The sequence below is a fragment of the Pogona vitticeps genome, chromosome 4 (assembly GCF_051106095.1).
Source record: "Pogona vitticeps strain Pit_001003342236 chromosome 4, PviZW2.1, whole genome shotgun sequence".
NCBI lineage: Eukaryota > Metazoa > Chordata > Lepidosauria > Squamata > Agamidae > Pogona > Pogona vitticeps.
Window position 1 is genome coordinate 156,240,400 of NC_135786.1, and position 234,803 is coordinate 156,475,202.

Here is a 234,803-nt window from a genome sequence, read left to right on the forward strand (position 1 = left end):
AATCACTAGAGCAGACCAATTTGCCCCAGAGCAGGTGCAACAAAACTCTTGGCTGTTTTTGCTGCAACAGATTAACATGGCTACCTTGGGAGGGTGGGGAACCTGATAACCAGGAAATTGTTGTACACCGTGTTTCATGGGAGTGAGTCCTAAGCGAATGCAGTGGAATTTACATCCTAGTCAATGTGCAAAATGAAATGGGAGAACCTTCAGACTGGTGAGCAAACAGGGTGTGTTCAATTGAAGTAATAAATCCTTGCAGTGGGATCTTGTTGTTCCCACTACTTGTTCAACAGGAAGGGGAGACAAAGAGCAAGAAATAAAAGTTGTAAGTAAGAGGCATGTGCAAGCAAGCAAGAGTGTCCTAAAGAAGAAAAAAGAGCTGTATGGAACATGAAAGGGCCACAAAAAAGTATATGTGCATACATTTATTCTGTGTCATATACTGCAATTTACTACCAGTCCTCACTTGGTCTGATGTTGCAAATAATTTTTGCCCCATTCCATAAAAGATTGTGGGTGGGGAGAGAGTGAGAAATCCTATGACAGATGATGGAACAGAGAGATTTGATTCACGGAGTGGACCTGATTTGTACATCCTAGGTGTACATAAGCCACTTGACTCCAATGGAACATAAATCCAAGGAAGCACACATAGAGTGTGATGTTTCTCTTTCAGCCTGTCTCACTCATGTCAACTCCCAGATACAGCTTCAGAAAAGAGGGAAGGTGGGCGCTCCGTGCAGGCTGCCAACTGGCTCACTACGTCTCTGCTTGAAGAATGGCAAAGACCAACAAAGGGTAGGTGGTAATGGCAACAAGAGGCAGTGCAGGGAGTATCGTGCTTGCCCAAGGCCCATGCTTCATTCTGCCTAATGACCTGCCAGCCCTGGGATCTTGTGGCCCCAGGCCTGGCATGGGTGGCTTCCGTCCTGGGCTTTGAAACAGTTTGTTTCCACCTGAAACAATGTCAATAAGCAATAAATCAAATTATGGATAATGTTTGTTTGAAATAGCCAGAAGCAGGATTCAGCTCTGAACCATACCAAATATGTTCATAGTTTGAAAGAAAGATAAAAATAAAAAATACAAGCAAATGATCAACAACAACTAGAGACAAAATACTTTCAGGCAAGCAGTGGAGAGTGCTGCTCAAGAGCAGAGCCCGGAAAAACTACATTTTTTTTGGATTACAAGAATCCTCTAGTCCACATGGCTAGTGACCTTTGATCCCAAAAGCTATTTTTTCCAAACTCTGCTCTGGAAGATGCTGAATTGCAACACCCACCTTTTCTCATTTTGGCTGGAGCCAAAATGAAGGATAATCTAATAATATCTTGCGGTCTGCCTATTACCCAGGCTTGATAGAAAAGTCAAATTAGTAGTTTGACAGTTGAGTCTGAGGAACTGTGTTGTTATTAGTTGGCACTTGAGCTCCATCTACTGCCCACTACTGGAAATTAAATAAAATCTCAACCCATGCTTTTTAAAAAGAGCAGTCAACGTGGTCTTAGTATAGGGCTGCTTAGTGAAATACATGTGGTGTGCCTCTTTCTAATCGTTATAGTGCTAGGGGGTTGCATACAGGAGGGAACTTTGAAAGAACTGCAAGATTTACTTCGACACACTGTGTACTGTACTGTGTTATCAAATCCTCCAAGTCTCTTGCTTTTGAAACAGTAGGCTGTGCTTGGGGAGGGAAGCAGCCTTGTTTCAACTAAAAGGAAGCACAGGAAATTCTAAGAGCCAAGCATTCAAGGGGGAATTATGTATGTGAAATCAGCCAATCCGCCTCTTTCTTGGTAGGCGTTCAGGCAGGCCTTCCCCACTTCCATTTCTTAGTTTTCATGTTTTACCAACTTGCACTTTCTCTGTCTCTCTGTTGTTGATATTGTTGTTTTAATTTTTGTTATATACTCAGACTATAAGCCGCCCAGAGTAGATTCACTGAATATAAATGGGTGGGGTAAAAGTCAGAAAAAATAAATAAATAAAACAAACAGGCTCTTTAATTTCTTTCTCCTCTTAGGTTTCTTTCAAAATTTCACATTCTGTAACTTCTTGTTGAGGGCGCACCTAGTTAATGCCTTTTACAAGCATGTCACCTTGCTCCACCCCACCCAAACTAGATGGTTAAACTCAGCTTTTTGATATATAAACAGCAAGCAGGCTTAGTAGCTTGGACTCCTTGACCCAGAGACATTGCTAATCTCCATTTATTTATGTGCCTGCCTGAACTTATTCCGCGCTGCGCCTATGGGACACAGTGAGACATGACTCATCCTGCCATGTCCATGGATTCTTGTGATGACCTTTTGAAGCTAGAAGTGATGCCAGCTAATGTAACAGCCACCTTTTGGTGATAAGACAGCAGAATGCTGAACTGCTATGGCACACCTGCCATTTGCTCTCAGAGCCGGGCCGAGGCCTACAAGTTGGTAGACAGAGGTGGGTGCTGCCTGCGATAGATTTTGTTCCATGAAAAGGTAGCAAAGACTTATTTAATGTATTACTCTTGAATGACTTTCTGAATTCTGTGCCAACATAACTTGATGGGCTTTTGCTATCATCTGGCTGGGCATGATTTACTTCTCTGCTTGGAAGTCCAATGTTTTTTTTGCCAAACTTCCTCATAGCCAGGGATGTCACCAGCTGCAACTCTTCCATCACTTTCTCATCAGTGGGTTCTTCTACTTTACAACTATCAAGACATTCTGTAAGCAGCCAGAAAAACCTTCGTCATGCGAGTTTTACTATACTGCTCTGCTTCTATGAATGAATGTGCAGACCAGAGGTTGGACAAGTTCCTTATTTTGGACCACAACTCATAGAATGCCATTAAGTAAGGAATGCTGGCCATTGCGGTCCTAAAATAGCTTTTCTAGGAGCTGGCATAGTCAAGGTGGTGGTGTAGCAGGTGACTCTCACAGATAAAACTCAACTTTCTAATTGTGTCCTTGTCCAAACAAAAATGTTCCATAGTTTGTCCATGAGCACAGATGGCTCTGCTTGGCATTTGAGTTACTAATGGAACAACAATCTACAAGTGATGAGACAAATGTACTGCCTGTGGGCACAAAACATACTTAAAAGCAAGAAGATTTAGGTCTCCTCTTCTGCCTCCCATTTTTATTCACGTCAGCCAATCCGACATTTGTTTTCTTCCAAAAGCTGAAAGTATCTTTGGAGGAATTCAGAAGGGCTAAAAATGAGGTGATGCAAGGTCAGATTACTAACAGCAGAACACTACATACCTGTGTTAAGCCACAGAGCATGCTCAGTGTGCATGCAATGTTTTCTAGATGCTTAATAGTGCAGGCATGCTGAGCAGGGTGCCTATGAAATTTAGTTTACTCTGCTATTAAACACAATGCTGCCCTCTGGGTGGTTATCAAAGAGCACACTTCTTCCAGAATAAAAGTGCAGCCTAAAGGAAAACACTCATATTCATATGTAGTTTCTGTTTATAAAAGATTGGAAGATAGGATTTTGTAGCTGAAATATATTCTAGATATACTTATTTAAATGTTTCAACATAAACTTTAGGAACAATTGTTAAATGTTTTTAATCACTGCCCTCCCCCTTCTTGGGTGGTGTGTTTAGAACTTCCATAGAAGTTTGTCTTTTTGTTCCTCACTGAAGGTTTAGAGCAATGACACATAACTTGTGAATATCTGGATGTTGGTGCATTATAGCCCCCGTGATCCATCAGTATCGACTATGATGGCTAGACCTAATGGTAGCTCCAATACAACATATTGGTGGCTGCAACTTACCCAGAGCTGCAGAATATATGAAATAAAACGAATTAGGAAGGATATAGTTTCTTTTGCATCATTTTAAAATGCTGTTCTTATCTACTTAGCCAACATTTGAAGGTGAATTTGAATGGAAATCAGCACTTTGCTGGAACTGTACAATGGCCCAGTGAGAAATGCTTTCTCTTTGTCCTGCCCAAAGCAATGTAAACTGTGAGTTGACTGGCAGATTTCAGCTGAAATCCCTAGAGGTATTTCCAAATCACAAGATGTGGCAAAAACAGATGCACTCGTTTTCTCTAAAACTTTGCTTTCTACCTGTCCAGAAAGTAGTCTTACGTTTGTGTCTACAAATGGAGAACAGACAAGGAGAAGGCAACTCAGTAACAAATATGGGAGTAAAGAATGTAATTTAACTTGACAAGATGCTTCCAGATTCTTGACTGTCAGCTCTTGGTTGGAGTCCATCCACTGGAATTTATCCCAAGTCGCCTTCTCTTCATTTGATGCCAACCTCCTCCAGCATACAACTCTGGATTTCTCAAATTTCTTTCTCTATATGAACAAAAGTAAGGTACCTTGACATTTTTTAAAAATAAATACCCCATGGATGTTTCCAGATATGAAAAGACAGTCTGAAGAGCTCTTAAAGATCTAGACATCACTTCCGCCTCTCAAAGCCCTCCTTATTTTCCAAGGTCAAAGAAATATTGATTAAAATATCTTGTAATCTGGGAAACGCCTCTAAGAGCTCCGGCTGTAATCAACCAGTCAGATCACTTCTTTACATAGTTTTGGGCAGACACAAAGAAAAAGAATGATTAAACTATTTAATAAAATTCTTTCTGCTCCTTATTTCTATCTTTGAAGGAAACACTAAGACAGTTGACAGAAGTCATAAATACTACAACAGTACTAAACTGCTGTAGTATTTATGACTCGTAATCTCAAAATTAGACCACTGTAATGCGCTAAACTCGTAATCTCGAGATTAGACCACTGTAATGCACTCTATGTGGGGCTACCTTTGAGGCTGCTGCGGAAACTACAGGTGGTGCAGAATGCAGCAACCAGATTACTTAGTGGAGTGAAAAAATACCAACATATCTCACCCACTCTGGCCGCATTGCATTGGGTGCCCATCCGATTCCGCATCGACTTCAAAGTGCTGATGCTTACGTATAAAGCCCTAAACGGTTTAGGGCCTCGATACTTGGCGGAACGCCTATTCCCACCAAGTTCTACCCGTATCACTCGTGCGAGCCAGGAGGTGAGGCTGAGGAGCCTAACGCCGAGGGAGGCCCAGAAGGAAAAGACAAGAAATCGGGCATTCTTGGTGGTGGCTCCTTGCCTCTGGAATAATCTACCTCCTGAGATTCGCAGGGCTCCCTCACTGGGTATCTTTAAGAATCAATTAAAGACATGGCTGTTTCGGCAGGCCTTCCCATCAGATAATTCATGACGCCCCCTCTTTCCTCTCTTATTGTGTCTTCTTTTCTGTGAAATGCTTTTGTTAGTTGAATTGTTATATATTTTATTGTCTCATTTTATGATTGTTAGCCGCCTAGAGTGGTCCTGACCCAACCAGATAGGCAGGATATAAATTATATATAATATAATATAATATAATATAATATAATATAATATAATATAAAATAAACACACACCATGTCTAAGTTCTTGTTTCTGTATAGTTCACTATTCCAAACATGACCCCTAAATGGAAGAAGGTGAGTGCAGAGGACCAATTTCTACAGAAGTACAATGGCTCTTCAGAAGACAGATTATTCCAAGCCATCAAGATTTGGTAGATCAATCAATGCCACCTAACAGCTCCCTACCCAACAAGGGCAGACTAAAAAGAAGCAATGAATCATAGGGAGAACAAAAGAGTTCAGGTAGGTATATTTTGCAGGTGGGTGCTCTGGGTTCCCAAGAGCTTGGAAAAAACTATACTTTTTGGACCAAAGCCAGAACAGCTCAGCCAGCATGGCCAGCGGCTACACTCGCTGGTGGATTCAGGAGTAGTCGTCCAAAAAATGTGACTTGTCCTAGTGCTACATTTGGGTATTACTGGTATAAAGGAAAAAAACCACAGTGCAGCAACCCCACACAACTAGATGAAGAGTCTGCAAAAGCCACCAAATTTCGAAGGAGTTCCTGAACTGCCAACTGGCAGAAAAATGAATTTTCACCAACGACAACTTTAACTATCACTGAAACACCACATTGGCATTTGCAGGATCAAAGATCCAAACATGGGAAGCAGGAAAATATTGAAAACACTGCCACAACCAAACTTCTTTGAACAAAACACACATATTTTTAAAACTAATTTTATTCATGAAATTTCACAATATCAAAAATTATATGACAATATTGTTTTCCATCTTAAGGTGCAAATGAAGTATAATTTTCATTTCTGAGTAGATTGTATTAAAATATTTAACAGCATGCACAAACCATTGAAAATTAGGCACTTTTGATTCCCACTGATTACACTTGGAGCATTAAGTGCATGTCTAATTCAATCTCATTAAAAGGGCCTAGTTCTGTCATATTATGCCTGTTGTATTTCACTTTTAAAATAACATCTACTACCTAAAATATTCCTGCCTGACTGTGGCAGAATTTCTTTTATAACATAATGATGTCTGATGTATTTTCCTCTCTAGGACAATATGTTTTAACTTCTGCCAACAGACAGACTCTCACCATTTATGAATCATCAGTATATTGGACAAACATGCTGCTATAAGCCAAATAATTGAAAATCATCAGGTCAGAAAACACAATGGCCTTAAACCAGAACTGAACTTACAATAACGTATTATAGAATTAATACTAGATTGCAAATAGTGAGGGGGAGGGGGGAGGAAAAAGACAGTCTCATGCGTTGGGTCATCACATTCTTTCATAGGTAAAAAAATTGACCCCTTTCAACTCTTCAGGTAGGTAGTCCTGTTCTACCGGTTCCTTATACATAGGATTGTATTTATAACCTTTCGCATAGCCAATGTCCTTCATGAGCTTGGTTGGCGCATTCCTTAAGTGCAAGGGAACAGGTGGAAGCGGACCTTGATGGTTTCTGAGGCATGCCTTGACGTTGCTATAAGCGTTGTACACTTCTATAGATTTCGGCGCTCTGGCAAGATAGATGACACACTGGGCTAGTAAGACCTGTACAAGAAAAGAAATAATCTGGAGGTCCCTTGGAAGTCTTACTATTGGCATGTCCATATATCACATTAATGTATCCCTGTATAATTCATTACACAACCAATAAATCAATGTATATAATTAATATATCAAATTAATAAATCACTGTGCCAACCTGACAATGGCTAGACTTGATCCATAGGGTCCCTTCCAGCTCTGCAGTTCTCTCTCTCATTCTCTCTCTCTCTCTGTGCCACGTGACAGAGTGAGAGAGGGGAGGGGAAGAGAACAAACTATCCCTTTTCAGGCTTTTGCTGCCTGACAATTACTGCAAAGTTGCCCTGAACAGCTGACCACCATTTCAAACTGTGACAGTGAAGTTAAAGAGAAATCACATTTGGGTATCTCCCACTTACTTTATCTATAACTATACATAACCGCCAACAGACAGACACACTAGTCTTCAAGGCCCTCCCCTTGAAACACATACATGTGTTCTTTGGGAAAGAATTTTAACATTATAACAGATAGCCTGAAATGGCACAATTCAACAAAAATTCCACCATCCGATGGGTTTGACCAATGATTCACATCTCCATTTGCAATGCAGCAGCAGCTTTTGAGATGATATACTGTAATCATTAGCTGTGATGGTCAATCCCCCTTCAGTTCATTATTGGGCTCTGCTGATCACTCGTCCATTACCCTAATTAGGAAACTGTTCATTTTATTTTGATCCCAGCTGCTTTGAGTCTCCAAACACAAGCCCTGAACATGGTAGTGGCGATTCTACAAAGGCCAGCAGGGGACATCTTCTCCCCTCTTCCCTCTGCTATCACCACAGCAGCTGAGAGGTTTGTGGGAGGGTGACAAATGCTACATTCTACAACTGGGATTAAAAACTGAACATAATTCTTGACATGTGTTTGAACTAAGCGTTATATGTCACTTAAGCATATATACTGAGCAAAGTTCTAACTTCAACAAGTATCTTTAATTATGAAAATTTTAAAACTACCTTTATTAAGATTATGCAAAAAAACCCAAAAACCCACCTCATGTTGAATTAATTCTGACCCTATTGCTAAAGTACTAAAGGTTAACAGTAGGGTTAGAACTGTAGTTACTGTTAGGATTGGCCTTACATATATATTTCTTGTATTTCCTGAATCCACTGATAATTCCACTGCTCATCCACCTCACATCGGTCAACCTCCTAAAAGCCAGAGTACATAACTTCTGCATTTTGGAATCATAGCTCACCAAAAGACAGCATAAGAATGTTCTCTGGGTGGTTCTGTTTGTTTGTTGTCCAAAACATTTTATTGGCTAGAGCAAAAAGCAGATTTGCTAGGACCATTTTTGTCTGGCCATTTTTTGATCATGCAAGTAACAAACTCCCCAAACCTGAAGTTATACTGTGTGTTTATAGCTCTCTAGGGGACATATACTGTTGCTCTAGTTTTTTGTGCAATCTGCAACAGAATGTGCCTCTGGGCGATTGAAATGTCCACTCCTGTTCATGAGGATTAAGAAGGAAAGATAATGAATCAACAGGGAAAAATGGTTTCACTCAGACAGACAGTGTGTGTATGTGTATGTGTTTGGGGGGAATGGTGACAAACACTATGGAAAATAATTCATAAATTACCTCGCACTCTGGCATTCCAATGAAGTGGCAGCCTTGATAAGCAGACACAGCTTGAGTTAACGCCAAGGGATCTGCTAGTCCTAGAAACAAAGAATAACATCACCACCATCATCATCAGGTCCATTATAGTCAGGGGTCAGTATTACTGGGCAGTGTCCAAGGCCCACCTCTCACAAGGAGGCCCACTGGAAACTTCTGTCCTTGCTGCTGCTCCTCCTCCTCCTCTCTGATGCTCCCTTTCCCTTGTGAGAAATTGAACACTGACAGGAGCAAAGTGAACAACAAACCTTTGCTCGCCTTTGCTCTGCACGGTTTGAAGCCAATGTGGAACGTCAAGCAAAAAGGTAACAGCAGTGAATAGGCTAACCAACCGTCTCTTGTGAAGTGTTTCCAAAACCTGGAGTCAGCATTGTTCAACATCATTTAGGTTGGGGTAAACAACGTGCAAATCATAGGTCACATACAGCCCCTGGGAGACCCAAGAGTGGCCCCAGCTTCTTATTCAGAATGGCCACTTGCTTCCTCTAGAAGCACAAGTGGAAAATTCAGCTAGGTTCCTGCAACACCAGCAATTTCTGGCCTCATAGGAGGGTGTTTTCACAGCCAGAAAGGAAATGGGAAGTTTTTTTTTTTAAAAAATACAAAATATATACCAATTCAGGAATTATTTTATCTCTTTAAATTCTTTACATTATTTAAAATTTTTAATATTGTTCTAGTGTTTTAAATTGTTAAGTCCAGGAAGGCCTTTAGTGCACAACTTTATTCTGATATCAATTTTGTTTTTCCTGCTCCAGTTTTGTGCTCCATGCTGAGTAGCAGCAATGTACAACTTTGGGACTGGGGGTGGAGGGGAATGTGTAGGAGGGCCCCCCAATCCTTCAGGGGGCCGCACTGTTCATCCATTAACATTGTTGTTGAAATTGCTGAGCTGGGCTGGCTGTGGCAATTCTGTGGTGCACAGATCAGAGCACAGCCTTTCTCATGATCCTATGCGGGATTATGGTCTGTCACCTTCCTGCACTATCAAGCCAATGGTGTCTAACAGTAAAGCCAGTCATGGTGGTTTGGCTTCCTGCAGTGGCCAATTCAGCAACAGCTTGGGGAGCAGGGTTCAAAAGCAGGGTCCAGGAGGTAATTTCCACCCTGCTATAGAAAGATGTTTAAACATTTAACATTAAACATCTTAAACATTTGCTATAACAAAACCAAAAATCAACAAAGGCTATCAAGGTTTTAAAAATAAGCACATAAATATTTAGCAAGTAAATAGGGAACATTTTCTCACTAAAGATTTGTACTTAGCAAGGGAGGGGGGGTCTTTAAAACTGATCCACTCCCTTATCAAAAAGCCAGAGAAAAAGGGAAAGAAGTTCTCTTGGGTTTACTCGCCTACATCTTCGCTGGCAAATCTCACCAACCGCCTTGCCACATACAATGGATCCTCACCACCTTCAAGCATTCGGGCAAGCCAGTAAAGAGAAGCATTTTCATCAGAGCCCCGCATAGATTTATGGAGTGCCGAGATGCAGTTGTAGTGCTCTTCACCTGTTTAGAAAGAGACAAAAGGCCAAAAGTGATGCTGAGTCTTCTAGAGCAACTCACCAGCGCTGCCTTCAGAGGAGACACTCTTTCTCATTGCTTGCTCACAGACTGACTGCTGGACATGGGCAGGGATACCTCCAAGGCATAAACTACTACTCCCATCACAGCTCACCACTGGTGAGCCTAGGTGCAGCTTTTAGGACTTAAAGTACAAAAACATCTGGAGAAGCCACAGATTCCCTAGGATGAGGTAAGGGAGGTCCAGCAAAGGAATTCATGCTGGTTTATAAACCTAAACATGTTTTGTGGGCAGTGTGCTTTGTAACGTGGGAAGTCATAATGCACCCAAGTGTTACGCCCTATAAGTAACATATAACAGTAGCTATAGGTCTAAGTCTTTCTGATTCCAAATTTAATTTGCGATTTATTTATTTATTTGCTTGTGAAGGTGTAAATCATGCATCCCTCTTAAACAGGATTTCCTGGGAGGTGATCCATCCCTCTCTCACAAGGGTGGTCTCTTCTAAGACACAGAAGGCCACCAGACAGCTATTTTTAATACCGCTTCACACAAAGAGCCCATTGGTATGCCATGCCATCAGCGTCAGGCCAATATAAACAGCATATCTGTGCTCTGTCACAGCACTCAGGCTTTCAACTTGAGCCGACTGCAATAAACCAGGCAGCTGGGAGTCTCGTCATACTCTTGGGAATGGCGTCGCCCGGTCTCTTAAAACCAAGATGGCCTTTAAATGTTGAAAAAGGCAAGTGTAGCCTCCCTTTTCCAGCTGGCATTCTTTTGTGCAGTGACTAGACTTGCTGGAGTTATTCACAGAGTATTTAATGGAGGTGGGGGGAGTAGAAAAACATAGCAGTAATGGTAATCACTGCAGAACACAAACATGTGCATGCATGCCTGCACATGGGCAGAAAGATGGTCCTGTATGGAGAGATCTGTTGATACAGATCTGTTGGAACTCTGGTTGAACACATCCTCATAACTCTTTTCATATGGTCAACATTTTAAAGTTCTGGATTATACATTTGAAGAAGAAAGTTGGAGCTCAAAACAGTTTATTTTAACATTTTAAGAATCTTTTGAAGAGTTTCCACAAGAGCCAGTGTTTCTCCTTCTATCACCAAAGGGTGGATATTGTGTTTAACTTAGACTCCATCCCACTGTAATTTATACAGCACTTGGATGTCACATTTTCAAATTTAGGGAACTCACCTAATGAGAGATGGTGGAAATTAAAGCCGGAACCTTTGCCAAAGCATGAATCTTTTTGAAGTCAACAAATATTTTTCAGATTTTGAATCCAGGAATGCTGATTATTTGAGAGATCTTAGACAACTATTAAAAGCAAGGCTTCTTAGAAGTTATGAATTCACAGAGATGTCGAAAGTTATAAGCAACTTGGTGACACCTAACAACAAAGACTTCAAACTACATGAAAGGGATAACCTGAATATTTTAAATGACAAGAAGTTACTGACCTTAATGTGTTTCCTATTCAGTAACATACAGTAGGAAGAAGTGTATACAGTACATTGTACTCATAAACCTGACACAAGAACTCAAAGGTACCAACATAAGGAACAAGGCTTCAATTTGCTTCCAGTCCCTTAGCATTCTCTGTTCGCTACATTTCAAAGCAACCACTAGTGCTGTTTTTTAAAAGAAGCCAGTATATGTTATGAAGATACCCTGCAGCTGTTGATAGACCGCAACTCCCATTATTCCTTCAGTGCTGGCTGCAGTTGATGAATGGTGAATTCCAGTAAGATCTGGAGGACCACACTTTCTTCATTTCTGGTTTATACAGAATCGCTAACCAATATTACATGCCGTCAAGTCAATTCTTACTTCTAGAGATGCCTTGGGACTGTACAGTTTGCCTTAGGCCGCACAGGCCAGCTATTTCTAGAGACACAATGGGGAATCAAATTTCCAGTGTGTGGCTTGGGAGCCAGACACCTAATTCACTGGACTACCCAAGCAGCTACGGAAACACTAATTACCCTTTAATGAAGACTAACATTTCATATTGTACTGTGCCTTCACACAAAGGAAAAATAACTTCTTCACAAACATTTTTAATGATCTCGTATCCGCTCATGGAGCTGGCAGAATAATAACATGGCTGCTTTCCGTGTGTAATGTATGCTAGAGCAGTGGTTCTTAACGTGGGCAATAATGCCCCCCAGGGGGCGATTTCATTTTTCAGGGGGGCGGTAGAACGAAAAGGGGCGGTGTGGGGGCGAAACAACAGAAGAGGGGCGGTAGGGGGGTACTGGAGCGAGCCAAACCTGTGAAGGCAACTGCAGCCGCAGTGCTGGCAGTAGATCCGGTGCTGCTGCTGCCGCCAGATGATCCAGCTCTTTCTACCTGCCACGTCTCACCTTTCTCCTTTAGGGGAGCACGGAGTGTGGATCGGGTAGAAGGAAAGAGCCTCTTGGGTTCTCATCCTCGCCCCGTGAAGCGCTGCCTCGCACCCGGGTGGGGAGGGAGACTAGGTAGGTAGGCAGGCAGGCAGGCAGGCAGGCAGGTAAGATATCATCACCTCAGGCAGGGGGGCGATGATAACTTCCTCAATGGCTCAAGGGGGCGTTTCTTTCAAAAAGGTTAAGAACCACTGTGCTAGAGCAAACAGCTCTGCCTCCTATTGGCAGTCCTTCAAGTAGATTTTAAAATTCTAAAGCAACACTTACAAATTCAAAAGGCCAGAACATCTCTTCATGCCAAGGGATTACAATTAATTATTTGCAATTTGGAAAAGAGACCTAACATCGCATCTTTGTATCTGGTTCAGAGCACTGTTGGAGGGCAAGGCAAACCTCTGGCTAAATTCTGTGAAGCTGCATTTCACCACTGATGAAATACAGAAATTGAGATAATAATCAGTACAATTAACAATTAAGATTTTGTACCAATGTGTTTGGGAAGAGCAGGGAGGGGCTCTGTAGTTTTGATGTGACTCTTCTGCTTTTCATTACTAACATAGCTATATTTTATACAAAGAGTTTTTTAAAAAAGCATACACATCTCTTATCACAGGGCTTACTCTGTGTCAATGGAGATAATCTGACAAAATTTCCCTATCAAGTGGATAAGAAAAGCTACTCCTGGAAAAAGAATAAAGCTTGGTGTGACAAAATGTGCAGTACATTTGTCCAGAAGCCAATTAAATACAAGCCCATAGCTAAGGGTAGGGAGACAAGTCTAATCCCCAAACCAAAATCTCCAGTTCTGATCTCCGCCAAAAAGACAGACAGAAATGGTTCACGTTTGGGACACACAACGATGCCAAGTCACGAATTTAGCAAGAGCTGGTATCAAATTAGGAATCCTTGTATGCAGTTGTACTCAAGTAGTCTGACCTAAGCAAATTGCGAAATTCATTTCCTTAAAAAGGGATGCCAAAAATAAAAGGGATCCTTGAAAGTTTCAACAAAGTATTGACATCAGAGGCAGTAGGGGAAATTCTGTACTAGATAGGACTCTAATTACAACACATACCATTTTTCAGCAAGGAAGTACTGTATGCAATGTGACTGAGATTTTAGTGATTGCATCTATAAACAATTCATGGTGGAAGTTTTCTATGAACCATGCTAGAGAAAGATTTATCAGGGAATCCTGTAGATCTCTAGATCCTGTAGTGCTTTTGAATAATTCAAAGGTTAATTCTTAATCATGTCTAAAATACATATATACCTCAAGAAAATCAATTTCAAAATTTAACATCCATGTCTTGCTTCAAATTTATTCCTGCTTTTCCCAGAAAATGATGGAACATATTAGACCTATTTCAGTTGAATTTTATTTGTGGAGAAACTATAGGGCTTTGGTATGCCAGCTCTGCAATGCCAAACCTTGCCATGACAATCAAGAAGGTGTGGATGGGGATTGTTATCATGTCCATCTAAATGCAGCTACTGTCCTCAAGACAGCTGGAAATTCTGATAGTACAAGATTACTAAAGGAAGAACAGAGACCATATTCAGTCAGATTTACTTACAGTTGCCACTGAGACCTTCCTATCCAGCACAAGAAGACAGGGAACAAGAAGGCACCTTTGGCACACAAGTTCCTGCAGTCTTGTATTTAAAATGAGGTTGTATTTTTCGCCCCGGTGGACAAAAAAGTGTAAGCACAGCTCATTCACAGGTACAATTTGAACATTTATTTAAATCACAGCAGATAAACCTTTCTTTATTCCCAGAAAGTAAATCAACCCTTTGTCCTACCACATGATGTTAAGTTATTGGCATTTATCAGCATACACACTGGCCCTGGAACCGCTCAAAGTATCCAGCTTTGTAGCCTGTCCACACTGTTCCACTCTCTTCCAGCTCAGCCAAAGTTATGTTGCTACAATAAATCATATATATACACAGAGCTATATATATAATTTTTGACCCATTCCATTATGGTAAAGTCCAGGCTGGGAGAAATCCTCAGCCCTTTTTGCCAAGAGGAAATAGCCAATCGTGCTCTGTACGGAACAAACCAAAGACTCCCTTAATGTCATTCTGTAGCCAGGCAATTCCACAGGTTGGTAGTTCATGCCATAGGCCATATATCTGTGGGCCAGTCCAACCCACATGTCCACACACCTTCGGTCCAGCTTAAAACAGGATCTGATTAACACGCTTTTATCAGCAAGACTAGGCAACATGTCCTATAAATGTTACTGTACTACAGCTCCCTGCAGTTGCTGCCAGTATTGTCAACGGTGGTAGTGGTGTTGGAAGAGGACAGTTGGAGTCCACACTTGATGAGCCACAAGTTGCCCAACCCATTCTATACAAATACAAATCAGAACGCATGAATAAGGTTATGATGATAACTGAAAACTAGTGTGGTAAACACCATGACCTTAAAATCTTCAGGCTCCATTTTCACCAGTTGAAACTAGTCCTGCCAAAGCTGATCTCAAGACTGTACAGAGAACCTGTAAGTCTGCACTCAATATATTAAAAATGACAATGTTGCTTCATCAGTCGGAGGTACATGGCTGTGGGGGTCAGAGGGGAAGGGTTGCATGCTTGGATGTGCCCCAAACACGCCTTTCAGAGCCTTAAGGTAAAGGTAAAGTTTCCCCTTGACAATTTTTGTCCAGTTGTGTTCGACTCTAGGGGGCGGTGCTCATCCCCGTTTCCAAGCCATAGAGCCAGAGTTTGTCCAAAGACAATCTTCTGTGGTCACATGGCCAGTGCGACATAGACACGGAACGCTGTTACCTTCCCATCAAAGTGGTCCCTATTTATCTACTTGCATTTGCATGCTTTCAAACCGCTAGGTTGGCGGGAGCTGGGACAAGCGATGGGCACTCACTCCGTCGCATGGATTTGATCTTACGACTGCTTGGTCTTCTGACCCTGCAGCACAGGCTTCTGTGGTTTAGCCCGCAGTGCCACCACGTCCCTTGCTTTCAGAGCCTTACCCTGGACTAATTTTGCTCATGATCACCTATATTCCATGAAGTCTGGAATAATCATCTCTGTTTTGCTGCCATCGATTATACTTTTGTATTTCATATACAGTATATATACGAAATGCACATGCACACGCACACACACGCACACGTTTTAGTTGTTTGAGATTTAGAAATTGAGTTTTCCTTGTATGAAGTTTTATCAGATTACTACTGCAGTTACAGTACATGTTATGTTATGCTATTGTAAGCCATTGAGAGTAGTGGCCTAGCCACTAGATAAGCAGAATAGAAATCTACATTAAAAAAGTAACACAAGGCAGAAAAAATGAGGCTGACACCCAATGCTTGATATACCAGTTTTCTTGATGCAGAGATTTCCTCCCTCTATATACAAGGTTTAGGTATCTGGCTGTGGAGCCAGAGGCTGGGAGTTCAATTCCCCACTGTGCCTCCCCAACAGGGGCTGGGCTCGATGATCCATAGAGCCCCTTCCAGCTCTGTAGTTCTAAGATTACATACTTCCACTGCTATCCACACGGCTGTAGCTTGAAGTGATCCAGCTCATCAAAACCCTTGGCATTTGTTTCTCCTGACTGTAGAAATTGTCTCTTAGACAGTTACCAGAATAGAACATAACCAAAACGGAAGTGCACACAGTTCCTCTTTGCATTATTATACATTTTTTCCATTATTATATAATTATGAGGATTCAACTCCTCGTAATACATTGCTGAAAATGGTCTTGGGCCAACACACAAAATGCCATAAGCTATTCTTAGCTATGAACAAAGCCCTTTTATTCAACTGTCCCACTGTCCCTCAAGAATACTGGTATGCGTTATCCTATCCTGTTAAAAGTTCTCCCCTTTGAGACAATAGTATGGTGTTCACAATATGTTCCCTGCCAATCTCCTCTCGTTAGTTTCATCTCCTCCAGCAGCACAGCTTCCTCACATTCTTCACACCTATCATTAGAACAGGTGCAGGGGCCAATGGGGAGATGTTCAGGGGGAGGCAACCCTGGTTAGGGTCTCCAAAAGCAACCACTGTTTTGTTGGCCAAGTCCTTTGCACACAGGAAGATTCTGAGGTCACTGGAGAGTGAAAGAGGTGGATCTTGTCTCTATTTTCAGAATTTGGCTTTGCCATTTGCAACAAATATTGGGGCATTTTCTTGATGGCACATCAATACATTGTCAAAAAATAAGCATTCCTGGTGAAATTTTTGTTTCCTGGTTGATTTTTCATTAACTGCAAAACCAGTAAAAGAAATAGGTATGGAAATTGCTTCAAACAAACTATGATAGGCCCAGACAACACAATAAATCTTGATTACCCAAAAAGGATTTAAAAGCTTCTGATTGTCTCTTTGTCAGAGCACTGGAATGCACAAATGGGGGGGGGGGGAGGAGAGAAGTCTCATTCCCATCATGATAAATCAATTGTTTACAGTGGACCTTAGTCTTACGGAATTAATCCGTATTGGGACGGTGGCCGCAGGTTGAAAAGTCCATAGGTCGAGGATCCATTTCCCACAGGAATGCATTGAAAACCCACTAATCCGTAACCGCCGAAGAAAAAATCCCTCCACCAAAAAGAAAAAAGAAAAAAAATAAATGCAAAAAGCAGCACCTTGCTCGGACTCCTGGGCATGTTTGGACTCCTGGACTTCCCCCACCGCCGCCGCCACTGCTGGGAGCCGCGCCGCGCTCAGCAGCGGTTGTGGGGGAAGTCCAGGAGTCCGAGCATGGCCGGGATTGCCCAGCGCAGCTTGGCTCCCAGCAGTGGCGGCGACAACAGGGGGCCTCTGGATGCCTTCCAGGGCTTCTCTGCCGCCATGGAAGGCATCTCAGAGGTTCCCCCCCCCCCCGCCGCTGATTGTGCCTCCGAATCAAGATCGGTGGTGGTGGGGACCTCCGAGATGCCTCCCATGGCAGCAGAGAAGCCCTGGAAGGCATCCGAAGGCATGATCAGTGGCCTATAGACTGGAAGGGAATTTGAATTTGGTGCTTTCCCCGCCTCTCCTTTCCAGTCCGTAGGTCGATCCTCCAGCCGCAAGTTGAAGTGAAATTTTGCGGCCGGAGAAGGCCGTAACTCGAAAAGTACGCAAATGGAGCCATCCGTAAGTCGAGGGTCCACTGTATTAAGATTTCCACATGCAAACACAGGGTAACTATGAACACATTCTTCTGAAAGTCTGGAAATAATGCTAAATTTTATTTGAGTGTTACAGGAATGGACCTTAAACTCATTAGTTCCACACGCCCTGCTATCTCCTCTTTTGCAGCTCCAAGGAAATTGAAAGAATGTGCCTTATGTTTTTAAACTAACAGTAATTAACTGTTATGTCTAAAAAGAACAGACTGTGATTAGTAACTCTGTTTTACTGAAACAAGCCAAGATCAAACGACTTGTTTTGATAAACTTTAATATAAATTAAACAGAGCTCCTCATTCAGATGTCAAAATAAATTCTAATCAGTTTAACTGAAGAAATATGTAGCTTTGCTGGTATAGAAGTGGGCTGAAGACAGCATGTGAACTTGACTCTTTCTGTTTCTCATTCACATTATGGTAAAATGAGGTTTAGTATTTGCCAAAACCAGAGCTTGGAAACACCACTTTTTAAAGATTACAATTTTCAAAATATTTCAGCCAAATGTTCACATAATACGGTTTGGTGTCATGTCCAAATTAAGGTTCAGAAAACCTATTTGTTTGGGGCCACAAAATCCAGAATCCCCCATTACCAAGCATACTGGTGAGGGATTCTGGGAGTTGTAGTAAAAAAAAAGGTCTCTTTGCTCTGGTCCAAATCAAGTCATATAGCTTTCTCATATCCACCTTCAAGAGGATGCTAAAAAGTATGCTATCTGAAGAAGCCTTTAGGGATTAAATATCTGTATAAATGTTCACCATTGACTTGCAGTTGTTTAGGTCTACTTAGTTTTCACACAATCATATTGTTACTTCTTGTTCTTATTGTTTTGCTTTTATTTGATTGTCATCTCTGTCTGTCAGTTACAAAATATTTATATCTATTGTTTTTATGTAAACTGCCTGGCGTAGTGTCCAGCACTAATTGGGTGGCATATACGTTTATGAAAATAAATAAATTCTCCCTCTCAAAGACAGATATATATATATATATATTTAAAAAACAAAACTATTTCATACAACAAAGACTCAGAAAGCAACTTAAAACAACACATGCGGTAGGACACCCATATCTGCAAGCAATCCATTCCACAATGTTCTACGAACGCTTGAAACCACAGATAGCGCTGAACTCTATATAGAACATACGAGGAGGCAGGACAAAGACCACCCAAAGGGTTGGGCAATGCGCTATATACAGTATATAGGACTGTGGTAAATCATGGATAACTGAAATAATTTATACCAATCCTGCAGATACAGGGGTCCTACTGTACAGTTATCTCTTCATTTCTCTTGAGAGAGAATGATTCCCCCAATAAAGGAAACATTATCAAGATTCCTATGGTAAAGAAAACATGCAAAATTAATTGCAGAAATGTTTATAGCTATCCTGGTTTTCTGGGATCAGTTTCAGGACTGACCAATCAGTTTTTAAAAATTAGCCACTCACCAGCTCGATCATATAGAATGTGAGACCGTTGGAGGCCTTCTTTCACATGATCTTCTGTGATGGTCACCTCTTTAGCAGAAAAGCCATCAATATTACTGGGATGGGCCAGTTTCGGTAACCTGGCCTGAATAGCCATCTGGAGTCCATTCAACCCAGTTCTTGCATCACCATCACAGAGATAGGCAAGAGTGCTGATAGCTGTTTTACTGATGTATATACTTGGTCTGAAATATAAAAAACAAAACAAAATTGCATGGCTTCAGAATGGGATGTGACATCTGCGTTCGTTATGTTTTGTTTACAAGGCCACATTTCTTTGCACTGACCACTGAGAGCCAATTGGATTTAAGTGGCATCTTTAGGAAATACCATAGGAGATACAGTAAATGTTATGAGGGTTTCTCTAGACAGTATGTAACCAATGCACAAGACTCAAGCATCACAACTTGTTAAAAAATTGCTGAAGGCACTTGAACCATCAACCCAAAGATATAGTAGAATTTAGTTTGCTTGATGTTTTTAATATGCACAAACTGTGGTTATCTATAGTTTTGTTCAGGTTCAGCCAGCACAAAAAGTTGCAGTTTGTTTATTTCTTTTTTTCATGGAAGGAAAATGTTTCAGAACCCCCCCCCCCTATAGTTACACCAGAGAATGAGGTGGGGAGCATACGATGCAGGCCCTTGTTGCATCTGGACATAATGTACAACTACACTTCATCATATACAATTTTTCTTTGCTTATTTCAACTCCTGTAGATGAGATCAAACAATTTCGGAAAGTTCCCTCCTCACTAGGTGAGATCACAAAAGCTTTCTTTTTCTTTTCTTTTTTTTGTGCATTCTTCACATGCAAGCATTAAAAAAAAACCTCATGTGTGGCTCACTAGATGAAGTGGGTGATTTGTTGGACTGCATAACTACTGGCCCCTTCAAGTGTTGCTAGACTATCAGTCCTAGCTAGCGCAGACAATTGTGAAGGACTTGGGATAACTGCAGTCAGGCCATTTCTGGAGGCCAAAATGTTGCCTACCTGGTAGCATGTTTAAAATGACCATAAAAGCTATTTTAAAAACACTGGAAGAAACAAATAAGGGGGGGGGGGGTAGGGAGAGGTGAGACAGGTGTACGATCAAATACATAACCAATAGCAATATCAGAATTAAATGTAGTCTGCAGTTGATTTAGAAGTACACATTACCCTTTTATTTTCACAACAGCCCTGTGGGGGCAGCAGGTAAGTCAGGTTGAGGGTCACACGACCCTGTGGCTAAACTGTGGCTAAAAAGGAGTTTGAAGTCTGAGTCTCCTTCTTCCTGAGCACCAAATCCCATTTTACTAATTGAGAAATATAGCCGACTTATTTTTAAGGGCAGAAGTTAATCACACTCAGCAATCTGGCATGTGCAAGCCCTTTGCAACCTATGCTGTCTCCAGTTCTTGCCTCACTGCCTTTATCCAACAGGGATTAGTGCAGGGAGACTGGAATAAGCAGCAATTCTTTACAGAGTATGCTGGCACTCCAAATAAATCCAGGATCATTATGAATTCTGCACTTCATTCACTGAAGGATTTATGACCATTTCCCCTGTATGAGCACAAACTCCTTGAGGAGTCAACGGACTAATTCTGAATTGATGGCATCACACTTCTTACCTGCATACTTGTCATCTAACCACCACCACCACCCTTTCAGATAGACTTGTTCTCACCACGAGGTGCTGAGAGAGTATTACAACACAACACATGGCTCATTGTTTGTTGGGCCTAAAAAGTAGCTGTACTGCAGCTCTGCACAATTTCAGAAAAAGTACAATAATTTCCATTCCAAAAAAAAAAACAAAAAAACCCGCAACAGACTTTCTCCTAAGTGGACATTCTTATTTCCTACATGTCACTTCTATAGAACAGTTGTTTGCTCTGTTTCTAGGTCTTGGAGATGCCACTATGCTTGTAAATGAGGTGAAGCTGACTAAAAGGTTATTTTAAAAGCAAACTGAGCTGTGCAAATACATATCGGGTCACAGTACTTGCATAAAATTAAGACCAGGTTTTAAAAACAAACTAGATCAGTTAAAGATGATGAACTGAAAAGCTTGCACAAAAATGAATAAAAGCAACAAAGATTTCCTGGTCTCTTGTCTGAATACAGACTGTATGAATCTAGTGCCGACAGTTCTGGTTCAAAAAGCAATTCTTCAAGTCCCAGTACATTCCCTTAAACAGAAGTCTTGTCCAGACCATGAGACCAGCTGCAACAGAATATTCTATCTCATGTATTTGAACATAATAAGTTAGAGATTTAAAGGAATCCTGGTTTATTAACCATAAGTAGCAAATTAGTGTACACCGCTTGAGTGCTATTGCTCTCAGATGGAGTAGGTAGTTGTTACTCCAAATGCCAGCATCAGCTTGTGCTCTGGCTTGTTTCCCTCCCAACAATTCAAATAAATAAATAAATAAATAAATAAATAAATAAATAAATAAATAAATAAATAAATAAATAAATAAATAAATAAATAAATAAATAAATAAATAAATAAATAAATAGGTAGGTAGGTAGGTAGGTAGGTAGGTAGGTAGGTAGGTAGGTAGGTAGGTAGGTAGGTAGGTAGGTAGGTAGGTAGGTAGGTAGATAGATAGATAGATAGATAGATAGATAGATAGATAGATAGATAGATAGATAGATAGATAGATAGATAGATAGATAGATAAATAAATAAATAAATAAATAAAGTCAGAGATCTCTCCTACCCTTCCTGACTGGTCTACTTGGTTTCTGTATTAGCTGGAAAGGAAGCAGTCTCTTCCCCTATGACAAACAGAAACCAAGCAAGATAGCCAGGATAGGTTTTGGAGATCTCTACTGGGATTTAAAACTCAGCCTGCTTAAAGTCTGGTAGCCTGTGTTTCCATGATGGGAAAGAGAATGTCCACTAATATTTATCTCTAAGGTGAATGAAACGATACTCTGTGCATCAGCATACACTGCCTTAAGATATGAAGTACAACTTCTACAAAGTTACTGAATCCTTAGGTCAGTCAACAATATGGTGGCCCATCAATGCTGTTTGAAATCCCAGGTTCTATAGATGAATTCTGATCTGGGTGAATTCTATCCCCAGGTTTCAGTATGATATATATTCAGGTTAAAACTAGAGAAATCCTCAGCAAATACTGCACAGGAGGATAACAAATGATTTCCTGTTCTTTTCTTTCAGTTCATTTCACAATGGGGTCTGAATACAAAGATACCAAACTATGAATTAAGAATGTTATGTGAAGCAACAAATAGCATACAAAAGATGTAACGTTTAGTATATGCTTTGGGCAATTTTGTCTTTGACGTTTTAAGACATAACATAGTACATCACGGTACTCCCACTGTCCCTTATTCCCCTTCCTTTTTTACGAGTCCATTTATTTAACCACCCCAGCACCTTCCTTCCTTAAGCTTCTCAGGAGTTGAAGAGGCATTCTCTTGCATTAGACTGTAATCAACAACAACTTCTGTTAAGCTTCTGTTATCAATAACATTGCTGTGGTGATCAAGAACTCTTCTGCTGCCTTCTCCCTACTCCTCAAGGTTTGTTGTTTTTTCGTACCCCCATTTAAAAAAAAGATGTTCTCAGGAAGACTTACAGCCACCAAAATAAACAAAGTTTGGGATGAATGTAATCAATCCAATTAAGAATAAAACCCAAACTAAATAAAATCCAACCACTTTGTCTCTAGTGCAAGGTACAGAAAGCCAAAGTCGTTTTTACAGGCAATAATGGTACCTGGGAAGGAGTGAGAGATATTATACATACCGTATTTTTCGCTCCATAAGACGCACCTTTCCATAAGACACATCAATTTTTTAGGAGAAGAAAACAGGAAAATATAATTTTGTGGGGAAAAAGTGCATCTTATGGTGCGAAAAATACGGTATGTTATATGCAAACACAAAAGCAGATCAACTCTGCCTGTTTACACTGGAACCTTGGTGGGTTTCAGAAGATTTCTTGTGCATGTTTAGTATGCACCCTTGGTGTATGCAGGCCCAAAAGACCCTGTTGTTAGCTTGTGTAAACTCAGTGTTGTCACTATGTTCCATCAAGTTGTACATAACATAACTCAACCCTATGAATTAATGGTTGCATGACAAGGAATATTAACTTGCATGACAAGCTGTCTTTTAGAGAATATTCCTGCTGCATGATAGGGAATCAGTCTGTAAGTTCATCTTGCGTTATGCTGTTACTCTGGCTAAAAGCAACTCTCTAGCATGTCAACCAGCGGTTGTTCTCATCCCTAATATTTGAGATGCTTTTAAATTAGAGATTCCAGAGACTGGCCCAGGAATCCTCGTCAGACAAAGTTTGTGCTCAGACACTGATTAATGGTTCTCTCCCTGTGGTTGCCACAGCCAATCAACCCTTGATAAGCGCCTAGGAAATTCATGACTACAAAACTATTATACTATGACAGAATAATAATGACGGTAGAATAATAATGGGCTCTAATATAATTTCTTACAAAAAGTACCTGAGTATTTTAGTGTCCACCTGAGCCCAGGAAGGATATAGGGCAAAACAATCCAAACGGAAATACTAATTGTTCAGTACAACTCCATTCTGTAGATTTTAATCACTGTAATTGTTTGTTTCATGTTTACTGAATGGAAAGCCTAGTGTGATCCCAAAGCTCTCACTTTTGGGGCAAACAGCTGATCATTATCTGCATATGCAATCAAAATATTTGTACCTTTCAACATGCCCATTCTCCAGCATAGCAATCAAGTTAAAAACAAATGGAACCCCAAGTCATGGAGAGGTTTCAATACAAATGAGCCTACTAAAAGATAATTTTTCCAGTAATTACAAAGCATCAGCTTAATTCAACACAATGGTTTCTTTCCCATATAGCTGAAGTTCCACCTTCTTTTTGTCTTGGTTCCTGTTCTAGAGCTGTTTCTATAACCAACATGAATAACAACTGCAAAGCAGGAGAAAAAATCTAACCTACTTTTCAACCTCTCAAGACATCTATACTCTCATCTTACACTTACGTTACTTCGTAATTTTGCCAGTCTCCAAAATTAAACACAGGACACACTGGACACCAAGCCTTGATGTTTGTGCCTTGTAACCAGTGATACTTAGAGACAAAAATATAAACAAACAGGCGGGGAGGACACCCCAGGATCTGGCACTGGCTGACCTTAGGATGGTATGTCAACTCAAAGGTAAAGGAAAAGTACAGCTAGTACACAAGTAATGATCAAAACTCAAGAGGGACTTAAGCCAGCATTAGCCTAACTGAGCGCTTCTCTCGATGAAGATGGTTGAGACATGTCAAGGCCCCCCATGAAAGCAATGGCTGCACATTCCTCTCTTGACAGAGAACACTCAAAGAATGTAAGGTAAGGTCTCCAGTCCAGTGCTTAATAGTAAGTCATTGAACGTGATAGCTTCCAATGACAGTGGGTCTCCAAAATGAAAGACTATGCACTTACAAGTCACTTTGTCCCTACCAAAGTGTTTGTACCATATTATCCTCCTTCTCCATGGAGTTCAGAGCAGCATAAAAAGGGAGTAAGAATGCTATGTACTGTATTATTACATGCCATTCTGACATATTACTACATACCATTCTAACACGATGTATTGTTCTTTTAATTTATTTATATCCTATTTCCCCCCCCCATACTTGTATCCAAAGCTGCTCAAAACACTATTAAAAACAAAAACAGCTGAAACCATGATAAAATAGAATAGTAAAATACTGTACAAATAAATAGATGACATGAAAATTAAAATCAAGTCAAGCCATTAAACAACAAGCGAATTTAAAACCCATCAAGGGCAAAAATGAGGTGATATAAGGATCTACATCATTAGACAGGTACAGAGCACATACTGTATAGGCAATGAATTTCTAAAGATTATACAACCAACCAGAGTACAGAATGTTTTCTTCTGACGTAATCAATGGAGCATCCACAGGGCAAAGAAAGCAGGGTAAATCCAGCTTGCCACTGTATATACAGAGACCTGTGCTTTAATATCAACTGCTTTTTGTGCTCTTCCAAACACACTCCAGTTCAATACTGTATCTTGGCCAGTTTTATAATTCTGGGTAGCAGTACTAGGTGGCAGCCAATGCTGAAGAGTCATTTATGTCACTGAATCAGCTTTTCATCCTTCACTGCCTACTTCCTGGCACAACATGATGGAAATACTGAGGTGCAGAAATCCTGTAATGTTTGATGGCAGAAATTTTAAAACTGTGTGCACAGAGGATTTGGCTGCAACACAAAGGATATGGTGCTGACTTGTAATTGTGTTTCTTTGTGTGGCCACCTGGGAACTCACACCAATGGGCTGTTCTGCACATGCTCAGAACATCTTGGAACCTTCTAGAGCTGAGCTGCAACATTTTGGTGGGGGCTCCGTCCCCTCATTAAGAGTGCAGTCCACTCTCTCTGTCTTGTTAATCTCAGTTTCAGTCTACCATAAAGAAAATGACATACAAGAGGGGAGGCGAGGGGTTTTTTGCCAGTTCAAATATGACCCCTCTGTGCTGGAAAGTAATGATCCAGCCGGAGACCCCTCCAGTACTGGCAGTAAATCCTTCACTTTCTCCTTACACCTCTTCCTTTTACGGTCTGAATCAGGGGTGCGGTGCGGTAATTTTCCCCCCATTTCAGTGGAATTTATTTTATCATTACAGTGGTGCCTCGCTTAACGGGTGCCCCGTTTAACGACAAATCTGTATAGCAATGAAGATTTGATGTTCCCTATGGGGAAAATCGCTTTGCGATGATCGCTTCCGTGCGATAATCACAAACGGCCCATTTTCGCCCAGCTGATCGGCAGGGCTTCGGGATGATCGAGCGGAAGTGCTTCCCCCATCATCCCGAAGCCCCGCCGATCAGCTGTGCGAAAACGGGGCGTTTGCGATGATCGCACGGAAGCGATCATCGCAAACGCCCCGTTTTCGCACAGCTGATCGCGGTTCGAAAATGGCCACTGGAAAAATAAAATGGCGACCGCTGTTTTGCCTCGCTTTAGAGGCACCAAAAATGGCCACCCCTATGGAGGATCTTTGCATAAGGTCAGTTTTTAAGCCCATAGGAATGCATTAAACACGTTTTAATGCGTTTCTATGGGCTTTTAAAAATCGCTTAGCGATGAAATCCCTTAACGACGTTTTTCCTGGAACGGATTAACGTCACTAAGCGAGGCACCACTGTATTTTATTTATGTAAATTGCATATCTCCCATCTAGCCTAAGGCCACTCTGGGCAAGGGCAAGAGATGAGGGAAATGGGTGTTGCTAGCGTTGGTACCAAAGTGGCTCAAGTTGGAGGTGTTGGTTGCGATACCAGTGTCAAAGAAGATACCATAGCAGTCTTCTTAGGAGTAATCAGTATGGACTGAAGCGGATGTCTGCTTAAGGAATCCAAGGCAATGACCAACTTATTCCTTAGGATTTTGCAAAGACTCGTTTTTTGATGTTTTTTTCTTCCTGGGCAGTAAAGGTCTTGCAATGCTTGAAGGTCTGGGTGTTGTGTGCCTCCCTTAGACAAAGAACGCACTTAGACTGTGTTCAGATAGAGATTTTAGAGGAACAGGAGACACATTTCTTACAAGGCTGTGGTGACATGCATCATCAAGGGGGTGGCATTACCGGCCTCGAGGCAGGTGCCTGGTTGAAGGGTAGGGGTTGACGGTAACTTCTGTTTTGTGTGGGTTTTTGAAGCAAAAGGTGTTAACTATTTACAAATATTTTTTACAAAGGGCAAATTGTCTATGCAGGAAGCTCAGTGAGATAAGGAGGAAAAAGACAAACAGTGGACGAAAAGAAACTGAGATCAATGAGGGGCCAGAGCACCCACCAAAATACTATAGTTCAGCTTTAGAAGGTTCTGAGATACTCTGTGCATGCACAGAATAGCTTTATACCACCAAAACTTTAAACAGAACAGAAACATACACAATTTTGGTACCCTTGCTGCCACTGACAATTTCATCAATATAGTTTTCACACACAAAATCCAGAAATACAGATCTATATAGGTATACAAACCATAAACGAGAGATATTATACCCATATTTTTGAAAAGAACAGGTTCCTTAATCATAAAATACTGCATTATGATCTACCTTGTGTATTTACACAGTGACTCTGCAGACTGTGGAATGCACACAACTGATAATGCCACATTACATCTATCAGTATAGCTTTATCGTGTGCATTCCACAACCTGCACATTCACCATGCAAACGTACAAACCAGTGTCCTGAGCTTTTAAAACTACAGAAAGCACTACCTGCAATAAACTGGTACTTTGACAAAGTCTTCTACCAAGTTATCCTTATGTTTTTTCTCTCTTCTTCTGTTAGATGAATCTGCACACTACAATGAATTCTCATCAATTTGAATTGTTCCCCACCACCACCACTCTTGTGCATCACAGTATCAATGCTTTCACTTAGCTGAAACTATGACTTCTGGAAACATGTCAAATCTTGCAATATAAATATATCTATGCAGATTTACTTTATCTGCATAAAATATTCCCATCAGTCAACTGGGATTGCCTCAAATAAAACATGTACATTTTTTCTTGAGGAATGGGGGAAATTATACTTATTTTCAAATCTTTACCAACAGGTAGCAAGAATGCTTGAAGGAAAAACTGTTTCAATAGCTTTCTAATGGTAGTTTAGGGAAATTTCCCCCTACCTCCAAAAAAACATTTTGATGGAATGACCAAACAAGGATGTTCACCATTACATTACAAAATTCAGCTACCATTATGGCATTGCTGTGAAGTACAGATTGCTATTATTAAATACTGTTTCCCCCTGAAAATAAGACAAGGTCTTATATTAATTTCTGCTCCAAAAACGCATTAGGGCTTATTTTCAGGGGATGTTTTATTTTATAGTCATGTCATCTTCTGGTTGCTGCACAATGGTGGAGGGTGGGGTTTCACTTAACTAGGGCTTATTTTTGGGGTAGGGCTTATATTATGAGCATCCTGAAAAATCCCACTAGGGCTTATTTTCAGGTTAGGTCTTATTTTCGGGGAAACAGGGTATAAGAGTTCTCAACAGCTTTCTGTCACTTTATATCATACGCTGCTGTAATATTTGGGGCACTTGCAAAGATCCTTTCATGTAACCCATGACCTACCAAATGGGTAGGAGACTTCACCCAAGCTATGCCAAAATTTTAAAATCAATGGGAATATTGTGGGATGAAATCACTGCAAGCAGGCTCTATGTCACTGTTCCAAGAAGTCTAGTGATTTCTCAGTTTTATTTTTTACGGATTATGTGACCTCGAGCAGCCCTGTTAACTTTTATGGTTACACACAGTTGCAGAGTTGAGAAGACTGAATATAAAATCACATTTAGCAGTCTGATTTCCCTAGTCTAGCAGTACTATGCAACAACGTAAGAAACTTATTTCTCATAAAATAAGGAGGAAAACATGTGGCGCTGCAGGACAAACCGCTGAAGCCTCTGTGCTGCAAGGTCAGAAGACCTGCAGTCGTAAGATCGAATCCACGCGACGGAGTGAGCCCCCGTCGCTTGTCCCAGCTCCTGCCAACCTAGCAGTTTGAAAGCATGCAAAATGCAAAAATGCAAGTAGATAAATAGGTACCACCTTGGTGGGAAGGTAAACGATGTTTCATGTCTAGTCACGCTGGCCACATGACCAAGGAGGATTGTCTGCAGGCAAACGCTAGCTCTATGGGTTGGAAACGGAGATGAGCACACGACTGGACAAATTGTCAAGGGGAACCTTTATGGTTGGTGGACCTTTGGGTTCCACTAAAACAATGAAGTAAACCATAAAAACCTAAACTCTGGCTACTGATGTAATTGTTATTTTCTTAATGGATGCCAGGAACACAAAAAGACTATCATGAAATGTAAAACCTCAGACAACGGGAGGCAGAATGGTTCCTTTTGCCTACATTCCATCCAGAAACAAAAGCCCACAAAACTCTGCCAAGAAGTCACCGTAAACACAGCTGTGACTTTATATTAAGCCTGTCAAGCTGTGTTGCTTCTGTCTGACCCCTCCACCCTATTCTGCTGCAACATGAACAGACACAACATCCTAAATGGGAAAGCTAGATTCCTACTTTTCTTTTTCTATCACATGTCATTTAGTTACAAACTCACACAGCTCCTTTTATACATGGTTCTAAAGGGAAAGTTCACATTAAAACTAGAGGAAGGGCACCCTGACAAGCAATATATACCTTGAGGTTTGACTCCTGTAAGTGATTTATTAAAATGACATAAAGCCATTCCAGATCCAGCATTTTTTCTCCAAAATGTACATGTTCTATTAATCACCAGTATTCTTCCTGAGGAATGTAACACATGCTGGAGGACACTCTTGAGAGTCCCCTGGACTACAAGGAGAACAAACCTATCCATTCTGAAGGAAATCAACCCTGAGTGCTCACTGGAAGGACAGATCCTGAAGCTGTGGCTCCAGTACTTTGGCCATCTCATGAGAAGAGAAGACTCCCTGGGAAAGACCCTGATGTTGGGAAAGTGTGAAGGCAAGGAGAAGGGGAAGACAGAGGACGAGATGGATGGACAATGTCATTGAAGCTACCAACATGATTTTGACCAAACTCCAGGAGGCAGTGGAAGACAGGAGGGCCTAGCATGCTCTGGTCCATGAGGTCACGAAGAGTCAGACATGTCTTAACGACTAAACAACATTCTTCCTTCCATCCAAATGACATAAAGCTTCTCTTGGTATGTCCCAGTACAAAATCAGCTCAAATCCATGCTTTTCTGTGCCTTCCTAAAGTCTGGTTTGTTTTTGTTGTATTTGTCATATTTGTATGTGTATATGTATGTGTGTGTGTGCAATTCAGCACTATGGTATGTTCCTCCTGATCATTTTGGCAGTCTCAGCCTCCTTGTTGGAACTTTCACTTTGCAGCTAAAATCCAACTGGTGTTCACATAAGAACTGTGTTATTTCTCAAGGCTAATTGCAACTAACTGATGAAGTGTTAGGGTATGTCTTGATCGTGTGCCTGCTCATGTGGCTTATTGTGTCACTGAGATGTGTCCCAATACCTTGTCCATTAGCAATATTTAGCTGAATCAAGTTGTGCAAACCTTATGCAAACTCCTATAGGATTTCTTTCAGTTAGGTAAAGGTAAAAAGGTTACCCTTGACATTTAGTTGAGTCGTATCCGACTCTAGGTCACGGTGCTCATCCCCGTCTCCAAGCCGCAGAGTCAGCATTTGTCCATAGATGTGGCCAGTGCGACAAGACATGGAATGCCGTTACCTTCCCACCGAGGTGGTACCTATTTATTTACTTGCATTTACATGCTTTCAAACTGCTAGGTTGGTGAGGAGCTGGGACAAAGCGACAGGAGCTCAGTCCATCACGTGGATTCGATCTTACGACTGCTGGTCTTCTGACCCTGCAGCACAGGCTTCTGCGGTTTAACCCGCAGCGCCACCACATCCCTTATTCCTTTCAGTTAGTACCAGTTAAAAAAGGTTTGAGAAGAAAAAAAATGGGGAAATGGTTATTTTTGCACATTTATTAAAGGACTTGAAGATTTACCTACAAACAAGCAGTTTTCTGTGGAGCTGCTTTTGTCAAGCGAGGTTTGAATGCAAACCCCAGCATGTCCCATGGTCACCCACAAAAAGCCAGAAGAAAAGAAAGTGAAAACATTCCCCCATCTGGAAGAACCCTTAAAAAAACAAATGGCTACTCTTTAACATCCTTTGAAACCACTGTGATTTAATTTGCTCACAATTCTCACTGATTTCAAGGGTGTTATTCACCAATAAAGATCTATGGATTGGACGCTAAATCGGCTAATTGACATTTGATACAACATGCAGGGATTTTTTTACTACTTTTTGTTGTGCAAAGCAAATATACACCTGCTAAATTTTATTTGGAACAAGAGGAATGTAACACATGCTCCATATATGATCCAAAATCTGTGTATTTGACCCCTTAATGTTTGACTTCAACAATTTCTTGAGTGAGGTGCAGGAAAAAAACAAGATCCAGGTTTTATATTTTTTTATATGAAACCCTTTTAAACTACCTCTTCATATTTCTGTGAAGTGTTTTTGTGGCATCATAAAATGGCCACACTGTACCTTTAAATCAGACATAGTCAACCTATGGTGGTGTAGTAGCAATGACCATCCCTTAAATGCATGAGGGCCTGCACCTGTTGCTACCAAAATTCAGTATGAAGTGGCAAAAAAAATCAGTTTTCAGTTAAAACGTTTGCCATCATAATCAGTGAAGTCAATCTCACAGCAGCAGAACCAAAACAAAAAGGAAAAAAAGAACACTAGTTTCATTTCAAAACAAAGTATGTACAGGGAAAACATGCCTGGTTTTAGCACCAAACTGAACATCTGTGGGCATAACACAGCTTTAAAACAAGGCTTGTGCTCCCAATGCATTTCATTTTAATGTGTGGCTTTTTTGGTGCTGTTACCCTGCCAAAATTCAGCTAAACAGTGGCAAATCTGCCACTCATGGAATACTGTCATATATGGATAATAATTCTTACTTTCACACTTCACTCCCACTAAAGAATTATGGACGTCTGGCTAAAACATTGTTCAAATACAATGAATCTGGAACCAACTAACATGAATTACTTTATACAAACAAGATAGAAACTGAAAGAAAATCTCCAGCTGCACTGTGAATATAAACATCCTGTTGAATGGGCAAACCAGAAGTTACAATAACAAAAACCAGTGTCTCCTTATTATCTGAAGTGAAAGACTTCAAAAAAGCAAAGATGGAAGGCTTCTCATTATTTTCTCTTTCACAACTTACATCCAACACACTTAACTCAACTTTTTTTTTCTTTTACTGCTCAAGACGTTCCATGTTTTCCCACCCCCTTTTCTCACTTCTGCCCTGGCAGTCAGTCAGTAGATTCTTTGAGTGTGTTAAAATGCTGCAATCTGTGAAGTATACTTACTCAGAGCTCTTGCTGTCGCTGCCATTCACAGAGCTAGTGTGTTGCTCGCTTAGAATCTGGATCCCTAAGGACCTGACAGCTCGCACTAGAATAGCTTCCACTGCCTCGACGGAGAGCTTCTCAAGAACAATAACACGACAGCGGCTCAGAAGAGCAGAATTAACTTGGAAAGAAGGGTTTTCAGTGGTTGCTCCAATCAGAGTCACAGTTCCACACTCGACGTGAGGAAGAAAAGTATCCTGGCCATGGGAGGAAAACAGAAAAAATTGGTCCCAATCAATGACAACTTCATGCATCCCATGTGAGTGAACGACAATCTTTTTGTTTTTTTTCATGGCGTCTCTTGGTTTGGATGTTCAGCTAACATGGTGTTAAGATATTTTGCTGACCACCTATCCTTCATTCATTTCATATCTCATGTGCATGCTTGCAGGGACTGGCTCAGCTATCCTTGTCACCAATACTGAACTATACTACCAAGTGAGTTCTGAAGGTGTAACTTGCTTTGGCAATTCATGCCTTATCATTTGGAAATCATTAACTAGGCAAATCTAAATTATGCAAAATGGCTGTGTTAACAAATAGACATCTTTGGAAGTTCTCCCACTTCCCATAAGGATTGCTTAGAGAAACTATAAACTACCATGTGTGTATCTGAATGTGTGTGTGTGTGCTCACACACACACACGTTATATGCCATCAAAGTATGTAAGATATTTAAGGAGTGGTTTGCCAATGCACACGCATGCACCATGGGTTTCCAGGGCCAAGGTGGGATTTGAACCCTGGTCTCCTGAGTCCTAGTGCATCACTATATCCACTACATCATAGCGGCTCTCACACAGTGCAAAGTACAATTCTGATACTTGAAAGTTGTTTTCACTTTGAAAGGTTCATTATACACTTTTAGAATATTACTATAACTCTTTCCTTATTCATGAACAATCATTTAATGCATGTTTTGTCAATATGAACATCTGTTTCTGCCCAAAGTTCTCATATGCCACTCCAGCTGCAAAACTGAAATGATAGAAAAGGAAATGTAAGGCAAATTGGAAAAGAACCAAGTAATGATCTCTTTAAAACTTTGCCTCACCCTCACCATCCATGCTTGGAAAAGATGCTTTTGGCATTTGTTAGTGGAGAAAGTGAGTATTTTAAAATGTTGGAGTGCTTGCCAAATTCCTAATCCCAAGGCCTTAAAGTAGAGTGCTGCGTTCTTACTACTGCAAAACAAACTTTAAGGCAGTAAGCAAAGAGAGGATCAAAACCACATTTCCAACTCAGCTTAAAGCAAGTATAGTTTCTAGTCTTAAAACATACTGTATCTAAATGTGTAGTATCACAGGTCAGCCTTCAGTCTCTACATGTGCTCAGTTACAGCACCCATTATCACCATGCAGCAATGCACCATTGACTGTGTTGTCTGGAGATGATGGAACCTATAATCCAACACATCTGATGGACAACAAGTTAGAGAAAGAGGTATAGTGGACCAAGGATAGGGCTTGGACCAGGAAGACCTGCATTTAAATCCCTGATTACCTGGTGACATTGGGCCAGTTACTCTCTTTGAGCCTATCCTACCTTACAACACTGAAATGGGTAGCTACCATATACATTGTCTATTAGTCCTCAGAGAAAAGGTGGACAACAATTGAAATTAACAGATGCCAACAGAAGCATCAGATTGATTTCAAAGCATATCATACAAGAACCAGGGGAAACTGTACTTGGGCCAGCCTGTACCTGCTGTGACTTGTTGAAACGGTGGATCTCGTCAATAAAGAGGATGGTCTTCCTCTTGCAGAGTCTCTTTTCATTTTGAGCTTGGGAAATGACATCTCGCACATCAGCGGTTTTGGCACTTGTAGCTGACAATGTCACAAAGCGTGTGCCATTCTTCTTGCTGTTATTTGCAATGATATGTGCCAAAGTTGTCTGAAATTTTAAAAAGGAGAATATATGTAGATTGTGCTTTTAGCATACAAAATGTTTGATCAAAAGTCATGGAGGAGCAGAAAACCATCTGGGAATATTAAAAGTCAAAACAGTTGTGTTTGCCTCACAGAAAAGAACATGCCAAGATTTTTTTTTCACTTTAGTCTTGGGAACAGAGATGTCATTTTGATGTATTTGAATACAGTGGTGCCCCGCTAGACACTTACCCCGCATGACGTCGAAATCGCTGTACGATGCCTTTTTGATACCGCTATTGTGATCGCAAAACGATGGTTCCTATGGGGTATTTTCAGTTTACGATTAGGAGCCTGCTTCGCGAACCATTTATTTGCTATACAATGCTTTTTCCGGGTCCGCAAAATGGCTTCCCTCTGCAAAATGGCTTCCCTCCCTTCGCAAAATGGCTGCTTTCCAGACCTCTGCTTCGCAAGACAGGGATTTTAAACAGCTGATCGGCGGTTCTCTATGGGCAATCCTCACTAGACAATGAGGTATTTCCCCATTGGGACGCATTGACCGGTTTTCAATGCATTCCAATGGGGATTTTTTTTTCGCTGGACAATGTTTTCGCTCAACAGCGATTTCAGCAAAATGAATTATCATTGTGGTGTGGGGCACCACTGTAATTTAAAAGGTATTGTCATCCTGGCTGGGGACGTGGGTCGGGAAAAAGAAATTCAGATCGTCCATCCTTAGCTGGGATCTTAAAAAACTATTTTAGCTCTTGAAAAATCAGTGAGATTTTTAGACGGCCCTTCCATTTAAACAGCTGGCTGGATAGCTCCATGAGTTATGCATCTGGCTGCGGAGCCAGAGGTTGGGAAGCTCAATTTCTTACTGTGCCTCCTGGGCCAGCCTGTGTGGCTTTGGGCAAACTGCACTGTCCCCGGGTACGCACAGGGGAAAGGAATGGTAAAGCACTTATCTGAGTACTTTATACCTAGAAAACCCTGAAAACAGTTGCCATAAATCAGAACTTACTTGACGAGACACAGTATTTCCACTTAAACTGGCTGGAGGAGCATAAACCCAACACCCATTGATGGAGAACTACTGCAACCATCTGGTAAAGGGAATTATTACCTCAAAGAGAGTAGTGTTCTACCCTTTTTTTACCAGGAAGGTAATTACTAGCCTAAATCACACAGCTTTAAAGACTGATGACATAATATACATGGCAGTCTTTTGAGCACTAAATGAAGCATACCATAGTATTCCTCTTCTGCTTAATACAGTTTATTTCAATAAACTTGCTAATCCAAAGGTTGTGTGTGTTGCCTTAGGCTATTTCCTTGTTAACTAACTCCTGGCTTCTACAAATGAAATATAGTAAGTGCCCTTCACTGGCAGCCAGACAAACAGTTGATTTATCTTAAAGGTTGCGCCTTTTGCCCTCCTGTCTTTGCCTTCTTGAAAGGGCACGTTATTACCATATGAAAGAGATTATTCATGGGGTACCACGGGGCTCCACCATTTCAGACTCACCACGGTGAAAGCAGTCACTGCCCTTGTGTTGCATTTTTTAAAGTTAATTTACAGCTCGTCCTATTTTTGCCAACTGCAGCCAGCAATTGGAATAAAGAGTTCTGGTGGTCTTCCAGGTGGACTGGCATACCTGGTTGCTTCACTGATCTTAATATGGTGGGTTACATGCCATATACGCATGATTACTATCTTACAACTAAATCTTTTTAGACGGCTTGGGTGTTCATTCTGCAATAAAATATAAGATACCATGTAATAGAGAAAAGATGTGACCAATTAAGATTTTCTGGCAGTAAAACAGAAAACAAACTCCACATTTAAAATTCACACAGCACCACCACTATGCCCTGCATTGTGTAAATTATGAAATCTTGTTCATGACAATGGTATCTTTTTAGTGAACTAAAAGAAGTGGGGGGGGGGGGACAATGCTAATCAGTGTTAGCCAGTTCTCCCAATGGTGAGAGACTCTGGGGTTTGTGGTCCAACAAAATCTGGAAGGGTACAAGATGTCCACTCCTGATCTAGAAGCACCCATCCTTCTGGGAGCACCTGTTACCCAGTGCAGCAAGATTAGTCTTTTGCAGAACACTGTAAGAATATTTGCATTGCCCTTTGAAGTGTTCAATGCATACTACATGAATTAATTAGTCATGATCCCTACAGCAACACTGCTAAGATATTATTATCCCCTGTAGCAGAAGATGGAAGCTCAGGCAGAAATTCACAGCAGAGGTGAGATTCAAATTTGAAACTTTTTTGAATGGCTGGGTCTCTTTAAGCACTAAAGTTCTCCACCTCTCATCTCCTACCACAATCTTGTTCCTCTCCTCTTCCGTAACACTCCCAATACAGTTCTTGCATTTGTAAGAATGTTCTACAGGGGAAATATTGCCAACATTTGTGCCTAAAATGCCAGCTTTAGTACTAATCTGATTGCCTATTCTAGTACAAAACTTACTGCCTGTTTTGGTGCAGAACTGCACAAATCACGACTGTACTAAGTGCCCACAACCAGACTGACTGCTGCTTTATTTAACCATTTAAAGCACCAGATGGGTTGTCTGTATCTTTCTCAATACTAGTCAGTCTTCCCATGCTTGCTGTTCGTGCATGTTTCACTTCTCAGTGGGAGAGGACACTAGAGACGTTGGATGCAAATTGCAGAAACCTTAAGGGTTGTGGGGGCGGGTGGGAGCTCTTTGCCTTGTTCTTGGCTGGAGGCAAGAAATCGCACAACCTTTAAAATGCCTTGTTGAGATTTCCTATCCTGTTAAAACACCCTAAGTAGATACGAAAATAAGGGTTTTTGAAAATACTCTTTCCATCTTTCATCAGGAGTGGGCAACCTGTGGCCCTCCAGATGATGCTGGACCACAACACTCACCGTCCTGCATCAATGACTACCAGCCAGATCTCACAGGAATAACGGTCCATTGATACTTGAAAGTCTACAAGTTCTCTGTGCTGGTTTACACTGATTAGTAGTGGCTTTTCCACTTACCTTAAGACTTTGGACATGCAAAACATGTCTTCTTCCAATGGCAGGGGGTGTGGCAAAAGGAAGTAGAAACTAAGCAGAAGGACAAAGAGACAGCCCCAGAAAGCCATCTTGCCTCTCAGCTCTTCCACTAATTCAGTGCAACCTTCTAAAAGCAGTCATTTCCCCATTTTTTTACTCCTTGCCCTCTCCACAATTTCCTGAATTCTCCTTCCATTTTTAACTGATAGGGAGTGTGGGGGATGTCTTCATAATAGCACACCTTTTCTTTAGAAAAAAAATTTTTTTAAAAAAAATGCTGGTCAAGCTTTTCTCTCATAGCAAGGGCATACAAGGAGACAAGCAGCAAAGCACATAAGGCATGTAGATCACTGGCAGACACCCCCCCCCCCATGATTTGCATGCAGGAAGTCACAGGTTCAATCCCCAGCATCTCCATCTTAGGCTGGGAAATACCTCTGTGTAGAACCTTGCACAGTGCAGACAATAGTGAGCCTGAGGGAGCAGTAGTCTGACTCAGTGGAAGGCTGCTTTCTATGTTCCACTGCCATCAGCTTTGTGTCAGATAGATAGATAAGACATACAGCTTCTAGAATCGACAGGGGTTCTAAGTTGTAATCCCCAAAAGTGATGTTTTCCGAGTACTGTATTAGCACATTTTAAAAAAGTCTCCAAATCAAGTGAGATAATAGGTCACACACAAAGCTTCCACACTACAATACGTTAAAAGTTACATACTTTCTACACACGACAATGGCATTGTCTGCTTATACGCCACCCCATGGCGTTTAAAGCACTCTCTGGGTGGTTTACAAGTTAATCATGCAGTCTACACATTGCTCCCCTAGCATGCTGGGTACTCTAGAACAGTGGTCCCCAACCTTGGGCCTCCAGGTGTTCTTGGACTTCAACTCCCAGAAATCCTGGCCAGCAGAGGTGCTGGTGAAGGCTTCTGGGAGTTGTAGTCCAAGAACATCTGGAGGCCCAAGGTTGGGGACCACTGCTCTAGAAGGCTGAGTCAACCTTAAGCTGGGATTGAATCCCGATCACTAGCGCAGTTTTGGCTGCAGTACAGCAGTTTAACGACTGCACCACAAGGCTTTTATCAACAACAGGGGGAAAGGATATACAATGATGTCTGGTAATCACTGTCTGAATTTCCTGGAATGGACAAATGTTGGCAATCAAGGAAGAAACTTTCAGCGTGGGAGTACCTATTAGTTAATTCTTCATCTGTTAGGCAGATACATTGTAGTAAGACTAGGAAGAGGACACTCCTCAACTGAGCCACAAGCATTTTCATTGGAACAGGTGTAAGGAAGCAAATATCTGGACAGGAAATACTTGAGAATTTTTTATAGAGCTAATAAGAGAGCCTTTGAGAATGTGGCAAGATATTGGAGAGAAGGAGCACAATTCCCATATTTTGTTTTTATGACTTTGCTGTGTAATTTGGTCAGGATAGAGGCAAAAAGATGTAGACCTGATGAATATAGGCTTATACCCCATTTTCAACTGAGTTGCATCAACCATATGGTGTGATCAGATGGCAATATAGGACCCTGTTTGATCACATTGGAAAGGGTCATTATGCTGGCATGGTCTTCCCAAAAATGAACCTTCCGTGCACACAAGAATCACTCCAGCCCAGTTTCAAAACAAGAGTAGCCCTACTACTAGAACAAAAAAGTCTGGATTGGGCATGGCTCAGGGTAGGGATGGTTTGCAATTTCCTGTATGTCATCTGGGCACCCGAAAAAAGCTCACATTATACCATGTCACAAGCCATCCAAAACACAAGCTACACTACCATCTGATCACAACCACAGATTCAGCTGAGTAGCCTAAGTGAAGTTACACTGAGATAGTTACATCAGATGAAATATGATGTAGTGTTAGAATGTAACTTGCAAGACAAAGATTCAATTCTTCACCATGTCATAACATTCATGGGGCGACCTCGGGCCAGCCACATACTGTCAGTTTGGCAGTGTTGTGGATAAGATGAAGCAGAAAAGAAAAGAACTGTGGGTGCCACTTTGAACTCACTGGGTAAAAGGTTGGATATAGAGGCAACTAAATAATAAACGCAGTAATAAAAATAATAAACATGTTATGATATAAAAAGATTCAAATAGGGCAGCAGGCTTCATCAATTAAACTAACATGTGGATCAACTAAAATTGATATTTCTATATTTGCTATTTTAAAAACCTGCTTAAATGTGGGTTTTCTTTCCACTTCTATTTAGTCTTAACAAACATTTGGATTTGACTGTTGTGGATTTCCTTTTAATGATATAAGCCAGACAGGCAATGGCTATCAATACTAAGCATTTCAATAATTCCAGAGATCTCCATTTTTAAAAAAGCAGATCTTGCACAACAGTAATAAAATATAAACTTGCTTGCCTCATGAAGCCCTTTTGGCTTTGAGTGCCTAAGAAGGAAATCCAGATTCCAGATTCCGTAGCACTTGTAGAGTGAGGAACAAAACAAGAAAATAGTAAAAGGATTTTTTCTACTCCAGCAATGATGTGTACAACTTCATGGAAACCCGTTTATTATACTCCAGTAGATATCTACTGACTTTTTTTTTTTGTAATATGCTGATTTCAAATGAGATCTGTAAAAACATAGGTTGGTCAACTAAACATCTTTTTTATCAGTTGAAAGTCCTTGGAAAAATGTGATTCCATTCAGGCTAGACTCACAGCAGTTCCCAACTTTGGGTCCCCAGATGGTTCTTGGACTAAAACTCCCAGAAGTCTTTCAGATTAGCCGAGCTGGCTAGGATTTCTAGGAGTTCTAGTCCAAGAACATCCAGGGACTCAAGGTTGGGAATCACTGGACTAGAGCAACCATTCACCCATCCATCTGCAGTGGCGAAAACGTGCCTTCAGGCCAATGCATGTGGAAGACCCATACCTTTCAGGTTCTATATGTGTGATCTTCAGGAAGGGACAGCAAAAACTACAGTCTGTCAGTCAGTGCTACCAATACTGAACATGTGGACCATCGGTCTGATTCAATATAAGGCAGTTTGCTATGGGTTAAATCCAGTGCTATGTTAGAGATATCCCCTAGCACAATGGGCCTTCCTTCTCCCACCCTACAGAAATTCCTCTACACCACCCACGGATCTGCTCCAGATGGTTTCCCAGCCTCCGGAAAGATATACGTTGGGCTTTAATTAACTCAGGCATGTATGTCTGTTTCTCCACTGCCTTCTCACTTTCCAAGTGCCAGCTATGGTTTTCATAAACACTTAAATTAAAAATAGTCAGCATTTTGAAATAAAAATGGTGCATTGTTCAGTTAACAGAAACTCCCTTTTTAGCCAATTTGTAAGGTTTAATTGACTGATGCAGACAACAAACCAAGTAACTGTTGCACTACCAATCCCGGTAGACAGAAGGGCAGGCTTTTCAAACACTGCCACAAATATTTTATGGAACACAACTGCATTCTGAGGGAGAGCAAGAGCATGAAAGCTTTGCTTACTTAAAGAACTGCAACACAGCTATAAAGAAGTGCACACATACAGAAAGTCCAAAGTAGAACTCTTTTTTTTTCCAAGAGCCACTCTGACCCAGAAGGCTGAATGGAAAAGATCCTCAGCAGCTGGTGCAAGCAGGTGGTGACAAGCCTAAACACTCCTCAAAAAGATATGCCAAAGATCAAGATTACTGCAGCAGGTGTTCTGAATCTGATCCTCTAAAGCACAGAGCTTCTGAGTCAGAATTTTATCTCTTGGGGTCTCAGAGCAAATAGCAGGGCACTCCATTTGGTTCCTTCCCCACAATCTCTTCTTCCTTTCATCTGCTGTTTACTTTCCTTAGCCTTTTTGGCAGCTCCAAGGAAGACCTAGCCTGAACTAGGGAAGCTTAGATCAAAAGGAAAAAACAGGACCAGTCTGAAACTTTCTCACGTGAAGAACAAGATGGCGCTCCCTCCTGAGCCATATCTAAAAATCAAGTGGACTGGCAACTAAATCATTCAACTCTAGTAATGGGGCAGCATCCTCTGTTGTACCCAAAGGTGGCAGGCTAGTTAGATGTTGCTAAGTATGGCTCACAAATTTGCTCTCTAGCATGGCATGCAAACACCTCACCATGATTTACTATTTCCACCTTGCTCTTCTATCTTGGCTAGTTAAACCACAGTTTCTTATTATGGCTGCAGCTGGAAAGTGAGGTTGAAGTTGCTTCTGAACAGCATATGAAACCATCACTGCACCTCAATCACTGCACCTGAGACAATGGACGTCTGCATAATTCTGGAATTCCATTTTAAAGTTTCTATTTTGCATCCTCATACATAGTTACAATCAGTTCCAGCCAGTTTTAACAACCTCTGATATAATGTATGAATTCTTGCTCTCTTCCACAGTTTCCCAGAACAACAGTTTGCTATGATGTCCATACGTGGACTAACTGTGGAACTAACCAAGAAAATCAAGACTGAAGTGGTTCCAAACATTGAATCCCCAGATGTTCTTGGACTACAACTCCCAGAAATCTTGGCCTGCACAGCTAGTGGTAAAAGCTTCTGGGATTTTCAGTTCAAGGACCTCTGGGGACCCAAGGTTGGGAAGTGCTGTTCTAAAGCATGGTAAGCCTCGGTTAGGTCTAAAAATAGCAAACTACAATTTCGATGTCATAACAATCTCTGATGATAACAAACCATGATTTGAAGTCAAGAAAATGTGACATCTGAATTGAACAGCAGAAGGCACACACATGGACAAACACGAAATAGGGATCTGATAGCAGGAGATAACTCTGGCTCTTTGATTTCATTGCCACATGATAATTTGGCACTCAAACAACAGGAAAAGCTAAACCCCAACTGCTGAAGCAGAAACCCAAGCAGCATTTCACAAAATACGCTATCAGCAAACCCTGGAAAACACTTCCCTGCTTTCCATCAGTCATATAACACCCTACTGAATTGTAGCTCTTGAAATGATGACAGATTTCTTTTAAATCCACTGAGCAACTGGACTTTTTCAACATTTCCTAATACCTCCACAGCTGAGAATGGCTAGAGCTAACACGGCATTTCATGGAAACCAATATTGTTGGAGCCAAGAGCCACAGAGGTTACAGAACTTGCAGCTGATGTTTATTTCCTTTTAAAATTTTGCTAAGTTTATCTCAGGAATGCAATAATTGTCAAAACATTATATTTCTTAAAATGTCTAGATTTGGCTATTTGATTTCATTCTCTCAAAAGAGAAAAGTTATTCCAAGCTGTAGAATTCTGAGTTTTATTTTTTGTTTGTGAAGTCAAAGCTAACTTTGCACATGTATCTGAGCAGTAGTCAAAAACATAATCAGGGCCAAGAATACAGAAGCCTCTTAAATACAGTAACTAGATGAGAAAGTGTTTTGCAGCAGGGGTCCCCAACTCCTGGTCTGTGGCCCTGTGCTGGCCCATGGCCTTGGCAGGATTGGGCCGTGGAGACAGATCTCCACACCCCCACATGCACTTTCCCCACACGCCCACAGGCACAGCCCCTTCGCATATGCACATGTGTGTGCGCATGCCATGTGAGTGCCCCGTCCTTTGTGCATGCGCACAAGTGTGTGTGCATGCCATGCAAGTGCCCCGCCCATCACGCATACGCACAAGCATCCTGCCCCTTCATGCATATGCATGAGTGCCTGCGTGCTCACACGGCACCCCTTCGCGCAAGCCTGGGGTGCCCCACCCCCCCAACCAACAGACCCTGTCACACACACCCCAAACCGGTCCGCAGTGTCAAAAAGGTTGAGGACCACTGTTTTACAGTATTCAGCAGGATATGATATTGTATCTTAGAAAACCACTTAGAAAAACCCTCTGTCCCCAATTATACAGTACTGTTAATAGAACCAAATGCGACCACTCTATGGCCAAAATGTCACAAAATGATGAGCAAAATGTTCAAGCATCAACAAAACGAACATGACGCTAATTTTTTTCTAAGAACAAGTAGAAGATATTTCTATTGCATATTCTGTAAAGTTGATTATGCAGTAAGCTCTCATAATTCTAGTTCAGACAAAATTAAAATAAACAAGTAAGATTTTCCCTGTTTTGCAAACTTGCCGACTGATCTTACTGCATGCTTAATCACATGTGTGTCCCACTGTGTATTGGATTGCAGCCTTAAGTACAAGCAACAGGTGTAAGACCTAAGAATACTGGATTTTTTTAAAAAAAACTAGATACATAAATAGATTACAAATGGAAAGGATTTCTTTTACACTATACTATATGACAGCTAGTAGTCTTAATTCTGTCACAAAATCCTTCCTAGAAATAACATTTTGGACTTGGGTACTTTTGTGCCATTTTCAGTTTTTATTTTGCAAAACATTTTTGCCACATTTCTTTTAATAGCTGAAAGTAGTCTGCAAAGGAAAAATATTAGAAAGCTCCCTTCTAAGTAATCAGGCATAGGAAATTGTGTAGTTGAAACCTTAGCACCTAGCCATACCTAACTTTAACCATACCTTCAGTCTATGCATGCTTGTTTGTGTTATGAGTGGGAAATGGGTGGATAAAAATCAATGATTTTTTTAAATCAAATTGATTTAAATCATAAATTAAACTGCAATTTAAATCAAAAACATCAATTTATTTATTTAAATCATCAAAAAAAATCCATTTTAAAAATGTAAATCATGATTTAAATCATGATTTTATCCACACTGGTGCAAAACAGTATACCAGAGTATAAAAATATAGGGGGAGGGAGTGTATTTCTGGTATTATTTGGAATTCAAAGGTTCTTTGGAAGATACAGACCAGAAATAAATTCCTTTGTTTTCATATTATATTAGTAGCAGCTATTTCTAATAAAAAGGTATAACTACATGAAACACTATACAGAAGACCGAAATCATACCCAGTTTTAAATGAGCAACTTATCTAATTCTCAGTCATCATCACCATAATCTTATAACTGAAGAGCTGGAAGGGACCTATGGATCAATGACTCCAGCCTCTATCGAGGAGGCACAGTGGGGAAAGAAACTCCGAATCTCTGGCTCTATGCCTAAACCACTGAACAATCCAACAACAATTCCTTTAGAAAGATAGCAATAACCAAGAATTTGGTAACAGTGATATCAACATCCCCTTTCTGTGCTATTGCAGTGGTGCTGCAATCCACAGCTGCTTCATGCTGTTAGCCCTGCTGGTGAACCTCTCAGGGGGTAAGTGGGGATTTACATTTATGACAAGAGGCTTGTTGCCAGTTGGGAGAAGGCAGGGCTGAACAGCCAAGATCTTACCGCCACAATATTTTCACCAGCCTCACTGCCAACATTTCCATGAGACTCTCTGTGAAATCAATTGTGCAGAATGAAGGTTTACAAAACCAAGGGACCCGGGCACTAAACATGACACTTCTCACTCTCTTGCATTCCCCATCCAAAAGAGTTACAGTAATCATTAGTTACTAAAGATAATTAATTAACCATCATTTGCTAAGCAAACAATAATTAGAGGACAGCAGTTGCGATTAACACAGAACACTATATAGTGGTGCCTCGCTTAACGACGTTAATTCGTTCCAGCGAAATCGCTGTAGAGCAAAAACGTCGTATGCTAAGCAAGGATATTTGTACAGATACAGTAGTGTACATGCAGGGCAGTTCAAAGAGCCTGCAAGTCATGCCTGGGTCTGCTTAGGGTGTCCCTTACAAATCACTGAAATTTTGCAGTGTTTGGGGGTTTAACAAAGAGTACAGTGGGGGTGAGGAAATATATTCTGAACTATCTGATCAAAACTTGCACAAGAGAGTCAGTCACCCGTCCAAGATTATCCTAAATACAGTGAAGCTCAGTGTAACTACCTAAAATAAAAGCGATTTTAATGGAATGCATTATCATCGTCAAGCGAGGCACCATTGTACTGGTGTTTGCAATGCATGTGAATCGTTCCTGATCACATTTATACCAGCAAACTGCTTTCTAGGAAGGAAGTAGGAAGCTTCTCAGTGACCATGCAAGGGACAAAGGGCTGAAATGAAACCAACTAGGAGAAAATTACATGTTGATTATGGTGGAAGCAGCTACAAACATGGGCTTATTTATGTATTCAGTATACTATAAGCTGAACAGCAGCAACCAGAGTGGAAGCCCATTCTATTTCATACCAAAAATGCCAATAAAATTTTGGGCTAGGGCAGACAAAGCACGTGGTGAAAAGGAGAGGGTTCTGATAATTTTCTGATGAATAAACAGTTCAAGAAGAGAAAGATTGTGTAGAAAGTACTCAAGACCCATAGTGTTGTCAAAATAGTGAAAGATCAAGCATGTTAAAGTGAAAGGTAAAGTATGGCAAATACATCCCAAGCTTGAGTCACAAATACTTTTGCCTTGTCATGATGAGGTTTGGAATAAAACATAAAGATAGCTAAAAGATATAAATAAGTCCAAGGAAACTTAATACCAGCTGTAAAGACAGTGTCTTGCTTTGAAGTTAACACATTCTCGTCATCATTCTTATACCCTTATATTACCTAGGTGTGATTGAAGACAAGAAGAATTAATTTGTAGCCATCACAGGCAATTTATTTCTAATTCTTTTCCATGTGTTACTTAAATACGATGTGCCCTCCATAAATATCAAACTTTTGGTATGATAGCTCCCAGGTTCATTTGCTACACTCAAGTTGTTTCGCACTTGGGTTACAGCCATAGATGTTCCCCTGCTATCTCTCTCAACTAAAATTGGTTCTTCCATGGCAGACAAGCAAAAATCTAAATCTCGCCCATTAAAGTGTCATAAATCACAGCACAGCTTACTCAGATTGCAAGCTCAAGTTGAGAGCAGCTGGACCATTAGGGAGACTCTACGAAGACTTAATTTTTTAAAAAAAACTGCACTCCGAGGAGATTGATGCCCACTGGGTCATACTGCTTGTCCTTGGACTTTCAATGTTAGTCTTAAAGTTCAATTGTAGTTGAATCAGTCAAATTAGGCTGACAGTCATCATGGGTTTTTGAGTCCCTACATCTGGGTTCCCAGAATGACTGGGGCCATACTTAAAAGGAAACACTTTCTGTATTCTTACTTGTGTTACCAAACTTGGGGACGCTACTTTTTTTAAAACTAAAACTTTCAGAGCTCCTAACTTTAAGGTGCCACAATATTTTTGTCTTCTTTATTTTTCTTTTCTTCTGGCCTGACATGCTAGCCCAGACTATGACTCCCTCGTCTAAAGCTTACCCTTATGAAGTCACCCTCATCATTCAGCTGCAAATCATAACAGAATTTCTGGGGGAACTGCAGCTGTTGATAACATCCTGAGGCTTAGGAGGAGGAAAAAACCATGTAGAAATCTAAGCAAAAGACAAGCGTAAGAGAGACTGCCTGAAAACGCAACTGAAAGCACTGCATATTTAGTCTGTTACACAACTGTCATCGTTTTAAAATATCCCTGTTTACTTTCCATTCCAACACTGGAAGATAAGAAGTGTTCTTGTACAGTTCTGCATTATTTTGATTAATTCCCATTAATGCTCTTCTCTTTAATTCCCTACCAACATTGGGTGATAACAATTTTCTGAGCTTCTACAAAAGGAATATATATTTAATGTATTCTCAAAGCGGGATCTGAAGGCCATAGGAATAGACCTCAACAGATGGGAAAACGATGCTCAGCCTGGAGGCAGGTGGTGCATCACAGCCTCTCCCAATTTGAAGAGACCCTTGTCCAGCAGGCCATGGAAGGGATTGTCACTCTCAAATTGGCCTTCTCAGCCACACTAGACACTGTTCCAAGTCCTCTATACAGAGCACGTTACCATAGTCTCTCGAGACTGAAGGATGCCTAATCTAACCTATCTCAAAGGCTTTCATGGTCAGAATCCGATGGTTGTTGTAAGTTTTTCAGGCTGTCTGGCCATGTTCTTCAGGTTTTTCTTTCTAACGTTTTGCCAGTCTCTGTGGCTGGCATCTTCAGAGGACAGGAGTCAGAACTCTGTGCTCTGGTGCAGTTTTGTGGGATAGTGGAATATTTATAGCTGTGGGATCAGCTTTTTGTCCTTTTCAGGAGATTGGGTGATTATGGTGATCAGCGTGTTTTTTGTTGCGGGTGTATTGTTGTAATAAGGGGGAGAGATGACCTGTCACTGTGACTGATGGGTGTCATTAGCTGGTCTTTTATGTGCAGTGATCACTGGTCCTTGTGGCTGCGTAGAGTTCGTTGACTTTTTGCAGGCTGTGTTTTTCAGTGCTAGGAGCCAGTCTTTGTTGAGTTTTAGATTTTCTTCTTTTTTGTTGAAGCTCTGCTGGTGTTTGTGGATTTCAAAGGCTTCCCTGTGCAGTCTAACATAATGGTGTTTTCCAGTACTTCTGTGTCTTGAAATAGTATTTCATGTCCAGCTTGTTTCAGGGCATGTTCAGCTACTGCTGAATTTTCTGGTTGTTTTAGTCTGCAGTGTCTCTCATGTTCTTTGATTCTAGTGTGAATGCTGCGTTTTGTGGTTCCAATATATACCTGTCCACAACTGCAAGGTATCCGGTATACTCCTGCAGTGGTGAGGGGGTCCCTTTTGTCCTTTGCTGACCGTAACATTTTTTGTATTTTTGTGTGCGCCTAAATATTGTTTGTAGGTTGTGTTTTTTCAAAAGTTTCCCCAGGCGGTCCGTGACCCCTTTGATGTATGGCAGAAATATTTTACAGTGGTGGCCCGCATAGCGACGATAATCCGTGCAGCAAAAATTGCTGCAAAGCGATTTCGTCGCTATGTGAGTTTAAAAAGCCCATAGAAATGCATTGAAACCCCTTCAATGTGTTCCTATGGGCTTAAAATTCACCTTAATGCAAAAATCCTCCATACGGCCGGCATTTTCGCTGCCCGGTAAGCGAGGAATCGGTGTGAAAACATAGCGGGCGGCCATTTTTTTACCCAGCAGCTATTTTGGAACCGCCAATCCGCTGTTAAAAAATCATCGCTTTGCAATGATTGGTAAGCGAAACAGGGTACCGATCATTGCAAAGCGATTCTTCCCCATAGGGAACATCGCAATGCGAACGCAAAAAACCATCGCTATGCGGTTTCATTGTTAAATGGGACACCCGTTAAGCGAGACACCACTGTATTTGTAGGTGGCTGTTTTCCATCTTCAGTTTGGTGTTGTTTTCTTGGTTTGATGGCCCTTGTGATTTCATTCTTGGAATAGCCATTTGCCTGTAGGTCCCAATTCAGATGGTTGAGTTAAGTGCTGAGAAATTGAGCTTCACTGTTCTGATTTGCATGGTCTACCAGTGTTTTGAATATGTCTCTTTTTGTCGTGGGTGGTGGTTGAAATTTTTGTGTAGGTACTGGTCTGTATGGGTGGGTTTTCTGTAGACAATGTGTACCAATAGGATGTCAGGTTTGTGTATGACCATGACATCTAATAAAGGGAGTTGGCCCTCTATTTCTTTTTCCATGGTGAACTGTATATTTGGGTGGGTGCTACTGAGATGGTTTAGAAATTCTTCCAGTTTTTCTTCACCGTGGTTCCAAACTCCTAAGGTATCATCCATGTATCGGAACCAGACTGTAGGTGCAAAGGGTGACGAGGCCAGGGCCTGTTTTTTGAAATGTTCCATGTAGAAGTTTGCTATAACTGGGCTAAGGGGGCTCATTATCCCACTGAAAGTAGCTGGTCGCTAGGCAGTGTTGGAAAAGGGCCTTGATGTCTTCTGGAAAGATCTGCTGGAGTGCCCTTTATTGCTACCTTGGTGAATAGGGATACTACGTCAAAGCTGATTAGTCTGCCCCTGGGGTTGAGTTTTAGAGTGCTGATCTTGTTTATGAAATGTCCTAAGTCTCTGGTATAGGATTGTCCAATGTGGGTCTGTAGGAGGGTGACTAGGTATTTTGCTAATGAAAGTCTAAAACGCAACAAAGATTGGCTCCCAGCACTGAAAAACATAGCCTGCAAAATGTCAACGAACTCTACCAACCACAAGGACCAGTGATCACTGCACACAAAAGACCAGCTAACGACACCCATCAATCACAGTGACAGATCATCTTTCCCCCTTATCTCAACAATACACCACAACAAAAAACACACTGATCACCATAATCACCCAATCTCCTGAAAAGGACAAAAAGCTGATCCCACAGCTATAAATACTCAATTATCCCACAAAACTGCACCAGAGCACACACAGAGTTCTGACTCTTGTCCTCTGGAGATGCCGGCCACAGAGACTAGCAAAACGTTAGAAAGAAAAACCTGAAGAACATGGCCAGACAGCCCAAAAAACCTACAACCAATATATATTTAATTTGTCCAAATCTCTCTCTTTCCCCCCCTCTCAAACCAAGCTTGAAAAACAATTACAGAAATATTTTTGAAGAGGAAAGATTTGGATGAGATTTCATATATACCATAAATACCAGTGTCTCGTGAAAATAAATTATTTATAAACTTGTGAGTACATGGTATGTCGCACCAGTTTGGCTACACGAGTTCATGGTATGTTACTTCTGCAGGAAAGGGAATGGTATGTGCTGGCAAAAGTATGAAGGGAAAGACCATATGAAAGACCAGCAAATGCATTCAACATTTTCAAACACAATCATTAAAGAAAACGGATCGTGCAACTGTATTTATAGTGCAATCCTATGCTAGGTACTTCTATGTGCACAATTATGACTTATGGTGACACTTTTCAGAGCTTTCTAGGCAGATAGTACTCAGAAGTGGTTTGCCATTCTATTCTTCTGGGGACACCCTAGGACTGTGCTGGTAGCCCAAGGCAATGCAATGTGGCTCTTCTGGGATGCATAGTGGGGAAACAAACTCCCAACCTCTGGCTCCATAGCTAGATGCCTAATTTATTGAGTTATTCATTCAAACCAGGTACACCTGGTACATCCACTGAGTTCAAACAGGACATACTTTCAGACAAGTGTGCATAAAACTACATTCTTAATCCATGCTTAATAGTGTCAAATGAAGATTCTGTATGAGCAGCACATGGTATATTTAGGTAGCAGTCAAGAATCCAGTGCAATAATTAGTCCTTTTTCAATGTCCTCTTACTTAAGGTAAGCCGCTATGAAGTAGCACAAGGCAGCTGACAATCTTCATAAAAGAATAAAAAAGTAAATCCTAATTTTAACCATAAATTCAAGTAAAAACCAATAAAATCAACTAAGTATAAAGTTCAAAAAAGCAACACTGTAGGGCAGGTTAAAATATAACATCTTAATATGTATGGGTAGGATCAGACTACAGTATAAAGCTCAGGACCCATCCCATGTATTAGAGGAAGTGTCTCCAAACTTTTCAGCATGAGGTCCACATCATCTATTTTACACATTTTTATAGACAAAGGAACACACATGCGCATATGCACACAAGCATGTGTGCACGTGCGCACACACAGGCTGAAAGGAATGAACCTGAGCCTGCGGCATTCACCAGGCCAGATAAAAAGGCAAGGGAGGCCAGATGTGGCCCGTGGGCTGTCGTTTGAAGACCTCTGTATTACAGCATAGGTTCTTAACCTGTGGTCCATGGATCCGCAGACTCTCACATGGGGTCCACAAAGGCTTGAAGAAATGTTATTACCCTTGGCAGTTAAAATAGAAAGAATGGATGGATGGATGGATGGATGGATGGATGGATGGATGGATGGATGGATGGATGGATGGATGGATGGATGGATGGATGGATGGATGAAAGAATGAAAGCAGGAAAGAAAAGGAAACATAGAATAAAGTCTTAATTTCCTTTGCTCGTTTGTGTAAAACTTAACTTTTCTTAACCTACTGCCTCCATTAAAAACAAACAAAAGTAAAAATTACTTTTGAAAATAACTTCTATTTCTGCACATGGTGAGAACATGCAAGTGAATGATAAGGCTTTCAAGGTAAGTGAGATATTCCCCAATGAGTTTCCATGGCCAAGCAGGAAATTTGAACCCTGGTCTCCAGAATATAATAGTGTCAAGGAATTATCAAACATTTGGTTTGATAATTCAGATTAAGATAGTAAAATTAGTTACAATGGGTAACCTTGGCTAAATAGCCTTGAGCAATATAATTATTCTTATATCTGATATCTAGAATGTGAGTTCGAACAGTCTACCTCAAAAGAAATACTATGATGAAAAACAAGATTACATACAACATTTTATTATGCACTCAGTTAATGCTACAGTATATGCAAACATGTAAAAGAATGTCGTACTGAAGTCAATGGTTTTACTTCTCAGTAAATGCATACATTACTGAAGAAAAAAATACTGATAGGTGTTTTCCATTTCACTTTTAGAGAAACTGAAGCAAATTTATTTCTACCAGCACTTGGATGGTTAGATGACTAATTTTGACTATTAAGTTTTACAAGCATGATCTGTGATTGAGTTCCTAAGAACAGGAGTGGGCAGGTACGATGCTCCACATCTTTTGCTTCTCCTAGCTAGCCCAGCCAATCACAAGGCGTTACAGAAGTAGCATTCACATTTGGAGCTCTGGACAAAACAGGACAAGCTATGTTAATAAAGTCTTGGATTTCTCCATGGCTTTCTATGGACATTCCATAAATCCTTAATGAATTGCTGGATAGCTGAGAGGTTTAGGTCTCTGGCTGCAGAGCCAGAGATTGGGAGTTTAATTCCCTACTGAGCCTCATTGACAGGGGCTGAAGTCAATAGGGTACCTTTCAGCTCTGCAGTTCTAAGGTGCTGATGATGATGGTCATAGATTCTAGAAGCTCACAGGGTTATTTGTTTTTTAAAAAATCTTAAGCTGCATTTGCAGACATAGATTTGTGCATTTCCAGAGTCTCCTCTGAAAATGGAGAAATCACTACACTATTTTTGAATTTTTGCTTACAAACAGGAATGTAACAGACCATGTTTGCTATTAGAGGGGATGATTTTACTTCTCTGCAACGAGACATTGCTACTCAACTGTTAATCTATCATTTTATAATGTAATTCTAAACTGGAAATGTTCTGAACAGTAGACATAGATTACTCTTCTGCACATTCTCCAAGGATCATCCAACAAATTATTCAATGCTTCCTTTACTGCACAAGATTAACACCCTTTATTTAGACTTTTTAGTCAGTGTTACACCACTGGGAGAGCCTATAATTGTTTGTATATAAGCTAATAAGCTAATTTGTATATAAGCCACTTACATAAAACTCCATAAAACTGTAATATGTTCCAAAAACTGAAGTTTATTCTATATCAGCTTGGTGTTCTATATATTTAACAAGTATTATACCATAGATTTATTGAAAGGCTACAGGTTTATGTTTCTTCATTACTACACAAAATACTGCAAAAAAAAATTCTGACAGTTGGCAGATACTAGAAAAATGTTGTGCACCCAGCTTATGCATGACTGCCACAAGTACACAAGCATTTGTTTCTTTTTCCCATGTGTGGAATAACGTCTCCACTTAAGAGTCCCATCCCACTCACATATGCCCTTAACTTCTACTGGGTTTCAATGGCCTTATTTCTACAGTGCATAGGACCGTAAGTTTAAACTCTTGCTAAGTCTCCAGGAGAAAAGATTTCTATAAATACCAGGCAGGCACACAAAAAAGGGGATTTCCACTTGCTTCCTTATGGGGATTTGATGCTGATCCTAATCATCTAGAGCACTGGTTCTTAACCTTGGGTTACTCAGGAATTTTGGACTGCAACTCCCAGAAGCCTTCACCACCAACTGTGCTGGCTGGGGTTTCTGGGTGTTGCAGTTCAAAAACATCAGAGTAACAAAGGTTAAGAACCACTGGTCTAGAGCTGAGTAATAGCTCAATGGCAGTGCATGTGATTTGCATACAAATGTCCTAGGAACAAACCCTGAGACCTCTATTTGCTATAAGCAGAGGCCTGGGAAATATGTAGGAGGTGATGGAGAAGACTTGGTTGGAAACTCTGGAAAACAATGAGACTGGGCAATACTGTATTTGCCTGGCGATTGATATGGTATGATATAAGGTAGCTTCTTTACTGTAGGGTGGGGCAGGCAAGGTGATTCCTTCCAGATGTGGTTGGGAATACAGCTGCCATCAGTCCTACCTATCTTAGTCAATTGTGAGGAATGATAGCAAGTGTAATTTAAATACCTGGAAGACCATGAACTTCCTACCTTTGTTTTAAGTGGACAAATCCAAGGAAAGTCAACTCTTGCAATCTTTCAATTAATGTCAAAGGTGGGAATTATTACACCTTTTAAAGATAATTTGTAAGCCTATTTCTTCTTTATTTCCTTCTGCCCAAAATACAAAGTAGTATCTGGTTTATGCTACTGGGCCAGTGAGTATTTATAATGCCAAGTTTACATGATGGTCTCGATCCCCTTTCACCCTCTGTCACACAAGATGTGTCACCTATGATGCAAACATACAGGAATGACACCTAAGTTGTACACCTCTTTCCTGAAAGGGGGAGGGAATGAATGCATTAGGCATCCATATGGAGCACATGAAGTTATTTGTGTGATGAAAAGAGAAAACAGATGTTCCAAATACTGTACATGAAAGGAGCCAGTGTGAAGTAGCGCTTCAGTTGCTGGGACATGGGAGGTCCAGTCCACACTGACCCACAGAACTGGGTGATCTTGGGTTCCTCACTGTCTCTCAGCATAACCTACCCCACGGGGCTGCTATGGAGACAAAGTGAGGAAGACTCATGTATAGGGAAGCAAAGGGGGGTAGAAATGTAATGAACAGACAGACAATACAACCTGTCTATGTGAATGTATGAAGAAGCTTTAAGAATCTGAAAAGGGGCTTGTTAAACAAAACGTGTCTGTATACACCACACATACTGCCTCTTTACTAGGAAAGCGAAAAAGGCCTCAGTAAGAGGTACAGAATGAAGTATTTCTGGTTTAGGGCAGAAACCAGGAGCCATTAAGAGCCTGTATCACCGCTTCTGTGGCTACAACAATTACAGTGGACCCTTGACTTACAGACGGCTTGACTTACAGACTTTTTGAGTTACAGGCTTCTCTGGCCGCAAAATTTAGGTTTGACTTGCAGACTGAGATTTGACTTACAGACCAGAAAAAAACCAAAATGGAACAAAAACGGCCTGTTACGGGATTAATCGGTTTTCAATGCACTGTAGGTCAATGGAGACTTGACTTACAGACTTTTTGACTTGAGAACTGCCTTCCAATACGGATTAAGTTCTCAAGTCAAGACCCCACTGTATGGGCCTTTTTCAGTTCAGTTGAGTCCATGTAAACAATGACTATCCTGTGCTCTAGGAGTTTTAATGGTGCATGTTAAGTACCTCTCTGTACTGTATTGCTTCCCATATTCCAATGGATCAACACAGAAAGGAAGCAGTATATGGGATGGGCTTTAAGTGGGGGGGAAAGGTGCAACTATTGTTTTAATTGTTTTAATTTCAAGAGGAGATAACCTGAAAACCATACTATTCCACCTTCTTAACTGTGAAATTGTGGGATGTGATTACTTGGAGAAGCTCTAAAGTTTAGAGCCTAAAGGAGAGGTGTACTTTTACACATGCCCAGAGGCACTCCATCACACAATTACTTTGGATTGTATAGGACCCGGTTCTGGTACGTACTGAAAAAAAAAACTGATTCCGGGTTTCTGATCTTTGGTTCACCTGGAGTCTATCCCAGAGAGGGGGAGGGAGAAACAAAGAAGGTAAACAGTTGCCATGGCAGCCTCAGGGCCCCACTCACCTTGCCGCAGCCTGGTGGCCCCCAGAGGATGAGGGAGGGGATTTCATGGGCTTCCAGCAGGGACCGCAAGAGAGTCTGCTCCCCCAGCACTTGATTCTGCCCCATATAATCTCCCAGGTGGGTCGGACGAAGCTTATCTGCCAAGGGTTTCCCTTCTAACTTTTGGGCCAGACTCTCCCCGCTCAGCTCAGGCACCGACGCATCCGCTCCTACCGCTACCTTTTCCCCATCCAGTTGTTTCTCTCCCCCCTTTCTGTGGGTCGGAGACGCCGCTGCGCCCTTAGGAATTTCGGGCTTCCCTCCTCCAGAGCTCCTTCTTTTGTGGAAAAGGGAAAACACCGGTGCCGAGCTGGGGCTGCTTCCAGGCTCCTCTTCTTTCTTGTTCCTCTCTGGAGATTTGGAGAGGCGCATTTTCTTATAGTATGGCTGGGACGGGCCCATTCCCGCAGCATCTGGGCTGTTGCGGTTACTACTAATACTACTACACCCACTCTCTGGGATCTGAGCCTCTCCCGCTTCGCCCTGCTGTTGCTGCAGACATCTGTCCAGATGTACATTAATACGAGCAACTGGGAGCTCCAGTGAGCAAACCGGGCAACTCACTGGAGGCTCTTCCGGCGCTCCGGCGCCTTCCATTTCCTTTGGAACAAAAACGAGAGAGGGCGATTCCTAATCAATTAATTTCTCCGTCCCGTGCTTCTCAATGGGTAGAAGAGCACAAAATAAAAACACGGTTTTTGCAACAAGCCCAAGCAGCCCTGAACATGCCCGAGCGGGAAACCAGCCTACGCTTCCTATTGGGAAGGGCTTGCCAGCGAGTGGGCTGCCGGGAGTTGTAGTTCCTCTGCTGTGCAGGAACCATCGCGCTATGTAAGAATCCGCGGGGAAAATAAGAGAATTTCCGACATCTCCCATTTTTATTCTCATTTCCCGACCGTTACTTCTGGTTCGGGCAACAGGAGAACTTCGTGTTCTGTTTATTGTGCATCGCGGAAATTTGAATCGAGCAGGAGCCACGTGTGTTCACGCAATAAGGGCTCGTTCACATGATGGGAAGTTCTGCGATGTGGTGTTTCCCCCGCTCTTTCCGGAGTTTGTTTTTGTTGTTGTGCCTGCTTTTGCAGATTTGACTAGACTATCCCACTGCTGGTGTCCACACATCGGGAGCACATTTGTTGCTGGATATACTGGGTCGTTGTGACACTGCCCGAACACAGGAATCCGGCCGTGTTCCCTGCCCTCCTTTTTCCCCACTTAACTCTTTTCTTCGTTTCCTTCCTTTATTTTCCTATCCGCCATTCTTAAATCAGTTTTCGCTGCCGTGCTTTCTAATTTTAATTGGTTTGTGTGTGTTCACATTTGTGTTATAAGACTGGAAGATTTCAAATATTTAAAAACGGGAAGAGCTGACATCTGCTTTCCTTCTCCCTGCCTACTTCACGCTGAACTTCCTTCTCTACATGTTTTACCCACCCGTTATCCTCAAACCCTCCCATCTTGCTCACTAACCTTTCTAGGTTTTATTTTTAATTTTTAGGTTCTAATTTTGTGATAGGGAGCAAAAGTTACAACATTTAAAAAAAGTAGGTACAGCTCTCAGCCTACCTACCCCCAGTGTATAAATTAATACACATCAACTAGTTGCTAAGGTTTACACAAGCAGGTTATGCAATGGGGCAAATTGGAGCAAAGCAAAACACCAGTGGGACTTGGTGTAATACACAGACACATTGAAAGCAGGTTTTGTCCAGCTTTGACTTTGTTGTTACTAGTTACAGCCATATAAATTCAAGTTCTGGGAATCAGGAACAGTATGGTGCAAGGAAAGTTGAAGTAAGGCTTTATGTAGATGGACCCTTTGTCTCAGGGAGTTCAAAAGAATTCATTCCAAGTTAAAGAGCCCGAAAACTACAGCATTAAAAAAAGCATGCTGCTTATATACCGCCCCATAGTGCTTCAAGCACTCTGGTCGGTTTACAAGTTAATTATGCAGGCTACACATTGCCCCCCCCCCCAAGGCAACACCGCAGAAGCATAGAGGCTGAGTCAACCTTGAGCCTGCTACCTGGGATTGAACCCCAGGTCATCGGCACAGTTTTGGCTGCAATACAGTTGTTTAACCACTGCGCCACGAGGCTGCACCATAAGATCAAGTACGGAGAGAATGCCACCTTCCAGAGATTGCTGAGCTGCAACTGCCATCGCTATTAACTGCACTGCACACTGTTGCTGAGACTTGACATCAAATGGATGAAGGATTACATATTCCTTACCCTTTATTAGAACAAACTGAGGCACCATAAAGCAGTCCATCTTTATAACTAGAACTTGTACAACCTGATCGTAACCACAGATTGTAACAGTTTTTCACTTACAAAATCATAAAATATATTTATATTTAAAGTACGATTTACATAATTTAAATATGCACTCATCAAGCCCCAAACCACCCATGTTCTTTGTTGCAAGAGGTAGAAAGCCCCATAAATAACCTCCCTGCATTTATGGAAGTGCAATTGCAATAAATAACAATCTGCTTTCCTTGCATAACACCCCAGCTCTGCTGCCTGAGGAAGCCACTTTACTCCCTTTAGCAGTAGGGCTTATCCTGTTCTCTGCTCAGGATCCAGCACAGTTGTTGTGCTATTCAAGCTGTTTCTGTCAGGAATGGGGAGTTGACTAGACATGTGTTGTAGCTGTGGTGAAAATGTATTTTCTTTTGGGGGTGGTGGTGGTGGAAGGGGACAAAAAAAGAAATGTTGAGAGAGACTACAATATATGCAATGTTCTTTTCATATCGAACCTAAAGTTAGTTACTGCTCTAGCAACATAAAATATTGCACCCAAAGCATTTGGAATTGTGTTCCTTGATATATTTTTTCTGAAGTTTAAACATTTGAATTTCATAGTTTTGTAGAAGCAAAATTGGGAATATAAACTATAGTAAAGAGAGTATATAAAAAGAGTGGTATATTGCTGCACTCTATAGCCAGAATGCTATTGATTATTTATGCTGGCATAAATCCAATAGCATAAATTCCAATGGCAAACTAGAGTCAATGCCTGTATTCATAATTGCATACCAGCTATATGAGTTAGAACGTGATGAAAAATACAGTGGTGCCTCGCATAGCGAGGTTAATCCGTTCTGGATTAACCTTCGCTATGCTGAAGCATCGCTGAACGGGGCAGGGATTTCCAAATGGGCCAAATACTCACCGTTCAGCGAAGCTTCAGGATGGCCAGCAGCCATTTTCGCCCCCTCGCCTCGCTTAACGAGGGCGCGAAAACGCTGCACGCGGCCATTTTGGGCCATTTCCCGGCTTCCGGCGGCCATTTTGGCCACCGAACAGCTGATCGTCGGGGTTCGTTTTGCGAAGATCGGTAAGCGAAACGCTTACCGGTCTTCGCAAAGCGAATTTTTCCCCATTAAAAAAACGTTGAGCGATCGCATTAGCGATCTGAAAAAATGGATCGCTATGCGATTTCATTGTTATACGGTGCGCTCGTTAAGCGAGGCACCACTGTACAAGCCGATACTCATTAATTGGTGAGAATTCACCATTGCAATTTACACCATTGCACTTATGCCAGGGGAAATCATTGATAGGTGTCTGCCCTGTGCTCTGCAATCCACCAGCCATGACTGCTGCACTGCTCCTTTCCTGAAGATGACACTCTCCGTGGGTGCAAAAATGTACTGTTGGACACAGGTGTCATATATTGTACATCTTCAGTACCTACAGGCATTATTGTTCTCTAATTCTGCTTGATGAACAAATCTTCTTGCCACACAGGTCTTGATATTCTGAGGGAAAACATCTTAAAAAGCATCCCGCTCATTCTGAAAGAGAAAATGGGAAATTATATTGCTAGAGTGTTTTTCTAGGTTGCACAACATTCAAGGTTTTCCACTGGAAAAACCTAAACATTTGTCAGAGAATAGAAGAAAAACTGGTTTCTGCACCCCCACATTCTCATTCCCTGTAATTTTGTATTGTATCGTACTTATAAATATGCCATTCTGGAAATTCATTTGTCCAGGACTTCCGTACTTGTCACTGGCAGCAAGTGTTTTAGTTGTTTTCCACAATACCTTCAACAAAGAGCAAAATGTATTACAGTATTTGAAAAGTGGAAACATTTCCAAGGTTTATGTATATAGAATAGAATAACACTTTATTGTCATTGCATGTGCAACAAAATCACCAGAGTGGTATCCAGACAGTGCATCACTCTTTCAGCTAAAACTCCATGTAAACTCCTTACAAAATTCCAACATAATACAACAGCAACAAAATATATTCACATGCAACCCTACAATAAAGTCAGATTAAATCGTAACTGAATTTAGCAAAGTCATCGTCCTTAGATAAAAACTGTTTTAAAATCTATTTGTCCTTGTTTTAATAGATCTATATCATCTTCCTGATGGCAGTGGTTCAAGCAAAGAGTGTCCGGGGGGGGGGGGGAAGGTGTCCTTTATGATATTTTGTGCTTTTTAAAAAGACAGTGGGACCTGTACAGTAAGGAAGACGATATAGATCTATTAAAACAAGGACAAATAGATTTAAAAACAGTTTTTATCCAAGGGCGACGACTTTGCTAAATTCAGTTAAGATTTAATCTGACTATATCCACTGAAAAGGATGACACACTGGTGGCCAGTGGCCAGTGTCCTATCACTAGTCCCAACTCAAGTAGGCCCACTGTTTCAGTGGAATTTAGTGTTGACTTACTATTCAACAATTGATTCAATATGTCTGTTCTCTAGTTGAGATTAAACAATAGGATACTAGCCACTGTCATTAAAAACCTGGGAAAGGCAACTTGTTGCCCCTCAGATGTTGTTGATCAATACCCTTTCGTGCTAGCCAGCCAGCATTGCTGTGGGATCATGGATGCTGCAGTCCTGTGACATCTGGAGGGCCACAAATTGCCCACCAGTGCCCCAGCATATTAATTCTATTAATCTCAAATGCATTTACTAGGAAATACTGTACTTTCTATCTATTTGGCAGGAAATAAGCCCCATTAAACTCAAGTGGGATTTACATCTTAGTATACATAAACAGAAGTGCAGTGATCATCTGGATGAGGATAGACAGCTCTTAGAGCCCCACACAACCATCTCTTAACCTTGGAAGGCACACCTGCTCCCACAAAAATCTTTAAACGAAAAGCCCCTTTGCACCCTCTAGTGGCCAAGACTTTTAAAACAAATTACAAAAGTGGGGATGCTAGGGGCACCAAAACATGGAAGAATTGCCCCTATGACCCCTAGGGGGCACAAGGGGACATCTTTGTGTCGGCTTTTGTTTCCTTTTTTTTCAAAATTTGTTTCAGGTATGGAGAGTATGGGTTACATTTGAGATTCTGGGAAGCCAGATGTGGCCACCAGGCTTAGTTAACCGTGATCTACATTTATACCCCACTTTTCATCTGGTGAGCTGGCTGGATAGCTCAGTGGTTTTTGGTATTTAGTTGGGAGTTTGATTCCCCACTGTGCCTCCTGGGAGAAAAGCCATCCTGTGTGGCCTTGGGCAAGCTGCACAGTTCCAGGGGGCCCCCAGAAGGCAGCAATGGCAAACCACTTCTTTGTATTCTCTACCAAGAAAACCTTGGAAATGACCACTATAAGTTGGAATTGTTTGATGGTACGCAAATATTATTGTTGTTTCCCCCAGTGAGTTTGCATTGCTGTACACCACACTTCTCCTCCCCAGTTTATCCTCACAACAACTGTGCGAGGTAGATCAGACTGAGGAAGAAAGTGTTTCACACCTCTATGGAAATTGAAACCTGAATCTTCAAAATCCCAGTTCTGCAGTCTAACCACTTTATCACATGGGACTTTCTTCTCAGTCAACATGTATAGGATTGCATTGGAAATATCACTGAAACCAATGGGATTTATTTCTCAGTGGATTTACTTGTACAGTATAGAGTTTATTTATTTATTTATTTACAATATTTTTTAGCCGCACCATTGCCAGTGGCTTCTGGTTGCACTGCGTATGTCCTGAAACCTTGGTAGTTAAGCAGTATGCTTAACAACATGATGTGTGAGTTACATTAATGGATCTGAATGTCGTTCTGTCTTATATCTATCTCTCTTCTCCAATTTATTTATTTAGTATTAATTACTCATGGTTAGGCAACTGCTTGTAAACCAGCCTGATATTTTGGTGTCATGACGCATTATGCTAAGTTTTGCTGCTCTGTAGGGGCATTGCTTTGCTTCAGACACCATCAGTTGCTAGCTTGTTATCTCTAGGAGGTTGTAGAAGGTCACAGATTAGCTAAGAGAGCCAGTAAAGTTCACAGTTAATGTTAAACTAGGGGAAATCCAAATCCCCAATCATCCATGAAGATCACTGGGTGATCTTGGATCAGTCACAGTCTCTTTGTATGATCTGTTTCAGAGGGCAGCTGTGACAAGAAACAGTTGTGTAGGGGACAGTGAGCTAAGCCTGGTTGTGCAAAGCATGGCCCTCCTGATGTTGCTGGACCGCTACTTCCATTAGCTCAAGCCAGCATGGCCAATGGTGAGGAGCGTTGGGAGCTGCAGTACCGTAACATCTGGAGGGCCACAGTTGGCCTGGTCCTGAGATAAAAATGTATTGTTAATCCTGTCTAGCCATTAAATGAATAAATAATAATAAGAGTCTGACTTACGGCAACCTTTTCTGGGGTTTTCCATGTAGAGAATACTCAAAAATGGTTTACCATTCCCTTCTTCTGGTGGGGGCGGGTACACTGGGACTGTGTAGTTTGCTCAAGCTGGCTCTAAGGAGGCGCAGTAGGAAATTGGCTCCACAATCAGATATCTAACTCATTGTGCTATCCAGCCAGCTATTAAATGAATACAATTTGGTAAAGCACCATGAATGTAAGTCTCCTTGATTCACTCTAGCTGGTGTTTACAGTTGAATTTAACCCAGTATTTATTGCCTTGAGATCCTTGGAGAAAAGGATAAGAAATATATGTTTAGAATGATTTGTGTTCCTGTGGTCTTCAAAATTAAGATTGTGCACTGCATGGGTGATAAACATCAAAGAGAGGTTACAGAATTTAAAAAAATATATATTTACCTTATAAATAAGTAAGGTTTTAATCTGGAAACATTGAAAACCCATGTATCACATTCCCACTTCCGTTCCATGGGGGCTTATTGTCCCAACTCACTTGTCCAACTCATTGCCTTGTTTCTATTTCATTCCCTTCTCTTTGCCTTCATCAGTGAAACATCCTCCTCCCTCATTTGTGCTGCTCTTGATTTGTTGGCAGTCCATACACACAGAGATCAGTAAGGGAACACTGCAGGGAAGCACCAGCTTCAGATCACACTGCCAACAAGCAAACAATTTCTCTGCTTCAAGGCAGTATTGCATGTTACCACAGGGAACTTACGCAGCCCTTGCTTTCAAGGATTTGGTGGTCTGAGCACTTTCATAGGGACCACCGTTCTCAGCCAATGATCCAAGGCAAAAGCGTGAACTATACTGGGCAGGCTTGTTAAGATAGTGCTATAAGGCAATATAAATAGAATCTGTGGCTTAAATCCAGCCTATTACTAGGTTCATTTCTGTCTTTTCTTGGTATTACATTCTTTATATTAATCTTTTCAAATTTCTTCTTCTTCTTCAGACAACAAACAAGAGAAATCGGGAGCCACACCTATTCGATGATTTGTGGCAGCACAAAGAGTACACGTGTAGTTGAATTCCATTCCAGATTCTGTAAGCTCAACCGGATTGATGAAATGAATATGCGATATTACAATCGTAGGGAAAACAGGATGGATTTCTTCCCTAGCTTAGAAACAGTGCAGACTTTCACAACTGATGAAGAGGTACGTGAGGGGTACACTGTATTCTCATATCTATCTATCTATCTATCTATCTATCTATCTATCTATCTATCTATCTATCTATCTATCTATCTATCTATCTATCTATCTATCTATCTATCTATCGTCTGTCTGTCTGTCTGTCTGTCTGTCTGTCTGTCTGTCCACCCACTCATATTATACTGGAACATAGATATTGCATAACGTGTTGCTATTGATCACTTATTTCTGAGATCCTCTTAAATGGCTGTTGCGCTGCAAATGTTCATGAATGTTCTAATTGTTAAAAGAGATAAAATAGATGGGTTATTTTTCTGTAAAGTGATCCTCCAATGGGTTATAAGAATACAGACATTCTCCATCCACCCCAACCTCATACCCAGAGTCATAAATCAGTGCTTGGTGTGTTGGCTGAAAGGTGGTGGCAGGGCATGCTTCCTTTTTATTCTGCAATGTTAGGACAGCTCATAGTTCCAGCTAAAGGTCAAATTAGAAATACATTTATCACGGGGGGTGGGGAGTTGGAGGGGGATATGTTTGTTTTCTTTTTTGCAGAGGTGTTCTCTCAACATCAGTCTATCATCACAAATTATTTTCTTCATCAGTGTAGCTTGTGTTCGGAATGCTTTGTTTTGTGATCTCTCCTTGGAAAGTAAACATGAGTTTAATTTACAAATCTGAATAAGGAGGCACCTTTTTCTGAGAAAGTTCTTTTCTGGGCAGGGGATGGGGGCAAATAGACTGATCTTATAAAAGAAACCCATCATCTAACTTTATTCCAAGGATTCTTTGATGCAGGAGGACAAATGTGAGTACTGTACGCTCTTTGAGGCTCCTACTGATGAGATACCTTCCCTGTAGCTCCATAATGTTCCTCTAGGTGGCACTTTCCTCCATGGTGAATATTCCATGAAACAGGGCTCTGTCCATTCAGCATGCATTACAATATAGGAAGTCAAGGAGGCGGGGGACAGTCTTTGATTAAATAGAAACAATACCACAGCAAATGAACATAGGTACGCACGGCTGTCCCAAAGATGTCTGGGCCTTGCCCATTCTGGTATCTGTACTGTACTTCTGAAGCCAAGTCCTTGAAAAGCACTTCTTTAGGCTTCCCAGGAAATAAATTCTTAATTACTGAGGAAATAATTTATCTCATTGAAGCTTTGTCTTTGGAAAGTTTTCTTCCCCCATTTCCAAACCCAATTAAAGGGTTAATTAAAGACTTCCAACCGCAGGGCCACTGAGGAAAAAAATGAACTCTGCATAGGACATTGTGTAACACTAAGCTCTGCCTTGCCAATTCGAAATAATACAAGCCTGTCAGGTTGATTTTTCATTTAATTCCTTAGTTTTGAAGTGAACAACCCTGGGGCATAGAGGCCAAATTTTGTCCCAAGCCCCATCCACAGACTGCACGGATTCTGGGAACCACTGGGGTTTTCCAGCCATTTTGTAGAGGGAAAGTAAAGAAATATCTGGGCCCTTCTGGAGGGATGGGGTGCCTTGGGGGATGGCTCTTGCTCCTGGTGTAAAAAATGGCTACTCCTGAAGGCCTCCTGGAGCAGAATTTCACTAATGGGTATAAAAACAGCAATATCTTTTTAGTAGAGGGCTCAAAATTGCCTGGAGGGATGCATTTGCCATGGCCCACACATCTCCTACCCTTGCCTTGCATATAGTGCATTGCATGCCCGTGAATTCACCTAAAGTCTCCTAGGGGTGTTGCCTAGAGTTTAATGATACATTCCTCCTAGGTTGTACTCATGCTTGTTTTCTTACTATAGGTACAAACTGTGGGTGTGTATGTATTATGTATGCCGTTCTCCTATGCCGTTCCTTCTGAACCCTTTCCCCTAACATGGATAAAATCAGATTTCAGGAGTAATTCTGCATGGATAAATGCCGGGAAAGGAGGAAATGAGCTGAAATCTGTAGGATTTACTCTGCCATGAAGTGCATTTTTATCCCTAGTCTAATTTTAGGCTAGGAGGTATAGGGCCCCATATCTTTGACTCTGTGGGAACAACAGTGTGAATGATATCTGCTCTCTTTGTTGTTCTGAAATAAAGTATTCCTTAAAAACCAATTCTGTACATGTTCAGAATGCACACCTTTAATCTGGGGACATATACAATACCTAAATCTTGGGGGGGGGGAGAGAAGTACATATATATTTTGAGGTGACTTGATTGGAATCTACAGAACTGATTTCTGTATAACCTAAGCTATAACCTCAATATTGTAAACATGCAGTGAAGTAGTGGTAAATTATGTAGTACAGATGCCACTGATGAGAATTCCCGTAGCCACACCTCCAAGAAGAATAAAACTACACAGCAGCTTAGTTAATTCACATTGGGGTGGACAACTTCTGCAGGTCTAGGGATGTTTCACCATGAGCCACACATAACCCTATCACTGAAATTCAGTGGCAACCAGGAAACCCTCATTTATATAAAGGTGTTTTTTCTTCTGTTAAATGACTTGTAGAGTTTGCTACTGAAGTTTGGTGACAGACTATTATCAGCCATTTCGAAGAAACAACATGCTTGCACTAATAGGGATTGTTTGGTTGACAGTTCTTTTGCTGGCAAATTTTTGTTGCAGTTTTCAGGGGTGCGTTGAGGTGCAGAAACTGACAATAGGGGTAATGTGTTGGTTATTTATTGATCTTAGTCAATAAATCCATTTAGCAGTTTTTATCTCTGCCAGGTCTTTTGTGAAGTTAGTGGATCTTGCCCAGACTACCAGAGTGATGGATATAAAGTTGTTGAGTCCAGAATCTAAAATTACCAAGCTGCACTACTGCCTATAAAGCCTTAAATGGCTTAATGCTAATATGCTTTAGAACAGAAAAGGGAACCTCCAGTTGTTACTAGTGCTCACTTCCCAGATCTCTCCTCATTGACTGATAGCTAGGGATGATGGGTGTTGTAGTCTAGTACCATTTGAAGCACCCTAGGGCTGGCTTCTACCCACATTACTATATGACCCTTTACAGAGTGCGTAATTATGGCTTTGCAAAACTCAAGGTGCGGGGATCTTGTAGTGGGAGGATCTAACCTGGTAGTATGCAGTGAGCATCTCACTAAGATGTCTGTGGTATGGGATTAATCGGAAAGAGTAGAGATCTCCTAGGAGAAGGGGATGACAGAGGTCAAGATGGTTGGACAGTGACATCGAAGCTACCAACATGAATTTGACCAAACTCCGAGAGGCAGTGGAAGACAGGAGGGCCTGCCGTGGTCTGGTCCATGGGGTCACAAAGAGTCGGACACGACTTAACGACTAAACAGCAACAAGATATCTCCTCCAATTTCACTCTATTCTGCTTAGATAAAGGGGGTTGCTTTCCTCACTGAACCCACACTGATGAAACATGTGAATTTCTCCCTTGAAATAACATGAGCTTTCATAGGTAGTAACTCATAACAGCTAACACAGGAGAAGGATTGAGAAACTAGTACATTACAGTACTTGGCTGGTTAGTTTCTCCAAAACAGAATGCACTTAAAATTGCTCACAATAAACATCACTTTTAAAATATATATCCCCTGTATTGTATTTTACAAAATTTTTGCAGAATGGGAAAGCACACTATATTAATTTATCTGAATTTAATTTTCAGATAAAGCAAAAACAATTCCACATTCAGGATAAATCCAATGTTAGAAAAAGAATCAAGATTTAATGCTTGAATAGAGAACAAGATCAGAATTAACTGTAAGTTTATACTCAACCCCCCCCCCCCCCAAGCTGGTGACTCCTCTATATGTGTGTGTTTTGTGCCATCAAGCTGGGATTGACTTAAGGCAACACAAATAGGGCTTTCAAGGTACTCGTAAGTGAGAGATTTAAGGCATGGTTTTACCAGTTCCATAAGGGATGTGGTGGCACTGTGGGTTAAACCGCAGAGGCCTCTGTGCTGCAAGGTCAGAAGACCTGCAGTCGTAAGATTGAATCTACGCGATGGAGTGAGCTCCTGTCTCTTGTCCCAACTCCTGCCAACCTAGCAGTTCGAAAGCATGCAAATGCGAGTAGATAAACAGATACCACCACGGTGGGAAGGTAACAGTGTTCCGTGTCTAGTCGTGCTGGCCACATGACCACGGAAGATTGTCTTTGGACAAAACGCTGGTTTTATGGCTTGGAAACGGGAATGAGCACCATGCCCTAGAGTCGGACACGACTGGACAAAATTTACCTTTACCTTTACCAGTTCCACTCCCCCACTGTGTTTCCATGCCAAAGTGGGGATTCAAATCCTGTTCTCCAGAGTCAATCCATCACTCTATCCACTATGCAAAGCTGGGGACCCCTCTGTATGTAACAGATCACTATTATCTCCAACCCCAGCCAACTTAGCAAATAGATTTCCTATGTTAATGTAGAACACCCCTCCTCCAGCCACCATCAATGTTATATCTCTTTGCATCTTTCCATTCTTTTTCGTGTCTCCCCAGTCATCTGAGAATTTGCAAAGGAGCTAGGAGATGAGTTTCAGGAGGTGTTGTCAACTGCTGAGATAGATGCTACACAGCCCCAGCCCATTTGAGAATGTCAGAGTGAAATTATTTCGCAGGCGATGCTCTGTACATCACTTCTGGCATCCGCAGCACCTGTTTCATGCTTGTCACTGGGCCATTGCAGTGCTGCCCTTATAGGTACAGTGTTGCTGGCTGTGACAGGATTCCTTTTGGCTGGCAGTGTATCCATATCTGCTGTAGCTTAGATAGCATTGCCTGGACTGAGTTAAGGCCACCAACTCTGACCAGCAAATTACTTCAAGCAATGCCAAGAAACAAAAGCCTAACCTAAAACCTCCCCAGATGGGTTCACTTTGGAAGGAAAAAGCTTTCTCAATCACTGGAAGCTTCTGCTCTTTAGCCTCATTCCTCTGGCATGTGGTTTGGACAGTTCTCTTAAGCCAAAGAAGAATGACAAAGACGGAGAAATCTGAGGCCATACAGGTAGTAGAAATGCTTCTGATAGTGGTTTCATTCCGTGGTATTATAAGCTTGCTGGCTGATGCAGAGCCAAATGTGGATTGATTACAAGGCTGATTAATGTGCCCTTCAGATGTGCTGGACGACAATTCCCATCATCCCCAATCATGGTTATGGCTATGGTGATGGGAATTGGAATCCAATATATCCAAACACTGCTTGATTGGGGAAGGCTTGGTGGAGGTTATTTGGACAACATTGTCTGTGTATATTCTGCAACATTTTCCTAAACATGTTTTTTTTTGGGGGGGGGGGTCAGAAATTTTTAAAAATGCACTTTTTAAAAAAACTGAAAGGAAAAAAAGGATCAAAAGAGAATAGTTAAATAAAGCTATCCTGAGCCATACAATTTTATAGCCATGGTAGAAGTCTAATCTGGTATTCTGTTACAATCACATCCTCCTACCTCCATGGCAATGTTTAAAACATTGCATCCTGCCTTCCACCTGTGTGGAAAGCCCAAATTCTCATTGGTCCATGCACGGTACACTCTCTAGTGACCTCTGCTGGGAGAGGCAAAGTCATCAAATGGTGACTTTTATCACTGTGAGCTGAAAGTAGTGCCTGAATCCACCTATATTTGGCTCTCCTGACTGTATCTGAAATGCAGTGACTGCTTCAGTGGAAAATGTTTCAGAAGGATTGTCCCCATTCTCCAAAGTGAACTTACACAGTTTCCCCCTAACTCAAGTAGTCTTGTCACTACTTTCCTATTTTCACTCCCCAGCAGAAGTCAAACACATTTACTATAGGATTATTCTGTTTTTGATGGTTGTGAAGCATAATATGGTTTTAAATATCAATGTATGTTTATGTTGCTTCAGTTGTGAAAACCTGGAGATTATTTTGGAATTTTAGAGCTTGAAAATGCATTTGTTTTAAGAAATAATTATAAGGTATGTTGCAGCCAGATGGTAAAGGGGGGGGGAATGATGGGAGCTGGAGTGTAGCAGCATCTGGAGAGTCAAAGGTTTGCTGTCCCTGGCAGGTCAGCCCTAATGCCAGCAAAATATATCTATAATCCTATGCTTACTCAGCAGCAGAATCAATCCTACCTCAACAGTTTTTGAATTAGAACCCAATATAACAACATGTGGCTGGTGAACCAAGCAAAGGCGAGTCCCGCCCTGCCCCCACCGGCACCCTTCCCTGCTCAGAATAAGGAATGCCTTGGTAGACACAGAGACCATGGACACTGTAGGGTCATCCATCAGTCATGATGTAGCAATTTGATAACCATTCTCATATCAGAAATGAATGTTAGAACCCAATCAAACAACATAAAGAAATGGACAAATGAGCCCATTGCTGCTTGTCACCCATTCCAGTAGACACCCTCCACACTCAGCCAGGAATCCACAAGAGCAAGATACCTCCCTGGCCAAGTGCTGCTTTGGTGGTTCATGGCTGCTATGGAGAACCCAGAAGCATCCTGGGGAAATGATTCACCTTTTGCTAAGTGACTCATGTTTCCATGCTTCTGTTGTTAGTTATACAGTTCATCTGGAACAAGCTTTAGTGGGCTAAATAGGGTCATTTAAGGTAGCAGTGAGGTCCACTATGCTATTTGGTGCAAAGAAAGTGCTTTCCCCCTCCACTGCAAGAAAGTCGAGGGGGAAAGCAGGAATCATCTAGTGACCCTATTTAGCCTGTCTCCCTTAAGAAAAACAATGAAAAAGCTATATTCCTTGCCCCCTTCTCTCTTTCTTTTCCTGGGAGGAAGCCTTTAATTAAAAAAAACTCTTTCAAAAAGTTCTGCACATCATTGCTGTTCTAATATGTTTTTTTAAAAAAATAACCTTTCACTTGCTTTCTCTGTCCCTCCATAGAGGAGCAAAATAAGTTTTTAAATTCCCAGTATCATGAAGTGGCTCTGCTAACTTCATAAACCATTTAACGATATTGGGAAATCCAAAGAGGAAACGAAATTTAAAGCAGCAAGCTTTGTCTTGGTTCAATCCCAGCAATCATACATGTTGGAAACAAACCAAAACAGTTGTACCTGCACCTTAAAAAAAACAGTACCCCTAACAGGGACCCAGAAAGGTGCTCTGGGGATGGGCTGGTTCACATTTACCTTCTCTAGTCACCAGCAAAAGGATTGAATCTGCCCACCCCCAAAGAGTATTGAACAGTAGAACAAATGCCTGTGTAGTCATCCCCCTATTCTCTTTAAAAGAAACAACATTTCACAGGGGAGAAGACCAGGTCCCACTCATGCTTCAAACAATGGGATGCTAAAACAGTAAGCTCACAGCAAGCAATGATAATGCTGCCTCTGTACTCTAGCACAGTACTGTACAGTGTAACAAGCACTTAGAAAGGTCATAACAGAGGCCAATAATCTAATATTCTTTTGGTTGACTGCTTCTTGTCATCAGTTGCCTCACTTGTTTTGACTCCTAGCTTCAACCTCATGTAAACATCTGCATGACTTTGTATTCTTCCATTAGAAATTATACTTTTGCCGGGCAGTGTGGTGGTAGGTCCTTCCTGCTCATCTTTGCAGTCTGTGATCTTGCTATGATGCTGGATCCCCCTATCTTTAATTATACCATCAAGAAGACTGTTCAAATGATAATTATGGTGGGATTCCCAGTTTGTCAACCATTACAAGAACAAAACTACAGCACCCCAGAGCTCTGTCTCTGTAGGTGTATATAAAGTGGACTTACTTTGCATCAAATTATGTGAAGTCAGACAAACAGGTTTAGAATCATAGATTTGAAAGAGATCCCAAGGGTCACTGAATCCAACCCTCTATACAGTATGTATGTGTATGTATGTATACTCTGTGTGTGTGTGTGTGTGTGTATAGATAGATAGATAGATAGATTTTTTTATATATATATATATATATATATATATATATATATATATATATATATATATATATATATATATATATATATATATATATATATATACAAAGAGAGAGAGAGAGAGAGAGAGAGATTGATTGATTGATTGATTGATTGATTGATTGATTGATTGATTGATTGATTTGGGGTTCCACAAATATAGCAAATTGTTAGAAACATCTGAATAATGTTAAAAATAACTACATATGTATAACCTATTATTATGGTCACATGAGGCAGTTAACACTAGAGTTCAAACTAGATCTTGTAATGTTAGGTTAGAAATTTGTTGACGTTAGTTAATAAGTTAATTTTAAATGTTAGAAATTGGGAAATTATCATAGGCTGGAAGTGACTAACTGCAGATAACACCGTAAAAACAGTTACTAAAACTAAGAGTCTATTATTTGTCAAGATGTCTAGGAGATAACAGTCCAACTTGGTTTTGGTGCCTCTTATTATAAGAATCCAATTAATTGTTTCCAGTTGTATTTGTTTAATTTAAGGTCATAAAAATTGTGGTTGAGTATTTAGGCATTTCCAGATAGGCATATACATAGCTTGCTACTTAGCTTATTGTTTGGTTTAAATCGAATTATGACTTAAGAGTGACCCATCCCACCCCTTTTAGAACTTGAGCAGGAAGAAGAGTGTCATTCATTAAAAGGAGGACAAACAGGAGCAATCCAAAGACATGTCTGGGTCCTTCTCATGGGAGAAAAAAATGAGTCAGTATGAACAGAAGGACTGCCCTACTGAGAGATAAAATACCGTGCTTTCCATGTATAAGACCCCCCCATTTGTAAGATCCCCCCCTGACTTTTCTAACCCAATTTTTTTTCTTTCCAAGAAAGTGGAGAGGGAAGGCAAGGATCAAAGCACTTTGATTTCTGCTTTCCCCTCCACTTTCTTGTGCAGAAAGTGATTTCCCCTTCCATTTTCTTCACAAGAAAGCAGAGGGGGAAAGCAGGAATCATCAAAGTGCTTTGATTCTTGCTTTCCCCTTCTACTTTCTTGCAAGGAAAGTGCTTTCCCCCTCCACTTTCTTTGCAAACAGCGGAGGGGGAAAGCAGGGATCAAAGCGATTTGATCTATCCCCCCTTACTTCCATGTATAAGGCAGCTCTCAATTTTTAATCTAAAGATTTTAGACAAAAGTATTGTCTTATGCACAGAAAAAAACTGTAGATTGTACTAAAGATAAGAAGATTTTGTCTAGAAATAAACTTATTGAGAGAGGAACCATGGATATTACTCCACTCCCAGCTTGCATAGAAGCTACTGGATTGTGGTCTTACTTCAGATAACATTCTCTTGAAACATTATCCACACCACACTAAGCCAGTTTCTCCCCCCACTTATGGAACATTCATGCTAAACCAACCATTCCCAACCTTGTGTCCCCAGATGTTCTTGGACTAAAATTCCCAGAAGCCTTCCCCACTAGCTGTGATGGCCAGGATTGCTGGGAGTTGCCATCCAAAAAAATATCTCGGGACCCAAGGTTGGGAAGCACTGTCTTAAATTGATCTGGGTTTCACAGAAATTGGTCACTATCATCTGAGCAGCTTGATGCAAGTTGAAGTGGGGGATTTCTAAAAAGGTTGTAGAACATCATAATCACTCTTATTGTATGTTACTCTGCTGTTTCTACTACAGCAGTTTCTAGGGTTTTTTTTAAAGTAATGCTTTGGACTATAACTCCCAGACATTTGAAACAATCATGTATACTCTTGGATATATTTACTGCATTTCTGGATGTTGTGATTTAGATGTGTTGGTATGATCATATGTGAGCTGTTATGTACTGTCAAGTTAGAACCAACTTATAGAGGCTCAGAAAGGGCTTTCCAGCTAGGTAAAATATTTAAGGAATGGCTTTACCAGTTGCACACACACATGCATGCCAATGAGTTTCCATGGCTGAGCAGAGACTCCTAACCTAGGTTTTTTGGGTGGTACTCTGTTATTCTGTCCACTGTACCACACTTGCTATCTTGAATGGGCAACTTAATGTGGAGGTAGTTTTCTTAGGGGGAGATAGGTCAGTTTCCTTTTTAGGAGGGGAAACATGGACTGATATGTGTCTTTTGTAGAATAATAATTGTATGTCATCAAAGTTCTGACATGGTGACATTTTCCAGGGTACCAAAGTAGAGAATAACACAATAGTAGTTTACCATTTCCTTCTTCTATGTGCACCTTGGGATTGTGCAGTTTGCCCACAGCTACACAGACTGGCTTTTCTCCCAGGAGACACAGTGGGGAATCGAATTCCTTCTGAGACTTCTGTATATGTATGCTGTGCCATACACAGGGGGAGCAGTATAAGATGACAGAACTTGATTTAGTTGTCTTTGTCATACTTTTTTTTAAAAAATCACTCATTTGTTGCAAGTGGAATAAAATAGCAGGGCTGTAAACAGGCATATTGAAAATTTAAAAATCCAAAAGGCCAACATAGTGAAAGAGGGATAATGCTTTTCTTCTTGTTGTTAACCGCTGTTTGCTAGAAGGAGGCTTGTTACAAGGTCTCCGCATATGTGCTTGTCAATCAGAAGAAAGGTGTGTCCCTTGCATTGCTGGAGGCTTGGCATCCGTTTCCTGTTACATGTCAAGCTCGGTATGTGTTAGCCACTTGTCTGCTGAATAAAAATAAGATGTAAGAATTTGTTAATTAGTCCCACCAGATCTAGATGCTTGTGTACGATCACTTGATAACTTTATTACTTTCTCTCCTTGCCCCTGAAATATGGTTTCGTATCTGGTTACAGCCAATGACCTTGAAGGAGGTCTGATTCCCATAACCTACAGTATACAGTCATGAAGGATGATGCAAACATTCACCAGAAACCTCAGTAATTCTGCAAGAATTGTGTTATTCTAGCAGCTGTGGTGTTTTCAAACACTGTCTCTGCTTTATGTTAGGCATAGTGGAAGCAGGAGGTCTTAATCATCATCCCTCACTGATAGCGAGGGACATCTAGAGAGGTTCTACACCATGTGATAGAAAATGATGAATCCAGCTGGCCACTGACCAAGTTGTGACGTGCCAGAGTGGGTACAGTAGCCTGTGAAGAACCTGTCATGTTCAGCTTCCTTGTATTAGGTGCCGTTGTGAGAAAATATTCTATTCATGCCACACACAGGTGATGGAACAGACAACTAAGGAAGGTGTGTTTGCTCAAGACAGTAAAATTTAACCTTTCATAGAAAGTTACCAACCATTAGCCATGTATTTAGCCCACACCATGTATGTGTAGATATAGGCCATGCCATAGACATCTCTGTGTCATAAGTCATTTAGGCTGTCACTTGTTCAGAGGAAAGGTCAGCAGGAAACTGTGTAAGTATATTCATTCATTTTTTAAAAACCATTTTTATTTTTCACACCCTACTTTTCTTCCCCGAAAGGCTCAAGGCAGCTGAATTTGGCTGAACATGCTTATGGAACTCCTGTGAAGCAGAATACTGCTTAAGGCCTCTAACTGAACAGGCTCATTTGTAGATATGGGGCAAGGGCTTGCTTGCCTTCACACAGTTTGGAGGATAATTCCTAAGAGAGATATAGGCTAATAGAAATCTCTCTAACAAACTCTTTTCCTAGTGGGAACCAATTCCAGGACAGCACATCTGTAATAGGTAGACTATGTTCTGTTTCTAACAATAATTCATGAAAGTATTGAAACCTTACTACAGGTAGAAAAAGAAAGGTTACTTACCTGTAACCATGGTTCTTCGAGTGGACCTCTGTGAATTCACACATATGGGTTTAGTCTGCGCATGCGCTGACATTCTCGGAGCATTCCAGAGCTAAAAGTAACAATTTTATGGTATGATCCCCCATGAGGCACAAGCTCCTCCCACCCAAGATTCCCCTCAGTTCCTGCAATTTGTCCGCCGGGCATGAGAGTTATACAACAATAAGATACCCGTGATGGACAGAGGGGAGGATGGGCAGGTAGTGTGAATTCACAGAGGTCCACTCGAAGAACCATGGTTACAGGTAAGTAACCTTTCTTTCTTCTTCGTGGCCTCTGTGAATACACACATATGGGTGACTGGCAAGCTTACTTATTGGCAGGTGGGACGTCACGGTAGGAAGGATGCCAACACATTTCTGCCAAATCCAGTGCTACTGCGTGTACCTACATGTAGCCAGTAGTGCCCCACAAAGGTAGATGGCATGGATCATATTGCTGCACGGTAATGTCAAGAATCTCGATTCTACTCTGGATGCAGCCACTCCATGGAGCGAGGCTAAAGCTGATTAGACGGTGACTCGTCTGACTACTGGCAAGCCATAGATACAGTGTGGACCATCGATCTAGAGATGGATAGGATGAAACTGGACTTTCGAAATGAAAAGGATGAAAGCATAAAAAGAGCCTGTCATCTGTTTAGAAGCTCTGGCAGTGTCCAGACAAAATGCTGGTGAGCGTCTTACATAATTACTGTGGAGCATGTGCTCTAGAGGAGATGATGGTGATCTGAAGAATGATGGTAAGATGAAGCACAGATAAACATGAAAACTAGTCGAATAGGTCAGAAATGAGACATTAAGGTAGGAAGTCACGTTATCAGGAAAATTGAATAAAAGGTGGATCGAATCACAATCCAGCTGTTTCCCATGTTCCCTTGGCAGATATGACAGCCACTAGGAAGGCTGTTCAAAGTAAGTAATTTCGCATTTGAAGAGAAAATGGGTTCGAATGGCGGGCACATGAGTGAATTTAGAATAATCTATAGACCATTGAGGAACAATGCGTTTACATGGAGGACAGGTGGTACTGAGTCCTGTGAAAAGATGTTTGACCCTAGAATGAGACAAAAGTCCTACGTACCAGAATCATCTGGTTAATGGGCAGCAGTAGCAGATATATAACATTTTAAAGCATAAATAGAAAGCCAAGTAGGCAACAGTTTCAAAGAAAGTTGGTAAGGTAGTTCTTTGTTTCATTATATTTAATAAAGATTTCATTTATTTACAAATTGACATCGAGTTTATGGTTTTCGAGCTCGATCGAGCACTGATGCCAAAGTGGGAGTATTTTCCAGGTTGGCAAGTTCATGGCCGATAGATGCGGATGGTAGACCATCCTTCCCTCCAAAGATAGGAGGTAAGTCACCAGAGGGAACTCACATGTGCCTGTCTATATCGATCTGAGACAGGCGAACTAGGACTACCTTGGTCATCAAAGAGGTATTTGGATCATGTTTGATTAGCAATTATGGTGATGGAAAATCCGTAGAATAAAAGGTATCGGAGGGAAGAGTTATGGCAGATTCCCTGTCCACTGCCATATGAAAATGTCCCCGACAGTGTTTCCATCCGCACCTGCACAGGAACAATAAAACCTGTAGTCGGCGTACGGACCCCAGTGAATACATCGAAGGTCGGTACTTCCCAATGGTGACAGAACCGAACTTGCAGTTACTTGGATTAGGGATCCTCTACTTGGTCAAACAGCAAAAGATACCACTATTGGAGTGGTTCAAGGCTGAGTCTGTATTGCTTTAGCACTGAAGCCGTGGAGGTCATAAATCTGGGGAGATGTTTGCTAGTATTTTTTTTTTAAAAGAAAAATATACGCCATAGTACCAGTACAGGTAGATGTCCATATTTTGCAGGGGAAGGTTATTATCAAACTGATGCCTGGTACCATCTGAAAGACCTTGCAGATGTTGAAAAATCAAATGGTAGTGAAACCTTAGGAATTACTGATTAGATAATAGTGTTGAGGGTGGAATCTGAAACCTACGGTAAAATACACATGAAAAGATTTCTGAGACCAAGGACGGGACGGATGCCTCTGTCCTTTCTATGTATATAATAGCACAGAAGTAGAAGCCATTGCATAAGCCAGATGTAGGAACTTGGAATATGGCATGTTTGTTCAGGAGGCAGAGGTCTCTTCCTGGAGGATATAGACAAAAGAGTAAGTCTAACGTTACTCAAAGAGGAACAAAGACAATTATATAATGTAACCTTGAGAGATGTGGTGACATTTTTTATGAACCGAAATGTCTGGGAGGCTGAAACTCCAGATATAGTTGAATGGACTATGGGTAGAACCGAAAGAAGGACGAAAGGGCTGTTGGCCCGTATATAATTTAGCTGTTTTCCTATTCTGTGTAAAAAAAATTTCTAGTGTCACCAGTCTAAGACTGAAGAGACTGGTACCATGTAATGGAAGACATTCAATTCTATCCTTTGCCTTCTTGATGAGCCAGTGGATCCTGACTAGGCGAGCCTTCTATAGATACTAAGGATGCGACAGCAGCTGAAGCTCTTTGCGTGTCTAGCAGCAATCCTGTGTTGCTTTGCTAGAGTCATGGTCTCAGAGTGAGAATTTCTAAGCTGTTTTAATGGATTCCAAGTGAGGTAGAATCTTAGACCATAATTGCTCTAGGTAGGCGCCTATCGTGATTGATAGTTGGCCACATGGAGCAGAAGTGATTGAAGTATAAGTGCTCAGCTAAGTGATGGCCGGGTCTGGAAAAGGCGGTTCCTACATTCCCAATCGACGGGATGCGGTGAAGCGAGAAGTGACCTGTGCAAATGAAAAGAAGCACACTGAAGGTGACAGAGGATGATAATGGATCACATCATATTGGATGGAGATTTGTTCAAGGAGTGAGATCCGAGCTTATGCCCAGAATTGGCTGATAGTCAATTCGAAGCCGAGACCAGTCGTGCTCGATCATAATGGGCCTCGACACGAGATGGATTGGAATTTGGAAAGCATCTTTTCCTGCCGAAGTGTAGATATGGTAGAGAAAAAACAAGAACAAAAATCTTCTCCATGTTGAGGTCGATCCTAATGGATTCAACATAAATCGAAGATCGTGGCAAAGCTGGTAGCTATAATAGAAATGAGTCAAACAGATTGATTAGTCAACAACAGAGAAGTAAAAAGACCGCTCAGTTTTGCAGTCCTACCTGCAGTTCTGCCGGTCAAGGCACTGCCTCCCACATGTCTAGGGGCGGCGGTTGGTAACTTTGGGGTTGAGGCTTTTAATGTTCCCGGAATGCCGTAGGCGGATGGGAACATCTTCAGGCTCTTGCAGATGTTACAGCACAATGACTGTGTCGCCTTCTAGAGCCTGAGCAGGTTATAAAAAGCCATACACCAACAAATGAGAGGTCCTAACCTGTCAGTTGCTTAGACACTGGTTTTCAGACATATTGAGCAGCAGTGCACTCGTGATGCACCTGCAACACTGCCTCCTAGTGATGTGGGAAGCCTGAATTGTAAGGGTACACAGGAGCTACCCACAGGGTTGGCACCACCAAACTCCATAAGTGATGATGATAATCCCCCATGGCAGAGGAGTAAATGGCTACATGGCACCCCAAAACAACTAACAATGCCAATTAAAGAACTCCTCATCTGTTAACAGTAAAAGAGTGCGACCATCTGCGACAACCAAGAGGGGTATAGGAAGATTGGTTGGAAACTCTTCCACCACCACCCCCCTGTGACTCATGTAAGTCCCAATCCTGAATAAGGAAAACCCTGCTGATGAACAGGGGAGAAGACTGACCTAGCACGAGCCTGACCAAGCACAGGCTCAACAGTCACAGAACGGAGAAGGCCGAATGGATTAACAGCAGGTTCGGTCAAAGCTGCGAACATTGTGCTACCGAGTTTGAGGGAGCACTACACCTGTGAAGCCTATGTGGAGGCATAAAACACTCCATAGCCCATGGGTCAGAACAATGCCAGGTAGAGTGGGATGGTGATGGTGGCCAAGAGCTCATAGCTCCTATCCCAAACAAAAGGGACTGGTCCTACGCAACCTTGTCAGCATGACAGGACCTACCTGAGGAAAATTCTCCAGACTTACCTGACAGCGGCAGGGTTCTCGGGTGGACCCTTGTGAGTCCTTTCCTTATGAGCCTATGCGGGCACTGGCAGCTGAGACAGGGCCGCAGGCTACTTTGTGAGCCAGCCCATTGATAAGGAGGGCTGTTTTGTGCCAAATTAACAGCCACCTGCAGGTGCTACCCCAGGCAGGAATATCACCGACCAGGAGGGCAAGTGGTGGGATTGCAGCCCCCCCTTCCAGAGGCAAACTAGGGCTGTCAAATGCTGCCAGAAAGCTTTCGCCTCGGCACTTGGTTTTGGAAATAGCAGCCACGTGAACAAGGCCTCTGATAAATCAGGCCCAATATACCAAACACCCAAGGGTGTTACTCCAGACAGGCAAAGCACTGACATGCAGGGCTAGCAGCAGGAGCTGAAGGGGCCCATTGCATCCCCAAAGGGAAACCCAGGCCTTACCTTATGTCGCAGGCACATCTGCAGCCTCGGCGTGCAGTTCCCTCCAGAAGTCGCAGCTACATGAGCAGGCGCACGAAGGAGGGTTGGTGTGTGGCACTCACACACAGAGGCGCTTCCCATGTCAGGAGGAATCACTGACAGTCAGGGAAGGTGACCGTGGCAACAGGAGGCCCTTCTTCTCCAAGGGACAGGGCAACAGAGCCCTAACTCCTGCAGGGTCCCTTGAACAAGCCCCTTGAAACAATCATCCATCGATGATTCACCAGTCTCTCTCATGGTTGCTCATAGAGAGGGTGTGGTGAGACATGCCTCCTTTTCACTCTCTTCTCCTTATGAGATAGAGAGACTTAAGCTCCAACTCTGGAACGTCAAATGCCCGCCCTCATGTAGGGCTAAAAAGGGCCACGGCCGGACTGGACGGTAGCACAGTCACTAAATGGCCAGTTGGAGCAGAGAGGCTATCAGGCGATCCCGGAGTCTGTGCAGGTAGAGCTGGCACGTCGTCTCCTCAGAGGCAAATTCGCTAGCCTCTGGCGAGGAGTCCTCTGATGATGTAGACTTCGATTTTAAAGACTCCTTGGCATTGTCGGGTCCCCTACTGCGGCCTGCACCTATCTGGGTAAGATGTAGCTTACTCAGGCAGAAAATCATTAATGTGCCTGAGAGTCAAAATGAGTAGGCCGAAAAAGGCGGGAAAGGAGAAAGAAGCAAACAGTTGAAGTGTGTGTGTGTGTGCGGGGGGGGGGGGGTTAAGCCAAGTAGCTGGCAAGCAAAAAAGAAAACAACTCACGGGGGATCATAGATTAGATAATTGAGAAGGGAAAGAATCCAATTTAGAGGGAATTGATCAATAAGCTAAGGGGAAAAACCCCTGTGGAAATAGCTCTATGCTCTGTAGAACTTTACAGCACGGCGGAAAAAAGGAACTGAGGGGAATCTTGGGTGAGAGGAGCTTGTGCCTCATGGGGGATCATACCATAAAATTGTTACTTTTAGCTCTGGAATGCTCCGAGAATGTCAGCGCAGGCGCAGACTAAACCCATATGTGTGTATTCACAGAGGCCACGAAGAAGAATCCTTTTTCCCACTGCAACCTCCATGCATCCCCCATTCCCAACCATTGGATCTGGAGGATTGGAAACCTTCTGGAGAGGGGTTTCAGGCAGCACAGAGGCTGAAAGGAGGGGGGGTTACTGAGAAAAATCTTTCTGCTACTACTAGTAGAGCATTGATTAGGATAACTCAGTGGTTTAGGCATGAAGTTTAGAGTTCGATTCCCCACTGTGCCTTCTTGACAGGGTCTGGACTTCATGATCCTTCCAGCTCTGTACTATCTAGGATAGTGCTGTGTCCCCTTTTTAGGTGATGTGTTTTCTCTTTTGCAAAGTTGTTTATTGGTCATCCTATGTACTGTTTGTTTAAAACAAGGATGGCATGGGCAATTTGTAGCCCTCCAGATTTTACTGAACTATATCTCCCATTTGCCTAGCCAACATAGCCAATGGTGAAGGCATTGCAGCTCAATAACATCTGGAGAACCACAGGTTGCCCACCCCTGCTTTAAAGCCAATGGGGGGGCAGTACATTCACTATAGGCCCAACTCTCATTCATTCTACATCAGTCTGGCAGCCAGAGGAAGCTTTAAAGTGGACTTAGTTCTTCTTTACACCCACTCTAAATCCCTCTTACACTGCCTGAAAAATCCAAGGATTTTTATGTGCAGTAACTGGGAATGTCCCAGCCTTGCTGTTTGCAAGCTTCATTGAATGGGTTGCTATCATTTCATTCATGGTTAACATTTTGATGGAGTGATTCTGAATGTCATCTCACTGTGTTCCAGGCCTATGTGGAAGAGTTAGATCAGCTTTCCTCTGTTAATGATATATGTGGGCTGGACATTAATCATGGATATGGATTTCATTTCCCACCTTATGTGCTGCTTAAATGACAAAGCAATGAAAATATTTGAGCATAAAGATGTTGGATCACTGTTGGATCACTGCAATGATTATTTAGTTCTAAGCTGCATGTTTTACAAAAGCTTGTTTTGTGGGGCAGGTTTCTCCCCTTTATTTGTCGGAACCATTCCAACTTTCTGTGAATGGAGCTTCATAGGAAATTGAGTAAATCCGTGAGGGAGGGGAAGCATTCAATATCTGTTGTTGCTACCTGCTGCCAAGCCACCTCTGACTTATGGTGACCTAGTGAATGCGTCTTGTCCTTAATAGCTCAAAGCTGTAGTTTTATTTATGCAGTTAATGTGTCTTATATTTAGTCTTCCTCTTTTCCTGCTGCTTTCAACTTTCTGTAGTATTGTTGTCTTTTCCAGCAAGTCTTGCCTTCTCATGATGTGCCCAAAGTACAATAGCCCCAGTTTCATCATTTTTGCTTCCAGAGAATATTCCTAATTTTTAATTCAACTGTTTTAATGTATTTTATTGTTTTCATTGTTCTATAATGTTATTCTGTTTAACTATTGGTTATATTGTAATTTTTTATAGTAAAACATCACTGTCATTTTAAAAAACAAAAAGTGGTAAAGATGTATTCTGAAATAAACAAATATCCAGAATCTTAGCTTTACTGCATAGCTACAACATCAAAATCCAGAACCTATAGTAATGCATGCTTTTATTGCTACTTTAATTGTAGAAGCAATTGAAGAAAACAATATTGAACACATCCCACATAATTGATATGTTTGAGCTGACTTAGTCTTTGATTTTGTGATACTTGTGATGCTACCAGATAGTAAATAAAATATATTTTTCTCACGTATGTATGTATGTATGTATGTATGTATGTATGTATGTATGTATGTATGTATGTATGTATGTATGTTTGTTTGTTTGTTTGTTTGTTTGTTTGTTTGTTTGTTTGTTTGTTTGTTTGTTTAAAAGATTGACATTATGTCTCATTATTAAGAATAGAAATAGATGCTACAATTATTCTAAACATCTTACCCTTGATAGATTGTCACAGGGAAAATATATCACAGCAAATTAAGCTTTGCATGTGAAAACATACCAGGAAACAAATCACATGTCTGCTTCCAGAACACAAAAAATCCAAACATTCTGTTATAGTGACAGTACCATCAGAAACCTCAGAAGGAAACATTAATATAAGAGTGACCTCCAGTGGTGGAGAATATGTAAAAGAAAATAGCATGATACAGTATTTAAGACTTGTCAACATCCCTTTTGTTTGTTAACAGAAAGATGAGTTATATCCAAGTAGCACATTTTATTGAGGCTCATAATTAAATGTGTGTAGTGGATGGATGAGATGGTTGGACAGTGTCATTGAAGCTGCCAACATGAATTTGACCAAACTCTGGGAGGCAGTGGAAGACAGGAGGGCCTGGTGTGCTCTGGTCCATGGGGTCATGAAGAGTCGGACACAACTTAACGATTAAACCACAACAAAAGTGGATGGAATGGTTTACGACATGCCTTTAATCTTTTAGATGCTTTTTTTCATTATTTTAAACTGAACCATTTCTTTATCTGTCCAAAGAGAGGGACATATGGCACAGAACACTTCTGTAGAAATGGTCACCAAACAAGGAAAGGAACCAAGAAACAAAAACAATAACAAAAGGTTGGAGCAGAGGGAATATGAAATACGCCTCTTTGCCCCACTTCTCAAAAAGAGTGAGGGAGAAGGAAGAAGTTTCTTTCCATATTCCCCTCCTCTGTCCTCCATTTTGTCATAATTCAGAGACTTCTATTAGCTTGTGACTGTGTGTTTGGAGGTCCCACCAAAGAAGAGCCAGAGCACCTAAACCTCCTTTGATAGGGACTTGAGGGAAAACTCCAGGGGAGGAAGATGAGGGGAAAGAATGGTTGGTCTCTGACTAAAGTGTAGGAGGTTATACTGCTTATTAACAAAGTGCTAGTTGCTTTCCTCGGTATCTTCCATATTTTTAATGAGCTGCATTTTATACCAAGACTTATCCACTTTTCTGACATAAGTATAAATCACCAGGACTATTCTGGTCACTATGTAATTCTTCTCAGAGCTTTCCCTAACCTGGCCTATTGCAATTACAAAAGTATGGTAAGAGAATCTTAATCACTACGATTTTATTATTTTTTAGTTCCTGGGGATATGAACTGACAGAACTAAGAAAATGATCTAAGATCTGAAAAAAAAAATCTCTTGAAATACTCTCTTTAAAGCATTGAGGAAATGTAATGGTGAAAGGGGAGAGTCGAATTGTTCTGAGTGATGGGGGAAGCTACTACCAGGTGAATCATCAACAGTAGGGCCAAGAAGAGCATGGTGCGATCCACCTCAATACTGTTCCCATCCTTTCATTTCATTAAATGCTGCCCAAGGTCCTTGTCTGGCTACCCTTCAGCTAAGGGGTAACCAGGCTGGCACAGACATGTTAACAATTTTGTTTTGCTCATTTTATATATAATGTGCACACAATGGCATATATATGCATCGTGGCAGCTGAAACAACTCCATTTTCCATGCCCTAATGATGATGCTTTGATTTAAGTGAATTTGAAATGAAGAATTATGAATTCCCAGGATATTTCTTTTCCTTCTTAAAAAATTACAGTTGGCAAACAATTTGTTTGTTCCAGTAGTTAAGACATGGAACAGAATGAGATAAATGCCCACTATGTGCTTTGCAACTGAAATAATTATGCACATGGCTGTTTTAAGGTGGCATATCTATAATCTTTATATCTGGCTGGATAGCTGAGTGAATGGGGTACTTGGGTGTGAAGCCAGAGGTTAGCAGTTTGTTTCTCTTTGTGCCTTCCAGAAGAAGAGCCAGCCTGTGTAGCCTTGAGCAAATGGCAGCTGTTCCAGAGCATCCTAACAAGAACAGAATAGGAAACTATTTCTGAATTCTCTCTGCCTAGAAAACCCTGGAAAGTGTTGTCATTAAGTCAGAATCAGCCTTATGGGGCATGTCATTATTATTATTCTAATCTTTGTATGTGCGGTCATGTTGCCAGACTGGGCAGCTTCAATGGGTCTGATGCAAAATTTCATTTTCCAGAACTTGCTGTTAGCCTACTCTAACCACAGGAAACACTTCCTCACTTAAAAAAAAAAACAGTTTTCAAATAACACCCTCAAAATGCATAGACTGTAAAAAGCCTTGCGATTCCTGGAGAGTTCCAGGAACACAGCTCTTTCCACCTCCCATTTTCTATTTGTGCTTGCAGGGTGTATTGAGGCTTCCCCAACCCCAGAAAACTAGTGAGGGACACATATTGCCCACCCTTCTAGTAAAATTACTTAACTGTACTGCTTTCTATCTCTGGGTTCCATGATTTCAGTTACTTTGCTGCTAGAGTAGCTCCACTGTCAGAAGTCTGGTGGTAGGCGGTGGTGGGGTTTCTTATGTAGTGAAGCAGCAATGGAACAGTAGAGTGAGTAAACTTGAGCTACCCTCACTCATTCCTCTGCTTCTCTTTTCATTTTAAATAAAATCAGGCCCTACCTACCACCAGGGTGCGCTTAAAATAAGCAAATATTACTGCCACAATCACACCTAGTGTTGCTCTTTTTATATATTTCCATAATGGCAGTAGGAGTGGGCTAGTAGTATGTAGATGTGTGGGCGCAAACATGCTTGTCAGTTCTTAGCAAGATTAATCTCTTACAGATTAATGTTGCAGAATCCAGATCTTAAAAGCAGACTTGTAGATTTTCTAGTACTTGCTTGGCTGAGCATCCCTCCCAGCACCTGCTGATTATATCTCTTAGTGACTCTTTTGGGAAAGCCCCTAGAGACTGTGATCATAGGGACATAACTTTGATGTCTAATTAAATGCTTCGGGGGGGGGGCGAATCTAGAAATAGCCTGTCTATTTATTAGAATGGGCAAGTGGAGAAAATCGTGACTTGTCTGAATGCCAAGAGAAAAAGGTGGCATCGACCCTGGATGGGCTAAACATGGGCCTCTTTCCCTCTAAAAGTCTCTAGAGCTGTAACGTGGACATCAGGTTTCAGGTCCATGTGAGAGAGAATAAACCTCTGAAGAGATGTTGACAGTATTTGTGCATCATGGAAATTTAGAAACCTGTTACTGTCAACAGAGTAGCAGGTGCTGATGCAAGGAAAGTTCCATGCTGTGAAGCAGAAATTGATGCTGTGAACTTGTAGCTGAATTCCTGTAGTACCACCATCAGGTGAAGTACCTTTCAGATATGTGTCTCTTTGGATATGTGCTTTTCAACATATTTTGCATTCGAAAGCACTTGAGCATGCCATCTATTCTGGCAAGAGAGAAAGAATATTGTATGTTTTGGAATATAGTTCTAGAATCCCACAGTCAACAGGGCCAATGAGATTCTAGGAGCTGTGCTTAAAACCCAAACACTTCCCCATCTCTGGTTATGGGTCTCTCTAGTTAGTAAGACATTTGAGCAGAATTCCAGGAGAGAAAGGGAGAACGCTAGTGTTAGCTAGCAAAATTTCAGGATGGATGTTAGCCAACCTTTTAAAGCAAGCAGAGATATCTAGTGGACTTTGGCAGGGGGATCTGCTCATTCCAAAATTCAAGGGGGTGGGGAGTGCCCCCTACCCTGTCACAAACCACCTATGAAAGCAGGAGTGGGCAAAGTGAGGCCCTCCAGATGTTCTTGAGATTGCAGCTTCCAGTGTTCCTGAGCATGCTGTTAGGGATGAATATTCACATACTCCATGGATCTACTTAGAAGTAAGTCTCAGCAAGACAAGCTGGCAGCCAAAGAGTGTAATTTGCCTTGTGTGTACACACATATAACCACACACTTATGTGCATGTATTCATATATACATGCATGTACATTTGGGTGTATGGAATGCTGATAGTGGTTTTCGTTTTAATACTGTACTGCATTGTGGTCTCCTCTAATAAGTGGATGTTTAAGTTTCTTGGCACAAATGTTAATAATTTTATTAGGGCTTTGTAGGTCTAGCAATCTGAGAAAGTGAATCCAGATGGATCCTGTGTGTACATATTAAGCCAAACTACTTCATTTGTATCTGTGTATCTCGAGTGGATTAAGTCTCAACTTACAACCTACTTTGACTCAACTTACAACAGAATTTCACCCATTATGTTCTTTGTGTTTTATTTTTGTAACTATTCTTGGGCATCCTGCGGAGGCAACTTTTCATTACTGGAAAATTCCTGTTTCCGTTTTGAGTTTTCTATCAGTAACAAGCTTATAATAATACGTGGCTCACAACAAGTTCATTCCTGCTGTGCTGTTTTGTCCAAGGTCAGTATAAGGATGATGGACAGTCTTCCCAAAGAACAAATTTGTACAGAAAATGGTTCATGGTGCTGTAGGGACTCAGGTACCATCCAGTCTGTGCAATCACATTTTGCCAGCTATGCAGGATCCAAAGTTGGAACATAGGGTCAAGCCACTTGTTAAGGCAAGTGTGTATTTCCTGCAATTACATTTTCCCTCTGGGCATGCAGTTCCTTCACAGCTTCATCAGACTTGCAAAGAAAGCCCATGGTTACTTCCAATGATCAATCACAAAGCAAAGGCTAATTAATTTGCAACATGCCAGTGAGGCAAGCTCACACTACTAGCAACAGACATCTTTTGCCTCTGGGAGGAGCTCTGATTCTAATGACATGGAAATGACATTATGTAATTTGAGCCAAAGTATGGTTCTTTAATTGTAATCAATAAACAATAGGTTCCCTAGTCAAAATTTTCAGGTTCAAATGACTGTTTAGTACAAGGCTTTTACTGAAATCATATCACCTCATTTATTGAATGTATGTGTTTCCCATTGTTGCTTACATATTTTGTTGATAAAGAAAAAAGTTGCAACAGAATAGCTGCACGATGCCTATAACACCTTCAGGTTTTTTGTTTTGTTTTGTTTTTTGGCACCCTTGTGGGAAGTAAGCATAGAATGAAGACTAGAAACCACCAGTCTCTGCCAGAGATTTTTTTTTTAAAAAAAAAGGATTTTATATGCAAAATTTATCCAAATCTCATATTGCTGTGATACGTGCATGGGAACAACTAAAGCAGATGATCAGATGGTAGCAAAAAAACAAAAACAAAACAACTACACCTGTATTTAGATCAATAAGCCTAATCTAGGAGGTTTCTGGAGTCCAATGAAGCTCAGATCTTAAGATCAAACTAGATGACACAAAGAGCACATCATAAGAAGCTGAAATCACATTTACATCACAGTTAAATTTCCTCCAAGCTGTGTGCCTAGCAATCAAATGTAGAAATAAAGTCCATATTTATCTCCTGATAATGAACTCCAAAACAAAGCAAACAAATTTGCAAGCTATGGAAGGTGAGAAGATCCCATATGATCAGGTATCTTTCAGCACTTAGGAAATTCCTGTTTCTAATTATATAACATCCGTATTATCTAATGTGACCTAGACAGTCTTCTGTACTCATTTTGTCAGATATCATGTTCTGAGCATGTTCTGTTGTTTTCTATAAGCGAAGTACCATGAAATGTGACTTTCTAAACAAAAAAGCATGTTCATACACGAACAAAATAAACAGCTATTTTGTACGTACTTTAAGTAAAACCACAAAGTAGCCTTGTTACTGCAATAGGTTTTCTTTCTACAACAAGGTCATAATGGTGTATCTAGTAGTGTAATGAGGGGGGGGGGGGAACCATGCCACCTCTTAGGGGCAAAGGAGTAGCATTTTCCAGTGACTTTTTAAAGATACTTTTTAAAGGCATTTTTGGAGACATGTAAAGTGAAATTTCTCAAGTTCTGTTCCATTTACTAAACTTACCATTTCCAAGATCTTTTTTCCAAAAGAGGTATTAAAAAAAATACCGTAATACATTACATAACGAGCAATACAAGTTATTTTTAAAACATTTTAACAACTAGAAACAATGAAATACTTTTCTAACAGTGTGAGAACAACAGGAACAAATTACTTCTGTGGTAAGACCTTCCTTTTTTCATGTTTTAGCACCCTTCACTGTATGCTCTCAAAATAATTAATTACAATTAATGATAAATTATCATTTTAATCTTATTTGTTATATATTAGTGTTGGAATATTTTTATATATTTTGTATAATATTAATCAATGATTAATAAAAAAACTTAAACCTTTTTAAAAGTCATGTTTGAAGCTCTGGCATAGTAGCAATGAGCACCACATGTGCATATTATAGCAACATAATGAGCAGAATCCCTTTGTCAATTGCGGCGTGTAACTGTTCTGTGAGTGGGGTGCTTGCAATTTCCAGCTGGCATTTATGCACAACAGGCTGCATAAGGGGGTAGTGAATGCCCCCTTGTGCAATGGACAGAAAAGAACAACCATGTACAGCATGGGTTATTACCCAGTGGCAAAACCTACTGTATTGTAGCAAGAGGGAACCTTGCTGCCTTAAAGGAAAGACAGTAACATTTTCTACCATTTCCTCAAAATAAGACAGGGTCTTATATTAATTTTTGCTCCAAAAATGCATTAGGGCTTATTTTCAGATGTTTGTTTTTTCATGTACAACAATCTACATTTTTTTAAATACAGTCATGACATTTTCTGGTTGCTGCACAATGGTGGAGGGCAGGATTTCACTTAACTGGGGTTATTTTTGGGGTAGGGCTTATATTATGAGCACTGTGCAAAATCCTACTAGGGCTTATTTTCTGAATAGGTCTTTTTTTGGGGGGAACAGGGTAATTACTTTTCAAGAATATTTTAGGCATTCTTAAAGGCATTTAGTAATTTTTAAAATTCTATTCTATTTTGTTATAAAATTCTAAACTTTTTCTCAAGAAAATGTGTTAGTGTAATGGGTAATACGAAGAGTAGTGCAACATTTGCTTTTAAAACACCACTAGAAGAAATGAAAAAAGAAAAACTTTTCTAACACTACAGGAGCAATGAGAACAAATTTCTTTGCGAAGCTCTGGCATTCTTCTGCTGTGTGGTAAAAGTTCAGGATCCTCAAATATTTAGTTTGGTTTTTTTAAAAAGCATATATTCTTTTTTTTTTAAGTTAGAGTTTTTGTTATCATTAATTTAACAATAACTTTACTATGAAGCTATCATACTTTGTGAGATACTCATATATCAGTCTTTTTAAGTAACCTTGCAGGCCTTCATTCTTCAGAATATTATGTTGTACAGTATAACCACAGTGAATTGTCAGACAAGTTTTTGCAAATACACTAGCTTTCCCCTTCTCTAAAGGTCTTGTGCAACAAGCAACTGTGACTGTTGTTCTGTTCTCAAACATGTATTGCTTCATTCTCTCAGAAGTGGTATTAATTTTATTTGGGCATCTTTCTTGCAAATAAGGAAAAAAAATCCTAAATTGATGCTGTTAGGGCATGAGCAGAGAACTCGCAATAAGAGTAATGTTTTGGCTGATTTTTGCTCTTTACCTTGCTGCAGTGTGTTATTTATCAAAAAATAGAATTTAGATGTCTGGCTATTTCTTGCACACCTCATTTTTATCAGAAAATACGTGATATGTAAAACTTCACCTAGAACATCTCGCTCTTTATTCCTGGTAGAAAGTTTAGATCGACCCTGATACTGCATCCTTACAAGTGAAAATCCTCTAATATGTCCTTGAATGCTTTTTTCTATGCAGCTTGATCTTTTTCAGGGAAGCTCTAGAAATTTGATACTTTTTTCTGCTGGCTGTTTCGAAATTTGGCAAGGGAGATGGCTCTATGTGAATTGTATAATGTGCTAGTTGATTAGATGGCTGAACAAGCTTAGGTTCATTCTTGCTAAATAAAAAGCAATGGAAAAGTTTAGGGCAGTGAGAGGAAGAATCCTTACTAGCTATCTCATTGTTTCAGTGAACCACAACTGACTTGGCTTCAATATGTGAAATGTTGCAACAGAGACAGAACAAAGGAAAGGATGAAACATCTCAGCATGGAGCATTTTAGTAACACATGGGAAAATTGGGTTAGGAAGGAAAGATTGAAGGCTGATGATGGAAAACTGGGAACACCACATACACCCCAAAAAAACAAACCCCACAGAATATGGGAAGAGCAGGTGAAACAAGTAAAATATGAACAATCTCTTCTAAGTATTTATATTTTCTGGGAGATTTTTAAAAACATACAGAGAGCGATGACCTCTTGAAATTTACAGCCAGGGTTGTGTTCTCTCTATCCGTGCCTAGAATTAGAACAGAATCTTGTTTAAGAACAGATATTGCACAGATCCTTAGTAAGAGTGTAACAGTAGCCATTAGAGTAAGTAGATACTGAGTCCCACTATGTGTCACAAATATAACCTTTTGTAGGACTGTCCCTTCTCTCAGAGGTCAAAGAATCAAAATAACTGCTCTGTCATTGCTTCCACGTGCCACACTGCCACGTGAATGCCCTGCAGATAATAAGGAGATATTGAAATCATCACATCTGATTGGTAGCCAGGAAGAAGAGTAGAGAGGGTGTCTGGCATTTTTGGATTCTGAAGGTTTGAACTGAAATTAGAATAAAATTCTGAAGATTTGAACTGAAATTAGAATAAAACATATAGAGCTCTGTGGCACAGTGATTAAACTGCAGTCATAATTCTGCTCACAATCCAGGTTCAATCCCAGGTAGCTGGCCTGAGGTTCACTCACCTTTCCATCCTTCCAAGGTCAGTAAATTGAACGCCCAGTTTGTGGGAGGGGGCAGCAATAAGGAGCTTGCATAATAAAATTTTAAGTCTCCCAGATTTATTTTATTATTATTTTGCCTTAGACCAAATTTGGGCAGAGAAGTGGAATAGTTGTGCATATCCAGAAAAGGTAAAGGTAAAGGTGTCCCTTGACATTTTCAGTCCAGTCGTGTCCGACTCTAGGGGGCGGTGCTCATCCCATTTTCAAGACGTAGAGCCAGCGCCTGTCCAAAGACAGTTTCCATTGTCACATGGCCAGCGTGACTAGGAAACACCGTTTTACCTTCCCACCGAGATGGTACCTATTTATCTACTCGCATTTGCATGCTTTCGAACTGCTAGGTTGGCGAGGAGCTGGGACAAAGCGACAGGAACTCACTCCGTCACGTGGATTCGATCTTTCAACTGCTGGTCTTCTGACCCTGCAGCAAAGGCTTCTGCAGTTTAGCCCGCAGTGCCACCACGTTCCTGCATATCCAGAACACCCACTGTCAAATTTCATGTAACAAAAATGGCTTCTTCAGGATAGGAAATATTGTCTTTACACTTTGCTACCACAACTTTAGTTGTATAAGCAGCAAAATGGTAATAGTACTACATAGTGCAGAGGAAGAAGTTAATTAGATCTTGCAGTATCAGTTAGAATTGAATCAGATTATAGTCACTGCATTGCACTGGGCTTTAGTCAAAGAATAATGGGTACTTGCTTCTATAACAGTAGTTCCCAGCCTTGGGTCCCCAGTTATTCTTGCACTACAACTCCCAGAAATCCTGGGCCAGCACAGCTAGTGTTGAAGTTTGAGTTTAGTTTGAGTTTTAATTCAAGAGCAACTGGGGACCCAAGGTTGGGAACCACTGTACTATAAGACAAATAAAATAATTTCTCTTAAAGGAACAGCTACATACTGATGTGCTGGCCTTTTGTTGTGTGCAGAACAAACAGCACTGAAGGAATGATTGATGAAGAGTTGAAGCACTTGTTTCTGGGATTGTATTAAAAGGAACGGGCTTTGGCATTCTAAGGTCTGGCTCCATCAAGGACATAATTCTTACTAGAATGTATGGTCTCCAACATTCATCAGTTCAAATATTTCAACTAAGTGTGTCTTGATCTGCTCCTAACCAGCAAGAAGAGAAGCCTAATTGGTTGAGATACCACAATCCTTCATGCATGTGATTTTAAGGCTGCAACCTTGAGGGGAAAAACAGTACTGATGGAATGTGGGAATAAAGAGTTAGGAGATGTGTACACCACTTAGATCTTACTGGGAAATCATACTTGTGACAATAATAAGATGGAAAGGAATAAGTTATGACACAAATCTTCCATTTTTATAATTGTCAAATGGCATTTCAATTGGTATGGGACTACATAATCAGTCAGGGTATGTAGTGTGGTATAGTGCACTGGTTCTTAACCTTCGGTTACTCAGGAGTTTTGGACTGCAACTCCCAGAAGCCGTCACCATCAGCTGTCCTGACTGGGGTTTCTGGGAGTGCAGTTCAAAAGCATCTGAGTAACAAAGGTATCCACTGGTATAGTGGATATAGTAATGGGCTAAGATGGAACTAATAAAACCACTCAAACTCCTCACTTATCTTAAAAACCCTATTAGGGTCCCCATAAGTCATTTCTGACTTGATTGAATATAACAACAACATAGTCAGTCACCTTTCCAGATAGTCAATTTAAATCCTCTACTATGAGAAGGAGAAGAAAAAACTGAGTAAGGTGGTGACTCCATGTAAGAAATATATTATTCTCCCCTGGAAATCCTTGATACATTTCAATAGTAAATTGGAAGAAGTGAAGAGAGGGGCAGGCTAATAATAGGGCAGTAATTTCTCATTAACTTTAAAGCCTCAGATGACAATTACATTAATCCATCGAGGCTTTCTTGATCAAGGCCATGGAATTTCCCAGTCATTTCTGCATCAACATCTTGTGGCTTATGTAGTTTTGAATAGCAGAATTTCAGTTCTAAAATAGGAAATGTGGGGGAGGGGAGAAGAGCGCACATGAGGCCAAAACAGAGGACATGAGGAAAGGGCTTCTGAGGTAAATGGAGAGTCTGTTTCATAACAAGAAGCTGCTCTTCTCAGGTTTCTCCATCGTAAGAGTGGAACCACTTGACACAGCAGCACTGTATAATACATCTTTCACCAAGAAACAGAACACTTTTAAAAATCATTATTCATTTTCTTACCACCACTTCTGTTAAAGACTTCTGTGTTCTTTCCTGTCCCCCCTTTCTTTTTCCATATTAATTTTCCTTATTTTTATGTTCTCTTTTTTCCATTGTTACCAAATTTTAAGTTTTTCTCTTTTTAAAAGTACATTTGCATTTTTAAAAAACCCCCGAAAACCTAGTCACATATTTCTTCATCATTTCAGTCACAGGTTCATTCTGGTTCAGAGTTCATAAAGGGTTCAGAAACATGGAATTTAGTTTCAGCTAACTGTATACAGGATTGGAGCCCACAGATGTTCTCTCTGTGTGTACATGCACTGAGTGAGTGCATGAGTATGCATGCCCACACGTGTATAAGAAGAATCAGAGAATTTGTTGGGAACCTGGCTGGTGTTACATTGGCATTATCAGTTCCTGTCCTTGTGCTTTTTTTAAAAAATACCTCAAAATGCTTTTCTCAATACCTTTGTAAATTATTGATTTATAGCAAGTATATCATAAGATTCTATTGTAATCTCCAAAAAAGCTGACTTTTTATAGTCATATCATGCTAGTGTGTACCTGTTGGAGAAATATTTTCCTGTTTACTAAATATTGTAAATTTATGTATTGTGTATATTGCATTGTTTATTTCTGTATTGTATATACAGTATTAGACATTGCATTTTTGGCTTATACTGCTTTGAAAATGTCTCAGATGTAAGCAATTTATAAGTAGTTACAACTAAATAATTAAATAAACAATAAGAGTCCTATAACTACTTGGTGGTTTCATAATGAACTAGTAAGATAGGTAAGAATGGAAAGAACCATTCCTTTGTGTTTTGCCCAAAATGTATATGTTTAATTTGGATATCATCAAGTCCCACCGCTTTGCCATTTCTAAATTTCCTACAGCTTCCACTAGTTCTGCCAGTAAAAAGCCAGTAGAAAGTTAATTGGATTGACTCTGAATATCCCTTTGATGTTTTATTTTTATTATGCATTGGTTGGTCTTCCTTGCCAGAAGCAATTGGTTTGCACAAAGTGTCCTTTAGTTTGGATTGTTGTTCAGTCTTTTCATCAGTCTCCAAGCTTTCTGGCTGCTTCTTGCCATGTCAAGCACTGTTATAGTGTCCATCGAGCATTTTCTTTTTTGTTTCTGCAAGAGTCAAGATCAAATTTCTCTCAGTTTTTACTGTATGTTCACTAAAAGGATTTCCTCTGAAGTGTGAAACATAATCTAAATATTGGGCGTGTTTTTCTGGAGTGAGCCTTAGGATGTAGTCAGTCCAACACCTTCTTGGAATGGAGTCACAAAAGCATTCCAAAATAGAAGTTACAAATTGATCATAGTTCTCTGGTTGAGGGGCAATCAGAAGTATACTTGCATCTAGCAGAGTTGTAAACTTTTCCCTATTGGCCTTTTTTGAAATTATACCTCCTACAGAATGATATACATTGAGGTTGGATGGCTAAGTAGAGTTGTCATAGAATGGGCTTATGACCCCCATTATCTGGTTTATTTCTTTGTCTTTCTGTTCTTTCTTTCTGGGGTTAATAGCTTGACCTATGAATGACATATAAATTGAATCCTAAAGGGACATTTGCTACAATATTTTTCAAATGTGACATTGACATAGGAAAGTTAAGGTGAATTTTGATTATCAGGAGATAAAGGCATAGCGACTCAGGGCCAGAGAGACTGTGTGTGTTCTTCTACTAAGCTGTGAAGGAAACCAGCTGTGCATGTTGGATCAACAGCAGCTCCAGTCTCCTCCTCCCCCTCTTCCTCCCTCTCTTCTTCTTTTAAGGAGATACATAGTTGAAAATAATTCATTTCACTTATACGTATATATAAAAATTTCATATGATTAACATTGTGTTGCAAATGCAAGCTTCCAAAAGGAATAGCTGTCTTTCCGGAGCTCATAAAAGTTACTTTTGGGAAACTACAACAGGAGCTACATGTTTACAGATAACCCACAGTCAGCTTTTTACTTCATTTTATCTGCAAACAGGTGCAAAGCTGCTGGAAACACACATCCTGTTTTAATGTGATTCATTGCATTGAAGCAGGATATGGAGCAGCCACCAGCCTGCCAGTACTGAGAGGCTTCCTAGCTGCTAACAATGCCAGAGTCTGGGCAGCTGGTCAGGTGGTGAAAACAGAGCCACAGAGTTGCCACACCCTCAGGAAGAACTATGTATCTAGCTAGCCAGTGTCAAGGTAGCCAGGAAGCCTCCCAGCACCGGCCAGCTCCAGTGACTCCATTTTCACCACATGTTGAGCAGGCAAATACTCTGCTGCCCTTTCAGTAGCTGGGAAACCTCCCAGCATTGGGTGGTTGGTGATGAAAGCCTTACTGTGTTTTTTTTAGCCATTGCTGCCATTTTAAAACTTCAATATGGCTTGTATTCCTCTTCATGGATTGCTGCCTTGTCATGGCGAAGGGGCTCGAGTAATTTGGAGAATATATATGAGTGCTCACTGGAAGGACAGATCCTGAAGCTAATACTTTGGCCATCTCATGAGAAGAGAAGACTCTCTGGAAAAGACCCTGATGTTGGGAAAGTGTAAAGGCAAGAGGAGAAGGGGACAACAGAGGACAAGATGGATGGACAGTGACCTCGAAGCTACCAACTTGAATTTGATCCAACTCTGGGACGCAGTCGAAGACAGGAGGGCCTGGCGTGCTCTGGTCCATGGGGTCACGAAGAGTCGGACACAACTAAATGACTAAACAACAACAAATGGCTTGTATTATTGGCAGTGACAAAATTTGTTGCGAATTCAGTGTGGATTGAAGACAGCATGCAGATTTAGCCTACAACTCAAAATATATTCTATGGAAATTCTGGGAGCTGTAGTTCAAGAAACATTTTTGAATGTTTCTGAGCTCTCTGTCTGAGGCAGATATTTTGCCTGGCCTGTGATACAGAATTGTACTAACAAATTTTGAATCTGGAAGTATGAGCTCTAAAGTTTGGGTTTTGAATTTAAACATCTGGAAAAATCCAAAGACACATTTCATGGAATGTGTCTCTTTGAGCTGCAGGTGTGTTTCAATGCTCCCTCATGAATAGCATGCCCTAAGAGAGAGAGAGAGACAGAAAGAGGGGCTAAGACAAATTCATCTTTATGGAATGTTAATTTCATAGGTGTAAAAGGATCTTTTCAGAAAATAAGACTGGGAATTATTCAACATGAAGTACCCCATTTACTTCATAAGGATCTGGAGTTTTGATGCTTGCTAAATGTACATATAAGAGTTCAGCTGGAAGAGTTAATACGAAATCTAATCTATGGAGGGAAACTGGCAGCCAGACAGATGTGTGTTACCAGTTGGAATGTCAAGGAGAAGCTGCAATCAGTCAATGATATTCAGAACAGTGAAAAAGAACAGGACTTGGAAATGGAACATAGCGAACAGCAAATTTGTACCAACACTGATGAAATGGTGGAAACAGAAGCCTGTGTCTCAGTGGCAGTGATCAACAATTAACCAAATCCTGTACCAATAGCATGAGAGATTGTCTGTATAGGTATATAAATACACTTAGATCTGAAAAAACAATAGGAACAAATAAAGCTGAAGCTTTCCAATTGCCAGTCGACAGTAAGCATCTGGAGAGATTGTCTAGCAAGCACACAGGTCATCTCTTCACAGTCTTACCTAGTATGGTGAGACATATTTCTGTTTCTTAAGCCATGATAGTTATTTTTTAATTTTGCATAGAAATAAATTAGCCTGTCTTGTCCTCTTTTTTAATGAGATCTTTCCCCCTTTCTTTTGTGATGCATGCTTAGATGGCCACTACAGATGTCTGCTAAGCACCTGAAGTACTTAAAGATCATAGCATGGGTGTCTTGTGTCTTTCATGTCTTCTCGCTTTGGTGATGCATACATGATAATCTTAACCTGAGGACTAGCCTAGAATATACTCTTTCTTGGTTGATTTAAGGTGATTTAAAAGATGGTTCATATTATTTTTATATTAAAACAAATGAGACCCATAACCAATATTAAGGAATATTGAAAAACATCCCATTCCATCAGAAAACAGTGTTAAACCCTTTCTTTGGCTGTCTGGTCATATTGTACACCTAGGCTTCTGTTTATCAATCTTACAGGTGTGAAGATTACTGGGAACATTTATATATTACAGTTACCTATTATTTCATTAATATCATTAATCTAGAAACAGATAGTGATATTTAAGTTAAGTCAAATAGGATATCATAAGCTAATAATATCTCAGTTAATGTATTAAATGGGGCATAACTCAACACCCATTGATTCCAGGAAAGAAGTTAAGGACCTGTGTAATTCTTTTATTAAAATAATCAATAAGATTAAAGTGTGCTTATCTTTGACTGGATTATACCCTGAGTCAGCATTAACGATGCTGTTGAAAGAGTTCGTTCTTCTGATTCAACAGCCATTTTTTATACCTCAAGAGATTCTAAGCATGCTTTAGGACCATTCACTTGATCACTATATGAAGCCTTTCTCAACCTAGAAGAGCAGAGAAAGCAAATTTTTGTCTGTGAGGTGGCGACCATGGTATATTTAATCAGTAATCCGAGTGGGAAGAAGAGAATTAAGGGGCTCTAAATAATTAATGACTTTGCCTTTGTTTTGGAATGAATTTCAGCTTCACAATGACTTCTTAATCAAAGGATAAATAACAATATTTCAATCTTCATCACTATGTGTAACACAAAATACTGGTTGTTCTCTAGCTGTGATTATCTGGATTGCGTATTTAAAGAATGTGTGGAGAGTATTACAGTTGTAAAAATAAATGAGCAACAAATCCCAGTAGTATCTGTCAATATAATGTTACTGGAAGACTGCTATAATATCTCCACCAAAGTGCTGTATTGCAGCTGAAGGGGCAATTTTTGACCTCTGGCCTGAAGATTTCAACATGAAATTTTGATCTATATAGATTTCCTTGCCACCAGTTTTCATTTTGCTATGTTTTCAGTTGATTATGCTGGAGTGAGAAGTCTTTTCTCCTCTCTGATTTTCCACCTAACAGCTTCTGACTGCTGTCCCTTTTCAAGTGTTTTAGGGCTACCCATCCAAAATTAACTTTCTTTTAAGAAAAGGCCTTTTGTGGTTTATAAATTTTTAAGACAGGATGCTGGTTGCCAGAACTGCTTTGGATTGCAACCAAAGATTTGAAGCAGTCTCCTGAACATGGAATGAGGTCCGGCTCCTGCCGGCTGCACCTGGAGACACAAAGCCTCTTTCATTCCCCTTCCTCAGAGTTATGACACCTCTGGCTTTCGCCTCAGAACATCAGGAATGTTCCTTCCAAAACTACACTTGGAAGTACACTTGTGCACTATTAGCGGATAATTTATCACAACGTTTTCGTCTGCCCGGTGAAATTCAGGTCTCTTATTTATTTTTCCCCCTTCAATAGCAATTTGTAAAAAATCCAAAAAAAGGAAGAAACATGACTTTAGGGGCTGCTAAACCACTGCAAGAATCTTCATATGGGGGCAGATATAATGGATAGCAGGGAATAGGTTGGAGCTAACAGGCAGCAAGGGGACAGTAGGCATCATCATTTATAATGGTACATAAAACCTTTCATTAAAGACCTGATCTTCCACTCTTTGACTATAATTCACAAAGCGTTCCATTGATATGTATGGCTCTGGTTTTGCAATCAGACTGAAAGATTTCTTCTCAGCTAGGAAAAAGAAATCAATCAGTTTCACTTTCGTTCACATTTGAATTGTTAAATCTCGTGGCCTGTAATACAATTTGTGAATTTTGTTAAATTCCTCAGGAATAAACTGAAATAAAAAAGTCTATATTTACATTGATAAAGGCAACAGATACAGCTGACCCCAGAGTGGAGAGGACCATCTTGTGCCTACATGTCATATAGCAGTAGTATTTGTTGTTGTTGTTGCTTCAACATATATATACTGCCCCCCCACCAGTGCTTGAGTACTCTCTGGGTGGTTTACATTTTATACAAAAAACACTTTGCCCTGCAATGAGCTGAGTACTCATTTTACCAACTTTCGAAGAATGAAAGATTGAATCTACTCTGAGTCAGCTACCTGAACCCACTGGGATTGAACTCAGGTGATGAACGCAGCCTGACTGCAGTACTGCAGTTTATCCACCACACTGCAGGGCTGAGTGTTAAGATGAGCAGCCTCTTCCAAAAAAAGAAAGAAGGGAAAGGGAAAAGGAAAGAAGAGGTGACAGCTCTATTTCAGCACTGTCATGGCTGCATACACAAAGATTCAGATGCACACCTTCAGAAGTTAAGTGTTCATAGCCTGGGCCTGGATCACTCAATACGTACATCCTTTTCAATTACTCCCATGTGCAAATTTTTAAAATCTCAAATTCTTTCCATCTTGAATGAGAAGAAATCTTACGAATTTCGGTAAATTATTGTAAAAGAATAACCTAAAATGAAACTCTTCCCTCCACACACTCCCTATTTTCGCCTGCACCCCTTTTCTGCAATGTGGCTTCTACATGTAGGCAAACTGTATCAGCTGACAGCACTGATAATTAATGTTACCAGAACAGACATGGAGGTGGAATTCCTCCTCTGCTCATGTCCTTGAGGAAAATGCTGCCAATTATTTTTTCCAGGGAGGGGGACTTTCCTTTGGGCGTTGACAGGTTATACCTTTTTCAAAGTGAGCTTCAAGTCACACACCAGGCTCAGCAGCTTGGTTTGTTAAAAGGCACAGAAATGCATTGTGTGTGTGTGTGTGTGGTGACTTTGCCATGACACCAGTCATAAAATGCAGGTTAACATCTCTGAGCTGAAAGTCAATAGAAATCAGTTCCACTCCTTTGACCATGCCACAGAATGAAGTCCTGGTAAAAGTGAATTATTCAAAGTTATGGGATTTTTTTCAAGACTACTGTGGTAAAGATTCAAACTTTCCCTCCATGTCTACTCTGATATTAATTACAACTCCACTCGCCCTTGCACAGACACACACCAACCTGATCTATGCTTTTTTTCAAGAAACAACGATTACGCCTTGACCACTAAAAATCATTTTGTGTAATATGGAAGGTGCCATTTCTGTGATGATTTCAATTCTTCTGATTGCTGTGCTTTTTCATGGTTCTGTTTTTAATCTGCTGCTTACCTGATTTTAATCTATCTGTAGTGATGTTTGTTCTTTGCCCTGAGTACTGTTTTTTTAAAGAAAGATGGGACATACACTATAATAATTAAATATACAATAGCTTTGTCCCCACTGGTAACTCTGGGAATACTTAGGATGTCGCTCCTGTAGAATCACAAACAGAAATGCACAGCTCAGACTTTTGGGATTCCTGGATTACTTGATTAAATCAGAGGAACAGTTGTATAGGTGACCCCAATAATATGGGCAGGGAGGGGGTACAGTCCCTGTCAACAGCAGAAAGAAAGCATGGGTTGTGAGAACAAAAGAGCTGGTAAATAAAAAATAAGGGAAGCATAGGGATTGCAGATAAGCAGTCAGACTCAATTTCTTCTGAAATAGGAAAGTGATGCAGTTATGTACAGTAATTCTGATATTGTTGATTCAAACATTTTCAGTCAATGGCACAAGAAAATAACTTGTTTCAAAGAAGTGCCCAGGTATTACACAAAGCCATGAATCAAGGGGATTTTTCTTAGCAAATCTTTTTTAGCACTCAGCATCGATCGCATCTGCCTTTCAAAGAAAGCTTGAGCCAGCAAAGGTCTTGTGACTGTTGAGAAAGAAAGTGCCAATTATAATGAGACACCCCAGGCTCACTGTCTCTGCTATCTGCAGTTTTATGATGGAGAGAATGTTCACAAGAAAGTACACCAGACACATGATGGTAATTGAACATCAAGTGTCCTGCAGTGATGGATCACCAAAGAGAGTTGCAGAACTCCTTATGGTCAGTGAGCTCCTAGTGTGGGAGGTCAGGATTCATAATTGATTAACAGGTGGTAGAATCATTGTGCAAAGAGACCACACGGATGCTATAAATTTCCTATCTGTGCCTCATTGAGTGCAGGACCAGAGCGATCTCTGTGTGTACTCTAAACTGTTGTCATTTCCTCTGGGTAGAAGAGAAGGGGACTGAATGGAATTCCAGACAACCTTTCGAGATGACCCTATCAACACCACAGTCATATATCATGTAAAACACAGCATGTCACCTCATTCCAGGTATTATGCAATTGTATTATCTCTTGCAACAAGATATTACATTTCCAACTAACAGGGTTTTGTAGAAATTCTTGTAACTCAGAACAGAATATTCATGCCAAAAGGGTACCAACTGCTACTAATACACTGCTGTCTGTTTCCAGCTTTGTACTATGTATTGCTGAGGAGATGTTCTGGTATAGGCTGTGAGCTACTCAAATCCTTGTGAGTGACCAGGAACATTTTCGCTAGGAGCAAATTTTGGGATGAAAGCCATCTGCCAGTTCCGTAGCAGCCCCAAATTATGCAACAGAACAGGAGAGATACTGGTTCAGAACCAATTTTTATTAAAAATCTGTGCTCAACAGGACAACAAATGGGAAACATAGTAGTTTTGCTGGACTATGAAAGATAGCCTATACAGCCACCAAGGGCATCATCTGCAAGTAGAGATGGGCACAAACTGGGAAAACAGTGGTTCACAATGTTTTGTCATCCGTCACTATTCACAAACTACAAACCATGAGCTTTCACAAACCTTCTGACAAAACAAACTGTTTCATGGTTCATGTCATTTGGGACTTACAGGAGTTAGAGATGCCAAACTCTTGGAGAGTCTTCAGCTGACTTTCCTCCCCATCTTCTCCAATGTGGTGAAAACTGGATTCAGGATGTCCAAGTTATAGCCCACATATGACTCGCCAATGGCAATAATAGTTTTGTGTTTCCTTTCGTTCTGGGCAGATATGTTCCCCTGAAACACCCCAGAATAAACCACAAAATGGCTTTATGATTCATTTTGTGCTCATCTCTATCTACAATTAAATAGAAAACAGGAATGGTAAGATATTATCCCAGCAGTGCCTAGACAGGCTACTCAAAAATAACAATAACGTTTGGCACATTAGTATAAGGTATCCAACATATTTTTTCCACTGATTAAACAATATAATCAATTTATTAGGTTGAAAAATTGTTGAACAAATTACGTTGCTAGTATATTAATCATTGACATTAAAGTTAAAAATCATAGGATTGATAGAGAGAATTGCATATAATATTCTGCCCACAAGACACTCTTCCAGACAATTTTAAGTTGCTTCCCCAATCTGGTATTTTCTCAATGCATAAAAATCCAATTGCTGGCTGGCAACAGTAGGATGTGTAGCCCATTACACCTGGAAACAGCTGGCTGGGGAAAACTGTCCTTAAATCATAATGTCTAACCATTTCTGGAAGAGTTTCTCCACTGACCCACTGCATCCTTTCTGTTCTTTCTACTTCCAGGCTTTGCCCATCCTGTTTATTTAAAACTGAACAGCATTTAACTTGAATAATTTCTGGGGGAAAATGCTTCTTAGAAAGTCTAAATATAAACTTAATTTGTTTAATTAATTAAAAAAAACATTACACTTGTTCCACTAAACAGCAAATGCTTTTGCCGCTCATTCCATGGCATTATGAAATGTGTACATACCTCTACAGTATGTTATTTTTAAAGTCAGCACTTCTTACTTATAAAGGAACTTGTTACAGATGGTTATTAGTTAAAGAAAAACAGCCAAATGGAGAACAGAAATATTCAGATATTATTCCATTGATTAAAATCCCCTTGACACCGTGCCCAAGAACTGTGTGCCTATAACATAATCCAAACCAAAGAGCAGAACCTATACAAAATAGACTGGACAAAGCGTGCTAATGACTGCCATTGGCCAGGAGAACAACAAACTGAGGATTCAACCAGGATCTAGTAGATATCTCAAATTGAAATGGATGTTTTAAAATAGTTTAAGTCACTTACATATGCTACAATGAAAACCTGAGGATTTTGAGACTCCAGTACACAGGTTCTAAACAGATATCTTGATACTAAGAAAAACTTGGGCTATCCGTTGAAGAGGCTTTTGAGTGCCTGGGGAAAGCCCCTGCTGAGTTTGTTCTTAATTTATTTCCGGGCATTACCCAGGTTCTTACTGCTTGTTTGTTGCTGTTAAATCCACAGCCTCTGCAGCAATAGCTGTTTGACAACTCTTGGTACCTCCAGAGCTCCACATTGTTTTGGAAACGGATATCAACAAAATATGAAGCAGTTGTATTGCAAACTCTGAATTATTAGAATCCACAACTCCTTGTGGTTGAAAATAAACCTCAAGATGCTGAACCTAGGGTTGGTTCCTTGCATTCCCAGGCGGATGGCCAGAGATGCACAGCTCCTGGCCTCCAGGAATATAGTCTTGGAAACTGGACATGTGAAGACAGGACAGGAACATGGTCAAGGAGGGCCTCTACTGGAGAATGTTGGAGTGAACAAAGATCTTTTAAAAATACCTGCTTGAACAAAGTGGTGAAGGTCCAGGAGGAGATGGGGCAGTGGAAGAGAATGCATTTTTTACGTTTGTTTATATGTGTAATTAATATTATGTCTAAACATTGCAAGCTTAAGTTTTGTTGACACAACAGACTTAGATTTATTTATTTAATTAAAATATATTAAAACTAATGGTGGTTCTCTTTGTCTAGTGCTTTCTTGGAATTGTAGTTCCACGGGAAGCAGGAAGAAGACACAAAGATCCCTGTGGGGTCAGAAATACTAACAAATTTATTTTAGCAAGAGCTTTGATGAACTATAGCTTATTGCATCAGCTGTATTCAATATTACTCAGAATACCCTCTCTCTGTGTGTGTTACATACAGCAGGGAACATATTGTCTCTATGTCTGAAGTACAGAATAATACCTCATGCGCAAAATCTGACACAGGACTTCCACTAGCATAACAAAGGAATGGAGTGGAAGTGGGAGGACAGCCAATCTGTCCTTGCCATTGAAGCCCACCCACCTGTGAACTCCAAATGCACACTATGGATGGTTGGCAAGCCAGTTCTGAGCAATTGTAAGGGTTTCAGAGGGAGGGGAACAAAGTTCTGTCATGTTGATAGTGAAATGCCAGTGCTGGGTTGGATTTAGCCGACATACCAGATGAAGTTGGTTATAGTTCATGAAAAACTCATGCTGTGATAAATGTGTTAGACTGCAAGCCTAATGGAGCAAGATGTCAAAGGACCATCTCAAAGTTCAGAACACTGCTCTTTGAAAGGAACTCTTTGCGTTACTCATTGCTTCTTGGAAGCCACATTGCCATTATTGTAATTCCAACAAACAGATTGTTTGTTGCACTGTGCATTATTAATACTGTACATTGTATGTAATTTCCAGCAGACCAGAAAAATACACAGAAATATCCTCCAGTTCCCTCTAAATGGTACATTCTGATATTTTACCTTGGAAACAGGTATAAAAAAAAGGACAAACTAAAGAATACTTCTTTTACCACTTAAATGTGATAAGAGAATGGCACAAAGACTGATAAATCTGTATCAAAATATCCTTAAAAGTAATTTTGAAAGTAATTGGGTGTTACTGAAAATTAACTTTTGTAGGTGCTAATTATGTTAAACATTATCTAAAATTAGCTAATTACAGCTGTCTTATTTGTTAATTCCAACCCCCAGCTAGTCATGTAGATATTAGGCTAGCTGAATCTGTGTTGTATGAAAACCTCCCTGCCAAGGGATGTCAAAAATTGTTCCATACTTCCCTCTTCCTGGCCTGATTTCAAGCTGGCACAGTGGCTGAGTTGGAGAAGGTATGGATGTGACATGAGTTGGCTCTTTCCTTCTTCCATCCTTGATCTGCCTTCTAATTTTTGCTTCTTCTGTAGACCAATTTTAGCAGCAGAACAATCCTGCAGCAGATTGTTCTCTCAGCAGATCTCTGAGACAGGCTAGCAGAAGAGTTTTCTGCCCACAAAAGGGCACTTTTGGTAACAGAAGAGACTTGTACTTAATCCTGACTTCCTACCAGCTAGTATAGCTTTGAGTTAGGACTACCCTGCCTATCTTGGAACTGAGATGGAGGAGAAGAGAGGAAAGAGGGGGAAATTCTAGCTGATTATTCCCAGAGTAAGAAAAATCTCTATCAGATGGTTAACAATCTACAATTCCCAAGAATTTCTGGGAGAGCAAAGGACAGTTAAATTGGGAGAACATGGTGATATCTGTCACAGAGTTATTTCTCTAGTATTACAAGGCAAAGCAGCGATCTCTGTGTGCCTTATGCACAAGATGCAAACTCATACAAGGCAGGTGCTGTCATTTTTATGAGCGGCTATAGAAGTTTTAGGTAGGAAAATGAATAAATCATTTGAAATCATAAGGGAAGCTAGGAATATTAAACTTCAGGGAATTTTAAGAGACAATGACTTTAGATCTACTGGTGGTGAAGTACAGTGGTGGTCTTCATTTGTGAATGATGAGTGTATTCTGGCAGATGGATGGCTTGCACCCAAAAAAAGGCCGGAGCTGGGATTTACTTCTGGAATATTTCTATTTGAGCTCCTATTTGTCATGTTTAAAGCCAGCTGTCATAAACTACAAGATGCTTAGTCTCATCCTCCAGCAAATAAGTATCATGAAATAACTTGTGGACATAGTGCATCAATCCAGGAATGATTTTTTTTAAGTGAGCATTTTTCAGAAAAATGGAAATCCCACTTGTTTTTTCCTATAGCACATATTAAAAATGTAACATTGAAAGATAATAACATCCATTGAAATTTATAGGAGGCAAGATTATAGCAAACATTTGTGTGAAATGAAAGGCATCAACCTATAGGATCCAACATAATGAAGCACCATGATATTCTATTTTTATAGGTAGTTCCTCTCACACACACCTGTGGTCAGCAAGGCTGGTCCAAGAGTTTTTGGATCCTGGGCCAAGCAATAAAATGTGACTCTCCCTCCCAGCTCATGGTGCGTGGTTTAAATTATTTTGACACCGTTTTATGGTAGGGTTTTAGAATATGATATTTGTAGAAATGGCCAATGCTCCACATCAAACTAAAAATGTCATACCAGCATTGGCTCAGTTAAGAATCTGGGAAAAGCAACGTGCATAAGTGATGCTAAAAATGTTAACTGATGCCAACTCACAGGGCAATAGCTAAAAAGCTAAAACATTCAAGAGCCTGTAACACCAAATTCTTAGTATCTAGAGTCAGGGCAAATAACCATGACAGAAAGACTGATGTCCCAGCTTAATTAAATAAAAGTACAGTTAAAATATATAGCTTTTAAAATGCAATATAATATTATTTCATGTTATATGCAAATCAAGAATCCATACAGGAGCATTCCATGGTCACCCCTTAGGTTATGGAAAAAAGAGTAAATGCAAATTATTCTTGTTGTTATGGTTTTAATTATTATTGAGAAACTATGAAGAAAATCTTCAAACTGCCAACAGATTCTATTTATATTCTTATTGAGACAAATATTTAAAATGCCCTATATTCTGTTAATCATTAGATTAACCCAGTAGACTTTGTCTAGAGGGGTGGGGTATAAGTCCAAATAAAATAAAGTATATAAATGTCCTTTCTGTCAGTTTTGCTCTTTTTTTCTTTCTCTTCCATTTTTTTTTCTTTCCCTCTACATGGCAACTTACTTTTAATAAGTTATTTTGGTACCTGAGGGGAAAAAAATTCTATAAGTACCTTACACCTTTCCTGACAGAAGAAAGAAAGAAAGAAAGAAAGAAAGAAAGAAAGAAAGAAAGAAAGAAAGAAAGAAAGAAAGAAAGAAAGAAAGAAAGAAATTAAATAATTGACATTATTGCTACCCTTTCATTAGACATAAAATTAGCTGCCTCTGGTGGTTTGCTCATTTTGCCCAAGGTTAGGGCAATGCTGGATGCTCTGTTAATTCCCAAACTGCCTTACTGCAATGCATGATAAGTAAGGCTGCCTTTGAAGACTGTTTAAGTAATTTCAGGTAGTTTGCAATGCAGCTTTTCATAGGGACCAGTCTGTGTCATTGTATCCTGCCAGTTCATTAATGCCTTCACTGGTCACAAAGCCATTTCTGGATCTCAGTACAATTCAAAGGGTAGGAGCTTACCTTTCAAACCCTATATATCTTAAAGCCAAGGTACCAGAAGGAACATCTCACTCACCTGCTATGGTGAGGATGCAAAGAGTGCTCCACAGCAGGCATTTGAGGCATGAGGATGAAACTGATTGGGTCAAGGTAGGAAAATATTATACTGAGAATGTCTTTACTTCAACTTCATCAGAGGATTTCAAGGCAAAGCAAATCCTAACAATACACAAAGTGAGACAGTCGCTTCAGCTGGCAGATTCCAAGAAGTGACTGCAAGGTATTACTGGAGAGTCCCGTGTGTCACGCTGTGCCCCATGTGCTAACTTTCTGCCAACAACTGTTGTAGAGGATGCTGTGCCATTGTCATTACTGGAGTTCATTTGAATGTGATGTTGGTGTTTATACATGGAATGAGATCAGATGCCATCTTGTTTTTCACCTCATGCAGCAAAATCTTTTGGGCCTCCTCTTTTTAAAAGGCATTTGTGTGGTAGATATCTGAATACCAAACCAACTGAGCTCTTTCCACCTCTCTGACCCATATGTCTCTGTAACATATACAAATAAACCAATATTTCCATTTTATTGGTATCTTAAGGTAGAGATACAGGACAAAGGGAATCTATGGAATCCAATGCCTGCATTTCCTCAGATTTCTATCACGTTCTCCTCAGTGGATTTGTTGACCAGCTGTGGAGTCTAACACAGTAGCAGACTTCCCTTATGGCTGCTGACATATGACTGACTTTTGGCCTACGGTATTTGGAAGATAGGGGGAAGGGAAAGTCAGTGTTAGAATTATGTGTGACCCTTTTCACTGATGTGCTTTGTGAGTTGTGTTTCTGTAGAATGGTCTTGTCTTACAGATGGTACAAACACCTCTCCCAATTCTTTCGGACTAACACATTTTTGCAGATGTCCAAATGTCCAGAGAATTCAGATACTGTATTCTTTTAGCAGACCCACTTGGATATTCCCAAGTGTTTCTAAACATAATTTTTCCTTGCTGGAATTTTCCTGCCCTTGGCTCTCGTGGTATTTTTAGGGATGCCTTATGTATTATTCTTTCCATGAAATAGAGATCCCTTCTCACTCTTCCAATTTCCTGCTTTTAAATCAAAGTAATTTAAATAAGTGTTGTGACAGTATTGTTGACTATATTTATGCATTAAATCTTGAAGATGTCTGTGATAGATAGATAGATAGATAGATAGATAGATAGATAGATAGATAGATAGATAGATAGATAGATAGATAGATAGATAGATAGATAGATAGATAGATAGATAGATAGATAGATAGATAGATAGATAGATAGATAGATAGATAGATAGATAGATAGATAGATAGATAGATAACCATTACCACCACCAGAGTGTCTGAAAGCACTGAATTTTCCATGAATCAATACCAGAAATTGAGGCAGAACTGTGACAGAACTCTGTAGAACTATCCTTTCCAGGTTTTTTGACGTAAAGCAAGACAAGAGAAAACAACATTTAAAAAATGCTAAAACTTCTGAAACCCTGACAACTAAGTTAGACAAAACAAATATGTACCATCATAGAGTGTTTATATATGTTTATGTGTGAGAGAGTTTAAGTAGTAACCAATATGGAGAAAGGGGGTGAAATGTGATCCCAACCCACCTTATGGGAAATCATGTATGTTACTGTGTACTTTTGTACCCAGTCCGTCCCTCTATAGGCACCCTTTCTATCCCCTCTATAGAATTAATAATTACAGGCAATCAAGTTGATTCTGAAGGATAGCAACATTTCCTAGGATTTTCAAGGTTTATACTCAGAAGTGGTTTACAAGTCCCTTCTTCTGGGGAGGGTGCTCTAGAGTCATATAGCTTTGCCAAAACCATATAAGCTGGTTGTTCTCCCAGGAGGCACAATGGAGAATTGACTTACTAATACCTGGCTTCTCCTTCTCACTGAACTATCCAGCCATTTGCAGAAGCCAAACATATTTGGGATCTGTACGGTAGAGGAAGAAATCTTCAGTGTCTATCCTGCCCTACTGGTGGTGCTAATTTGGTCCTCTGGGGTTCTCCAGAAGGTCTTACTCCTTTCCCCATGATACTGTTGTTCAGTAGTTTCCCAGATTTTCCACAGGTTTTTGTCCATTCTGAGAGGCAGAAATCTGTCTTCTAAAGCTTAGTTAGTGACAAATAGTAGTGCAGTGGTGAATTTGGAAGTGCCAGTACTAATTATGACAGTCCCCGTAGCCACTATTCTCATAAAGAGAGTCCAAAAATGGAGGCAGCTGAATCAGTCTATATCAGCAAAGGAAGACAGAGCTTTTGTAAAGTGACCAAGCCACTGCCTCCCAAATAATTTGCATTACTATTTTGTGACCATTTCTTGGGAAAATCTATTTGTCTCCCTGCTACCATGCATATTGAATTTCGGCTCAGAAGGAAAGGAACCTAATGGTGGGTAGCAAACAATGTAAAAGTCCCTAACCTGCGCACTTCATCCCCTAGAGAAGTCTAGGATGTCAGACGTGATGTTACTCTGTTAGGGATACTGAATCGCAGCTAGGACATCCAGTTCTCATACCCACACATTTGTGACAATGAAATATTACACAGTGTTGTAACTGGTATTCTGGGGTGCTCATCGTTGTTCTTGCTTTTATTTGGAGTCATATGTGTCCACAGCCATAAGCATCCACAATGAGGAGGCACAAAGGATCACAAGAAAAGAAAGTTTATCCAGTTGAAATACAGAGTGTACTAAGTAGCAAAAATGGTTAGTGTCGGTATAAAGTATGTATTGTCAAGGAGGGTAGTGTCCTCCACTATTTGACAGGCACACAGGCACCACAGACAACACACACAGTCTTGTTATATGTTGTGAGCTCACATTCATTAAACTTCACATATCTTCCATATAAATACTGTACTGCAAAGAACCAAAACTTCACATTTGGTCTACAGCTTGACCAAACTGATTTCCAATGAATGTTTATCAAAACACAGGACCATCATAAATGCAAGAAGTCCCTTACCTATTTCGGGCACCTTCACCGCTGCAGGCTATAATTATTCATACTTATTAAAGTGAGGTACCATCCAGTTTATAATAGGCTGTAACGTTGCAATCCCTGGGAGGCCTTGTGAAGGTGTGATATGACTTTCTGAGCCTCAGCCTTCAATGGTGGAGCAAAAGGTCCCCTATTAGAGAAGGTGGCCCTACCTCACAACCTATCTCTCTGAGGCTTGGGAAGGCCAACAAATGGTGCTTCTGTGACTTCATGGATCCCAGAACATAAGCTGCATACGTGTATGGCAGGTGAGTTGCAAGCCTGCAGGTTCCAATGTCCCTAGAGAGTGTGTGTGTTCCATTGTACATGATAAGAGAAAACCACGCGATGGCTTTCTTTTCCATTTCAGTATTAGGGGGAAATACAGCTATGTTATCATGCAGCTGAGCAAATCAGCATTCTACAAGGCAATTCTAAAAACAGGGGCAGCCTAAAGAAAAAAATTATAACTTTGAATCTAGGCTTCAGGTCATTCTTCCATTTGCACTTGTTGAAAAACAACCATGACAGTTGTTTTGTGTTTGGGTGAGAAATGGTTAACTGATGAAAAAAGGAGTCAGGTTCTGGGATTTTATTTATTTATTTATTTATTTATTTATTTATTTATTTATTTGATTTTTACCCCGCCCCTCTAGACCATGTCTACTCGGGGCGGCTTACAAAATAAAACAAAACAGTATAAAAATATATAAAATCATAAAATTACATATTTCAATTTAAAACAATTAATTTAAAGAGAGGATTACCAAGATGGAATAGCCAGAAAAAGAGAGAGAAACAGAGAAAAAGACTTAATTGACTGGAGGGAAGGCCTTCTTAAATAACCAAGTTTTTAACTGGCTTTTAAAAACACCCAGCGAGGGTGCCAGCCGAATTTCTGTTGGGAGGGCATTCCACAGCCGAGGGGCCACCGCCAAGAAGGCCCGGTTTCTTGTTTTTTCCTTCCGGGCCTCTCTCGGCGTCAGACCCCTCAGCCGCCCCTGCTGGCTATATCGGGTGATCCGGGTAGATCTGGGTGGGATTTTCCCTTGCTTGGTGTCTCTTTGTGAATGGTAGTTAAAATGAGACCAGTGGTCCCCAACCTTGGGCCTCCAGATGTTCTTGGACTTCAACTCCCAGAAATCCTGGCCAGCAGAGGTGGTGGTGAAGGCTTCTGGGAGTTGTAGTCCAAGAACATCTGGAGGCCCAAGGTTGGGGGACCACTGCTTTAGACCATCTTGACTGCAGCCAGTGGTGTCCTCAGCACTCAGGCTGCCCTGTGTTATATAAACCTTGGCATCCTTTGGCAACATAGGCACAGTATTGTGCAGCAACAACAGGCCATTTCCTTGCACTTTGAATCATGAGTACAGAAGCACAACATCCCACTTTCATGTACCGAATTAAATATAAAAGAACTGAATCTATTTCTAGTCAGTGGGGGAAGCCTGAATGACTAATAGCATGCTGCGTACTTCGGAGGACACACAGAGCTGTGTAAAGTCTTCTCTGTGTTTCTATTTGCCTTAGGGTTTATGATGGCCATGTTTTGCAAAGAAGATGGCTATTTTATACCCAGAAGATTTAAACTGTGATGCCAGAAGGTCAGTTGCCAGCTGCAGGTGAAATTAGGGAGGGGGGCATAAGTTGCTATCTATTTTTTGAGAAAATTATGCTGGCTTTCAGGATGTGGTTCTTAGACTCTTCACATTTATTTTATGATGATTTGATCCAAGCATTATGCACAAAGTTTTCTTCTTTTATTAGCCAAAAAATGTATTAAATAAATAAATGAATAAATAGAGAGGAAAATGCATTTTCACTTGGGGACCTCTGGGAATGAAGGGTGGTTTTTTTAAAAAAAAAGCAGCTGGCACTGTAATCCAAACAATTAGCATTAATCTGTAAAAATTTCAGGTACCCAAATTTAGCTTCCCCTTTAGGGCTCTTATTTTGTGCAGATGAGAGGCCCAACTGAATATCAGATGCATATCTCTGACAAGTGGGCCACACTGCTGCCAAAGTGTCTCTTGCTTCTTTCGCTACTCAGATGTCTTTTAGCCTTTATGGTGTCAAATTCCCCTTGAGTGCACATAGTTCTTCTGCCCTCCTTTGACATCTGACGTCACCACCTGCAAGTGCATTTAGGATGCCTGGCAAATGTCTGCCTGGACCTTCTTTATAATTTATGCTACTTCTTTCTAACGTATGGAACTGCTGTAGAACGGACTGATTGTGATTTAACAAATCAGAGCCCTGTCCCTTTGGAAACTGGGTGAAAAAAAGCTTCTGAAGATGTTCTTCATGATCACCATCAGTGCATCTATGTGAACAGGCACAATGACGACCTCCAGCAAAAAGACATCAGTGGTCAACTCTTTGGCCAAAATCTTTGACCCTAATGCTTTACAGAACCAACGTCCACCTTCTGAAGAGGAACCTTTGCCTGCGCCCCCTTTATCCAGGGAGAATGTCAGCTCCCCTGAAAACTTGAATGTGCTGGATAGAAAGGTTGCATCTTTGGATCAGAAAATAAACACACTGTTGACTGTGCAAGACAATGTTCTTCAGAAGTTGGACTGTGTTAAGCAGGAAATCTTTTGTATGGGAAAAAATATTGAGCTCTTTAAAGGACAAGAAAGAAATGTGGGAGCTGGGCTATCCACCCCAACATCAGAAAAGTTAGATATAAATGTATTGTGCATAGAAATCATCAAGAAACTTTCTGATATGAACAAGAGTGCGGAACAACAAGCCAAAAGATTGGATGGACTTGAACAAGTAGTGCTGGGAGTACAGCAACTCGTTGGCTCTTTGGTAGAGAAATTAAAAATTTCTACAATCACTGATTTAATGCGTAGAAATGAAGCTCCTCGTAAGCTCCTTAGAGTCGGTGGCTACTTAAGAAAAGATAAATCAGGAAATATTTTCAGAATGCAGACATTCTCAGACAGAAGGGAAGCAGTGATCAGCAAGCTGCATGAAAAGGTGAGCTCAATATTGCTATCAGAAGTCTAATTTTTTCTCTCTGTCTGTCTGTCTTTGTCTCTTTCTCCCTCCTGCTCTCTACTTCTCATGTGCTCAGTGGACACTGCTTGGTTGTTAACTGTGATAAATCATTCAACGCTACATTTTAAGGGAAATACTCATAAAATTAGTGCTTGGTGGGTTTGCATGTTCTAGAAACCATAATTGGCAAGTCATATTCCCACTGTGCTTAATGACAAAAATGTATATTTCATGCAATCAAGTTCTATCCAAATATTCCTGGGTTTCCTGTCATTTCAAAAACCACAGTGGTTGTATTGCTAGAAACCTAAAATAATAATCTCCCCTTCTTATTCATTTGCATGTGCCAGACAATGACATTGTGTTAGATTGGATGTGTGTAGATGGTATATCCGTCACTGCTAGTTAATGGGATGGCTCTCTCAAAATACTAAACCATGTCTAGGACTGCACAAGTGCCTAGACATTTTTCAGACCTTTTCAGATCATTAAAAAGATTCTGACATGGGGCTGAAAAAAAATTTAGCTCTCCACAAGCTGGGGTCACAATACATTTCTGATACAACTGAAAGAGAACTCATTGATTTCAGAATGAATCATTTCCATAGTATGATGCATATGAACACTATGTTTAAAGTGTTTGCCATGCTTTACATACATAGGTCAGGATCCATCAGAATCTCCCTCCCTTGCCCCGCTGTCCTCCATGGTGTTGAAAAAGAATTTCCTAGTGCTCCAGAGCAGGTTATTGTGCCTGCAAGAAGGAGAAAGATTTCCAGTCCTAATCCTGCTAGTGAAAACATCAGAATCTTGTGGAAGTCCATTGTTTAATTATGGCCAGTGCAAGGCAGACATGCAGTATTATCTTCATACTGGATATGGTGGCACTGAAATAATAGTGTGCCATACCTTCCCAGTGAGCTCGTAGGAGGACCTGAGTAAGGACTTGCTGCCATATTATTCAGCAGTCTGTATTACTTTAAATATTTCAGTCTTGAGCCAAGATCTTTTGCAAGACAGTTATCCTTAAACAGCCTCATCTTCTTTCACAGTTGGAGTAAATGTCTGTAATTCAGTAGAGGGAGAGACAGGCTACATAGCTGTGGGGCATCAGCTTCTGAAGTGTTTCCTTTCAATAATCCAGGCTAAGGTTTCATCATATAATCTATATAACTATCCAAGTATCATTTTAAAATAGTGAGAACATATACATTCTGTATATGAACAGAATGCTGGAAATATACACACAAAAACCTTTACAACAGGTTTGAGGATATGACACAATCCATATCTTTATTATTTAAAGATATTTTAATAAACAATTGCTAGTGCAGTTTTATCTTGTACATTTGTTGGAAGCGACCTTGAAAGGACTTTCTTCTCAAAGGCAACCTAACCATGTTTTTTTTAAAAAAATAAATAAATATATAAAATGTATTTCCTTAATGAAATCAGCCATACAAAAGTGCCTAAGCCTTGGCTGATTCTTCCTAATTTTTCTATGAGCTTTAAATTATACTCCTGGCCTGGTAAATATGCTGCATGGGGGAGGGGGGAATAGGTGGGTAGCGATAACTGTGATAACTGTGAGTTGAGCAGGGCAGATCACTGGGGCACCTTTCAAAGCCCTACCTCTCTGCAGGGAGCCCCACTGGCATTCACTGGAGCCCCTCTGTCTTGTACCTCTTCTTCACCCTTCCTTCTTGCTATTAGCATTTCTTTTCCTGCCCCCTCCAAGTATGCAAACAACAAAAGTGAGGACATGGGAAAGCATCCTCTGCTTCCATCTGGTTTGTCTTTTTCTCAACAGCACAGATTAGGTCAGGAGGAAAGAGGTGAGAAGGTGGGTCACAGTACCTTGGAGTGTCAGGGTCCTGGAGACAAAAGGGAGCACAGAGGAGGAGACCTAATGAAGGCACATGGCTATTGGAGTACCCAAAACACTGTGTTAAGAAAATGTGTGCATGCATAAGACATCAAATGCCTTTTCATAAGGTGCCAGACAAAATGGAGAACATAGTTCTTAATTTTTGTAAGATCTGAGAACATAAGCTACACAAGGCCACATCCAGAAACAATGTGTATACAACATGAAGCCGAGTACCTTTTTTTTTTTTTTTACTTCTTAGTAACTCTGGAAAATAAAGACTAACCATTTCAGATTTTTTCCCCTCTAGTTACTAGGGTGATAGGAGTTGAATACCAACAATTTATAGAGAGACATGTGTTTTCTGTCTCTAGTAGGGAATACAGTCCTCTCCTGAACAAGCTGAATACCACTCATCTGAGCAGACAAACTGCCTTGTCTGGGATAGACTCTCAGCTTATTGTCTCCCACCCACACAGGCACTCCCACCTAGGCACTCCTTCCAAATGGCCCACTGCATCTCCTGGGTGTGGTGACATCAGAAGGTAGACATGGGTGATGTCAGCATGTTGCCATCAGTGATGCAGATCTCAAATAACCTCATGCAGCAGTTTAATGCAGTCAACTAGTGGGGGGGGGCTCACTATTATAGCATTTTGGTTCTTTAATTATTTCTCATATTTCTTGCTTGTTCCTTTAGGTATTGTTGATTTTGTTTTCTAGTGTTATTGTTGTGTTGGGAAATGAAACAAATGCTGTAGGTTAGGGAGGAAATGATGTGCCCTTCTGTATGTTTGTTAGATGTCAGCAGTCTCTCAACTTTGGCTGTGTTAGCTAGGCCTGATGAAAATCAAAAGATGAGGCACCCGTTAGGTAGAGTGAGGTTCTCCCCTCAGGTTCCTGCAAGGAAGCCCACAGCTGCTGCCACATCACACTCTCTCTTGCACCGTTACTGCCTGGCTTCCCTGCCTCACATTGTGGCAGCAACTGCACCTTCCATCTACCTATACTGTTCTCCCATGTTATATATAAAACTGTGCTAGTGCTTTGTGTGGCTGGCTGTGCTGCACACCTAGAGCAAGTGAACAAAAAGAAGTGGTCATGTTGCCTCAAGGCAAGGCCCCAGTGACAATGAGAGAGGCTAAGCAAAAATAACAATGAAGTCTGGCAGCAGTGGTGGTGCTTCTCCTGCTGCCTCAGAGCTGCTGCGGCTGCTGAGAACTTCAACATAAGGACATCTGTGAGGGTTCCTCCCCTCATGTACATCAACAAATTAATTTTAATATACAGTCGTGTCCCGCTTAACTATTGCCTTGCTTAACGAGGAAACCGCTTTACGATGAGGTTTTTGCGATCGCAAAACAATGGTCTAAATGGGGGAATTTCGCTTAGCGATGATCAGTTCCCTGCTTCGGGAACCGATTTTCGCTTTATGACGATCAAAAACAGCTGATCGTCGGGTTTCAAAATGGCCACCGGCTGAAGAAAATGGCCCCCCACTGTGCTTAGGGACAGATTCCTTGCTGCACAGGCATGGAAAATGGCTAACCCTATGGAGGATCTTTGCTGGACGGTGAGTTTTTAGCCCACTGGAACGCATTAACCGGGTTTTAATGCGTTTCAGTGGGCTTTTTTATTTTGTTTGATGATCTTTTCTCTCTACAGCGATTTCGCTGGAACGAATTAACATTGTCAAGCAAGGCACCACTGTAATCCAGGGTCAGTCTAACTTTCCTTTAAAGGACCACCATTGGGTTCTGTTCAGTAAACTGCATCTGGATTTGCTGAACATACATCTGTGTGATGTTAAGTAGAACCAGGCTGTAATTCAGGTTTCCTTGAAGAAGCAGTGAAAGCAACTCTCTGTAATGCCTTACAGATGGGTTTGCCTGTTTCTTCTGCTGAGGCTGCCTGTCATGTTAGGCCTGGTATTTACTGTTGTTCTGAGTACAATTGGCAATTAGGAACTCATCATCCACTCCACAGGGGAGAGAAAACAGTGGTTTTTCAACAGAACTACTGAAAACTCTGAGACATGTTCCAGACTGGGTTGCGGTTAGAGACATGGATCACGTCAACAATCCTTATTCCTGTGCTTACCATAAATTCAGCGAGACTATATAAGAATTTTTTAAAAAGCAATAATCCAAAAGCTGTTCACTCAAATGTATTACAGGGAAAATGGAAATAATCGGTTCATTTCATAAGAAAGCACAGGTTACACACATTTGCATGAGGCTTAGGTCTGGGCAGGAATGTACTTTGTGCTGAAAGAAAAATATGTCTGGAGATGTTATTTTAGTATTTCTGTATTTAGTGGTTTGGAGGCAGGGAAACATGCTAGGAATAGACCCAATGCCATCAGTGGAGCTTAAATCACTCATCCTATCTCTAACCATAACTGAATCTGGATCCAAACCAGTGATTTGGCTGGAAGTAACTGTCCATGTTAAAAAAAGAAGAGTTCCCAAAATGTAGAAATTATATTTATGTATATATATATACATCAATGTCATTTATACAGTTTATTTAAAATATTTCTAAACATTTATTTAAAATATTTCCAAACCACACTTCATCCATTCTTTTTCTAGGATATTGTACAATGGGCATGAATAGAATTATGAATACTAACTTCAAGTATCCAAAAAGAATAACATATTAACTTTCATATCAAATGAAGGCTTACACATTACAGTTATATATATTTTAAAGGATTTTAACCTGTTACTAAGCTGATTATAATATCAACACCAGTTATCTATTTCCAGGGAAAGTATTTCATAGTTAGGATGTTGCCACAAAAAAACTGAGGCACTACCACAAAAGAAAAAAAATATTTCCAGTAATAGTACTCTTAGGGAAGAGGTGATCTGCTCTTTGCACGGCTACATAGGAAAGGCCTCCAAAGTCAGCACTGTATCCTTCTTAATCTTTTGGACTACAACTTCCATCTGTCCCCTAGCAGCATGGCCAAAGTCCAGGGATGATGGATTGGCAAGTCTAAGTACAAGATGTAGTCATGTGGATATAATCCATAACTTGACAAATCAGCTGTGAAATGACTCCCTGTAGCAATGTGGGATCTGCTTCCTTGAACAATGTTGCATTTTTATAAGTATATACATGGGGAACACAACAGCCCTACAGGTTGATTGAATTGCTCCCATAAACTCATGAGGAAGAGGAAGGCATCAAGTCAATAGGTTTCTCTTGCTATGGTTCCCTAACCATTCAACCCAAAGCCATATTGCTTCTGGAGTTAGAGGATGAATATAGAATTCTGATCAGTAGCCATCAGCAACTGCTAGGGTGATTAACACACAGCACAGTCTTACACCTGTCTATTTAGAACTGGGATGAAGAATTTAATTGGACACCAACAGCTTGAGGAGTGGATCTCAACCTTGAGCTCTCAGATGTTCCTGGGCTAAAATTCCCAGAAGTCTTCACCCACTAGCTGTGCTGAACGGATTTCTGGGAGTAGTGGTCAAAGAACATCTGGATTATCCAACGTTGGGAAGCACTGAGCTAGAGGATTCATTATTACCTGATGTTACCTCAAACACGGTGGCTAGAATAGTATTAGTTAATTATGCCAACACTAGCTGTGGTGTTAATTGACAGAGCAAATTACCACTAGTGAACAATTTGCTCCTTGTATTCCTGAGTGTGCCCCAACTCATCTGAGTGGCATGTAATGACAGAATAGGTGTTATTTACATGTACACCAGTAGAGGAGACCAAGAGAATTCTGGTCAGTGTTCTTCAGTGCCTTCCCTGCATACTATACATTGAGCTACTATGAGTTTGTTTGGGGCTATTAACTAGAAATCAAGTGGCATGCCTCTATGAGTGCTCCACCTGTGACAACAGCACTTTGGAAGTTCTATTGATCTTAAACACATAACACAAATTATCTTTAAAAGTGTAGCTTTGAATTAGTGTATTTCAGTACATATAACAAAAGCTAACCTAAACTAATAATAATAACAACAACAACTGTGTGCTGTCAAGTCAACTCTGATTTGTGGAAACCCTTTTCAGGGCTATCCAGGTAGAGAATACTCAGAAGTGGTTTACCATTCCCTTCTCCTGAGCTGGCTCTACTCACAGGAGGCACAGCAAGGAATCAAAATCCCCAACTTTTGGTTCTGCAGCCAGATACCCAACCACTGAGCTGTCCAATCACCAGTGAACTGATATACAAATTAAAATTCCATTCCATTGTCCTGCCAAATTTGCATTGTTCCAAAAGTGACAGCGGAATTCTCCACTTTAAAAAGTGGAGAGATTTGTTGGTGTACATGCATATAATTTTGATGTTATAACTATTACGTTTATTGCTTTAACTGTCATTTGATGTTAGATCTGTTTAATGTCTAAATCGCCCAGAGTGGCCCTGGCAGCCAGGTGAGCAGTATAAAAGTCAAATAAATAAATACTTTTAAGAATGTATAAAAATGCACATACATGTGTATGCAATGGGGGAATGAACAAAAATGCATATATTACTGAAACTACATTGAGAAATTCCATTATATTGGGAAAATTGTTTGGGGAAGTTTCAAGTTGAGTAAAACATGTAGAAATTGTATGTGTTAAGAGAAATGAGTATAAATATGCATGCATGGTTTGAAGGGAAAAAATTAAAAAATATTAAAGTGAGATGAACTAAGTATAAGATTAAAAAAATTCTCAAAATTCAAGATGAGCAAAACTTAAAATTATAAGACTAATCTAAATTTTCTTTCTTTCTTTCTTGAATTTATATACCACCCCATTAATGCAATGCATTATTCTGGGCAGTTTACAAGTCTAAAGACTAAAGACTAAGAAAGAGACAAATTAACATTTTAAAAAATAATCCATTTATCCCTACAGACTGTGGGTAAGGTTGTTGTTGTCGTTGCTTCCACTGTTTTTGATACCTTGTGCTGTCCTTGGTCTTGGCTTTTGACAATGCTGCTACAGGAAAAGAGCCCCTCAACAATTTTTTTAATGAGGAAAACCCTCGCAGATACATTATATGGATACCGTAAAGCAGTGGTCCCCAACCTTGGGCCTCCAGATGTTCTTGAACTACAGCTCCCAGAAGCCTTCACCACCACCTCTGCTGGCCAGGATTTCTGGGAGTTGAAGTCCAAGAACATCTGGAGGCCCAAGATTGGGGACCACTGCCGTAAAGGATCCCAGTGTGGTGTAGTGGAGTAACGGATTAGAATTCTGGAGAACAGAGTTCAGATCCTCACTTGGCCATGGAAACTCAATAGGGGAGTGGAACTGTTATTTAAATATCTCACACCTCGAAAGCCCTATTACGGTCAGTATAAACTGGTTCTGACTTGATGACACAGAAAGGATTCTGGCTAGTTTTCTATCGCAACATGGGTGGAGTGTTGCACTCTGCTTCCACTGCACTGTGAATCTCCACATTGTCATTGTACAACCCAGAGATGGCCCTTTTATGACAATCTGTGCTTGCACAAGGGGTACTAAATATCTTCTTGTCTAAGGCAAGGTAAAGCCCAATCACTTGTGCAACAGGTGGCCACACCCACACCCTGGCCAAAGAGGATTCCAGCCTTTGTGAAGAGCATTAAATTCCAACACCTTGAGCAACTTACCTTATGGTCCTTAATAAATACAATAGCACTGGGGACTGCCGAAGGTCATAACAAAAATGGGTTGGAAATTGAAAGGGCAATGCTATACTGTATTTTAGGAGACCTGAAGACATTTTCTCAAGATAATTTCTCTACAGTATTTCTTTCCAATCTTAAAATATATATAATGAAGCTTTGGTGCAGTTGCTCATGGCTCAGGAAAGCCATGTCAACTTCATTTTGGTGCTTATATATCAATGTCCATGATGTTTGTTTGGCTGGGAGCGATCTGCTGAAGTGCTTGGTATCATCACTCAGATCAGGTAACTCAACTATAACAATTACAGTAATGGGACTGCCACAGAACTGAGGTATCAGAGACGGGTAAATCTCTGAGGGCATTTTTTTGGCAGCCCCCTATACAAACACTCAGGTGTAGGCACTGTCATGTTTGTAAATGCAAATTTCCCCACATGTATAAGCCACAGAGGAGTTCTGTTTGGCACCTGATTCAACCTGAAGGAACGATAAATGGTAAAAGCTTGAGGCAGCTTCATGAAAACATTCATTATAAAGCTTCTGGCAATGGGAAGGAAATCAAAGTGTTCTCTTATATGAATGTTAAAAAAGGGAATTTGGATGTTAGAAACATTGCCAGGTTAGTCCTGGTGATACATAAAGAGGGGATTCAGTTCCTTTTTAAAATAAAAAGTAAAAAGGAGTTTGATTTATAAAATCGCCAAGTAAATTTGGGACTGACTTTTCAATCACTACTTAAAATATGATATTTATGCCTGATAATGCTTTGAATGTCTAATTCTTGCCATTTTCAGTACACATCTACAAATTATTTATTCATTTACTTATTTGATTTCTATACCACCTATCTGGCATCAAAGGCCAATCTGGGCAAAAATAAGAACAATAATCAACAACATTAATTATAATGTTATAATTATTATTATAGCCGCCTAGAGTGGTTGAAATGACTAGATAGGCGGGGTATAAATACAATAAATAAATAAAATAAAAAATAAATAACAGAATAAACATCAAAATAATGTAAAGGAACAGACATATACTAAGCATTATAACTTAAATATACAACACAGAAACATTTAATAAATTTGGTTGTCCAGCATCAGGTCAGAGGGTGGCAGTTGAGAAAAGAAATGGTGTGAGCAAAGTTAAAAAGTAACTCTTCTGCCTGGACTGGTCTGAGAACACATTTCCCTGGCAAGGACTGGGCCTAACATTATGTTCTGGAAAGAACAGCCAAAAATCGTATAGAAAGAAGACCCTGTTCAGCATGAATGAACACCCGTGCCACTTTTAGCGCAACCTGCTCCATGGTTGCCAAATAAAGCATGATCTTGATGCTTGAAAGAAAGTGGTAATTAAAAGCAAATATTTGGTAAGGTTAAATGGCAGCCTTTTCTGATCTCAAGCCCCCCAGTTGTTGACTGAGTGCAAACATCCCAACCCTCTTCATGTTGGCTAGGGATACTGGGAGTTATAGTCCAGCACAAACTTGGGCCCGAAAGTTTTGAAAACCTAGATTAGAGGAAGGCATAGATGAGAGGAAGGCATAATAATTACAGACAGCAAATGAGCAGAGAAACCTGAATCTGGACTCTACCACTTTGGACTGCATGTGGGAGCTCACATGGTTGACTGCTCCAACATGAAAATTATCTACATTTGTATTTTCTTTCTTTGTTTCATTCCTATGTCACTTTTCTCCCAGTGTAGGGACCTAAGGTGGCTCACCAACAATTGAAATGTGTACAACTAAAATCACAATTAAAAAAAGAAATAAGTTATATATTTTTTTAAAAAAAAACATACAGATAACAATTTTAAAGGGCTGTTAATATAAAAAAAAATAGTAAAGAGTGGTAAAAGCTTACAGCATCCCACAGTGAAGCACAATTGTCTGATCCAGAAAGAAAGGACTTTGCCCACCAACCAGAGAACAGCAGCAGAAGGGTCAAGTGGGAGCAGTCACTGAGAACAAAATGACATAGAAAATCAAGATGTCAAGAAGAACAGTTCGAGTCTAGCTTTCTCGTTGATATACGAGCTTTCCAAGCACAAGGATATTGCCATTATTGTACAAATAACGATGTTCTAAACTGAGTGGTTAGGCTATGGAGGCAGAGGTTGGGAGTTAATTTCCCCACTGTGCCTCCCTGATGGGCTGGACTCGATGATCCATGGGGTCCTTTCCAGCTCTATAATTCTAAGATTATTATTGTTAATATGAAAGCATCATATTGTGGTTTAAGAGTCAGTGGCCACAATCTTGTTTGCGTAAAGTTACATGGCAGGAGCTAATGACATAATCAGCTGGCATCACAACTTCCTTTTCTCTACCCCCCCCAATCCTTTTTGTCTTGGGGAGGCCTCTGGAAGCCTTGGGATGGGGACAGGAGGAAGTATTTAAATGGGTTTTTTTTTTTTTTTTAGAAATGCCTCCAGATCTGGCAGAAAGAAGCCCCAGAACCTAAAATGGGGAGATAAGGACTTTGGATTAGTTTAAACTAAAATTAAATTAATTTAAATTAGTTAAAATTAAAGGCTACTGGTGGCAGCTGATAACATCATCAGCTTCAGACACGTAACTTTACATAAACAGACTTTTGCCCATTAACAATTAGGACCAGTTGTTGCATGTTTAGTATTTGTGGAATGGCTTATGGGCACAGGCAGGGAAACAGTGTTCTGCCCAAGCTGCCACCCCTGAATTTTCCTTGTTTGTAAATCATTACATGGATAGGCTCCCTTGAGGTGTCCTGTTGTTATGCTGTGATGTGGCTAAGCAGCTTTTCAGTAGAACAGATCAAAGCGTATTGGAGACAGGGTCCACAAAACTGAATTGCCAGCTCAGTTTGATTATGAAGGATGGTGAGGCTCCCTGCTAAATCTCTCCTGCTTCCTTATTCCCTTTGAGTTATAGATGTAAATCATTGTTTGTCTTGTCCTCACATGAGGAATTACGGCATTTTTTTCCTTGCCCAGGAGAGGGCAAGGTATTTTCTGCTACTGTCATTAAGAGTTTGTGCACTGGCAAAAACATTTTTACAAATCCATATAAATTGTGCAGATTCCATAATTTATGCACTTTGCAAAGATGGCACAAAACTACACCAGCCACAGCCTTGTTGTATGGACTTTTAAAAACGAGAAACATAGGATAGCTTGTCAGAATCTTTATAAACAATCGGCTAGACCTTCTGTGTTGGTGTGTATGTGTCAGTATTCAAGAGTAAGGGCAGCCCGTTTTTGCAGATTGCTACAGAAGACATTTTCAAATTATAGAAACACTGATTGGGGGAGGGAGGGGAATAGTCTCATTCTTGTGCCGAAGGCAATGAGGTATTGAAATTTCTCATCAAAATGTCTCATTGTGTTGAGATAGCCTAAATTGATGAGAACAAGGAATTAATATTACTGTATTCACATTCCTACTCCAAATTTAGATGCAGCCTTTGTAGGGGGTAGATTTTCCTCTAGATGTCACTGTGACACTGGAGACTATAGAAAAAGTAGTACTTAATACAGCATAGCATATACTGTACTCAGAAAGTAAATGTGTAATTGTTCTGTAATAGTATATAGTATATTGTTATTTCAAGTGCTGCTTTTTTAGTTTTCTCTCAGTGGTAGTCTTATCTCTAAGTAAATATTTACAATAAGGCTGAAATACTAAGAAGACTTGAAAAAAGTCACATCTGAATCTCCTTGTCCCAAACATTTATTACCTAAATGGTTATGATGTACTGGTTGTTCATGAGCATTTTGATCTGATTATTGATTAATTTGTTTGACATCATTATTGTTGTAAGTCAACACTTAAGGAAATGCCATTGATTCAATGGGTCAAGTGTGGGTTGTGTTTAGGCCAATAATGCCATAATAGTGATGTGCTATAAGCCATACTGTATGCCAGATGTGGCTTAATGGCACATAACAACAACAGGAACAACTGGGAAAACTCCCAAAGGCCAAAACCATAACTCCTCGTCATTGGCTATGTTGGGGATTTCAGGCCAAAAATGCCTAATAGTATGTTGAGGTCCATTAGGATGGGTACTGGGGTGAAACAGAAGATACATAATAAAAGTATTATTGAAAATGTTGTAAACTTTGGAATAAAGTGTTTGAGACGACAACTCCTGTAATCCCTAAGGGCGGACCATGTTGTCTGAGAAACCTGGGGGGATTATTTTAAAAAAAATCACCACTATAAATCAGGACAAAATATAACTATTGTAGGGACAAGATTAATTCCCAGTATGGTGTACTGGATAGAGTTATGAACTAGGATTCTGGAGAACAGGATTTAAATCCCATTTGGCGATGGAAACTCACTGGGGAGAGGAACTGGTAAAACCAATCCTTCAATATCTCACCTACCTTGAAAGCCCTTATTAGGATTGCTATAAGCCAGTTCCAACTTGACAGCACAGGGGAAGATTGGATTTTTGTTAACCTCACTTGCCAGCAGGGCTTTGCATTGCACAGACTTAAAACATTTTTTTTCAAGCAAGAATAAATAAAGAAATGTGGCTGAGAAGCAAATGGGCTGTCAAAGCATGGTTCACAAGGACTAGAGGTTCAAAAGAAGAAACTAATTTGAAATAAACAGTCATTGCTATTTCATAGAAGTGGAAAAAGGGAAAAAATTACAGATATTAACCAAGTCCGGTTTTGATGAGAAGTCATGGCAAATTTGTGTTCATAAAAAGAAATTTAAAGCTTTGCAAATGAAATATGTCATAAATTTTTGATTAAGGTTCTAAAACATTTGCTTGTTTCCCCCCCCGCATAGGAAAAGTCATATCTGACTGCAAAGGGAACAAAATCTTTAATGAGGAAGAAGAAACCACCTGATTCCTCAGGTTAGTAATCTAAAACATTGATGCTACTGTTCATCAAGGTTTGTTCCATAGATAGAGACCCATTTTAGGGATGGAGGGACATTCATTGACCCAGGGACATTATGGGAGGGAATTGCTCAGCCCTGGCCTTTTGCACATCAGGCCTGTGCCAACGTTTATGCCGCCACTGTCTAAATGTATTCTTGTAGACAGATCAGGTACTTTGCTGAAACACATTAGAATTATTGTTCAATAGACATTTAAATATTTTGAGACAGAATTATCTCGATTGCATCCAGTTACTTATCTGTTCTTAGAGGCTGTTTGTGTATAGATGGCTTTGTTCACTGCAAAGGAAATTTAGGCTTAAATTTGTTATCAAAGTGAAATGGAGCACGGAAGTGCAGTACAGCAGATAACTGAACTTACAGTATGGAAAAAGCCCTGGGTGCAGTAAACTCAGAAGCCCCTTTCTAATTCAGCTAGTCATTTGATTGACTGAAAGTGGGGATAAATTGCTTTTATTGCTCATTTCAACCAGGAATAAATGTTTTCTGAGTGGGGAAGATTAACAAAAATAATTAATCTTATATTAAAGATTTCAAGGTGACTGTATATTGCATGTTCTATACCCAAGCACGTACAAAATGTAAAGTAAAAAAAATTGGCCTCCGAAATCTTGCTGGATTTGGGAATTTTCTTTAACTAATGCTTCATGTGGCTTCTTCTGCTTCCTTCTGAGTAACTTCACAACAGGACCCCTCTTACTTTCCTTGAAATCCAAGAGACATGCTATTGCCTCTCGGGCAGTAGCCACTGGCTGTGCTTCCTGAGGATTTCTGGGAGCTGTTAATTTGAAAATAGAAACATGCACACTTCTAAAATGTTGCAGACTTCTGACACTGCAACAAGAAGTCATTTTCAAAAAACTATGATGAGCAATGGAGATGAATTACTTTTAGAAAGTAACATTGCAAGGTTGGGTTCAGAGTCTGAATGTTATCAGGAAGAGATTAAAGATGTGGGTCAGCACTGGCTACATGTTATCTGCAATGTGCCCTTAAAAAGTATTCCTTAAAAAATTTAAAATGGACCTTGCTATGCCAATAAACAAACATTATTCACACTAATTATGCTAATTTTGAAATCTGACCTCATTATGGTTTCCATACCAAAGAAAGTAACTTCTTACAACAATCCATATCTGTGTTGGAGTGCACAAAATACAGGGCACTTCTGAATAGACATGCAGAGCTTTGTACTGTTAATTAAGATGCATGATGTGACACTGAGCCCAGAATTTCACTGCAATCTGCAAGTATGAAGAATGAAGGGAAGCAGGGGTGGGGAAATGCAGAATGAAATCATGCCACATCAGTCTTCCTGTTTAATTTAACATTAGTGGAAAGAAAAGGGAGGGAGGAGATGGAAAAGAACAGCAAAAATGCATTCCCACATTATGTACAGTACATAGGCTTTTGGTGGGTGGAATATTTGTTTCACTTATCTCAGGTACTAGAACATCTTTTTTTAAGAAGGCTCCTGGCTTTTTCAAAATAGGAACCCAGTCTATAAGCAACTGAAAAAAGAGGTTAACTGTGCAAGTCCACCCTTCATTGAAATCATTAGTATTTTCTGTTTGGTTCCAGAAGAATCTGAGGAGACGTCGGAATCATATTCGCACACAGAAAAGGTCCATAAACTCAACAAGGAGAATACTGAGAAGGCGAATGTTTTGCTTCTTCAAAGAAGCTCCCTTAAATCTCATTGTCATCATGAGCCAAAGGAGAATACAGAGGAAAGCCATAGCTGCAGTAGGAAAACTTATTTTCCGAAGACCATGGGAAAGAGCCAGGCAGAAGACATAAATGCCAAGAAAGATAGCAGAAAACAAAATGGCCCAGAGACAAGTAGTGATGCTCTGGACCTTGTAAAGAAGCATGAAGAGTCAGAAAAGAGCCTAGAGGAAGCAAGAAAGGATGTTGAAGGAACAGATACAAGCAGGGATGAGGAAAAAGAAGTACCGGGAACTATATCCCCAAGTGAAGATACAACAGATGTTGATATTCCATCAAAAAGCCAGGATCAAGATGTCAAGTATGTTCTAGACATCATACCCTATTCCATGTTTCTCCTAGAGCATTATGCTTATTGGACTATAATGTTCGTCAAGTAACAAACACTCCTCAGCAGTGGAGTAACACAGAGAATAGTTCAGAGGTAGCCCTATCTCCAGATACAAGTCACATATAGCTCTGTATTGGCATAACATAATTGAAGTCTCTCACTTTTGAATAACCAAAACAGATGAAAATTTGGACCTGGAGATGACAAAACACAAAAAATTCTGTGAAGACTTAATTAACTCTTTTGTTTATTTATTGTTCATATAATACAGTAGTGGCATATAAAGTATAATATAGTATTATAAAAAGTACATTCACAAATAACACATTTTTATATACTGGCAGTATGTGTCTTGGTAGCTGTATTGCTGGATATTGTTTATTCCATTATTCAAACACTTCCTCCACTGAAATGCTAAGATGGGAATATTATCCCCTCACTCTGTCTCCTAACACTTAGCTTGCCCCTCCCCAAAATATATAAGACCTTGTATATACATTCATTTTGGCCTGGTACGATCCCAGACTTCCAATTTCTATCTAGTAGTTTTTATAAAAATATCTACATTACAATGCCTTTCTTCTGATTCCGCTGATAAACCAATTTAACTACCATTTCTTTTTTATTCCTGCACATTTGGAATGGCACTTGGTCTCACTAAATGAATAAGTATATCCCAGTTTGTTTGAATTATGAGAAATAACCACAAAAATGCCCAGGCTACCCCAAAGTGCATATCCAACCCATTATATCTTTGGAAACCGGAAATATCCCAGGAGGACATGGGAGTTAATCCATGAGGAGGCATAGACTACCAGTCAATTCTTATACTGAGTTTCTGTTTGGCCTCGTATATACTTTCAGAAACATTAAAGGGTAGTAAATTGTACCACTTCAGGCTGAAGAAGGGGCACCACTCTTAAATGCTTCCCTAGATAAAAACTTCCAGCAGGATTTAAATAAACAGCAATTAACACATAATGCAATGAAGTTCTGACCCAGCTATTTCATGCGGAGGCACTTTTCAAATTGCAGGGAACTTCTTTTGAGAGGAACATTCAAAATGGTGTTCTTCCAGGTGGAGTCTCCCAATGAAAGTAATGCAGCCCTCATTCAGTTACACTCTCCAGTAGAAGGTAAAGGTAAAGGTTCCCCTTGACAATTTTTGTCCAGTCGTGTTTGACTCTAGGGGGTGGTGCTCATCCCCGTTTCCAAGCCATAGAGCCAGCGTTTTGTCCGAAGACAATCTTCCGTGGTCACATGGCCAGTGCGACTCAGACACGGAACGCTGTTACCTTCCCACCGAGGTGGTCCCTATTTATCTACTTGCATTTGCATGCTTTCGAACCGCTAGGTTGGCGGGAGCTGGGACAAGCGACGGGCACTCACTCCGTTGCATGGATTTGATCTTACGACTGCTTGGTCTTCTGACCCTGCAGCACAGGCTTCTGCGGTTTAGCGCGCAGTGCCACCACGTCCCCTGCATACTCTCCAGTACTATGTATTAATATTTGCTAACTGGGGCTTTAAGTCCCACCATTCATTAATTGATGTGCTGACAGTAATACTGCAAATACTTTCAGATGTAGAGCTTGAGAATCTGTTCTATTTTTTCTTTTGAATGGGTCAGTGTTTATAGTTTCTATTTTTTTTAATGATACTGTAACATTTTACAAAATCTTATAGTTTAGGGTTATATCTTACCTATTAATCGTTGTATCACCTTGCAGTCTCATATATTAAAAATACGCCACCATAGGTTATTGGGAAACTGGATAACACAAATTTTGAATTATAGGTGAAAACAAAATACAAATAAAGAATTGAAAAAGACAAAAACGTGATGGCACTTTAAAGATTAACTTTTATATTTTTTTAATGTGAGTTTTCATGGACAAGTCCACTTCACCAGCTCTAGATAAAAGGTCTAGGGCACTCAAATTGTTGCAAAGGTACAAAAATTCTTTTGGGGAAAATGGTAGAAAATCCCCCCAAAAAAACAGCTCAGCCAGAAGTGGGGATTTTTTTAGCAGACATGGAATGTTTCCTGATTCCTGCAGGATAGGGGGAAGTAACAGTAAATACGGCCAAAGGGAATAGAAGGAAAATACATCCTGGAATCCTAACTACAACTATTACTCACTGAAACAGTTTTTGTTTCCAATTCAACTTGTTTCTGTCACTTTTTTTTTATTACGTTCAGAGTTACCAGGAAATGCGAATTTAAATTCAACCAAGGATCAGCAGCATTGATCCTATACACTATATGTGATTAATAATGTACCATTTTATAACCCCATGGCATCTACTAAAATGTCTGTATCTTTTTCCAGAGAGTGAAGCAAAAGACAAATTGAAATTGTAATAGAACATTGGGCTAGAAACAAGGCAGCAAACTAGGTTGCTGAGTCTGACACATCCCACTCCTTGGAATGTCAGGGTCAAAACCTGAGAGCTAGGGGCAGATCCTTGTGAAGTTGTGGAGATGGGACAAGCAACAGACAGACTTGCTTGTGGGCTAACTAACTGTGGAAATGGCAATGTGGGATTCCAAGCAAATGAATCCAGAATGCAAATATTATTCAGGTAACTACATATTACCTGGCAAACCAGAGTCAAATGAAAAATACATTTTGGGGCATTTGGGCAAGTAGCAAAATTAGCCTAGCAACTGCACCAAATGCTGTATGTATACCTACAGCGTACATAACAAGTAGACCATTTATCCAGACCCTATGAGTTGCTGCTGCTGCAGACTACAAAATGCTGGAGTTTTTGGTTTGTTCCGTTCTTTGAGGCTCAGTGTTACTGCTGCTGGTCGTGGTGGTGATGCTGTTATAGGAGGTTCAAGAGTCATGATAGTGGTGCTCCACTCTCTGCTGTATACCAAGAGGCACAATGGACCCAAACACATGCATGCAACTACCAAAGTCTCTTGCCATCAGTCATAAATTTTGGTGTCCCAATGTTGCACAGTTTCAGAACACACAATTGCAACACGCATACAAACACCTTCTCACTGAGCCAGTAAGCCGTGGTGCCAAATGATAATGGCTAGAGAGAAGTGTCCTGGCTTTAAAGTCACTTCACACACACAAATCAATCTTCTTTCTTCTCCAGCATGATTTGCTCTGAGGTTTTTCTCCCCACCTGGAAATCTGGAAAAGCATAGCATTTGTCTGAGACACCAGCCAGTATTACAAGACCTGGTAACCCTACAGCAAACCCAAAGACCACACATGCTGGCTCTATTCACATGAGGCACAGCAAAGAATCAAATTCCTAACCTCTGGCTCCACAGATATCTAGATCACTGAGCTATCCAGCCCACTAAATTTTGATCTTGAGGAGTAATAATCTACAGAGTAAAATATTTATTAATAAGATAAAGCTATTTGTTAACCAAGTTCTAAAAACTGTCATGTCCATTAACACTGTAGGGAGATTGCTTATTTCAGTGAATCTAAGACACGCAAATGCACATTATATAACAACTCCAAAAACAGCAGTAAAATTGTTGTTATGTTATATTTATCAAAAATATAGCTATAATTCACTTAGGTCAGTCCCCATCAGTATTTTTAGGGGCTATACTTGAAGTAGAATATATACAGCGTGGAATGGATTCAGAGGAAGTGAACAAAGATGGTCAGTGCTGCAGTACGGAGAACAATTCCGATGAGGCAAAGTTGAGGGAGCTAGATATGCGTTTACCATGAGAAAAAGAAAACTGAGGAGCAAGAGTGTGGAAAATATGACAGCACTACTTAAATACCCATTAAGTTATTTTTTTTCCTTCCCAGAAGATTGGACATGACTTAAGGTACAAGGTGTTCCATTTAACATTAAGAGAAATGTCATGTGACTAAGAAAAATGCAAGAATAGAACCAAACAAATCTTGTGGTAGTATATACTCTCTTACTGGAGGGTTTCAAGTAGGAGATGGGCATCCATCGGTTACAGATGCTCTAACTCTATTTCCTGCATCAAGCAGGAGATAAGATGGCCTACAAGAACCTTTCCAACTCTGTGATTGTGTATTTGTGTGCCATCTGACATAATGTGTATTATGGCCCATGGTTGGGCTTCAGCAGGTGCTGTAATAATTTTTACCACAAATTTTATTTCCATCTATAAAATTATTCTTTAAGAACATTCATTTGAAGTATGCTTAATATTTTAGTTGGGGAGAATTCCTTTTTCTGTATCATAAACATTTGTGGGATATAGAAAGAGGTTCCATTCTGCCCTGCCAACTCCCTTGAAAGGACTGTGAATGCTGGAATGGATGCCACAGTTCATGCTAGACACATGTTGAGTAAACTATGGTCCTTACTGAGTGAGCATAGGAAGCACAAGGCCTCCATTTATTTTCAGGACGGTTCTGATTTTACCACAGGTCCTGGTTCAGTCTAACTTGCTTGATCTGACAGTTTATCCAAAAGTGTATAGGTGTTTCCTATTTAATTCACCAGATAGTGTTTACTATTAATAAATGTACTTTTGTTATGAAGCATGAGTGTATCTATTGGTAGTTGCATGCATGTGTTTGGGTCCGTTGTGCCTCTTGGTACACAGCAGAGAGTGGAGCACCACTATCATGACTCTTGAGCCTTCTATAGCAGCAGCATCACCACCACTAGCAGCAGTAACACTGAGCCTCAAAGAACGTGTGTGTATCTACACTAAAAGGTTATTCAACTTGATACCATGTTAACTTCCACTGAATGGACTTGTGGGATTTATAAATTCATGACAGCTACAGAATTCAGTGCTTTAGTCAAGACAGTAGGGCGCATGCCCTAAAGCAGGTAATTCTAAGTTCCTCACCAAACTCTGAATTCCAAGATTCCATGTAATGAAGCTGTAATACTTAAAAGTGGTATCACACTGCTGTACTTGGGTATTATAGTTACACCTGGTAGTATAATTATGCCTGTGATGAATGCTAAAAAGTAACAAACTCTCTCTCATCTGAGTATAGATTTCCCCCCTTTCCAACATACTCTTTGCCGTCAAGATGGTTCAGGCAATGCATTTCTTGTACTATAGGTGTGAAGACAATGGAAAGGCCTCCTTTCCCCTGAAGGATGAGCAGACCAGCATCAGTAAGTGTCATGTGAAGGAGGGATGTTTTGTCAAAGACAACAGCAAAAAGAGCAGCTTTGATGTAAGAAAGCCTAGTGATGGACCTAAACCCAGAGAAACGACTAAACCAAGCAAAGCAGAGCCTGCCTTATCAGAAGAAACAAAGAAACTGGATTCCACAACAAGCAAATGTAAAGGACATGAAAAGAAGTCAACAGAAAAAAAGAGTGCAAAGGGTACAAATGGCTTTTAAAATATAGTGGAAATTGTTGTTGTTTTACTTTCTCATTGAGGGGCTAAATTGTTTGGGAGGTCTTTGAGGTTTTTTGTTTTTTTTAAATTCAAGCCATTAAAAAATTTTTCTAGATGGCTTATTTTTCCAAAAAGGAGCAAAAAAGGATGAAAAAGTAATACTGATGTAAAGGTATAGGTAATGTAGAAATAATATAATGAGTGATATTGTGAGGTACTAATTTATGCAGCATTAAATGGTAATGTGCTACTTTTGAGAGGTCTTGCAATGAGCTGTGTAATGAATTACTTTCAACATCTGATAACTCCCTCAGATTTTCCAGCAGCTGCTGGCAACCAATCATATGGAGTTCCCATAAACCCCCTTCAGGCATTCTGACTGTGTTTAATGAATGCACGAGAGGAAGAGCACACTAGCCCTGCTCCATCATCATTGTTGTTGCCCTGCATGCTTGAAGGGTGATTCTCTGAAGAGGAAAGCTGCTTTTTCTGCAGATCCTCTCCATCTGATCTGGAAGGCAGATCTTCCATCATTCCTGTTGACATGCTGAGCCTTCACAGATAGAGCAGTCTCTCCTCTTAAACTTTGTCCTCCAGATGTAGATGGCAACATAAATGACCATGGAGGGAGCTAGAGCATTCCCCTTCCTCACATATTTATTAATCACATGTTCGAAATGCCTGACTAGGTCTTGCATGGTAAGAAGATTAGGGGAACTGCTTCTGACCATGGTACATATTGTGCCACCATCCAGTTAGAGATGCTGTAGGAGGATGCAGTGTGACTCCACCGGGGACAGAAATGCCACCAGAGGATTCAGTTCCCTATTAGTTTGGGGAATTTCTGGAGCCTGGGACTCCAGACTGTATGTGCATGTAAGTCTCATGCATTAATGTAATCTAAATCAGGCAAATACAGCAGTAAGGGTGTAGGGACAGAAGAATTTGTTTCACATTTCTGGCATAATGGGAGGGCAAAGAAAATTCAGTGGTGTAGCCAAGAACCACAAGGCACACTGAATTAATTCTTTTTTCAAGGAGTATATTTTAGAGTGATTACTATGGTCATTTCTTTGAGCTTCTAATCAGGTGTTTCAGAAGAATGTCGATGAATGTGCTGCAGACATAGAGTCTGAAACATAGGAGGTCTGGTAATTGCCTCTCTCTAAATGGTACCCAGCACAATGCAGTGAGGCTTGCCAGAAAATGCCCCTCTACTGTTTTCTGGTCCCTGCTTGTTTCCAGAGTTTGGAAAAATTACTTCTGGGACTAACATTTAACTCCCAGAGCGCTCCTCAGTAGCACATCTAGTGGTTATGCAGCCTTGGGATTCTGGAAGTTTTAGTCCAAATAGGTAACTTTTCCAAACTTTGCCAGTTTTTAATGTGTTTGAGCACAGAGGGTTCTGAAAGGTAGTTGGAAAAGAGGATGGAAGCATCAGTTCACATCCTGATAAGCACATTAAGATCACAGCTAGAGGGTATGTGATCATTAGAACACACTGCCACATTTTGCTCCAGAAGGGAGCATTAATCCTTTAAAAAAAAGAGAGTGAGAGGTTGAGTACTGCTAATGTTACCCAACAGACATATCTCTTGAGTATTGTATGTGACAATAACAGCCCCCCCCCCTGTTTTCTTATTTGCAGATGACAGCCCACCACCTCCGGCTCCTTTTGATCATCGGATTGTCTTGGCAAAAAAGACAGGGATCAATAGCTTTTATCATATCTACAAGGGTGAAGTTTTGGGAGGGTGAGTGCAACAAAAATGCTTCTTAGCAAATCCCTGAAGAAACGAACAAAGACAAAGCAATCCCTTCCCTAAAAAGATTGCTGATGTCAATATTTCAAATAAAGGATTCTCCCCCCCCCCCCAACATGCAACTTTGGCACAGGGCAAAACCTCAGCATGCGTAACCCATGAGCCTTGTTCAGGTGCTATATCAGAATCTGGGTAAGCTGAAGGTGTGATGGTGATGTGGGGACCTCGGGAGGTCCCACCTTCCCTGCTCCACCTGGAAGTCATGCAGACCTTGGCATGTTTGCAGTGAAACTCCGCAATGGGGCTTATATGCATGTTCAGCTGAACTTACTAACAGAGTCCTGATCAAGGAAACATGGTAGGTATCTTCAGCAGAATGCGCGTGCATTCGCCACTACAGGGAAGGTTGTTAGAGATTTCAGGAAGTCTAGTTCCCCCCCCCAAAAAAAAGAGGTACCAGAAGTTATAAACAGTCATATAAATTGTTGGGCTGTGCCTGCAGACTGTCTCTTATCCAGGAGGTAACATATAGCCATTGCAATCCTCTAACGGCCATTGATTGCTTTCTCCTGTAGACATTGATAAATCCTTTTCAAGTAAGAACTTGCTCTAGATCTGACAAAAAAAATGATCTTAAGGTTCCAGTGTTTCTTCCAAAAGAGAGGTGATTAAAAAGCCAAAGGGGTTCTGGATTCAACAGTGTTTTTCTCTTTTCTTTTCCTAGGGGACGATTTGGCCAGGTCCATAAATGTGAGGAAAAAGCAACAGGTCTCAAATTAGCAGCCAAAATAATAAAAGCCAGAGGTGCAAAGGAAAAGGTGAGGATACCCAGAGTGTGATTGTACTTCTTGCAATAGCAATGACTTGCATACAGGGCTTCGTTATCCAGAATTTTTCTTCCATTTTCACAAGCCCTTTCAGGTGCTAACTATTTGTTCTGCAGACTGCCACATACACTATAGTTGTTGGTGGTAGATTTTATGCATACTAGAAATTGGCACAAACCACAGTTTCGGCGGTTCGTACTGGTTCATTTACCAGCCAAACAGGTGTTCCCAGTCCCACCTCTTCTGGCATATGCCCACTCAGAGGCAGTGCCCAAAGAAGGTAGGGCAGGAAAGCCAGGGTGCTGCCCCTGGGTGGAGGAGGTAGGACTGCGAGCTGTCGAGCACTTATTCAGCCAGCTAGAAACAAATATTTCTGTCCCACTTATGCCCATTTTAACTTTGGAATTCCAGTTCTGTAGGTCAATTTTCACAGGTTCAAAATGGCACATTGGCTAGGGGTTGTAATTTGTTTGTTTGTTTCCCACACCATCTGGCAACCAGGCCAGTCAGGGTGGCTAACAACAGTATAAGGAGGGGGGAATTAAAAAAACGATAAAAATAAGTTAATACATAACAAATCAGGAAATTAAAACAGATGGCAGTAAGGTGGTGGAAAGGGTGATGGAGAGGATAGCAAAAAGAAAGTTAAAAAGGGAGGGGAAGATCCTAGTGCTCTGGGAAAGCCTGGCAGAAGAGCCAGGTCTTCAATGCTGTTTTGAATCCATCCAGCGAGGGTGCCAAACGAATCTCAGTCAGCAGGTTGTTCCATAGGTGGGGGGCAACCACTAAGAAGGCCCGGTTTCTAGTTCTTTCCCTCCGGGCCTCCTTCGGGGTCAAGGCACTCAACCACCCTGCCTGTGAGGAACGGGTATTACAGACAGATCTTGCTGGGAGCAGGCGTTCTGATAGGTACCTAGGTCCTAAACGGTTTAGGGCTTTAAATGTTATCATTATAATCTTGAAGTTGAAGTGGAAACAAACTGGTAGCCAATGAAGGGTGGCCAGAGTGGAGGAGATGTGCTGAAATTTCTTCACCCTAGTTATTAATCTGGCTGCTGAATTCTGGACCAGTTGAAGTCTCCGCATCAGCCTCAAGGATAGCCCCACGTAGACAGCACTGCAATAATCTATTCTTGAGATTACGAGGGCATGAGCCAGCATTGTGAGAGCCCCCATGTCTAGATAGGGGCGCAGCTGGGCAAACCTCCAGAGATGGAAATGGGCTGCCCGGACCACAGATGTCACCTGGGTTTCCATGGTGAGATCTGGGTCCAGGCAGATGCCCAAGCTGCGAACCTCACTCTTTGTGGGAAGAGTCACTCCCCTGAAGGAGAGGGAATTTCCCAACCCACTGAAGCCGGGAAACATGAACATCTCAAAATTTGGTCAATATCTCAGAGCTAAATTGCTTACGAATCTATAGCTATTAACCAGTTGGTGAATTCTGATTTCTTTCAGTCTACTATTCTTGAAAAAGAATAGTACTATCTGGAAGTTGAGTCATGGTATCAGGACTTCTTTCTTACTAATTTGAAACATTTCCAAGTAGCTTCTTCAGTCTGAGGAGAGTTGGTAGGAGACCCCTGATATATCTTCAATGTTTGTTTCACTTCCCTCTGGTCTGAATAGATGGACAGTGGATGGGGGGGGGAGGTGAGTGACCAGGCAGAAGTGGAACCAACGTGGAGGATATATCAGACTGAAGAAGCTACTAGGATGCGTAGTGAAGCGTTCCAACCTAATAAGAAAGATCCAGTTGCCATGACTCAACTTCCAGATAACTTCACCTTGATGACTGAGACTCTTCACAGATATATCTCTATTACTGTAATTTGTTTTTCACAGAATTTTGTCTTTATCAAAACAGAAACACACACAAACATTTTCTCAAAGATTCGTTTTAGTGCAACATTTGTTTTGAATCTTCTCAGGAAGCTTTCCTATTTGTCATCTACCCATAGGGTGGGCGAGCCTGCTTACTAGGACCAAGGATGGGGATTCTACTGAGTGAACTTTTAACAGGGAGATAGCAGGGATCAAACTGGGCAGGGCCTTCTGCATGCAAAGCAGGTACTTTGCTATTGAGGATAGTCTGGACCAGTCTTATCATCACCTGAAATTTGGCAAACATTTATCTGATCCTTCTTGAATATCATGGTTTTTCCATCTCATAATGTTACAGACTAGTCACACGTTTCCATCCACTGTGTACCTTGTGTGATTTTGTCTATCAGCTCAGAATTAATGTCACAATATATAAAATATGTCTCAGCTGTTACAAGGCTATTCCAAACACCACAATCCAGTAAAGATAAGCACATTTCAAGTGGAAACACAGAGTATGATAGAGCCAGCAGCTATACTCTATTTCTCCTCAGACTTACTGGCATTTTTGCATTTCTCACAGGATGAAGTAAAGAATGAAATCACTGTAATGAATCAGTTGGACCACGTGAACCTCATCCAGTTGTATGATGCTTTTGAATCGAAAAATGACATCATCCTTGTCATGGAATAGTATGTGTCAATCTAATGTATCTTCTGCTTCCTTTATTTTTAAACTATATCTGCAATCTGCATAATGGACACGATACTTGGCTTTTTCTTCCCAATTATAGCAAACGTATGTCCAGTTCTGCAGACCTATCTCAAGGTGCAAGTGCTATGGCAGCATAGAGGATGCAAGCTGAAATGGGGTTCTTCTAAATTCTAACAATCCACATCAGATCGATTGATGTGTTGATTGCTTTGATTTCTATCCCACCTTTTCCCCAGAAACTGGGATACAAGGTTTTTTAGAAGCAGTGATACAAGACAACTAGAAACCGAGAGGTAAGGGAGATCCTCAAGAATAATGCAGTGGTCTGCATTCTTCATGTTCCTGTGTATCCTGGGACAGGTTTGCAGGTTTTTACATCAGGCCTGGCCTTTTGATTTTTGTTGGACTCCAAATTCCTGCATCCCGAACCACTGGTCCTCCTGGTCGTGACTGATGGGAACTGGAAGCCAGCAATACTTCAGAGAGCACACATTTTCTAACTGTGCTTTCCACAGTGTTGAAAGACAATGAATCATCTGTTTCCACCTTTCTGTTTTGTGCAGTTTGAAAATTCCAATGGTTTTCTTTAAAAAATCAACTAAAATGAAGTTTTCCCTCATCCCTTGAGGACAGTTTCACTTTTTCTAATATCTGAATTTTGCAGATTTGGATAAGTTCTGATAAAAAATGAACTGAACTGAAATTCTTGCCCATTCATACCATTAACTATGTACTGTAGCTCACCCATAGTTAAAACAGTTCTCTGTTAATTTCCTGCTTCTGGAGTGAATGCAGAACAGTTATTATGCACTTTGTTGTAGAGTATATGCAGTTTCAAATGGACTACACACAGAAGGACATATAGTATCATACATATCTGTATATGTAATGATGCTAATTGTTTTAGCACATATTGTCCCACAATCCATTTCTAGAGCCCAGAGAAGATTTTAAAAAGTCACTTGCCATATTTGGGGCCCATATAAGGTTGTCAGGTCTCAGGATCCTGGCTGAAGGGAAATGTTATGCTTCTCCAGGAGAAGGAAAAATGGAAGAAGGAGAGTTGGAGGTGAGGTGAATTGGTGTTAAGGTTTTGCTCAGTCTTGGTGTGCCTAAAATCCAGGAGCAAGGAAAGTAGACTGGAAAGAGAAGCTGGTGGATGCGCACATGTACTTGGGCCCATTGTGGCATTCAGAGCAAGGTATGGAGTGGAGGTCCAGTATTACAACTTGTAAGCCTTTTTTGAGGTAGAGGCCCCAGAAGCATCAGCACAGGGCTAGAAATCTTCGCCTGTGTCATGTGTGGTGCACTTACACAACACAAGGGATGCTAGCCCTTTCAGGAATGTTGGCAGTTGCCTTCTGTTTGGCTTTTAATGAAATGTTATCGAGTTTTTTTTTCCTTTCTCCAAATTGATATATTGCCTGCTTAGCTGATTTCTACCTGAATTCTGGACCCACTTAGATTTCCCTCATTCCCAGCTGGCCCCAAATTGGTTCTGGCCCCATTCCTGCCCTATCCTGCCTCTGTGAAATCGCACAGATTTGCCTTTTGTCTCAGTTTTGGCCCTGACATATCAGAGAATGGGGTGCTGCTGACTTTCCAATGCAAGGCCTCTCAAATAAAGGAAAACAATATGATTGCACAGAGAGTATCGAGAGGGAGGCTGTACTGCAGAGCTCTGAAACTGGGACCATGAGCTGTGTCTTACCACCATGACCATGACAGTGTTCCCAGGGGAAATAGTGTTGGAGCCCTTTCTTCGTGGTAGTTGAAGATCTTGGAAGGGAAAAATGGAAAGGAAGGAGTGGCAGGGCTATTTTGGAACAAGGCAGAATTCCTGTAGGCTTGCAGTTCTCTCCAAAGGGGTGAATTCCATGAAAGGAAAAGAAGGACCCTTCTCTTTCAGTCTATGGCAGATGGTATCAGAGCATTCCCCACCTGTGTCCCACCAAACAGAACAGTTAAGGTTCTCTCACCTGTGGCTAATGTTGATCGAACAAACACCTTCAGGACTACAGTTCTACGGTTATGGCTAACAAGCCAACTATTACATGCCTCTTGAATTGATTTCTTTTAAAGATTTCCCACCTGTCTTTACAAAAGCTGAAGACTGGTTGCAATCCAGCAGTCAAACCACAATGAAGAAAAAAATAACATGTAAACCACCACAAGCAACTCATAATATAACAGCAATGTACTGTATCTGGAAACAATTGGCTTCAAAAAGTAAAAAGCAAGTTGCCCCAGCTTTTATTGAGTGAGGCCTTTAATTTCAATTGCAGTAGTGGGATGAAAATGACTCCTGCCCATCAAAATGATGTCCACACAAAGTATGAGGGGTTGACGGGGTCACACACTATAGCCACACCTCTTTCAGCCACACACTCAGCAATCGTACAAGGGTTCTAATCTCTACCCATGTACACTCATTTGACTCCTTTATGTGGGAGGGATTTTGATTTGCTGTGAACCCCTCCTTGCACATACTGACTTTGAATAGAAGCTGGTTGTATCAAAGACAGCTTTTAAACAGAAAGAAAGTATTTATTATGAAATTACATGTTTTGCTAAGAAGACTGAGATTAAGGGCCTCATTAAGGGCCATACTGGACATTGATGGGAATGTGTATTCCCTGTGATTAGCCCACTGTGGGCTTTCCTCAGAGGTACGTGTTCAGCAAATGGTTTGCTTACTTAAGCGAGGAAAATTAAGCCCATTTTTACTTTCCAATGTCCATTCAGATCACCAAATAATCAATTTGCTAAATGCAAACATGCTGAACGAAAGACATGTAGATGAAGAAAATCACAAGCTATGGAAAAGAGAAGTTTTTTGCATCTCTTCTAAGAAGCATCTTTTTAAAACTAATAAGATAAATTTATCATCTTCTAATTGGCTACTTATACAAAGACTGCATGCATGAAAACATGTGAGGAGAAGCAAAACTAGGCCTGAGATTACTAGTGTATAGACAAGGGAACAGTAGGACAGACAAGACAAAAGAGAGGAACTTCCTACTGGTTATTGCCTCTACTGCCCATATAGTCACACAATTGTATACAAGAACATACAAATTCAAATGTGCTCTGTGTTCATACATTTGTACATTCAGAGGGCTGATCCTCATTGCAGCCAAAGAGGCAGATGGCAGAGTATAGGACAGGCAGGATTAACGCCCTCAGTGAAGGTACAAAGGAGGTTATGTTCATACCTTTAATTATAACCAGCAAAGTTATGTGAAGGCTCTGTATGTGAAGAAGATCAAGATAAGATGGCCATCATTCAAGAAGTTCAACTACTCAGTGTTTTGTTCACCCCTCTATCTATGGTGACTGTTATTTTCAGTGTGCACTGAACTAACAAAATTTACTCAGATGATCCTACTTTCTCCACCTTTTACAGCCTTCTGTGTCTTTAATATGGAATCATAAGAAAAACATGGAAAAAATGAAAGATAACTTTTTGTTTCAGATTTCTATTTTTATTTTTGTATTTATTTATTTGATTTTTACCCCGCCCCTCTAGACAATGTCTACTCGGGGCAGCTTACCTAGAATTTATATTGATTTTGTGTGTACCTGTATGCATTTGGTGTGTGTACCCAGCATGCATACTCTTTTGACTGTGGGAACCCACAGCAGAATTGATTTGGAATTACATCTTTCATTCTTTTTCAGTGTGGAGGGAGGAGAACTGTTTGATCGAATTATTGATGAAAACTGCAACTTGACAGAGATGGATACCATCTTGTTCACCAAGCAGATCTGTGAAGGGATTCAGCACATGCATCAGATGTATATTCTTCATTTAGACCTGAAGGTATGTGGGGTGCGGAAAGAGCTTCAGAACCAAGCACTGCAGATGGCCAGCACACACCAGCATAAGTGTGTGTACATGCGCGCATGCATGCACGCACACACACACACACACACACACACGTGTACAATGTATTGTTCTTCTTTAAACTGAAACAATTCCTCTCATCTTCCATTGAATAGTTCACTGAATGAACCCAAAGAATATGGTCACTTTCATTGAGAATGAATACTTTTACATTCTGTTTATTTTGAATTCGGTAAGATTGGAACCAGCAGGAATTGTTTCACATACGAGAGAAAAATCTAATTATTGGACATGCCAAGCTGGAACAGAAATGGGGGTGTAGTAGCTTACGTCACCTTTTCATTCTTTTAATATTGATTTTGGTTCAATGAAGTGTCCACTGGGGTTCAGAAGTATACTTATCTTTAAACTATGGATTGGTCTAATGCAAGTCAGGAGGCCTAGTCAGCTGTTGTATCCCCATTTGTTATCAACATGCTTAGGAAGGAGAAACTATCCTGTTTATTCTGTGGATGCTTTCTCCATTTGGAGATGGATGTGTCTGAGGAGGAGTAACTCTGCTGACATGTAGGCTTTTGATGTAACCAAGAATCTAGATATATATATTTGATAACATGTCAATTTATAAACAAGTGCTAGGAATGAGAGCCTGAAAGTTCAGGTAGCTACCCTTTAAGTAAATGTATGCATTCTCTCAGCTGAGGTTGGTACATTTGAAGGATAGGGTAAATTATTAGGCTACAATTCAGAATCTCTGAGAACACAACTTTGATAACTCACCAGATACATACATTGAACCTATAAGTTTCACGTCTATGAACCACTTGCAGTTACTTTGCCTCATATTTGTATAACTGAGAAGAGTAGTGACCTAAAAAGTCTAAAGTTGAAAGATAAATTTCAAAGAACAGTGGAAAACATTTTCTTAAATGTCCCCACATCAGCTCATAATGGGCTGCACATCACAACACCGACTTCCGGACGTCCAGTCACAGTGCCTGCATTCCCTTTCTGAAAGCTCACTAATGAGTTCTTTATCTTGAGTTGCTGCATTATGTCAAACAGAAATGCCGCAGGGAGGGAAATGTTGTACTGGGAGAGAGTTCCCAGCCCCAAATGCCACATGATTATAGTCTGAGGTATCGATACCGCCAAACATGTTTTGAGACTTCTACACTGAGATGCATATTTTTGCGCTGTGTTGTTGTCGTGTTTTTAATGCTGACTCTGTTTAACATTTCTCATAAATGTGTGCTCTTCTCTCTTCTGGCAGCCTGAGAATATCCTGTGTGTGAATCGACAAGCAAATCAAATAAAGATTATTGACTTTGGGTTGGCAAGGAGGTATGTTGCTTTAGTCAAGCTATTCAGCACTTCAGATTTTCTGAATGTAAAATCTACCTTCTTTTGATGAAATGTTGGGAGAAAAGCCAAAATAACAAGAAAATAGCTCACTGATCTACTGTCCTGAGATAGGGATGCTCCTTCAACTTAGATCATACAAGGGCCAGTGCAAATGTTTTTTTTAAGCTACAGCAACAAATGTCCCACCCCACCCCCCAAATTCAACCAGGTCAGGATGTGCTCTATGCACCAAACCATCCAAGGTATTTGGCCACAGAAAGCAGAAAAGCCCATAAACACTTATCTCCACTTCTGGGAATAAAAAAAAATATCATTAATTACAAAGTGATTTTTTTCCAAAAATAGCCTTTCATAACACTCCAAATCTATCTAATGGTAGGACCAGTCTTGGATCAAATAGCACATGTAGGAAATGCCTTAATAAACCAGAAGAGTAATCTAGTGAATTCTGTCTCTTTCCAAATAATTCAGTCTAAGATGCTGTAATGACACTAGAGCAGCTGTAATACACTGCTAGAAATTATCAGAGTTAAGGCAATCCTTCCACATAATGTTCTAATTCTGATCCTTATTACAGTCAATGAGCTGATGTTTGTGAGGCTTCCTTCACATCAGGTGTTAAGAGTTGGGGTAAATCGTAATTCTGGGAAATACAGGAGGCAGCAGGAAAAGAGGAAGACCAAATAAAAGGTAGATTGATTTCCTAAAGGAAGCCATAGGATTGGGTTCGCAAGAGCTCAGCAGGGCTGTTGAGGACAGGACAGTTTCGAGAAAGCTCATCCATGGAGTTACGATAACTTGGGGGTGACTTTCTGGCACATAACAACAAGGTAAATCATAAAGCAGTCTTAACAGTTACTTTGTTCTCTGAGATTCTTCTTAGATTTCCATGTTAATCAAGATATCTGCTGAAATACTTTTTAAGACTGTTCCCTTGTCCTTCATGGAGCTTGAGAAATATATATGTATTCCACTGTGGTTATTTATTAGATATAAACCAAGGGAGAAATTGAAGGTCAACTTTGGCACACCAGAATTTCTTGCTCCTGAGGTTGTGAACTATGACTACGTCTCCTTTCCTACTGACATGTGGAGTGTAGGAGTCATTGCCTATATGCTGTAAGTATTGATAAAACCAAAATGATCAGGTGGTGTTTCCTTTTTGATTAATGCTACTTTGATGAACATCCCAAATCCATCTTGTTAGAGCAATATTTTTATATGTCCAATCCAAATGTCACAAAATAAATATGAAAATCTTGGAGCTCTCTAGAACCCTTAATCTAGCTATGGTAAACAAAGCAAAGGCAAAAGGAAATAAAATGTTAGCTGATGATGAAGCTGAGGATTCTGCATAGTCAGGGGTCTTAAGATGGAATGTGCAAGAAAGCACAAATTCCCTTGCACTGTGATAGTTTCCAATAGTATATAAAACAACAAATGTAAATTGTTACTTGTCCCATCCTTGTCAGTGAGGACAAGATATATTTGTCTCCTTGCATGAACAACAAGGAATTACAGGGAGAATAATTTTGTGCAAATCACCCAGGTGTGTGTGTGTGGGGGGGGGGTTGCAAAAAAGAATTGCGATTTTCATACATTTCTTTGAGTCAATTGAGACTCAATCAATGAGGACAAAGAATTGAGTGTCACTCTGTGTCACTCTCTAAGATTGTTTCTAGAGTGGCTGAAACAAAGAAATAAGCTATAGTTGATCCCCCTACCCTCTTTTGAAAATATAAATCTGTTGCCTAGATCTGTCTCCTGTCCTTAGGTTACTACTAGAATTGACACACACGTTTTTGCTTAAGTCAAGAAGTGAGGTTGATACTACCCTATGAGTTAAATACTATATAATTTTTTTTGCCTGGTTTTCCCTCCTTATAGCCTGAGTGGGTTGTCTCCTTTTTTGGGTGATGATGATAATGAAACTTTGAACAATATCCTTGCTTGCAAGTGGGACTTCGAAGATGAAGAGTTTGCGGGTGTGTCCGAGGAAGCGAAAGACTTCATCTCTAAACTTCTCATCAAGGAGAAAGGGTAATCCACTAAGTTTTACTCTCATCCAAGACTGAAAATAACACTTCCTTTTTATATGTACTGTATGTGTCAAATCATAGCTGTTTGTTGCACAAATTACAAAGACCTTGAGAGGGAAGTAGAAATCTTTGACTAGTTGGAGGCTGGAAATTTCACAAGCCTTTAGAATTCCTCATCAAGGTTTCTTCTCATGTCAAGACAGTGTAAATGGGTAAGAATGATAAATTTAGCAAGTATTCCTCTCATCCCTGATAATGGTGCATGAATTATAACATTCCAGTTATGCTTATATAACTCTAATCTTGCTGTGTCTCTGGCCACCAGAAGCCAACATGAAGAACAACAACAGCATTTCCAGAAAAAAAAAATACTTAAGCTTTAACAAGTCTTAAATGTGGAGCTGTCCAACATGCAACCCAAGGACCTTATATGGTTCTTCCATCTTTGTTATGATTGACAGAGACTCTGGAGTTGCCCATCCCTGGAAAAATACAGTTAATACATGTAGACTCATGCTACACAAAGCACAGCTAAACTAAGGTGTTTGGCTCCCAGACATTTAGTTTTGTTAAAATAACTGAAAAATAAAGTTTTGTTTGAAGCCACAAATGGACTTTAGACCACTTTTGGTTTGGACCCAAAGGGGAGTGTAACCTGGGTTGAAAAACTGCTCCCCTCAACCAAATTGCTCCCCTCTATTTTAGGGGAGAGGAAATTCCGGACTGCAAAATACACGTTCAGGAGGAACAAACAGGACCAGAAAGAAAATATCTTGTGGGAAGCTGATGCAGACACCTGATGGATTGCACTGCCTCCTTGTTGCTTTTTTTAAAATGAAACTGTAAGCTAATACAGTGGTTCCCAACCTTGGGTAAACTTGGTGTTCTTGGACTGCAACTCTGACAAGCCTTCGCTACCAGCTGTGCTGGCTGGGGTTTTTGGAAGCTGTGGTCTGAGAACATCTGAGTTAGCCAAGGTTGAGAACCACTGATCTAATACATAACTTTCCCCTCTGCTGCCACTGGTCCCCTGAAAGTATTTCAGATACAAACACCTTCGATGTTGAACTTATTGCATGCTTTCTCCCTGCCCCTGTCTCTTTTTCCCTTTTATGTATCTAAATGTTTGTTCATTTGTTTATCTTCCTATGTAGCTGGAGGATAAGTGCAACTGCAGCATTAAAGCATCCTTGGCTATCTGACCAAAAACTCCATAAAAGACTCCAGGCTAAGGTCTGTAGATTTGAATAGAATTGTTCTTTCTGCTTCTCCTCCTAAATCGATCCTAGGGGCTGCCTAGCTAGCACCAGTATTTCAAAGCTCTTCGTGTATGTGTGTTGCCTGCTCCTGTGTGGAAATGTCAAAAGTAACACTGAGTGTAAAGCTCTTCAAACCCAGGTGTAAGAAACACACAGTCTGCTATGGACAGTATCCTGATCCATTTCCTGTGTACACAGTGGCAAAGATGGAAGTACATAATGGCAAAGTATAGCGGGGCAGGATACAAATCTAAGGGATGGATGGATGGATGGATGGATGGATGGATGGATGGATGGATGGATGGATGGATGGATGGATGGATGGATGGATGGATGGATGGATGGATCGTTGCCTACTTGGTTGTGCAAGCAGGCAGGGTACCAGCCTTCCAGTTGCTTTCCCGTTTCCACCCACATGCACTGGTAAACTGAACAGGATGCTGGCTTATAAAATTTGAGACTGAAACCAGGAAGTGTTCTGCCTGTGTTCTAACAGAAGCTAAAACTCAGCTCTAGCTGAGAACCTGTATTTACTTAGCCCTGCTTTGTTCCTCTGAGCTATGGTTATGATGGGAGGATACATTATCCCCAAAAGGTTTCATAGGAAACTTGTCTTTGGCTTTGATGAGGCCTACAGTCTTCTGTATCTGAAGATATGAACATCATCCTTCAACATAACAATAAGTAAATAATACATACATACATACATACATACATACATACATACATACATACATACATACATACATACATACATACATACATACATACATACATACATACATACATACATACATACATATTGTATAATATAGAAAGCTCTGCATAACAAAGCTTGCTCATGCATGTTCCCAATTTTCATGACCACCCCCACAAAGAGAAAGAATTGCACTAATTGTGATGGTGGTCCCCCACATCCACACGGCCCCATCATCTGACATAGACATGGAGAAAAGAGATGCACCCATTTCTCTAACACATAACCAACCATGTTTTAAGATAGATACATATTTTCTCTTGTTACAACATTGTCCCTCCAGACATAAGAATCTTTCAATATTATGTGCTCAGTCATTAAATATATAGTTGAAGGCTATGCCATTTCTCAAATGGCCAGCTACAAAGCAGTAGTAGTGGTAGTAGGAGTAGGAGTAACAACAACAACAACAACAACAACAATAGCCAAATGTAGATAGAGGTAAGCTTAGAATAAGTAGGCAGTCATTTCCTCTTAAAGTGCACTGCTTCCAGATAAGGAATTATGGTCTTGTGTAGTGAAGCCCAATGGTAATCTGTTTCCTTGTCCAGGCATGTAACCCCTTGATTTGAATCCTAAGCAGAAAATACAGAATGATGGAACAGAGTGCCCACCTAAGCAGAATCACAGAGCAACAATGCTTGCTTGCTGTTTTGAATGTGGATTTGGATTCTGAGCCAAGCCTTTTCTTATGATGCTGCCTTTTTATCTCCCACACTCTTGCAGAGGGCGGCTAAAGGTTCCCCTGGATCTCCAGGACCTGCAGCTCCATAACCTCTCTCCGAAAAAAAAAAGGTTAGTGTCAAGTTCTACACAATGAGGGAAAAGACTACAGTACAGCACTTGCTAGCTGGAGATATTTTGGGAGTTATAGTCCAAAGACGTCCTCTGCTATCTCTGGATTTACAACCATTTTTAGAGCATGTAGTGACAAGATTGCACTAGTGTGCGCATTCTGCATAGTGTGGAAGCCACTTCAAGTTACTCCAGGTTAAAGAACAGAGAGAATTCCATTTGTTTGTTTTGCATAAGAACTTTTTCTTTTTTTAAAAAAAAATTGATCTGGCTTTCAATCTTACCAAACCTTTAGGCTAGTGGTTCTGAACCTTGGGTCTCCAAGTGTTCTTGGACTACAACTCCCTGAAATCCTGGCCAGCACAGCTAGTGGTGAAAGCTTCTGGGAGTTTTAGTCCAAGAACATCTGGGGATCCGAGGTTGGGAACCACTGCTTCGGGCCATTTCATTAGCAAAGGTTCCTTCGGTGGTTTTCCCACTCAGAATGACACAGCTTACTTTTGATTTGAGGGCAGAAATGTATATTCCGGAAACATTTGGTGGTATGGTCTCATAAGTGACTATTGCATCCAGTCTTGTACAGCCTGTTTTGAGACTGTGGTGGAAACTGAAAGGGTATTTTTCTTTGTCTTTAAATAAAGCACCATGGGAACTAGTTCAGAGGGCTCAAGAGAATATGCACAGAAGGCTGCTTCTGGATTTTGCAAAGGCTGAGAATGCTCGCATTATCATAACCACTTCTTGTTGTTTTCAAATTCCCTCAATATTAACTCTGAGACCAAAGATATAATATATGCCACTTTTTGTTTTGAGTGCTAATTTTGAACAATGGTTCAGTCCATGTGGTAAAATATAGTTTGCATGGTGGCAGGGTTACAAATATAAGTGGGTGGTTTGTGACTCAAGCATAAAGACAGTTCTGCAAAACTTCAAGATTCTGGGTTTATAATGGGTTCCTGTTAGTTGCATCACACGTCTCTGTGTCTAAGCCACCAAAACCACATTGTTCCTAACCACTTCAACCATGTCTTGAATCAAATTTGTGGGAAGACATACTGGCCTTATCCAGACAGGAATAAGTCAGTAATCCTTACTTCAAATTTACTACTTCTTTAGTATAACTAGAAGAGCAACCCCATGGAGGGGAGGGAGATCTTTTGGCAGGCTACCACAACTTCCTAAGCCCTGTCAGTTTCCTGCAACCAGAGTGGGATGAATTAAATATTATTTACTCACTACTTTTCTGCTGTTGTTCTTGTAGTCAATGAGAAGGAATTACTCATGGCAGTCTCTGACTCCATTAAGAAGTATGTTAGGGAAACAAAGTAGACTCAGGATCCTGCTGAACACACTTGACATATCCTGTTCTCCTTCCCATGCTACATATAATTTGGAAAACTTAAGATTAGAACTCACAGCATGGCTGGGGGATTCTGGGGGTTACAGCATTAAAAGGTAACATTTCCAAGCACCGATACTGCTGGCAGAGCATTGCCAAGTCAGATATCAATTCCAACAAAACTTTCCTCACGTCTACTGGTACTGCTCCAGCAAGTAAGCATTGTCTTCACCAGCAACTCTCCAGTGCTGGACAGGAACTTCTTGTGCATCGTGTAGCCCCTCAGTTGGCCTTTGGACAGTTTCAGTATTGTATTTTAAGGAAATACACTTGTGCCTAAGTGCTTGCTGGATCATGCAGTGGTTTAGGCACTAGGCTGGGGACCCACGGTTTGGCAGTTCAATCCCCCATTTTATCTCCTAGGGGAAGAGCCAGCCTGTGTAGCCTCGGGAAAAACTGCACCATCCCAGGATGCCCCCAGAAAGAAGGGAATAGTAAACCACTTCTGAGTACTCTCTACCTGGAAAGGATTGTCATAGATCAGAATGGACTTGATGCCATGCTATTATTATTATTATTATTATTGTTATTGTTATTGTTATTGTTATTGTTATTGTTATTGTTATTGTTATTATTATTATTATTATTATTGTTGTTGTTGTTGTTGTTGTTGTTGTTGTTTTGTTTTTTGTTTTGTTTTGTTTTGTTTTGTTTTGTTTTGTTTTGTTTTGTTTTGTTTTGTTGTTTTGTTGTTTTATTTTTATTTTTATTTTTATTTTTATTGTGCTAGTTTAAGGTATCCAAATGCTACAAGAGGGCAATGCTTTCCTCAGAGCTCACCAGTACGATTAGGAATAGGACTTCCAGAATTTCAGGACTTCCAGTCCCAAAATTCACCCTGAATCCCTCAGGGAGAATTATGGGACTAAAAGTGCCCCAAACCAGAAGGCGTTAGAGCAGCTCTGTTTATCTCCATGCTGTTCCTGCTCTGCGTCTTCTTCAAACAGTAAGAAAAATATCTACTGTACAGTGGGAGTCCCAGGGATCTCTGTGATTTTCAAAGGTCCATGGGAGATGGACTGCCTCTATGCATATCCTCGAATTTTGAAAGTTCCAACCCCCCAAAAAACCATAAACAACTCTTTTCCAGGTTGGTTGTGAAATATAGAGCAGGCTGAACATGTTGAGCAGGTGCAAATAGTTTTACAGTTTGTAATAGCTCTACGACAAAGTGCAGAATGTATAAAGGACATTTATTTAGATCAGTGGTTCTTAACCTTTTTGAAAGAAACGCCCCCTTGAGCCATTGAGGAAGTTATCATCGCCCCCCTCCCCGCGGTGATGATATCTTTCTTATTTATTTATTTATTTATTTATTTATTTATTTATTTATTTATTTATTTATGACACTTAAATCCAATGACCCCTGAAAACAAAATTCAATTCCAAGAAAATGAAATGCCCCCCAAAAGTAACATTTTATATTTAGTTGCAAGTGAATTTAAAGACGCAAAAAGAAATATAAAAAGGGCATAAAACAAACCGCAATGCAGGAACTAAAAATTTCAAGACGAAAACTCTGAAACTAAATTAAGACTGGAGGAAAATATATATTCATGCACACTGTAAAAAGGCTGCAGCCATCTTCACAGGTTTGGCTTACTCCAGCGCCCCCCTACCGCCCCCCTTCTGCTCCAGCGCCCCCACACCGCCCCTTTTCGTTCTACCGCCCCCCTGAAAAATGAAATCGCCCCCTGGGGGGCATTATCGCCCACGTTAAGAACCACTGATTTAGATGGAAGGTTGTTCAGACTGCACAGTGCTATATCTAAAACAGATTTCAGGTTGCATATAGAGCCATGGAAGGAGAGAAACTAGCTGCCCCCTGACTATTAAATTTTTCCAAAAATCAGCTCATGTGGCCCCAGATACTGACACCAAGCCTATTTGCTGCTCATCTTCCACATGTTGGGTGTGTTTGTGTGTCAATTTGGGGGGTCTGAGACATTCACTCTGAGATCAAGTCCTGTTTGTTGCAAGTACCTCTGGTGTGGTCACAAGCAAAGTTCTACAATAGTTACTTCTACTTTGGACTGATTACAGTTTATATTTCGTCATTCTCTTCCAGACAAATTCTGGTTGATTTTAGCTATGATTTATGGAAACAAACTGTCATTAAGGAAAGTGGTTTGTTCTCACTAACCACAATCAGGACTAACAACAGCATACGGTTATTCCTGAATATAGTTAGCAATAACAAGCCATTTCCTTAATGACACTTTGGAGCTCATGAAATGCTCTAAAATGGGAGTGGAAGTTTCCAATCTGCCTCGGCCAGAGGTGACATTGGGCTTATTTGTCTTCATAACAAATTATGACCAGATTACTTAGTGGAGTGAAAAAATTCCAACATATCTCACCCACTCCGGCCGCACTGCACTGGCTGCCCATCCATTTCCGCATCAACTTCAAAGTGATGATGCTTACGTACAAAGCCCTAAACGGTTTAGGGCCTCGATACTTGGCGGAACGCCTTCTCCCACCAAGGTCTACCGTGCGAGCCAGGAGGTGAGGCTGAGGAGCCTAACGCCGAGAGAGGCCCGGAAGGAAAAGACAAGAAATCGGGCCTTCTCCGCGGTGGCTCCTCGCCTCTGGAACAACTTACCTCCTGAGATTCTCATGGCCCCCTCGCTGGGTATCTTTAAGAATCAATTAAAACATGGCTGTTTCGGCAGGCCTTCCCATCAGATAATCCCTGACACCCCTTAACACCTTCTTTCCTCTCTTATTGTTCCTCCCACCTTGTGTAATGTCTTACCACTTAATAATTGTTTCGTATATTAATTTTATTGTATTATTTATGTTGTTAGCCGCCTAGAGTGGTCCTGACCTGACCAGATAGGCGGGATATAAATTAAATAAATAAATAAATAAATAAATAAATAAATAAATAAATAAATAAATAAATAAATAAATGGTAGTTTAGCATTTAACTGCAGCAGCTGCAGTTTCTACAAGAAGTTCAGGCTAAAAGAGACTGCTGCAAAATAGAACTGTGGATTTAATCAATTTCTGATCTCTTTTTTATTACAGAGAAAGTTGCTATGCGGTCACTGCTGCTACAACATCTGGAAATACAAATCAAAAGTTCTGGTGCTTTCACACACACACACACATACATACACACACACAAACACACACACCTTATTCCCTTTGAAAACTTTGAGGCTTTTACAAAGTGGACCAATACCACTTGAGCTGCCGGTTTGGGTTCCAGCTGTACGGAGCGGCTTTCCTCCCCTGCTCTCTATCATTTTCAGTGGCTGTCTGGAGTTTCCAGGAAAGGGCGTTAACCGTTCCAAGGCTGCGTCACTTCAACTGCGCCCTTCTTTGCCCTGCCTGTCTTCAGCACAGTTCCTTTAGTTTTGCAAACCCAGCTGCCAAAGAAGAGGAAGGGATTCGTTTAGACCAGCTCAGTGCATTGCGAAACAATCTGGTACCAAGGGTTCAAATATTTAAGTCATGATGATCTGATCTTATTCGACAATAAACAGAATCCGTCTGGTAGGGCAGTGTGTAAATGGCATCAAAGGATGTTAATCATTGTACTACAGTTTCCAAAATGTGCCAGGCAGCATGGCTTGGATTTCTTTTTGATCAGCTCAGTGGGGATTTTGGAAGTTGCAGTTAAAAAAAAACAATTAAAAATACCTTTTTCTCAGCAATGCCTTTTTTTCATTTTGGTAATGTAACACTTTGATGCCATTTAAAGTCAGCTGGATTCGTCAAGGCAATCTGAAGTCTGTGTTGAGGTGCTTCAACACACACACACACACACACACATCAAAAAAGACAAGATGAAGGCAAAAATGAAAGGGATATTGTATCTTTAATAAGCTAAGGATTGTAATATATAGCTGGCTTTAGAGAGCTGGTGCTGTGTAACATTTAAAAGTGAGAGCTATAAATGTGATGAGATTCCTCTTTAAAATTGGAGACACAAAAGTAGATGGTGGCTTTAGGCAGGTGACTGCCTCTCTGCCTCAACGCCTAGTCTCAGTCATGGGAAAACAATCCTGGCCTTACAGAATTGTTGTAAGGATTACTGAGCTGATAACGTGAAATGCTTTGGATATTCAGAAAGTCATGTATGGCTGCAAAGTATTGGTTCACTTTAAGAGAGGGCAACACGTGTACCTTGGTCCCTAGGCAGACTCCCCTGCCCGTTCTTTGTATCCCCATAATTTTCCCCCTAACTATCCCTGCGGCTGAATTTTAATTGTGCAGTACTGGCAGGAAAGAAGGAAGGATTTAGCTTTAAAACAAGGCACACACTGTCCATGTGTCTTTTGAGCTAAATTGTAGTGGGTCTACCCACCCAAGAGGGACGTGGTGGCGCTGCGGGCTAAACCGCAGAAGCCTGTGCTGCAGGGTCAGAAGACCAAGCAGTTGTAAGATCGAATCCACGCAACGGAGTGAGCTCCCGTTGCTTGTCCCAGCTCCCGCCAACCTAGCGGTTCGAAAGCATGCAAAAGCAAGTAGATGAATAGGGACCACCTTGGTGGGAAGGTAACAGCGTTCCGTGTCTAAGTCGCACTGGCCACGTGACCACAGAAGATTGTCTTCGGACAAAAACGCTGGCTCTATGGCTTGGAAACGGGGATGAGCACCGCTCCCTAGAGTCGAACACGACTGGACAAAAATTGTCAAGGGGAACCTTTACCTTTACCTTTACCTACCCACCCAAACATAGTTTGCCCCTGTTTTACATGCTCTAAGAGAAGAAAAGTTTAGTTTAAATACTACATAAGAACTCAGTTGCTGCTAACATCATAATAATTTCATGTCAATATGTGAACTACCAGACTTGTTAGCAATGTGTTAAGCTGCTATTCAGATGACAATGGTGACGATGCAATACTTTCTGTCATGTTCAGTTTTCAATTTCTAGCTGAAACTTCAGGCTGAATGGGGAATGAGGTTCCAATATAAATTTTAGAGCCAGTAATAAGAGTATTATTTTCCTCCCTCCCTTATATGCTCAAACTGCATGTTGTTCTATACACATACAGTAGCTGTGTAATTGTAGTATTCTAACCAGTATCTCGGACTCAGGCATTTAAAAAAAAAGAACTGGGTATTTTTGAAAAATTGGAATGATACAGATTCTAGTCTTCAAATGTCAGTCTTAAAGATGGGCATGAACTGCACTTCAGAGGTTGGGCACGGCACCCATACGGACGTTCCACGGGCCTGTTAGATCTGTTTCTCAAAAAGAAAAAGCTAACAAAGTGAAATTTCTCATATACTTCTTGCGTTTGTTTGTAATGAACATTAACAAAAGTGGGGGAATATATACAAAATTGACATGGAATTTACTTGGAGGTGAAAGACGTTTGGGGAAACAGGCATGACAGAGCTGCCCAACCCAAAACACCTGTCTTGTTTTGTTTTTGCAAGTTAAGCACAACTGTTATACATACCAAAGCAGAGGGGGAAAAAAACCAATCCTTTAAAATACCCTGGGGGCAAACAGGGGGGAATGTCAGGTGATGCTGCCTTTTAGAATCCCACAGAAGCATGCAGTAATCCTGACAGTGTTCCATTCATTTCCAGCAACCCATTGATGAGACTGGCAGGTATTTCACAGTCGGTCTCACAGCTGGATGTAACTACGTGAATGTTTGTCCCACAGGACAATGCAGCTTGTGTTGAAAGCAGTGGGAAATGCCACCTGTACATAATGTTGAAACCTGTCATGGTTTCAAAACATGAGGTTTAATGAGAGTGTCATGTTCAAGGCACCCTTTGTTTTCTGGCTTTTAAGATTTAATTGAAGTAATACTTGACAGAGACAACCACTTTTGCCAACTTCTATAAAATATTATCCAATAGTTATTGCACTTTCAATAGCATGACTTTTTTATTTTACAAATGAAATATTTGTAGTTTGTTTTCTTCAGTTTATTCTTATGTTTCAAAATACTTCTTTTTCTTCTCCTGATTTTATACTAGGCTAATCAGAGTGAGCGTGTTTGCACTGTGTGTTTTGCTGCTTAGTGTTTTTTATGCTGTTTTGCTTAGAAATTTTTAAATATGTGAATTACCATGACACAGGTTGTGTGTGAAGGGCACTTTAAAGGCTGTAGTTATTGCACTCAACTGTATATTCACTAAGGGGCAGAGGGGACTATGGCTATTATTTTCATAACAAGGGAACATTATGGAATAGAAATTTGTGCTAAGAAATTACATGTTAGGGTAAATGTGTCAAGATTCAGAAGCCAGATTGTTGCTATCTAAAAATGACTAGCGTATTTGCCAATTGTCAGAGGTGGCATATCTTACAAAAATCTGGTCTATACACCACAAATTGCTGTAAATTTGTGTGTGTGTGTGTGTGTGTGTGTGTGTGTGTGTGTGTGTGTGTGTGTGTGTGTGTGTGTGTGTAAAAATATAAAGTAGCTGTGAAGTCATTAACATTTAACCATCACTAATATATATATTAAAGGTAAAGGTTAGTGATGGTTAAATGTTAATGACTTCACAGCTACTTTCTACTCACCACTGTCAGCATGAGAAGGTTGCTCCTTCTCACCGGTTTCACCACAACACTCTTATGACCTCACACTTACCAGTTATTCATTAATGCTTATATTCCACCTTTCTTCCCCCAAGCTAAAGGAAGTACACAAGGCTGTCTTCTTCCCTTTCTCCTTGCAAAAATCCTATGAGATAGGAACAGCCATGAAAGAGAATGACAGGCCTGTGATCAGTAGGGACTTCGACCTCATCCCCGAAGTCCCAGTTTAACATCTAACCAGTACACAACACTGACTGTCTTGCGATTAATTCATACTTGGGATGAGTAAAGTGCTGTGATAGCTGTCTGCAAACTGTTTGTTTAACTTATAAGCAAGAAACAATGGGACAAAAACAAGTTCCAGGCTACTGTAAGTTTAAGTAGTTCTAACACTTCTCAGCTAATACATACAAACCATTGGAAGTAATATTCCCCACAGAAGTCAATATACTGTCCAGGTTTTTGCACAGCATATTTCTTGTTGCGGACTCTACTACAACCCCCAAACCATGATATTAACTCTGTGTACACTCTGCAGATTGGCAAGAGTAAACTTGGGATTACAGTGGTTGTAAAGCGAGGAGATACTAGACCAAAGAACAAAACAAAACAAAACAAAACAAAACAACACTGTTTAAAGTGCCACTCTGTGGGAAGTCACATAATTCATAAAGGAGTTCATGGAAACTCTTTGACCTTGAAGTTTCATTAATGGTCAGAAAAAGTAATGTGTTCCAGAGGAATGGCCATGTAAATTTGTCACAGCAAAAAAAGGGGGAAGAATTTTGTGATATATTAAAGGCTAACATAAATGTCACAGCATAATTTGCTGTTTCACAGATGTTGAAAAAGCAGAATCTTTCCTCCTCAGTGCCCTAGATCAAATCTAAGTCCAAGGAGATAAGAAGAAAAAAAATGATTACGAAAAGGGATGCTGGCATTTTCTAAAATGGGTCAGACAATGAATGCCATTTTTCACTTCATGAAAATTAAGCATGCTTATTTCTACACCTTTGCCTGTAACAGAAACGTATCTAACATGGGCAAACAAAATGTAAGTTTTTGGTTGCAAAGATCTAGCAAAGCCCCGTAAAAAAGTAGATTGCCTTCAGAAGGAAAGGATGCTGCATAATTTTCATTAAGTACAAAATGCGTTTATATTTAGCATACATAGGTTACATTTTACACTGCATGAACCCATAGCAGGAACATTTAGATCAGAGGTTCTTAAAGTGTGTGGTAATGTGTGTTTTCTTCCAGTGTTTTAGCCTCCTCCTGTGTAGTAAAGATACCACCAAGGAGGTGATAGCCGATAAGCACTTGCCTCTTGCAGTCCCTTACAAGATCAGACATCTAATGAAAAAACAAAGATTGAGTCTTCCCTGATGTAAAACTGTACATAGAGTTTAGGTTGCACAGGCACCAAAACATCTTTCGAAAAACCCACAAGGTCATTATTTTGCTGATGCACAGGTATAGTTCTCAAATCAAGTGGTGAGCGAGAATGTTGCATGAAACCATGGAGGAGTCTGGGGAACTCACTGGGCTTCCTTTCCTTCTCTAAGGAAACCCACCTTCTGCTTAGAGAACCCTGTGGCAGGCTGAGGAGTTCACCTTCCATGAAGGCTTATAGGTCAACAATTAACTACCTATTCATGATACTAGATGACAGGTAATGATTTGTAAATATGCTGTTCCAGTCTACACTTAAGGTTACTGAAGTCATGAGCATTGGAAATATATTCCTTGGGATTTAGAGTATTTTCTTTGTTGTATGGTGACATGTTCTTAGAGGGAGGAATGGCTTGAATAGATGTATGACTATAAAATAAGCAAATGTCTGTGTAATAAATGCATTGCTTGGTGTTTCTGAATATGGTGTTTGTAGGTTGACACGCGCTCTGGTTTTCTTAAAATTAAAGACAGCAATTATGTACACAGATTACTGTAGAATAAATGATTACTTTGTTTACTCAGAGATTTGGAGCTTTTTGTATTTTTGTGTTACAGTTTTGTCCTAATATCAAGTAATGTGCATTAAATTTAGGAATATGGAGTTTTACCTCAAAAGCCAACTGCTTTAGCATTTTTCTTTGGCACAAATCAAGTATAACATAAGCTGTCTGCCAAACATCAAAATTGACTAAAACCTAATGAATGCATTATGAAAAGCTTAATATTCAGATACTAGACTATGGACATTTATCATAAAAATGCCACTCCCAGTATTCTACTACTAGTCCCAACTAGAAAAAACTGATTCCTTCAATGGAATTTATGTGTTGACTAGAGATGGACACAAATCAGGAAAAAAATGATGATTCATTTTGATTTATGGTTCATCAAGGTTGCCGAATCAAGAATTACACATTTATAATGTTTTCTGATGAATCAACTTGGCACTTCATATTTTAATTTATAATCCTATAAAACAGCCCCCAAAGCACCCAGAGACACCACATTCACAGGGAGGCTTCCTCTAACTCCTCTCCACAAACCCAGCAAGATTGGTAAGATTGGGCTTCAAACATCCAAGTTATACATCCACAAAGTGCATCCTCCAGGAAAATGCCTGTTAGCTGCCGGCTTGGGGAAACCCGATCTTCACCACACTTAGAGGGATTGTAGAGTTAGAGGATGTTTCTCTGTGATTTTGCTGTCTCTAGGTGCCTGGAGGGAATTTTAGTGGGGAGGGGCTCTTTATGGGTATATAACTCAGACGTAGGAAACCCAACTGTCACCAACCTTGCAGGAGAGCCAGAGGAACCGTCTCTGTAACATTAGTGTCTCTAGGTGCCTTGGGGGATGTTTTATAGTCAAATGAATCAATGAACTCAAAATTGCTAAAAATCATTGGTTCATATTCATTGGGGGTATTGATTTGTATGAATACGAATCAAAACATTTGTGAATGAATTTGGTGATCCATTTTTTAATTCAAGCCCATCTGTAGTGTTAACTTATTGTTTAGCAATTGATTCACAGTGTCTAGCTTCTAATTGAGAATAAGTACCCTGTTTCCCCAAAAATAAGACAGGGTCTTATATTAATTTTTGCTCCAAAAAACGCATTAGGGCTTATTTTCAGGGGATGCTTTATTTTTTTCATGTACAATCTACATTTATTCAAATACAGTCATGGTTGCTGCACAATAGTGGAGGGCAGACTTTCACTTAACTAGGGCTTATTTTTGAGGTAGGGCTTATATTACAAGCATCCTGAAAAATTATACTAGGGCTTATTTTCTGGTTAGGTCTTATTTTCAGGGAAACAGGGTAGATGCTCACCCATGAGATTCATAAGATAAATTTCTGAGAGCAAATTCACATCAATTCCAGTATTTTAGGACATTCCTGCAACAAAAACACATTGGGTTATGTTTGTTGAGACACCGTTTCTGAGTAAAGAGGTAGTGCAAAGGCACCTAAACTTTGTTGGGTGTTGTTTATTGGTTTGTTACAATATCAAACTTGTCAGCATGATTTCTTTGCTCTCTCCCTCTTCAACCAAAAAAATATATCCAGCTCAGGCCTAGTTTAGATATAACAGTACATCCCAGTCTGTTGTGTTAAGGCTTATTTAGATGACTGAGGTCACCATAGCCAACCAACTGTGAGTGGTTTTTAGCCAACAACTAACAACCTAAAACCTTGTTTTTATAGCTCTTCCAACCACTGCAACCCACTTCCCTGTATATTCTGTTTCTGAAACAATCTACCCACCTTTTCTGCTTGCTTATCAATCAGGTTTGGTGCTCAAAAAAAATACCCTTCTTTTACACAGCACATGACTCCAACAGGAAGAACTGGGAGGAAAGAATGACAAAGTAAAGCTTCAGGACTATGCTTTGCTCATAGATTTGCTAAGAACAAGTTCCTCATCCCATTTCTGTATCTGTCCAACATCAAGAGAACTATTGAACAACTGTCCAGAGTCCCATGACTGCAACAACCTTTGGGATAGGAGCTGGCCATACACATTGTTGGCTGTGGACCAAAAACACCTGAAATAAACTGCAGGTTTTCTACAAATCATTCACGGTACTCTTCAACAAACCATAGTTGAAATAAACTATGATTTAGCACAGGGGTATGCAACTTGTGCTTTTTCCAGATGTTTTTACACTGAAACTCCCTATCATTTCTCAATATTCTTTTTGTTCGCTAGACTTCTTGGAAGACATGGTCCAACAATTTCTTTTTTCAAAACATATATCAGAACCATTGTTTTTATCATTATTGAAGAATGGAAGCAGATTTGCAGGACACTGAATTCTCTACCCAGTAAAAAAATTCTGCGTGACTTGAGCAGCATGATCACTGAAGGAAATCACATGCTAGATACTGGTTGACAACCCTCACCAAGAACACCAGAAACATTCTTCTGTTAGTGTTGCCTCCGCTACTTAACAGGATAGTGTCTCTCTGTTGCCTAGGATTGAAACAAGGCTGTTGTTTCAATGACAGAAAATAAACTGTCTACCTCACGATGCCAAACAACCTGGTCAAAATTATTCCCCCTTTCCGCATCTTGTCTAGAATCTGATTTATGAACCTCCTGACTGAGCCCATGTTCTGCAAGGATATGTGTGTGAGGCACAGACTTTAACCTTTGAAGTAAGCAGAGTAGTTCCAAAAGAATCATTTTCCTTGTGGGAGAAGGTGCTGTTAACTGAATAATTGAGAAATTTCTAGGAACAGTCCAATGCGCACCATTTTAAAAAGCCCATAAAGCACCTTCTGGCAACTTTAGGAGACTTTAAACTGCAAAATATTAATTAAAGTTTAGTTTTATTGAACAAATGGTCAGGTCTGAAGAAATTCAGAAAATTAAAATTAATTTGAAAATAATTAAAACGAAAGACACACCTTCCCACTGCATCAAAAATATTAAAGGATCCTGGCAAAGAAATGTGAAGAAAATTTACAGAGAGCAGGTGCTTTAAATAATTGGGATAGCAAAAAAAATTTTGTTAGTAATGTGGATGTTGTTTCTAGAATTGTTTCTCTTGGGTTAGTCAGTGTGTCCATAGCTCTAATAGTTGACTGGATAACTAAGGAGTTTGAGTGCAATTCCCTATTGTGCATCCCAGAATATCCAGTTTGTCTGGCCTAGGGCAAGATGCATTCCCAGGATGCCCTCAGAAGAAGTGGATGGTTAACCACCTCTGAGTACAGTGGTGCCTTGAGTTGCAAACTTAATCCGTTCTGGATGATGGTTGTACAGTAACTCAATTTGGTTGTAACTCAAAGCACCATTTCCTATAGGAATACATTGAAAAGTGATTAATCCATTCCGGCCATTTTTTGGTTGTATCTCAAGGTGTTGGTTGTATCTCAAAGCATTAGTTCCCATAGGAACTAATGCAAAAGTGGTTAATCCATCCACTGGTGGGACACTTTTTAAAAAAACCCCAAGATGACCTCTAAGATTAAAAAAAGGGCAGTAAAGGAGGGAGGGAACAATGGGAAAAAGAGGCCTTGTTTCCAGTTGTATCTCAAAGCGGTGGTGGCAAGTCAAACCAAAATTTTGCGACAGGAGCTGGTTGTAACTTGAATTGGTTGCAAGTCAAGACCGTTGTAAGTCAAGGCATCACTGTACTCGCTACTAGAAAACCCTGAAAAGGATTGCCATAAGTCAGAATTGACTTGATGGCACATAGTTATTATTATGCATTTATGGTAAAGGTAAAGGTTCCCCTTGACAATTTTTGTCCAGTCATGTTCGACTCTAGGGGGTGGTGCTCATCCCCATTTCCAAGCCATAGAGCCAGTGTTTTGACTGAAGACAATCTTCCGTGGTCACATGGCCAGTGCGACTTAGACACGGAACGCTGTTACCTTCCCACCGAGGTGGTCCCTATTTATCTACTCACATTTGCATGCTTTCGAACCACTACGTTGGCGGGAGCTGGGACAAGCGACAGGTGCTCACTCCGTCACGTGGATTCGATCTTACGACTGCTTGGTCTTCTGACCCTACAGCACAGGCTTCTGCGGTTTAGCCCACAGCGCCACCACATATATATATATGGCACATAGTTATTATTATGCATTTATGAACATTGCCCAATTAGGTTTAGAAGCTTCAACACAAAGTTTCCTGGAGACATCCAAGACTGAAGCATTGGCATCAACTCGATTTGATCCTCACTAGATGCTCTAGCCTTCCTAGTACAGTGGTGCCTCGACTTACGAACATCCCCACTTACGACCATTTCAAGTTACAACCAGCTCTGGCTGCAAAATTTTGCTTCTACTTGTGACCGGAGCTTCCAATTATGAACAGAAAAAGGCAGGGGGGGAAAGGCAGGAAATTCAAATTTCTAACTGTAGGTGGCGACGAGGCTGCACCACTGTATTACAATTACACACAGTTATCAGGGTGCTGATTGCAATACTGATCCTGGTGTGTACTAGAGTAAAACTGCGAACAAAGAGATTGTATCACACAAAAAAGGAAGGAAGACCACATATTGACATCAATAAGACTCATGATCAAAGAAAAGTGGAGGAATTTGCCCAAGTGCTTGAGGAAATCATTTCAGGCCCAGTTGATGCAAATGCGCCTGAATGATGGGAACATTTCAAGAATGTTGTTTATAACACCACCTTGTCCACATTTGGCAAGAAGACCAAAAAGACGGCAGACTGGTCCAAAGCCCATTCAGAAGAGTTGATGCCAGCCATCGAGGAAAAGAGGAGAGCTCTAGCAGCATACAAAGCCTGTCCTAGTGAGTACAACTTACAAGCTCTTAAGTTGCTCATAGCGAAGTCCAACATGCTGACAGGAGATGTTCTAATGATTATTGGCTTCAGATCTGCTCTCAGTTATAGATAGCAGCAGACATAGGTAACATCTAGGGAATGTATGATGTTATCAAGCAGGCTTTAGGTCCAATATAGAAGAAATCTGCTCCTTTGAAGTCTGCTACAGGCGTGATCATCCAGGACCAAGCACAGCAGATGGAACGCTGGGTGCAGCACTACTCTGAGCTATATTCCAGAGAGAATGTAGTAACCGAAGAGGCACTAAATAACATTGAGTGCCTGCCTGTCTTAAAAGAGTTGGACAGTGAACCAACTTTAGCAGAAATAAAAGTGGCTTGGATTCCCTCACCTCTGGCAAGGCACCTGGGAAGGATAGCATCCCTGCTGAAGTGCTGTAAAGAGAGCATCACCACTGGGCTGTATGAAATCTATTGTCTTTGCTGGAGGGAAGGTGGGGTACCACAGGACATGAAGGATGCAAACATTGTCACATTGTACAAGAACAAAGGAGACAGGGGTGACTGCAATAGCTACCGTGGCATCTCTCTTCTCAGCATTGTAGGGAAGCTGCTTGCCCGTGTTGTGCTGAAGAGACTCAAGGTCCTTACATAGAGTCTATCCAGAATCACAGTGTGGATTTCAAGCTAATAGATTCACCTCTGACATGGTATTTCCCCTTAGACAACTGCAGGAGAAATGTAGGGAACAACAACAGCCACTCTTTGTGGCTTTCATAGATCTTACAAAGGCCTTTGATTTGGTTAGCAGGGATGGCCTTTTTAAACTACCCAAGATTGGATGTCCACCTCGACTCCTTAACATAATCAGGTCCTTTCATGAGGAAATGAAGGGCAGTGTAGATTTTGATGGCTCAACATCAGATCCCTTTGACATCCAAAGCGGAGTGAAACAGGGCTGAGTCCTCGTGCCAACTATTTGGGATCTTTTTTGCTGTAATGCTGAAGCACGCTTTTGTAACAACAGAAGGTGCCTATCTCTGGACTAGATCAGATGGAAAGCTCTTTAATCTCTCTAGTAAAGTCCAGCTGAAATGCATACAGTACTTCCTCTTCGCCAGTGATGCAGTGTTGTCACGCATTCCGCTGAAGACCTCCAACAACTTATGAATCATTTTAGTAAGGCCTGACAAGACTTTTGGTATCACCTGGCAGGACAAAGTTCCAAACAGAGTAGTCCTAGAATGAACTGGAACTTTTAACATGCATACATTACTAAAACAGTGATGTCTACGTTGGCTTGGGCATGTTGTGAGAATGGCTGATGGTCGGATTCCAAAAGATCTCCTGTATGGAGAATTAGTGCAGGGAAAGCGCCCCAGAGGGAGACCTCAGCTGTGATACAAGGATTATTGCAAGTGGGATCTGAAGGCCTTAAGAATGGACCTCAACAGATGGGAAAATTTGACATCTGAGCGTTCAGCCTGGAGGCAAGCAGTGCATCATGGCCTCTCCCATTTTGAAAAGATCCTTGTCCAGCAGGCTGAGGCAAAGAGGCAGTCCCAGAGGCAGCAAAATCAGGGAGCTGGACAGGGGAAAGATTGTATTTGTCTTCAGTGCGGAAGGGATTGTCACTCTTGAATTGGCCTTCTCAGCCACACTAGACATTGTTCCAAGACCTCTATTCAGAGCACATTACCATAGTCTCTTGAGACTGAAGGATGCCTACTAGTAGTAGTATTGTAGAACTTTATGGCTCTTTATGTTATAAAATATCTGTACACTGTATTTTGGGGGTCTTCTCTGCCTTTAAGAGAAGTCCCAGCTGACTTTGTATTGCTTATTTCAATAAAAATTGGACTTTGGTTCAGCTGGTTGCGTCTTGCCTGATCCCTTGCCAGAGACCAAATTGGGAAATGGGCTTTGGCCCTAACAGATTAGGGGGTCCTACTGTACTTAGTTGTATTTAGGTGCTGAATATAGCCATAATGTAACTTTAAAAGAAGTCCAAACAAATGTTTACAGCAGTGAACTTGATCAAATCAGACCAGATCCATAGCCCCATAAGCCAGCATGCATATAGGAAGCTCACAAATAGAACATGATCACAACAGCCTTCTTGTGTTTTCATCTCCCATTGCTCCCTCTGACTGTGAAAGCCATATCCATTCCTCACTAGTAGCTGCAATTGATAGCCTTGTCCTTCATGAATGTAGCTCTATTCAGCTGCTCCCAAATCCAGAATCTCACTGGTAAAAGGGACCAATGAACTGCCATCCACTCACATGAGCAGCAATGAATCTGAAGAGGAGTGGTCCCTGCTTGATATGGAATCCAGTGTCAACAAAGTAATCAAGGAGAGGGTGGGGCCAGCTGTTTCCCCACTAACTGGCTTTAGATGACAACTGCAGAGGGCTTTTGTCTCATCCTCTTTTACAGCTGTTTGAGCTGGTGGCTTCCTATGAGTTTGGTTCCAAGTATGATTACATCCCAGGTACCTATGAAGTCACTGGACTCTTTACAAACCCCTGTCTAGCAGGGATTTCAGCTTTCCCACGGTTGCCCCACCCTCGATCAATGTTTCTGTTGAACTATCCACCAAACAATCCCTGAGACCAGTTTCTTGTTCAGACTGCATGTGTGTAAATGCAAAATAACTTCTGCCATCATTGTTTCTCCACGTGCAATCATTCCCTGGATTGGCCAGGGCAGGTATAAATACCAGAAGTTAGGCTTTCTGCCTTCACCTGTCAACAGAAAAGGACTTCTGTATGACACATTAGCTAAACCACTGTCAGGATATAGCCACCCACAGCCCTGGCTTGGTTCTGATATTACAGTATCTCCATACTTTCCAAAGAGTTAGAGAAGGAGTTTCGTCTTCCCAGGGAGGCCATTTTGGCACTTTTCCAGTGGCTCTAGTCCAAGTACAAAGATTGCCACGGTCACCACTTGAGGACCTCCTCTGAAGCACCAAAATCCTAATGAAAGACTCACCTGGGCACCAGATCAGGCCAGTGACAGTTCTGGCTTTGACTTCAGGGAAGACTCCATCATGCCAAAAGTGACGGACTTAATTACAGGAGAAAAAGGTGGCATGCAGTTTATTCTGTGAGTCACACTGTTTCATGCACGTGACAATCTCACCTTTCTGAATGATGCTTCTGTTTGTGCTGACTTGGCAACTCTCAGGAGGATGGCAGTGGCAGATTTGGCAAAAGTTCTGTCCTGCTAATTTCACATAGGTACACATAGGGAGGGGTGTGTGTGTTGTACCATGATCGCGTTGCATATAGCCAAAATTAGAAGCAGATCTGAGTATAACTGATTATTGATTTCAGCCATACTGCACCCAAAAGAGCAGACCAGTTCTAGAGTGGCCATACTTCGCCTGGGTTGAGTGTGTGTTGTTGCTTTTTCTGCACATGTATTAAATGTCATTCCTCTGCAGTAATTATGCCTTCAAGAGCATTTGTTTGTTTAATTACAGATGGGATTGGCAACAAAATGTTGCAGTATGGAGTATTTGGGAGTCAATCTCTTCCTTGCCCTCCTCATCCTAGGTTTCTGGCATTCCCCACCCCACCCCCTCAGCAACTGTTAAAGTGTTCCTACACTACACGGTTATAATAGTTTGACTTCTATTTAACCTCCATGGCACCATAATACAGAATGCTTTGGAGGGATACTCAGAATCTTCAGCCATAGTTCCAGAAGATGAACCAAAGCTCCTTAGAAGAGCATTCCACGGCCCAAACAGTCGCAAGCAATGAACTGTACTCCTGGATACTCTTCTCATGAAGGAGGCAATACTCACTAGATATCGAATGAGTTTTGGATATGATAATAATCTTAGAACTACAGAGCTGGAAAGGAACCCAGCCCCTGTCAAGGAGGCACAGTGGGGAATTGAACTCCCAACCCACCTAAACCCCTCAGCTATCCAGCAGTTCGTGCTGTGTATGACTAAAGGATGCACAAGAATGACTGGTCTTTAATTGTATAAACTGCCTTACACACAAGTCTTTATCTTGGTACTTTGAGTAAAACTTTTGTCTGAAACATAAATTCACGCTTTTCAAAAGAAATAATATTTTTCTCCAAGGGTTGTTTTTTCTATGTTCCTGAAAGTTTCCAATTCTTCTGTTGCAAATCTCCCAGTTTGGACACTCAGACCCAGCAAACTGTGGGACAAGGTGAGGGGTGCAGAAATCTCAGTTTATTTTCCCCAGGTCTTGACACCTGTCCTGACAGTGGAGTGGAGATTTGAAGCCAGGTCACCTAAACACCCTAGTCTTAATACACTGACTGCTGTACCGCACCACAGTCATGAAAACAGTGATGGAGCATATGGGGGAACAGGGGGAACACAAGATATATTTCAATGTTCTTTTGTTAGGACAGTGCAGCAATCTGTCCCTCAGAAATAGGTTATAAGATTAATCAGATCTTTAACCATTTGTCAGCCAGGTCTGATACAATCTCAGCTGCATGAGATTAGTTATAGTTCAGGGGCAGTGCACATGCAAGGTCGTAGACTCAGTCCCGGGTATCTACAGACAGCATTCACAAATAACCCTTTCCCAAACCCTGTTGTGCCACTACTACCAGTGAGGAGAAGTCGTACCTTTTTTTAAAAAATCCCGTTGCAACTTTTCCTTTTCTCAGGCTATTTTTAACAACTTTATGCTTGATCATCAATACCGTGGATTGTGCGGGGAGCATCCAAATGTGACAAATGACCACACTGCTGAAATACAGTTATTTTCATTGGCAGCATTGTTTTTTCAGGAAACTTGGGTTGTTTTCCCAGGATTTTGTTATAGTTCAGAAAAAAGGGGGGGGAGGTAAGGGGCAGCAGAAGAATCCTAAATAAGTTGGAAGTGATTTAGGACACAAAATAGCCAAGAGCAGTATTTGTTCCTATAGGATATGAATAATCCTTACTGTATTTTTTACCAACTTCGATATACATTCCAGTATTTGATTTGCTTTATTAGCTGTCATTAGGCATTGAACAGACTTTGCTTTATTCAAAGGGAGCCCATACTCTCTTTCAGTGTAATCACAGTTCATTAAGTATCTGTCCATGTACCTAAGAACTATTTCCTTCCAATGCACAGCAGTGCATTTATCAACCATGAACGTAACCTGTCTTTGGAGCAACAGGCCTTCCTAACACAGGGGATGTGTGACAGCTGTGGTACCTTTGCCCACATCTATTGAAGGGCAGGTTAATCTGCTCACCAGATATTCCAGGCTAGACAAGTGACATTTCCCTTGTCAAGGCCTACCCTTGTGCTTCCATTTTGAAATCTGGGGCCTAAATTCAATTCCACTTCCAAAGTGAATACACACAAAATGGAATTTTTTTCCAGCCAACTTCTATGTAAGTCCCACTGATTTTGTTGGCTCGACATGACTTTTGGACTAAAACTGGATTTTGCCCTGAGCTCTCAGTTATGAATTTCTCATTCAGCTTGTATAATAAAGCTTTTCAAAAGCGTTAAGGACTGCCAACAGTTCAAACAGATGCTGGTCACGTATTTGCAAGTACATTCCTACACAACAGTACAGGTTACAAATGAGGTGGTGGTGATTATTATTGTTATTATTGTTATTAAATAGGAATGGTTCTGAGAAAGTTAACTACAACAAAACACAAGCAGGTTTGTGTATAAATGGTAGGTTCACACCTGAGCCATCTTACTGTTGGATGGGGAAGCCAATAAGCTCAATCTGAAGCTGAAGCTGCGAATGGGAATGAAAGAGAAATTTGTTTCGAATTCACACTTTCCAATTTAACCTATAGGATTCATTTTCAGTAACTGAACTTCTTTGGATTTTGCAGTTCAGTTCTTCAGTTTTAAAAAATTCCATCCCAAAGTGTGTACATGGACAGAATATGTGGACAGAAATGCACATATAAGGGCAATGTGTGCACACACAAAAAGCATATATCTGTGAAAATAATGTGCAAACTGCATTTTATTAGGGACAATTATTTACCAGATGTATTAAATGGACATGGTGTGCAAAATGTGTCAGGTGAAAATGCACGAAACAGGTTTTTAAAGAATTTTCACACTGATGCAGAAACAAACTTGAGACTAGAATACTGAAAAATGAAGAAAAACTGATTTTTCTCTTCACCCACCCTCAAGTCTCAGGTGTTACAAAAGCTCTCAATTATAGAAGCCATCTGCCATCACTTAGGGTTATCCTATGTTCCCAGAATGCCAGCTGGAATCTCAGGGAACTGCTATGCTTCTTTGGCTCTCCAGATGGGGAGGCAAGCTGCACTGGAGGAAGAAAATGTCTGATCTTTATGTCTGATGCAGGATGAAAATATCTAGAAGGAATGGCAGCAATCATGGCACCTGCTGGATATATTTTGCCTGATCACCAAACATTCTCCCTGTTTCCTTAACTCTAGTACTTTGTTAGCTGAATTTTTCCAAATTCTGGGCCTGTTTCCCATTTCCCTCTATGATATCCCAAGAGACGTTTGCATCTTATTTTTTTACTAACACATGCTTTTCTGGTGCATAGTTCCGCTTCAGGTGTGCATTTCTGTGCAGACATTTCCCTCCTGTACACACTTTGGTATGTGTTTCTTGTTTAGAGAACTGCACTGTAAAATCACAAGGGGGCCATCCTCCCTGCTTCTGCTTCTGGTCCAGACCCTGACATGTTGGGAACCAATATGTTAGTATCTTACAATCTTACACTTGTGAACTTCAAGTGCCTTTGAACAAATAACCTCTGTGCCACTACAACCCCTACCCAAGACACAGGGAAAAGGTAAATTCACAGAACCATAGTTCACAAAGTGTTTATGCATGCAAAGCTTTTTCTGATGCCTCAATTCTCATGCAACTTGTGCAGATAACTTATCTACTGAACAATAGATTGCAGAAATGAGATCTGGGCCCTGGACAGTGTTTTCTCTTACAGCTGTTACTGTGCACGGCCACCAGTTAGATACCTGTAAGGCCACTCATCTCACACTCCTCATTTATACTGATCCTTTCTAACTGAAAATTCTTAAATAATGTTATTTGGGCTGGTTAAACATAACACAATAACATCCACAACCAGTTTCTGGTTTGTAATCCACAGGAATGCAGTTATTCTTCAAAATCAATATTCCCCTGCCATGCACCCAGTTGTCTGTATGGTAGCTAACTTTTGTGAGAGAGTGTTTATTTTTGCTAGTGAGAGAGTGCATATTTTTCTTAGCCACCCAAAGAATTTCATATGTAAGTTCTTTGAATGATGCAAAAGCAGGAAAAATGTGACCTGGCTTTTTAAAAAGAAGGGGGAAATTTCTGGAAACTTTTCAAAGTCTTGGAATGTCATAAATACATATAGGTGAAAGGTCAGAGGTACATATTAACATAGGTTCATGGACAGGCAGAAAAGTATTTTTTTGACACCGAACCTTGTTTGGTTGGTGTTGTGGTTTTTTAATCACCAATATAATGTATCAATGCATATATATCAATGCACTAATAAAACACTGTAGAAACCTATTTTCCTTTGTTCATTTTAAAATTCCCTTCCTATTTTCTAATGTGTATTGGAAACAGTTAAAAGTCTCATGATAAGCAGTTCAAAGATTCATGGTAAAACAACAACAAAAAGCTATAGATTGGATCCCAACAGAAGGAAATCATTCAGACGCAGACATTTTAATTTTAAAAGTGGCATAGCTTGTAAAATATAGAACAAAACCAAAACAAAGAGAAAACAAAGATTTCTAAGTGGGAGCTTTCAGGGATGTTTGAGAAAATCCATGTGTTCTTCAGATACATGGAGTGCCCAAAGAATTGGACCGTAACTTTTCAAAAGTCACACTGAAATACATCTATTAGTCCTAAAGGTGCCACAATATTCTTTGTGTGCGTGATTTAGTTTAGGTTAGCTGGCTGGATAGCTCAGTGGTTAAGGTCTCTGGCTGCAGAGCCAGAGGGTTGGGAGTTCAATTCCCCACTGTGCCTCCTGGGAGAAGAGCCAGCCTATGTGGCCTTGGGCAAACTGCACAGTCCCAGGGTGCCCCCAGAAGAAGGGAATGGTAAACTATTTCTGAGTATTCTTTATCTGGAAAACCTGAAAGGGATTGCCATAAATCAGAACTGACTTGACAATACACAGTTATTATTGTTGTTGTTGTTAATTTAAACTAGCTTTTGCTATGTGTGCTGAAACAGACTAATCCACAGCTACCCTTTTAAAGATAGTTTGGAAATGTAATCCTTTTGAACTACAACCCCCTATGGTCACATTGACTGGGGATTCTGGGAGTTGTAGTAAAAAAAATAACTTTCCCATTGTCTGAAAACAGGCAAGATGCCACTTATCAGGGCCATAGAAAGCAGCAAACTGACGTTGAGGGTCTTGGGGAAATAATTTTAGACTCTTGAAAACAGCTTATTGCAAACATGTTTGCCCCCCAAAACATTCCTTCTCTGCCTTTTTGTACCAGTGTCTCAGTTAGCCACTAGGGGTCAGTTTTGCTATTCCTTACCCAGGGAAATTCACTTAAAAGTATCTCAAAAATTTTGGAAAGCCAATGTGTTCCACATTCGCTTTATTTGTTTTGCATTTGGGAGAGACCAAAGGCTTCTGTCAGGACCAGATTAAGTAAATATTTCTTATTTTGGGACGCTCTAGTTCCAGAGCATCTCATATCCTTTGACAAGCATTGCACAAATACACGTAGAAAATTAAGATGTTAGCATTACTATATACCATTCTTTATAGAAAGGAAACACCAGATAATTTGCAATAATAAAAACCAGTGGGATTCAGTAGAAAGAATGTGTCAGTCCTGGATCAAGGGCCTTGGGTCAGTCTAGAGGCTTCTTGGGTGGCTTTGGGGAAGGCAATGGGATACAATGCAACCTTGGTAATCTTAAAAATTTCAACATAGCCAGGAGAGCCAGAGCTGGGATAAAAGTAACCAAGCAGAGCCTCAAAAGTTTGAATTAATACATCCTTGTCAAAGCCCAGTAAGTTTTTATAAATCAGTATGCCAGCCCTGCAAAATATCAAGCAAAGATTGCTGTAAAACAATGCAGAGCAACTAAATAAATCCCTATGCATACGACTGATCCGATGTGACTGAAAAATATAGCAAAAAATGCCTTTTAACAGATAAATATTATCCGTCAATTAGGAATGGCCATCTCTACCATGAGGCACAGTGAAACAACCACCGCAGATGACAGATGGGACACTCCCCAACCGTTCTTTCTGAGTACTCCCTGAACCATTCTCCTTGGTGTGCCATATGGCCTGCCCTGCATCTCCTAAACCAATGATTCCTAAAATCAGGTCCTTGGGTGCCCTTGGCCTCTGAGAGGGGCTCTATTTAAAAAAAAAAGAGTGTATGTGAGTATGTTCGAGGCAGCACAGAGCCCAGGGGCCACCAGCTTCACATCCCACTCTAAATTCTGCCCTCACAAGCAGCAGGGACCGCTGCCCTATAGGCATTGCTGATGTAACAGTCAACTGCCAATCCAGTACATCTCTGCATATAGGGTCAAGATCAGGGTGGGGTGGGTTCCTTCTGCATTGTCTCAGGCAGCAAAATGCTTTGGGACACCTTGCCATCTAGCCATGTCTTCTCTAGTCTGGCAGGTGACAACTCTCTAGGCTCTCAGACAGAAGTCTTCCCTGTCACTTCTTCAAGCTTAGATAAAGCAAAGTGTGCTGCTTATATACCTCCCCATAGTGCTTAAAGCACTCTCTGGGCAGTTTACAAGTTAATTGTGGAGGCTATACATTGGGATAAGGACTTAATCTGACACCTTCTGCATGTCACCCATTTTCTCTCCCACTTGGTCACTGCCCTTCCCTATGGCATGCGTGCTCTGCAGAAGAAGCACTTTTGAGAGGTAGCCATGCTAATCTGTTTTAGCACAAAATAAAACAGAGCTACTGGGCCATCTTTCAGACTAACCAGTTTATTCCAGTGTAAATTCTCATGGATTGCTGCCCAGTTCTTCAGACACAATTTGTTCAGGTGCCACAACAGTTTTGGTTCCTAAGCCATCATTTCCCGAGTTGTTTTTTTTTTACCTTTTCAGCAAGAACATCAAGACACACAATAAAAATACATTGTCTACTGTGAGCTCAGGTTTCTTTGTAGTTGTCTTTGTCAACATCACAAGTGTAGTTTGGCTGTGTATACCTGGCTGCTGTCAGACACCTGATGGAGTGGACCTTTGATTTAATCCCCCCCAAAAAGGGTCAGTTGTTGGGGTGTTTCTTTTCCTATATTATTACTAGTAGGCAAAACTTTCTTCTCCTCCAATTCTATATCCCATACTTATTTCCCACCCCATTCGTAGGTGTTGTTTAGTCTCGGATGGTTGATTGTAGTCCTCCAATATCTAGAGTACCATAACTCTTCTATAAGCAACAAAGACCTAAATCTGGCCCTTCAGTTTTTTTCTAGATGTGTAACTCCAGTTATCGTCACCATTGGCTATGTTGGCCAAGAAGCAACACAACAACATTGAGACAGTCACAGACTCTCAATTAATGACCTGAATAGATAGAAGGAAACGTGTGACTGAAGATAATTGGGTCTTTTCAGTAGATGTCTAGAGGTATGATGTCATACTCTAACTTTCCTCCAGCTGGTGCCTTCCAGATGTGTTGGATGACTGTTTTTTTTCCCTCAGCTGTGTCATTTGACGATGTTGGTGATAGGAGGGCACCAGGTTGGGGAAGGCTGGCATATACCTATCAGATCATTTCCAGTCTTTCTCTCTGCCTTCTCTCAATTGTAGTTGGGATGGACTGGAAAATAGGGAATCATTTCCAATCTTAAACTGCTCTTTCAGTTAAGAAAATATCTTTCAAATATCTTGCAGTGCTTGCTTGCTGTTCGCTGGGTCAACACTGAACATGTTCTGACTGGAATGAGCTCGTTCTCTCTCCATCTTGTTTATTTTTAAAATGGGGATAAAATACCCAGTGAAATCGACACCACCCAGGCTCTGGATTTCCTGGAAACCTCAGTTCAAGAAGGGTGTATCTGGGAGAAATGGAAAGGTAACTTAATGCATAAACCTTGGGACAGTTGCTTAAGAGTGGAGGAGAAAGTTTTGATCCAACAGCAAGGGTGTTTTTGAAGTGAATGTCACAACACAGGATGATAGGGTGTGCCAAAACCTGCCATTTCTTTTCAAAACATCTTTATATGCATCCATTTGAGAAGAACACTCTTTAACTTCAAAGACCTGGCTAATCTGAATTAGTTCTGACCCTAGCACATTGCTTACTGGAAATAAGTAATTCGTTTCTAAAGCTATTTCTGTTATGAAAGCTAACATGTATCTGTTTTCTCTGCTTTGTGATGCATAAAAATGGCATTTCATATCTTCTGTTTTGGAAAGGTGTTTATGTATCAATTCATTGCAGATGGGCAACAGTGGCTCTGCAAATGTTTTTTTTTCCTGCACCTTCCACCATTCCTGACCATTGGCTGAGATGGGGACTGATGAGAATTGCAGGCCAACAGCATCTATAGGGCCACATGTTTCCTCTTCCTCTGCCATACACATATATCTTGTTTGGAGATATGGAGCATGTGGCCCACCAGACATAGGTATGTGCAGGAAAGGACAAGATGGGTGCCTACACCACACCACAATGTTGAATTTGTTTATTATGGTAACATATGTGGAGCAATGCTCTGTGTTATAGTAGTGAACACATTGTATGTTTCAATTTTGTTGTTTAGTTGTTAAGTCTTGTCCGACTCTTCGTGACCCCATGGACCAGAGCACACCAGGTCCTCCTGTCTTCCATTGCCTCCCAGAGTTTGGTCAAATTCATGTTGGTAGTTTCAATGACACTGTCCAACCATCTCGTCCTCTGTCATCCCCTTCTCCTCTTGCCTTCACACTTTCCCAACATCAGGGTCTTTTCCAGGGAGTCTTCTCTTCTCATCGGATGGCCAAAGTATTGGAGCCTCAGCTTCAGGATCTGCCCTTCCAGTGAGCACTCAGGGTTGATTTCCTTCAGAATTGATAGGTTTGTTCTCTTTGCAGTCCAGGGGACTCTCAAGAGTCTCCTCCAGCACCACAATTCAAAATTACACTCATATAATAGTATTAAATGAAGCCTGAATTTTTACTAGAAACAAAAATAACTAAACCGAGACTACTGTACTTTGAGCATATCATAAGAAGACAAGGACAGTAATGCTGGGACCAGTTGAAGGAAGCAGAGAAAGAGGAAGACAGGATATGAGACAGATTGAGTCAATAAAGGAAGCCACAATGTTGAGTTTACAAATGTAATCAGGACTGATGACAACAAAACTTTTGGCGAGATCACTAAAGTCATGAGATTGGTATAAACTGGAAGCAACATGATAGCCTATAACCAGGATGCAGATTTTCACAAGAGAATTCCTGCAGACATCCTTGCCTCTGGTAACTGAACTGCAGATCTCACAATTCTTTGTTAGAATATATAAGAATTATATTCCATCAATATCTGATGGTCCAACGGTTCCTCCACTCGTCTGGTCTACAGCAGTGGGATGCATTCCCCCCCCCTGCAGCTATAGCACATATAATTCACCACCCCCTTATTCTTGGAATGCTCTAGGACAGTGCAGTTTACTCAAGGCTACAAAAGGCTTTCTCTTCTCCCTGGAGGCACAGTGAGGACTCAAGATCCCAACCTCTGGCTCCGCAGTCAGGTACCCAATAGGTCTGGCATAAATCAGGTGTAAAGCAGCCTGTGGGTGATCTCTGTGGACTCCATGCTCTTCTTGAAGCATAATCTTGGAGATTTCCTCATGGACTTTGCTCCTCCTCCCTCCTCACCAATGGAAGCATAAGAGAGATGGTCTCCAGTGAAAAAAGCTCCACCCTGGCCCATGCTTCACACAGTGACCCAAAACCATCAAGAAAAGCAATCCAGCTCCTAAAGGGCAGAAGTAGGAGCAAACCCCATTCACAACTGAGCCACAGGTGCAGGGTTTGAACTTCATACATCAAGGAAACTTTCAGCCGTTGTCCCTGTCAATCTGTAAGTGTTGTCTCTGTCATCATCACCGTTAGGAATCAAACCTTACTGTTCATCTCTTTATTTTACCTGTGACGGAAGGAGGGTCCCCTACTTATTATGATTTATACTGGGGTAGGGAATGTCAGCACTGCCTCGGATATCAAATGGTTGAACTCTGTGACCTCCAGTAGCATTTCTATTTGGTTCTGAACTTCAGCTAAGCCTTATACTGCATCAGATTTATGGTCCAGGTAGCGCAGCCTTGCCTATCCTGCCTGGAGGCAGCTGTCTTGACCTTACTGGATGGCAATGACTTTTTCCCACTAATGGCCACACTCTTCTCAGGTGATTTCAGGCACCTCCTTGGCATCTTTCGACACCTTTAATTGAGCCAACACTCCTTATTGCCATCAGGGAAGGCATTAGCCTCAAAGGATAACCACCCCACAAAACCTTAGCCATGTATTTTCTGGTTGCTCCCTTCGACTTTGCCCCCAACCAGAGGATCCCTCCCCCAAGCTGGTATCTTTTATATATCCAGGACCTAATGAAAAGGTTTTTACTCTCTGTTTGATCTCCTGCGTAACCTCTCTGGCAATACGTGACTTTGTGCAATATAGCTGCATTGTTTTCTCTTTGAGGTCTGCTGAGTGCCTGCTTAATAATAATCAAGTGCCGTCAAGTCCATTCTGACTTATGGTGATCCTTTTCAGAATTCTCCAGGTAGAGAATATTCAGAGGTGGTTTGCCATACCGTTTTTCCAGGGCTTCCCTGGGACTTCAGCTCACCCAAAGCCACACAGACTGGCTCTTCTCAGGGCACAGAGGGGAACTGAGCACCCCAACCTCTGGCTCCACACTCCAAAACCACTGAGCTTTCCAGGCAATCAAGTACCTTCTTAACCTCTCATAAACAATCTGGAAAATATGAATATATTCTTTCGGTATTTCAAGATCACGATAAATGCTTTTCCAGAATCTCTAACCTTCTGACTACACACAGACACCAAGCTCTCAAGACAGACTTTTTCTTAACAGAATCTCCAGCTGCCGCCTTCTCATTCCCTCTAAAATAGGCTCCTTTTTAACTGAGCCCCCAAACCAGACTTCTCCCCACTCCATTCTAGTCACACCCACCAATTAACGTTTAGCCCAGGACTCTGCATTCTAGCATCCATCTGCCAATCATCCTAGCACATCACCCAAGCATGTATACAATTCAGGCCTTCACAGCTATTAAAAATACCAATCTGTCACTGCTATCTAGAAATACGTTTCTCCCATCCAGCTAGCTGCCGGGTCCACTTTCCTAAATCAGACAAGCATGCTGGGGTGTGCTCAGGATGTTAGAATTGTGACCAATGGTTCCTCAAGTTCTGTTTTGCTGCCTGACCTGTCTAATAGAAGAAATGTCCCTGCTTAGACCCAGTTCGTGTCTTAATGGTTGAATTGCTTCTGCTGACAGATTACTGTGCAATAGCACAGTGACAGTTTCATGGATTTCAAGCCCATGCCCTAACAGGAAACTTAAACGCTTTGGCCTTCTTAGAGAGTGACAAAACTATGAAGGAGATGCTCTGCATCAGCAACTGTACAGATGCAGCTGATGCTATACCAGCCATGAGCAGCAGACCTGTCCACGTGTCTGAACTGGGCCTAATGCAAGACTAAAGCCACTCAGGTCTCCAAACATGTAAGTTAAATGTCGTCATCATCATTTAGTCATTTAGTCGTGTCCGACTCTTTGTGACCCCATGGGTAAGTTAAGCAGGGATGCATTAATCTTGAGGTTCAGTATTTGGGGTCCAGTCTCCAGGTCACAATTTTCAGACCCAAAATCTTGAGATGTAGGAAATTGCTATGCTAGTAAACCTAGATTTTGGGGTCTGATACTGCTACTAGGATTCATAAATTGGCCTTATTTTTTGCATTGTCACACATGGTGACTGTGGCAATTGTTGCTGAAGGCCCTGTTCCTCATGCCTCTCTTATTCCTTATACAGAGTGAACTGGACTGGAAACTGAATCTCAATGCTGCCACAGCTAATTGTGGCTAATATATGAGTCACCTGGCCATGCATCCATTGTGCATCCGAGATGTACCGCAGTATGTCATCAATTGGCTTCAACTAGCCATGGCTAGTTATACAAACATTATGCAAACACAAATACACCTTTGGACAGAATAACACTGTTATTTATACTGAGTTTTATGTTTTACGTAAGATGCATCAAGAGGACCTAAAAACATTTAACCAAAGAAGAGCAGCATTAGTATAATGCTAGCATCGTATTACTGTGTATGGGGTTTTTGTTATTGTTACTGGCATGTAGAAACACCAAGCAATACAAGGAAGGAGATACAATGGCTGGAGTCCTGTTGCACATCTTTGCATCATACAACTTGGATGACATCATCATCAGCTGCTGTTGTTTTGGGGAAATCAAATGCTTCCTTATCTCTCTTCCCCCCTCTCCCCCCAGGTAACATTCCCTTGGGGTTTCTTTTGTCCAGAGGAAGCTTTGGGGAGAAGGGAGCAGTGGACTGGGGAGGGGCCTCTTTCATGTTAGAAAATCACTGCTGCTAGTCTTGATGGTAGCCCCAGTCCCAGCAGAAGTAGTTTTTCAAGAGCTCCTGCCCCCAGTTCCGCAGTTCCCAAAGGCTTCCCCAGGATGAAAAGGAACCCTAAGGGCTCCTGGACCCTGGGTTGGAGAAACAGGGCATGTTTAATTCCTCCAAAATGGTTGTGGATGATATCATCCATGTAATAAAATTGTGCAACAGGATTCCAGCCAGTGACTTAAAACACCCTGCACCAATATTGCAAAAATTGGCTCTGTAGTCTGTTCAGCATTCCCATCAGTCTACTTATTCTGCTAAACCATATTTATGGATAATTTTTAATTGGTTGACAGGGAATACCCCAAAGTGATATTTAAATGAGAAATGAATCACCCGTTTTACTTTTTCTCCCCCGTGTGGAATATTTAAACCACACACAAAAAAAATTGTGCCTTTACAGCACATTTTCTCATATATTAACTTTTCCTATAGGGGATTGATCCCGAAGTTAACATTTTAAAAATGGTTCTTTGTAGCGAAAATCGGTGTGGATCTTTACTAAAAGAAAAAAAAATCTAACCATAATATATCTAAAATCATTGGGATTAGCCCCTTTTTTCTCTCTCCTTTCCTGTGTGCCTTCAATTAGCTGCATAAAAGCAAACCCACGGCTTTAGAGCTGAAAATAGCTGAAGCAAAGTGACGCAGATTTCACCCGAGATGAAAGACTGGATTCCAGAAGCCTAATTAAAAGCAACTGAGACACCAGCATTTGATACAGAGTTTACTCACCTGAAAAAATAAATGGAGAACTGTAGCATGGTTTTAGTGGGAAAGGGGCTGGCGGGTTTTCACTCAGGTCACAGGAAGGCCTAGCACTGGGAGAACACAAAATCTGTCTGTTCCTTCAGAGTCAGAGGGAGGTCAGTCCAGGAGTTGAAGCTGCAGCTGCAGAAGAAGACTGAGCCATACTGAAATATGGGGGATAACAGAAGCTGGAAGCTCAGAGGGGGTTTTAAAGGTAGGGTGAGAGGCATCCCTTCCAGTCCGTTCTTGTCATCTCTTGTGAAACAGGTTTCGCAATGCTTCAAAGAGGGAGGGGTGAGCATTACATCCAGGTTCATATTTTTGGTAAAGCACATCTCTAAATTTCCAAGTTTCTTCATCTTGGGGTTAGAAAGAATGTGAGGTTTTCTTCCTCTTTTCTCCAAAGGTGGGAGAAACTGGACAGGACATTCAAGTCCATCCAAGGCTTTGGGGAGTTAAGTCTTAAAACTTTGGATTTGAATCTCTGTGTATTCAACTAGGCTTGTGTTGAGAGGCTCCCCATCTCTAACACAATATACAGCAGACTGGCATCATATGAACATCTCCACCTGTCAACAGCTGCACTTCCTGAATTTAGCTAGGGGAAATGAGGGAGGCTTTGATTTTTTTTTTTTAGCCCTTTAGTTTTTGAAGCATTTACAAATGTCTTCATATACAGGATGGGGGGGGGAGAGATCAAAGTCCAGTCAACAAGGAAGAAAGTGAAAATCTCAGATTTTTCCCCTTCTTAATTTTAATTTAACTTAATGGAACATAATACTGAGTCAGAGTATCTCATTGGTCTTGTGTTCATCAGGAGATCATCATCATTTTGTTACTTTCAAAAGAAGCATAGGCAATATATGACCAGATAAGAACTCAGTAGATCCCATCCTTCAGATTTTTTGGTGATCCACAAGTAGACACGGGGGTGGGGGGGGGGGAGAAAAGCAATTTATCACTCATTAGGATGAGCAGCATCAATTACCATTAATTATTTGACAAAAATACTGCAATCTTGTTATCAAGCGAAGTCCGAAGAAACAAAACAAAAAGACAAAACATGTGCCACTTTAACAACTAATGATTATATTTTAATGTAAGCTTTTGGGGACAATATTATATATATTACGGTATATATTGTTATTAATAATATATTATTAAAATATAATAGTCTTTAGGGTGCCACGTATTTTTGTCTTGTTTTGTTTTATATTGTTTCTTGGGACTTTGCTTGATACACTTGCACAGACTAAAATGGCTACCTCTTCTAAAATTACGACAATCTCCCTAAATGTTTGTACAAAACAAGTAAACATTTTGTGAAAATTCTTGTTTTCCTATTTTTCTTAAAAACTGATAAAAATAACTGTATTGGCCCTTATTATTATTTTAAAAAGTAGCAAGTAGTGACATTGTTTCTTACATGATACTTCCAAACATGATTGTGTAAGCCTTACTCTTATCTCTCAGGCCTTCTTGCAAGAAAGCAGGTCAAACTTTCTCCAAGAGCAAATTTTGGTTTCCATAACAGGCCACTGCGTGGTGAAGAACAGAGGGTAGGAAGGAAGGAAGACAGAGAAGAGATGGTGGAATGAGAAGGAGAGAGAAATTACAACCCCACTTCTGCTTCTAGCCAAGCTGCTAGTGGTTTCGGACACTGTATGCCACCAGCATGCAGCCTCCTCCTATAAATTGCCCCCAAACAAAGGCAAAAGGTAAAGGTTCCCTTGACTTTTTTTAGTCAGTCGTGTTTGATTCTAGGGGGCGGTTCTCATCCCCGTTTCCAAGCCGTAGAGCCAGCATTTGTCCAAAGACAGTTTCCGTTGTCATGTGGCCAGAGCAGCTATACATGGAACTCTATTTACCTTCCCACCGAGGTGGTACCTACTTATTTACTCACATTTACATGCTTTCAAACTGCTAGGTTGGCGAGGAGCTGGGACAAAGCAATGGGAGCTCACTCTGTTGCATGGATTCGATCTTATGACTGCTGGTCTTCTGACCCTGCAGCACACAAAGGCTTCTGCGGTTTAGCCCTCAGCGCAACCACGTCCCTGTGCCCCCAAACAAAAGCAACCCTCAAATGATAATTTTAAAAATCCACAACCTCCTTTGTCTACATTACTCATTAGTGCCTTTCATCTCCACCTAAAGGGTGAGGGATGCTGGATGTAGATGTAATTAAGACATCTTAGTTCCCCAAATGACAAAGATTACTGATTTGTAGCCAAGTACATTTTGGGGGTGGGGTGGAGCATGTGCAGCTGCCCATCTGTTGCAACACCCATTATCCCCACAGTTGGCTATGATGGTTAGAGAGCTGTCGGGAGCTGCAGTTTGACAACAGTACAGTTTGGAGAGCCACATGCACCTTTCCTTGGATATAGAAAAGTCTCCTATAGATTGCTGTCCTACATTTAATTACGGTACATACATTCATCCAACCCTTACTGAAAGAAAGCCACGAAAGGGGCATAAAAGTACAAGTATGTACAGAATGTATGAACACCAATACAGTGACAGCCATCTGTTTTCAAAAACAAGTATCTGTCTACAGAAATGACTAGACGGGGAGAGGGACCTTGTCCAATCACCCTCTCTTAGGCTGGTGTCAAAACTTCCTTTGTCTTGTCACTTGACTATTTATGTAACGGGATCATAAAATAACCATAGGAGTAGACATGTTTTCTTTCATAATCTTCACTTCTCTTTTCCTCTTTCACTGCCACCAATCCTGAACTGCTCTGGGGTGTGGGTGTGTGTGTGCGCGCGCGTGCATGCATACGTGTGTGTGTGCGCACAGTTCTTCACTCAGGCCCTTATAACACCCTCCCCATAGCCAGCCCTCAGATATATTGAGCTCACTTCCACTCAGCTGGAATAGAACTAATAAGGTTTTGTTCAAATAAGAGTGCTAAGAGGATGTTGTTTATTCCTAGCCTTCAAATCCATTCACTCTTACAAGCACAGTTCCTCTCCTTATCTACTTTATCTACAATCCTACTTACCAACATTCCAGGCTCCTCACTCATCCCTTCCCGTGGTGTACATGTGGAAACCAATGCATTTCAAGCAGTACATTTACCATCAGAATATCTTTAAATATAACCAGGCATCACAGGCCTGCCTCAGCAAGGAGATAATGCTAGAGCCTGAAAAATTACCTTTCTGGACTTTAGGCTCCAGGGTCCCTGCCCCCATTGATATGGCCACTGCCCACAAGCTATAGTTGCAAAGGGTAACTTTTCTAAGTTGTGGGTCTTAATGCATACAACTCCAGCCTCAGGACACAGCGAAAGAGGCTGTTTCAGTGGGGTAGGAGTGGTGTACATGCATAAAAGGGAAACCTGCCCAAAGGGGTACAGAAATAACTCAGAACTCTAGTTGTTGTTTAGTCGTTAAGTCATGTCCGACTCTTCATGACCCCATGGACCAGAGCAGGCCAGGCCCGCCTGTCTTCCACTGCCTCCCAGAGTTTGGTCAAATTCATGCTGGCAGCTTCGGTGACACGGTCCAACCATCTCGTCCTCTGTCATCCCCTTCTCCTCTTGCCTTCACACTTTCCCAACATCAGGGTCTTTTCCAGGGAGTGTTCTCATGAGATGGCCAAAGTACTGGAGCCTCAGCGTCAGGATCTGTCCTTCCAGTGTGCATTTAGGGTTGAATTAAGAACTCTAGGTTGCCTGCAATTGCAGTAGAGATTTAAATTATCTATCAGTGGGCTAAGAGGATTAAAATAAAGTATAATTGTGTGCACTATATTTCTTATAAGAAATATATAAATAATTACAATTAAAAATAACTGTGGCAACCCCCCCCCGAAAACACTTGGGGGTCATGACCTCCAGGTTGGGTACCTATGATCTATGTGTTAAACTGTTGTCTTGTGGAAAACACTGGAAGGTTACAATAACCTGATTGTCTAGATTGATCTTAGGTGTGATTTAAAGGCTATCTCTTGCAAGCTGACACGGATTCGAGAAAGGTGTTTCCAGTTCAGAAAAATGATATGTTGTTGTTGTGTGCCATCAAGTCACCCCCGAGTTATAGCAACCATATATATAAGTGACCTCCAAAATGTCCTGTCCTGAACCTGCTCAGCTCCTACAAACCCAAGCCTGTGACTTCCCTTAGGTAATTAGTCCATCTCATAGCTGGTCTCCCTCATTTCCTGCTACCTTTGCCCTTTCCCAGCATTATTGTCTTTTCCAGAGAATCCTGTTTTCTCATGATGTGCCCAAAGAAGAACAGGTTCAGCTTCAATATTTTTGCCTCCAGAGATAGTTCAGGCTTGATTTTATTTAGGACCCGCTTGTTCATCTTTCTGGCAGTCCAGGGTATCCACAAAGGTCTCTCGCAGCCCCATATTTCAAACAAACCATTTTCTTTCCTGTCAGCTTTCTTAACTGTTCAGCTTTCAGTCCCATACCTCAAGAGATACAAGACACCATTATGAAGGCACCTCTGCCATAGCTTTCTTGGGGAAATTATTTTTGTTCTAAATCATAAAGGAAAACAAACATACTGATATCCAACTACTGGAATGTGTCATCAAAAAAACAAAACCAAAAAAAAAAACCCACAACCAAATTGTCTCAGAATATGTATCCTAAAAACATTAGGAATAATCAGCTAATTCTAGTTACACGTGATAAGTTTTCATTGCAGCATAATATAATTAAATGGCCTTATCCTGTAAAATTTTTCTCTGTGTAGTATCCCGTGTAGTATTCCCTTTTAATATAACTTTTCAAAGGCTTTTCATTGTTACTTTGCTTTTATAAAAGCTTGCTTTGAATCACTATGTGGTACATTACTTCCATGTGTGAAGGACATACTAGAGGGTGTTGTATGTGGGAATGGTGATGTAAAAAGGCATTTGTATTAACAAATGAACAGAGGGAACATGATGTGTAACCATAGGCACATTTTCTGACTGTGGACTTTCTCTAAAATTAACAATAGTAATCTATTTTATGAGGTTCATATACAAATCAGTTAAATTATTTTAAAATATTTACAAGAATGACTTAAAAGCACCACTTTTATCTTTTGATTTTTAAATGGGCATGTTTTTATGTTTCTCTTGTCCAGCTACAGTCCTCTTCCTAAGGAAATCATCTGTGAATAGGGTGGCCACTACTCCATCACTAGAAAGAAGGACTGATATCACAAAAAATAAGGGCACATAGGAGGATGAACATTAAAAAGGAGGACCTTCTCCAGAAATGGGAATAATTTTGTTTGCATGAAATTTGCATGTACTAATTTAAATCAATATATGTAAATATTACCACAATCAGAAATTCTTACTATAATTAAAACAGAAATGCACTACTGCTCCCATATTGCACAAGATTGTGACTAGGTAACACAATGGTTGTGACACTGTTGAGATAAGGAAGAGGTATAAATCAAATACTGTAAATAAGTCATGGTGTATAATAACTCTCTGAAATGCCCTGTGATTTGTATTTTCTTCCACTCACAGAAAAAGAATTATGTCCAGAAAGGAAATAAACAGGGTCCCTGTAGTTTTGTTGAAACATCTAGCTGGGCAGTGATTAGATATTTCTAAGGAATGGTCTGAAGAGTGCTCTCAGAATATCCACTCCTGGGGCTGACCTCAAATCTGAAATCACACAAAATTGACACACCGTGCTTTATCCTTCCTGCAATGCATCAGTAGTTATATCCATGGTATGTGGCTAGTGTCTTTTCTCACAAACTGCACCCTTCCAGCCATTTTACTTAAAAAAGAAGAAAGAGCTTATTAGAGAAATATGTGTGCATTGTTATTTATCCTGTTTTTTCTGTGATCTGTATTGCTTCATAAGATATTCATCCTCCAGAATAAAAAGTTAGGATAGACTGTCCCACTGAAACCCTCCCGGGGTGTAATGTAAGATGGAACAACTCGGGCTTTGCCCAGGGCACCAAAATTTGGAGGGTATGAAAAATGAATAATCTACTCGTCGCTATCAGGAAAACAAACAAGAACACCTACTGTTCCTCCTCACTTTCCTGTTGTTGTTGTTTTTTGTTTGTTTTCTTTTTTTGAAACCATGAACTTTCTCTTTCTTTATGGGAAGGACACCACAACCTCCCCCTCCTTTTTTCTTGAGGGAAGCCTTGTAGCCCTGCCTCACAGCAGAGTACATGAGAGATGGTGCTGCTTGCCATGGGTGCCAAAATGGCTAGATACAGTTCTGGCCCATCCTCCTGCAGGTGAAACTGATAAGCTCTTGCGCCCAAATTACAAACCTCAACAGTCATAAGAAAATACAGTCATTCCTTGGAGCAGTGTATCCCAGCCTGGGAGTTGTGACCCCCAAGAGGGTCCACAAATTGTTTTCTGAGGAGGGATCACAGATCACCTTATATGTGTTTTAGCCCTTGCTTAATAATTTCTTCCTTGACCTTTTGGAGAAGGATATTAAAGTGAGTATGCATGCACATGTATGTATAAGAAACAGGCCCTTTAGGGGGAGAAAGAAACCTCTACTTTCTAAGAAGGGATGACTTTACTCCATTAAAAATACCTTTTTATGCAAACATCCAGGGGGGGGGTCACAAGTGACCCCCCATGTTTGGGGGCTCACAGCTCAAAAAAGGCTGAGAGCTTCTGTCTTAAACCATTATGACAAGTATACAGTTGGGGGAAAACCCTATTACCATATGAGGATATATCAAGAAATCTTTCCACCTCTACTTCCTTCTTCAAAATACAAACAATATATCAAAGTGATGACAATTAGAGATGGGGATATTCGTATTTGTAAACAAATACAAATATTCCTGTCCCAGCTGCAACTAATGAGGGTTTGGCCCCCCAGGACTGGCCCATCCACTCACATGTCCCAGTGCCGCAAAGATCCCACTCTTACTGCCAATTGCGCCAAGAGCTCCGCTGTCTCCCTGCTCAGCTGGCCATTCCAGGCAGAGGGCAGGAGGACCCATCTCCCTGCACGCCTGCTGAGTGGCCAGCCAAGCAGGAAGACAGCAGACCTCTTGGAGAAATTGGAGGGAAGGGCAGGACCTTTGTGGCGCCAGAATGTGTGAGTGGATGGTCCAGTCCTGGAAGTTTGACCCTCATTAGGGAGGTAGGTAAGTCCAATGAATCAGTGGAGATTTGGTGAGTCTACTCCTCCATAAGTTCCATTGATTCAATGGGCCTACTGTAGTTGCAACTTAATGCTGGATTTCACCCAGTGTTTTACTGTATATATTTTGGATAATAAATAATAATAAATAGTAAAAAAAATAGGCATACAGGCTTTCTGATACTTAGTAGGCCTTATAAAGGCATAAAATGCAGCACATTGTTTATAAATTTGCTACTCACTAAGACAAATGAATTGCAGTCGCAGATGACAGTGTTGCTATTGTACTCAGAGAGTCTCAAAAGGAGATTATGCAAAGGCTCTCAAGGGATTTTGGCATACGCTACCAGACCGGAAGAGGAACAGACCAGAGAAAGCGACGATTGATGGAAAAAGAGTGGCAAAGTCCATGGGTGAAAAGAAGAAGACTGAAAAACTATAAAGGCACAAGAAGGGAAGAAAAACATGTGCTCCACTCAGTATTGCCCAGAGAAAAATTGTATCCTGCCTTAGATTTTCTGGGAATGCATATTAATTGCAAAAACAAAAACAGAAGTATTGTGGCACATTTAAAATTAACAAATTTATTTCAGTGTGCACTTTCACCAATTCACAGTTTCAAATACCCTAATATTAAATCAGTCCACTGTTCAAACCAATACCTCTATATTTTTATTAGTTTTAACTTGTTGGGAAGAAAAACCCATATAAACTGAACAGGAGAGTATGATAGGCTAGTTTTTTTTTCCTGATTATGAATTCCAGTGATATGACTCTAATTTAATCCAAATTTCATATTCTAGGATTTTCTTTTCATTGTTTAAATACAATATGGTTGAGATTATTTGTTCTCTCCAGAAAGAATTCTGGGAGCTCTTGGTCTAAAGTTTCTAGTCCATTTATTCATGTCATTAAGAAAGGACATTACATCTGAACGGCCAGTCACAACCAAGAGTTGACTATTAAATAAATTATTAAGTGGTAAATCAACACTTCTGTAATCCTGTTGAATCAACGGGTCTTTTCCGTTGGAACTAGCAACAGGATACTGCACAGTGAAATTAATATGTTTTCTGATCCTCTGTCTCTGACTCACCTTCTATGGTAAATTAATTTCTCCATCTGATTCTCAACTTCTGGCCTGCCAGCCCAGGACTGTGGGTCCTGATGTCACTTTCCAGTATTTTATGATCTCCACTCCTGCCAACAGGAGTGAAATAAATTCTTTGGGAAAACACAATGCTGGTCACCTCCCATATTCCCAAACATAATCTATCCTAGCCTGGATGCACTCAGTCTCAAGGCCAAATTTGGGATTGCATTTGTTTCTTTAAAAAAAAAAAGGAGACAGGAAGCTGGTTTTCTTTTGTATGACCATATATTAGGAGCTCTAACTGTTTTATTTGTCAACATAGTCCTCAGATCCCCTCTCTACTCAACTTACTAGTACCCTGGAGAAAAAAAGCTTCTATTGGCTTCACAGCTCTACTAGGCAGTTAAGTAGAAATGTAACGAATACCTTAGAAAGATGAGTGAACAAAATATTTGGCTTCATTGCGCATCAACATAGTTATATATATATATATATGTTATATATCAACATAGGCTAACATTTATAAGCAAGATATGTGTGAATACATGCACCATTAGGTTATGTAAGATATGTGTGAATACATGCACCATTAGGTTATGTACCTTCTGAAATTATATATTTTTGAGGGAAAAAATTTGAAGAAAGAAAATGAAACCTTAAATATACTTCTTATTAGTGCATAACAGATTTTTAAAAATTCTACAGAGAAAGAATGAGTAATTAGTAGTTATTTTCACCAAGAATGATGAAGAGTGCACATAATTGGAGCCCAAAATAAGTTAAATTATCCAAAAGGGACAATATTTTTACAATGTCCTCATTCGGGCAGGGTGCTTATGCCCTGACATCTGCTCCAACAAAGAACCTCCTTGACTTATTACTTTTCTTGCAACAAAGGTTGCCTAAGATTTTTTGATGCCTGTGGAGAAGGACAAGATGGCGCCTGTTTCCTGTTCCATGTAAAGAAGCTTTCAAGATGGATACTTTCATCTTCCTGCAATACTGTTCTTGGGACAGTGTTTTTCTACAACGCCTGGGAGCAGCAAACAATTTACAGGGCACAGGGCAGATATGGGGCGCTCTGCACTCTGTCATCCAACATCTTGTCACTATTCCTCTCCCTCCTCAACAACTGCCACCTGAGGTAGTTGCCAAATTTGGCCTAATGCTTGGGTCAGGAGTGTCCTGGAATGCCATGGCGTGTACCAGAGAGGGTTACCATGAACAAATGCCACACATTAGTCATCAACACATTGACCCATCCTGTCTGCAATGTGACACCAGAAAAGAGCCTACAGAACATCTAAATCCCAGATTAATCAGGTAAGTAAGCCAAACAACAGTGCACTAACAATATATTCTTCCTCATCTTCAGGCAGGAATCACTATCCCATCTCAAGGAAGAAGAAAAAAACTCTAGCATCCCCATTCTTCCCTCTTCCTGTATTCTTCCCTCTGTCTACTCTTTTCAGGATACTTATCCACGTGCATGTTTTGGTAGGATTAAGCCAACCTGCCCAATCTCAGTTCAAAATGAGCTGCATCTTACCAAGCTTTGAGGGACATGTCATCTTGTTTCTGATGAAATTATCCTCCCCACCTACAGTTCTCTCAGTTTTGTAGGGGCTCTTCGTGGTGGCTTTCCTCTTTTCTGAAACTTATGTTGTTGAAGAAGAATAAGGGAAATAACAGCTATTGGGCTAAAAGTCTTCCTCAATTTTCACCTTGTTGAAATGAAAGTTTCAGACTGAGTATGCTCAGAATCTCCAATTTTATTTTTGTTTTACAATTCTCATGTTGACTGTAATAGAAGGGAAGTATTTAAATGACACACTGTGATATATCCATCACAGTGCCTGAGGAATGGCATTGAAAAGCCAGCAGGTTTACTCTGGGAAGGGCAGTGTTTAGCATTTCCCGACATTCATGTCAGCAGTATAGGGTTAACTTAAAGTATCCCTCAGTCTTTGTTTTCTCTCTGACCAGTTTGAGATGTGTGAGAAAGTGCAGGAAATGTGAGGAGAATGTAGAAAATGGCAGATGGAAAAGCCAGAGTGAGTCACTGTACGTCAAGGTAAAGCTGGAGGGAGTTGTTCTTTTCAATTCTCGGTGGTCCATGGATTTCTAAAATGGGAAACATATGTCTCTGTGGGGGGGGGGGAACCCCAATTTTGGAATTTATCCCCATTGATATTTTGGGAGTGATTCTGCTACTACTAAAGGCCTCCCCTCCTCCACAGCTGCAGACCCCAAAAGGTTTCCCCAGAGCCTGGGCACCTAAGAGGAGAGAGCTTGGAAGCTTTTAATTAGTTTAAATTAAATGCTTTCAGTGCCTGATCACCATGCAAAGTTACACCAACAGGATTTTGCCTTCTGTCCAATCTATGGCAACTTATAGGTATGTGTAGAATTATTATCATTATATGCCATCAAATACCTTCAATCCATAGTAACCCTATGAATAAGTGACCTCCCAAATGATTAAATTGGATTGATAGTTCACTCAGCTCTTGCAAGCTCATGGCCGTGGCTTCCTTTATGGAAATCAATCCGGTTTGGCCTTCCTCTTCTCCTGCTGCCTTCGATTCTTCCTAGCCCTATAGTTTAGAAGAGCAAAGAGAAATTTCAAGATCATGACTCTCCCAATTCATTTTTAAAAACTGGAATTTCATGTGATATTACTGGGCACACAATTTTTAATAACACAGCATCACACTAGCAAAAAGCAAGCCTGTCCTTGCTATTAATTGGCATCTAATTGAAGACGCATGTCGTTTAAAATACCTGTGGTTTTGTCCTGATCACATCTCCCTCACACAGAAGGGAAATGGACTAAATCTATTAAAGTGGGGAAAGGGAGCCAAAATGCATAAACTGGTATATTCAAGGTATCCTATGGGGACCTTTTTAAGCAGATATTTTGGCAGAATATTAATACAGAGATCATAGAAGAGGGGAAAGGGGAAAGGTGGCTCAGATGCATTAACCAGAGCAGGGGCCAACCTCTTAAGTATTCTGCTGCTTCAATTTGGCTATATAGGATTTCTGTTCCTCTGTTTAGAATGTTTAATTTCCCAAAATGTTTAGAAAAATACATACTTTGAACCTGACACTTGCAAATTTTGTGCTCATGCATAACTCATGTACATTTTCCTTTGTGTCTTGTGCTCAGCTGGGCCTCCCTTTTTTCTTTGGTCGTGGAAGGAAAGTAAACTATGCAAAAGGCTGGGGCCAGTTGCAAGGTAAGGCAGGCCTTCCAAAAACCTGCTGCAAGCATTTCCCTTGCTATTTTGCTGGAATGATTTAAAGCTTCAGCCAATTGGCAAATGCTTGCACACTTCTTTTTAATGCAGCACAAGGAAAACATTTTTATAAGGCTGTTTTTAAAATTATATGTAAGAGACTCTCTCTCTCTCTCTCTCTCTCTCTCTCTCTCTCTCTCTCTCAATTTTTCTCTCTTTTTAAAGCATTTATTTTCATGGTGGCAAAGAGATGTCACCACTGACATCCTATTCAAACATACCCATTTTCCCAATGTCTGTGTCAAAGGCTGTGTCAGGCAGACAAAAAAAGAGGGGGCAATTACAGTGCTTCAGATTAATGTAATTAAAAGTAGGCATCATTAAGTCTTCAGAGACTATGGTAATGTGCTCTGAATAGAGGACTTTGAACAGTGTCTAGTGTGGCTGAGAAGGCCAATTCGAGAGTGACAATCCCTTCCACACTGAAGACAAATACAATCTGTCCCCTGTCCAGCTCCCTAATTTTGCTGCTTCTGGGACTGCCTCTTTGCCTCAGCCTGCTGGACAAGGGTCTCTTCAGATTGGGAGAGGCCATGATGCACCGCCTGCCTCCAGGCTGAACGCTCAGATGTCAGGGTTTCCCATCTGTTGAGGTCCATTCCTAAGGCCTTCAAATCCCACTTGCAGATGTCCTTGTATCGCAGTTGTGGTCTCCCTCTGGGGCGCTTTCCCTGCACTAATTCTCCATACAGGAGATCTTTTGGAATCCAACCATCAGCCATTTTCACAACATGCCTGAGCCAATGTAGACGTGGCTGTTTCAGTAATATATACATACTAAAAATTCCAGCTCGTTCTAGGACTACTCTGTTTGGAACTTTGTCCTGCTAGCTGATACCAAAAATGGTATAAGCTGTCAGCTTCTTATTAAACCATACTCTCTTTGTGAGTCTAGAGAACATGGTAGCTGCTTTGCAAATGCGTTTATCCAGCTCAACATCTAGAGAGAAAGTGTCAGAGATCGTTGAACCAAGGTACATGAAATCATGAATAACCTCCAATTCTTGTGCAGAGATGGTAATAGAGGGAAGCGAGTCCACACTCTGGCCCATGACTTGTGTTTTCTTCAGGCTGATTGTTAATCCAAAATCTCTGCAGGCCTTGCTAAAACAATTCATAAGTTGTTGGAGGTCTTCAGCCGAGTGGGCAACAACGGCGGCATCATGGGCGGAGAGGAAGTCCCGCATGCATTTCAGTTGGACTTTGGTCCTCGCTCTCAATCTAAAGAGATTAAAGAGCTTTCCATCTGATCTAGTCCGGAGAGAGACACCTTCTGTTGCAGTTCCAAACGCTTGCTTCAGCAGGACAGCAAAAAAGTCCCAAAAAGAGTCGACACGAGGACACAGCCCTGTTTCACTCCACTTTGGATGTCAAAGGGATTAATAATGATCTGTTATAAAGTGTACAGGTTTATTGTAGACCACTGTCTCTTCTGGCCTATTAATACAATGAGATGGTTTTTGTGTGACTTGAAAAAGGATACAGCCGCTAAGGATACAAACCCTGCCATGATTCTTCCTCCAGAAGCAAAGAAAGCTTGAGAGTTTTCTCCTCTCAGAAATAAGTTAAAGGGAAAAAAAGGTGGTCTTACAGTTTGTGCATTTGAGAAACTGATTTTTGTGCATTCTTGAAAAATACACATCATAAAATGGAGTAAGTATGGGCTTCTTACACAAGCTAGCAAACTGAGTGGCACTGTGCTGGTCATTTGTGTCATTTTGATCAATAGGCTTCTCCCTTTTCCTTTCCTAGTGTCGATCTTGTTGTGCTTGCTTTGTATAAGGCACTAGGTGCTTACTGTCACATCTTGTGAAAAATGCAGAAGGCAGAGGAAAAGTGCTCGTTGTCTTGTTGTGCTGAAAGAAACTGATGTTAGAGAATCTTTGATAGTCTGTTTTGCCTTTTGAGACTAGATTTCTCAGTAAGAAACAAAAGGCTTGGAGGGTTTCTTCCCATCCCTAACAGCAGCAAAGTATTTGATCAACTTGAAATCCAGCATTTTTTAAATGTATCTCATTCCAAAGAAAAGCCCCATCTTGCATTCATTATGCGCGGTTCAGCTAATGTATTTCACTTATTGGAGAACAGGGCCTGCCCTACCATTAGACATGTTGAGGCAACCTCCTCAAGTGGCAAATGCCAATCCCGGGGTAGTGGGGGAGCAACTCAGATTACTGAAGAGAGCATACAATTATCTTTACATATTTTGTAAATTTTCTTTTCTTGTAAAAGCAGAAGATTGAGCTAAACTTTGATTTAAAAAACAAAAAAGGATTCAGATTTTTTAGGGATGCAATATGCAGTACCTACAGTTAATGGACAAGCTCCACTGAGAACACTAAACATACCAGCAGGGTGAAAAAGAATGAAATCCTACTAATCATACAGTGGTGCCTTGACTTAAGAACGTCCCGACAGACGACCATTTTTAGTTACGACCAGCTCCAACCGCAAAATTTTGCTTCTACAGTGGTACCTCGACTTATTTATTTATTTATTTACAATATTTTTTAGCCGCACCATTGCCAGTGGCTTCTGCGTTCCCTGCTTGCGAACGATTCGAGTTACAAACAGCTCCATTTGCAAAAAGTTGCTTAGACTTGTGAACAGAGCCTCGACTTATGAACCAAAAGAAAAAAATAAAAGAAACCTTTCCTGCCCTTTTTTTGACCTAAGTTCATCTTAGGTCAAAAGAAGAAGAAAATTTAAAAAATCACCCCCTAGTGGTAGAGTATGGATTAACCGGCTTTGCATTAGTTCCTATGGGAACTAATGCCTCTACCTACGAACAGTGCCTCGACATACGAATGAAAAACATCAGATACAGATTAAATGATTTTCAATGTATTCCTATGGAAAAGTTTGCCTCGATTTATGAACATTTCAACCTACGAATGCCGTTCCAATACGGATTAAGTTCGTAAGCTGAGGTACAACTGTACTTGCAACCGGAGCTTTGAGTTACAACCAGAAAAAGGCAGGGGGAAAAGGCAGGGAATTCAAGTTGATAACGGTTGGTGATGAAGAGTCTGCTTCTTTGTAGATCTTTCGCCCCAGCAGTTACAGAGTGTGCGATCGGAGGAGGCTTCAGACTGCCTGGTAAGGTGCTGCTTTCTACTTTTTAAAAACTGTGTGGGTTTTGCAGCATGGTTTTGGGCTGGGTGATGGGATTATGTTTCTATGCTGCAATGGGTCTTGCGGGGTTTGTTTTTTTGTTTTTTTTCCATTTCTAATGGGTCTTGCAGGGTTTGTTTCCTTCCTCCTGTGCTTTTTTGCATTTCTGAAGGGTCTTTCATGTTTTGTTTGCTTTGCTTTGCTTTTTTTCCCCTCGGTTGAAAAAGATTAATCACATTTCCGATGGGTCTTGCAGTGTTTTGGGGGGGGGGGTTGGTGATTTTTTTTTCTTCCACCAGAACAGATTAATGGCATTTCAATGCATTCCTATGGGAAATGGTGCTTCGGCTTACGACCATTTCGAGTTACGACCGGAGTTCTGGGAACAAATAAGTTCGTAAATTGAGGCACCACTGTAATTCTTAATTTGCCCAGATTTTCATGCTAAATCTTCTGCATGACTGTACCCATCCATCAGATGACATAGGTTTGGTTCCAGACAGACCCTCAGCACGACAGCGCTAGTGTTATCACAGGTTGGAACAATTGTATGATGGCTTCTCATGCACACAATTCTGCATACTGTATTTAGGCTTTGTGTATCCCACTGCCTGAATCCTTTCAAAGCCTCTGAGTTGATTTAGAAAGACAACCAGGTTCAGTTTATCTGTTTTTAATATGCCCAAGAGCACCACAATGGGATACATATAGCAGTCTTCACAGTAGAAATGGTTGTGGGACATGGCCCTTAGAAAATTATGTAAATGCACAAGTCAAACTAGCAGCTATTTCAGCTCACTGCCAACAGTATGAATCAGTACTATATGACATCAGCCATAGTGAATTGCTTTGTTCATAATAAAAACTATGGTTGAAATCCTATTGTGTAACCTATACCTGTGGAAAGATAATAACATTACCAAAAGGAGGCAATTTTTGGTAATTAAACACTTCTTACTTCTGTCCCATAGCTTTTCTGCCCCCCATCTCAAGGTTTGGATTTTGTATGTATACAGTGTTACAATAATTTAGGGGAGTGTAAAAAAGCAACCCTGAAAATATACTTTGGGTTTAACAAAATAAGGTTGGAACAGCTGTGTACAAAAGTCACTGCAGAACAATCAACTCTTCATCCAACCGACCACAGGGAAAACAAGGTCAATGGAAAATAACATTGCCTCACAAATGATCTCTTACCTAGCAAGCTAAGAATACATAAGTGTTTATAAACAAATGACAAGGAAATACAAAACACTGAGGAAACAATTCCTAGACCATGAAACTCCCAGGGTTCTGAAATGCAAGTATATCAGATTGATACCTTACTATATTCATTGACCAGCAATTTGGTCTCCTAACATTTTGCTTACCTAACAGAACCATACCCAAACAAATTACTATGGAACCAGTCTGCAACTACAGCAGGTACTCAGGAATAAGGCATAATATAAACAACGCTTTGTCTCTATAGCTCTTTGCTAGCTTGGTGAAAGCAAAGTAGATTCTCACAGAAATTTCAAGAGCCATGTTTCATGGATTTCAAGTGTGCTATACTGGCAAAGTTTCAGTTGTTTACAGTTTAAGTGAAAAATAAGCAAATAGGAGAAATATAAAGATAGGGAAGCAAGAAATAAACGCCATGCACACCAGATACTAAGCATGAGATGAAAGAGCAGCACAGAAGCAACAAAGACAAAAATAATGGGGTTCCCTCCATAAATGCAAACTGATACATGGCTGGGCTGGCTGGATGAATCTGCTTAAAGTCTAAGCAATGTATTTTATATTCGCGAAGGCTTTCATGGCCGGGATCTAATGGTTGTTCTGGGTTTCTGAGTGCTGTCCATAGCACAGGTTGCTGTCCTCTGAAGATGCCGGCCACAGAGACTGGTGAAACATTAGGAAGAACAACCTTCAGAACACGGCCAAAGAGCCCGAAAAAACCCAGAACAACCAATGTATTTTACTTTCACATATTTTACATGTATTTGAAACATTGCTTTTTAAAATTATTAATAATGGGTGCTGATTCCTGCTGGAAACCAGTGTTCTCCACCAGAGGGAATGGCTAATCGTCCAGGGCTGCCCTCTCCCCTAGGTGATAAATATTCTGTTGTAAAGTTTTGAATTTCTGGTAAAATTCCCTTTGCTATTTGGTAGAAGTACACAGAGGAGAATAGCTACAAGTTCCTCAGATAGTCCACCCTTTTTCTCATTAACTAGCACTTAAGGTCTCACTAACTCATTCTGAGAAATTTATGGAGAAAGAGTACAAATGTTTCATCATTTAACACTTGTGGTAACAAACAAACTGCTTCTAGTAGTTCAAAGAAGAGCAGAGAGGCAAGGCTGTCTTTGAATTCAGAGGTTGGAAGGAACAATTAGTTAGTGCCGGATAGATTGACAGTCATCCTAGCCCAGAAGTAACTCAAACCACAGGCACCATGCAAAGTTTTAAAAACTCCCACACAATCCTGGCATTTATATGTTTGCAGAAGGCCTTTTCCTGCACCCCTCCAAGCTCCTCCATAGAAACCTGGAACTACCTTCCTGCTTCCCTGGCTAGTGCCTCAACCTATGCCCTCTGATGGATCTTACCTTCCACAGTCAGGAACAGGGCCGGACTGCCCATCTGGAAATTCTGGCAAATGCCAGAAAGGCCGATGGTCAGAAGGCCGGTTCCTGCCAGCCATTCCCCCCCCCCCCGCCGCCGCCGCCGCCAACTGGCCCCATCCCTCCTTCTCCTCGTCGTCCTCCTTCTCTTCCTTGGCGGGAACAGGACGACTGACTTCACGGGAGCCCCTTCGGAGACATGGGGCAGCGGAGCCCCGGGGGGCTTGCGCCGCCCGCTCTGCTCTGCCCTGGCCGCCCGCCGCCCTCGCTACCGTCAGCAGAGAAGGCAAGCCCCGCGGCGGTGGCAACGGCCCCTGCCTCCCCTTCTGCTCCGCTCCTCTCCGCTCTCCTCTCGCTGCTGCAGCTTTACAAAAGCCGGGCGGGTGCCGCCTTGGCTCCCTTTTGCAGCCAATGGAGGGAGGCGGGAAAAAAGCAGCGGCGGCGGCAGGCAGCCAAGCAACCCGCGGCGTCTCCTGGTTCCCCGCGCGGCCCTCTTGGCGGAGCCGGGTGGCGCGCACGGGCACGCAAGCTGCACAGATGGGGTGGGGGGGTGGGGAGCTGTGTGTGTGTGTGTGTGTGTGTGTGTGTGTAGACGCCGACGCCGCCTCGCTTTCAACCTGCCGCCCCTGTTCACCTTGGAGGTGCGGGGCTTGCTGAGGGGTGGCGGGAGAATAGCTGCGCGCAGACCGCCTGAAATGAGGAATACTGTATCGGCTATGAAGGAGCAACCTCGAAAATGCCCCGCCTTCATCTGCCCTGCTGAGCTCTTGTAAACTTAAGCCTGTCGGGAGTCAGTCCATTTCATATTTGCTTTTCCTCTTTTCTTGCTGCCTTCCGCCTTTCCCAGGACGATTTTCTTTTCCACAGAATCCCACCTTCTCATGATGTGCCTAAAGTAGGACAGTCTCCGTTTTCTTCTTTTTTGCCTCCAGAGATAGATCAAGCTTGATTTGATCTAGGTAGGACCCACGGGGTATCTGCAAAGATTTCCTCCAGGAGTACATTTATGACAGAGCAGTGACTGGCATGACCTCCCTTCCCCTCATAAGGTTTTGAGAGGAGCATCTTGGTCCACAGGCTATGCCTGGTTACTCAGAAGTAAGCTCTATTTTGGTTGTGTTTTTTTTCAGGCTGTTTGGCTGTGTTCTGGAGGTTTTTCTTCCTAACGTTTCACCAGACTCTGTGGCCGGCATCCTCAGAGGACAGAAGTGGCTGTCTGTGACTCCTGTCCTCTGAAGATGCCGGCCACAGAGGCTGGCAAAACATTAGGAAGAAAAACCTCCAGAACATGGACAAGCAACCCTGAAAAACCCACAGCAACCATTGGATCCTGGCCATGAAAGCCTTCGAGAATGCAAGCTGTATTTTGTTCACTTGGACATTTTTCCTTCAGTATCACTAAAACTGCAGGCCAGAGTATAATACAAAAAGTACAGTATACATATGTGTGATCTATTCATAGAATATTGTCTCTGGACTGGGCACTTTTTTTTTTTTTTTGGCTTGCTGGTCAGATGAGATTTTGAGCTCTCCAGAACTCTTCATCACACAAAGATGGTATAAAATTTAGTTAAGGCAAATACAGTATCTTAAAAATTGGGCCAGAGTTGATGCCCACAGCCCATGAAACCAGACTGCCAGGAAAGCAAAACAGTTTTAGATTCCACATGGGTGAGTGAGAAAGGTACCAATTTGCAGGCTCTCCACTGTCTGCACATAGTTATTTCACAAACACCCTGTTGGCTCAGGTTTGATTCCCCCCTCCCCCTTAATCAGGTATGCTTAAGAGTATAATGTAAAGTAATCAACATTATTCTGAAAGGTTTCTTGTCTGTTCTGACATGTCTCATCACAGAAGCTTGGGCAGAGGGGAAGGAATCCAGTTGTTAAGACAGAGAAAAAAATATGGTCAACCTTGGTGTTCTGTCAGTAGGATGAGGCGGCTTTAGATACAGCCATCATAGATTCCAGGATTGATCTGACATTAAAAATCAGGATCAATGGCTGATCTCAGGGTCAGCCCAAGACATTTGATGTCTGAGGCAGAGCAGCTAATTGGCAACCCCACTTCCACTCAGGTCCAAGTAAATTAGAACCCAAAGCCGGCCGAGTTATTTGGATATGGAGTAGCTATCTTTCCAAGGCACCCCAGATCTGTTCCTTCCTCCTGTTTTGTGAGATACAGTACTTGCTGAAAATGGGTTGCGTTTCAAAGTCCTGCTTCTTCCCAAAAGTCACAGGTGGGCTGCAATGTGAGCATGAGGGACAGACACATCATGCCAGTCTGGGATGAGGAGTTTCTGCCCTTCCTCCAGTTCAGACCACGAGCAGCCACTCCCAAAGGTACAGCTAGGAAGGTACCTTCACACATATCCGGGATAGACTGGAATGGCAATGGAGGTCTGAACCTCTCTCCTCTCAGGCATTCTTCATTCTTCTTCTTAACATGTCTTGCAAGCCCAAGGTAACACATCTTTTATTATCATGAAGCAAGCCCCACAGAATAAAAATTCATTTCCGAACATAGAAAAGTCAGGGTATCTACTTAGTTCTTAATTCAGATATAGAGAAAACAATAACCACTGGACCGTCTAGCATTGATTGTCTATACCAGAAGTCAGCAACCTTAATGTCTCTCCAGTTGCTTTGGATGATAACTCCCACAATCCCTCATCATTGGTCATGCTGGCTGAGGCCTTTGTAATATGACTTCCAAAATATCTGGAGGGCCAATGATGCTCCACCACCCCCCACCACCCCCAGTCTACATTGCCTTTAGGATTACAGATCAGAAAGTTTCCCAGACTGGGAAGCTTTGAACCTGGGACCAGCACGTATGCTGCTACTAAGCTCTAGCCTGTCTTAATTTATGTTCTCCCATCCTATGTAGCCATGTGCAATGTGCATACTTGGTGTGTGTGGTTACTCCATCAGCACATATCCAGACCATTCACTTAGTTGCATCCCTGGACAAACAACAGAGAGCCAAAAATTTGTGGAAATCACTACAGTATTCTACAATAGGATTATGGCTCAAATATATGCTATTTTTCCTAAATAACTCAATGTGGCATAGAAACATTATTACACTGATAATGCAGGCTGAAAAAAGCACCACACAATAAGGTAAAGGTTACCCTTGACAATTTGTCCAGTCGTGTCTGACTCTAGGGTGCGGTGCTCATCCCCGTCTCCAAACCATAGAACCAGTGTTTGTCTGTAGACAGTTTCCATAGTCACGTGGCCAGCATGACTAGACACAGAAAGCCGTTACCTTCCCACCATGGTGGTATCTATTTATCTACTTGTATTTACATGCTTTCGAACTGCTAGGTTGGCAGGAGCTGGGGCAAGTGATGGGAGCTCACTTCATCACGTGGATTCGATCTTACGACTGCTGGTCTTCTAACTTTGCAGCACAGAGGCTTCTGCAGTTTAACCCGCAGTGCCACCACGTCCCTACTACACAATAAAGCTACCAACAAATATCATTCACAGCTAAGCTCCACTTTCAGTAGCTTGATCCATGCCAGGGTTAAGCAAAGGAAGAGGCTCAAGAGACAAATTCAAGATACCACAAACTTCACACACAACAGAAAAACAGCTACCCTTTCTAGTTAGGAAATAGGGAAGAAGCGTATCTATTCTGTATGGATGTCAATCATTTATAGGTCAAGACATGCTAAAATGTCTAAACAGGAACTGGGGCATCACTGTAAACATTTTGATTTTAAGCTTCAGGTTGCTGGAAACAAGGCTGTCCTTATCAGCGTGCAAGGGATGACTCCTTGCATGGTTGCTTTAAATGTGTGTTGGAATATAAGAGCATGATAGTGGTTGAAGACAATGAAATCAGAAATCAAGGGTGGTTAGCTTATCTTAAACAAAGGCATTTTAATAGATGCTTGGCAGTTATAAATAAAGCAATCTGAAGCCCCCCTTCCTCAAAGCCCCCTATTACTGCATTTCAAGACAGGGAAACATTTACTTGTTGAATTTCTTCCTGTCATGTAGTTATTAAGAGCAAAAAAGCTTTTTTTAAACACCTTGTTACAAATAGAGTATGACATAACGGGATGATTTTATAGGTTTAGATTTCCTGATGCTCCTTGTTATTTATACAACCAGGGCAATGATTGGGATAGGGAGAACTCGTAAGCATGTACCAATACCACTATACCAGCAACGCCCTTTCAGCTCGCCACAATATCGTGGAGCCCACAACAGGTGGGCCTGTGTCCCCACAGCCGGTGGGCCTGTGTGCTCTAAATGCCAGGGCCGATTTTTGGTCCCAGTCCGGCCCTGGTCAGGAAGCCTCTTGGCCCCGCAGTATCCATTTCATTGCCAGAAGGAATGCCTTGTGCTGAGCCTTCAGGTGGCTGGGGAGGCTACAATTGGAGAGATGACTCAGGTCCTTCCCAGGGTTCAGCACCTTCTTGCAATGTATGAACTTAGCTATGCCAGCATCTGTTGTATACTCTTGAAAATGCTTCTAGACTTCTTCGGAGCTCTAGTTTTTGACCGCATGTTTCTAACAGGGATTTGTCAAGTTAGCTACTGTACTTGGTGGGGAAGTAAAAAAAAAAAAAAAAAAAACAAACAAACAAACAAACAAACAAGTAACAGATGATGAAGAAAAGACAGAAGTGCTCAATTCTTACTTTAGCTCTTCCAAAAGTAAGAATTGATGGTCATAATAAACTATCCCAAAAGATAGTTTATGACTCTCCAGCCAAAGGTCAAGTACAAATGGAAGGGACAGGATTGCAGCTTGAGGTTAATAAACAAATAGTCAAGGAATTCCATAGTACTTTGAATATCCAGGGTCTAATGAATTACATCTGAAGGAACTGGCCAAAGAACTCTCAGAATCACTGTCTATTATTTTCTTGGCCTCATGGAGTGTGTGAAATGCCAGATGATTGGAGAAGGGCTAATGTTGTCCCTATCTTCCGAAAGGGCAAAAAAGGGGGAACCTAGGAACTACAAACCCATCAACCTGACATCAATCCCAAGAAAAGTTCTATAGCATATTATAAAGTCACTACTCTGCAAGCATTTTGAAAGTGATGCAGTAATAACCAGAAGCCAACATAGATTTGTCTAGAACAAATCCTGCCAAACTAATCTTATCTCATATTTTGATTGTGTAGGCTGTCTGGTAGATGGTGGAAAAGATTTAGATGTAATATATCTTCACTTCAGTAAAGCTTTTGACAAAGTGCCTGGTGGTATTCTGATTAGCAAGTGAACTCTGTGTGGGCTGGATAGAACAATTATCTGGTAGATACACAGTTGGTTACATAATCATATTGAAGAAAAATTAGACAACCATCTGTCAGATATACATTGATTTGGATTCCTGCAGTGAGCAAGGAGTTGGACTTCATTGCCTAATAGGTCCCTTCCAACTCCATACTTACGATTCTATGATTGTCATCATTATTAGTTTCATCAACTGGTTGGGCAAGTGCAGCTGGAGGAGTGTCATGTTCCCAGGGGTTACAACAGCAGAATCCAATAAGCCAGTCCTATGTCAGGAATTCAGGGAATGCAGAGCCGATATCCAAATACCAAAGCCAACTCACACAACATCGTCCAGGATCAGAGTCCAAAGCCAAAAGGCACAACGTAGTCCAAGGTCAGGGTCCAAAGCCAAGGGTCCAGGGAACAAAGTTCAAAGTTGTCAGGAGCATGGATGCAAGCCAGAGGTTTGACTTGTTGCTTCTACGGATTTTCAGCCGTCTGAGAGCTGTCTATATAGTAAAACAGCCCCTTGAACTGCTGGAAGCCTTTTCATTCTGTCAGAACTCAGGGCTAGTTGATCAGATGTTTCTGCGGGTAGCCTTCAAGCGATCCTCTGACCTTTTTGTCATAAGTCTTCCCCAAAGCCTGGCCCTCAGCCTGTCTACTGGGGGAGGAGAATCTGGGGGCGATTCAGGTATTTGTATTTCTAATTGCTCAGCATTCTCCTCAGCTACAGTTAACCCTTCAGGTTCCAGATCTTCGGCTGCACTCATGACAAGGAGCAGGGATGATTTCAGTGTCACATGCCTTTGACATAGTCCCCTCAGTCTCCACCTCCCTCCTGTCAGATTTGTATGCACAATTGTACCAACCACAATGCTGCTTTGTATCAGAGAGATTTCCTGGGAATGCGGCCTGAGGATAAACTCTTCCTTGAATATAATGGAGCTGCATGGTATGGATACGGAAGGCAATGCCTGGTGATCTTCATCCATCTCCTCCCCAACCACAAAGGCAGCAGCACTGTCGCTGCTGTCAGTCTGAGTACTGATCATCTCTTTGGGAGAACAGAGCCTTCTTTGCCATCTTTTTTTGTCTCCTTGTTCCTGCTGCCCAAATAAAACTGAATGACATACACTGCTATACTAGAAATCTGCAAGGTAAACCCCGTCCTCGTTTTAAATTAGTTTAGTAAAGGATGATTATCACAATTAGAAGTGCACCAAATTTATCAAAAATACTGAGCTGATCAATATTCTAGTATTCCTTAAATCCATTTTGTTAGAGCAAGAATTCCTAGTAATATTTATACCCAAAACCTTTAAGAAGAAATAAATCCCCTCAAATACCAGGCAATATGTACTGCTCACTTTCTGTATAACTGACCTTTTCTGAATTGTACTAGAAATATACATTCTACATGATAAGTATGTAGAAGAACAGAGTACTCAAATGAAGAGTGAAGTGGAATTATATACACTTTATAGGTATATAATTTTGTTTCACTAGCTATATATGGAAGAAAGTCAAAAGGACTTCAGGATTGACAGGTGTAGAAAAGGTAATCATGTCTGTCTGTGCAAGCATATCAGGCAAAAACAAAATAAAAATAATTTAAAAAGATGTTTTAATGTAAGCTTTTGCAGACCTTTTACGACCACTTCTTCAGAAAAGGCTCATTATTCTCTATATTAATATACATTGGCCCTGTTGTTTTCTTTAATTGTGTTTAGAGATAGGCATGAACCTCTGGTTCAGCCATTGATGCTAGTTTGTCCGCCGGTTCTACAGGTGTTCTGTGGGTCGGAGTCCAACTTTCTCTGGCAGGCACCTGGAGGAGGCAGCACCCGGAAGAAGGGGAGGCAGGGAAGCCAAGGCTCTGCCTATGAGTGGGCACCCATCTGAGGAGGCAGGGCTCAGAACTGAGGAACACCTGTCAGGCCGATGGACAAACTGGCACAAACCAATGAACCAGCGGGTTTGTGCCCATCTCTAATCATGCTACTGCTTAGAACTGGTCTTTAAAGCTCTCTCTGTCTCTTTCTCTCTCCCTCCCTCTGCTTTTGTGTCTCTTGCTGGAGTGTTTACAGGACTTCAAAAGAACTGAATACCCACATACCAACATAGGTAAAAAAAATCATTGCAGTATGAAATGCAACCTTATACCACTGTCTCATAGCCCCTAGCATGAATGCTTTTATTGCGTGAGCTCTGTATTCCATCTCACATGTCTGAAGAAGTGGTCATAGAAGGTCCATGAAAGCTTACATTAATATACAGTGGTGCCTCGCATAGCGAACGCTTCGCTATGCGATGAAACCGCACAACGAGGGGTCCCGGGCCATCGCTGGAGCATTCGCTCAGCGATGGCCCCTATGGGCTTTTTTCGCTATGCGATGATCGCGCTGACGCGATCAAAGCATAGCGAACAGCTGATTGGCGGTTCCAAAATGGCCGCCGCTTAAAACAAAATGGCGACCGCTGTTTTGCCTCGCTAACGAGGCATCCAAAATGGCCGCCGCAATGGAGGAAACTCACAGAACGGTGAGTTTTAAGTCCATAGGAACGTATTAAATCAGTTTTAATATGTTCCTATGGGCTTTTTTATTTCACTTAACGATGGATTCGCTGAGCGAGGGTTAATCCGGAACGGATTAACCTCGCTAAGCGAGGCACCACTGTATAACAGTTAGTCTTTAAGGTGCCACAACCCTTTTTTTTTACTTTTTATTTTGTTTTTGCCTGACAGGATCGACATGGTGAACAAACCATTACATACAGATAGCGTAGAGCTGATGATGGGCTAGTTCACAAATGCCAAAAGCTTCTTCACGGTTAACTTACAGAGGTCTGTGATCACTGCTGAATTGCTGCTAGTTTATACTCACATGGACATGATGCTGTTTCCCAGAACTGGTTTTTCAACATAAGTTATACACATGCAGTGCTTGTAATTTTGTGAAAGTAGAATAGAAGCCTGATGAAGCATCCCACAGAGGTATGTTGGAGAGCCGGTATGGTAGTCTTTTCTATCATAGCTGGGTACACACAGCTAGGTATTTTCAGATCTCTTTCTTCTCTGAAGTCACTTCCTTTTGTCCCTCTGCTTCTTTCTGAGGAAGGCACACCTGTAGACGAAGAAGCTAACTTTAAAGGTTTCTATGATGTTTTAGAAATCCTTTAGAAAGTGCCATGAGCATCCAGTCACCTCCCTCCACCTTTTTCATGTGTCGTAGAGATGGTGCTCAAGTAGTGCACCATGCGTTACAGAAATGCTCCATATCTTGAGGTTCTGCCAATGTTTCTAATGGCTCCCCCTTGTGCATGGATTGATTTGGGCTACAAAAGCACAAGCTTATGCTTAGATAATAAAAATAGAGGAATCATGATACACATTTTACTGGCTTTATAGAGTTAGGTTCCAGTTTAAGATAGTACTCATGACTTTCCCATTAACTTACAGCACACGCACTAAAGAACACACTCTAATGCAGCCTCTCATTGGGGCTTACTCCAAGGGAAGAATACAAAGGATTGCAAGGTTGGTGACACACTGAACTTTATTGTTAGATATGGAAAAGGGTCCATTAATGCAAATAATTATTCCAATCAGAAGTTAGAAAGGACTGAATGTTTGCTACAGTGACATACAGTAGTTGAAGTCTCTGCCATGACGTTGCCCTTAGTGGTTCACTGAGATATCCCAATATAATCCACTATGTTCCTGGAGGATTTGACATGATAGTCTTTGCTTTCTGTCATCATCTGTTTATGTACATCGTTAGCTCTGTTTCCCCCACTTAAGCCATGTGGTAGATTCTGATAACAGGACTGGGCTTCTGAGTCCACCAGTTCGCTTATTTTGAGTTCCCTTAGCTCGCATAACCAGCAGCAGCCCCTCTGTATCTCATTTACAAGGACACAAGAAGATATGTGACAGGTCAGGTCACAAAGAGTTCACCTCATATATAAAATATATATGAATGAACACATGCAGAGGAGTATCTGATTGCACTAATAGCTTTTATTACTTTTAGCATGTACTCACTTGGCTAACCAGGTGAAACTGATTTAGGCCAGTTGTGTGTGTGTGTGTGTGTGTGTGTGTGTTTACAAGCCCAAAGGCCATGTGAACGAACTCGATTTCTCCTACACGTGCGGCAAGGCCTCAACTTCTCCTGGTTCTCATCCCAGTTTGAAATTTGTGAGAAAATTGAATTTGAGCAAGCACCCCCTTTGTTTCTTCCCCAACTCTAAGGAGAGCTCACGGGCACCTGAATCAAAACCAGATGTACTTATCAGGCCTAAAGATAACAAATTGCAGCTTGAGATCCTGTCAATGGCAGACCACCAGAGTACGGACTACGAAACTCACTCAATGCATGAAATTCTAGTCCAATGCATATTAATGCTTAGCAGATCCTGCGCCAGCCTTCCTCTAATTGTGTGTGTGTGTGTGTGTGTGTGTGTGTGTGTGTGTGTGTGTGTGTGTGTGTGTGTGTGTGTGTGTGTGTAAAAATTGCAAAACATTCCTGCATTATAAACTGGTCATTTGAGACAGTTTAAGTAAAATCCAAAGGCTTCGTTGCCTTCTAAGTCCTCCGCTCCTTTGAGCTGACAAAGACTGGTCTTTGCAAGACTGTCTGTAGCAAAGGGGATGGCTTGTTTTGGCAAGGAAAGCAGGTGCCTTCTCAAGCTCAGAGATCTGGTGTGTCAGCACTGACCCGAGGTCTTGGGCGGCCAGTTTCACGCTTACATTTCCCCTGTGTCAGCTGATACCCCTACCACCCACACACTGAAAGATTCCAGCAAGTTCAGAAACTTTCAAAAGCTTTGACCTTTTCCTCCTCCTTCATCTGCCCTCCTGCCAACCCATCCATCCCCCCCCCAATCCCTTTGGAACAGGCTGGGCATATTAAGAACCTCTGGCTTTTGCTTCTTATAAACAGCAAGACTGGGGGGGGAAACATTTGGCAAACTCAGGCTATGTAACATTAGCTTTGCGGAGATTATTAACATACAGCCATGTAAACAATGATGCCTCAAATCCCAAGATTCTCTTCTGTGCCCTTGGCCAAAGAGGAAGTTAGGAGGGATTAAATAGATATACATATTTATTTATTTCTCAAACAACTTTTATTTGGTGCTCCCGGGCACACTGTATCTACAGCCATCTATTATCTCAGAGACTTCAAATCATTCTCTTTTTGTGCTAAGGGTAGTGTTGCAGCAGGATTAGACCAGCTTGGCAAGGACACTCTGGGCCCTTTACCAATCTGCAAAGGGAGTTATTAGAAGTTCTGATTGTTGCTTTTGTTATTCCACCTTTCCTGATAGAAATCCTTCAGCAAACCCCTCATCAAATTTCTCAGCCAGTTTGGTGGATTGCCACCTTGATCTTCACTATATTTCCTCCTGTTCGTACCTGGAGGAAAAATTTGTCATGTTCAGTGTCATGACAATGAAGGAACTGCCCTTAGTTTTACAACTTACCTCTAATGAAGTTTTGATCATTGATCATAGATTCTAAACATATGTCTTCTAAAAATACTAAACATATATTCATTGGGATTTTATGCCATAGATGGAAGAGAGAACGAAACATATTTCTGACTTTAAATAAACGCTATATGGATTGCCACCTGGATTTGGGTAGGAATCTGGATGTCATTGCTCTGGATGAAAATGGACAGATTAAGTCTCTGTATATATATTACTGTAGACCACGAGTGTGAGGGTGCTGTTTTTCTCTTGTCGTGTTTGTGGACTTCCGAAAGACAACTGGCTGTCCATTGTGTGAAGAGAATGCTGGACTAAGTAAGTCATCTTATCCAGCAGGGCTGGAGTTTGTTTTTTAAAATGTTTTTATGTCTGTGTTGATTGTCTTCAGCCTCTCATCAGCCCCCAACCACAGTATATCCTTCTGGACTATCTAACAATTATGTGCTGTCAAGACAATTTTGACATATAGCAGCCCTTTCCAGGATCTTCTAGATATGAAGTACTCAGAAGTGGTTTACCATTCCCTTCTTCGGGAGGGGGGGTTGCCCTGGAACTGTACAACTCACCCAAGACCACACTGATTGTCTCTTCTCTCAGGAGGCACAGTGGAGAACAAACTCCCAATTTCTGGCTCTAGATACCTAACTTACCTAGCCAGATACCCAACTTACTAAGCTATCCAACCAGCCAAGATAAAACCATTTTGTGGTGGCTTCAGATATTATTGAAAGTGATGGACAAATTTGTGAAGTTTATTTCCATGGTCATCTTCTTTTCCCACATTTAATTCCATTTTTTTTGGAGTTCTATGGACTTTGGGGTGTGGGGAAAGAGAAATTTGTATGCATTCTTGCGAACATTTTCCCAAATAAACTAATTAATACAAATCAATGGATAGATGGGTGAAAGTGTGCATCCAATGATTAAACTATGTCTGTGCATGTTTCTGAAAAATGCACAGACCTGAAATGTGCATACATTGTTGAACGATTCTTTCTCTAAAGAAATTTTAGGAATCCACCTCACCTGTGATGTTATTCAACTGCTGGAAGAGTTATCAAAAGATCTGTGGTGTTATGTCATCAATATACTAAGGATAAAAACAAGCTTCCTCTCTTTCCTTTAACATCCTAGGGATGCTCCAGAGCAGTGGTCCCCAACCTTGGGCCTCCAGATGTTCTTGGACTTCAACTCCCAGAATCCTGGCCAGCAGAGGTGGTGGTGAGGGCTTGTGGGAGTTGTAGTCCAAGAACATCTGGAGGCCCAAGGTTGGGGACCACTGCTCCAGAGGACTGAAGCCAGATCCAGTATTTCACTCTGAGAATTAAGTACTAAACTGCAGCAACATCCTCACTAGCTCATACAGTTAGCTTGTCATTAAAAGAAAAGCTCACTTAAAATGTAAAAGGCAATCTCTTTATTCTAATAAAAGCATTCATCAGTATGCATTTTGGAAATTTGCTTCCTTTTGGTTTTGTGTTTGTTTACCCCTAAATATAATGGTCTCCTTTTGCATGTCTGACCTTACTTTGTTATTTGTTTTCCAGATCTAGAATCTAATTCTCTACTCTGCACATGCAGAGGAATTATCAAGTCGTAGGAATGACACAGGAGTTGAAAATTGTCAAACAAAAAGTTAAGGAAGTGGGAGATAGGGCAGAAGCAAATGAGACCAAGATAAGCATGTTGGATGAGAAAATCAGCGAAACAAACAATTATCTGGAAGACAATTCCAGAAGGTCCAACATTAAAATAATGAATTTTCAATTGCAAAATGGACAAGACCTCAAAAAAGAGATTATAATGTGGGTTAACTCTATAATGGGCACACAACACTTGGATGAACAGGACATAGAAAGAGCTCATTTTGTTGGTAAACCCAAAAGCCCAAGGACAAGACCAGTGGTGGAGAAGTTTTTTAATTATACAAAGAAAACACAATTTATGAGAGAAATTAAACAAAAACAAGACCAGCTGGCTACAGAGGTACTAAGCTGCAGATTTTCCAAGATTTAAGCAGTGACTCTTTCAATTGGAGAAAATCTATGAAGCCTGTTACAGCAGTATTGATCAAAAATAATCTCCTGTTTTTTTGAAAATTTGGAAAGATCAGGTTCTGTTTAAAATCTAATCATATATGATTTTTTCATTTTCTTTCTTTCTAGTTTTTAGTATTAACTATACTAATTATATTAATAATAGATAGCAACAGTAATAATAAAACTAAAATTATTAATAATTTTGGATTTTAATTGTTTACTTATAATTACAAGGGAGAGGGGGTGGAGAAGGGGGCTTCAGTGGTATCAAATATTAAGAAGAAATGCGAAAATTTGATAAAAAGAGCAGAGGCTCTTTTCTGGTTGCAGTTCCGCTGCAGAACGGTGGCGTCCCCCCCACACCTTGTGCCCTCACTAGTAGTTATAGCAGGGGAATGTGGTGGGGTGGGGAAAAAGATAAATTTTCAGTGGGTTGTTAGGGTAAAGCATTATATGTTTGGGTTATGTTGAGTTTAATTTTTAGTGTATTTTTGTTTGTTGGGGGGATGGGTTGCACACGGGGCCTGTTAGGAGGGGAGACTTTGAACTGAAATGGGCAAGAGAATAAGACTAGCCACTTTAAATGTGAAAGGCCTGGGATCAATAGTGAAAAGAAGAAGAATAGAAGCATTATTGAAGAAAAATAAGGTGGACATTGCCTTTTTGCAAGAGACTCATCAATCAGAAGATGGAGTCAATGAACATAAGATGAATAATATAGACATTTATGAAAAAAACTTTGGAACATCTAAATCTAGAGGTGTGACAATCAATTTTTTAAAATTGTCAGTTTACAGTGAAACAGGTAGTAAAAGATTGTAATCGTAGATTTAGAATAATACAGGGTAAAATGAGTTTGGAAGAATATACTTTGGTAAATGTTTACACACCTAATAATAAACAAGGAGATTTTTATGACACAGTTATTAAAGAAATGGAGAAGGTAAAGAAGGGGTATGTTATTATGGCAGGGGATTTCAATATGGTTATGGATAAGATAAAGTATAAAACTTTTTATGATCGGAATGATGTTCTCCAAAGAAACACAATGTTGAGCAAGAAGGTAAAAAAATAACCACTTGAAGGATATATGGAGGTTAATGAAAGGTGATGAAAGAATATATATTTATTTTTCAGTAGTATATAATAGTTATTCCAGAATAGATTTCATATTCACATCTCAGGATTTGATTCTTAAGATAGTTAATACTGGGATTCATTCTATAAAAATAACAGTTCATGCTTTGATGTCAATGGAGATTAAGATTAACAAAGATTACAAAGACTCTAAAAGATGGAGAATGGATATTAACATTTTCCAGTACCCAGAGGAAATAGAAAAGATAAAGAAGAATGGTTAGAATTATGGACAATAAATGAAGCAGGAGGTACAAAATTAGGCCTGTTGTGGGACACGATGAAAGAAATTTCAAGAGGAATAACAATAAGGGAATCTTGTAAACTGAAAAAAAATTAAGGAGATAAATGTGAAAAAACTGGTAGAAGAATTGAGAAATTTGGGAAGCAAGTTTTTTAAAGAAAGAGATAGAAGGATATTGGCAGAAATTCAGGCAAAGAGAAAGGAACTAGAAAACTTAGAGATACAGAAAGTTCAAAGGGATTTGATGTATATAAAGAGGATTTTTTTTGAATTTAGCAATAAAAACTCAAAATTATTAACTAGAATGTGCAAAAATAGAAGATTAAAAACATGATGGGGTAATTAAAGGTAGAACAGGCAAGATGTGTAATATAATGAAAGATAATTTGAGGATTTTTCAAGAATTTTATCAGAAATTATATAAAGGAAACAATGTACTGAAAGAGGATATAGAAAATTATATAAGTGAGCATTTAAAAACTAAATTATTGGAATGTGATAAAAGAATATTAGAAGAAGATATTAAAGAAGAAGAAATTGCTGAAGTCATTAATAAACTGAGAAATGGTAAAACACCAGGCCCTGATGGATTGGGTCCAGAATATTATAAACATCTTAGTTCCATTTTGATACCTAAGCTATAAATGTTTTATAATAAAATACTGGAAGGACAGACAATGCCTCCTTTTTAGAAACACTCATTAACGATTCTTATTCCAAAACCCAACAAGGATCTAACAGATCTGGGATGTTATAGACCTATATCTCTAGTAAATCAAGATGCTAAGATGTTTACTGCTATATTAATAAATAGATTAAATAGATTTATAGCAAATTATATTAAAGAGGATCAATGTGGCTTTATAAAGGGAAGACAAATGGATAATTTAACTAGGTGAGTTTTGAACATTATATATGAGGTAGAAAAGGAAAAAACAAAGGCAACTGTTTTATCACTAGACATATTTAAGGCCTTTGATTGTGTGGAATGGCCAACATTAAACCTGCTTATAAAGGGTTGGGGATTTGGTAGAAGATTTATTGGGGTTATAGATCAATTATATTCAGATAATACTTCAGAAGTAATGGTTAATGATGGTTTAAGAGAGGGGATTTTTCTAGGCCGAGATACAAGACAAGACTGTTCACTTTCACCAATATTGTTTTGTATGATTATAGAACTGTTAGCTAATGCAATAAGAAATGATGAATTAATTAAAGAATTAGGTAAAAATGATACAATTAAGAGTAATTTATTTGCTGATGATTCATTATTAATTATTAAAAACCCATTAGAAAGTATGGATAAAATTAAAAATCATTTAGAAAAATTTGGGGAAATAACAGGATTAACTATTAACTGGCAAAAACACAAATAATGATGTCTAATTACAATAAATATGAACAAGAAATATTTGTAAATAAATATGGTTTTAAAATGTGTAATTATATTAAATATTTAGGTATAAATATAGTTAAAGTGACTCAAAAATTAAAGGAGCAAAATTTTAACAAATTTAAAAGTGATATTAAAGATAAATTGCAGGGGTATTCTAAATTGAAACTATCGTGGTTTGGGATAATCGCTATGATCAAAAAGAAAATACTACCAAAAATTACTTTTTTATTCAGGATGCTACCAATACAATTAGAAGAAGAAGATTTTAAGTATTGGCAGGGATTAATTAATGGATTTTGTAATCAAGGTAAAAAATCTAGAATAAATAAAAGATATTGGTATAAGTCTTAAAAATTGAGGTTTAGTTATTCCTAACATAAAAATTATTATATAGCGAATCAACTAAGATTTATTGGAGATATTATATATAACAAAGGAAGGTTAATTTGGTGGGATATGGAATCCTGAGAAATAAATGTGAATAGTGAAAAATACGAATACTGAAAAACTGAACATAATAAATTCAGACTATTCTAATGCCTGTTGGAAATGTGATGAAGAAATTGGCACATGTTATCATATGTGGTGGGAGTGTAAATTGATTCAGAAATTTTGGAAATAGATTTTTAAGGAAATATGTGATATATCTGGAAAAGATATTGAACTTAATTCTAAAATTGCTTTGCTGTCAAGTTTTTATGAGCTAGAACTTGATTATTGCTCAAAGGAATTGATTTCTAATTTTATGACAAGTGCTAGAATATTAATGGCTAGATTCTGGAAAAAACAAAAAATGATATTAAATTAGAAGATTGGTATAATGAAGTATGGGACATTGCGTTAAATGACAAATTGACTACTGAACTTAAGATGAAAAGAGGGGAAATAAGTTTAAATATTTTTAATGCTATTTGGGGTAGATGTATTGAATTTGTAGTAGTGAAAGGAAAGGGGAAAGCCTCTAAGCAGCAAAAAAAACTGAAAGAAGGTTCATAATAAAAGTATTGCTCCAAAGGGTCCCATGGGTATGGGGGTGCACTGTGTTTTAGATATTAGTATTTTGTATGCTTGTATTTGTTTTGGAAATTTAAAAAATGCATAGTATGGTCTCTGGCTCCCTCTAGTGGCTACTTCTGGTACCTGCATCATGGAAATCCATATTTCTGGGCCTGGTTCTTATACTATTTCTAATATTTTCAGACTGCAGATAAGTGAAACTGCAGACACCAATCCTGCGGATACTCAACTTACAGCATCATTGCTTTTGGGTTTCATCAGCCACTCTGGCTGGATTGTCTGGCATTCAATGATATACTGTAGGGCAAAATCTGATCCTTTAGGGAAAACCTATAATAACCCTAAACTAGACACCGATAGTGTCTTAATCAAGACAAAATGGCGGCTACTAGTCAACAGGGCTACTGTTTTGTTTCAGTTAAGCCTTTCTCAGTAGCCACTGAGAAAGGCTTAACTGAAATAAAATAGTTTAAGATATTCAAGGAAATGTGTATTCCTGTTATTACAATGTTTCCTTGTAGGCATCCTTCTAAGCACTGTGTCTGAACAATTAAGACTTGCAAAGAAAGCCTACATTTAACACTTGGTGATTAATCAGAAAGCATGAGTACTGACGCAAGTTAGTGCAAGAGTAAACAGATGTGTTCTATCTTTTAAGGGAGCTCTGCTTCTAATGACGTACTGAGTTGTCTCATTTGATCCACAACTGATTTGTTCACATTGTACAGTGGGTGACACCCTATAGCTAAAATAAAGGATGGTGTTAGGCCCTCAATTATCACCTGCCTATTTTTGGAAGATGAAGAATCACATAGATTGATCCTGTTCATAATCAGTCTTCTGTTCAGAAGGGCTTCATGACTTAATTATTTAGGTACATGATTGAAAAGAGAAATGTGTGCCTGTTCCTTAACCAGCAAAAAGACTGGCAATGGCTAGCTGGATAATATCTGGACCACAACCTGAAGGTGAAAATTCCTGTCACAAAGAAAGCCCATTTCTCTTTAATGGAGTTGAAGATAGAATTTCAGCAGGTGCAGCTTCTTCCATGACAATATTATACTTTAGCAAGAGTAGAGGCCTGCCAAACCTCTCATTGACACACAGCTATTAAAGGCCTGGGAACGCCCTTCAAGAGCAAGCCTTGGCAAGACTAATTTAACATAAAATATAGTTTTCCAAGCATTTCGGTGGGGGGAAAAAGCCCAGTAATTGCAAATGAAATATAAAATGCGTACTAATGATAAATGGAGCGTGACAACCGACGTCAAATATGCTGGTGAAGAGGAAATAACATTTGTGGGGTTGCAAACCTATTTCCTCAGCTTTTTTAATTGACTAAAAAACTTATTTCATAAAAGCTGAAGAAAATTATACTTGCTCTGCTTATACGTTGCCACTAATGATAGCCTCATACAACCTTTGGACTGAGAAGGCCAAATGCCTGGCCTAACATTTGACTGGATCTTCTTTGTTAGGAAACCCAACATGAGGGAAGAAACTGGGGATAGATGTAAAACCTGATGGAAGGCAAAGAAAGAATATGGGATTCATCCACCATATTCTCTGGGTCTGTGCTCAGCTTCCTGGTTGCTACAATTGCTCTGGTTACTGGTTATTCCACACACACACACACACACCATGCTAGGGAATGATGGGAAATACATATGGAATGCTAAGTTATTGGCTTTTTAATGTTGTCTTAAGAAGATGCAGACGGCATTTCTTCAGTTGCAGAGACAGGGAAAGCATATCATCCTTCCTCGTACTGACCAATCAGGGTTTTTTTCAAATCTCTACAAGACCATAAGACCACTTTTGCTTTCTTGTCAGTTTCCATTCAAGTCAGAGCTCTCTAGATTTTTGCTTGATGAATTGTTTTCACTCCCGGAGCTTAAAGATGGTGCATGAGGGGAAGTAGTAGGGAACATATGCAGAAGTGCCAATCCATCACAGACACCTGGTTAGACCATATAACACAAATGATGTTATAATTTTCTAGAAATGTAGCCCTATTAAAATGTGGTGGGAATCTCTGGAATATTATCAAATCCCACTTGCATTTCTCCAGTCATTATCATGGCACCCATCCAGAGGCAGGTGGGTATTTTCCAGTTTCTGTCAACTTGTAAAACTGCAAAAGAAACAGGAGTAGAACTGGTTCACAGGCTTCTGATGAAGGGCAGAGAAATCCTAACCCCAAAATCTACTGACTAGCAGGACTTAGGATGGGGCAGAGGCAGAGTTTAAGAAAGGTCCTTTTTTGATAAGAACTTCCAGAATCCCTAGTTAACATCTCCAGTGTTGTCCAAAAATGTAACTGTTCCAAGCTTAAGAGATGTGCCTTCATCAGCTTCCTGGCAGACACAGTTATGTCCAGAAAATGCACTATGGGAATAAATCTACAGCTGCTGGTTTTTTGCCAGCTGTAAGTCCTGGAGAAAGACATTTTAGAAGTGGGGCAGAAATGACCTTGGATCTCTTGGATTCAAAGATCCCTTGTTTCCCTGAGGGGTCCCACCCTCCATTTATTTCAATGGTGGGAAAATGTGCTAGGCTAGTGGCCAGGAAAAAGAGTCCTATTTTTCCTACCTGTGCTGCATGAGCCAGATATAAGTCCTGGAAGTGTTTTGTGATCCACCCTTTGCTCCCCACCACCATCACAGTGCACTGAGGATCACTCTCTGCTGCATCAAATTATAACTTGAATATTTTAATAGCCCATAGTATAGTAAATCCTACCATCATAAGTTCTCACATCTCCGAAGCTACCAGCAGTGCACTTGGCAGAAGAGCTCATGGCAGACCTACAGCAGATCATGGTTCAAGCAGGGGATGTATTTCATCCTAACATTTTGGAGCGGCATCCCCTTCATCCTATGGCAGTCAGGAACCATGTATGTAATGGACAATAAGCGTATGATACTCCTAGAAGGGCTGATAAGGTGATCTCCCTCATCTGTAGCAGTGATGGGCAAGTGTTACCTTCTTGATGTTCTTGAACTGCAACTCCCATCCATTCTAGCCAGCATAGCCAGTAGTGAGGAATCCTGGAAGCTGTAGTCCAATGATATTTGGACGGCTACATTTTACCCACCCTTGGTCTATAGTTTTAATGCCTGTAAGTTTCTGTTATATCAGTATATTCCTTCAAGTCCCACACACAAGCCTTCACTTCTTCGCCTATAAAGAAGCCAATAAAATTAGCCCTCATTCTTACTCATTGGCATCTATATTAAAATAGACACGTAGAAACTTTATATAGGCATGCATAAATCTTTGGTTGTATATGAGTTGTAACACAGAATCATAAATTAAGCTCAATTACCCCTTTATCTTAACCTTGCAAATAAATTGAGGCTTCTTCTGTTTGAGATTAAACTAATCAGAAGGAAAGTAAGACTTCAAAAGTGATGCAGAGCTAGGTTCAAATGTGACTAGAATATGACAAAATCAGCAAATGTTCCTACTTCCATGGCAAGTTTTTGTAAAACATGATAATATGGGCCATCACATCATGGGTGAAAAGGACGTTTATGCCACAATCTTCATAAACAATGCAAAGCATGGGTGGGTCTCAGTAGTTCCAAATGACAAAATCAATAAACAAAACTAATCACAATTGAAGCAATGGCAGTATTTCTCCCTTGAAATTGCACTTTTCTCCACCCTCTTTTCTTTTTCCTTGGTCATATTTTGAGCTTGGATCCCTTAGGATCCTTTCTCCCTCTTACTGCTCCACCCATTTCTTCTCATCAACCTTATTTGGTTTTTACCCCTCAGTCTCCGGCTGACCTCGTGGCTGGCCTGTGGCCTCCCTGGGCGGCAGCAGAAGTGGCTGCTGATCTGTTATGGCTCTGAGATACCCACCTCTTGAAAACACCCACATCTTAAACAGTATCCTTACTTATCATTCTTATATGACTCAGGGGGAAAGTGAGTGGCTAAACTCCAAGGGGAGAAAATACACTTTATGAGGATGACTCTTCTCTTAGGAAAAGTTGTCTTGTGATGCCAAGAAACAGTCACAGCATGAAGGGGGATTAATAGGACCACAGCTACACTTATGTAATTTGTGGGAAGATATGAATGAGTAATCAGCTCCTATCTACCAACTATAAAGACAGTAGGTGCTTGCTTTCAGAAACGATTCAAACCTACAGAATTGCTTTCTGAGTGACATTAGAAACATTAAAGGCAGTCTCCTGTTAAATTATTGTATGCAGAATGGCAACCAGGCAAGTAGTTTTTGCCATTTTGTGGGGCCTCATGTGGCTCAAAAGACACCATTTGCCTGAATCGGTGTATGACAGATACCCCCACAAAATGACAAAAAGTATTGAAGAATGGGCATTGCATGTGTGGTAAAATTAGGAGGATAATAATAAATGAATAGGAAGGAAACCATTAAGCAATTAGAAAATATCATCAAATGTAAGGATATGTCACTAGAGGCCAAGACCAAAATCATCCACACTCTTGTATTCCCATTCACCATGTACAGGTGTGAAAGTTGGACAGTTAAGAAAGCTGACAGGAAAAAAAACCTGATTCACTTGAAATATGGTGCTGGAACAGAGCTTTGTGGATACCCTGGACTGCCTGAAATTAAAATAAATAAGGGCCCTAGATCAAATCAAGCCTGAAATATCTCTGTAGACAAAAATGTTGAAACTGAGATTCTTCTGCTTTGGAGAAGGCAGGATTCTCTGGAAAAGACAATAATGCCAGGAAAGATAGAAAACAGCAGGAAAAGAGGAAGAGCAAATATGAGATGGACTGTCTCCCTAAAGGTACTCACAGGCTTGATTCCACAAGAACTGAACAATGCAGTTGAAGGCAGGACATTTTAGACATTGCTCATTCATAGGGTTGCCATAAATCAGAGGCGACTTGATGCCACATAACAACAAAAATCATAGTCAGAAGTGGTTTACTGTCCCCTTCTTCTGGGGGCACACTGGGACTGTGTAGCTTACCGAAGACTACACGGGCTGGCTTCTGAAGAGGCACAGTGGGAAACTGAATTCCCAATCTCTGGCTCTACAGCCAGATGCCTAACTCACTAAGCCGTCCAGCCAGCCAGGTTTTGTGGTAGCTCTTACTTGTTTCTCCCTGCTCTTCTGCATCCACCCTTGGAGAATAGCCATCAGCCCTTTGGTTGTGTCAGCCTAGCTCAAAGAGGCCTGAATGAGCAAACACATGGTGCACACCAGGAACACTGATGCTAAAGATGGTGGTAGGATTGCCAGGGCAGTGGCACCTTTTGCCTGAGTCTCCCACTCTTTAAGGTGCAGCAATGGCAATGCAGTGAAGGGAGAGAGGACCTGGGCAGGGAGACACTTCCAGGCCTCACTTGAGTCATGGAGGAGGAAGGGAAGAGGCAAAAAGGTGAGGGAGGAGAACCAGGGAGGGGGATATGGGGGGGGAGATGTTTATTTGGGCTTGGGAGGAACAGGCTGCTATTTGAGGGGAAGAGACATGAAAAGAGGGTGGTGTATTGACATTTTTTTCCTTCTTCTTAAATTTTAACCGGTAGAGACAGATTTACAGCCCCCGGGTATTTATATATACTTACATTAATATTAATATATTAGGTTAGAATTATATTCTGAAAAATCAATTTTAATGTGTTTTCTTTGCCACATTAAAATGCCTTTTTATGCAAATTTGGCAGGGGAATCACAAATTACTTGGCTATTTTAAAAGGGGTCATAACTTGAAAAAGCTTGGGAAACTGTTTTATACCAACTGCCAACAATGCTTTTCTAAAAAGCATACACACACTAAAAGGTTTTTCCAGTAACGTGGCAGTACATATGCATTGTTTCCTTTTCCTAAACTGCTTGACTTCTTTTTACTGTTTTAGCTACAAAGAACATGGCGGAAACACAATAGCTAAAGGACAAATATATGTATTCTGGACCTGATCAAGCCAAAGCTACATGCATTTAGTTGCATTTCATTTCTATGGGGAAGTCAAAGCTATGATTACAGTTTCTTTCTTTCTTTCTTTCTTTCTTTCTTTCTTTCTTTCTTTCTTTCTTTCTTTCTTTCTTTCTTTCTTTCTTTCTTTCTTTCTTTTTTCTCACAGCTAACTTATCTGACACAGGGATTAAGGTCTTTGGCATTTAGACCATCAGATGAGCAGATGGTCATCAGCACTCTCATCAGCACTGGCCAACTAAAGAAATAACAGCCCATTTTGTGTGTCTATTATAGTGACATGAAGAGAAGTAATGTGGTGAAAGACAGATTGTGGAATTACAAACTGCAAAGGAAAGGGAGGGGCTAGCTCTCCAGCATCCCTGCTTTTACTAATTTTAGCATGGCTGGCCATGGAAAGGAAATAGCTCTCACAAAAATAATGTGGACCATTGGCCAAAACTGGTGATGGCAGGGAAAAAAAAACTTTTCTGAAGAAACACAGTATTTATTAAGATCAGAATGTCTGAGTAATCTTCTGAATGTTATAAGAGAACCAACAGTTACATTTTTTTAAAAAAAATCTGACATAAATTCATGCAGAACTTTCAAAAACCTTTTTGCACATTTCATTTCGACAGTCCATGCGTAGTGAGGAAAACCAAACAAAATAAAATCGGTGAATCAACTGCCCAGTGGTTACAATGAAGTGAACATGCACAACTTTGTACTACTAAACCAATGTGTGCAATAAAAGTGACATCTCTTTATTTTCTTCAATGAAATAGTTGTATAAAATGGGCACGTTAAGTGAAAGAACACACAAAAATGTGCATATCTGAGAAAATAACATTCAAAAATGATGTGATTTCAAATATGTTGTTACCAGGCAAGACTGTGCACACAAAAAAATGTGTATATTAAGGGAAATGTGCACAATAATGCCTCCCAGCATATATACAAACTTTTTTATAAAGGGTGAAATGTACTTGACTAGAAAACATGAGAAATGGAGAGAAATCAAGTGGAAAAAGCTGAAATGGACAAAAAATAAAAAGCCTACAATAATTTACCCTCTCTCTTTATATCTGTTATCTTCTTTGGGAGTTGTGTCATATGCAACTTTGCAGTTAACAAACATAATAAAATCCTCCAAAAGCTTTGACACTTTAACACTTATTTCTAAAAACATTGCCAAGATGAAATAGGTCAGAAAACAGAGAATAAAGATCAGTTAATTGACTGGAGGGAAGGCCTGCCTAAAGAGCCAAGTTTTTAAATGACTTTTGAAAACACCCAGCGTGGGTGCCAGGCAGATTTCTGTTGGGAGATGGTTCCATAGCCGAGGGGCCACTGCCGAGAAGGCCCGGTTTCTTGTTCTTTCCTTCTGGGCCACTCTCGGCATTAGGCCCCTCAGCCGTCCCTGCTGGCTATGTCAAGTGATTCGGGTAGATCTAAGTGGGAGAAGACGATCTGCCAAATATCGAGGTCCCAAATCGTTTAGGGCTTTGTATGTCATCATTAGCACTTTGAAATCAATGCGGAAATGAATGGGCAACTAGTGCAAAGCAGCCAGAGTGGGGAAGATATGCTGAAGTTTCCTCACCCCACTAAGAAGCCTGGCTGCCGCATTCTGCACCATTTGAAGTTTCCGCATCAATCTCAAAGGCAGCCCCACATAGAGGGTGTTACAATGGTCTAATCTCGAGATTACGAGTGCATGGAAAAGAGTAATGAGCCCCCCCATCAAGATATGGTTGCAGCTGGGCAATCTGCCATATATGAAAATAGGCGGAACGGGCCACGGACGCCACCTGGGTTTCCATGGTAAGCGCCGGGTCCAGATGTATCCCAAAGCTGCGAACCTCACTCTTTGTAGTGAGGATCGTCCCCCAAAAAAAGGGGAGTCACCCAAACTGCTAATGGAGGGACCTCCGTCTTGTCCGGGTTCAGCCTCAACCCATTCAGCTGCATCCACTGCAGTACAGTCTCCAGGCAGTGCTGAAGGGACAGAATGGCATCCACTGAAGCAGGTGAAAAGGAGATGTAGAGCTGTGTGTCATCAGCATACTGTTCTTGTGATGATCAGAGCACAATAGAAATGTCATTAAAATACATAGAATTACATTGCCAGTTATAGTTCAGTTAATAATCTATTGTTAAGTACCCTTTGTCTTGTTTACTTCATTAACTCAAACGTGGGGGGGGGAAGCAGCTGCATGTGAAGGTTACTTAGGCCCTGGTCACATGAGGTGAATGTTCTCTAGTTATCTCCCAGTTAGTTCGTTGTTGTTGTTTTTTGTGGTCACACAATGCAGAGATGAGATTGAGACATTTTCCAGCCAGGAGGGTTCTGTCATTTTGTGCCTTTGTTGTACAGGTGCATTCCTTTGGCTGCCATTACTGTGGTGCACACATTATTATTATTATTATTATTATTATTATTATTATTATTATTATTATTATTATTATTATTATTATTATTATTATTATTATTATTATTATTATTAGTAGTAGTAGTAGTAGTAGTAGTAGTAGTAGTAGTAGTAGTAGTAGTAGTAGTAGTAGTAGTATTTCATGCTGGATACATTTGTAAAAGTATGTCACTGCCATTAAATTTTAAGAGGGAGAGCTTGTAGACAAACAGCCTTTTCGACAGCTGCCCCCAGGCAATGGAATGCTCTCCCAACTGAGGTTCGTCTGGTGCCAATGCTGATGACATTTCAGCACTAAGTCAAAACCTTCCTGTTCCAGAAAGCTTTTAATTGAAATAATATCAACTGTGGGTCCTGATGGCAATTTTTAGAGTATGTATTTTAATTGTATTTTAATCATTTTATCTTTGGTTGTATTTTAATTGTATTTTAATTGTCGTAAGCCGCCCAGAGACCTTTGGGTAGAGCGGGCGGCATATAAGTTACCGTATTTTTCGCTCTATAAGACGCACCTTTCCATAAGACGCACCAATTTTTAGAAGAAGAAAACAGGAAAATATAATCTGTTTTCTTCGCTCCATAAGACGCACAGACTTTCCACCCCCCTGTTTTGTGAGAAAAAAGTGCGTCTTATGGTGCGAAAAATACGGTAAATAAATAACAAAATAAATAATAATAAATTCCTGGTGAGTTTCTATAGGAAGATACACTGAAATGTTGGTATGCAAATGCCATAGGGTGATGATTGCCAGTACTGCTGTGCGGATATCCCATGTCCATTGTGTGCAATGCATTTCTGCAGGAGCAGCCAGTGCAACAGAGGACATTTTCCTAAACAGATCCCCCTTCCTGATTGATGTTCCCTCTAACTTCCACGCCCATGTGCAAATCTCTCCCCCTCTCGTGTGGGGGTTCCATTGCGACCCTAATGAAAAGGGCTGGAAACTGGACTGGCGAAACGTCAGGAAGAACAACCTTCAGAACACAGCCAAAGAGCCCGAAAAACCCACAACAACCACTTCGAAGGTTTTTCACCACAGGATGCCTATTATCTTGGGCCTGTCCTTGGAAGAGGATAAATAGCAAGAAAGTGGTGGTTCACTGTTAGCAGCTACCTCACATGGCTACACTGCTACCAAGCCTGCAATGTACATGTCATACATCAGGTAGAGTGGAACATGCGCATATGGATAAAATATTACACTGAGAATCAGATGGATGTAATATTTATGATTCTGTTTTTAATGCACCTTAATGTTGACAATTTAATCGCAACCTCTTGGGAGCTGCTTTGAGCCTAATCTGGAAAAGGAGCAGCAAAGAAATAAAAAAATCACGATTAATGAGATGATGATGATGATGTAGAGTGAATGAAGTTACAGCAAAGGAAGAAAAGGATATTAACTGAAATGAGGCAAAATGTGACTGGGGGAATTAAAAAACCCTTAATACATCATGGGCCATCTTCAATCCTCCCATTGAGTTTAATACAACCACTTTATGGCCCAAACTTTGAGCAATTCAGTTTGAACACAAGCTCAGCCAGGTTTCAAGAGATTTAGTCAATGCAAATATAATGGCTTGAATTCAGGTGTGCGTGTGTGTGGATGCGTGCGTGTGCATACTAAACTCCATTTTAAACAGCAACACACATTTACTTCACTATCCACCCTCTCAAGAAACGGCCTTGCAGTTTCGTTAAGTATGAACTGAAATTGTGGTGGCTGGGATTACTGCAATAAATTATTATGAGTGAAAACCCCACATTGCATTCTGAATGCTGTAAAACCCACATTAAATCTGTGGCTTTTTATCCCAGTAAATAGTTCTTATTATATCACAAAATAATGATTCTTTGTTCAGGCTCTGAAAAGTAGAAATTAAAAAAATATATGTGCACATATAAACAGAAACGTATAATTTGGTTCCTTATAATAAGGTCACATTATGCTATGAAACAATTTAATATAAAAATGCAAACCTGTCCCCATTTTTAGAAATTAATGCAAAGTATGATGAAGCCAGAGAGTCACCCCTGCATCACACTGAAAGCAGTAAAATATTATTTTCCTTCCTCCCCCTCACTAATTATTTTCCAGTAACAGAAATATAGTAATAGGCTTTTGCATTTGCCAAATAAATGAAAGTACAAGGTATGATTTGTATGAGGCCAGCAGTCTTGGGAGCACCTGCATCAAGTATTATTTCCAAGAAAATCAATAGACGCTTCCTGACAGTCATCCAAATTGCTATACTCGACCTTACCTTAAGAGGCATCCTCCTTCTGTGCCACGCCATTTTATCTAAGATCACAGGGACCTCTTGAGCCCATCACATCAGTGCAGCACTTTGGATAGCAACGCACCTCGCCAAGCGGGTGAATGCCGAAGACTGTCTCCTACCAGGACAAGATTCTGACTGGACCATCTGGAAATCACTTAATAGACTTCACAGTGAAGTAGGAAGATCAAAGAACAAGTAAAATGGGGCTACTTGGATACGGGACAAATTTTCTGTGAATGTAGAGAAATTCAATCAATGCAACATTTATGTGCATGGAATTTATGCCCCACAATGTGTACTAAAGACAATCTAATAAAGGGCTGAGATGACACTATTGAAGTAGCCAGCTTCTTCGATATAGTCCAGTCATTTTAACATTTTAAATTTGTTTGAGCTTTATTTATATTTCATATACTAACACGATTTTAAATTGTGCAACACTCAGATGCAATTAAAGAAAGAAAGCACAACACATTGAACTAACCTCACTAGTATTCAGGGCCAAAGGCAGGGTTGAGGAGCTTTTGGATTTCCTGACATTTTGGGCTCTAACACCCATAATCCTTTATCACTGGTTATGCTGGGTGAGATTGATGGGAATTCCAGTCCACCATATATGAAAAGACAAAGTTTTCTCATCTCAGTCATAAAGAGCGAGGCCTTTAGTATAATGCATCATTGGCCAAAAAAAAAAAAACAACCTAACACAGCATGAAGGTACTCCTACAGAAGTTTGCAGTGAGTTACACTGAAGCAGTGTGCATTATGAAACTAGTCACACAGCTGTGCCTGTACGATATGACTTCCAAAAATGTCACTACCGCTTACACAACTTCTAATTATGCAGGTGTAGCTACGCAACAGGATTTTGGCCATTATCTTTTATTCTGTTAAGTTAGAATAGGTGCTTTGGAAGGTAAAATGGGAGAGATACTGCTTCTCTTCCATGTTTCAGCCCAGCTGTGAATTACACTTCAGAGGAAACACCTGTGTTTTTGTTTAAAATCACAGGTATACAGATGTGTTATTTGGTTCTTCCCCTATCTCTGGTTACTGACTGGAGATAAGAGGTTATATAAAGCATGGGAGGCTATTGTGTGGAACTGTGTTGTGTTTTGCCACAGTGAATCTGTTACTTTCAGCATCGTTGCATACATGTCCTCTGTCTTTCTAAGGTTAGCAGCTCCTTTGCTAGCGGGCCCTTGCTCTGGCTCCATCTATACCTGGATAGAGAGTGAGTGATCTTTATGCTTATGTGAACTGGCTGTCCTGGCAATGAGGTTGCAAGGTCTCAGGGAATTGCATTGTTCATGCTGAGGTCTCAGGGAATTACAGTGCTTCTCCAGGTGTCTCCATTGGGAAGATGAATCTCAAGGCAAGCAGGGGTAGAAGACATTTTATTTTACCGTGCATAGTGGCTTTAATGGCCAAACATCCATCTCTTTCTCACTTCCAAATGACTCCAGCTGTCACTGGTTCAGAATGAAGGACTTTGTATATGTGTACAGTATATGCTTTGTATACAGCAAAACAGGAAGGCCATCTCTCTCTCTCTCTCTCTCTCTCTCTCTCTCTCTCTCATACACACACACACACACACACACACACACACACACACACAATTTTAATTGGCAAATAAGGACTCTGCCCCCTTGACATCACAAGGTTACACCTCTTGCTCTCAGGATTTGCTCTTGAAATCTCAGGGAACGGGAAGCTGCTGATTGAGCAGCCTTAGGAGATACTACAGGGGGTTGTTTGTGTGTTTAGACAACAAATGGCATGTTCCATTAAGCATGTAATTAACAATGACATTGACACTGTTTTCCTGGAGAAAAACAGAGGTGTGCAAGGTCCTGATCCGAAGCAAGGGAGGGGGTGAACCCTGAGCCAAGGAAAGGGTGGCTGCAACTCCCGTCAATCCTCTCTAAGCACAGCTGATGGTGAATGATGTTGGGAGCTGCATCTGATGAACAGAGAGCCATGGATCCTCTGATCCAGGCTTACCACTTTCTTCCCAAGGCTACTTTTAGGGGAAACAACAGCTGGAGGAAATTGGGGCAGGGAGACAGCGTGGAAAGAAAAGGGTTAACTCCCCTTTCCCCATGTACCATGGCCTGTATCTGGATGAGAGTGCCTTCTTTTTTTTTTCCTTAAAGAATGAAAAAAAAACCACCCCTGACTAGGACTGTTAAGCATGGTTTTAAAATTGCATGTGGCATGTAGTTTGCCCTTAAGCTTTCCTAAGTATGTTTCAGACATCATCACATCAACTGAAACACAACGCTGGCTCAACTTCGATGCGGAGGGGAGAGTGCAGAACAGAAAGAAGAGGGAAATAGAGCCCAAGGGAACAGTTCAGAAAAATTAGGTTTGTTGTCACAGGCCCAAAATAGACTCTAAATAGCTTTTGGCCTACTTTTGAAACCATTTTTCATCTATTTACTTCAAGTCTCTCTTGGCTTCCAAGAGGCAGCTCTAAACAAGCTCCCAGGGGTTAGCTCAGCCAAACCAGAGCATTTGGAGTTTCTACAACAGATACATATTTTCTCCGTGTTCTCTGACTTTTAGCTTTGAGCCCTTTTTATAAGAGCTGCCACACTTAAACATAACAACCTGGAAGACAAGAGAACCACAGTTAAACGGGACAAATTGCAGGCATGCTCATGTAGAACCTGATGCTTTAAGTACCTCATGTAGAACCTGATGCTTTAAGTAGTAGAAGGATGCTAGTTCTATGAACAAAATGGAGACTGAAAAGAGTTACTATAATTGCTATGTGAATATATTTTAAAAAGTTTCTCTTGCTACTACAATAATTAGTGTTGTCCTGCAAACCAGTGCTCTGATCTCTCCCTCCCTCTTCTTCTTTCCCATGTGTCATCACTGTGCTCTTCTCCATCAATTTCACAGTTTTAAGTTTGAAATTTTGAAGAGAAAAGTTTTCTTTCCTAGCAATGCCACTTGCCAGGAGAGAGTGTACACAAAAGTGCATATGTCAGTGGAGGGAAATACACACACTGTACAAAAATAGGGACAAGGATGTGTATAGACAGAGAAATGGGCACAAATAGGATTGTTATAGAGAGCTTTCTCAATATAAAAACACAGTTTACAGACTGATGTGGGAAGGGAATGAAACATACAGTACTTACGCCTGGGGAAAACCAAAACTGACTGATTGGTTCATTCCGCTCTGTGTGTGTGTATTCAGTTAAACAGCCAGATTTGATAGGTGGTGGCCCATCAGGGCTTCTTTTGTTGTTTTTGTTGTTGTTTGGTCCTTAAGTTGTGTCCGACTCTTCGTGACCCCACGGACCAGAGCACGCCAGGCCCTCCTGTCTTCAACTGCCTCCCGGAGTTTGGTCAGATTCACGTTGGTAGCTTTGATGACACTGTCCAGCCATCTTGTCAGGGCTTCTAGGGTCCTGTAAATCAGCTATTCTCAATCATTTTTTGTCCACAGCCCTTTCAAGGGCTCTTCTCTTGTTTCACGGTCCCTTGTCAAAGAAGGAAAGCCTTGGGTTGTGTGCAAACAAGGATACAATATGAAGAGATGAATCTGTGCCACCCTTCAAACGTGTCAGCCCCCCCCCCGGGGGGCCCATATGGTCCCTGTTGAGAATGGCTGCTTTAAAGCACTGCTGGTTTTTAATAGCAAGTGTCAGTGACTATCCTGGAAGCCTTCTAGATCTGAAGTGTTGTGCTCTAACCCAGCCATTCTCAACCTTGTTTCGGCCATGGCCCTTTGAAGAGTTCTTATCAGGTTCCAGGGTCCCCTATCTAACGAGGATACAACATGGACAGATATCTTTCAGAAACTTCTCACATTTTTCAGTCTGTGGTTCCCTTCAAATGTGAAACACACACACACCAGGGACCATATGCACACACACACACACACACACACACACACACACACACACACAGAGAGAGAGAGAGAGAGAGAGAGAGAGAGAGAGAGAATTGAGAATGGCTGCCCTAACTAATGTGCTCTGCTGTGTTTTATCTGAGACCAGTTTGGAGAGGGGGAAGGAGTTTCATTTCATAGGCAGCTCATGACCAGAGCAGGGGGAAGGCCCATCCCAAAATTTAAACTGAAGTGTTCCCTTTTTGGCACATAAGCTCTCACCTCAGGGGTTGTGGTGGTATAGTGGGGAGCACTAAGGAGACTTGGATTCAAATCTCCACTTGGTCCTGATAATCATTGGTCAACCTTAGGCCTGTCACATTTTTTCTCAGCCTAACTTTCCTCACAGGGTAATTGGAAGGGCAAAACAGGGAGGAAAACAGCCACGTGCACCACCTGGAGTCATTGAAGAAGAGGTAGGATGTAAATATAATAAAGGAAATAAAAATAAGTAAACTTCACCAGCCTCAGCCAACAGAATCTACTATGAGGAGCTGCAGTGAAACAATAACTGGAGGCTGATGATCCCCTTTCATGCTCTGAAATATTCTGGGGAAAGAGATACAAAGCATTCTCTGTGCTGCAGATCATATACATTTTTTACGAATGTGTGGGATTTGTTCCTGGCTGCTCCAACTATGGGCACACGAAGAAGATGACAACTTGATTTATGTGGCCAGCAGATGTATAAGAATGGGATATTTATTGGGATGCAAATATTATACAGCTAACAGACTAGTAACAGATTAGTAACATAGCAAGGGAATAGTATAGATGATTTCACAGGATGCTGTAAAATCTGCATGAATGAGCATCTGAAGAAATGAATATGACAGCTTGGCATTCTCTGTCTACCTTAAAATGCTTGATATGGCTTGCAAATGGCATGTCAACATGGGTTTTCTTTAAACTGCTACATATAGTGGTTTTGAACTGGAACTAGATCTTACTTTTTAAAAAATCAAGTAGGTTCTTAGAGAATCCACAGTTCTTGGCAAACTGACTGAAAAACCTGGCTCTGGTACACCAATGGAGAGAGAACAGCATTGCCCCAGAGTCTACCTAACTGATATGGAGAGTTGATGGCTACATTACTACAGTCTTGTTAAAATCATTAGTTATTTTGTATGGATTCTACACCTCCTGTGCTCTTTCTAACATTCAGACATTTTCACTTTTTTCACCCAATTGTTTGGCTCTGGTCAGGTTGCAAAAGTGAAGCTTTGTGAATTTCTTCTTCTTCTCCTTCTCCTTCTCCTTCTCCTTCTCCTTCTCCTTCTCCTTCTTCTTCTTCTTCTTCTTCTTCTTCTTGAGACTGCCACAGCTTGTCTACTCCATCAATATTTTTCTAGAGGTCTTCTATCTGAAAGTCCAACTGTTGTCATAATTTAATTTATCATATATCAAAATACACTGCTATGTTGTACCTATCATATACTTTGGAGTATCACAGCTCAGGAATACAAATTCAAAGGAAAACCAAGCATCTTCCAAAAGAGAGAGACAGACAGACAGACAGACTTGATTATTGGATAGTTAAGGCACTAGCTACTGGCTCGATAGCTCAGTGGTTTAGGCATCTGGCAGAGGAGACAGAGGTTGAGAGTTTGATTCCCCGCTGTGAATAAAGGGACAGAATATAGGGATAGAATATAGGGATAGAATCAACAGTGACTTTGCTGATAGAATCATTACAAAACTCTCCTAGACCTGGATCACTCTAATAGATAAAGAAACACAAGGGCCATTAAAATAAATATGTACCCCCATCTTTCTACCTAAACATTCACAAAATGCTACCAAATCACCAAAGTTGAAAGGTTTGCAAACTAGATCAGTACAATTCATGAAAACAGGAACAATATTTATTCGGATCACCTGCCCCCTCTTGATTCTCCTCAGCTGATCAAAGTAGGTGCTTAATGCTAAACTGAGTCTAAACATGTTTATCCTCTAGATACAACATTTGATTTTGCTCACTTCTGATTGTGCAGAACAGCATCATCTGTGCAAACTAGATGTTCATGGATAGGATTAACTGCAATTCCTATCATGTTCATGGGAATTTCTGCTGCAAACACCCACAGTCACCATGTACATGTCTCAGAGGTGAGATGGCAACAGATCCACAAGGAGACTGTTGGAGAAGCTATTATGAAGACCTGGGATTTCACTAGGAAGGTAGGCTGTCAAACCGTTTGCTACGTATATGCTCTGTTCCTGTGCCAATGTATTCTACACGAGCAAGAAACATCAGCTTGAGGCACATGTGCATCTGCTATAAAAGCCAGGTTCTTTGTAATAACTTTCCAATGTCTCAACTGTACTCCAACTTGGAGTAGCAGTTGGAGGAATGAAAGAGGCAGAAGGAGGAGGCACCATTGCTCACACAACACTATATGTGAAGGAAACTATCATTTATGACCAAAATTCATTCTGGCAGATCTTTGGCAGAAAGTGTCCACAGGCAAGAATTTGGCCAGTCTGGTCAGGAAACTAGGGCTTTCTAGATGATGCATCCTTCACAATCATCTCTCAATTTTCTTCCTCCAACATTTCTTTCTGTCTGTTTATACTGAAATGGACACTGATCCTCCATCAAAAAGCATGGCCTATGTTAGAGGGAGGAGAATTTTTAAAATACCCTTTTGAGAGATTGAAATTTCTCCCATTTAGTTTTTCCTTCACATTATATGGCGGTTGCCATTCCAAAGGATTCTATTTTAGATAGTCATGGAGGTTTTCTTTCCATGTAAAAACCATTTTGACTAGAGTCAAGACTTGGAGATAGTATGCCATATTTAAGGCTTATTCACATTTATTAGGCCTACAAAATATTTTGGGCCCACTCACACACAATTGGTAAATGTTCTATTCTATAAATTTGTTCAGCCATGATTTAAATTCTGTAATAAAGTCTGAAAGGTATTTTTCCCCCTGCCATTCCATTGGAGGGTCATATAATATATAGAAGAAAATGAGAGGCCATTTCATAGCTACAAAATATGTCTAGGCAATTTATGTCTTCTACAGGACCTAACATTTTATTATTTTATATTTTTCAATATAGCAAATTCACAAGTAAAATAAATAATGAGCACAGTCAGAAGTCAACAGCTCTAAGCTTTAAAAATAAAACAAACATCGCATTGAATAAAAATTGCTCTGCCTACAGAATAACAATCTTGATCATTATGGTGCCTTTTTGATGTGGCTTGGAATAGAAACACCAGTATACTATGATATAGTTTGAAGTCAGAGTTGTATACTTCAACTCTCAGGTTCACTTACCAAACTCAGGATGTTTGAAAATGTGGTTAATGGATCTTACTACAGGATCTATATATCATAGGCTTTTCTACTAGGTTGCGAAGTGTTAATAGGATCAAGGGTAGAAGGCTGGCTGAAGTTTACTTTGGATAGTACTGTAGTATGGAAGGTATTCATAGTAGCATGAGGTTTACACCTGGTGAAAGCTACACTGCAGCCTGGAGTGCAGAAGAAGATATCCTAGGAAAGACAAAGAGCCAAGCAATAATTGACAAGGCTGGATTAACATTAGAATTGACAAATGGATCCAGTCCTGAAGGCACCATACCCTGCTATGAGCATTGTATGGCCGACAACCATCCCTCACCTGGCACGGAGGGATGTGAGGCATTTTTTGGCCCACTAACGCTTCATGAATGAGTGTTAGCAGGGTGGTCTGTAAAGCTGTCTGCAGTGGCCTGGATCAGTGCTTGGTCATCAGAGGATCCATGGATAGGACTGTTCCCCAGAATGATGGTGCACATCCAATGAGGTTTGGATGTCTTCCTTGAAGACATCAAGGGGGGGCCTCCTGTTGGAGCTTGCTGAGCTTGATGGCAGGCATGGGATTTAGCTTTGGCTAGTCCCTGTGTTGTGGCAGGTAGTGCGGATATAACAGGTTTTGTTGATGAGTCCCATTGCAAGCTTAGGTAAACTATAGCCCATCTGGCTTCCAGCACTACGGATTGATTACAGTGCTTGGTGGGAAAGATGCGCTGGGGCCACACCCAGACCGACAGTCAACAAGGAGACGCTGGCTTGAGGCCCAGGGGTGGTCAAATTGGGGCTGGCCAGGTTCTTTCAGTCTTTAAGACCACGAGAACTTGAGGTCAGGGACTCGCCCATTTGTTGCTTAAGGGATCCTTTGAGACCTCTGTGCTTAAACCTGATTCCGCACTACGGCAGGACCCCCCTTTGCCAAAGGATGGCAACATTGATTATGTTTAATAAAGTGTGGCCCGTGATTAACCCATAATTCCTCTCTTGCGTCTTCATTCCGGGGTTGGGAGGGCAAAAAATGCTGTTTTCTTTCTCTATGGAACCCCCCACCTACAGTACATAGGCTGTCCCCTCATTATGCCCTCAAATCATGCCAACCATGCATATGTTTTCCGTACCCTGCCAAGCACCTCAAACTACTAGGTTGATTGTCTGGACCACACATCAGACCTCTTTCATCTTCCCAGCCTGCCGTACTGCCACCATATTTACCCCACATTGTCTGTGGCAAACAGACCCTCTCTTTCTCTAGCTAGAATCCATGAATGCAACATGTCCCTCAGAGCCCTTTGAACACTGTCAGCTGTGTGGCTGCCCTTCCTCACAGCTACATTCAACAGGTCTTAACTGTCTCCTGCCCTTGTGTGTTGCCCAATGCCTAATGCCTCAATAAAATAACAGTTTAAAATTTGTGACATACAGCATTCCCTGCCACATCTGAGGTCAGCTAGGTAGTTTGGGTGTACAGAGCCTGCTGTAGAGCATCTGTGCCTCTCTCCCCAACACCTCATTGCTATTTTCCCAACAGCTATTGCATGAGGCAACTGTGAAGCTTTACGTAATGGGAGGGCCAAGCTGGCATGTAACCTAACCTAGTTCTGTAATACTGCTGAGCATTCTAGAGGCAAGTGCTTTCATTTGACTTTGAATTCTTTCTTTTCCTCCTCTTTGTGAACAAGAAAAAACATAGACTTCACTATCTATGGAATATATTCTGACAAGCACTCAGCCATGGAGGTGTGGAACTGGTAAATCCACTCCTCAAATATCTTACTTACCTTGAAAGCCCTGCTAAGGTCACTATAAGTCAGTTCCAAGTCAAAACACTTAAAACAAAGTTACCATCCAGCAAAATGGAAAAGGTGCAGATAGAAATGTTATTGCTAATGAGTTGCAGAAAATATCAAATAGGGAGATCTATTTGGCCTAAATCCATTTGCTGGTCTTCATCAGACCCATTCAATCAACTGCTGAATTATAAATTGTGAATTGATTCAATAGGTCTAGCCTGGCTGGGTCCAGCATTTGGATTAAGTAGACCGGTGACACTGGCATAATCCTAGGGTTGGCTCTGCTAGTGTGAGTGAGATGGCTGGTTTAGGCTAGGGAACAAATTCAAACAAGTGCAGGCAATGTGAAAATAAATAATGGGTGATTTTTAAACACTCAACTAAAACATCTACTGTCTCAGGTGCTTTGCTAGTTGTGCGTCATTCCAAATTCTCTTGAGACTGCTTAAATTCACTGTTCAAATATCCTCTAGAAACCATTAGTCTATATTAAATGCAAAGCTATGAAATTCCTTTCTAATGAACAAAGTCATTTAAATGGATAGTTTCAAAGGCGTCCTACTAGCTTTGTACCAGCTATATTTTATAGAAAAACTCAACTTTAACTATACTCCACTCTAAGTACACCTTCCAAGCACCAAATATGAAGATGTCTTGACGGGGAAAGCAGACAAAGGTGAAATAGTTAGCTCTGTTTCAAATGTTAGTTGGTTATCATTCCATTACAGTGGTGCCTCATCTTACAAACATTCCAACATATGACCATTCTGAGTTGCGACCAGCTCCAGTCGCAAAATTTTGCTTCAACTTGCAGCTGGAGCTTCAAGTTGCAACCGGAAAAAGGCAGGGGGAAAAGGTGGGGAATTCAAATTTGCTAACCGTTGGTGGCAAAGAGGCTACTTCTTTGCAGCTGTTTCACCCCAACGGTTAGAGTGAATGCGTCGGAGGCTTTGGACTGCCTAGAGCTGCTTTCGGCTCCTGAGTAAGTAAAATTACTTTGTTTTGCAGGGTGGGTTTGTGGTTTTTTTTGGGGGGGGTATGTTTCTGTGCTGTGATGTTATTTGTGTTTTGGTGTGTGTTTTTTTTACCCAGCCCCATTGCGTTCCGATGGGGCTAGCTGTGTGTGGGATGTGTGTTTTTGTGGGGGGTTTTTACCCAGCCCTATCGCATTCCGATGGGGCTGGCTGGGTGGAGGGGGTTGTTTTTGTGTGTTTTTTCCCAGCCTCATCATGTTCCATTGGGGCTGGCTGTGGGTTTGTTTGTGTTTTTGGTAATTTTTTTTTTTTTTTGCCCTGATACGTTCTGATGGGGCTTGCATTATTTTTGGGGGGGGGGAATTAAAAAAACATTTTGGCCCCAATGTGTTCCTATGGGACCTGCAGTGCTTCATTTTATTTTAATTTTTCCCCCTTCTGGAATGGATTAATTGTGTTCCAATGCATTCCTATGGGAAATGGTGCTTCGACGTATGACCATTTTGAGTTACGCCCATCTTCTGGAATGGATTATGGTAATAAATCGAGGCACCACTGTATTTGATTGTTTAATCAAGATGTTGGCCAAATGTCAGCTGCAGAAAGATATGGCTAAGTCATCCATGAAGAGCAGGGAATCCACAAATACACAACACAAGACAAAGCTATTTGGTGCAAACTGTAGTGCTGCACACTTCGGAATCCCTGTTTCTGATAAAACAAAGTCTGTCACCTTTACTTTTATGGAGGAAAATCAGAAAATGCTTGGACAGCTTCTGTTGAAAGTTCTGTTGAAAGCCCAGAAGCCACTGGCAATGGTGTGGCTAAAAATATTGTAAATAAATAAATAAATAAATAAATAAATAAATAAATAAATAAATAAATAAATAAATAAATAAATAAATAAAAATAGAAGCATAAAAGGTCTATATAGCTGCCAATACTCAAGATGCAAGATGTCTGTGCTGCTCACATCTTTATCTCTTCACGCTTCTGCTCTTCCTCAAGCCCTTTACTACTGCTCCTATGATATCTTCCTTTAAGTTATTGTCTACTAAAGCCAAAAGCCAAAATTCCTCAAAAACCTTACAAATGGAGTTCTGAGGATCACATTGCTTTGCTTGGATGTGAGAACACTACCATTTAACACGAGCTACTGCTGTAAGAGTACGATTTCTTTTTGGGTTTCTGGCACAGTGTGATGCAAACTATTGAGAGGAGACAGAATGCTACTGTGAAAATACTACTATTAAAAGATGCAGATTATAATCTGGCTTCATGAAAAAGACCATAAAATCCACTAAACTCCAAAAAATTCTTGAGGAAGGAATATTCCCTTCTAACCAATTTTCTGACCAAATTTGTAAAAATGACAAATTTAAGAGAGAGACCTAGTTGCCACATATCTGAGGGAAACCACAGGTGATTCCCATTTCTGGAACCATTATGTGGAAATAAGTTAAACATTGATGAGTCAGACACAACATAGTAATG

General features: G+C 40.7%; 2 protein-coding genes and 1 long non-coding RNA gene across 4 annotated transcripts; 1 reads left to right on the forward strand and 2 right to left on the reverse strand.

The window, feature by feature from the left end:
• Positions 1-6,081: 6,081 nt before the first annotated feature.
• WRNIP1 (WRN helicase interacting protein 1) lies at positions 6,082-56,308 on the reverse strand. Its single transcript, XM_020814343.3, has 7 exons — positions 54,826-56,308; positions 33,930-34,121; positions 32,181-32,419; positions 19,167-19,390; positions 9,962-10,117; positions 8,570-8,649; positions 6,082-6,939 (listed from the first exon to the last, which is right to left on the reverse strand). Exons 1-7 carry the CDS (start codon positions 55,459-55,461, stop codon positions 6,664-6,666), a joined length of 1,803 nt encoding a protein of 600 aa, XP_020670002.3. The 5' UTR covers positions 55,462-56,308; the 3' UTR covers positions 6,082-6,663.
• Positions 32,361-152,453, forward strand: MYLK4 (myosin light chain kinase family member 4). Of its 2 annotated transcripts, XM_078393408.1 has the most exons (15): positions 32,361-32,481; positions 62,477-62,681; positions 125,106-125,175; positions 126,804-127,251; positions 132,335-132,606; positions 134,271-134,376; positions 135,110-135,203; positions 137,620-137,729; positions 141,433-141,574; positions 142,872-142,942; positions 143,954-144,082; positions 144,851-145,003; positions 146,157-146,235; positions 147,745-147,810; positions 152,244-152,453. In XM_078393408.1, exons 1-14 carry the CDS (start codon positions 32,426-32,428, stop codon positions 147,790-147,792), a joined length of 1,983 nt encoding a protein of 660 aa, XP_078249534.1. In that variant the 5' UTR covers positions 32,361-32,425; the 3' UTR covers positions 147,793-147,810; positions 152,244-152,453. The 2 variants fall into 2 exon arrangements, with proteins under 2 accessions (XP_078249534.1, XP_078249533.1); XM_078393407.1 differs by lacking the exons at positions 32,361-32,481; positions 62,477-62,681 and adding an exon at positions 111,432-112,777.
• A 14-nt stretch (positions 152,454-152,467) lies between these two features.
• LOC144589199 (uncharacterized) lies at positions 152,468-178,969 on the reverse strand. Its single transcript, XR_013545164.1, has 2 exons — positions 178,856-178,969; positions 152,468-152,589 (listed from the first exon to the last, which is right to left on the reverse strand). It is a non-coding gene; the product is annotated as an uncharacterized LOC144589199 (long non-coding RNA).
• Positions 178,970-234,803: the final 55,834 nt, after the last annotated feature.

Bases quoted from the DNA above. Each gene is read 5' to 3' on its own strand.
- MYLK4 (XM_078393407.1), top strand. From the start codon at position 112,130: ATGACGACCTCCAGCAAAAAGACATCAGTGGTCAACTCTTTGGCCAAA. The intron at 141,575-142,871 runs GTATGTGGGGTG...CTCTTCTGGCAG, and splicing joins TTCTTCATTTAGACCTGAAG to CCTGAGAATATCCTGTGTGT. The intron at 142,943-143,953 runs GTATGTTGCTTT...GTTATTTATTAG, and splicing joins GACTTTGGGTTGGCAAGGAG to ATATAAACCAAGGGAGAAAT.
- WRNIP1 (XM_020814343.3), bottom strand. From the start codon at position 55,461: ATGGAAGGCGCCGGAGCGCCGGAAGAGCCTCCAGTGAGTTGCCCGGTT. The intron at 19,391-32,180 runs GTAAGTATACTT...TTTATATTTCAG, and splicing joins AGCGACAGCAAGAGCTCTGA to ACCAAGTATATACATCAGTA. The intron at 10,118-19,166 runs GTGAGTGGCTAA...CTTTCTAAACAG, and splicing joins CATTCTATATGATCGAGCTG to GTGAAGAGCACTACAACTGC.